The sequence below is a fragment of the Miscanthus floridulus genome, chromosome 11, assembly GCF_019320115.1.
Source record: "Miscanthus floridulus cultivar M001 chromosome 11, ASM1932011v1, whole genome shotgun sequence".
NCBI lineage: Eukaryota > Viridiplantae > Streptophyta > Magnoliopsida > Poales > Poaceae > Miscanthus > Miscanthus floridulus.
The window spans coordinates 93,659,682-93,932,689 of record NC_089590.1 but is presented as its reverse complement, the minus strand read 5'-3'; the positions used below and the strand labels follow the sequence as shown (position 1 = coordinate 93,932,689).

At 46.7% G+C, this 273,008-nt stretch overlaps 10 protein-coding genes, 1 long non-coding RNA gene and 5 pseudogenes across 13 annotated transcripts; 8 read left to right on the top strand and 8 right to left on the bottom strand.

The window, feature by feature from the left end:
- The first annotated feature begins 23,765 nt into the window (after positions 1–23,765).
- Positions 23,766–27,545, top strand: LOC136492477 (uncharacterized; annotated as a pseudogene).
- Positions 27,546–29,977: 2,432 nt separating this feature from the next.
- On the top strand, positions 29,978–32,527 carry LOC136492476 (peptidyl-prolyl cis-trans isomerase Pin1-like). The gene is made up of 2 exons (XM_066488481.1): positions 29,978–30,494; positions 32,180–32,527. The coding sequence occupies exons 1-2, from the start codon at positions 29,978–29,980 to the stop codon at positions 32,302–32,304; spliced, it is 642 nt and encodes a 213-aa protein (XP_066344578.1). The 3' UTR covers positions 32,305–32,527.
- A 5,420-nt stretch (positions 32,528–37,947) lies between these two features.
- On the top strand, positions 37,948–45,801 carry LOC136493979 (uncharacterized). 2 transcript variants are annotated; one of them, XM_066490109.1, is made up of 6 exons: positions 37,948–39,509; positions 40,491–40,657; positions 43,972–44,210; positions 44,278–44,477; positions 44,948–45,073; positions 45,160–45,801. In XM_066490109.1, exons 1-6 carry the CDS (start codon positions 38,721–38,723, stop codon positions 45,256–45,258), a joined length of 1,620 nt encoding a protein of 539 aa, XP_066346206.1. In that variant the 5' UTR covers positions 37,948–38,720; the 3' UTR covers positions 45,259–45,801. The 2 variants fall into 2 exon arrangements, with proteins under 2 accessions (XP_066346206.1, XP_066346207.1); XM_066490110.1 differs by having other exon boundaries at positions 37,950–39,509; positions 40,494–40,657; positions 45,160–45,799.
- An 85,273-nt stretch (positions 45,802–131,074) lies between these two features.
- LOC136490764 (WUSCHEL-related homeobox 1-like) lies at positions 131,075–132,270 on the top strand. Its single transcript, XM_066486957.1, has 3 exons — positions 131,075–131,471; positions 131,576–131,709; positions 131,815–132,270. Exons 1-3 carry the CDS (start codon positions 131,075–131,077, stop codon positions 132,268–132,270), a joined length of 987 nt encoding a protein of 328 aa, XP_066343054.1.
- A 1,892-nt stretch (positions 132,271–134,162) lies between these two features.
- LOC136492654 (U11/U12 small nuclear ribonucleoprotein 25 kDa protein-like) lies at positions 134,163–138,618 on the bottom strand. The gene is made up of 4 exons (XM_066488645.1): positions 138,203–138,618; positions 137,958–138,063; positions 135,992–136,091; positions 134,163–134,648 (listed from the first exon to the last, which is right to left on the bottom strand). Exons 1-4 carry the CDS (start codon positions 138,450–138,452, stop codon positions 134,553–134,555), a joined length of 552 nt encoding a protein of 183 aa, XP_066344742.1. The 5' UTR covers positions 138,453–138,618; the 3' UTR covers positions 134,163–134,552.
- Positions 138,619–138,676: 58 nt separating this feature from the next.
- On the top strand, positions 138,677–140,976 carry LOC136492655 (PHD finger-like domain-containing protein 5A). Of its 2 annotated transcripts, none has more exons than XM_066488646.1 (2): positions 138,677–138,833; positions 140,360–140,976. In XM_066488646.1, the coding sequence occupies exon 2, from the start codon at positions 140,385–140,387 to the stop codon at positions 140,715–140,717; it is 333 nt and encodes a 110-aa protein (XP_066344743.1). In that variant the 5' UTR covers positions 138,677–138,833; positions 140,360–140,384; the 3' UTR covers positions 140,718–140,976. The 2 variants fall into 2 exon arrangements, with proteins under 2 accessions (XP_066344743.1, XP_066344744.1); XM_066488647.1 differs by having other exon boundaries at positions 138,684–138,833; positions 140,368–140,976.
- Positions 140,977–142,113: 1,137 nt separating this feature from the next.
- Positions 142,114–148,525, top strand: LOC136492653 (zinc finger CCCH domain-containing protein 30-like). Its single transcript, XM_066488644.1, has 4 exons — positions 142,114–142,540; positions 146,702–146,911; positions 147,046–147,170; positions 147,253–148,525. Exons 1-4 carry the CDS (start codon positions 142,481–142,483, stop codon positions 148,211–148,213), a joined length of 1,356 nt encoding a protein of 451 aa, XP_066344741.1. The 5' UTR covers positions 142,114–142,480; the 3' UTR covers positions 148,214–148,525.
- A 3,355-nt stretch (positions 148,526–151,880) lies between these two features.
- Positions 151,881–157,476, bottom strand: LOC136492652 (protein IQ-DOMAIN 32-like). Its single transcript, XM_066488642.1, has 6 exons — positions 157,136–157,476; positions 155,035–155,781; positions 154,745–154,915; positions 154,153–154,209; positions 152,415–154,056; positions 151,881–152,280 (listed from the first exon to the last, which is right to left on the bottom strand). Exons 1-6 carry the CDS (start codon positions 157,238–157,240, stop codon positions 152,261–152,263), a joined length of 2,742 nt encoding a protein of 913 aa, XP_066344739.1. The 5' UTR covers positions 157,241–157,476; the 3' UTR covers positions 151,881–152,260.
- Positions 157,477–167,787: 10,311 nt separating this feature from the next.
- LOC136491344 (uncharacterized) lies at positions 167,788–182,595 on the bottom strand. Its single transcript, XM_066487617.1, has 12 exons — positions 182,268–182,595; positions 182,087–182,139; positions 173,037–173,044; positions 172,221–172,318; positions 172,005–172,129; positions 170,006–170,275; positions 169,791–169,924; positions 169,014–169,131; positions 168,803–168,895; positions 168,647–168,721; positions 168,474–168,549; positions 167,788–167,854 (listed from the first exon to the last, which is right to left on the bottom strand). The coding sequence occupies exons 1-12, from the start codon at positions 182,593–182,595 to the stop codon at positions 167,826–167,828; spliced, it is 1,407 nt and encodes a 468-aa protein (XP_066343714.1). The 3' UTR covers positions 167,788–167,825.
- A 3,123-nt stretch (positions 182,596–185,718) lies between these two features.
- On the bottom strand, positions 185,719–202,183 carry LOC136492475 (uncharacterized; annotated as a pseudogene).
- On the bottom strand, positions 188,486–191,902 carry LOC136491510 (uncharacterized). The gene is made up of 4 exons (XR_010768064.1): positions 191,749–191,902; positions 191,409–191,648; positions 191,270–191,325; positions 188,486–188,826 (listed from the first exon to the last, which is right to left on the bottom strand). It is a non-coding gene; the product is annotated as an uncharacterized lncRNA (long non-coding RNA).
- On the bottom strand, positions 193,905–196,951 carry LOC136493852 (uncharacterized; annotated as a pseudogene).
- An 8,745-nt stretch (positions 202,184–210,928) lies between the features above and the next one.
- On the bottom strand, positions 210,929–218,390 carry LOC136493975 (uncharacterized; annotated as a pseudogene).
- An 8,436-nt stretch (positions 218,391–226,826) lies between these two features.
- Positions 226,827–229,526, top strand: LOC136492474 (uncharacterized; annotated as a pseudogene).
- A 4,688-nt stretch (positions 229,527–234,214) lies between these two features.
- On the top strand, positions 234,215–251,085 carry LOC136492473 (uncharacterized mitochondrial protein AtMg00810-like). The gene is made up of 2 exons (XM_066488478.1): positions 234,215–234,347; positions 249,899–251,085. Exons 1-2 carry the CDS (start codon positions 234,215–234,217, stop codon positions 251,083–251,085), a joined length of 1,320 nt encoding a protein of 439 aa, XP_066344575.1.
- Positions 251,086–260,054: 8,969 nt separating this feature from the next.
- LOC136493974 (uncharacterized) lies at positions 260,055–267,489 on the bottom strand. The gene is made up of 16 exons (XM_066490105.1): positions 267,120–267,489; positions 265,947–266,008; positions 265,814–265,881; positions 265,510–265,631; positions 264,862–264,967; positions 264,680–264,731; positions 264,480–264,597; positions 264,368–264,398; positions 264,173–264,196; positions 263,961–264,085; positions 262,663–262,744; positions 262,370–262,492; positions 262,222–262,275; positions 262,073–262,142; positions 261,612–261,645; positions 260,055–261,151 (listed from the first exon to the last, which is right to left on the bottom strand). The coding sequence occupies exons 1-16, from the start codon at positions 267,352–267,354 to the stop codon at positions 260,796–260,798; spliced, it is 1,662 nt and encodes a 553-aa protein (XP_066346202.1). The 5' UTR covers positions 267,355–267,489; the 3' UTR covers positions 260,055–260,795.
- Positions 267,490–273,008: the final 5,519 nt, after the last annotated feature.

Here is a 273,008-nt window from a genome sequence, read left to right as displayed (position 1 = left end):
CTCTGGAGGTTGCTCCTTGGACACTTTTCTTCGATGGGTCCACATGTGGTGAAGGAGCAGGTATCGGCATTATGTTGATTTCACCTCAAGGAAGGAAGTATGAGTTTTCATTGTCGATTGTTGCTACATCGACAAACAATCAAGCTGAATACCAAGCCTTGATAAAAGGGTTAGAATTGCTGAAGGAGATACGTGCCGATGCTGTTGAAATCTTTGATGATTCTATGCTAGTTATAAATCAATTGGCTAGGATTTATGAATGCCGAAGTGAAGTTTTAGTTTCGTATTATGAAAGATGTTTGCAATTGTTGAAAGGGTTTAGAGATTTTCGTCTTGAACATATTTCTCGACTGCATAATGAGGAGGCTAATCGACTAGCTCAGCATGCTTCAGGGTATCAGCCTATTCAGGAAGTGCTAACATCGGTAGTCGATATCGATGACTGGAGAAAGGAGATTGTCGATTATTTAAAGGATCCACATAAAAAGGTTGAAAGACGTATAAGGTTCCAAGCTACCAAGTATGTGCTCCTCGATGATGAATTATATTATCGAACTATAGATGGAGTTTTACTCAGATGTGTTAGCAGTGATGAATCGAAAAGTTTGATGGGTGAAATTCATGAAGGAGTGTGTGGAGCGCATCAATCGGCTTTCAAGATGAAGTGGATGATCAGAAGGAATGGATACTATTGGCCGACTATTCTTGAAGATTGTTTTAAATATTTTAAAGGATGTCAGGGGTGTCAAAAGTTTGGTAATATTCAAAGAGCGCCTGCATCGGCTATGAACCATATAATTAAACCTTGGCCGTTCCGGGGATGGGCTATCGATCTCATCGGTCAGATTTATCCGCCATCGAGCAAAGGACATAAATTTATTCTGGTTGCTACCGATTATTTCACAAAATGGGTTGAGGCAATTCCTTTAAAAAAGGTGACATCGGCTAATATGATCGATTTTGTGAAAGAGCATATTGTTTACCGATTTGGTATTCCTCAAACTATCACTACCGATCAGGGTACTATGTTTACATCGGGAGAATTTGATGAGTTTGCTGTAGGTATGGGAATTAAAGTTTTAAATTCTTCTCCATATTATGCTCAAGCTAATGGTCAGGCTGAGGCTTCTAACAAAGGGATCATCAAACTCATTAAGCGCAAAATTAAAGAAAATCCTAAGAGGTGGCATACAGTATTAAATGAAGCCTTGTGGTCATATCGGATGTCATGTCATGGTACAACCAAAGTAACACCTTATCAGTTAGTATATGGACACGACGCAGTATTGCCTTGGGAATTTAAAACTGGCTCTAGGCGAATACGTTCTCAAAATCAGCTGACAGCCGATGATTATGATACTCTTATGAAGGATGAGTTGGAAGATGTGGTGGGTCATCGGTTAAGGGCTTTAGTTAGCATCGAAGAAAATAAGAAAAGAGTAGCCAGATGGTATGACAAGAAGGTGAAGGTAAAGGAGTTTGTCGATGGAGATCTGGTCTAGAAATTGATTTTACCGATTGGGACTAAAAGTTCAAAGTTTGGAAAGTGGTCTCCTAATTGGGAAGGTCCATATCGGATAAATTAGTCTATTCCTGGTAATGCATATATTCTAGAAACCCTTGAAGGGGTTGTGTTTCCCAGAGCATTAAATGGAAAATATTTAAAGAAATATTACCCTAGTATCTGGATGGATGCATAAAAGTATAAGTGCCGATAACAGTCCTATCGGCTAAAATTATACAAGGATGTCAATGTCTCATAAAGTGCCGATGCAATAGATAAGATTTACAAGTTTAACAAGGATTAGATAGCCAATATCGCACGCAGGCGAATCTGGTCGGCTTCCTTCATTTCTTTGATGTCTTCATCGGTAGCACCCTCCATAGGCTTGAGTTTTTTCTTCATGGCCAAGGCTTTGCGAGCCTGGATGTCTCTTTCTTGCTGAAGGGCCTTGATGGCATCGGGTAGCTAGCTTTCTTCTTGTTGGGCATGAGTTAAGGCTGCCTCGACTTCTTTCAATTCAGCTAATAGAGCCATCCTCTTTACCGATAAATCTAAGATTTTCTGCTTAAGTTCAGCGCCCGAAGTCTGCAAGTTGCCGATGCCCTTGTGCTTCTCATCGGCAATCTGTTTCAGTTGTAGCATCTCTTCTTTGAGTTGAGCCTGAGCTGCTCTATCGGCAATGCGTTGAGCAGCCCGTTGATATTGCAGTTGGCGGCTTTCTAAATGAGCTGCTGGGAAGAGTGCTTCTTCAACATCGGTAGGGACCTGGCCACGGATTGTTTTGAAAATTGCCTTTGCGGGGTCCGAGTCATCTACCAGTTGGGCGGTATCCTGCTGTAACAAGTCCAGGAGAGCTTCCAACTTGGACTTAATTTCTGCCGATATTATTCCCAGTGCAAGGGAAGAACTTGTTTCCTCTCCATCATCGTTAGAAACGTCAATGGCAAAGGAAAATAGGCTGTTTGGGGAGTCTTGTTCCTGAGAAAAAGAAAAAGAGGTCAGTTAAGGATAAGTATGAATATTATAAATCGACTAGGTCAATCGGCTTACCTGTTTCAAGGCAATTTCCTGTACTTGGCTGGAGGAAGCAGCCTGGAGTATGCCATGTGGAGGATTGGCTGAGCTTGCCGATGGGATATCCTCTGTGGCCTCATCGGTGGTTGGCCCTTGGGGTATGATGACCGATGACGTTGGGGCAGATGTGGGGATCGGCATGGACTTCTATCATTTTGGCTGTGCCTCGACATATGTTAAGGCTTTGCGCTTTGCTTGGGCCTCAGCAACGGTTGGCTGGGGGGCATCGGCACTTGTTGGTTGTGGAGCTTGAACATCTGGTACGCTTGCCAATGTACCCATTTGTTGCTGCAAAACAAGTGTAAGGTATGATATTTAACAGATAAAATGTAAAATCAAAGGAATACCTCTGAAGGTTTGTCAGAGGTAGTGGTGCTTGATGTCGGAGGAATTGCCGATGACGATCCAGTAGCGGCTCTTACACCCTGATGATTAATGTTAATACAGTTTGTGATCGGCATGAGTAGAAATAAACAGGGTTGTTACCTTGAATGCCTTGATCAGGGTTGTAGCAGCAGCCAATGGAGTGGCCCTAGCTGTAGCCAATTTGGACTTGGAGGTGATGGTCTTGGCACGGGTCTTCTGGTGAGTCAAAGCAGCTAAGGTGGGGGTGTTGTAGCCGATCGGTGATATCGGGGAAACAGGCCAAAGATCGAAGGGTTTTCCACTTTTGCTCATAGATGGTGCTGGGTTGTTAACCTGTCACGAGAAAGTTAGTTACCGATATATGAAAGGAAAAAGCAGAAGGGAGTTAAAAGAAACTTACTGCGTCATCGGGAATGGCGTATTCAGGGTTGATCATGTGCCGATATGTGTGAGCAGATGTTGCAAACAGTTGTTCCCTCCACTCTCGCCACCATTGCTTATATGATTCGGTGATGAAAGATGCTGGCGTCCAGATGGATATATCGACATTTGTAGTATCGGCATCGGGGGAGAGTCGCACTACCCTGCTCCAATCTGTTCCGTAGGTGATTGTTTCTCTGGGTTTGATCACATTGGCAAAACAAAGTTTGATTGGCAGTTGCCCAAAAGCCAATTGACGGGATACTGCCGATGGATTGTAAAATTCATACGTGATATTGGTGTTTTTCCCGCTACCGAATGTGTTTACTAGGATTGCCCTGGGAGTAATGATGGCCATCATGAGTTCATTATCCTGATTCAGAGTGTCATCGGCAAAGTTGAAAAGAAGGGGGAATCTGTTTTCTTCGTCAATATAAGGTACCCAGGCCCTATGATCACGAGAAAGACCATTGTAGAAGCTTTGGAAGAATCTGCTGATCTAGTCTTCATTGGCCTCTGTTCCAGGGAGGACAATTATGGCTTCACCAAAATTGAGGGGTGAGCGTGTTGCCGATTCCTCATCCCCAAGCACGTGGTCTTCAGCAATTTCTCGTGGGAATTGTTGGGCAAAGAAGTCCCATTGCAAACGTTTATGCATATGGGCATTCAGCCACATGTTGATAAACCACCACGGGCCTCCTAAGTTGCCGATGGGTTCGCCAAGCAAAAGTTTCTGAGACACTTGATGAAGAAGATGATAAGTGGAGCTTAGAAGGTATCGGCCAAGAGAGAACCTTACACCATTGGCCAAGAGTTCAGCCGCGGGGAGGAAGGCGTTGGTTGGTCCTACTGATCAACCACAGAAGATGAATTTTTCTAACCACATATTCAAGAATGTGGCATGTTCCTTCTGGTTAACTGTCCCGGTCCTCTGGCATTCTTGAATGTATCCCGTCCAACCACCGATGTTGCGGGTATTCACCCTATATTTAGATTTTCTGCCATAGATGGAGCCTTCATCGGCAGTTGAAATGTCCAAGCCAGTGAGCATGTAGACATCGGCAAGTGTGGGAGTAGCTGGGCCATGTCCAAACATAAAAGTGTTTGTTGTGTCTGACCAGAAGTAAGCAGCTGCAATCATCATTGACTCGTTCTTTTGCATATCGGCAATGGATAGCCTAATGCATTGGTCTAGCTTCCGTTCTGCCCAGTGTACTTGCATCGACCTGTTGACCCTCAAGTACCAATCTTTCCACCCTTTGGTGGTTTTGGGCCAAGATCAGAATGTATCTTTCCATAAATTCAGAGAGAAATTTTGGGCTCTAAAAGGGATTCTGTTAACCTCTGCATTAATCAGATCAGTTGGATCTGGGTTGCCCATTGGTCCTAGGCATTGGAAATGCGGCTGATCGGTTGGAATAACTAATTTGTTGCGAAGTTCCTAAGTTTAGAGGATCCGAAGAACAAAGAGAAAGAGAAAAATTACCAACTGTATGAACTCGCAAAGACCAGAGGAATCGAGGTAAAAAGTAACGGAAGTGGAACGAACCGCAGGGACGTCGAAGTTGATTGCCATTATCTTGAGGTAGATGGGGGCACGAGCTGGAGACTCGAGGTTGACGCTGGAGAAAAGTTCTTGTTGGTTGAGGTCACGCAGTTGTTCGTCGGAGTCGCCACCGGAAAGAGAGAATGCCAAAGATTGGAGTCTGAGGGTAGAAGACGAGCGTTCCGGAGAAATCTATTTATAAGCCGCTTGGAGTAGGGGTATTTTGGACTTATCTCTGTGCCGCGCGCATGTGGGTCGAGGTGGTTCAGATGGATATGGTAACTGTTCGCACGATAATCAAGGGATTGTACAGATGATTTGATGGCAAGTAATCATGACTTGGAAGAGATCTCGGTACAGGATATTTTAATTCTGAAAATGGCGGCATTATTATGTTAGGATCTTGCCGATGGATTATTGTTTCGGTATCTTAACCATAATCAGGGCAAGAGTGGTTGGAAATTGTGCGATATTTACTAAGGTGCGTGAATCAGGACTAGATTTGATTAGATTTGATAACAGATCAAGTTTTGGCTTGGAGGATGAGTTACGGTAGTTGGGTGAAGGCAAACGTTATCTGGAGTAAATTTCGGAGCATTAATGGTTTTATACTCCGAAATTGGGGGGCATGTGTTGACACCGTTTTTTGCACGTGTCAAAATGATCAGAGTGGGCTAATCGGCAGGAGGAAAGTTACTATATACGCTGACAGCCGATGAAAATCAGCTTGTAAAGATGATTGCCGATGAATGGTGGTGATCGATGCAAAGGTTGATTTAGATTCGGGCGTTGCCGATAAAGTTGGAGATGTTATTGTCGATGCCGATGAAGGAAGGCTTGAAAACTACTGCCGATGAAACAGAAAGTATGCCGATGGAAAGGAGGTCGGTGAGAATTCCATCGTAATTGAGGCGGACAGGGAAATAGATAGGAGTTGATTTCCTTTTCTATATTTGTTAGAGTATGATTCATGTAAGAGTCACGTGTTTCCTTAGATATGGACTTGGTGTCCTAGTCGTATTTGGTTATGTCTCTTTAGATCAGGGTATAAATATAGATTGAGGGGCAATGTAATATATATCAATCAATATCAAAACCAATTTTTACTCCTATTTGCATCTACTTACTTTTCGGCGACTTCGTTAATTTGCATATTTTTCCTTTTTACGAGTTCTCATTGATTCGGCGAGTTGCATCGCTTCAGTGCGACCTTCGGCGATTCTCGAGTTCCGCGTGAGTACCTCTTGGCCGTGACTTCCGGGCGTATCGTTGTTGTCAGGACCAAAGTGCTCGTATCTTCATCCTTGTCGATTAACAGGTCAAATCGACTGGCACGCTTTGGATATCGATTCGGGTATTAGCCCTTTGTGTTTGCAGATCCACTTTTGCATCAACAGTGGCCAATAGCTATTTGAGCTATGTGGGCTCTATAAAAAGGGTTGGCCGGCTCATGCTCACTCTCTTGGCTCTCTAACTCATTGATACACCTTGTGAGTATACTCCAACACCTCCCACTCATCTAGCTCTTGATTTGTTCATCCAAGTTGAGACTAGGAGAGATCTTAGTGCATTTGCTTAGTGTTTGAACATCTAGTGGCGCTAGTGATCGTGTGAGCTGCATGATTGCTTGTTGCTCTTGGTGGTTGCCACTACCTAGACGGCTTGGAGCAGCGGAGGAGCATTGGCACGAGTTGGTGATTGTTCATGGCCATCTCCTGGTGATTTGTGTGGGTTCTTGACCTTCTCCCAGTGAAGAGCCAAAAGATATTCTAGCAAATTGCTTGTGTCAATGAGTTACCCTCACTTGTGGGTAGGTTCTTACGGCGCCCAAGTGTTGGACTAGGTTTGTGAAACACCTATTAGCCACTGAACCACCAAGTGTGTTGTCGACACAACAGGGACTAGCGTGCCGGCGAGCATGTGAACCTCAAGATAAAATTTGTGTGTCTCTTGTCTCATTGGGTCTCTCCCGGTGTTCATTGGTGTTCATATTGATTGATTGATCGCTTGCCTTGGACGGTATCACACTCACTCACTCTTGTAGTGTAGCTCTCTAGTTTGCTTAGTTGAGTAGCTTGCTAGTTGTTTAAGTTCTTTGCTAGCTCATTTAGGGTACGAGTAGTGACATAGCCTCTTGAGTGTGCCTAGAGATTCTAAAGAACTAAAATTGTGTTGTAGGTGGCTTGCAACCCTTGTAGAGCTAGAGCAAAATTGCAATTCGCCATTTAGATTACTAACCCTTTTCTCTAGTGTATTTGTAGAGAATTTTTATAGGCTATTCACCCCCCTCTGGCCATTTAGCACCTTACAATGTCTCATGTGCAATTTGCCAAATATGCTTGCTTCTTCTTCATTTGACCAATACCATGAGTTAGATAAGATCATCTCCAACACGTCCTATTCGTAGACTCATCAAACTCATTAGTCCTTTATTTGTTTTCTCATTCAATCACCAAAACCCACTAGGGGGCCTATATGTACTTTCATTTACCCACACATTACCTAACCCGCAACCATTCCTAACCACAATAGATGAGCAAGAATGGTGTGACTCCATGCAAATAACTTAGTAAGGAGGAGGAGCCTACATAATGTTATAAAAAGGACACAACCTCCTCTAAAAAGAAATGGGAGACAATCCAACTCAATTGAACAGCAGTCATACTAAAAGGCTAGAATATTAGTAGTCACATATGTCACAACAAACACTTTGATTCAATCTAACCCATGGTGCAATTTCTCCGAATTGACCATTTTAGTTTCTTAGTGAAGAAACATATCTATTGAGCGACAAAAATAACTATTAAAAAGATCGAACAAAACTTATGGATCAAAATCACTTAGTTGTACCATAGGTCTTAAACCTTAAAGTGGTCATGTACTTAATTACATAAAGAGCTGAACATAGAGCTATCTACATCAACTTTTGAGAACAACATAATAGTCAAGATTCCAACGAACTCAACAAGTAGAGTCATTGCATGAGCAAACAACAATGAATAAAATTCTATAGTGCTATCATCTCCTTTATACCCACTCCAAGTATGCTTGAGATTACGAAATATTTTTGTAGAGGTGGGCACAAAAGTCCTGGTAAGGCGGTCTAGTAGGAATTCGGTGAGTGCTGCCAAGGCTGAGGAAGTAGTATTGCTTTAGATGTAGACTTGAACCTAGACCTCTTATCAACCCTCAGCTTGTGCCAAATGAATTTAAAACTACCACTATCATAGAGAAGAAATCAATTTGTGAACATGTGTAGTCACATTTGAGAATTGTGGGCAGTAATGATCCCATTTTCTGATCAATTTAAGCACCGCATCTATCGAGTATCGATATTAGGGATACCCAAAGTAAGGAAGTTAGCGCCCATGCTGACTTCCTCGGATGGCTCGAGACATATTAAAAGGTCTCACCGACCCCAAGGTCGCAGGCTCCGTCTCGCTCGACCTCGAGGCCACGGGCTCCGTCTTGCCTGACCCCTTAGGTGCGGGCGCCGTCTCGCCCGACCCCAAGGACGTGAGTTTCATCTCACCCAAGGCCGTGGGCTCCGTCTCGCCCGACCTTGAGGCCATGGGCTCCGTCTTGCCCGACCTTAAGGCTACGGGCTCCGTCTCGCCTGACCCCTTAGGTGCGGGCTCCATCTCACCTGACCCCGAGGATGCTATTTCAATCTCAACCAAGGTCATGGGCTCCGTCTCGCCCGACCTTGAGGATGCGGGTTCCGTCTCGTCCGATGGGGACCCATACCGCCGTCAACCACACTAGGTCCAATCATATGGGCCTGGGTCAAAACTCTAATGCCAGGGAAGAGGCTGGCATGCCTTGATGTAACCGGTGGCCATGATAGACCATACTTGGGGATTCACATCAAGAACAGTGTCGGGCGTGCCAGTGTTGTTCTGCCTAATCCTCGTATAGACGCTGATAGGCGTGTCAGTTCACCACGATGTCCGCCGGGATAGAGTGGAACGTCATGACCAGCAGATGATGCCTGTGCATGGTGCTAGTGATGAATAGGGTTGTGACATAGAGCCATCCCTATTGACATCTACAGGATCAGTGGGACCCGCATAAAGGAGAAGAAGGACCCGGCAACCTTGGAAGCCTTCTTCTCTCTCTCGTTATTCTCCTTTTCCTCCTCTATAACCTGTGTTTCCCTTCACCTATAAAAGGGGAAGCAGGGCGCCCCATGAAATGGGGGGATCTGGACATAAGAGCACGACACGAGCACACGGCTGAGCGGCAGGCGAGCTCTCAGCACCCGTTCACTCCTTCCACTAGAGACTTGGGATCCTCTCCCTCTCTCACCTGTTTGTAACCCCTACTGCAAACCAAGTGCCGGTAACATGAGCAGCAGTGAACTAGATGTAGGGACATTCTGCCTAAACTAGTATAAACCCTTGTGTCCTCTGAGCACACCATCCGAGCCAGACACGCAAATACAAATTTACTCACCGGTGGTCTAAAAACAACAACAGTTGGCATGTCAGGTAGAGGCTTTTTGCGCATCTCCATGTGCACATCAGGCCTCAGATGGCTAGTCACGGTGTCAGCTGGGTCCTAGGCATGCACGTGTGCTTTGGGAACCTGGACTTCATCATTACGATGAAGGGAGAGTTGGCACAAGTTCCCACTGCCGTCCAGCCTCTCCACTCCGCTGGCCTCAACACGATCGCCGAGGCACTTGAGGAGTTGCAACTTCATGCACTAGAGGCCCACACGCCCAGGAGCAACTAGCTCCTTGGCTTTGATTATGGGTGGCTAGTCAGGCTAGAGCACCAGCTAGGTGCCTTCCTAGGACCTCGACCGTCCCGAGAGGACCTGTGCCGCCTCACCTTCTCGTTCGCCAACATCATGACGTAGCTTGCCGGAGGAGAGCCGCTCTCCTCGAAATACCTCATCCAGAGCACCCCGATAGCACTCTCGTTCGGTCTACGCAATGCCACAGAGACAGAACTCTAGCTCAAGCAAGAACGCGCGGAGCTTGAGCGAGAGATAGAGCGCCACGGAGACGGTGGGCGTGTGTGCGCCGTGGCCCACGACATGAACCGAAGGAACATTGAGGATGACAAAGCCCTCCCACACTTCACCTGGCCAAGCTAGAACATCACTGCCACGATGGCCTTGCTCTAGGGGCTTCCAGAGCCCATGACACCCGAGGATCATCGGGGCCATCGCAAGATTTGCACGCTACTTGAGCGTGCAGCGGCGCAGCAGGCCAAGAGCTCGTTGTCCCAACAACACGAGCTCGCCGCCAGCCAGTGCACACCCTCAGAGCGACCCAATAAGGATGTGTCAGTCCACCAGGTGCAGCGAGGTAGCAGGCCGCGCGCCACAGCCTTGGTGCATGAGCGTCTCGACCTCCACCACGACGCGCGCAACACCCTCGATACCCGCAGGCGTGTCCACGGCAATGAGAGGGAGGAGGCTAGCCGTGGCTACCACCCTCATCATGGCAGACGCTACAATAGTGGCGGGGACCGAAGCCCAAGCCCCGACTTGCTGGGACCTCAAGCCTTTGGTCGACACATCCTTAGCGTCGTCTTCCCAGCGTGGTACCGACCGCCGACCAACATCCCGAAATACTCCAGGGAAACAAACCCCAGACTGTGGCTCGAGGATTATCAGCTTGCTTGCCAAGGCAGTGGAGTAGATAGTGACAATTTCATTATCCACAACCTTCCATTGTTCCTAGCCGATTCGGCGCGAACGTGGTTGGAACACCTTCCGCCCAACCGAATCCAAAGTTGGGCGGACCTAAAAGAGATCTTCGTGGGAAACTTCCAGGGCATATATGCACGTCCTGGGAACCCATGGGATCTCAAAAACTATCGATAGAAGTCTGGGGAAACTCTTCATGGGTACATCCGGCACTTCTACCGGCAGCGCAACGAGCTGCCCGATGTCGCTGAAGCCGACATCATAGGAGCTTCCTTGTCTGGGACCACCTGTGAGTCCCTGGTTCACAAGCTAGGATGTAAGGGGTTGTGAACCACCAAGGAGCTCCTCGACATCGCCACCAGTCATGCCTTGGGCAAGGCGGCAGTCAGGGCGATTTTTGACCACCCAAGGGCAAGGCAAGGCAGGACGAGGACGCTAGCGAAGGTGCCTCCAACCACCCCAACAAGAAGAAGAACAAGCAGCAGTGCGAGGACTCATCAACGGCCTGTGCATCACCATCGAGTTGGGTATCCAATAGCTTGACATCTAGGGCGACTCCCAGCTGGTCATCGACCAAGTCATGAAGGAATCAAGCTACCACAACGCCAAGATGGCTGCGTATTGCCAAGAAGTCCACCAGCTAGAGGACAAGTTTGACTATCTCGAGCTCAATCACATCTCGAGGTGTCTCAACGAGGTGACCGACACGTTGGTAAAAACAGCATTCGACCAAGAGCCGGTGCCGATAGGCATCTTTGCCAGTGATCACTACAAGCCCTTGGGCCACTATGAGGAGTCGGAACAGACCGGTGATGGGCTGCCTGCCCTAGGCTCAGGGGCTAACTAGCCGGTGGCTCCATCCGACCTCAAAGTCATGGAGCTTGATGAGGATCCAGCGATAGAGCCCAACCCTCTGGCTGACTAGAGGATGCCTTACCTCAACTACCTCCTCCGTGATGCACTACCGATGGACAAAATGGAGGCTTGGCGGCTCATGTGTCGTGCTAAGTCCTTTGTCGTTATTGAGGGCGAGCTCTATAGGCGAAGCCACACTGAGATTCTACAGCGCTGCATCCCCATCGAACAAGGGAAGCAGTTACTGAGTGATATCCACAGTGGGGTCTGCGGGCACCATGCCGCACCTAGGACCCTGGTCAGAAACATGTTCCAACAAGGCTTCTACTAGCCGACCGCATTAGCCGATGCTGAACCGCGTGGCGATGAAGCTTGAGCAAGACTTGGTGCCGATGGACGAAGGCAACGGTGAAAAGCAAGTGAAGTCAAGATCGATGAACCAATATGATCACGTGATGATATGAAGTGGATCATATCATTGTTGATCATGTTGGTGCATGTGTTGCATTGACATTGGAGGAGATGGAATAAAATGCGCGAGGCAAAGGTATAACCTAGGGCATTTCATTTCACCGATCATAGGTGTGTAGATAAGTAGATGACCGGGTTTAGGATAGATGGCCGTACTATCAAGAGGGGCAAACTTGTTTGCATATCGGTCATCTAGTGTTACTCGAGTGATCTAACTTTGCATCATCGCTAGGATCTAGTGGCGTGGCAAGTTGAGTGGCTAATCCTTTTGAAAATGTTTATGAAAAGCTAACACACATACACATGGTGGTGCACACTTGGTGGTGTTGGCACATTTGCAAAGGAGAAGAAGTTAGAGTTGCCATGAATCAACTTAGAGAAGAGAAAAAGGTTTTTCGGTGTACTCCGAACTATAGGATGGTCCTTGGATTGGAATACTGTTTTGATCCATTGTGATTAGGATCAAGTATGTATGTGAGATGTGTAGCCCTCTGAGTAAGCTTTCCAAAATGTCAAAGATCATCAAAATCAGAGTTCGGAGCTAAGAGTTATAGCCGTTTTAGCACTGAAAGGTCTGTGACCGGATGTTGGCGCGAAAAATGACCGGACGTTGGGGTCCAGTGTCCGGTCAGCACCTGCGAGTCCGGTCACAGTGTCCAGTTAGTGTTTTTAGCATGTCCAAAAGCGACCAGATGCTAGGAGAGTCCGGTCAGTGATGATCGGACACATCCGGTCGCTGAAAAACGTCGCTGGAACCTCTCTGTAAGTGACCGGACGCTGGGTTTCAGCGTCCGGTCGTTATGACCTGCGCGTCCGGTCAGTACGCGCTTTGCCCAATGAAGGGGTAACGGTTATTTTAGCCCTTGGTGCTATAAAAGGAGTGTGTGGTCGGCCTTGGGCTAGTTGGAGAGCACCCTCACACCTATGTGGCTTGTGTAGGAGTGCTTGGATGCCCTCTAACTCACTTGTGCTTGCAAGAGTGTGAATCGATTACGAGTGAGTGTGGTTCTAGTGCGTTGCATTGTGAGATTACATCGAGTGGTACTAGGTGATCGAGTTGCAAGCCGATGGTGCTTGTTAGTCTTGGAGGTTGCCACCTCCTAGATGGCTTGGTGGTGGTCTCCGTCGAAGCCCGCAAGAAGCTTGTGCGGTGCTCCGGAGAAGAGCTTTGTGAGAGGCATTGTGCTCGCCCCGCGGGAGCCATAAAGAGTAACTCTAGTTGAGTGTGTCATTGAGCTACCCTTACTTTTGGGGTAGGTTCTTGCGGTGCCCGACATGCGGGCTTGGCGGGTGATGCCAATTAGCCACCGAACCACCAAGTGAGCGGTCGACACAACGGGGACGTAGCGTGTTGGCAAGCACGTGAACCTCGGGAGAAAATCACCGTGTCAACCTTGTTCTTCCCATTGGTTTGCAATCCCCTTACACAAGCTTGTGATTACTTTTATATATATTGTGCTTGTGTAGTTGCTCTTATAATTAGTTAGCTTGTGTAGCTCACTAGTTACCTTCTTGCTTGTGTAGCATAGAACTAGCTCCCTTGCGTGGCTAATTTGGTTTGTGTAACCTTGTTAGTCACTTTGCTTAGTTTGTATAGCTAAGTATTTGTGCTCTCTAATTTGGCATTGGTTGTCTTGTTATTGAGCATTGTTAGTGAGCTTAGTTGGCTTTGTGCTTTTTCTTACTAGTATGTGTAGGAGCTCCCTCATTGCTTGAAATACTAGTGGCATAGGTTTGTGTGACCTTGCTCCTATAATTGGTTAGGTGAGCTCTAGTTATCCCGGCACCTTTGTTGCTTAATTAGGATCTTTGCAAGGTGCTAGAGAACATAGATAGAGGGGTGTAGTCTTGGCTAGACCGATAGTTTTAATTCCACACTTGTTTCGGTTAGCCGATGCGATTGAGTTTTAGAAACAACTATTCACCCCCCCTCTAGTCGCCACCTGTGAAGGGTGTTAATACAACACTCGATAAACCCACCTGCCGGCCCAAGCACTCCAAACGATCCCCATCACGTGGCCATTCGTAGTCTAGGGGCTCGATCTGGTCGGACCTCTCAAGAGGGCTGCCGGGGGCTATACGCACTTGCTTGTCGCCGTAGACAAGTTTACAAAGTGGATAGAGGCTCGACCGATCTCCGTGATCAAGTCCGAGCAAGCCGTGTTGTTCTTCCTTGACATCATCCATCGCTTTGGAGTCCCAAACTCCATTATCACGGACAACGACATGCAGTTCATTGGAAAAAAGTTCCTCTGATTCTGCGATGAATACCACATCCGCGTCAATTGGGCCGTCGTGGCACACCCCCGCACAAACGGGCAGGTCAAGCGTGCGAACGACATGGTCCTACAAGGCCTCAAGCCTAGGATTTTCAACCGGTTGAACAAGTTTGGCAGACGATGGGTCGCGGAGCTTCCCACGGTGCTCTAGAGCCCGAGGACAACCCCCAGCCGGGCCACCGGCTACACGCCATTCTTCATGGTCTACGGTTTCGAGGCTATCCTCCCAACTGACCTTGATTATGGAGCGCCAAGGGTTAGGGCGTATGATGAACAGGGAGCCAATGCGTCCCTCGAGGATGCCATGGACCAGCTAGATGAAGCGCGTGACGTTGCCCTCCTCCGCTCAGCCAAGTACCAGCAAGCGTTGTGCCGATACCACATCTGTCGAGTGCGGGGTCGGGCCTTCAACGTCGGGGATCTGGTGCTCCGCCTCGTCCAGTGCAACAAGAACCACCACAAGCTCTCTCCACCATGGGAGGGACCATATATCGTCGTGGAGGTGCTCCGACCAGGCACCTATAAGCTCAAGAACATCGATGGCAAAGTCTTCATCAATGCCTGGAACATCGAACAGCTACGTCGCTTTTACCCTTAATCTACACACGCTTTCTCTTATCAGTTTCGCTATCGACTCTTCGATCTTTAGTGACACCTGACCCCAGCAACGGCAAGGGGTCGGGCCTCACTCGGGGGCTGATAAGAGCATATCTATTCGGTAGACATTCTCTATGCCCGACCCTTTCTCATGTTAAGATCTAGAAGCAAGGGTTGTGGAAACAAACGCTGAGTAAAACTGGTTAGACCGTAAGAAACCTACGCCCCAGCGGCTACGACATTTTTGCTCACCATCGTGATCAGAGTTTTTTGCCCGTACCCCGAGCTTTTTAGCCTTAACTATGGAAAGAGTCAGAACGCATTAAAGAGTATATCTACACAACAAACATTCTCTATGCCCGACCCTTTCTCATGTTAAGATCTAGAAGCAAGGGTTGCGGAAACGAACGCTGAGTAAAACTGGTCGGACTGCAAGAAACCTACGCCCTAGCAGCTATGGTGTTTTTGCTCACCAGCTTGATCAGAGTTTTTTGACCCGCACCCCGAGCTTTACAGCCTCAACGATGGAAAGGGTTGGAACACATTAACCTTTTCATACAAAAAGGGAAGAAGAGCTAAAAATCTGTTAGGACATAACAAAATTTAAGAGTTTGTCCACTTATTACAAGTTTGCCGCCTTGCTTATCTACCTAACTAATTTCTTGGGGAATGATCTCATCCTCTATCTTGGTAGGTAAGTCCTATGCCAGAGGGGCCACCTCCTTCTCGATGTCGTCCAGCTCGGCGTCGGTATAGACAGGCGCGAGAACCATCACATCTAAGGAGAGATACGGAGCTAAAAATGCTCCTATGGCCCATTCAGGCCCAGGAGTTCGAAGGCTGGCCCTCCAACGGATTCACAGCCATTGTGGGGCACCCTTAGAGTGAGGGGTGGAAAGGAATGGGCCCACTAGTGGCCAATACCTAGGCGCACGAGCGTTGCGGGCATCCCGGCCCATGTTCGAGTCTTGGTCGGTTCTAGTTCATGGTTTTTCCTCGAAGAAAGGCAATGAGCCCTTGGCACTGGTCGAACGGACCCGAGAACTATATGGATTGGCCACTGAGAATCTAGAGTTGGTCACCAGTTGACCCATGTTGAACCCTCGCGAATGGGAAGTTGGGGCCCCACTCAGACTAGCCAGTTAACAGCTCACCGAGCACCATGTTTCGTCTATCGAGGAAAAACATGGCAGGGCCTAGCCCCTCCATTTTATCGAAAAAATGCTTGAGGAATGATGATCACAAAGACGAGCCGACCCTCGACCAGACCCCTGCTATGCTGGGGGCTCGAGGGAAATTGGACTCGCAAGAAGACCGAACGCATGGTCGTAGTACAATGGCGGACCGATTAGATCCTAGGGGACCAGAATCAAGAAAAATCTTTCCGACCTTCCAAATCCTACGGTTACATGCCCCCAAGAAGACCGATCATGACAAAAGGGAATCGCCATCCTACCAGGACACGTTGCGGGCTGTAAAAAGAAGGCCAATGACCTCAGAGTCCTCCCGTCTGGAAAAGCCTCCAAAGGAGTATTCTACTCCTCCGCAGGCTTGGGGGCTACTGTCGGGTATCAATATTAGGGATACCCAAAGCAAGGAAGTTAGCGCCCACGCTGACTTCTTCGGATGGCTCGAGACTTATTAAAAGGTCTCACCCGACCCTAAGGCCTTGTGCTCCATCTCGCTCGACCTCGAGGCTGCGGGCTCTGTCTCGCCTGACCCTAAGGACGTGGGTTCCGTCTTGCCCGACCTTGAGGCTATGGGCTTTGTCTCGCCTGATCTCGAGGCCACGGGCTCTGTCTCGTCTGATCCCTTGAGTGCGGGCTCCGTCTCACCCGACCCCAAGGATGCGGGTTTCGTCTCGCCCAACCTCGAGGTCACGGGATCCGTCTTGCCCGACCTCGAGGCCACGGGCTCCATCTCGCCCGACCCCTTGGGTGCTGGCTCTGTCTCGCCTGACCGCTTGGGTGCGGTCTTCGTCTCGCCCAACCCCGAGGATGTGGTTTCTGTCTCGCCCATGGTCGCGGGCTCCATCTCGCCCGACCTCGAGGACGCGGGTTCTATCTCTTCCGATGGGGTCCCATACCGCCTCCAACCACTCCAGGTCCATGCGTATGGCCCTGGGTCAAAACTCTGATGCTAGGGAAGAGGCTGGCGCATCTCGATGTAACCTGTGGCCATGACGGGCCATACCTGAGGATTCACATCAAGAACAGTGTAGGGCATGCCAGTGCTGTTCTGCCTAATCCTCGTACGGACGCTGACAGGCGCGTTAGTTCACCATGACGTCTGTCGGGACGGAGTGGAACGCCATGACCGGCAGATGACGCCTGCGCATGGCGCCAGTGACGAATAGGGCTATGACATGGAGCCGTCACTGTTGACATCTATAGGATCGACGAGACCCACATGAAGGAGAAGGACCCGGCAACCCTAGAATCCTTCTTCTCTCTCTTGTTCTTCTCCTTTTCCTCCTCTGTAACCCGCGCTTTCCCTTTGCCTATAAAAAGGGAAGCAGGGCACCCCATGAAAAGGGGAGATCTGGACACAAGAGCACGACATGAGCACACAACTGAGCGGCAGGCGAGCTCTCAGCACCCGTTCACTCCTTCCACCAGAGACTTGGGATCCTCTCCCTCTCTCGCCTGTTTGTAACCTCTACTGCAAACCAAGTGTTGGTAACATTAGCAGCAGTGAACTAGACGTAGGGATGTTCCACCTGAACTAGTATAAACCCTTGTGTCCTCCGAGCACACCATCCGAGCCAGACGCGTAAATACAAATTTACTCGCCGGTGGTCCGAAAACACCGACAGCATCTAACTGCGAATATGGAACAATCAACAAGATAAATGAGATGGCAATCAACAGGCGAATATGGATTTCTCATCGATTTTTCTTATCGGAGAGGTATCCCATTTCAGCCTCACATACATGTGACTTTACTACCGCCTCCGTTGCACGACTAGCGGTTTCCACCATGCAAAACTCACTAGGAGTCGTTTCTGCCTTGCACGACCAGGAGATGGTGTCATGTGCGTTGTATGCCTCGGTGACCACTACATGCTGGAACCCACTCTCTCCACTTTCTGCTCACTCATCCCTCATCTGCCTCCCTCAAACCCACAGTTAGCGGACGAGTACGACTAGGAGGCCTATAAATTTTCAAATGTTAATGAGTACACTATTGAACTATTACAATGCTCCTTTGATCCCCTATGCAAATGACATGAAAAGAGGACGTGGAGAAAGGGGCGGGCCGATGGAGTTGGGCGGGCCGATGGAGTTTACCTCCGACGAGCGTAGAGCGACGGCAGTCGCTAGAAGCGGGGCACTCGAGGAAGGGGCAGGCCGACGGAGTTTACCTCCGGTGAGCGGCAGAGCTGCGGTGGCGGTTAGTGGAAGTGGGGCGCTTGAAGAAGGGAGTTTTGTGCTATCCCATCGCTTTTATTGTGTAGTGTAGTGTGGTCGAAGCTGCAAGCGAGTCAACGGCGGACATAAGTGGAAGAGTGTACGGTGAAATCGTTTTCCACTGCTGCAGGATCGTTGTGTACGAAGACATAAGTGGAGGAGTCGTATAATAAACATAAACTATTAAAAGTACAGCAAATTGTAGAGATAATTCACGTGATATCTAAATGCCTGTCACTAACATGCACAATGATAACTAACGATGGTCTCATTCCCAACAGGAAAAGCAGATAGCCATATATAAGTCATTAATATAACAAGAAACCATCCGCCATAATGCACAAAAAACAATATAGAAAGGCCATAATCAAGAATTGAAATAACAATTTAAATCAGAGGGCCAACCAACTCCCAAACAAACTCAAACAGAAAGTATGAGAATTCGATGTTATTAACCAAAAGCATGAAAACGGTACATGGTTCGTTAGAAATAACAATAAATCCACACAAGTCTTTGAATCATATCTCAAAATTTAGTACAAAGAGGCACGCTTCTCAACTCCCTTTTATAGGGACTATGACTTATAGTTGCCAGCCTGAGCATTTTATTAAGCATGCACAAGGATTTATCATTTATGAAGGAATAACAAAGGGATATTTTAAAGCTAGGTTACATTATCAAATTCTTCGGCCCACATATAATCACAGCATGGAAAAAACTTAGAATAAACCCACAATCTTCACTTCAAACAGATTTAAATTTTGTTTAGCTAGACTATGTTTATGCACATAACTGATCTAGATTGTGGATCACATATATCCATAGGACACTGAATATCCTCTAGTTGTCTATCAACCAAAAGTTGATTTGCATTTACAGTCTTCATTGCCTCTTGGAAGTGCTTCTCCCCCTCTGGTTACCAATTGGGAGATGAGTGATTTATTTGGTACCTCTACTCTTTTAGGCACATTCTTTACAGGATAAAGAGACTTTGTAACACCTTTATAATTAGAAAAAATATCTGGCATATTGTTTGAAATGTTTTGTAAATTAAAAACCCTTTTAACTTGTAGTTCAATTTCCGTAGTATGTGGATCAGAAAATTAAATTGCCTATTTTCCTGACATTTTTTTTTGTACTTCTCTCGTTCCAATTAATTTCCTTGTGCTTCTTTTCTCTACCCATTGGCAAGGAATTCATCAACTGTGTGAGATGCACCCGGATCTTATCACCTTCGGAAGTACACAGCAGAGCGAGAATGGCGTGCATGTCTTGAACGACTGCATCCAAATAGCCTAGCAAGGCAGTGTTGCATGCTCTGCAGCCTGCACAGTGTGACGTCGCAATGCGAGAAATGGGTGTGTCTCAGTAGCCACAGCTGTTGTGTAAATAAAAAAAGACATACAGTATGTGCATCGACTTCTCTGAATGCTTTATTTCTTTTCTAGCATCAGCATGTGAAGAGACAACAGCTTATTGGCCCAAAAGAGAGAAAAAAAGAGAGATTGAGATATTCATGTCAACATCGGGCGTGCCATTACAATTTGCTAAGTTGTACTAGTAACATATATACACACAACACGCGCTCAGCTTAGGTTTAGCATAACTCGAAACCGGACAGAGGCTTTGGCTCAGTCTGTGGGCAGGACAGGCCGAATTCCTCCAAGTTCATCCCGATGCTAATTGCTGTCGCGATGAACACCATGGCCGCGAACTGCCACAGGCTATCCTTGGCGTAGTCGGGCAGGCCGGGGATGAGGAAGCTGCACAGCAAGGACACGGTAATAAGCGAGTATGACGCCGATGGTTACGAGGTTCGTCCAGAACTTCTTGCGGCTGGCGACGAGTTTCTGCGGATCCTCGTCCTCCACGGTCACCCTCTCCGACGACGACGACGGCATCTCCGAACTTTACTGACTTGTGTTTGTGTGCTCCGCGCCGATCGAGCTCTTCGATAATCCGATCTACGGCTCGCAGGCTTGGAGCCCTTCCTCTTCGTGTATATTTATTGAACCGACGAGAGCGCATGGCCGGCTCGGACTCCTCGTCGGGTGGATGATGATTATGGCCCGCTCGGACTCGGAATTGAAACAGGCATCCTGCTCGGACCCATCATCCTGTTCGCTTAGCTTGTTTGATTTATAAGCCGTATTTTTTCGACGAACGAACAATATTTTTCTCTCACACTAAATTAGCTAATAGTACTTTCAGTCATGCATTATCAGCCAAACAAACCCAAACGAACAGAGTGTATGTCTAGAAGCCGTTTTTTATTTCTTTTTTGTTTAGTTTTTTGTTATTTATTATTCTTCCTCATTTATCCCTTTCCTGGAACACCGTGGAAGCATTGGTTTAAAATTAGTGGAACCATGATAATATTTGTTGAAACATTACAAATGAGCAAAAGGGAACATCTTTTAATTTATGTAGGCACAACTTATTTTCTCATGAATCTTGAACCATTTTTTTCTCTTTGAATCTTGAGTATAGCCAGCTAAAACTATCAAAATAAACTCACTAAACATAATGTGCGGGAATTAAACTCAGGCGCGCCACCTTAGCCAGGCCAACGAACCAATCACTTATACATAAATACGATAAGATGTGATGGAGATTTGCAGACCTAAAGGATGTTGTTACATGCATCTAGTATTTGCAGAGCATAATGCTATGTACTTACATACAATATACAATAATCAAATTTCACAGCAACACGATTGCATTCTTTCCCAAATGGAGCGAGTACCACGGTACCAGCAAGCAAAGGGTTGCAAAGTGTTTTCAGAGTTTTAAAAACACATACGGTTTAGCAATATATTTTGGTTTTGAATTAAAAGTTGTTGAGGCATTTCTTGTACTTCTGATGAAAACCATGATATCAACAAAATCATGGTTCTTTTAGAGCTTTAGAAACTATACACCATATCTCATTTTTCTAAACTTTGTTTTTGCACATCTCCTATTTCTAAAACCACGTTTTTTTAACAAAATTGCTAAACAATGCTTATTATCGCTCTATCATTGGGCGTCGGTTATAAATAGAGTGAATCCCTTGTGTACCTCAAAAAAAGATGGTCGATCCATATGTGCCATTGAAAAATTCGTTGTGAGTCTTATACCTGCTTTAAAAATTTTCCCCCTGTGCCACTTCCGTTAGGTGGCTGTTAACTTCATAGCTAGCACCGTTCAGTATGGAGTGGCACGTAAGAGATTGTCTAAATATAACCAAATGACACACGTACGAATCTTGCATTGAATATTTTAGCTTTGAAACAATAGAAAATAGAAGAAACTTCAACCACAAAGTTTTAGATCTCTTAGAGCACGCTACAACTTTGATATATGCTGTGTCTCTATCCGGGATCATTTGGAAAATTTAAAAAATATTTTTTAAATATTTAGTATATATATCTGGTCTCATAAACGATTTCAAATGAAAAGGCGTCAACCAAAAAATTTTAGATCTCGTAGATCTCTATAACTTCCATAAAAAATTTATCTTCATCCAACTACATTTGAAAACGTTATGAATGTATTTATTATGCATCCATTTTGCGAATATTGCCTATACCTTCTATACCCGCTTTTAATTTTATCTTCCTTGTGTCAAGGGAGAAGAAAAATTTGAAAACGGGTATAGGAATCACAACGAACTTTCCAATGGCACATACGGGTCAACCATCTTTGTTAGGGGCACACAATGACACAAAGAATTCTCTCTTACAAATATCCTCCTTTTATATTAGTTGACTTCCAAAAATATCAAACTTCAATTTTTATACACTACAATTTGAAAATAGCATGAGAACTGAGCATAACTGAGGTAGTTATCACTTATCAATGGTGGATGTTGGTCATTCCATCATTGGAGGGTGAATTGAACCTAATATTTGACGTCTTGTAGTCTCAATAGTACAGTTATATAAGATGCCTCATAAAGAATGTTTTCTTGTCTCGTCGGCGCCTAAAAAGGAACCCTAAAAGGCCCGTTCGGCTGGTATTAAAGCCGGCTGAAGCTATTTTGGTGTGAGAGAAAAATACTGTAGATTCTAGCTGATAAGCCGGCTGATAAGTTCAAGTGAACGAGCCATGGGAAAAATCTAATATACTAACTTTTCCAATCAAGTGACGGTATCAAGGCTACTCATAACGATTGTGTTATAGCTTTAAATATAATTATAGTATGATACAATTCACTTTGTACAATAGTATTATGACGTTGTTTCTTAGCGCCAAGCCAATTAACCATGGCATCTATTTTACATATATACATGTTAATGAATCCAAAGCATTTATGCGGTTTTTTCCCTTAGAATTCTAAATTATAAGTTCTTTTAGCTTTTATGATCACAAATGCTTGTACACGATCGTCCGTCCCGTTAAGACCCGTGCCTTCCTGGGCTTGCGCGGCGGCTAGGCCCAACAACACCTCTACGCCTCTTCCATCCCTGAAAATTTCCCCACTCGCACTCGCATTAATGCCATGGCGTCATCGTGCATACGCCCTCCGCACTCTGCCCCGCCGCGCCCTTCCCCCACTGTGCGACCGTCCCTCGCTGTGCCTTGCCACTTCCCCTCACCGCGCCGCGCTGCACCCCATCTCCCGTGGGCGGACGACGCTGGATGACTGCGGCAAAGCAGCAGCGCTGGAGAAGCCGCACCGACGCGCGCGAGCCTGGGCAACAAGTAGGCACGGGGAATCGCAGGAGCAGCGACGAGCTGACGTCCTGTAGCCAAGGGGTATGCTGGGCCGACGTCCCTGTTGATAGCTAAATTGGGTCAGGCATGTGGTGCTAGAAGATAGCATGTGGAAGACCAAGCACGTTCACTGGAAGATAACGAATAGAAAGGCCAAGCAGATCCTGATGCATGCCGTGTGCCACGGAGACAAAATGATTTGTCGGCTTAGAGAGCTCAGTTGCCATATTGCAGGATCAAAGTCCTGATCCCCCTATATATATGAAGGGTTAAGGCCGGTAGAGGTGGATTTTTTGCCAACATCGCCAAACAAAAATCAATCTACTATTTTCGCAGTTCTTATGTACCTTTTCCTTTTTTTCGTTTTTTCCTCTTCTATCTCCGTTCTTGCCTGCCAAGTTCAGAGATCGTGGCGCTAGGGCCAGTCCTAGTTGCCGCATCCATCAAGCGGGATCTAGACGCCACTTAGGTCCCGTTTGAGTTTGATCCGTTGCTGGTCGCTGGGAGCAAAACACGCTTCTTGAAGTCAGCAAGAAGGCCGTACGTTCTGTCTTTTGACCTGACAAAAGATAAGATCGGCCAGGTTACTATCTTGATCGAGAAATCAAGTGTGTTGATTGTGAGATCAATTTCGCACGTCAACACAATTTGGCGACTCCGCTGGGGATTCGAGTCGATCGGCCATCATGCCTAATGATGCGGCCGATCTCAACTCCAGCAACATCATCAAGCCCACACTGGAAGAGTTGTCGAAAGAGCATCGCCGGAAATATGACCAGCGTCTGCAAGAATTTGAAGATGAGCAGCGCCGGCGCAAACAAGAATTTGAAGGTGCCATGCTTTCCTGTTTCCAGAAGACTCGCCAGGGTGGTGTCATCTTGAAGGAGCCTGAACTGCCGGCCATCACCGAAGCACAAAAGGTAGAGTCGGCAAGTGAGATTGTAAGTGATCTTAAACAAGAGATGTCTTTTATGGTTGATCAATCAGTAACTGCCCAATTTTGTAATACACGTGGCAATTTTATGAAAAACCTAGAAGACAGGATGAAACAATTCTTTGATGAGGCAAAGGTTAGAGGTGTGTCGCAGCAGTTAGCACCTCATAGTGAACAAAATAGAAATAAGCTGCCTCTAATCACTGATGTTTCAGCTTCTATTGATTTTAGTGAAACACAGTTTCCTGCTTCGTCGGCATTCTCTATGCCCAAACTAGGAGAACCACAGTATGGTATGCCGACGGGTTTTTATGCTAGGCAAAGTAGCAGTAGTCCCATCATTAGTGTCCCACAAGGTGCTGCTGGTTTAGGGTTTACACCTGCAATGTTTCCTCTGCCAGGTCCTACAGCTAGCGCGAACTCCTCGGCTCCATTGATAACTAATAATCAAAGCCGAGTATATGGAACGACAGTAAACGTTCCGACTTCTTTATACCCATCTGGAGCATATTATGTGCCTCCCTCACTACCTCATGGTTCTGGCAACGCATGTGGCTCATTGCCTGCTAGTAATCTGAATAATTCTTTTAAACATTTGCCATGTGTGCAGCCAAACCAAGCACCACTCCCGCATAATCATAGTATTCCACCACCCAACTCTTTAAGGCAGCAACAGCCAATTGCACAAAATTGGCCTATGGTGGCCGAGCCTCATGCAGGAACTAGTGATAATCTTGAGGAAAAATTGGCTAATCTTTTAAAACATTCGTTTGGGTTGGAACCGAGAGGGAAGGCAAGAACTTATAGAAAACCGTACCCTGATCATTATGATGCAGTTCAGTATCCTAAGGGGTTTAAGTTGCCTGACTTTATCAAGTTTACAGGAGATGATAGTCGAACTACACTAGAATATATAGCTCAATTTACCGTACAGTGTGGTGAAGCTAGTACTGAAGATGTTTATAAATTGAGGTTATTTCCATTGTCATTGTCTGGCACAGCCTTTTCTTGGTTCACTTCGCTCGCACCCAATTCTATTTACACATGGTCCCAGTTAGAACAAAAATTTCATGAATATTTTTATACTGGAGATACTGAACTCAAATTGTCACACTTGGCATCGGTTAGACAAAAACATAATGAATCTGTTGCTGAATATATTCGATGGTTCAGAGATACACGAAACCGGTGTTTTAATTTGGCAATTTCTGATAGGGACCTTGCTGATTTAGCTTATGCGGGTCTGCTCCCACACCTTAAAGAAAAACTAGAAGGGCAGGATTTTGTAGATATTAGCCAGGTTCTACAAAAGGCTCAGGCTCAAGAAAGCCGGGCTAAAGAGTTCAAGAATTTTCAAAAGTCTGAAAGAACTAATAAAACTGATCGTTCTGGTGTGAACATAGTAGGATATGATTATCAATCATCAGATGATGAGAATGCAGATATGTGTGTAGCTGAGTGGGATTGGGCTTCTAAATCTAAGCCATTTGTTTGCACTGCTCTAAAGCCAATCTCACACAAGAAGGAAGAGATGAAATTCACATTTGATGTTTCTAAGTGCGATAGAATATTTGATTATTTGTTACAACATAAACAAATTAAGTTGAGTAACGAACATGTTATACCACCACCAGAAGAATTGAAAAGGCGTGCATATTGTAAATATCACGATTCTTATTCTCATGCCACTAATGACTGCAATGTGTTCCGTCGACAGGTTCAATCGGCCATTAATGAAGGACGATTGAAGTTTGATGAGAAAAAGATGCAGCTAGATGATAACCCTTTTCCCACCAACATGGTTAGTTTTGAGAACAAGAAGGTCTTAATTCGGCCATCTCAAGCCGAATCAGCAAAAGGAAAAAATATAGTGGTGGGTGAGAATAGATTAATGCCTCCCCAAGATGACAGAGAGGTGACCAAAAAATTAGAAGCGTCAGGTTCTGGGGGTACGCAGAGCTCTAGGCCAAAAATGATCAAACCCAAAAGTCCAGAAGTTGATCGCTGGAAGGTTAATGAGGTGAAGAGCAGGGCTTTTAACAAAGTAGAGAAGCCGAAGGTTACTTTTGATAGCTTCTAGCCAAGTATCAAAATGGCAGGGCCGGTCAAAAACGTTTTAATCGGCCAAATAATTTTAAGCGACCAAGATCTTCTCCAAGGCAAAAATTCAATGGTCCAGATTATAGGCATAAAGGATTTCAAGCTGCAGTACCATTTCCATGTAATGGCCCACCACCAATGCCTATGCCATGGGGACCTCCACCAGTTGATTTTGCTCCTTGTCCGCCATGGGGGTGGTGTGGACCATGGATGCCTCCTCCTCCGATGATGCCGTTTGGACAATTCCATCCTGGGTGGGAAGCTCATAGGAGGCCAGTATTTAATAGACTGTCACATCCAAAACACGACCGTTTTGAACAGAGAAATCGGTCTAGTGGCAGGGATCAGCGACAGACTGTCCGGAAGGTGTACCGTGTAAAAGAGAGTGGCAATTTGAATGAAGAATCAAATTCAGTTGCAACTAAGAACCAACCTGATACTGAAGGACATGGTACAACAGCAACACAAGAGCTGATCATGAATAATAATGCTACTACAGTAGCAAATGGCAAAGGAGATACAGTTTCATCCATGAGCAGTGAATCGGCTATGGCAAAAGCTGATTCCATTATTCACTGTGATAAGTCTGGGACAGCAACAACATCAAATTCAGCTATGCCGGGCAGTAGTTCAGAAGCACAGAAAGTTGAAGGGAATAAGCCTATATTACCTGGGACACAGCCACAGCCACGTTGGTGCCCAAAGAATCTTTCCCATTCACAAAAACGCCGGTTACAGAGGCTGCGCATGAACAAATTGAGGGAAGACGAAGCTGAAAAGTGGAGAGATGAATGGTTTAATGAAGAAAGGCCTATGATTCTTGTTCGTAAAGAGTGGAGGGCAAAATCAGTTGCTACATCTTCTCCGATACTCAGTGATGATGAGGAGGATCTGTTGTCTAATGACGGGTCCCCGGTATTAAAAATGGTTCACCTTCTCCTGATAGCATGGAAATTAACATGGTATTTACATTGCCTTCAGAATTTAGAGCTATGGAGGAAAGTGAAGCAGCGCAGTTGTGTCTTGGTCCCAAAGAAGCTACGTTTGAGAAGCCTGATGAGTCAAGTCGTCACTTGAAACCGTTGTACATTAAAGGGCATATTAATGGGAGACCAATATCTAGAATGCTAGTTGATGGCGGAGCTGCTATAAACTTTATGCTGTACTCAATTTTCAAGAAATTGGGGGCGAAAGGATGACGATCTTGTGAAGACCAACTTGACACTCAGTGGTTTTGGAGGAGAGCCTACAGAGGCAATGGGTGTTATTTCCATGGAACTTACTGTTGGAAGCAAAACAATATCTACAGCTTTCTTCGACGCTGATAAGCAAGGTAATTATAGTGTTTTATTGGGCCGTGACTGGATACATGCAAATCGTTGTGTTCCTTCTACCTTGCACCAGTTTTTGATCCAATGGGTTGATGATGATGTGGAAATTGTTCATGCGGATACATCGGCTTTTATTGCTATGGTCGATGCTTTAGCTAATTGGCAACATGGTGACATTCAATGTCTCTCAGGCCTAGATCTTACTAGTTTTGATTTTGTTAGTGTAACCAATGGTAGTTTTGTACCCATCGTTGTAAAGCCAGCTGCTGCAGTTCAGCTCGATAATGTGATGTTATAAAAAAGAAAATAGAGGAACACCCAAAAAGGTGGCATGAGGTGCTATCTGAAGCATTATGGGCTCATCGTATATCTCAACATGGTGCAACAAAGGTAACACCATATGAATTAGTATACGGGCAAGAGGCCGTTTTACCTGTTGAGGTAAATCTAGGCGCCCTCAGATTGGCCAGACAAAATGATTTGTCGGCCGTCGATTATCATAATTTGATGATGGATAGAATAGATGAAGTGACGGACGAAAGGTTCAGAGCTTTGAGAGAAATTGAGAAAGATAAAATAAGAGTAGCCAAAGCTTATAACAAAAGGGTAAAAGAAAAATCGTTTCAAGTTGGGGACTTGGTTTGGAAAACGATTTTGCCTATTGGGTCTAAGGATAATAGATTTGGAAAATGGTCTCCAAGTTGGGAGGGTCCTTACAAAGTTCTAGAGGTTGTCCCTGGAAATTCTTATTTAGTGCAAACTCTGCAAGGGGAAAAATTACCTAGAGCTCTTAATGGGAAGTACTTGAAAAAGTACTATCCAAGTGTTTGGCAAAATGCTTAAAGAAGATAGTTGAATGGCCGATGTTTTCATCGCCCTCAGAAATTTTTATGGCAGGTGTTTTCATCGCCCTAAGAAAAAACATATAGCCAAATTTATGTTTCATTGCCATAGCCGAGAAAGAAATAGCAATATGGCCGATGCTCATATCATCGCCCTAAGCAAAGTGCAGACACATGGCCGATGCTCATATCATCGCCCTAAGCAAAACATGGCTGATGTCCTATGCCATCGCCCTAAGTAAGATCCATACAGATGCTCGATGATTGTTTGGCAACGTATTTAGCTCCCTGGAAGGCTGCTGTGTGTTTGTGCTGATCTAGAGTTATGCTATGGAACACAAATGTTTTTTGGCAAGCAAGCTTTACCAAAAAACAGGGGGGTATGTGTTGATAGCTAAATTTGGTCAGGCATGTGGTGCTAGAAGATAGCATGTGGAAGACCAAGCACGTTCACTGGAAGATAACGAATAGAAAGGCCAAGCAGATCCTGATGCATGCCGTGCGCCACGGAGACAAAATGATTTGTCGGCTTAGAGAGCTCAGTTGCCATATTGCAGGATCAAAGTCCAGATCCCCCTATATATATGAAGGGTTAAGGCCGGTAGAGGTGGATTTTTTGCCAACATCGCCAAACAAAAATCAATCTACTATTTTCGCAGTTCTTATGTACCTTTTCCTTTTTTCCGTTTTTTCCTCTTCTATCTCCGTTCTTGCCTGCCAAGTTCAGAGATCGCGGCGCTAGGGCCAGTCCTAGTTGCCGCATCCATCAAGCGGGATCTAGACGCCACTTAGGTCCCGTTTGAGTTTGATCCGTTGCTGGTCGCTGGGAGCAAAACACGCTTCTTGAAGTCAGCAAGAAGGCCGTGCGTTCTGTCTTTTGACCTGACAAAAGATAAGATCGGCCAGGTTACTATCTTGATCGAGAAATCAAGTGTGTTGATTGTGAGATCAATTTCGCACGTCAACAGTCCCTTGACCCGAGCTTGCTGGCTACCGCAGTTCCCCACTAGGTAGGCCATGGTTGCCGGCGACGTCGTGTTTCCAAGTGTTTCAGGCATTCCCGACTTATGTTTCGTGTGTTTGATGTGGATGTTGCAAGCGTAAATTTTCAAGTGTATTAGGTGTTTAAGACGTATGTTTCAAGTGTTTCATTTGAATATTGCAAAATTAGATCTGGGTGTTGTATATACATGCATATTGCGGGAGTATGTTTCAGGTGTTTCATACGTATGTTGTAAGTGTTTTTATCTGGATGTTGCATATTTTTTGCAATGGCTATAGACGTGTTTTTCAAGTGTTTTAAGGTGTTCTGCAGGTGTTTCAGATGTATGTCGCGTGTGTTTCAGCTGTTTCGGACGTATATTGCAAGTGTTTCATCTGGATGTTGCAAAAGTAGATATGGTATTATACATGTTGCAACGAGATCCGTCTGCTGCTGCCGCCTGATGCAGCTGCTGGGGCACCATGCATGGGTGTGAAAAGCGGAGGGGATGGAGGCAGGGGCACGTGGCCCCGCGCGCATGCGGGCATCAGAAGCAGAGAGGGCGCGAATATCCGGACGAGGAGGCACGGAGGTTCCAGCGTGCACATGGACACGCGTGAAATGGAGTAGCAGGCACCGACGTCCGGACGTCCGGGTGCTAACCACGCCATTTATGGATACAGATATATCTAGAAAAAACATGTATTAAAAAGCTAGAATGATTCGTAATTTAAAATGAAGGGACTACTTTCGAAATTAAGCACCCACGTGTCTCCAGGATTTCTGTAGCACCATACTCCACTTCTCTCTCTTTTCTCCCACGCAAAGTCTGAATGGCCTAGTCCAATCCGGGCCGATCGCCCATGGCTAGCGCCGCCGCTGCTGCATATATACCTACCATTCCACATGCTGCCAGGCCCAGCTGCCCATTCACAAGCCTCTGCAGCCCAAAACTACCAACCAACCCAAGCTTTGTTTGCAACCCGGGCCGCCAAGATAGGGTCGGAAAGCCCCGCCGCCGACGGCGTCGGCGACGCCACGCGCAAGCGGCCCAGCAGCGGCGATGGCCCCACCCCGGCGCCCGCCGACAAGCGCCGCCGCCCGGAGCACCCCTCCTCCTCCTCCGCGGGCTCACGCGACCGCCACCAGGCCCACCACCACCAACCCCACGGCCGACGGCCGCCGTCGTCCTCGGCCGAGGAGAAGGTGCGCGCCTCCCACATCCTGATCAAGCACGAGGGCTCCCGCCGCAAGGCCTCGTGGCGGGATCACGAAGGCGTCGCCATCTCCGCCACGACCCGCGACGACGCGGCCGACCTCGCGCGCGCGCTCCGCGACCAGATCGTCTCCGGGGACCGCAAGTTCGAGGACATCGCCGCCGAGAACTCCGACTGCAGCTCGGCCAAGCGCGGCGGTGACCTCGGTCAGTGCTCCGTGCTAAATCCTACTGTCCAAATCCTACTGGCCAACTAGTTGGTGTATATGTGTATATATACCCTCTCTGTAGGGTTTGCTTTTTGGTGAGCGGTTGATTGGTTGCGTGGATAGGACCTGTTGTTTTGGATCCTGATTAGACTTACAAATAGAGCTTCTCCAGTACAGGACAAGGAAATATTTGTGTCTGGTGGATAATCCTCCAGTCTGATCTAGAATTCTAGATGCAGTAGGTGTGGCTGCCTTGTATGTTAGGATGGTTATTTGAATATGGAGCACTTTGGTGTCTGATCGTGCACAATAATGGCAAGTTAAGTGTTGCAGTTGCACTGTATTTCAGAATTTCAGACGACAAACATCCTACTCCTTATTCAAACAGTTGCTGTTAATGTAGTGCCCTCATTTGTGACAAGTAAAGTAGTGCCCTCATTTGTGACAACTGATAAGTAAGACAAAATATGCCATCATTTGTGCCAAGTAAGACAAAATATATGCTGCTTCACTTAAACTTTCTCACCGGCTTGATTGGCTACTTGTGGATTGGAGGCTTTAGATTTGCTGTACTGTGCATGGTTTTTATTTTTGGAAGTCCTCTGATTTCTGTCCAACTTTATCACGAAGAATACTGAAAAGCTTCTTGTCTAAAACTTTCTGTATTTTTATTTTTGGAGAGAGCTTTTTTGGCAAGTATTGTACTATTTGCTAGAAGGAGCCAGGGTGATGAAGCATGTTTGCCAATTTGGAATCCATTACAGCATTAGTTGCCTCATTTGCTCCATGTGAGGAGTGAAGCACAAATCACAAAGATTTGATGTCTGAATGAACTATAAATGTTCATCACCTTCAAGTTCTGTTCCTGGTATGCTGTGATGCACCTGTATGCGGCTCTGCAAAACGTGTACTGCAGATAGGTATTGTCTAAGAGAACAAAAGCATCACTTATGGCTTCATATGAATGTTGCCCTGTTTTAGTCTGGGTGGTGCATTTAGGTGTGTCGCTGCGATGCTGGAAAATGGAACAGCTTGTTATAAAAGATATCATGTGTCGTATATGCCTTCTCATTGGACATGGGATTTGACATGGGTACGCTGGTGTGGATAACTGCAGGTGCTAAGTATAGGTTATCTGAAAGGGTAAAGAATGGTGTTAGGGATAACCAGGAGAGGGCTCGATGGATGTGGGTTACTGAATGCTGCAGAATAAAGGGAAGTAGACGAAAACATTTTTTATGCCTTTTGTTAAATTTCCTCTGATTGTTAACCTATTGCTATTCTCAGTGAGTAGGCTAGTAGTCTGGTGTTAATACTTGTCTTCGTTGAGAGACCAGGATCTAGGATTTGCATGTATTGCATGGTAAGGGTGGTAAAATCTGAAATCAATTATTCTGTATGTTTCCACCAATCTAATGCAACGTTATTAGGCATGATTCGTCAAATGGTGGATAAATGTTTTATTATTTGCTAAATAATTCTAGTGCAAGAGATTTGTTGGCAATTTGGCATGAAAGAAACTTGTGAATTAGATTTAGAAGGCATGAAATGTGGAATCTGACCTCATTATGGATGTAACGCAAAAACCACCCTCATCCAATGCTGTTTAGATTCATATATTATCTTCTAAACATTTGAAAATCCACGACCAATAACGATTTAAGTTTATGGCTATTGTTGCAGGTTCATTTGGGAGGGGTAAGATGCAGAAGGCTTTTGAGAAGGCTGCGTTTGCTCTGAAGGCGGGGGAGATAAGTGACGTGGTTGATACAGAGAGCGGGGTGCACATCATCAAGAGGACTGGCTGATTGCACCTGCGACAGTATCCATATACGGTGGAAACAGGGATGCCTTGGAGAGGCTTTATGGTTTCTTGCTTCATTGGTGAACTCGTGCGTTTCTCTTATGCGCTTGAGAAAATGAGATGTTTGACTTCCTTTTGTAAACTTCGCTGGAGACCTCTGGTTTGGAACTGTGCTCACGGCCACGATGGGATCAGATTATTTTGAGTATGACACTATTGTATGTCTATTCTTTCTGTCATCTCGTGTCATTCTTGCCTCCGAGGATTTTACATCTTACCCCGAGAATGCCCTTGAATTCAGTGGCCAATTTGTTTTCTTATAAGTAATCCTGAATTTGCTGTTGCGAGTCTTGAGTGCAGTGAACAGTGAGAGGCGTCCGTATGGGTACGATGCTGTGCTCGCTGCAGCCTGCAGGCTGCAGCTCTAAAACTTTGGACTAATAATGTACTGTAGCAATTTGAAACGAGCAGGCTCAAAAGGCATGTTTGGCCATTAGCCAAATCAGGGTATGTCCAATCGATCAAGCCAAAATTTTAATACATGCAAAATATACTATAGCTGTGTATGATGTGTAGGATCCGTATGTCATTTTTTTTCATGGAAACATGATCACATTGGGATCTTGTTTTCAAGATAAAATCGTAAAGAATATAATGGTGAAAAGTGAAAACAAATTGAAATTGGATACCCTGTTTAGTAATTGGGCACCCGATGAAACTCACTGCAACCAAAGACTATTATATTTTAATTGGGCTTAGCTCAACCTTATTTCAATTAAATGAAATAAATTAACCCACAATAAATATCATGTGTAATAAAGGATTTATCCGATATGTAAAATTAATTAAAGATTGTCTCGGTTTAAATGGGTGGCAATGTTTGTACTTGTTGTAAGATTAAAAAGATGGTAGGCAAGCCACATGTCCACACCCATGCCGAGTCATGACACATGAGCTCGGGCGGGCAGGCCACCACAGGAGTGGTGCGTGACGCCAACGAAGTTTTTGGTGAAGGTGAGAAAGAATAATGATAGACCAAGAAAGATGAGAGTGATGAATCGACATAATGAAAGAAATTTTTGTACTATAATTTTAGGTATAGATACAGATTAGCGAAATAGTCATTTTGGTCCCTCATCTATCGTCCAAGGCTTAATTTCATCCCTGATCTTTCAAAATGGACGGTTCAGACCTAAAACTTTGTATTTTTTATTCAATGTCATTCCAGGACTATCAAAATTTTATTTCAATTCTCAATCTTTGTGATTTGGGCACACAATTTTATTCGTAAACTATGAAAGATCATTTTTTATGGAATTGGAGGGGCTGGTGCCCCTACAGGAATATTATTAAAGGAGAGCAAGAAACCTTGAGTACAACAAATTAAGAGACAAAGGAGAGGAAGAAAATAAGAAAGATCAAGAAAATTACAACAGTTTTGGATCCATAATAATAAATAAAAAAATAAGAGAAACTTTGGTCTTGGCCCACAAGGACATGAGATTCAACTCCTTTCTGAACACTTTTTGCCAAGAGAACGTTTTGCTGCACATTCTTGAACAATGAAATCATTTCGAACAGTCCAAATGGCCCAGCACAATAGTACGCCAATTATCAAATATCATTTCAGTCTAGTCTCTAGACTTTAATAGTTTATGGATGAAATTAAGCTCAAAGTACAAAGTTTGAAGACTAAAATGTTTATTTGATAGTTCTAGGATAAAACTAATAATACAATAAAGTTTAAGGATTGAAACGGTTATTTTGAAAGTTTATATAAAATTGAGTCTCAGTCAACAATTGAGGGACCAAAATAAATATTTCACTGTATAGATTTATGCGAGAGTGCATAAGGGAAGCCATTTCCCTACCTCCTCGATTGATGTTGCTGATGTCCGGACTCCGGTACACTGAAGGTGCATGTGACCAAATCTGAAAATGTCTTTGTCCATTCATGATTTAATCAGTTTTTTATTTGTTTTACTATGCAACATGCATGCATTTTTCATTATTAGGAAATTTGCTGCAATCGGAGAAACTCAAGGAGATCATGTGTGGGATTAGCACCACCGATGCAACGTTGTCAGAGCCAATGCAACGTCGATAATAATCATAGCTCATATAGGTCATTATCAAGCAACCGATCTAATCCAGTACTGGCTTAATTGGGTTCTTCTGCATAAGGCTTAATACAAATTAAGACTAGTGCAAGGAACCAATCTGATCCTCCGTTACCGACCTCCGTATACTATCCTGTGTATGTGTGAATCAGCCACACCCATAAGGCGACGACCTCCGTATACTATCCTGTGTATGTGTGAATCAGCCACACCCATAAGGCGACGACGGTAGCGATGAGGACGACAAACAGGCACACCAGGGAGATGAGCATCCACGGACAAAGGCAAATAATGCAGCAGCTGTGGCCATCCACGAGAGGGGCACGCCGACCCAGGTCCAACCGACATCAGCGAGAGCGTCCCGCGCAGCCATGGCCGCGCGCGGAAGGAAAAGTTCCATGCAGGCCATCTCTGCCGCGACCAGCGCCATGTAGACTCCCCACAGCACCAGGGGCAACAGCCGCCACGGCCCCCATCGGTGGGGACGAAGGCGTAGGTGTAGTATAGGTAGTAGGCTGCGGCCACGGGCACAGCGAGGGCGACAGATGGCAGGTAGACACCCACTATCCATAGCACGACACACGGTGTGCGCAAGGCTTCCCCGATCGTAGGCAGCAGCGCCACCGCGGCCGGTGGAGTCGTCATGATTCCGGTGGAATTATAGATGGATTGTTGGATGGGAGTGGACGGGTCTTTTCTATGAGGGCCTTCATTGTTATATATACAAGCAAACATGACCAATATATATATATATATATATATATATGGGGTTTGGTTGGGTGACAAACTCCCGACCAAGCCCTAGAGCCCTAGAAAGTCACCAAGCCCTAGAAAGTCACCTCAGGTATGTTTGGTGGGCTGGTTAGGCCTCTTAGCCTGCCCCAATATAAGCACCGACCATGCCCAAGCCTAGCTAACCAGCCACGCCGTTTGAATTTTGCAGATTTGAAGAAAGGAGAGGCTTTGTTTTTTTTACTTCATTGTATTGTTGTTGAGGATTCTATGAACATTCGAAAGCCATGTGAGGTGTTAATCCTGAAAGAAGCTAATTGTTCTTGTTCATCTCATATGATGTAATGTATATTTGATCATTTATACGTGTTTCCTAGATTTTTTTTATTTCTTTTAGTAGCAACATTCGACACAATTAGTCGTTTGCATTACAAAAATTAGGCTGGCAACCACTAAGTACAGTATAACAGAGGCATATTTAGTTTTGAGGTTGAATTTAGTAGCCTGCGCTGCTATTTGGGCGGGTTTTGTTCTGATCTGGACACCTATAGTGAGCAGCAACTTGTCCTATATCTACTCCAAAGAACGTTCGCTGGTATTAGACAGAAAAGGACTACATGTTGTTTTGAAAAAAAAATGTAGAATTGTACAAGTATAGAGCCCCTCGACCATTTTTGAGTGTTAATAAAAAGAGTTGTTAAATTTTGGTACCAATAGCAGCTCGGACAAAGTGGCACAAGAGGAAACAAAAAAAAAATCAAACTATAACTGATTTGAGTGGCATGGAGGTAAACGTAAGAAAATTGAAGACTAGCTAAGTTGAGGGTAAATTGGCCATTCAGCTAGCAGTTTTAAAGCGATTTGAGCCTAAACACACGGCGGTGGCATAGAAGGAAAGAAAGTTTACTGCAATGTCATAAAAGTCTTCTAAATTTTTTTAGGGACACAAAAAGAATTACGATCTTTTATAATGGCTCACAAGTAAAAGACTGATTAATAAAAACTTCAGAACATAAAAAAAGACTAATTAATAAAAACTTCAGGGGGCACAAAAAAAATCAGTAAGTAGAAAAACTCAGGAAAATAAAATTACAGCTAATCTTCAGATTTTAAATCTTGTGATAATTTTTCTTTACAATAAGGTTTAAAATGAGTACTACTACTAAAGCTAAAGACCAATGTAGAAGTAGGAAACTGGCTACACAGAAGTAAAGTGTCAACTGAGTGGGGATAATAAGGAGGCTGTTACAGAGAGATCATCAAGAACATCCATTACAGAGAGGTTTTTTTGTCAACATTCCATTACAGAGAGGCATCCTCAAGAACACCCATCACAGAGAGGTACTATCAACGTTACAGAGAAGCATCGTTGGGAGCACCCACCACAAAGAGGTTGCATCTCCCTTATGGCCTTATCAGTTATCCTGTAGTTCGGAGATCCACCTCTTCTTGTAAGGTTCATGCTGTGGACAAAGAAAAGCCTAGTTAGCATATTATGAGACTAAAGCAAAGTTTAGCACATGATAGGGGTGTTTGGTTTGAGGAATGGGGTGCCCCATCATTTTTCTCGCTCCTCACTCTTTTGCTTGGTTTATGTAATTGAATGGGTTGGTCCACCACTACCCCCATTTGTTTCGCTGAAATTTGCGCCCTGTTCGTTTGAGCTTGTTTGATTTGTTTTTGGCTTGTTTTCAGCCAATGAACATTATTTTTCTCTCACACCAAATCAGCCAACAGTACTTTCAGCTATAGCTTATAAGCCAAACACGACTAAGCGAACAGGTTGTTGGCTTATGATGATGCTTATGCTGAAATTCTGTAAGAGAAAAACGCTGTTCATTCGTTGGCTTATGCTGATGCTTATGTTGAAATAGTATAAGCATGAGTATAGAGTCGTTCTACCCAAACTCATGATGGACTACCTTATGAAGGATAGGATGGTCAACCAAATACCACCAAAGAGTTGTTGTCAGTTGCATTTGCCAAGATTTGCCTAGGACTTTTTCTATCACACACTTCTTGGATGTACACAAGAAGCTAATACAAAATATAGCATCAAATTCATTTCGAGTGCTCGTGAGGTACTCGTGTTCGGCTCTCTTAGACTTGCTCGAATTCTAAATCTCCCAATCTTTTTGAGCTCGAGCTCGAAAAGCTCAAGCAACATCGGGCATGGTTACCACCAAGCATGACTCTTTAAGATGCATAAACATGTATTTTATTTTATTTTTTGACTAATTGCATTTTGCAAGTCCCACGAGGCTAAACAATGATTCACGCCTAAACACCGTATAGACTGGAATTATAGTTAAACTTGAGAGATCGTGGCTTGGAAGATTTTCGTCGGGAACCACGTGCTAATTTATATAGTAATTTAGTAAGGCGTCTATGGTGACTTCGTTAATCTCGAGATGTGCCGGTACGGTCAATCGGAGGTGTTCGTAGAGGTAGGATTTACGTACGTGTGTTCATATGAGTGAGTGTGCGTGCGTGTTAAGCGTCTACGTCTGTACTTTTATAATTCAAAAAAAAAAAAGCCTAAATGAATCCTGGTCTCATTCCGGAACAAATGAACGAGCCTTAAGGTAGATGAAAAGTTAAAGGTCATGAATTATAGCCAAGAAGAAACAAAATCCATTTTTCGCCTGAAATCTAACCAAACCGAGTGGCGAACCAAACCAACTAGGACATGTTTGTTTGGCTACACTAGGGTGGTCGGCGGGTACCAGCCGAGCCAGGACAACACTAGACAGGCCCAAACGGTGCAATTGAGTTTTTTCTTCTTCTTCTCTGAACGCAGTAAGGGCTGGCTGAAGATGAGACTGTGTTTGTTTGCCTGTACAAACATGCATGACTACCCTGCATCAGAAATATGGTGGCCTTACCACCCTCAGCTTCTTGTTCCTCACCTCATTGCCATTTCATCGAGCCCCTCACTGGCGTGGCGTGAGCAGCTGAACCACAAGATGGCACAGGCGCTCGTGACCTCCTCAGCCGAGAGCCAAAGAAAAGCTCGAAAAGCAACCGAATCCAATCTCCCGTCGTCGTGGATCCCAAGCTCCCGTCGCTGGCCAGAGACGGAGAATCCAATCCCGTCGTAGGCGGCGAGCGTGGGGAACGAGAGGTGGTGCGCGGAGAGGGCCGCGGCGACGAGGTGGCGGAGGTGCAAGCAGCGGCCTGCGCGGCGGCGGCCCCCGCGCCCGTGCCCTGCAGCGGCCTGCGTGGTTCACGAATTCTTGGAGAAGACGGGGAGGAGGCAAGAGGTACCGAGGTGACGTAATCACTCGCTTGCCTCTGTCGCGCCCGCTCGGGCCGAAAATTTTATTCGTTGCACTCCTAAGGCGCAGTGGCCAGCTGGTGCGGGCAAACAAACGCACCCTAGGGACGCGCGTTGCCGCCACGCACCTCCCTTCCTTCACTTCTCCCCTTCTCCGATCTCCGCCCCCTCGACTTGCCAAGGGTCGGCTCGGTGGTCTCCAATCCAAGCTTTCCACGCCACCATTCTTCCCACCCGCGCCTCAGCAATTCAGCATCGCCGATTCGCCGCGGCACCGACACCTCGCCGGCCATGGGCGCGTCCTCCTCGACCGGCAACCCGTCCCCAGAGGCGCACGAGCAGCGGGAGCAGGAGACCCTCGCCTCCGCCGCCCTCTCCCTCCCGCTCCTCCGCGTTGCCTTCTCCCGCTCCGCCACCGCCGCCAACGCGCTGCCGGATGCCCTAGCCCCGCCGCCCGCCTCCTTCCGTCTGCCCGGATCCCCGCCGCCGCCGCCGCCGCCGCACTTCCACGACATCCTCGCGGGGCTTGGCCCCGCCATCGCTTCCCAGTTCTTCGGCCACGGAGCCGCCGCGGCGCCGGAGGGAGACGCCGGGTGGGTCCCATTCCTCAGGGGGTTCAACCGCTGCTGCGCGCGCGTGCCGGCCTCCCACTCGCTCGTGCTGCTCCTCCGCGTGTACGCCGGCGCGGGGGCACCCTGCGGCGTCCAGCTCCAGCCGGACGAGGACGGGAAGGTCGCGGGGGAGCTCACGCCGGAGGAGATCGCGGTGTTCCTCTGGATGTGCTGGGTCATGGCGTGGAGCGCTTCGGCCTCGAGGGTGGCCGGTGACGGAGGGGAGAAGTTGGGGCCCGTCGCCGTGCTCCTCCCGGACGTGACGCACCTGGTGCTGTCTGCGCTCGTCTCGGCGGGCGCTGTCGCGGATGATGCGGGCGTTTGGGGCTGGGACATCTCCAGCGGTGGGAAGGGGGTGAAGGTCCAGGAGTTCACGTCGTGGGTGCAGTCCACGCCTGTCAGGCTTGGTAACTGCCTCTCGCGGTATGTGCGGGACAGATTCCGCTCCCTGGCTGCTGACTCTGTGGAGGTAATCAAATCATATTACAGAATTTGTAGCTACTGTCAAACATTGGATGAATTCACTCTGTATCATGTATTATCATTAGAATTTGTGTGACATTACTATTTCCTTGTTAGATCATAGATCATACTTAAGTGTAGAAATGGGTTATATTGTTCTGTTTCTACTTGTTTTTTTTTTACTGACCATGACTTGGAGGCTAAGATTTTCCATTGTCATTCGTGACCTATTATGGTTTGAAAATTGTCTCCAGATTGTCCTGATTCTGCAAATTATCAGCAAATTATATAATCTTATAGCATGGACCTTTTTTTTGTGCTTGACGGTTCAGAATTGTCTCTAAAGAATTCTGGTAGAAGTTGTCCACCCACAGATTCTACAATATAATGATGGTCGATTTATAACTAGGTCCACTACTGAGGGGGTTGGGGTTTACATCACTCTTTAACATACAAAAAAATGTTGCTCTGGAAACATTGCGTTTGAGAAAAGGGTTTCTATTGTTCTGTTTCTACTTGTTTTTATACTGACCATGACTCGGAGGCTAAGATTTTCTATAGTTATGCATGATCTGATGTAGTTTGAAAATTGTCTCTTGATTGTCCTGATTCTGCAAATCATCAGCAAATTCTGTAATGTTATAGCTTGAACCTTTTTTGGGGGGTACTTGATGGTTCAGCAATAGCTATAAAGAATTATGGTGGAAGTTGTCCAGCCACATATTCTACAATATAATGATGGTCGATTTATAACTAGGTCTACTACTGAGAGGGTCGGGGTTTACGTCACTCTTTAACATATTGTTGCTCCTGAAACATTACGTGCACTAGGTTTGAGCAGCATGAAATTGTTTATGACATTCTCTCTTCTAGAAAAATAGAGCTTTATTTATTTTTGCTTTTTTAAGTAACCATGCCTATGATTAACTTCAACTGAGCCTTTTTTTTGTTATCTCATGAACTAACTGGAGTTCTTACTCATCACAAGCAGGAGAGCTCTGTTTCAACTGTTAACACAACCTTTGATACTTCTGATGTTTATCTGCTAACAAGGGGGAGAGCATGGGCAATCGCTCTCAGCATAAGAAACAAGTTGAGTGAAAAGCTGTTGTCAGCTTCTGTAATTGGAATGGATACAGAAGACCTTCTTTATAGGTAACTTGGTGCGCTGATGATTATATCTGTAAGCTAGTTTTCATACAACGTTGCAGTTTTTAGTTGACATGAGTATGAGTGCAATTTTTTTCCTAATCTGATTAAAAATTTAAATATATAGTATCTAATACGTCACTTGGGTTGGGGAGGTAGGGGGCGGCAGCTAGGGCTCGGAGGGGCTGGTGGCTTTGGCGGCGTGGGGAAGAGGAGGGAGGCGGCGCACAGAGAGAGAGGGAGGAAGGGGATAAGCCCTTAGGCTATTTCTTTCTTAATTCCCAATGAGTACAATACCACTATATTTATAGTCCCTAATGGACTTGTATCTCAAGTAACTACGAAGAATATCCTTATAGATTGGATTTCCCTTTCCTAAACAAACCAAACTCCAATCTCCTAATTTATTCCTATTTCTATTTTCCTAATTCCTTCCAAGGGAAGGAAACACTGAGCTGCCGCCGCCGTTGCGGTGACGCTGGCCACGGGCGCGCCCCCTCCTGGGCCGTGGCTGGCCCATTGGCCATGGGCTGGGGAGGTGCCATCAGGCGCGTGACATCTCTCCCCCCTTTCTCCAGGCAGCGCGTCTTCGTGCTGCATCCTTGCTTGGTCGTTGATGTTGCTCGGGAAGGAAGGCTCCTCAAAATTTATTGCTTGTATGTTGAAGATGAAGCACTTTAGCTTGATCGCCGTGTTGGTGGTGTTATTGCGAGTGTTGTTGATGATGGGATCGTTGTGGAGTTGGAGACTGCCGCTGATGACGAGGTGGTAGTATGGCTTGGTGGGCGATGTTGGCCCAAGCTCGTCTTGAGCTGTGGTGATGATGGTGTGGCGGTCTCCGGAGTTGTGGTGTATGTTGGTGTAGCCGATTTCTGCGAAGAGGAATGTCGGGGTTGTTGTAGCGTGGAAGCGTTTGACGATGAAGTGCTACGCCTAATGGCAAGGAGGAACTCCAGCGAGTTCGGTCGTGGCGGTGATGGTGCCACACGGTAAAAGTACCTACCGAAGTCGACGAAGATCCCTTGGTCGAGTGACCAAACCAGTGTTGCAGTGCCACCTATGGTGGTGATGGTGGTAGGTAGTCCAGGCTCTTCCTTGAGGGCTTGAGGAATGTGGACGTTCCCGACGCGGAGTAGCTGGCGGCCGAGGTTGTCGAGGAAGATGACTGTGGTTGGTAAGACAATGCCCTGCGGCCATGGGCGCCCCAGGAGGATGGCCGATGGGAAGGCGGTGTAGTCTGGTGCTATTGGCGGTGGATGTAGACTGAGCGCCTGCGCCGGTCCGCCGAGTAGCAGTGCGGCCAGCAAGTCCACCAGGAGAGGCGAAGTTGTTGGGACGTAGGAGCGCCATCAAAGAAGAGGAGTCCCTGGTCGATGGACCAAGTGGGTGATGCCGTGGCATTGTTGATGTCAGTGGCAATGTGGTGCAGCTCCCGCTGTTGCAGTACGGCCTGTCGAAGCTCGTCGAAAACGGGCCCCTAGGTGTTGATGTGGTCGAGGGCGTTGGGGTGGCGTGGCCTTCTTGCACGGCTTATGACATCAGGAGGTTGGGCTGCTCTGGTGGGGAAGCCGATGCGTGGAAGTAGTGCCTTTGCCGGGGTAGTGTATGTTGTCGGGGTCGCTGTAGGGGGAGGTGCCGAGTCGCGTGCCATCTTGCCCGGAGGGGCATCGACTTCCGGGTGCGCTGTGTAGTCGGGGTTGGTGTCGAAGTCGAGGGAGGTTCGTGCGACGTTGCCGGTTGTAGATGCGAGATGCTCCTGAACGCGTGCCAGAGTGATGTCCGTCTCCATCTCTCGTGGGTGGTGTTGTGCAATCGTCGCCTGGAGTGGATCATGTAGGCCTGTGATGAAGAGGGTGATCTGGTGAAGCTTGCTGGCGATGCCGACGTGTAGCACGTAGGCGGTGAATTTGTCGATGTAGTCATTCACGGAGCCGTTGTGCTTCGGAGGTGCGAGGTCGTTGATCGTGTCTCGTCCGATTGGCGGGTCGAAGACGCGGATGAGGCTTTTGGTGAAGCGCGCCCACATGGTCATAGGTGCGTCCTTTGTTGAGCGGATGAACCCTTGTTGCGCCGGTCCTGTTAGAGGAAAAACTGCATACCAGATTTGGTTGTTGTCTGGTACGTGGTGCAGCTTGAAGAGGAGTTGCCGTGAGAGCCACGGTAGTGGATCCATCGAACCGTCGAACGTAGGGGTTGTCAGCCGAGTCGTGACGAGATGCTGGAGTGGAGGTGGGGGCGCCTGCTACGCCAGCGGCCAGATGGCCGGCTCCGGCGGTGGAGGTGTGGGCGCCTCCTGAGCCGGTAGCCAGAAGGCCGGCTGTATAAGTCGGCGGCCAGCCGGGGCTGGCTGGGCGCCGGCCAAGCGGGGGGAGGCACGGCAGCAGCGGTGACTGCAGTGCTGCGAGCAATGTGTTCGACACCGCTATGACGATCTCCGGGGTGTTGGAGAGTGAGGTTCCTCCATCTTGTTGTTGAGGAAAGATTTGCCATCGGTGATCGTGACTTGCTTGGTCTCCGCTTCGGGGCTGTTGATGGCATGGCTGGCTGCATCTTCGCTGCGGGGTGCAGCAGGCAGCGAGGACGCGGTGGCTTCGGGCAGCAGCGGGCTGCTGCTGCTGTTGGCGGCCATGGTAGGCATTGCTGGAGTGGTGATTTCCGGTTGAGGTGGGTCTGCTATTGGAGGGAAATTTTCGCGGCTAGCGAAGAACTCCTCAAACTTCGTCCAATCATCGCAGACCTTGTGGATGTCGTTGCAGACTGCGTCAATGTCGATGATCTTGGTGGTGGTGGTGGCCATCGGATCGTCTGGTCTCCGGATACCAGGTGTAACACGTCACTTGGGTTGGGGAGGTAGGGGGCGGCAGCTAGGGCTCGGAGGGGCTGTTGGCTTCGGCGGCATGGGGAAGAGGAGGGAGGCGGCGCTCAGAGAGAGAGGGAGGAAGGGGATACCCCTTAGGCTATTTCTTTCTTAATTCCCAATGAGTACAATACCCTTATGTTTATAGTCCCTAATGGACTTGTGTCTCAAGTAACTACGGGGAATATCCTTATAGATTGGATTTCCCTTTCCTAAACAAACCAAACTCCAATCTCCTAATTTATTCCTATTTCTATTTTCCTAATTCCTTCCAAGGGAAGGAAACACCGAGCTGCCGCCGCTGTTGCGTCGGCGCTGGCCACAGGCGCGCCCCCTCCTGGGCCGCGGCTGGCCCATTGGCCATGGGCTGGGGAGGTGCCATCAAGCACGTGACATAGTATCTCATTGTCAATTCATCTAAGGATCTAGTAAGAATTAACATCGATAAAATGTTTGTATGTAGGTCATCTGTTCATGGAAAAGGACTGAGCCGATTCTTGTCTCGTGTTGAGGGGTACAAAGGACCGATGCTGATTCTACTTTCAGCATTCTCAAAGAGTGGTGGTGAGAATGTTGATTCTGATCGAAGATGGGTGATTGGTGTATTGACCGAGGAGGGATTTGAGAGCAAAGATACCTTTTATGGTAGCTCTGGGTTCCTTTGTGCCGCACATCCAATATTCCGCATGCTACCACCATCTGGTATGACTTTTATTGACCACAACTTTGTCTGAGCTGATAGTAGCTTACTATACCTCTAACCTAGCAGGTAAGGAGAAGAACTTCATGTACTGCCACCTACATCCTCAGATCAGAGCTTATGAAGCAAATCCAAATCCTGTTGGCTTAGCATTTGGTGGTACAATTGGAAATGAGAGGATTTTTCTTGATGAAGACTTCTCAAGAGTTTTAGTTCGACACCATGCTGTTGATAAAACTTATCAACATGGTTCTCTCATCCCCAATCAGGTTAAATTCAGATTTACTGGTGTTATAACCTGATTGCTCTATGCACTATTCCACCTTATTTACAATCTTAGATTCAGCCTTTAAGGATAGTTTGTTCTGTTTTTGTGCTGAAGATATTTTGTTAGCAATCTTCCTTTCTGTTTGGCTTCAAATACGTTTTTATCTATCCCAAAAGTTGCACAACAGATGTGCTTTTGAAATTTTTGAAATGCCACTCTGCATTTTCAGGGCATAGAGTAGGGTGATTGAACACTCCCATTTGAGTATTGCTTCTCTGTTCTCCCAAAGAACATTCCAGATTTCACAAATCATAACTCACGCCCTATTAGTGATGGGCACAAATAAGCCCACTCAGTTGCCATGTTTATGTGCTTACATAGGTTGTGAATGTTTCATTTTTGTACGATTACTATGTATGCTACGAAATGTAGATTGTGATTTTTATTCTCTGTTTTTTTTGGGTAATGTAGGGTTATTTACCTGTTGAGGCTTCAGTGCTTGATGTTGAAGTATGGGGGCTGAGTGGAGAAGCAACAAAAAGACAGCAGAATGTGTACAAGAAGAGGGAGGACATTTTCTCAGAGCAGCGAAGAAAGGTGCTAATAAGAGCAAACTTGAACCATTTGCCATGTAGTTATTGAAATGTGCATGTATGCCACAATATTCGCATTTCCTCTTTCAGGTTGATCTCAAAACTTTTGCTAGCTGGGAAGACTCTCCAGAGAAAATGATGATGGATATGATGTCAGATCCAAATACAGTTCGGCGGGAAGATCGGTGATTTTGGTTTATACCCTCGGGAGATGTACAGACTACAGAGTTCACTGCACATATTTGCCTGCCCATTTGGCTGGGTCACACGCTATTTAGGTTGAAGTACTAAAAAGCGACTTGTACAGAACATAATTTCCAATAATAAAATTGAGATTTCCTTCCTTTCTGCTATTTTTGTTTGTTTCATGGGAAGTGAGAGCAAAGAATTATCTGAAATGTAAGATTGCTGACATGTCTTCCGTATTGTTGAATACATGTTGATATATATTGTTTTTTCACGTTTTACTCCTGAATAATTCTGGACAGGTCTATGGTGTCCAGCTTGCTGACATGTCTACGGTGCCCATTTTGCTGGAGAGTTTCATGTTGGTGTTGTATGGCACAATGGCTGGCACATACTGTACTGTACGTACTGGTTATGTTTGAATGACCTGATGAAACAATGCTGGATTTTCTAGAGTGGAGCTTCTATTGCGTTCAGTATATAAAACTGTAGATCACCCAAGATAAGGGTTCCACACAGAATGACGCAGCGAAAACAAAGGATTCAGGGGGTGGGGCGTGGTTAAGGTCATTATCACTGTATTCTGAATTTGGTTTTGCAAAGCTCAGCAACAGCTCGTCGTTCTGTCTGACAGGCTTTGCTTTGAGCACCAGGTGCCGATCAACTGTATCTGATAGATGTTATTAAAAAAAACTGTGGCCTTGTTCGCCTTCCACATTACTTTTCAGCGAACGAATAGTGTTTTTCTCTCACAACAAATCAGCATAAGTATCGGCGTAAGCCAAATTTAAGCTCACATTAGTGTTGGGCCGCAGTTTCTACGCCCGTCTCAGCGAACGCAAGCTCATGCTCAGGCCGTCACTGAACTCCTGCTGGCTACTGCAGAGGATCTCAAACTCAAAGTGCAGTGTCACCGGTACGGTAGAGCTGTCGTGCCATTTTCGCCCCCCACCCAGGACACTTTTGGTACTTGTACAGGCCAAAGCAGGACAGATACTGTAGACCGTGGTAGCAAGCCGGAGAATACAAAACACATGTGTCTTTTGGGTCGGGTGTACACCGTGCTTGAACCAAAGCAAATGCTTGCCGTGTCTGATACTCCAGTAGGGCTACTAGTCATGAGTCACTCAAAAGTGACGAGTCAGTGAGTCACGAAAGAACCGAAGCAACTGATACTGCTTGCCCGGTTGTCCCAAACTAATTAAACTTTTTGAGGAACACTGGAACTTGTCGACTGTTCCATGTTCTTCGAATACGGACGGAGGGATGTGTTGAACTGTTGATGGTCCATCTGATACTGACATGCTCAAATCGTTTTGAGTTAAGACCTGTAGGATCAACGAAACCTAGTACTTAAGACCTGTTGGATAGTACTACTCCATTCCTAGATAGAAGGTGTGGTAAAGTTACATGCACCAGGGAGCGGTGTCCGAAGCGGTCCGGACGCCTCCAGGCCTAGAATCGATTGGCTGGCGATTTTTTTTAAAATAATATTTTTAATGAATAATTACAAATCTAGAAGCCAGTTATAGAAAAAGCGTAGCCGAAAGGGACCTTGCCGATCTCTGGGTTGCCGATTGGTCTGAAACCTATCGGCAGATGGAAGGCCGAGAGGCCTGTCGGTTCCACTGTACCCATCGTACAAAGCCAAATACTATGGTCACTGTGCTGCCAACTCCTTGCCTGACCACCGTCCAACGTTAGTCAATCGGCGCCAGGTGACTGGCACTGTACCGCAAGTCCCCCGTATGGTTTTCTATCAGGGGACCCTCTGACCATTCCGTCTGCTCGGATGGGACGGAAGACAAGAATGGCGCACGACGCCTGCATGTAAGCTGCAGCGGCCAACAGAACCCCGGTATGACGCCACTGCCATCACGATCTACAGGGTCAGCGGGACGGTCGGGACCCACGCAAAGTGGAGGGCGGTGCACCTCCGGGAGCTTGATTTTCTCTTTCCTTTCCCCCTCCCTTCGGTGGTAAAAATCCCCTGCTTCCCCTTGACCTATAAAAGGGAAAGCAGGACGTCCTACTAAAGGGATCGATTCATCGAACAAACACACCACATCACACCAGAGACTTAGGAGCTACCTCTCTCTCTCACCAGTTTGTAACCTCCTACTACAAACTCAGTGCTAGTAACACAAGCAGCTCGAAACTGGACGTAGGGACATTTAGCCCGAACCAGTATAATCCTTGTGTCCTTTTAGCACACTATCCGGGTCAGATGCGTAATGTACAAAATTACTAGCCGATGTCTACTCGAAACACCGACAATTGGCACGTCAGGTAGGGGCCTTTTACGTGTTTCGACATCAACACCAGGCCTCGGATAGCTAATCGCAACGTCAGCTGGGTCCCAGGCACGCGCGTGCATTTTGGGAATCTGGACTTCGTCATTACGACGGAGGAAGAGTTGGTGCGGTCTTTTGCTGCCACACAACCCTCGTCTTCACCGACCTTGATGCAATTGCCGAGGCGCCCGAGGAGCTACAGCTAGCTACAACGGAGGTCTGCACCCCCGGAAGCAACCAGCCCCTCAGCCTCGACTACGGAAGCTCCACCACGACGCGCGTGACACCCCCGATGCTCGTAGACGCGAAGCGCCCTCACAACAACCCAACGAGGACGTACCGGTCCATCAGGCCCAACAGGACAGTGAGCCGCGCACCGCGGTCCTAGTGCACGAGTGTCTCGGCCTCCACCACGACGCCCGTGACACCCTCGATGCTCGCAGGCGTGCCTACGGCGATGCAAATGAAGGGGTTAGCCGTGGCTACCATCCACGTTGTGGCGGACGCTATGACAGTGGTGAGGACCGAAGCCCGAGCCTCGACTTGATGGGACCTCAGGCTTTTGACCAACACGCCCTCAAGGGCAAGGCAAAGCGGGACGAGGACGTCGACGAAGGCGCCTCCAGGCCTCCCAACAAAAGAAAGAACAAGAGGCGGCGCAGGAGCTCGCTAGCGGCCAACGCCGACCGCACGAGGGGCCAGAAGCTCGCGGAAGGCACCCCGAGCCACTTCGAGAAGCTGCTTGAAGGGCCATGCCTGAACCATGCCTTTCCCGTCAAGCACCTCTACAAGGACTATGTTCTCTTGAAGCGGTTCTTGTCCAGAAGCTCTAACAAAGGGGAGCATAGGACGGAGCCTAGCTAGACGAAGCACGCGACGTCGCCCTCCTTCGCTCGGCCAAGTACGCAAGGACCGCCACATGCTCTCCCCATAGTAGGAAGGACTGCGCATCGTCATGGAGATGCTCCAGCCAGGCGCCTACAAGCTCAAAACCATCAATGGTGAGGTCTTCATCAAACACCGGGAACATTGAACAGCTATGTCACTTTTACCCTTAATGAACGCATATTTTCTCTTATTATTAGTTTCACTGTTGAACTCCCCGATCTTTTGTGACACCTGACCCCGACAAACGGGTCTCACTCGGGGACTAATGAGGACATATCTATCCGGTAGATAATCTCTACGACCGACCCTTTCTCACGATTAAGACCTCAAAGGCAGAGTTTGCGGAAATAGACCCTGAGTAAAACTGGTTGGACCACGAGAAACCTACGCCCCAGTGGCTACGACGCCTTGGCTCACCAGCATAATTAGAGTTTCTTTTCCGCACCTCGGGATTTTTTGGCCTTAGCCATGGAAAGAGCCGGTACGCTTTAAAAATCTATCCGCCTAGCAAACATTCTTAGTGCCCGACCCCCGTTCGCGTTAAAACCTAGGAGCTAGGTTTACGAGAATAGGCTCTGAGTATAACTGGTTGAGCTTTGGGAAACCTACGCCCCAATGGCTATGGCGTCTCTGCTCACCAGCGTGATCGGAACTAGCTCACCTGCATCCCGAGCTTTTACGGCCTTAACGACAAAAAGGGTCGAAACACACTAACCTTTTTATACAAAAAGGGGAGAAGAACTAAAAAGTTGTTTGCTATAATGAAATTTAAGAGCTTGTCAATTTATTACAAGTTCCCCGCCTGGTTTATCTATCTAAACTAAATTTTCGCGTGAGATGTTCTCATCCTCTATCTTCGTAGGAAAACCTTGTCCTAGCAGGTGATGCAAGTCAATTGGATGGCTTGACCAACGCCGTGAAACAGGTAGGGAGCAGCAGGATGGCCCATGTGGGTCGTGCTGACCCCATCACGAACAACGGACCCAGATCCCGCTCAATCATATCCGATAAGAACTTCCCGAACCCATCACTCTTATCATCAAGGTAAAACCTGTGCTTAGGTCGATCGAACGGCTCTAGGAAGATACCAGAAGACGAGCGCATGCCTATCCAAATCTTCCCCATGAAGGATCCATCGAGCGATGGTTCGCCTTCAAAGACTACGGGTCACCGCAGGTAAGTGGGATATGGAGCTAAAAACGCTCCTACAGCCCATTAACGCCCAGGAGTTCGAAGGCTGGCCCAGTTCATGGCCGTTCAAAGAGTGAGGGGAGGTTAAGGACGGGCCCGCTAGTGGCCAATACCCGAAGCGCGCAGAGCGCCTTGGGCGTTCGGACCCTCGTTTCGAGTCTTGGATGATGCAGGGTCCATGGTTTTTCCCCGAAAAAGGCATCGAGCCCTCAGACCGGTCGAACGGATCTAGGAACTATATGGATCGGCCACCAAGAATCTAGAGTCAGTCACCAGCTTACCTCGAACTAGGCCCCCATGAAGGGGATGTCAGGGCTCCACTCAAACAAGCCCGTTAACAACTCATCGAGCACCATGCTCTATCCAGCGAGGAAAGCACGGCACGGCTTAGTCCCTTCGTTCTAGCGAATGGATGCATGAGGGACGATGATCGCAAGACGAACCGACCCCTCGATCGGACCCCTGCTACGCGTGGGGGCTTAGGGGCTCGGCATCTCAAAGAGACCGAATATGTGGTCGCAGATAGACGACGAGTCACCTCAGGCTACGGAAACCGAGGGTGGGGTAGCGCATGAAACACGTCCGACCCCTATCGAGCCTCACAAGGGTCGAGGGCTCGAGACACCTGACCCTAAATCGGCAGACCGAGGCCGCCTCACCTCAAACAAGAGCCAGGGGAGAAAAACACAGATAAGCCCCAGCGGCCTTCCCCCGATCCACTTAGAAGCGGACAGGGTCATCCCAACTTTCTCGTTCGATCCTAACTCCTAGCCGAGCCCATAGAATCCCCATTGAGGGGGCATCTGTTGGAAGGCGGGTTAAGGGGCAGTGGAACGTCACATGAAGGCTTCACCGGGACCATCGTGAATGGTGGACCTAGATTCCACTCGAACATACCCGTTAGCGAGCTTACCGAACGCATCACTCGAGCCATCAAGACAAGTAACGTTAGCTCAACCCCCACGGTTGCAGAGACCACGGATGGGGCAACAATCACAAAGTCAAACCGACCCTTGATCAAACCCTCGCTACGTGATGGGGCTCGACGAAAGTTGGACTCGCAAGGAGACCGAACGCACGGTCATAGAACGATAGCTCAAAATCCTAGGGAGGGGATGTGTACGAAAACAAGAGACGATTTCTCCTACTAATCTCGCTATTCCCTCCACGATCTTTAGTGACACCTAACCCCAGCAATGGCAAGGGGTCAGATCTCACTCGAGGGCTGATAAGGGTATAAATACACCCTTTCTAAAAATAGTCGCCGCGCCTAACCTCTTCCTCACGATAAATCTAGTAGCAAGGTCTGTGGAAATAAGCGATTGAGCATCGCTGGTTGGACTACGAGAAACCTACGCCCCTACGGCCATGACACTCTTACTCACCGGCGCGATCAGAGTTTCCCTCCTACACCTCAGGCCCCGCGATTTTTAGCAAACGGAAGGGTTGGAACACACGAACCCCTTTCCACACATAAAAAGGGAGGAAAAACAAACTTAGACAAACAAAAAAAATGATAAGTTTGTGCGATAGTGTAGAAGGGTCGGAGTTTGTCTGCTTGTTACATGAATGATTACTCGACCTATCTGACTAACTAACCCCTCCATGGAAGAACTATATCTTCCATTTTGTCTGCCAGGTCCCACGAAAGAGGAGCCACCGTCGCCTCTATCTCATCCAGCTCGGCGTCAGTATAGCCAGGTGCAAAGCCGAGGCTCATTGTCTCCAGGTCAATGTTGTCCCCATAATCAGAACGAGCAATCACAAAGGATTGATGGACCCCAGTGCGAAGGGCATCCCTCTCGAGCTGGCACACCCGCACCGTGATCTCGACGGCACGGGTCACAAGCGAACTGGTCCCCTCCGACTTCACCACCTCTAGGTCATCACAGACCACTTTGAGTGTGGCGCTCAGGATACCGAGCTCGTCGCTCTCCACCTTAAGGTTCCTCCTCGCCTCGGCAAGCTTCGTGGCTAGCCCAGCAAAGATGCCCTCGGCCTCCAGCCTCTGAGTTGTCATGGTTCCAAGCTCAGCCTAGAGGGAGTCGATCCTCTGCTGCACCTCATCGCGCTCTCGGACGGCCCGGTCATGCTCCTCGCGGGCCGCGCCATGCTCCAAGCAGAGCCTCCCCGTGGTTTGGAGCAACTCATCTCGCTCCTTGCACAGGCGGGTGACCACCTCGGCATCTAGACTCACCCTCTGCTCTAGGTCTGTGAGTTTCTCCTTAGCTACTAGCTTCAGCTCTTGCTCCTTCTTAGCCTCAACCAAAAGGTCAAGGATCCAATGGTAGGTCTCGGCGTCCCTCTAAAGCAGCTCGTCCCACTCCCTCCTAACTCTAGTGGCCTCCTCGTCATCTTGCTGTGCCCTCACCGACAAGGCCTTGAACGCCCTCTCGGTCTCCTCCTCATGCCAATGGGCATTGGCCTCCCGCAGTCGGAGACTATCCGCCTCCTCGACAAGGGGAGTTAGCTCGGCCACCCTCTGTTGGGCAACAACGAGCTGGGCGGTCACATCCTCGTGTAGCCTCGCCTCTTTGACAAGGCGCTCCTAGTTCTCCTTCTGCTCATGAAGGAACCAGGATGTCTCCCAGCTACGAGTGATAAGAGACTGAAAAAGATGATGGTTGAAACACAAAAATACATGAAGAAAGAAGAAGGCGAGTGGAAAGCAAGATCAAATGAATACCTAGCCAGTGGGAACGATGACTTCGCATAGGGCGCCCCTGGCATGGTTCAAAGCTTCCAGCACGGCCGTAATCCTCTTGTCGAGACTCTCCCAATCCATGCTCTCAGCGGCATCATCAAGGGTGAAGAGTGTCGATGTCGGGTCCTACGGATTCATCCACCGAAACAGGGGCTCGTCCCACGTGGGTGAGTGGCTGATCCTCGACGTCGGGTCCAGGGACGATTCCCCGCCGGTCCTCTCTGCCACCACCATGATGTCTAGGGACTCCTTGACCACCTCCCCCTTCGTATGGCCCACGTCTAGCCCGTCACTTGGGCCACCGATGGCACGGGTCGCACCACTACCTTGGGCACCGCCACGGCTACATTTGGCTATGTCCCGCCTATCATAGCCGCTGCCACTGCCGGGGCCTCAACCGATAGTGTCGCACCAGCCACAGTCGACGCCACAAGCGTGGCCGGTAGCTCCGTCCGCCCCATCGTCGGTAGCGGTATCACCTCCGTCGCTAGCTGCTCTGTGATCTCCGAGGGCGTCCCTCGAACCCCAACGCCCACTTGTCCCACCGAGGGCACGGGCGCCATCACGGGCGGCGCGTGACCGGCCAGCGAGTCAGTCGCACCAGCATCGCTCCCACCTAAAACGAGCGTGGCGCCAATTGACGGCTACCTCCCCGCTGGAAGGGTGACGCCCTTCTCTGACACCAGTGCCAAAGGATTACACCGCTTCACGACGCTGCGAAGAAAGAAAAGCATAAGTCACGATGAAAATAGAGAAGAATAGAGAAAAACAAAGGAGCCGATGACTTACATTGGCGTTGTTGGATGACGGATGGGTGAACGCCCAGACCCCTGCTCCACCACATTGGGGCGGGGCTATTTTGATCCTGCCCCCTGCTCCTGGGCAGAGGGGCTCGCTCCCCTTGCATCTTTGGGCACAACGGCAGAGCCACCCACCTCCACCAACACCTTGGGCGCGGCAGCAGATCTGCCCACCCCTATTCGTTCCTGGGGTAGGCTGATGGTCCGGCCCATCTCTGTCGGCCCCACGAACGCGCCCTCCCCTCCATGAAACAGGAAGGGCTCTGACTCCTGCAAAGACAAGCGCATACCCATCAGCACATCCTTCTTCTCTAGGTCATCCTAGTCAATGTTGTCGACTACCTCATCGTCATCTTCCTCATCGTCATCGTCGTCGCTATCAGTGTCCTCCCCTCGCTCCCATGCCCACAATTTATGTTGCCTTTTCTTCCTCTCGTCCTCTTTCACCTTCCTCTTCCGCTCGACCTCGGTGTGATTCACCGCCCTCATGGATGGATCCTTCGGCAGCGGAGCTGGGAGATCCGTAAGGACAAGGTCCCTCGGCTAGTGCCCCCCATCTCAATGTTAGTGTTAAGGGGTTGGGAGATCAATTGAAGAGGAGGCATGAAGAAAGGAAACTTACGAAGGTGATGTAGCCTGGTTCCGGCCACATCGGAGGGTGCCCCCGCACCGGGTACACAAAATCAAGAGGGATGCCTGCATCGTCCCGAGAATGCTCCATCACCACCTTGATGCACTGCACAACTTCAGAGGAGGAGGGCGCTCCCTCAGCCAGCACCATCCTGATGAATGACGCCTCGGGCGCCATCGCATATAGTGGAAGCGCGCACCTCATCAGCGGCGCCACCCTCCTCACATGGTAGGCCCTGATGATGCCCGACCCCTTTAGGCCCCTCTCCTTTAGAATGCGGATGGCAGTGAGGTGATCCTGGATCTTCTTCTTGTCCTTCTCCGGGACACCCTAATTCCACGAATCTAGGGCATCTTTGATTAAGCGCCCGGAGAACTCTAGCAGGGGGCGGCAATGTCATTCTTGAGATAGAACCAATGCAGATGCCACCCTTTGTTGGAGGTCGATAGCCGTGTAACAGAACCGACCAATTTATAAGAGCACAAGTACGAAAGCAATCACCGGAGTGATCAAACCGTCATACTTGAACCCATATAAACCCGGTTGTCAACTGAAACCACGAAGGATTTCAAACCAACTTGCATACAACCAAGATCATAGTAATTCAACATAACAAGCCACATGTTACATCCATTTCACAAGTAGTTCACAAGTACCTCATACATCAGAGTTCACATAATTATTACAAAACGAGTTCACAAATAGCTGAAGCAAAGTAGTTTGAGACCATCACACACACATAGTTCAAATACAAGCCAGTTCCATAGTCATATCCCGCAAAAGCAACATGATAAGATAACATAGATGATCATGCCCATGATCTAGTCTTCATCCCCCGCAGGGTGGAGACAATACTTGCAGTAGCCGTTATAGAGCACGTCATCTGGAACAAGGGGGAATAAACCCTGAGTACGAGAATGTACTCAGCTAGACTTACCCGTCGTAAACCAAAAATAAATGACACCAAGGAGTATGCAAGTCTTTATCGGTGGATCTTGCTTGACAACCATTTTGCATAAGCGCTTTAATGATATAAGAGCATAATTTAAATTATGAGTAAGCATCAAGTTATCAATACTAACCTGTCAACTAGATTAGCACATGTACTAGAGCAAGCAATTGATTAACTCCAAACATTAGTAACCATATCCAGCATAATATTGTATCATCATCATCATCGATTTAACCATCAAGTTCTATTAAGTGCATCTACGTTGCCACTGCTTAGTCAAGTTCTCACTATCTAGGAGAGACGGTGATTCGAATCGATTCCTATCCAGCTGGAGGGGAATTCCTAACACAAACACAGGCATACCGCGTGAAGGCAGCCTTAGGTCACCTTTGGTACAACTCAGGAATCACGGTTCCAAGCAGCGCCGTACCCTCAGGGAGTCCACTCTGCCAGGTGGTCAATCTCACCTAGGACTTACGCCAATGGCTCCCCGCACATCCTTACTACCGCCAGGGTGCGCACTTTCACTTCCTAGACTTCCGGCCTGAGTTGAGCTACTCGGCTTCGTGGTCGGAACGAGTTATTCGGCCAACTAAGTGATAGGCATGCGTTCAACATGACATGAGGACGTACAGCGAATCGGTCCTTAACCGTCACAGACGGGGATAGATCCACACCCAAGACCTCCTTGCCTTGTTGCTTCTCTATCGACATCCCACCCGGTCACAATTCATTATTAACATATGGTTATCTTCCACGATAGCAAATATAGCCAACCATGACCAGACATCATCCTAACTTGCAGGTGACAGGAAATCACTTGACTTTTACCGGTCTAAGCAAGGCTAAGCTTTGATTCGCTCCTGGACCTAAATAAGATTCAGGGTACGTTTACTGGGCAAGGAATAGATATATATATATGCAACAAGTGTTTGCATCCAATTCCTATTACTTAATGCATCACAAATAAAGATACTCAAGTAACCATTTTCAAAACATATGAGATTTAGAATGCTCCGGGGCTTGTCTTTCAGAAAAGATGAAGGTTGGTTATCGGGACACTCAAGAACTTCTTCCTCGTTGGCTCCTTCTTCTGGGACCTACACCTCCTGCTCCTGAGCTTGCTGTAGCTCCTCCGGAAGTACTTGCTCGAATTCCAGAAGCGCGACTCCCTCCGGAAAACCTATTGCATGCATATGCATAATATAAGAGTCATGCATGCACAAGAGATGGAAGGTGATGATGAAATATACAGCCATGTATAGATGGACGCATGAAAGACATGATGATACAAGATTAACATCTATTTTACCGAGTAGGTGCATATCTCTTTTAGAAAACAAGAATGACACACTCACCAAGCTTTAATAACCTAAGATAAAGTCGTTCATCTTCAGTAAGAGGTCTAGCACCTGCAACTAACAAGTTATTTTAATTAGCCTAGCATCTAACTCACCACATCGACTCATATCAAGCAAACAAGTTAGTCACTGAAGCCAACACTCTCACGGTGCAACTGGTCAGCACAACACACCATAGAAGCGGTTGGCTGAGCCAGCCCAGGTTCGAGTCACGGCACAAACTTCTTAAGATGAAAATCAAGGGGACATCTCTCCCCCTAGTCAAATCTTTTTTTAGTTAGTCACTGAAATCACAGTTTTCAGGCTGCAAACAGCAGCTACAAGTTTGATCCATAACTAGAGTTCTATAGGTCCAAATACCATGATTTAAGACTTTCTGGAAATCTTATGAAATTGTCTACAACTTTTGTTTAATCACCAAAGTCTAATTCAAGCATAAACTATGTCAAACAGACTGATCTTACAAAACTGTCTGTGGATTCCAGAGAGCAGGCAGTTGGGAGTGCTGTCTTCCAACTGATATAACTCTCAAACTACTAGGCCAAATGCCTTGAAATTTTGTCACAAGCTAGATAAACAAGTTCCCTACAACTTTGTTATTGACCAAATTCACAGCAAACATCAATTTCACCGGTTAATTTGCTTAACTCTAAAATCTGTCCAGAAAGTCACTATAATTGAATTATAGTGAAAATAATATTTCATTACCTACAAGAATAGTACTATGAGTACTACTAATGCTACCAACAGTTAATGTACATCAAATGAACATAATAAAACTTAGTGGCCATTCCTAAATAAATTATTTTCATGCCTTTATTAATTTATTTATATAATTAGGTTAAATAATAAACACATATCGAAAGTATACAGAAAATTCCACAAAAATTACAATATCTTATACATATTTCCAATAGGCTACTGTATAAATTTCACATCATTTTAACAAGTATAACATCCTACACAAAAATGACAAGCCAGCAGAGCTTAAAATAGCATAAATAGGAAACCCTAGTGAAAAGTGTCAAGCAATAGATTTATATTTTTCTTAGAATCCTTAAGATACCAGGACAACTTCCAATAAATTTCATGAGCATTGGATTTATAGATTAATTATTAAAATTCACACAAAGATCACTTAATTATAAAAGGGAAATTAATAACTCAAAAACTGTTCATGCACTGACTCTTGAATTTTTACCAGAGCTTCTACTCATCAAGAACAGCTCACCATACAAATTTCATAATTTTTGGAGCACTGGAACTTTAGATATGAATTAAACAAGTTTACATTCATTTAAAAACACATTTTAAGTTGCAATTTAATTCTTCCAGAAACTTTACTACACGTGTTCATGTTATATTTTTCCTAAATACTACACTTCATGAGGAACACCACAAAATTTGGTTCACCAAAATTGCATCTGTAAAACTCCACTTTTGATTTTCCAAATATGCATGTAAATCAGGAAATAATTGAACTTTCTTTCAGATCTGTGTCGCTGACAGCTGGGGTCCACTGGTTAGACGGGCTTGCGTGTCAGCGAAACAAAAATAGAGCCGCGTCGCGGGACGGCGCTATCTCACCGGCGGTGACTCCTCCGGCGAAACCGACCCTACCATGGTGTTCCTCTCTCTCTCCCGCATCTATACATGTAGGTGGTTGGGGCTGAGGTGCACCGGAGACAACTCGTCGCCGGCCATGGCGGCACGGCGGCGCGACACGATGGTGCGTCAGCCGTCTCTGGCCACGGCAAGACCAAGCAAGCGGCGCAACAACACAAAGGTGACTACGTGGACCTGCCTAGTCTGTCTAGGGTTCGTGAGGATGCACTGGCGAGGCTGCCCGCGTGCAAGGCGGCGCGGTGGTGAGAGCGCGACGGCGCTGTCAGTCGTTTTCGACGTCGATGAGGTCACGGCTCGCCATGAGGTCAGCACCTAAGCTAAAGGACACCCTAAGCTAGTACTATCATGAAGAAGGAAAGGGAATGGGTGAAGGCGTAGAGCGATGGTGAGTTCGCCGTGACGGTGGTCAGGGAGGCAGTGAATTCCATCGAGGGGAAAATGGCAAAATCCACCCTCACCGTAGCTCGTTTGGTCCAGCGAACACATCGAGCCAATAAGGAGGAAGACGGCAGAGCTCGTGGCTAGCTGGAGGCGGCAATGATGTGGTGGCGAGGGAGCTAGGCGATGGCGACGCGCTTGGCAGCAATGGCGGAGGTGCGGTGTTGTGCTTCTGAGCGACTGGCGAGGCGAGGAGACGCGGATGAAGCAAGTAAGCGAGCCAGCGGGCGCGTGGTGTCGTTGTGGCAGCAATGGCCCGATGAGTAGGGGAAGCGCCGGTGTATGGCCACCACTTGGCGAGTTCAGCCTAACGCCGGTCGGCCATGATGGCCTGAAGCCGAACGCCATCAGAACCACGATTCTAGTCTGACAGCGATACTTGGCGACGATAAATCTCCAAATCTGTGATGATCCAGGTTAAGGTGTAGTTGACAAAGTTGTAGTACCAAGTGAGATCTTCTACTTTTCCAATTGGAGCTCGAGCTGGTTCGGCTTGGTTTGGGAGCTACAGGCTTGGCAAGTCGAGTACATGAAACTGAAACTCAATGCAAGACTTAGAAAAATTCTAAGTGCTGAATCAGCACCCAAATCTGACTTGTGGGCCATGTTTGGGGCTGTTCCACACATTTTCATGACTTGACCTCTAAACAAAGTTTGTTCCACATATTATTTTCTACAACTTTTCTTTAGGTTGCTCAGACATGCAAAGCTTCTAAGTAACACTTTTTAAAAGGTCAAACAAATTGGTTTTAGGGTTTCCAATTTAGTCAAACCTCACTTAGGTGCATAATTAGTCAATTTAGTTAACATGAACAGTGCTCCACTATGTACCCTAAGTGTAGTTAAGGTGTTTTAGGTGATAATTAACCACAGCACACATTGATCATACCAAAATCAAGCATCACATGCATTGAAACAAGGGAAAACAAGTGAATTGCTACTTATGTTTCAAAGCCATGCTTCATATGTTTCATGAGTTTGTTGCATAGTACTAACTAACCATGTTTCACTAAAGTATGTGACACATTTCAAGAGTGAGTGGAACATGTTGCACTTGAGTGTTGCACACTATCCATTTCATAAAACAAACACACATGGAATATAAACATATGTTGCAATGTTTCAAAGGCATGTTCCAAACAATCAAAGCTCATGCATGGATGAATGATGCTCATGTTTATGAAATGCAAGTGCAATTATGCAAGCCTAACACCTAGGCTGTTACAAGCCTCATAGATGGGTACTCGTCGATCTAGTTGTTCTGGAGGTGGATGTCGGCGCATCCCATCGGCGTATTCAGCTCCTGCCTCTTCTCCCTCTTCTTCTGGAGGGTAACAGCGAAGAAGTGCCGCCACAGATCAAAGTGGGGACTAATCTCACATAGGGCGATGAACGCCGCCTTGTGCTATATTCCATTAGGATTGAGGTGTTGTAGCTCAATCTTGTAGTAGCGCAGCAGCCCCTAAAGAAATCCGTGAGCAGGGGTAGCGAACCCGCGCTCATGGAAGTGCGCAAACGACACCACGTAGCCAGTGGGTGGCAACGACATGTCCTCCTTGCTGGGCAACAGCCACTCGTCCATGGTCCGCGTGTAGAGAAGATTGCGATGGATGAGGCCCTCCATATGCTAGGACGTAATGTCTGAGCGACACCACAGATCCATTAGAAGATGGGGGTGGGTGAACGCGAGCTCAACGATGGCTGAGACACGGATGTAGGAAGCCTAGGCATTTGGCGGTGGAAGTTGTAGATGCGAAGGCAAGAAGGCAAGGTATGAAACCCTAGGGGCGAACCCTTTGGTTTTATAGGGGCGACAGATGCGAGGAAACTAACCATCCGTCTAGATCTCCACGCCCGTCATGATCTGCTATAATGTCATGCCGCGGGATATACACACGCAATCCCTATCCTTTCCCTCGAGAGACACGCCGGACATTTTGCCTCCCTGGGCAGGCCACGACTCCTTACGAGTAAGAGGAATACAGATCAAAACCACCTCTATGGCCTATCTAGGCCCAGGAGTTTGACGGTTGGCCCATCAACAGGTTCGACAGCCGCTCTAGGCACCCTTACGACAAGGCATGGAAAGGGATGAGCCCCGCAAGTAGCTAGTACCCAAGCGAACGGGCGCCATGGACATCTCAGCCCATGATCGGGTCTCAGCTAGGATGACCCTAGCCAGATCCCGATGAACAGGATACCAGGACCCCCATCGAACTATCTAGCTAATGAATCACCAAAACTCACGGCCATACCCATGAAGGGTACGACCTTAGCAAGAAGGAATCACCATTCCCAGAACACGCCGTGGGCGACAAAAGAAGGCTAGGGCCCCCAGAGTCTTCCCTTTCAAAAAACCTCCGAAGGAGTATTCTACTCCTTCGTAGGCTCTAGGGCTACACCCATCGGGTGCGCTCGCGCGCACCCACTGGCAAGTCAATAAAACCCCAGGTGATTGTACCCGAATCATCCGGGCGCTCAGGGCTACTTTCAGGGATTAATACTAGGGTACCCGAAGAAGAGGAGCTACGATTGATTCATCCGAGCAGTCAAGAGTGCAACTACACCTCTTGCTGGGCTCCGCCTCGTCCAACCCCCTAGGGTCAGCTCCACCTCAGCTGACTCCCAAAGGTAGACTCCGTCTCATCTGACCCCTAAAGGTTGGCTCCACCTCGTCTGACCCCCTAGGGTCAGCTCCACCTTAGCTGACTCCCAAAGGTGGACTCCGTCTCGTCCGACCCCCAAAGGTTGGCTCCACTTTGACTGACTCCCAAGGGTAAGCTGCGCCTTGGCCGACTCCTAAGGGTCGGCTCTGCCTCGGCCACCGTCTGAGGGCTAGCCCTGCCCTGCCCGATCCGTCCAACACAGTTCCTAACAGAAGTTCATGTCACCACCAACCACTATGTGCCAGAAAGTACCACTCAAGGTCAAAACTTCTAGCATCGTGCAGGGAGCGGTCACATCTCAGCATGACCCATCCCCACGATATGTCATTCTAGGGAACTCACATCGCCCACAGTGACGGACGCATGGTCACTATGCTGCCAACTCCTTACCTGACCACGTCCAATGTCAGTCAACCAGTGCTAGTTGACAAGCACTATACCGCTAGTCCACCATATGGTTTTCTATCAGGGGACCCTCTAACCATTCTGTCCGCTCAGATGGGATGGAAGATAAGAATGGCGCACGACGCCTGCACGTAAGCTGCAGCGGCCAATAGGACCTTGGTATGACGCCGTTGCCATCACAATCTATAGGGTCAGTGGGACCCACGCAAAGAGGAGGACGACACACCTTTAGGAGCCTGATTTTCTCTTTCCTTTTCCCCCTCCCTTCGGTGGTAAAAATCCCCTGCTTCCCCTTGACCTATAAAAGGGAAAACAGGGCATCCTTCTAAAGGGATCGATTCATCGAACAAACACACCACATCACACCAGAGACTTGGGAGCTACCTCCCTCTCTCGCCAGTTTGTAACCCCCTACTACAAACTCAGTGCTAGTAACACGAGCAGCTCGAAACTAGACGTAGGGACATTCAGCCCAAACCAGTATAATCCTTGTGTCCTCTTAGCACACCATCCGGGTCAGACGGGTTATATACAAAATTACTAGCTGGTGTCTACTCAAAACACTGACACCCACCACTAATCCTACCACATCTTAGGGAAAGTAAACAAAGCACGACTTGCAATGGCATGTGTGGAACTCTTTACTTCTAATGTTCAGAGGGCCACCACTAGTCCTAACATGCCTTAGGGAATTTAACTTGCTAGGTCTATTACATTAGTGGTTATGAAGTTGATCTCAGTACGTGGCATATGACCATGAACACACCAAGTACAACCTGGGGTCACACACTTCACATCCCACATCGTGGGGTTAGAAATAACCACCTTAAACTACTTCTTTTTAGAAAAAGCCCACCGCCAAATTGCGTGCTGTAGATGAACCTTGTCATGAAACATCTGCCCTTGTTTCACTTCAATCATTGAATACTCCCACAACGAATGATGACCATCATTGATCATCATAGCATCTGGTGCTATATGAGCCCAATCCTCAGGGATAAAGGTCTCGTCGTCAAAGCTCCTGCTCACAAATTCATCCACAAAGGTGAGGTGCTCGACATCGTCAGCCTCCATCTATTCCACGATTCTTTCATCCTCCTCACCCTGGTTAGCTTCCATGTATGGACCATACTCTTACTCTTCTCCATCCTCTATCGTGTTCTAAACCACCTGAGGATCGAAAACATAGGTATGCTCAGCATTTGTGGCCTCTAAGTTATCCTCTACTACACCTGTGTTGCTACTCTCACCCTACATGCCACTATCTAGGAACTCAACAAGCATGATGTTGTAATAACGATACTCTAATGCCTTGGACACGAGAAAATGCCACTTCTTCATGTTACTAGCCTCATATAGCACCCACCTCCATCCATTCTCCCGCAATTTAGGCACCAACATACTAATCCTAAAAAGATGCACGAAGGGCGGAACACCCAAATTATCTGTTATCAGTATCAGGGATATCCAGAAGAAGGAAGCTAATGGCCGCAAATGCTAACTCCCTCCGTTGGTCAAGAGCGTATCTTGGTCTCGCCCAGCCCTGAGAGCATGGGATCCAGGTCACCCGACCCTAAGGGCGCGGCCTCCGTCTCGCCCAACCCCTTGGGCGAGAGCCCCGCCATGTCCGACCATGAGGGCATGGACTCCGCCTTGCCCGATCCCGAGAGCGTGGGCTCCGCCCCACCTAACCCCTTGGGTGTGGGCTCTACCTCACTTGACGGTGGTCTGTACCGCCCCCAACCACTATGGGTCTAAGAGTATGAGTCCCGGGTCAAACTTCTGACGCCAGAAGGAGAGCAGGCGCGTCTTGACGTGACCCACAGCCACGACGGGCCATGTCTGAGGACGTATGTTGCCAACACATCGGGCGTGCCGACGCTATGCTACCTACTTCCCATACGGCCTCTAGTGGAGGCATCAGCTAGCCATGCCATCCGCTGAGATGGAATGGAGCGCCATGACCAGCTTACGATGCCCGTGTACGGCACTAGTGACGAATAGGGCCACGATGCGGAGCCAGCCCTGTCGTCATGTATAGGGCCAACGGGACTCGCATAAAGGAGATGGAAGATGTCGCAATCCAGAAGTCTTCCTCTCCTCTCTCTCTCTCTCTCTCTTTCTCTCTAATATGACCTACATCTTCCCCTTCATCTATAAAAGGGGAAGCAGGGCGCCCCATGAAAAAAGAAAAAGAGGGGGGGTAGAGAGAGCTCAACCAGACTCACTCTTTTCACCAGAGATTTGGGACCTTCTCCCTCTCTCGCCTATTTATAACCCCTACTACAAAGCAAGTGCCGATAATATGAGCAGCAGCAGACTGGATGTAGGGACATTCTGCCAGAACCAGTACAAATCCTTGTGTCCTTCGAGCACACCATCTAGGTCAGATGCGCAAACTAGAAATTTACTAGCTGGTGATCCAACACACTGTTAGTTGGTGTGCCAGGTAGGGACTTTTGCATGTCTCGACATCCACATCAGGCCTCGAATGGCTAGCCACGGCATCAGCTGGGTCCCAGGCGTGTGCATGCACTTCAGGAGACTGGACTTCATCGTCACCACGAAGGCCGAGTTGGCGCGGACTCCTGCCCCCATCCAACTAGTTCGCTCCACCAGCCCTGACACAACCGTCGAAACCCACGAGAAGTTGCAGCTGCGCACACTAGAGGACTGTGTCCCCGGGAGCGACCAACTCCTCGGCTTTGACTATGGGAGGCTGGAGGGCCAGCTCGATTCCTTCCTAAGACCCCGACCATCCCAGGAGGATGTGCGCTGCCTCACCTTCTCCTTCACCAACGTCATGATGTAGCTTGCCGGAGGGGAGCCGCTCTCCCCGGAGTACCTCACCCGAGACACCTCAGAAGCATTCAAGTTCGGTCTACGCAATGCCGCAAGGTCCGTTGGTCACCTCATGGTACAACACATGTACCCGCCTCCCACGGATGACAAATTCGTGGGAATGACTGATTACGTCGCGAAGTCTTTCCATGACCTTCTCGTAGGAGATTCAGAGTCGATCTCTGACTCCAACTCTAGTAGGGGGAGCCATCACCCCTCGCAAGAATGTTTTATTGCAGGTACCCTCGAGGGACGTGTTGAAAGCATCCAAGAGGGAGGGGCTACCCCACTGAACGACTTTAACAACAAAGTCAAAGAAGATGCGGGGGGCCCTTCCCCACATGCAGGTGAAACAGCTAAGGGCGTGGCATGAGGAGCTCGAGGATGCATGACTCCAGCTGGAGCAAGAGCACATGGAGCTCGAACGAAAGATCGAGCATTGCGAGGATGGTGGCCGTGCACACGTCATCGCCCGCGACGTAAACTGGAGGATCATCGAGGATGACGGAGGCCTCCCGCATTTCACCCAGGCAAGCTAGAACATAGCTGCCATAGTGGCCCTACTCCGAAGCCTCCCAGAGCTCACAACACCAGAAGACCATTGGGCCCACTATGAGATCCGCATGCTACTCTAGCGTGCTGTGGTGCAACAGGTGGAAAGCTCACTATCTCGGTGGTGTGAGCTCGATGCCAGTCAGTGCGTGTCTTTGCGATGACATGGATAGGACGTATCCATCCATTAGGCACCACATGATGGTGGGGGACTTGCCATGGTCCCGGTGCATGAGCGTCTCGGACCCAATCATGACGCACACAACACCATAGACACCCACATGCATGGATGGGGTGACTAGAGAGAGGAGGCTGGCCATGGCTACCATCCTCATCACGGCGGACGCTACGATAGTGGTGAAGACCGGAGCCTAAGTCCTGACCTACCAGGGCCTAGGCTTTTGGCCGGCACATCCTCAACATGGCTTTCCTGCCATGATATCGACCGCCAACCAATGTCTTGAAGTACTCCAGGGAGACAAACCCTGACTTGTGGCTCGAGGACTACAAGCTTGCTTATTAAACCAGTGGCGTGGATAGTGATTACTTCATTATCTGCAACCTCCCCTTGTTCCTGGCCGATTCAGCGTGAACATGGCTGAAGCACCTTCTGCCCAACTGGATTCAAAGTTGGGCGGACTTGAAGGAGATCTTTGTGGGAAACTTCTAAGGCACCTACACGCGCTCTAGAAACCCCTGGGATCTGAAATGTTGCCGATAGAAGTCTGGAGAGACTCTCCATGAGTACATCCAACGCTTCTCCAGGTAATGCAATGAGTTGCCTGATGTCGCCAAAGCTGACGTCATCGGAGCCTTCCTGTCTGGGACCACCTGTGAGTCCCTAGACCACAAGTTGGGACATAAGGGCCCTCAGACCACCAAGGAGCTCCTTGACTTCATGACCAACCATGCCTCAGGCGAGGATGCGGTCAGAGCAATTTTTGATCGCTCCAAAGGCAAAGCAAGGCAGGACAAGGAGGCCGGCTAGGTCCCCTTGAACCGTTCGAACAAGAAGAAGAACAAGCAGCAGCACGGGGGCTCACTCATGGCCACTGCCGAGCGAAAAGGTGGCCGGTCACACCCCGAGAATGCTCCCGGCCACTTCGAGAAGCGACTCAAGGGGACATGCCTGAACCATGCCTTCCTCATCAAGCATCTGTACAAGGACTATGCCCTCATAAAGCAGTTCCTGTCCGATGGCTCCGATAAGGGGAACCAGAGAAAGAATCCTGAGCCGGCGGGAGACGACACCAAGGGGAAGGATGGCAGCTTTTTGACCCTAGATGGCTGCCTCATGATCTTTGGTGGGATGGTGGCCTACGACTCCAAGTGCCACCAAAAGATCACACGCCACGAGGTCTACACGACCGAGCTAGCCACACCGTCTTTCCTCTGATGGTCGGAGTCTGCCATCACCTTTGACCGATCCGACCACCCAGATAGCATCCCACAGCCGAGGAGGTATCCGCTCATGGTTGACCCAATCATTGACATGAAGCACCTCACCAAGGTACTGATGGATGGAGGTAGTAGCCTCAACATCATGTACGCTGAGATACTTGATGCCATGGGGATCGACCGATCGCACGTCCGACCGACCAGGGCACCTTTCCACAACATCATGCTAGGGAAGCAAGCCATACCACTTGGGCAGATCAACCTACCGTCACCTTCGAGGATCCGACCAACTATAGGATACAAACCCTCACCTTTGAGGTGGTTGGATTCCATGAGACCTATCATGCCATCCTAGGACGACCATGCTACGCGAAGTTCATGGCCGTCCCCAACTACACCTACCTAAAGCTCAAGATGCCAGGCCTGCGTGGGGTCATCACCGTCGACACCTTCTTCCAACGCGCTTACGAGTGTGAGGTTGAGTGCTGCAAGCATGCCCAACAATCATCACCTCCGAGGAGCTTGCGGTCATCAAGGATGGGACTACCGAGGAGGCGCCCGACTCCAAGCGGTCGGCCGGATCCTTCGGGCCTGTGGAGGGTGTCAAGGAGGTCCTCATAGACCCTAGTAGCTCTGAGGGCAAAGTAGTGCGCATCAGCACCTCACTTTCCTCCAAATAGGAAAGCGCGCTCATTGACTTCCACCGCGCCAATAGAGATATCTTCACATGGAAACCCTTGGACATACCGGGCATCCCGAGGGAAGTCATCGAGCATGCCTTGAAGATCAGGCCAGGCTCCAAGCCAGTGAAGCAGCGCCTATGTTGCTTCGATGAGGAGAAGCGCAGGGCCATTGGCAAAGAGATCACTAAGCTTTTGGCGGCCGGATTCATCAAGGAAGTGTATCATCCGAGTGGTTGGCCAATCCCATCCTTGTATGAAAAAGAATGGAAAATGGAGAATGTGTGTTGACTACGTGAGTCTCAATAAGGTGTGTCCAAAGGATCCATTTTCTTTGCCACATATTGTCGACAGAATATCATCGGCAGTCCACCGAGGGGCACCCCGCGATGGTAGATTGATCGATAGAGGTGCGTGTAATCAAGAACAAGAAGGCAACAAAGACACACGAGTTATACAGGTTCAGGCCATCGGTACGACGTAATACCTTACTCCTGTGGTCTGTTGGTTTGCATTAGCTATCGTATGATTTGCCGCGAATTCGTAGGGGGTCCCTGCCCGCCTTATATGGTCTGGGGGGCAAGGTTACAAGTCGGTTAGATCTGAGAGATAACCGGAAAGTAATAACAGATTACAAGAAACATGGGATCGTACCGAGCCTATCAGATCTCATAACATCTTCAGGATATCCTCTCCGTGCCTTGCGGGGGTCGCCGAGCAGAATCATGCCCCGCAAGGGTCCTTCTTGCGGGCTGGGCCGCCCCTAGAGGCATAGCCCATGTGACCTGCCGTGGGTATCCGGGGTCGTACCCCCCACAGCCCGAAGAGGTAGAGCCGAGCACCTCGTTGGATAGTCCATCCCCAGTATCAGAGAAGATCCGCGGGAAAAGGCCGGCAGTAGATGAGCCGGTCCCAAACAGGAGGAAAACCACCAGCTCTCATGCACACAAATCAGGCGGCATATCTCTTGGTGAGGACAGAACAGTTAGACCACGGAGAACCGCTGTGCTGGAGTGGTCGGATGATGACGAAGATCAGTCAGTGCTTCCACCGAGCACGAAGGTGGCATCGGCGGACGCTGAAGCTCTCAAGCAAGCAAGGGAAGGTTATGTTCGGGCAACGGTGGAGGTCCCGGTGATGCAAACTACCGAAGTCCCCAAACATCGCACAAAAGGCGGGGCCCCTAGGCACCAAGAAGAGTGGCAGCCCGCTGCGGAGGTGCAGGAGTCTTCCCATAAAGCCGACCAAGCAGTCGCGCCTGGGGGGTCAGGCAGGCATCGCCGATTCAAGAAAATCAATCGGAAGACCAAACCGTAAGTATATTTGCCTTGGAGTAATATTATTGTTCCTTGATTTCCTCTTGTTATTGAGAAGCCGATATGACGCAGTGCGACGCCGAGGCCCGTGACCTCAGAAGAAAAAATGATGACTGCCCCCGTCCAGGAGTCCCCGAGTGCTCGGCGAATAGAGGACGAGCCAGCCGCCACTCCCAGCAGACCTGGCGATGGTGAATCATTGGCGCACATGATGGGCGCGTCGGCAACCACAACCGCGGCTACGACTGAAAAGGTCGTTACCTTGGAAACAGAAACTGCGGCTGTTGTTGATGCGTCGGAGGTTACAGACGCCACCCCGTCAACGGCCGAGGAGCAAACGTCGTCGCCCGCAGGGATGCCAGGAGTGGTCAGAGCGGTGGTTCGACCACAGAGCCCCCTGGTGGTGCCTCAAGCGACGGCGGAGGAGGACGAGGTTGTGGAGATCGAGCATGCCACACCTGAACCCAGTCTGTCCGGATTCTCCGGAAACACGGGGAAGAGGTGGTAGTCATCGAAGAAGAAAACACCACTAGGGAGATAAAGAGGTTGAAATCCGCCATCGCTGGAGTTATGACTCAAATCGAGGTGAGTGCCACGCCAATGACACCGATATATGTTGTCGGAAGATCAAGGTTTATCTCTTTCATTGTTAATCCATAGGGGATAGCTCGGACAGCCGATCAATGGCATCAACTGATAAAGAGGATGGAGCCCCTCGCTGAGGAAAATAAGATACTCCGGGAGGTGTTAAGTCTTGCGGAGAAGAGTATTCATAGGGCCCAGCGCGAGCGGGACCTTGCGGAGTCGAACTCACGGGACCTTGAACATCAGAATGGGGTTCTGTCCGAGCGACTAACGGCTTCGTCTGAGCAGCTGAAGAAGACATCCGAGGAGCTGGCGATTGTATCCAAGGAACTTAAGACTATGTCCGAGCAGTTGAGCAAGAAAAACGGAGAACTCGATAGTAAAACTGAGCAGCTCGACCGGAAGTGCCAGCAATTGGAGGATGTATCCAAGCTGAAATCCAGTATTCTTTTTCGTGTAATGTGCTTTGCAGTAATTGGCCGTATATATTTTCCTTTTCTTATCTTTTGTGCTTGCAGAGCAAGATGCAGAACTCAACCTGCTTCGCTAGACCGTCGAACAAATCCGAGAAGAGAAAATGAAGGAGTCGGAGCGAGCAGATAAACTGGCCAAAGAATTGAAAGGTAGGTTTCCCCTGATCGGAAGTGACGTCGTAATACTCTTTTGTCGTGACGAACCATTGTGATTCTTGCAGATTATCGACATAAAACCAAGTCATAGTTCGATGTGCTGGTGCAGGAAGCCAAAGTCTAGAAGGACAACTTCAACACTATAACTGCCGCAATTAAACCAGTGCTCGACTGCGTCGACGTTGAAATGGCGCCCCGTCCTGATGGTAGGCAGCAAGGGCCAGACACCATCATTCAGAGATGCAAGGTAGCGTGGGAGAACTTCAAAAACTTCAACCGCAACGCCGTTTTGACCGCCGCTACTCATGCCCTTGCGGTGGTTCGGTCCCATTATCTGTCCGTCGACATCCAGTCGATAGGTGGTGGGTTCACCGATGGACTGAGCGACGCGCAAACCCAGCAGCTGGAGGATGACGTTGAGGATGTGGCGAAAGTGCTTGTCGGTGATATAGACCTGTTTGGCGAAACAGAAACTGTTGGCGAAGCTTAATAAACTACCCGAATATTACCGCCAGTAACACTTGATTTATCTGTCTATGAAGAATCGTCGTATTATCAACCGATGCAGTTATGCATAGTATAAGCTGTATTCGATCAGTTAGTTTTCACTAAACTTGATGCCTTAGTTAGGTCATGATCCGTAACGCATAACGCGGAGCCCATTCGTGTGTTGGAGAAACAGGCGTTGTCATAAGACCGTGGCCTACCGCCCGACACGCAGAGCACCGAGCTCATTGTACGTTTGGTGGGATGTTAGAGCCTTGGTGTCCTCCGGAGTTACTAGCGTAGAAAAAAGTGTTGCCCAGCAGCCAAATTGAGTAGCTTGGTGAGAGAAATTGGTAAAGCGGCGTTCGAGCAGTTAGTTCATTCCTGAAAGCTAGGCCTTGACTAGCCCATGGTCCATAACGTCGAGCTCTGAGGCCCTAACACATGTAGGACGAACAGGCATGGCCAAGGAACCGTAGCCGACCAACCGTAACGCAGAGGGCGGAGCCCCTAAGCATGTGTAGGATGTAGTCAGAGACTGGGTCTTTTCCATAGAAAACAGAAGGAAAAAACGCGTGCTGCTCGGAGTTTGGCGAGCTGTGTTTTAATGTTTGGAGCGAGAAATCATCGTCGTTTTTGGTAGGAAAACCTATGCGACCCGGAGGAAGCATAGTAGGCGATTTTTGGAGAAAATCATGTTCGGTGATTGGGAGTTAACGTGTTCGGTGAATTGGAGATGAAGTGTTCGGTGATCGGGAGTTTGCGTGTTCGGTGAATTGGAGAAGTCGTGTTCGGTGTTTGGGAGTTAGCGTGTTCAGCGAATTGGAGATGAAGTGTTCGGTGATCGGGAGTTTGCGTGTTCGGCGAATTTGGAGAGTTCGTGTTCGGTGATTTTTGGAGAAATCGTGCTCGGCGATTTTTGGAGTAACCTTTTTTAGGCGATTTTAGGAGTCATCGTTTTTTGCGTTTTTTGGAGTCGACGTGTTCGGTGAATTGGAGGAATCGTGTTCGGCGAACGTGTTGGAGATCGCCATGCCGTGGCGTATAGCCTGATGGCGATGAGTGAAACTTATAATAGATGAAAAATAATGGAGGAAAATTATGGAGACCAGAACTTTATTAATATGAAAGTGAAGAATACATATCTGTGGTTTTTCAAGGATAGAAACGTATAAGGTGCTCTATGTGCCAGGAGTTAGGAACATCGATTCCATCTAAATCACATAAGCGATAAGACCCTGGCCGAGTAACACCTTTGACGATGTAAGGGCCCTCCCAGGGCGAAGACAGCTTGTGAAGCCCTTTGGTTTTTTGTTTTCGACGTAAGACGAGGTTGCCGATCGTGAACGAACGACCTTTGACGTTTCGGTTGTAATACCTCCTCAGACCTTCGTGGTACTTGGCCGTGCGAACGCAAGTAATCAGTCGTTCTTCCTCGGCTCGATCAATGTCTTCTGTCCGAACAGCTGCGGCCCGCTCTTCAGCATAATTTTCCACTCTAGGTGCTCGGAATGCGATATCCGCTGGGAGTATGGCCTCTGAGCCATAGACCATAAAATATGGAGATACGCTGGTACTGCGACTAGCTTGAGTGCGCAGTCCCTAGACCACAGCTGGTAGTTCTTTGAGCCATCTGCCCGGGTGCTTTTCTTCTCTTTGATAGAGCCTTTTCTTGAGGGCGTCGAGGATCATGCCGTTAGCTCGCTCGACCTGACCGTTAGCCCTAGGATGAGCAATGGAAACGTATTTGACAGAGATGCACCTGTCCTCGTAGAAGTCCCAAAAATGATGGCCGATAAAGGTTGACCCAAGGTCGGTGATGATGCTGTTTGGGAGACCGAATCTGTGTACGATGTCTTCAAAGAGCTCGACTGCTTTCTTAGCAGTGGCTGCGATGAGTGGCTTGTACTCGATCCACTTGGAGAACTTATCAATGGCGACATATACGTACCGGTAACCTCCTGGCGCAGGTTTGGAAGGCCCGATCATATCCAGTCCCCAGCATGCGAATGGCCAGGAAGCTGGAATGGTCTGTAATTCTTGTGCCGGCACATGTATTTGCTTGGCGAAAAATTGACACCCCTCACATCGTCGAGCGAGATCTTCTGCATCGGCAATAGCCGTTGGGCCAGTAAAAACCTGCCCGGAAAGCTTTGCCGACTAGTGTTCTTGAAGCCGCGTGATTGCCACAGGAACCGGAGTGGATTTCGGAAAGTAACTTCACACCCTCATCTTTGATGATGCACTTTTGCAGTATGCCTTCCTTGGCACTTTTCCTCATCAGGATACCGTCTACCAGCACGTAATGCTTACTTTGGCAAATTAGTCATTCGGATTCGATTTTGTCTGTGGGTGTTTCATCGCTGGAGAGGTATTTGATGAACTGTTCCCTCCAATCGGCGACCGGCGAAGGCACCGTGAGTACCAATTGCTCGGCTGGGGGTATTTCTACAACTTCCTTATCCTCTTTTGTAGATGGTGCCAGGAGGTCTTGGACGAAAACTCCTGGCGGAGCCGCGGCTTGAGAAGATCCTATCTTTGATAGCTGGTCGGCTGGCTGGTTTTGATCCCGTAGCACGTGGTGGTACTCGATACCATAGAATTTCCCTTCAATTTTTCTAATTTTGGCGCAGTATGTGTCCATTTTTTCACTGGAACAGGACCAATCCTTATTGAGTTGGTTGATAACCAGCGCCGAATCCCCATAAACCATGAGACATTTGACGCCAAGCTCGACGGCTATGCAGAGACCATGGAGGCATGCTTCGTACTCCGCGGCGTTGTTGGAGGCTGGAAAATGTATGCGGAGAACATATCGGAGTTTGTCCTTTGTCAGTGTGATGAACAGAATGCCCGCACTAGCACCATTGATGTTAAGGGCGCCATCGAAGTACATCACCCAGTGCTCGGGGCAAGTGGCGGCGATGGGTTCTTGGATCTCGGTCCACTCGGCGATGAAATCAGCTAGCGCCTATGACTTAACTATTGGTCTGCTTTTGAAATCGATGGAGTAAGTGCCGAGCTCCATGGCCCACTTGATGATATGGCCATTGGCCTCTTTATTGCGGAGAATATCCCCCAGAGGGAACTCTGTGACCACGGCGATCTTGTAGTATTCGAAGTAATGTCAGAGCTTGCGTGAGGTAATCAAAATTGCATATAATAGTTTTTGCACCTGAGGATAACGAGCTTTGGGCTCATTAAGTACCTCGCTGATGAAATAGACCGGGCGTTGCACCTTGTAGGCATGTCCGGCTTCCTCGCGTTCGACGACAATAGCCGTAGTGACAACGCGAGAGGTGGCGGCGATGTAAACCAGCAGAGTTTCATCTGGTCATGGTGCTATCATGATTGGAGGTTTTGTTAGGAACAACTTGAGCTGCTCGAAAGCTATATCTGCCTTCTCTGACCAAGAAAAGTTCTCGGAGGCCTTGAGGAGCTTGAAGAAAGGTAGCCCTTTTTCACCGAGACGCGAGATAAAACGGCTTAGCGCAGCCATGCAACCCGTAAGCTTCTGTATATCTTTGACACATGTCGGCCGTTTCATGTTGGTGATGACGGAGACCTTGTCAGGGTTTGGTTCGATGCCCCGAGCGCTGACGATGTAGCCGAGCAGGATACCGGATGGAACTCCAAAAATGCACTTTGAAGGGTTCAGCTTCCATCGGTATTTGCTTAGGTTGGAGAAAGTTTCTTCAAGGTCGGTGATAAGATTGTCGATGGTTCTAGTCTTGACGACCACGTCGTCGATGTAGGCTTCAACGTTGCGGCCGATCTGTTGGTTGAGGCACGTCTAGATAGCCCTTTGGTAGGTCGCGCCGGCATTCTTTAGTCTGAAGGACATGGTGGTGTAGCAGTATGCACCGAAAGGCGTGATGAACGACGTTTTGGCCTGGTCTTCCTCCTTGAGGGAGATCTGATGGTAACCCGAGTAGCAGTCAAGAAAGGAGAGCAACTCGCAGCCGGTGGTGGAGTCTACAACCTCGTCTATCCGAGGCAGGCCAAAGGGGTCCTTAGGGCAGTGTTTGTTAAGATCAGTATAATCAACACACATTCTCCATTCTTTATTCTTTTTCTTAACAAGAATAGGATTAGCTAACCAATCTAGATGATACACTTCTTTTATAAATCCGGCAGCTAATAGCCGTTTTATTTCTACCCTAATAGCCTCCTTTTTGTTTGGCGCAAATCGACGAAGTTTCTGCTTGACTGGTTTAGCGGTCGGCGAGACATTCAAGGAGTGCTCGATCTTCTCCCGCGGTACCCTCGACATGTCTGTAGGTTTCCAAGCAAACACGTTGGTGTTGGCGTGTAGGAAGGAGATGAGCGCGCTTTCCTATTTGGGGTCGAGGTGAGCCCCAATTTTCACCGTCGTGGAAGGGTTGCTGAGGCCGAGGCCGATCTCCTTGACTTCCTTGGACTTGGCGGAGGCACAGGGAGGCTCTGGGATCTCCATGTCATCAGTAGATGCCATCTTGGCTTCGGCGACCACGCTAGCCATCTGGATGGAGAGGTCGGTGGCTTCGGCGAGGGTGAGACTTTCTGTCTCGTAGGCGTAGGCAACGGAGAGGTTGGCCCGCAGAGACAGGACTCCTACGGGCAAAGGCATCTTTAACACCAAATACGCGTAGTGCGGAACGGCCATGAACTTGGTCAGAGCCAGACGCCCTAGTATGGCATGGTAGGCGGTGTCGAAGTCGGCAACGTAAAAGTTGATATGCTCCACTCGGTAGTTGGTTGCTGTGCCGAACTGTACTGGTAGGGTAATTTCCCCAAGTGGTCTGGATGCCCTGCCAGGTACCACATCCCAGAAGGAGGAGTCTGAGGGCGAGAGGTCTGTTGTCCTGAGGCCGAGCTCCCTTAGGGCCCTGGCGAAGAGTATTTTCAAAGTGCTTCCACCATCGACAAGGACTTTTCTGAAGAGCGCCTTCTGGACAGTCGCATCAAGGACGAGGGGAAAACGCCCTGTGTAGGGTATGTCCACCCACTGGTCGGCCCTGCTGAAGGTGATGGGGATTTCAGACCACGGGTGATAGCTGGGGTTGGCGGTAGTTTCTTCTGAAGTGATGGCGAGCACTCGTCGGGCGGCGAGCTTCCGTTCCCTTCTGCTCTCGTTAGCGGCGAAACCCCCGAAGATGGTGGCGACCACCTTGTCATGGTCCTGGAAGGCATTGTTATTATCCCTAGGTGGTCGGCGTCCTCCGTTCCCACCATTGTCGTCATTGTACTTTTTCTCCTGGAACTCCTTAGCCAAACCAAGGCAATCTTTCATCTTGTGTTTGGCGTTCTTGTGCAGGGGGCATGGTCCGTTGAGGATCTTCTTGTACTGCTCATCGTAGTTACGCTTTGCGCGTGGCTCATTGACGTTGGCAACAAAGTGATCTGGTCGGCGGCGGCGATTCTGACCAGGTTTGAATCCATCTGGTCGATCACGTCTGCTGTCCCGGTGGAAACTACGGTTGTCGTAGCGGCGATCATTGTACTGTCGGTTGTCGTTGCGGTCGTCATGGCGGCAAACATTGTGCTGTCGGTCGTCGTTGCGGTCGTCGTGGCGGTGAGGCGGGCGATTAGTGCCCGTATCTTTGTTAAAACACACCTCCGCTTCCTCGGCGTCGGCGTACTGGTTGGCGGTTGTGATCATCTCGCCGATGCTGGTAGGTGGCTTTCTATTGAACTTAGAATGGAGTTCTCGGTGATGAAGTCCTCGAACGAAGGCGGTGATGACTTCGGCCTCCGTGATGTTGGGAATAGAATTCCTCATCTCGGAGAAGTGTCTGATGTAGCTGCGGAGTAGTTCGGACGGCTTTTGGTTGATGCGGTTGAGATCGTGCTTGGTGCCCGGCCGCCTGCATGTGGCCATGTAGTTGTCGGTGATTACTCTCTTTAGATCTTCCCAAGAGCCGATGGAGTCTGGGGCAAGGCTTGTGAACTAGCTCATGGCGGCTGGCGTGAGCATGATAGGGAGATAGTTTGCCATGACGTTGCTGTCTCCTTCGGCAGCATAGACGGCGGTGGCGTAAGCCTGCAGCCACTGAGTTGGGTTCATCCTTCCTTCGTAGGGCTCGACTTCGGTGATTTTGAAACCACAGGGCCACTGGAGCATTCGGAGTGCCCTGGTGAACGTAGGGGGGCCTTCTGGGCTGTCGGGGCCGACATCGGCAGTATTGCCGGCGACGATCGGCTCCAGAGCCGAGTCCGGGTTGCTGTACTCTTGCTCGTACTCCTAGCGACATCGTACTTCGTCTTCATGGCGCCCGAAACGTCATTGATCGATACGCCGTCGTGCGTCTCGAAGGTTGCTGAGGTGCACTCGGGCGTCCTGTTCGACCTCTTGGTCGTGCTGGCGATGATGCTCGGCGTGGTGGCCTCCAACTCCCCCTGGAGAGGTAGTGACTGGTCGGCGAAGCGGCTTTGACTGGGGCGGCGATTAGATCTATGATCAGCTGATCGACGGATCACGCTTGTGGAGCATGAAGGTCTCTGAACTTCTCGGATCACGTTAACTTGACAGTGTGCCGCTTTAAGCATAGCGGCGACCTTGGCGAGCTTAGGCGTCTGCGGGAGGTGAGCAAGTTCGTTGGCGGCCATGGCCAGATTAGCGCTCGGAGTCTTGAAAACATCATGGCCGTCAACGTGGAGGAATTCTTCTTTGAGGTTGCGATGGAGGGGCCTTCCTTGTGAATCGAACTGGTTATCACGAGCGGCCTCGGCCATCGCAATGGCATGTTCGTTATCACACCGTTGCGTGTGGTTGGCGTTCCTGTTTTCATGGGCGGCACGTTCATCATCTGTTTCGCCGTTCCGAGGGGGGCTGTCGATACTGACGTTGAAGATTGTGCCACCCCGAAAAGGCAGGAGAGGAGGTTGCTTGGTGAAGGTCTCGGCGAGGGGCTCGATGGATCCTTGAGATTCGGAGTCCAAATTTTCCTCGAGGATAGTTTAGAGAGATGCTCCGAGACCCCGGCCGGTGTGCAGCATGTTGACGGTTGGTGGAAGCTGGTCGGTGAGCTGGTCGGCAAATTTGCCCCTCAGGCCGTCCTGATATGTAGCTGTGGTGTTGGCGAGCCCGAAGGGTAGGGCGATGAGCCCTGGAGTCTGCCGAGCATTGAACGTCGACAGATGGGGATCGGAGGGTGCTCGATGCTGAACAAGGGTGTCCAGAGCCAACTCAGCAATGGAGAGGCAATCGGCGAGTTTTAGGCCGACCCGATCGATAGATTCGATCAGATCGTCATTGTTGACATGCCTCCTCTAGTAGCAAGGAAGCGAGCGGCGGGTGGCTGATGGAGTCGACCTCGAAAGTGGTTCCGAGATTGGATCTGCGGTTGTAGGTGCGAGGGTGGTCGGTGCAGAATGGATCTGCACCGGCTCGAGAAGCTCTCTAACTCCGTCGGCGTTGATGACCCACGTGATGGATCCGACCATGAAGATCTGGCCGGGCTACGGGAGGGACGAAGAGCCTATGGAAAAAACCATCTTGTTTGGCAAGGAAACAGCATGCACACCCCTACCTGGCGCGCCAACTGTCGATAGAATATCGTCGGCAGTCCACCGAGGGGCACCCCGCGGTGGTAGATTGATCGACAGAGGTGTGTGTAATCAAGAACAAGAAGGCAACAGAGACACACGAGTTATACAGGTTTAGGCCATCGGTACGACGTAATACCTTACTCCTATGGTCTGTTGGTTTGCATTAGCTATCATATGATTTGCCGCGAATTCGTAGGGGGTCCCTGCCCACCTTATATGGTCTGGGGTCAAGGTTACAAGTCAGTTAGATCTGAGAGATAACTGGAAAGTAATAACAGATTACAAGAAACATGGGATCATACCGAGCCTATCAGATCTCATAACATCTTCAGGATATCCTCTCCGTGCCTTGCGGGGGTCACCGAGCAGAATCGTGCCCCGCAAGGCTCCTTCTTGCGGGCTGGGCCGCCCCTGGAGGCATAGCCCATGTGACCTGCCATGGGTATCCAAGGTCGTACCCCCCACACATATAGATCAAGTGGTTGACTAGACCTCGGGGTGTGAAACCCTCTGCTTCCTTGATGCAGACTCTTGGTACCATCAGATCACGATAAAAGAGTCCGACCAGCTCGCGACCTCTTTCATCACCCCATTTGGATCATTTTGCTATGTCACGATGCCTTTCGGTCTGAAAACACGGGAGCTACATACTAGTAATGTATGCTCAAGTGTTTCGGAGACCTCATCGGGCAAACCATTGAGGCCTACGTAGACAACATCATAGTCAAGTCCAAATAGACTGACTAGCTCATAGCTGACCTAAAGCAGACCTTCGTAAAACTATAAGCAAACGAGATCAAACTCAACCCTAAAAAATGTGTTTTTTGGGTCCCAAGGGGCATGCTGCTTGGGTTCATCGTCTCCGAGTGCAACATCAAAGCTAAACCAGAGAAGATCTCGAACATCATGAGGACGGGTCTGATCCAGAATCTAAAGGGAGTGCAGCGAGTTACAGGGTGCCTCACCACACTTAGCCATTTTATCTCGTGCCTCGCGCGAATGAGGCCTCCCCCTACACTGACTTCTAAAGAAAATAAACCGATTTGCGCGGTCTCCCGAGGCTCAGGAGGCATTTGACAAAGCCAAGGAAATCCTGATGAAAGCCCCGATCTTGGTGCCACCAACCGGTTGAGAGCCACTCCTGCTCTACATTGCGGCCACCACACAAGTGGTCAGCGCCGCCCTGGTGGTAGAGCGGGAGGAAGAGGGACACACCCTCAAAGTGTAGCGCCCTGTATACTTTGTTAGCGAGGTCTTGTCCGACTCCAAGACTCACTACCCGCAAATCCAGAAGCTCTTGTACGTCGTCCTGATTGCGAAGAGGAAGTTGCATCACTACTTTGAGTCAGACCCGGTGATGGTCGTGATGTCCTTCCCTCTTGGTTAGGTCATCCAAAACTGAGATGCCACAGGGAGAATCACAAAGTGGGCACTTGAGCTATTGGGTCAGGGCATTTTGTATGCCCCATGGATGGCCATCAAGTCCCAAGCACTGGGCGATTTCGTTGCGGAATGGACCGAGGTCCAGATGCCGACAGCAACCGCTGACCAAGAGTACTGGATGATGTACTTCGATGGGTCACTGATGAAGAGAGGCACTAGCATGGGGCTAGTCTTTGTTTCACCCCTTGGGATACGCATGAATTATGCAGTCCACCTCCATTTCCCTACCTCAAACAATGTGGCCGAATACGAGGCGCTCATCAACGGCCTATGCATTGCCATTGAGTTGGGTATCCGACGTCTTGACATCTAAGGTGACTCACAGCTGGTCATCGGTCAAACCATGAAGGAGTCAAGCTGCCATGATACCAAGATGGTTGCTTAGTGTCGAGAAGTTCACCAGCTGGAGGACAAGTTTGATGGTCTTGAACTCAATCACAACCCAAGGTGGCTCAACGAGGCGACTGACACGCTAGCAATGATAGCATCCAGCCGAGAGCCAGTGCTTATAGGCATCTTTGCCAGTGATCAGCATAAGCCTTTGGTCCACTACGAAGAACGGGGACAGACCAAGGATTTGGTTCTTGCCCTGGGCTCGAGGGTTGACCAACCGACCGCTCCTTCTGACCCCAAAGTCATGGAGCTTGATGAAGATCTAATGGCAGAGCCCGACCATCTAGCTAATTGGAGGACCCCATACCTAGATTGGCTTCACTGCAAAGTGCTCCCAATGGACAAGACGGAGGCCCAGCGGATCGCACACCGAGCCAAGTCTTTCATCATTGTCGAGGGGGAGCTCTACAAGCGAAGCCATACCAGGATCCTACAGTGTTGCATTCCCATCGAACAAGGGAGGCAACTGCTGAAGGACATTCAAGGTGGGGTCCACGGACATCATGCCACACCCAGAACCCTGGTCGGAAATGCATTCCGATAGGGCTTCTACTGAAGGACATCATGACACTGAGCAGATTGTGCGCACCTGTGAAGCATGTCAATACTACGCCTGGTAGACCCACCTACCAGCCCAAGCACTCCAAACAATTCCTATCACATGGCCGTTCGTGGTTTGGGGGCTCAACATGGTTGGGCCTCTCAAAAGAGCATCTAGAGACTACATGCACTTGCTTGTCGCCATAAACAAGTTTATAAAGTGGATAGAGGCTCAGCCGATCTCCATGATCAAGTCCGAGAAGGTCATGTTATTCTTCCTCGACATCATCCATCACTTTTGAATCCCGAACTCCATTATCACGGACAATGACACATAGTTCACCGAGAAGAAGTTCCTCTGATTCTGCTATGAATACCACATCCACGTTGATTGGGCCACTTTGGCACACCCCTGCACGAAAGGGTAGGTCGAGTGTGCGAACGGCATGGTCCTACAAGGTCTCAAGCCTAGGATTTTCAACCGGTTGAACAAGTTTGGTGGGCGATGGATCATGGTGCTATGGAGCTTGTGAATGACCCCAACCACGCCACCAACTACACACTTGTCTTCATGGTCTATGGTTCTGAGGCTATCCTCCTGACTAAACTTGACTATGGGGCGTCGAGGGTCAGGGCATACAACGAGCAGGAAGCCGAGGCATCCCTCGAGGATGCCATGGATTAGCTCGATGAGGCACATGATGTTGCCCTCCTCTGCTCAGCCAATTACTAGCAGGCCCTGTGCTAGTACCACAACCATCGGGTACGGGGTCGGGCCTTCAACGTCGAGGACCTAGTACTCCACCTCGTCTAGAGCAACAAAAACCATCACAAGCTCTCTCCGCCGTGGGAGGGACCATACACCATCGCAGAGGTGCTCCGACCAAGCACCTACAAGCTCAAGACCATCGACGACAAGGTCTTTGTCAACACATGTAACATCGAGCAGCTACGTCGCTTTACCCCTAGCCTATGCATATACTTAAGAATGATATTTCTGAAATACGAAAATGTTTTATCTTATCGGTTTCGCTATCGTTCCCTCTATCTTTAGTGACACCTGACCCTGGCCACGACAGGGGATTGGGGATCACTCAGGGGCTGATAAGAGTATATCTACTCAGAGACATTCTCTACGCCCGACCCTCCCTTATGTTAAGATCTCAAAGTAAGGGCTACAGAAATAAACCCTGAGTAAAACTGGTCAAATTGTAAGAAACCTATGCCCCAGCGGCTACGATGCTTTTGCTCACTAGCTGTTTACACCAAAATTTGGGAAGAAGAATGCGGGAACTCAAAGCTTCCAGGATTGTGTCATCAAGGAATCGATTAGATGAGAATCGATATCAGTTGATTTAGATGTAATGTCAGAATCGACTATTTTATGAATGACGTCAGTAGACGGCGTTAATGGGCTATACTTGAGTGGCACCAGGGAAATGTGTCGAACTCTATGAATAAAGAAAATTAGGGTCCAAGTTATTATTAAGTTAGGAAGTTTTCTTTTATTCCAAGAATTATAATGAGTCGTATTTGAGTAGGATTCGTGTTTAGGTTCTGGGTATAAATATTAAACCCTAGTTATTGTAAAAAAGGGACGAACATTCAATCAATACAATCTTTCCGGCTTTCGCCATCGCATTAGGAGTAGAAGTACTATAGATCTCGGCGAGTTCTTTAGCAAACATGACTGCATCAACTGATCGACCTTCGGCTTGCTTGTGAGTACCATCATGACTTGTATTGTGCTTGTAAAGCTGCATCAGCTGGTTGATCTTTTATGAGCTATAATATAAGTTAGTTATCAATCTGTATCGTAGTTTGTAAGGTGTTATCGATTTTATGTTAAATAACTTGTTGTTTAATACAATATCACCAGTTATCGAATCTGCTAAGATTAGTAAGATTTTCCTTACTATTTTTGGTTGATTCACCAGTTATTGATCTTGCTATAATTAATGTTTCATTAATTATAACAAAATCACCCGATTTAGATAGAGATAGATAGGCATCATATTATTTTAATTGGTCATCCTTTAATCTAGTTATGCTTTAAATCTTATAATTGATGGCTTAATTCTGCTAGATCGGTTGTTTTATCTCTATTCCAGTCAAACATAGTATGCATGCAAAGACATGTTTCAATCTTGAATAAATTCACTAGTTAATGAGATCTAATCTAATGATACTACCATAGCTGCATCGATCCGGTCGAACCTCATTGGTAAGACTTTAGATTAGAAATTATCGATTAGTCGTCTTGTTCATGATCAAGATATGTACTCTATTTATTTGCTATAACTGCATCGGCAATTTTAGCCGATTTGCCTATACTCTTACGCATATAACATGTTTTCATGAATTTCTCAACATATAGATAGTTTTAAAGATTCTTTGGCTTTAGTTTATTATCATTATCAAAGTTGCATCGATCCGATCAAACCTCACTGTTGATGATAATAGATTAGACTCAAAATTATTTGTAGAATCATTTATATTAGACATACGATTTGTTCGCATGTTATACTTTTTTATCAAACTTATCGGCTCGACGCTTTTTCTCAATCATGATCCATTTAGCCGATGATGATTTCTTATATCGCTTCTTATGGATACGCTGGATATCGACTATTTAGTCGATAGCCTCAATGAATCGGCTATCTAGCCGTACATTTGGAACTGTTTGGTGTAACACCGACATGTTCCACCTTAAATTACTGATAATATTTTCTCTCCTTATCAATTGCAGGTCAATTTGACTAGCACGTCATTGGGTTTTCGGAATCGGCTGGTTCTGTGTTGAAGCCAAGCAGATCTCTGGTCTCGTTCCACTCAGATCTTTCGGCTTGTTGTGTATTGATCACATCGCAACATTTTTGTGTCAACACACTTTTTGGCACGCCCGGTAGGACCACAATCATCATGGTGGTTCACAACAACAAGGACATTCTTATGGTACCTTATGAAGACTTGCCTACTAAGGATAAAGATGTCATTGGTAAAGCTATAGAAGAGTTTCAGAATAAGTGCTTGTTGTCATACACCAAGACACGTGACAATAAAGTTGTATAGAAATATCCACTGCCTAGAGTTTTGATGCATAGACAGTCAGATACAAACAAAGCTGATGATAGGCGTTTCTTTGTAGAAGCTGTCAACAAATCTGTTCATGATGCAATGCTGAATCATAATACAGCTTTCATGAAAACAATCCATAATACCATGAAGGAGGTGTTTTATGGATTTCCACTTGATCAGGTTGGACCGGCTTATTACAATATCCCACATCTGTTGACTCAGGGGACTAATCAAGCCGGTACTAGCCATCAAGAAGCAGCACTAGTTAAGAGTGATGATGCCCAAGCAATTCAGAATTCGTCTGAACAAATTTAGGTTGCTACTATTAATCAAATGCAATAAAATAGCATCATCGGTTTAAAGGATTTGTAAAGATATAGATCCTAATGTTTTCAATCGGAGATTTTAAGCAGTAAATCAGCAAGGGGCTCGATAGATAGAGATCCCACAAGGATATCATTGTGGTTCAGATTATAATACTCTCAATATGATTCCAAATCAATGATATCAAGGCACTCAAAATTTCAATCTGCAGATGGGTCAGCAGTTGCTAAGAAATTCAAACTCAAATGCTGATGAATTGTTGCTCGGAGTAACCACAATGATGAAAAATCAGTTTGGTTTAAAACCAAAAGGGTAGACATTTTCGTATAAATGTCCATATCAAGAGTGGTATGATTTAGTGGCCCTTCCTACGAATTACAGGCTTCTAGAATTTGCTAAGTTCACTGGTCAAGATAGCACAAGTACAATAGAACATGTCAGTCGATATCCTACTCAGTTGGGTGAAGCCTTTATTGAGGAAGCGCATCGAGTTCATTTCTTTTCTTTGTCCCTATCAGGACCAACTTTCACTTGGTTTTCATAACTAGCGGTTAATTCTATTGCCAATTGGAGTGATCTTGAAAAGAAATTTCATATATATTTCTACACTAGAACAGGGGAAAGAAAGATTATAGATCTGACAACAATAAAGCAAAGAGCTAATGAGTCGGGTGCTGAGTTCCTACAGAGGTTTCGAGAAACAAGAAACTTATACTTTTTGTTGAATTTGACTGATGATCAACTAGCTACGTTGGTCGTTCAAAGAATGTTGCCAACATGGAGAGAAAAGTTGCTTGGGTAAGAATTTGACAATTTAGGTCAATTGGCTCAACGGGTGGCAGCACTTAATAGCCAATTCTAGAATATGCGCAGAGATACCCGATTCTAGAAGAATGATGCGATCGCTGAAGCTTATAATCCATATTTAGTCGATTAGGATGATGAAGAAGAGGAAATTGCTGCAGTTGAATGGAATTAGGGTAAAAAGATAGTAATGGTTACAAATCCTTGGGGATAAAAAGTTGAAGAGAGTTATGATTTTGATGTTACAAAAGCAGACAAAGTTTTTGATTTCTTGCTTGAAAAGGGACATATTAAACTGTATACCAATCATGTTATATTATCTCCCGATCAGTTGAAGAATAAGAAGTTTTGTAAGTAACATAACACTACTTCTCATACTACTAATGATTGCAGGAGTTTTTGGCTTAACTTTGATACAAGAGAAGCTTAACTTTGATACAACAAGAGAAGCTTAACTTTGATACAGCTCGGAAAATAAAAGTTGATGGTAATCCTTTCCCAAAGGATCAGAATATGGTTGATGCTAGGTTGTTCAAAGGGAAAGCTAAAGTTTTAACATTAGCCAGAGCAAGAGAAACTAGAATAGTTGATCCAAAGATGTAAATATCGGCTGATGAATATAGAGAAATCGAAAGACGTTGTGATCAACAAAAGAGCCGATATAAACAGGGAGAAATGTCGAGAAATGGTGCGATGAGACCACGTGTTACATCTTGAATTCTATTGAATAAATGGCAATGGCAGATGGACAAAGATTATTAGCACTGGTTAGAAGAGAAGGAATATCAACGTCAACAAGAAGAAGAGAGATATGAAAGAGAACAAGCTGAGTCACATTGGAATTGCCCTTTCTTCAGACATTATTGGAACGAATGTTTGAGATTGCCTACTAAAAATAATTGTCCAGAATGTAACGAACAATATTGGGAGTTTAGGCAATCTCAAGTCAACCGCCGGCCTATCCATGATCGAATTGAATATCAACATAATGATGTGGATTGGCGCTTAGAAAATAGAAGCATTCATGATCGGCTTAGAAAGCAGGTTGTTGATCAGAACTAGGCCAATTATGAAGAAGATGATGATGATGAGTATCTTTCACAGGAAGGATAGTGGTGTCCAGGAGGTTTAATAAGAAGTCAGAAGAGAAGAGTACAACGCCTAAGGAGCAAAGAATTAGAATAGGCTCAGAAGTCTAGTAAACCGCAAGTATGGCATGCTAAACAAACAGCCGATAAGGGTCAACCATCGGCTAATATTCAAATGACTTTTCTTTTACCATCTGAATTTAAAGCTCCAGCAGATCAAGAAGTTTATTCGGATTTAGATGAATCAGAGTATGAAGAGATGGCAGCCCAGTTGATATTGATACAACAAGCTATATTTGATAAACCAATTAAGCATCAACATTTGAAGGCTTTATATGTTAAAGGTTTTGTCGATGGGAAGCCGATGACTAAATGTTGGTTGATGGAGGTGCTTCTGCTAATATGATGCCTTATACTACTTTTGCAAGCTTGGAAAAGGACCAGAAGATCTGATTGAGATTGACATGATGCTTAAGGATTTTAGGGGTAATGCATCCAGAATCAGGGGGACAATAAATGTTGAATTGACAATTGGAAGCAAGACTTTGCTCACTATATTTTTTGTCATTGATGGAAAGGGTTCATATAGTTTACTCCTTGGTCATGATTGGATTCATGCTAATTGTTGTGTACCATTGACTATGCATCAATGTTTGATTCAGTGGCATGGAGACAATGTTGAGCTAGTTCATGCTGATGATTTTGTGAGTATAGCAACAGCTGATCTAATGTATTGGGAACTAGAAGATTTTGAGTGTTTTTCTGGCAAGCAATGGGAAGGAGGCTTCATTAGGATCAATGATCAAGGCCAACAGTGTCGGGGACCAATACTAGGGTCCTCGAAGAGGAGGAGCTAATAACCGTAAACATTGATTTGTTCGAGCAGTCAAGAGTGCGACTATAGCTCCAACCAACCCCAAGGTGCACAAACTCCACCTTGCCTGATCCCTAAGGGTTGGCTCTGCCTTGCCTCAACTGAGTCCGCGAGCTCTGTCTCGTCCAACCCCTAAGGGTGGACTTTGCCTCACCCAACCTCCGAGGGCGGGCTCCGTCTCACCCAACACCGAGGCTGCGGGATCCTCCTCGCCCGACCCCTGAGGGTAGCACCGCCTCACCTGACACCGAGGCCACTGGCTTCACCTCACCTGACACCTGAGGGCAGACTCTGCCTTGCCCGACCTCTAGAGGCGAGCCCCGTCTCGCCCACCACCAATGCCATGGGCTCCGCCTCACCTGACCTCTAAGGGCTAGCTCCACCTCACCCGACCCTTGGGTTTGGGCTCTGCCTCTCCCGAGCCTTGGGTTTGCGCTTCGCATTGCTCGGCCTCTAAGGACGAACTCCGCCTCACCCAACCTCAAGGCCAGGGCTCCGTCTCGCCTGATGGAGACCCATACCACCGCCAACCACTCCAGGTCCAAGCGTATGGGCCTAGGTCAAAGCTCTGACACCAGGGAGGTGACCGGCACACCCCGATGTAACTCGTGGTCATGACAGGCCATACCTAGGGACTCACATCAAGAACATTGTTGGGCGTACTGGTGCTGTTCTGCCTAACCCTCGTACGGGCACTGATAGGCTAGTCAGTTCACCATGATGTTCGTCAAGACAGAGTGGAGCGCCATGATCAGGAGACGACGCCTGCACATGGCACCAGTGATAGATAGGGCCACGACATGAAGCTATCCCTGTTGACATCTATAGGGTCAGCGGGACCCGTGTGAAGGAAAAGGACCCGGTGATCCTAGAAGACTTCTTCTCCTTCTCGTTCTCTCCTTTTCCCTCTGCTGTAACCCCTGCTTTCCCTTGGCCTATAAAAGGGAAAGTAGGGCATCCCATTAGGGGGCATCGGACCAATGATCGAATCGGAACTCGTTACAACACACCACAGGAGACTTGAATCCGATCAACTCATCGAACCCTGAACGTACAACCGAGTAGCAACCGAGCTCTCGACACCCATTCACCCTTTCCATCGGAGACTTTAGACATGCCCCTCTCTCACCCATTTGTAACCTCTACTGCGAACCAGCATAAACCTCGTCTGCGAACCAGCATAAACCTCGTGTCCTGCGAACCAGCAACGAACTAGACGTAGGGACATTCTGCCTGAACCAGCATAAACCTCGTGTCCTGTTAGCACACCATCCGAGCTAGACGCGCAATATTAGAAATTTACTTGTTGGTGGCAACTCGAAACACCGACAAATAGCCAATCCAAGCAGTCGGCTCTAAAAGTTTGTTTTAATGGATAATCCAATAGATGGTACAGATGGTAAACTAGGACATGGCTTTACGTCAGCCAATGAGTTAGAAGAAATAGATATTGGTCCTAGAGATAGGCCTAGGCCGATGTATGTATGTGCTAAATTAAATCCTGAGTATAAACAAGAATTGATAGATTTGTTAAATGAATTTAAAGATTGTTTTGCTTGAGAATATTATGAAATATCTGGTTTAGATCGGTCAATTATTGAGCATCGGTTGCTAATCAAACCTAGATATCAGCTATGGGGGTATGGCCCCTAAGACATGGGCTGTGCCCCTAGGGGTGGCCCGGCCCATAAGGTTAAGGTGTGCACAGCGCTGCTCGGCATGTACCGCAAGACATTGTATAGTACCAAATAGGCTACTTTACTTGTAACCCTACCTCCTCTAGAGTATATAAGGAGAGGTAGGGGTCCCCTAGCGGATAGGATCTATCAGATCGGATCTACATACGGATCAATACAATACACCAAAGACATAGGACGTAGGGTATTACATCGATCAGACGGCCTGAACCTGTCTAAATCACTGTCTCTGCGCCTTGTGTCACCATCCGGTTCCTGATCACGTGCACCCCCACCGACAAATCTACCATCGCGGGATACCCCTCGGTGGACTGCCGAGCATATTCTGTCGATAGTTGGCGCACTAGGTAGGGGTGTGCGCTTGATCCATGGCGAGCTAGATGGACCTCAAATCAACAGCGCGTTCTCGTCATCAATCTCATGGAAATTCATGTCGGTCCATGACGACGATTCATCGCTGGCTACGCCAGCCCCCGCGACAGCGGATCAGATCTTGAAACCACCTCCGAGGTCGTCTTCACCAACAACTCACTGCCCGCCAGGTGTTCACCGTCAACGCCCACCAGATAACAACATACGTCGCCGACCAGACGCTCCGTCTAAAGCTAAGTCGCGCTTTAATATTCTTCTAAATATTCTCCAATCTCCGTATATCGCCATAATGTTTCTCTGAACTGTTTTCTCCATATTTGCTCTCCAAACGATTTTATGAACCCTCAAACAATCACGTTGATGCTCAAATGCCTCCAGAGATGGCCCTATCTCTGGCTCCTCCCTACACGTGCTACGGGCTCCGCGCTCTACGTTATGGGTGGTTGGCAGTGGCTCCTTGGTCATGACTGTTCCTCCTACACGTGCACGGGCTCCGCGCTCGACGTTATGGACTATGGGCTAGCTAGGGCTGGAGACTCAGCTACACACTAACTGGTCGGGCGGTTTATATTAAATATAAATATATTTTCACGCCAACTGATCGCCGAACTGCATACGTCGCTTCATCACCATTGCTGATTTTTCTCCGGAGTTTATTTATTTGTACAGCATGTACTACCCATTCTACATGTTTGTATTGCAGGATCATCGTCCAGGTGATCGGACCACCTGGTGCTCGGACTTCCCACATATCAACTGGTCGGACCGCTTGGTTCATGGACTCCATCGCTGACCAGTTGATCGGACTGTTCGCCGGTCGTTTCTACTCAATGTTCACTTTGCCGCTGACCAGTCGACTAGACTGTTCGTCGCTCGTGCTTCATCGCCAGCGACGCCGGTTACTCCTCAGCCCTCAGATTTTTCGTGCTCGAGGACTAAGTGGGCACACTTCACCACACGGACGTCATTAGCTACGTCGGTGCTCAGACCTCGCCGCCTATGCCGGGCACTCCTCGGTGCTCGGACCTCGCCGCCTACGCCAAGGACTACTCGGTGCTCGGACATCACCGCCTACACCGAGGACTCCTCGGTGCTTGGACCTCGCCGCCTACACCAGGGACTCCTTGCTCCTCGGTGCTCGGACATCGCTAGCGACGCCGGGGACTTCTCGCTCCTCGCCTTCTCGGTGCTCGGTCATCACCAACGACGCCGGGGACTCCTCGCTCCTCGGTGCTCGGTCATCGCCAGCGACGCCGGGGACTCCTCGCTCCTTGGTGCTCGGACATCACTGCCTACGCTAGGGACTCCTCTCTCCTCGCTCCTCGGTGCTCGGTCATTGCCAATGACGTCGGGGACTCCTCGCTCCTTGATGCTTGGACATCGCCGCCTACGCCGGGGACTCCTTGGTGCTCGGTCATCGCCAGCGACACCGGGGACTCCTCGCTCCTCGGTGCTCGGTCATCGCTAGCAATGCCGGGGACTCCTCGCTTCTCGCTCCTCGGTGCTCGGTCATCGCCGCTGACTCTAGGGACTCCTCGCTCCTCGGTGCTCAGTCATCGCCGCCTACGCCAAGGACTCCTCGCTCCTCGGTGCTCGATCATCGCTGCCTACGCTGGGGACTCCTCGGTGCTCGGTCATCGCTAGTGATGCCGGGGACTCCTCGCTCCTCGGTGCTCGGTCATCGCCAGCGATGCAGGAGACTCCTCGCTCCTCGGTGCTCGGTCATTGCCGCCTACGCCGGGGACTCCTCGCTCCTCGGTGCTCGGTCATCACCGCCTATGCCGAGGACTCCTCACTCCTCGCTCCTCGGTGCTCGGATCTTGTTACGTCTCGTCAGTGTGCTATCAAGCTGCTCCATGCTGTTTGGATCAGGGTGCTAATCTTGGGCAGCACGTCTGGGGTCTTGATACGCACATGTTGGACGACATCAGCAAGCTTTCAGACTTCTTTTTCTTTGACCCTGCTACAAGATTCATTCTTAATCTTCCAGTAGGCTCAGGGACTAAGTGGGCACACTTCACCTTGCGGTGAATGTGCTTGTTCTCATCTCGAGGCTACGCCCGGGGACTGGCTGCCTGCTCGGCTGGTCTTCTACTTTCTGACCCTGGCACCACGTGACTACATCGCCTACTATCAGGCTTGGGGACTAGCTGTGGGGGTATGGCCCCCAAGACATGGGCGGCGCCCCTAGGGGTGGCCTAGCCCATAAGGTTAAGGCGTGCATGGCGCTACTCGGCGTGCACCGCAAGACATTGTATAGTACCAAATAGACTACTTTACTTGTAACCCTACCTCCTCCAGAGTATATAAGGAGAGGTAGGGGTCCCCTAGCGGATAGGATCTATCAGATCGGATCTACATACGGATCAATACAATACACCAAAAACACAGGACGTAGGGTATTATGTCGATCAGACGGCCCGAATATGTCTAAATCGCTGTCTCTGCACCTTGTGTCACCATCTAGTTCCTGATCACGTGCACCCCCACCGACAAATCTACCATCACGGGATACCCCTCGGTGGACTGCCGAGCATATTCTGTTGACAACAGCCATTTAAATAAGCTCCAAGGAGATTTAATCCAAATGTTCTTGATGACATTAAGATGGAGACTAAAAGACTACTAGAAGCAAAATTTATTCGACCTTGCTGATATGCAGAGTGGATATCGAGTGTAGTTCCTGTGTATAAGAAAAATGGGAAGTTGAGAGTTTGTATTGATTTCAGAGATTTGAACAAGGCTACACCAATGGATGGTTATCCGATGCCAATAGCCGATATGTTCGTAGATACAACGACTGGGCACAAGGTAATTAGTTTTATGGATGGTAATGCAGGTTATAATTAAATTTTTATGGCTAAAGAAGACATAGCAAAAATAGCCTTTAGGTGCCCTGGCGCAATCGACTTATTTGAATGGGTTGTGATGACTTTTGGATTGAAGAATGCTGGTGCAACTTATCAGAGGGCAATGAATTATATTTTCCATAAGTTGATGTTAAGATTGTTGAAATCTATATTGATGATGTGGTGGTGAAATCCAAATGGTACAAAGAACATCTGGTTGATCTGTGGGAGACTTTGTAGTGCACAAGAAAATATGGTTTAAAGATGAATCCTGATAAGTATGCCTTTGGAGTGCCAGCTGTACAATTTTTGGGTTTTATGGTCCACGAGAGAGGAATTGAGATTGGTTAGAAAAGTATGAAGGCAATTGATGAGGTAGTGCCTCCAACTAATAAAACAGAATTACAATCTCTGCTCGGTAAGATTAATTTCATCAGAAGGTTTATTTTAAATATGTCAGAAAGGATTCTGCCGTTTTCTCCTTTGTTGAAGTTAAAAATTGATCAAGAATTTAAATGGGGTGACGTGCAACAAAAAGCGTTTGAGGAGATAAAAGAGTATATGAAATCTCCGCCTGTGCTGGTTCCTCCTTAGCAAGGTAAACCTTTTAAGTTGTACGCGTCGGCTGATAGCCAAACCATTGGATCAGTCTTGATGCAAGAGTTTGAAGGAAAGAAACGGGCTGTTTTCTATTTAAGTAGAAGACTTTTGGATCTAGAAACAAGATATTCTCCTATTGAAAAGTTATGCTTATGCTTATATTTCTCCTGCACTAAGTTATGCCATTATTTATTATCAGCCGAGTGTATTGTTGTGTCTAAAGCTGATGTGATCAAACACATGTTGTCAATGCTGATATTAAATGGGAGAATAGGAAGTGAATTCTTGCATTATCAGAACTTGATTTGAGGTATGAATCAGCTAAAGCAATCAAAGGGCAAGTGATGGCCGATTTTATTACTCAACATCATAAACCAAGCATCGGCTATGTGGAACCTATGCCTTGGACATTATTCTTTGATGGATCATCGTGTAAGCAAGGTGGTGGCATTGGTATTGTTATTATTTTGCCTCGGGGTGCAAGTTTTGAGTTTGCCTTTCAAACCAAACCAATGACCACTTATAATCAAGCAGAGTATGAAGCTATTCTTAAGGAACTTCAACTTGTTAAGGAAGTAAATGCTGAGTCAATTGAAATATTTGGAGATTCACAACTGGTTATTAATCAGTTGATCGGCTTGTATGAATGTAAAGATGATATTCTGAAGGGATACCATGATGAATGTCGAAAATTGCTTGAGGGGTTTCCCCTTACTTCTCTTCAGCATATTTTGAGAGCACAGAATCAAGAGGCCAATCGGTTAGCTTAGAATGCGTCAGACTATCGAGTGTTCGAAGAAATCTTAAGTAGTGAGACCTTGGTGAATGATTGGGAGTTGAAATAGCCGATTACCTTAAGAATCCATCATAGAAGATTACTAGAAAATTGAGATATAAATCGACTAAGTATATTTTGTTGGATGATCAATTGTATTATAAAACAGTCGATGGAGTTTTGCTTAAATGTTTAAGTCAAGAAGAAGCGAGAGTATTGATGGGAGAAGTACATGAAGGAATATGCGATGCTCATCAATCGACTTATAAAATGAAATAGGTTATTCATAGGTCTGGATATTTCTGGCCAACAATATTAGAAGATTGTTTTGAATATTACAAGGGGTGTCAGTATTGTCAGCATTTTGGTAATATTTAGAAATCGCCTGCATCAGCTATGAACCCAATAATGAAGCCATGGCCGTTATGAGGCTGGGGAATTGATTTAATTGGCCAGAATTTTCCACCTTCAAGTAGAGGGCACAAGTTTGTATTGGTAGCAATAGATTATTTTACTAAGTGGATTGAGGTGATTCCTTTAAAAATAGTAACTTCAAAGAATATGGTTAATTTTATCAAGGAGCATATTGTTTATCATTTTGGGATTCCTTAAACCATTACTACCGATCAAGGGACAATGTTCACATTAGAAGAATTTAGAGATTTTGCTACTAGTATGGGAATTAAATTACTAAATTCTTCTCCTTATTATGCTCAAGCTAATGGCCAGGCAGATGCATCCAATTAAATTTTGTTTAAGTTGATTAAGAAGAAAATTGAAGAGCAACCAAGGAAGTGGTACTTGACACTTAATGAAGCATTGTGGGCATATAGGATGGCTTGCTAGGGATCGATTAAATCATCACCTTATGAGTTAGTATACAGACATAATGCAGTTCTTCCTTGGGAGATTCAGACTAGATCAAGACGTGTTACATTGCAAAATGATTTGACAGCCGAAGTCTATAAAAACCTTATGATGAATGATTTAGAGGACTTAAGTTGTCATCGGCTGTGCGCTCTTGAAAATATTGAGGCCAATAAATTAAGGGTTGCAAGGCATTATAATAAAAAGGTCAAGAACAAACAGTTTTGCGAAGGAGGGTTAGTTTGGAAAGTAAGATTGCCGATTGGGTCTAAAGACAGTAGGTTTGGCAAATGATCGCCTAATTGGGAAGGTCCTTATTGGATTAAACGTTGTGCGCCTGGTAATGTTTATATTTTGGAAATGCTAGAAGGGGAAGAGGAATTTGATAGAGCAATCAATGGAAAATTCCTAAAAAAGCATTATCCTAGCGTTTGGATTGATACTTGATAGCCGATTTGTTTGGTCATCGGCTCTAATAGCCGGTACCAGGAGGGTATCGCCTTTAGTTCAAAAATCAGCCCTAAGGGGAAAAGCCAATACGATATGTATCGCCTATAGAGCAAAAACACATAGCAAGACAATCAGATTTATATTTCAGCAGATTATGAAACGCATTCATAAAGAGAAGCATAAATTTTATTCATTGATAGTTTGTTCCTAGTACAAACTAATAAAAAACTTAATTAATCACATCCTGGGCGGATGTAATATCCACGATGGCCGCAGCTGCATCGTCGATGTCCTCGATCAACTCCTCGTGCATGTCGGGGTCGTCGGCTATCGTGAAGCCTGGCTCCATGGTGTGGAGCTCGTGCTCGGTCTAGACCTACGCCGCAGTTAGGGCCACTGCTACGCCGTGGTGGACACAATGGAGGGTGATCTTGAAAGGACCTAGGATGCCGCCTAGAGGGGGGTGAATAGGCGTTTCTGAAAATTAACATATTTAAATGTGGAAATGATTAGTAAAGGGAGTTTCCAAAATGGAAACTCCAAATAAAAAGTAATACCACCCCTCATAAGTTAGACACAGGGTATACAAGGTATAAAGAATATATATAGAAGCTACAACCCTGCAACACAAAGTTAGAACAGAGAATGAATATATTTAGCGCAGGCAGGAAATACCGGACGTGTCCGGTATGCACGGTTTCTGCAGAGCAGCCCCAAACTTGCTCTTTTTGATTTCTATCTTCAAACCAAACTGTAGGTATATACTAGAGATGACAATATACATAGATAACCTGCATAAGAGCTAGAGCAACACAAATATCGAATGAAATGCGAATTGAGACACGATATTTGTTTTACCGAAGTTCAGACTCGTTCGAGTCCTACTCTCCGTTGAGGGGGCTACGGGTGACCTAGCGAAGGTCAGCCCTAGAGGGTACCATAAAGGTCACACTAGCCAGAGTCTTTTCCAACTCCTTTTCCTCCTTCCACTAGTTGATTCCAAGGCGGCAGAATCAACCATTACAAATTTTCCGAGGCACACCATAATATCCCGGGTGCTCTCCGGCGACGCCTAGCCGTCTAGAACCGAAGAGTCCAAGAGTAACAAATGTGAATCACTAGATTGACAATATGCACAAGTGCTCAAGTGGTGGCTTGCTCTCTTTTTCAAACTCTCTCTTAACCCACAAATGAATTTGGCAATTAGATGAATCACTCACTAAGAGAGGGTTTGAGAGAGTTGGTAAGGCTAAAAAATGTGTATAGCAACCAGCAGAATCAGCAGCCGCCAAAGGTGGAGGCTTGGGGGTATTTATAGCCCCCTTGAAAAACTAGTCATTTTATAGCCGTTGCCATACCGGACACGTCTGGTATGACTTACACTGCGCCAACGGTAACTAAGTTACAGTGTCAATGTGAGGCGTCGGAACTCCCGACCCTTAGCATATTTGAAAGCTAGGTAACTGAGTTGAAGTTTGTGAGGTGTCAGAACTCCTGACACATGCCAGAACTTTTGACCGTCGGAACTCTCGACCCTCAAGGCATTTTGAAAACTAGCCGTTGGCCTTTGGTCCGGTATGAATACCGAACACGTCCGGTATGAATATCAGACACGTCCGATATGACCAGGACAGTGAACCTCTGAGTCAGTTAAGCACGAAATGTTGGAACTCCCAACCTATGCCAAAACTCCCTACTGTCAAAACTTCTAACCCACATCGGAACTCCCGACGAACCAACCCAAGAACAATAAGAATTTTATCATGGCTGGGCACATACCGGACACGTCCGGTATTGCCAAACCAGCAAAAATAGATTAGCTCTTTTGTCTCTCAAACACTCAAAACTCACATGGGTTGGCTTAAGCACTTATGAAACATTATTTATTAACATGATACATCCCTCTTAATAGTACAGCATTCCTATTAACTCAAATTTAAAAGTATAACGAATTTAAACCTTTTGAGTTGATCTCTTTCAACCGAAGCCATGTATTCCAATCTTCATCAAGTGAGGGTGCCAACATGTTGATATTGATCTTTTCACTTGAGCATGGCCATCTTGAGCACGTGACTTGATTCCATTCATCAAATTTGAATAATCCCAAATGTATCAAGTCACTTCTATCAAACACTCTAATAGTGATTTGATCCTCCACATTGACATGACCATCATAGCTTGATTAGTACCTCAACTAAATGCAAGTACTTTCTTCTTCACCCTAGCTAGGTTCTTCGGCCGTCAAGCCATCGGTTGCCCTTCACCCTTGCTTAGTACCTCGAAGCCTTTCCTTGCTATCTTCACCATCTCAAGCCATCAAGTCACATCTTGTGTTGAATCATCCATTCATTTGTATTGTTATCTTTTTCATTTCAATTTAGCAAGCTTCAAATATGAGACCATTCCATATGCAATCCTTTATGTCTCATCAACTAATTTTTACCAGGATTGCTTTCACATAGTACATGGAAATCCCACAATAACTAAGCCTTTGCATGAATTCCATTTGCATTGTTGTCTTGTGCTTGAACTAGATTGTTTATACAACAACACATCATTTGGGCTTTCATTAAGTACCTATGAGATAACCTATTACCTATCCACACTTAGCAAATGGGTTAGACCTTTAATCACGTTGTCATTCAATTATCCAAAACCCACTAAAGGGCTAGATGTACTTTCAATCTCCCCCTTTTTGGTGATTGATGACAACTTGATTAAAGCTTACAAAAGAATATAAACATTTAAACTTTTGGTTTAATGATTTATGAGAGGCTCCCCCTTAATATGTGCTTATGATTAAAATTCACAAAATCACAAAATGACCTCAACTTCAATTGCACATACTAAAACATATAGGAGACTCCCCCTAAATCATTGCATCCGTGGGGTGCATGTGTGTGTGACAAAGTAAAACTATGATGCATATGACAAGATATATCACACAAGAATAAATATAAAGGCATCACATCAAGTATTTTCATTCTAGCATGCATAGTCCTTATGAAAATAAATATAACGCATGTATGTCACACATAGCACTCATTACACATTTTCTCAAGTCCACAAGCCACCAATATAATATAAATAAAGATCATGTCTCAAGAGATACATAGATAAAGCATAAGTGAGTCTTATCTCTCACATGATACAATCTAGCTCAAAAGATTACATTAATGAAGCTCAAGAAACTACAACCTGCAGTACATATCTTTAGGTACAAAGATAAGCAAATAAAACTATCCTGAAGCTTTAATCAGTCTCTCTTCCCTTTGTCATCTATCATCACAAAGGTCCAATAATGACATACTAAGGACAAAGGGGTTGTAAGCTGTCTCTGAAAGCTGTGATCACTCATCATCATCTTCATCTCTACCAGCATCCTCATCATCTGAGCATGTAGCACCGGCTGGACGAGAACCACCCGCACCAGACGGGTCATAGAAACTACCCGTGAGGTCACTCCACTAGTCTGAAGCATACTCGTCTACAGCACTGGGATGTGGCTGAGAGTGAGTAGGCACCCGAGCCTATAGTGGTAAAGTGTGAGGGTGCTCTGGAGCCTGCTGCTGCTGCTGCTGTTGCTGAAGGAACTCAGCAAACTCTCCGTCGTACCTGCCCTACTGCTGCTCCTCAGTCTTAGGCTCACTAGCTGCCTCATCTGATAGTGGAGACCTAGGAGAATCAAGCTCAAGTCTAGAAGCAATCTGCTTTAGAGTCCAAGTATCCTTCCTCCTAGCCTCCCTCTCCTTTTGCTGATAGGTTCGTATGTCCTTGCACATCCCAAAGATAGCACTGAACATCTTGCAAATAGGAGAAGGAGGACTGTGGTGATGTGAAGAAGAACGTGAAGGAGCATGTGGTAGAGGAGAAGCTCGTCCAGCTGCTGCACCACCTGCAGGTGATTCTGCCTCTGGTGCTACTGCTCCTCCTCCTGGTCCTGCTGGAGGTACCCCAATCTCTATCAAGTCATCTACAATCTTTAGGACTTTATGCTTCTTGTCATACTCAAATGTGTGTCCTGTGACCTTCTCAATCATAAACATGATGTAAGGTGCAAATCCACAGCCCTTGAGGAGCTTCTCTCCCACACTCCTGATCTCTGACCAAATAAAGTCAAACACACTGAATGGTTGTGCATCAGGTGCCATCCTATGGAGCAGGTTCCTAGAATAATCTGTAATGTTGCCCTTGTCTCCTCCCTTGCAGTCAATGGCCTTCCTAAACATCCTGTCCAGGTATCTGTAGGTAGGATGAAGACCAAGAACCTTCCCCACTGCTCCTCTCTCACCTCCTGTTGGGTACATGTAGGCGAGCTACTCAGGAGGTAACACCTGCTCTGTGTGGATCCTGTCTCTCTGAAGGTCCACCTCTGAGAACCCAAGAAAAGCTGTAAAGGCATCATAGTCAACACTGTACCACTGGCCTTAAAGCATCCAATGCATACGCCTCGGCTCCTCTTCCACAAATAGAGTGGCATAAAACTGTGCAATGACTTCAGAGTTCCAATCATGCATAAACTCCATGAGCGTGTATACACCTATGTGCTTATAAGTGGCAATAGCATAGCCAATGGAGGACTTCCATAGCTCTCTGACATGTTTCCAATCTATCCACTGAGACTTGGCTACCACAGGATTCCTAGCAAGTATCACACTAGTATAATAATCTAGATGGAACATAGTGTGAAAGCAATGATCATACTGAATCCTAAGCAAACCTCTGGGATCAATCCTCCTCTGATCTCTTGCTCTCATAGTAATACCCTTTCCTTTGTAGTTGACTCTGACAATATAGTTGGGTAAAACAGGAGCATGTATTTCAAGAAGGCCATAGTCCATGCCCTGACCTGGGTGGTGCACTAGAGGTGCTTGCTCCTCCTCCTCTATCTCCTCAGAGCTGTCACCATTATCTAACTCTCTGTCTGAGTCTCTATCAGTGCTCTTCCTTTTCCTGTGCTCAAGTCTGTAATCCTCAGTTTCATCACCAGAAGAGGGACTGCTATCATCATCACCACCTTCTCTGTACTATGGAGCGCCCCTAGTGGCTCTAGAGGGTCTCCTGCTACTGCCCTGCTCCTGCTGATTGAATCTAGGATGCATGTCCTGCCTTGCCTTCTTGTGTTTCTCCAAAGTTGGATCATGCCTATGCTTAGACCTAGGCTCCTGTCTTCCGCTCATGACTGTTGTCCTGTATCCAAAGATTTGCAAGGAATTTTAGATACATGCCCAAACGATAGCTTATTTTAGTTGAAATATAGAAATAAGAGTAATTATACTATGCTTTGTAATCACCTTAACCAAACTAGGTCAAAAGGTTCACAAAACACAATAGATAATTAAACTTAGTCCTAAGAATCAACCACTGAGAAGATTGAAAACAAGGGAGCAAAATCTGCTCTGCTGTCCCATACCGGTATGCAGTATGAGCGGACAGCAACCCTAACCGGAGTCCTTGGCTCAATCTTCAACCAATCCAATCCAAACTCTGAGCATTACTTCTAGATAGGTAATGTAGCATCTCTACCGAAGGGATTTCAAAAATCATGCCCTAACCGCTTAGATCGGATGAGGTCCGGGATTAGGGTACCTTGTGAGAGTGAATGAAGATGCGATTGGAAATCCAAGTCCAAGAGTCTTCGATCTTGATGCAAATCTCCTCCGATCCAATCTTCCTCTCTTCCTTTTCACGGTGGAAACTTGAAATCACCAATGAAGGCTGAGAAGAGGCGGCTGGGTTGGTAGGAAGAAGAAAAACCTAACTTGGCCAAAGGGGTACCAGCCGTTTTTATAATCCCGCTCATACCGTATAAATATCGGACACGTCCGGTATTTGCGGCCTGGCTGTTTTTTGTTCCAAATTTCATTCACTTAATTCCAATCCCCTTCTCTATCATTTCTTGATCCAAAAACTTGTATGTCCTTGATCCAAATAAGGTGTAATTACTTTTCTTATCCAAATGCCATGAGTATCACTTCTCTTTTTCAAATATTTGGCATACATAGATTTTGATTACTTGAGAGAGAGATTGTGAGACATAGTAGATTGTGGACTTAAGAAAGTCATGTCATGTGTAATTAGCCAATCAAACAATCAAGGGGAGCTATAATTATCACATGACAAGGCTAGGTCACAAAGACCAAGATTCAAATAGTTTTTTCAAATTCACACCACCTACACATGCTAGTTATGGGTTTTGAAAAACATCTCTCCTATGTCACACAAATGCACATTCTAACATATAAAGGGCCTTAGATGCACTTACAATGCATGTATGTAAAAACATACCTTTGCCTTGAGCCCACAAGAATACCACTAAGAAGATACATAGCATGATAATCTTTATGTTGACCTTAATTGCCAAGTAATCATGCTAGATACATTTTCATTCAAAGGACTACAAAGAATGCTAGATAAATTTGTTAGTCCACAAAGGTGCAAAATAGAAACTGAGCTCATCCTAAATAAGTGCTTTAAGTAATTTGAATGACTTTCAACTAGCACTTTATTCTATTAAGAATATGTGAGACAATTTTCTATTTTGAACCATAACCAAATAATTTGCCATATTTAAATTTGAGTTCAAGAGATGCTCACAATTCACTTAGATTTGGTAAACCATAAGCTTCTGAGTAAATTGAGGATATATGAAAATATATGGATCAAAGACTCTGTTGTAATCCTATTAGTGTTCTGGTTCCTGCAATATCGGACACATCCGGTAGGTATACCGGACATGTCCGGAATACACAGAACAAAAACACTTTCTTTCTATCCCTGGCCATACCATACACATCCAATAGTAATACCGAACACGTCCGATAGGTGCAGGACAAAAATAATTAATTCGCTGCTTGTGATTCTTTGTTTAGCTCTATTATTTATTGTATACTTGCAACTCAACAAATGAATTGCTCTACTAGAGAGCTATTAAAAGCATCATATGGCAAACATGATAATTATTAAGTAAAACTAATTAGCCACTTTCAATTTTTCACAAAAATGCCTATTTATGAGTCATTGAGCACAAAACAAATAAAGTGGCTATCCTATAAGGTTTAGGTACTTGTTACCAATGGTGAAGATGAAGTAAATGATATATTCATTAAATTATCTTCGTGTCAACTATATAAGAGATTATGATAAGAATTGGTTGATAGATTGAGTGAATATTATCAATTTGCTTGCTCAACCACCGCAAGTCCTTCATCTCATCACCAAGTACCTACATCATTAACCTAAGCACACTTTGGTGCCCAACTCTTGTTGGGTCCTTTTGAGTTAGTCAACAAGTGCTTAGGCACCCAAATGGCTTTAGCACAAGTTTGTGGTGAACATATCATCTTGCTAGTGCTAACTCTATTCGTGGTCTTCCTAAGCATATCATTATAAACAAATGTGTTTGGCTTAGGTGTGTTACCATTTGGGCATTCATAGCTTAAATGCCCCTTTCTTCTACAAGCATAGCATATGCGACCTTTGTTTGCTCTATGCTTGCTTTGCTTGTATGGACATCTATCAACCTTGTGGCCCATCTCATTGCATCCATAGCATCTTCTTGTTGCAACTTGGGCTTCTTTTCTTGCCTCTTTGTACATTGAGCATTTCTTGGTAGGATGCCCCAATTTCTTTCTCATGAGACAAGTGCTTTGTCCATCACTTTTCTTTTGGTTGGCCAACTTGTTTGAGGCCTTTTGTTCGGCCACTTCACACTTGTCGGCCCAACTCTTATGTGGACACATGGCCCACTCATGTCCATATAATCCACAACCATAGCATAACCTTTTTCCATGTTTCTTGCTCTTGGTTGTGTTGGCCTTGCTTGAGATGTGATTCTTTTATTGGGTTTTGGAGGAAGCAAGGTTTGAACCCTTCTCAAGCTTATCTTGAGAAGGTTGTGCTTTCTCCTTATCCTTCAACCGAATCACATCTTTCTTTAATCTTTCCACCTCTTCTTTGAAGTCTATGTTTTTATGAGATTTAGCTCAATCAAAGAATGGCTTGCATGAGGAGCACATTCATTAGTACAAGAAATATTTAATTGAGATGGTGTACTAGTGAGTGAATGTGTGAGAGGTTGAGAAAATTTTACCGATGTGATCACAACCTCATGATCCACCTCAAGCATGATGCTTGATTCTACTACTTCATCATGAGAGCACTTTAGATGAACATAGTTTACTTGTAGCACATTATACTTGCTTGATAGTTCATCTAGCCTTGCCTTGAGCTCCAAGTTTTCCTTATCTAGTTGTGAAACACTAGAAGAGGAGTTAGTAACTAAAGCATGCTCAATTGACAATTTTTCATACCTTTCACTTAGAGCCTTTAGTTCTTCCATCTTAGAGATGAGAAACAATTCTTGCTTTTGAAGTGATTGCTCTTGCTTCTCAATCTCTTCTTCGAGCTCATCATTCTTTTCAACTATCTTCATGATGATGAACTTGTCTTTGCGGTTGAGATGATCAAGGTTGTAGTTGTCTTCAACTTCAACATCACTCTCATCTTGATCATCTACTTGTGCTTTCTCCTTTCCTTGATCTTTCTTGTTACTCTTCTTCTTGCTTTTTTGGCCATGAGACACAAGTGATGAGTATCATGAGACACTGAGGTTGACTCATCACTTGGTTGCCACCGGGCTTGAGCCTCATTGTCGGGTTCATAAACCCGGGGTCCCTCGAGGACCGGCTTCCACGCCCGGGCTCGGCCCAGGAAAACAACATATATTTCATGGGACGGCCCAAAAAACTAAAACACAGTAGGCCGGAAGGGTAGTCCGGTCATCGATTGGAAGGTCTACCCGTAAGAACAGGCGCTCGCTCGTCAGCTTCTTTGGCCCACCTCTCTGACCGGAGCACTCGCTTTAGGCACCAGTCGTCTCCAAGCAGTCTCTCCAATCGGAAGGCTTGGCCCAAAACGCTGCTTCCTGCTCTAACCCCATGGCTCTGACCCCGCGACTAGGGCTCGTAGGAAGCCTGCTCACCGCTCTTCTCCGATCGGCGCACTAAGGGCCGACTGGAGCCATCCGACCGAGGGCTCCCCGTTCAGAAGGAACCAGAAGACGTGCGGAGAAAGGCAAGGCATGGCTCACAAGTCAAAACCACTATACTAGGGACCATACCCTATGCAAAATAGTGCTTTGTAGCCACCCTGACATAAAGTATTGTAGGGGCTGCTAGAAACTCCCATACGGTAAGCCCCCCCACGTGTCTCTGGACATCGATCGTAGTATGGGCTCTAGGATCTGCCATACCGAGTGAACATAGCACGGCTCCTCACATGCCACCAGGCATCCAGAAGTATTTGCAGGTACTGGCGTCTATCCTTCCTGAAGAAGATATCTCGACCCCCCATGCACATCTGACATCCTACAGCGACATCGACAGTATTGGGAGGCTTCAACCATTATCCAGTTTTCATCACCATAGACAGCAAGGCTTAGAAATATCTGTACTCTCTCCCTCTCACCTGTAAAGAGCCATCCCCTTCATCTATAAAAGGGGATGCGCTCCCTCCAACCAAGGGAGATCGACTTCTTCAAGCTCAGACACACTAGATCGACACCAACCCCTTACAACCGCAGTACCACCGAGTTCCGACCGCAACCCTTCCGGTCGGAGCCTTCCAAACCTCTTGTATACCCCCTCCTTTCTCCTTCTTGTTTGTAACCCCACTACAGACTTTGAGCACCTAGGCTCAGGAATAAAGTCGCCGACCGACCCCAACTGGACATAGGGCACATTGCCTGAACCAGTATAAATCCTGTGTCGTTGAGTGCAAGGCCACCTCCGATCACAACGTACAGCAAAACTACAAATATTTACTAGTTGGTCACTTTCTGCACCGACAGTTGGCGCCGTCCGTGGGGAAGACGATGTACGTTAAACACTCTTGGTCATTGGATGGCCCATTTTTCCGCCACCCCCGCCGTGGCAGGCTCAGGCGATACGATTCGCTTCGGCTCGCTGGAGTTCCCTGCACTCTCGCCTACCGGGATGCGAGTTCCACCCATCTTCGAGCCATCCCAGGCCCTCCGCTTCGGGAGCCTGGACTTCGTCGCCAACTGGCTCAGCGTACTTCACCTTTGTGAGGAGGCTCATGACCCGGCACCCGTCGGAGGGACGTTCTCCATCAACTCCGGGACGCGTGACTTCAACGGCGTGGCATCTGCGCTTCATTCTGAGCAAACTCTCTGCTCAAACCCCGCTGTGAGTAATATACATGCTGTTATTTACTTACTACTCTCTATCTTCTGCCAAATACCTAGTGGGTTACCGTTGTCCCCATCACAGCCGCCATACAGCCGGTTCCCCTATGGCCTTGCGTCTTCCGCGGACGCATATGCTCGGGGACTCCAAAAGGTGCTGGCACCGCACCCTCTCACGTCTGAGTTTGTGGGGATGGTGAGCTATGCTCCCACCTGTTTCCTCGACATCATGGATGACGACGTCGGGAGTGACGGCTCCAGCATCGACGACGTGGCACCTAGCCACCGTCGGTCCTGGGAGTACGCTGCAGCGGATGCCCCGAAACGGCCGCTAGGGGTAACAGAGTCCTTCCGGACCCATGCCCCGTCAGGTCCTCATGCGGAGACCCCCGAGCTCACACGTGAGCATGGGGAGGATCTACGACGACAGTGGCCATATCAGCCGCCAACTGCACCAATGCACCCGGCGCACCACGCTGCGCCCTATGCACATGGACCAGCAGGTGGCGATCGGGGTCGCGCCCGTCAGCCCCAGCGCAACGCTTCGGTTCAAGGGACCAACCCCCCACAGTTCGCTCAGGCCAGCCAGAACGTTGCCGCCGCGGCAATGCTCCTGCGTGACCTGCCCAAGCTGAACGACCCTCGTGGACGAGCAATCCAGCAGAACCTCCGGGCACTATTGGAGACCGCCACCATTCAACAAGTGGAGTGCTCCGTATCATGATGCCGACTCGTGACCTCGCTCCCCGTCCAGGGAACAAGGACGCAGCAAATGGGGCACTACACCCTGTCATCGCCACAACCACTAATTTCGGCACAAGAAGCCACAACCGCACCTCGTCTTGACTTGACAGCCACCTCGTGCTGACCGCCTATCTATGCGTGGCTTGGGCCAACCCAAGACGCGCGCAGTGTCGGTCGGAGTCCCAGCCCTGATAGCCTGGAATGACGGACCTTTGTCCAACACCCCCAGCAAGCGCCTTTTCTACCGTGCTTCAACGGGGGCCATGGCAAAGGCAAGGCCAAGCTCCAGGATCAAGACGAAGGCCCCTCCACACAGAGGGGAAAGAAGAACAGAAAGGATCGCCGCCGACCGGCCAACTCCACGTTGGCCGCCGCGGCAGATTACACGGGCACTCAGCCCCAGCAAGACCCTCTAGGCCACTTCCACGATCTCATGGAGAGCCCGTGCACCAACCACAACTATCCCATCAACCATCTCTACAAGGACTGCCAGCTCCTCAGGCGCCTGCTGAGGTAGGCTAGCAGGCCAAAGGAAGAAAAAGGCGAGGAGACAGCGACCGAAGAAGGGGGCGCAGCGGACAAGGATCCAGACGACTGGAGCACGATGGGATCTGACCGAAAACCTACCGACTGAAGGACAACAACGACAACACTCTCTCCAACGACCTTAGAATAGCTATGTCATTTCTTCTCTTCCTAAGTTTCAGTCTTACCTTTACTTAGCGAACACTCCTGTAAGTGCGCCCCGACCCAAACACTTTTCGGCTCAGGGCGCTCGGGGGCTCCACTAGGGGGCTCTACTACCCCTTTGTTTTTATTTTTACCCTAAGTACTCTTTTGGTTTTGTATGAAGAAACTCCTTCCTACCTGAATAAAAGGGTAGTTCGTTCCTTTATTTTACCTTACGTAACTTTGTTTTAGAACATTCCGACTGATCGCACCCCACCTTTTCCTACGGCTATGACCGGCCGAGCCTCGCGGGCCACGCCCTGGGCTCGCAAAGTTGCGACCAACGGAACAAACGGGCACGTACGAGATAGAAAGAAATTTAAAGCAAAATTATGCTAAGGGAGAACTAAGGAACGAAAGGGAACAAGCTTCCCCGAACGGAGCAACTCCATCACAAAAACAAAAACCGATTGCAGTCATTAAAACACACAGGAACATTTTACACAGGGGTTCCCCCCATGAACTTAAATTTTTACATTTACTAACTACTTGTATTTAAAAAAAGGGTATTAAACCGACCCGGCGGCATCTGCTGATGGCGCGACCGACGAAGGCGCAGGCTGCTCGCTCTCCGGCAGCACGACGTTTGGCTCGATCAGGGCTGAGGCGACGTTACCCCCCGAACCAGGCTCCGTGCTATCTGCAGGCTCAGAGGCATCCTCTCCACGCATGCTTTGGGCCATGTCCTGATGGCGAACATCCATCACCCACTCGGCAGAGACCTGCTCTGACACCAACCATGCGTGTGGCAGCAGGCTCACCTCGATTGACTGGATGTCCTCCATGCTCAGGCCTTTAGCATACCCACCATAGATAGTGGCGAAGTCCAGGTTTGGGTGGTACATCGCCACCGAGGTCAGCACCCCCGACGCTCCATAAAACACCCGCTCCTGATGAGGTCCTTGACCGTGTCCGGGACCTCCGCCAGCTGAACCGTGGATGCGCTGGTACTTGGTGCCGACCCAAAGACTTCTGAGATGATGAGCTTGGTAGCATTGCGAATCTAACCAAGCTCCCCCTCGAGCACATCGCTCTTCATAGGACTTGGCCAGCTCCTCGACATTCCGGCTGAAGTTCGCCTTGGTCATCTCTAGGTCTCGCTCCAGTGCCTTTACCTTTTCTCCTAGCTCTGCGAGGAGGGCAACAAGCTCAGAAAAGGCTGGGGGAAAAGGAATCAACACCACGAGAAAACAAAAAGGTGCGCACCGACGCGAGAGCCTCAAGGGTGGAGAGATCCTCTGCCTGCCGAGCCGCCTGCTCGCGCAGCCGGGCACTCGCGTCCTCCATCCGCATCACCTGGTCCCAGAGCGTGAGCACCTCTCGATCCGCCTCCGACCGGGCCCTCTGCTCCGCCTCCATGTCCTTCTGTGCTGACTCCAGGGTGGCTCACTCCAGCTCAAGGGCTGCCAAGGCCTCTTGGAGTGCTGCCTCGGTGCTCGCCAAGGACGTGCGTAGCCCCCCTCTCAGTCCTCCGCCTGACGGACCTTTGCCGCCTCGAGCCCTTGCTCGGCAGCAGTCGCCCGCTCTGCCGCACGCTGCTCCTCCACCCACACCGCAGCCGCCTCGGCCGCTTGGACCTAGGACTCATGGCAAGCAAACTCCACTCGGTGCTCAAGCTCGGCCATCCGGGCGTGTTCCGCACCGGAGGAAGTGAGACTTGCGGGACGACACCTCCTTATTTCCTGTCAAAAACAGGCGTTATAAAAACAACCAACGAAAGATTCAAAGGGCAAGGGAGAAGTACCAAAAACTCACCTCCATGGCAAGCTGCAGGTCGACCTCAACCAGCTGCCGGGCAAACTGAGGCTGCTTTTCGGGCTGTCTCTAGCTTCGCGGATAGCTCAGTAAGCTCAGACAATATGGCATGCCCTTGTCCGCCAAAAAATTTCCCAAAGCTGGCGCTCCCAGAGAATCCTGGAGGGCGAACCTCACCTTCGATGGGGTCCTCAGGGAAGGGCCACTCTAGGTCCACCCTCCGATGAACCCACCGGAGGGCCCAGCGTCCGAACCGGGCCACCTACCGACTGGAGGACAACAACGGCAATGTTTCTCAACAACACTTGGAACATTGAATAGCTACGTCGTTTTCCCCTTAGAATCAGTCTAAACACCTTTGGTTAAAGCACATGCTCTCGTAAGAGCGACCCTTGCCCGAAACACTTTCAATCCAGGTCGCTCGGGGGCTCCATAAATATACAAATATTGAGTACTACCTCTCTGTTTTGTTTACTATTATGTGGAAGAAATTCCTTCCTACCCTAACGAAGGGGTAGTTCATTCCTTTAAATTTAACCTTACGTAGCTTTGCTTTAAAAATGTCTGACTGATTGCACCCCGCCTTTTCCTACGGCTACAACCGGCCGAGCCTCGCGGGCCACGCCCTAGGCTCACAAAGTTGCCAACTAGGAACAAACGGGCAGGTAACGAGATAGAAGGAAATTTAAAACAAAATTATGCTAAGGAGAAACTAAGGAACGGAAGGGAAGAAGCTTCCCCAAACGAAAAGGACCCCATCATAGAAAACAAAATACCATTATAGTTGTTAAGCACACGAACGTTTTATACGGGGGCTTCCCCCACAAATTTAAAACTGCTATGGCCACTCAACAACTTCACTTGAACGCAAGAAGAGATCAACCGGCCTCTAAGTCGATCGATTCACTCAGGATAAGCACCTGAGATATAGGTAGGAAGCGAAGGGGGCACCCCCAGTGCGGGCCATGCTGACTCCGTCTCGAATGACGATGTGCGGGTCCTGGTCGGACATTCTCTGACTAAAGCTCTCCAAACACAACACCGTCTCTCAGGTCATCAAGGTAAGCGAAATGTTCATTAAATAAATACAAACTGTTGCATTGCGAGGGGCTAACCCACGACTGACGAGCGCAGGTCCCGGACGGACGTTTCTTCTAGACTGGGAGCGGCCCGATGACAACCCGTCTCTCTAGTCTCAAGGTAAAACACTATCAAAGCCCTCTATTTCAATTCAAAATATTCATACATCCATACGTGCATTTCATAAAACATTCATACAACCATACGCGCATTTCATAAAACATTCATACATCCATACGTGCATTTCATAAACATTCATACATCTATACACACATTTCTTAAAACATTCATACATCCATACGCGCATTTCATTCCATACGCCTGAACCCCCGGACGGTTAGGGCATGAACCGCCCGGGGGCTCGGGAACTAAGCATCGCACATGCAGCGAAATGCATCAGAACGCTTCGTGTTGCGCCACGAAGGGCGGCTTGTCTCATTCGATATGGGCAACCAATAGAGCCAGGGGAAAAAATCATAGATGAGCACCGTGCGGGGCCCTTGCACCGGTCTGGCAAACCGGGTCATCTCAACCTTCTCGTCGATCCTGAACCTCTCGCCAAGCCCACAGAATCTCCATCGAGGAGAGGCCGTCAGGCCACCTAGGTTCGCTCTATGGAACGACCTAGGCATCTGTCGGGCTATAGGTAAAGGAGTAGTGGAATGCCACAAGAGAGGCAATGCCGACCCCCGTCGCAAACGATGGACCCCGGATTCACTCGATCACACCCGTTAGCGAGCTCAACCGAGCTAGTCTTTCGAGCCCGAGCGATCAGATAGGCGATGAAACCAGCCCCTCCGATTGTGAAGAACCAGATGGGGTAGCGCAAAACAACTCAACAGCCCCCATGAAGGGCCCGTCACAGGCTCGGGGGCTTAAATGCCATGGGACCGCGACTCCGAATTCGCATCGATGGGATAGGCGACATCTGGCTACGGCTCTTGGGACCACGACTCCTAAACTTGCATCGACAGGATTGGCGACATCCAGCTACGGCTCTTGGGACCGCGTAATGGCTTCAAATGGCTTCACTAACTAAAACTAACTCTCTCGATCCACGGCGAGCACCGACGCCTAGGTCTACTCACAACTCCACCTTACCCGATCCCATGGCGCGCACCGATGCCAAAGATCGAACTCTGTTACATCCAAAACTAGACTTCCTTGCCCGATCCCCGGCGCGCACCGACGCCGGGATCAATAAGTTCTGTCTCAATCCAACCCCCGCGCTTAAAAACACCTCGGCTGCGCAACGACGCCATGGTTAAACAAAATCACGTCTTAAAACTCAAAACACGCGCACCCACAGACACAACACAAAGAACCCCCCAGCCGGTTCCGCCCGAACCACCCGAGGGCTCGGGGGCTACACCCGCGGGTGCGCTCACGCGCACCCGCTAGCAAGACAAAAATCCCCCGGACGATTCGGCTCAAATCGCCCGGGGGCTCGGGGGCTCCTGTCGGGTTCATAAACCCGGGGTCCCTCGAGGACCGGCTTCCATGCCCGAGCTCGGCCCAGGAAAACAACATATATTTCATGGGATGACCCAAAAAACTAAAACACAGCAGGCCAGAAGGGTAATCCGATCATCGACCAGAAGGTCTACCCGTAAGAATAGGCGCCCGCTCGTCAGCTTCTTCGGCCCACCTCTCCGACCAGAGCACTCGCTTTAGGTACCAGCCGTCTCCTCCAAGCAGTCTCTCCAATCAGAAGGCTTGGCCAAAAACGCTGCTCCCTGCTCTGACCCCACAGCTCCGACCCCACGACCGGGGCTCACAGGAAGCCTGCTCACCGCTCTTCTCCGACCGGCGCACTAAGGGCCGACTGGAGCCATCTGACCGGGGGCTCCCCATTCAGAAGGAACCAGAAGACATGAGGAGAAAGGCAAGGCATGGCTCACAAGTCAAAACCACTATACCAGGGACCATACCCTGTGCAAAATAGTGCTCTGCAGCCACCCTAACACAAAGTATTGTAGGGGCCGCTAGAAACTCCCATACGGTAAGCCCCCCCACGTGTTTCTGGACATCGATTGCAGTATGGGCTCTAGGATCTACCATACCGAGTGAACATAGCGTGGCTCCTCACATGCCACCAGGCATCCAGAAGTATTTGCAGGTACCGGCGTCCATCCTTCCTGAAGAAGATAACTCGACCCCCCGTGCACATCTGACATCCTACAGCGACATCGACAGTATTGGGAGGCTTCAACCATTATCCAGTTTTCATCACCGTAGGCAGCAAGGCTTAGAAATATCTGTACTCTCTCCCTCTCACCTATAAAGAGCCATCCCCTTCATCTATAAAAGGGGATGCGCTCCCTCCAACCAGGGGAGATCGACTTCTTCAAGCTCAGACTCACTAGATCGACGCCAACCCCTTACAACCACAGTACCACCGAGTTCTGATAGCAACCCTTCTAGTCGGAGCCTTCCAAACCTCTTGTATACCCCCTCCTTTCTCATTCTCGTTTGTAACCCCACTACAGACTTCGAGCACCTGGGCTCAGGAATAAAGTCATCGACCAACCCTGACTGGACGTTGGGCACATTGCCTGAACCAGTATAAATCATGTGTCATTGAGTGCTAGGCCACCTCCGATCATAACGTACAGCAAAACTACAAATATTTACTAGTTGGTCACTTTCTGCACCGACACTCATTATCATAGACAGCCTGCTGTCCTGCTGCCACGGCCATACTGGACACGTCTGGTAGGCATACCGGACACGTCCGGTTTGTGTAGGCAGACAACAGGTCATGCGTTGTTTGCACTTCTTGCTCCGGCTCAGTGCTCTTAAGGTCTTGTGAGGCTTCTTCGCTGCATGAAGATACAATGGACATACTTTCCATTGACTCAATCTCAAGTGCATCATCACATTTGGATTTTCCATATAAATCAAAAAGTCTAGTCCAAATGAGATGAGCACTCTCTGGAGGTGGTTGTCCATTGAAGATTGCCTCATCTTGAACCTCTACCCTTAATATACTCAAAATGGCATTAATAGCTTGAGCATTGAGTTGCACACATATCTCTTCCTCTTTTGACAAATTTTTGTAGTTGCTACAATCAACTATAGGAAGAGGTATGCTTGCATCCACAATATGCTCAACAAGCGGACTAATATCCCAAAAAGCATTGAGTACATGAATTGACCAAGATACAAAGTTTGAACCATCATTTTAGAGAAGCACTGGCTCCAACTCGATAGGCGTCGACATCCTTTTTCTCATGGCGGTGAAGCTTTAGGTGAGAACTTTTCTCTGATACCAATTAAAAGGACCTAGGATGCCGCCTAGAGGAGGGGGTGAATAGGCGTTTCTGAAAATTAACACCTTTAAATGCGGAAATGATTAGTAAAGGGAGTTTCCAAAATGGAAACTCCAAATAAAAAGTAATATCACCCCTCACAAGTTAGACATAGGGTATACAAGGTATAAAGAATATATATAGAAGCTACAACCCTGCAACACAAAGTTAGAATAGAGATTGAATATATTCAGCGCAGGTAGGAAATACCGGACGTGTCCAGTATGTATACCGGACGTGTCTAGTATGCATGGTTTCTGTAGAGCAGCCCCAAACGTGCTCCTTTTGATTTCTATCTTCAAACCAAACTATAGGTATCTACTAGAGATGATAATATACATAGATGACCTGCACAAGAGCTAGAGCAACACAAATATCGAATGAAATGCGAATTGAGACACGATATTTGTTTTACCGAAGTTCGGACTCGTTCGAGTCCTACTCTACGTTGAGGGGGCTGCGGGCGACCCAGCGAAGGTCAGCCCTAGAGGGTACCATGAAGGTCACTCTAGCCAGAGTCTTTTCCAACTCCTTTTCCTCTTTCCACTAGTTGATTCTGAGGAGGCAGAATCGATCGTTACAAACTTTTCAAGGCACACCACAATCCCTCGGGTGCTCTCCGACGACGCCTAACCGTCTAGGACCAAAGAGTCCAAGGGTAACAAATACGAATCATGGGATTAACAATATGCACAAGTGCTCAAGTGGTGGCTTGCTCTCTTTTTCAAACTCTCTCTTAATCCACAAATGAATTTGGCAGTTGGATGAATCACTCACTAAGAGAGGGTTTAAGAGAGTTGGCAAGGCTCACAAACGTGTATAGCAACCAGCAGAATCAGTAGCCTCCAAAGGTGGAGGCTTGGGGGTATTTATAGCCCCCTTGAAAAAGTAGCCGTTTTATAGCCGTTGTCATACCAGACACGTGGTATGACTTACACTGCGCCAACGATAACTAAGTTACAGTGTCAATGTGAGGCGTCGTAACTCCCGACCGTCAGAACTCCCAACTCATGTTGAAACTCCTGACCCTTAGTATATATGAAAGCTAGGTAACTGAGTTGAAGTTTGTGAGGTGCCGGAACTCCCGACGCATGCCGGAACTTCCGACCGTCGGAACTCCCGACCCTCAAGGCATTTTGAAAACTATTCGTTGGCCTCTGGTCATCCATACCGGACACGTTCAGTATGAATACCAAACATGTCTAGTATGACCAGGACAGTGAACCTCTGAGTCAGTTAAGCACGAATCGTCAGAACTCCTGACCGTCGAAACTTCCGACCCACATTGGAACTCTCGACGAACCGACCCGAGAACAATAAGAATTTTATCATGGCTGGGCACATACCGGACACGTCCAGTATTAATATGCCAGACCAGCAAAAACAAATTAGCTCTTTTGTCTCTCAAACACTCAAAACTCATATGGGTTGGCTTGAACACTTATGAAACATTATCTATCAACATGATGCATCCCTCTTAATAGTCCGACATTCCTATTAACTCAAAATTAAAAGTATAACGAATTTAAACCTTTTGAGTTAATCTCTTTCAACCGAAGACGTGCATTCCAATCTTCATCAAGTGAGGGTGCCAACATGTTGATATTGATCTTTTCACTTGAGCATGGCCATCTTGAGCACGTGACTTGATTCCATTCATCAAATTTGAATAATCCTAAATGTATCAAGTCACTTCCATCAAACACTCCAATAGTGATTTGATCCTCCACATTGACATGACCATCATAGCTTGATTAGTACATCAACTAAATGCAAGTACTTTCTTCTTCACCCTAGCTAGGTTCTTCGACCGTCAAGCCATCGCTTGCCCTTCACCCTTGCTTAGTACCTTGAAGCCTTACCTTGCTATCTTCACCATCTCAAGCCATCAAGTCACATCTTGTGTTGAATCATCCATTCATTTGTATTGTTATCTTTTTCATTTCAATTTAGCAAGCTTCAAATATGAGACCATTCCATATGCAATCCTTCATGTCTCATCAACTAATTTTTACCGGGATTGCTTTCACATAGTACATAGAAATCCCACAATAACTAAGCCTTTGCATGAATTCCATTTGCATTGTTATCTTGTGCTTGAACTAGATTGTTTATACAACACATCATTTTGGCTTTCATTAAGTACCTATGAGATAACCTATTACCTGTCCACACTTAGCAAATGGGTTAGACCTTTAATCACGTTGTCATTCAATCATCCAAAACCCACTAAAGGGCTAGATGTACTTTCAGATCTCGAAGGCGTGCACTGGGATGTCATGCAGGCAGTTGATGAGTAAGGGGCCATGGGCATTGACGGCCGCTGTAGCCACATTCACCGCCAGTTGGAGGTTCTCCAACTGCACCGTCAGGGCTGGCAGTCATAGAAACAAAGAAACTATCAAGACAAAGGTAGAGAAAATAAGAACAGAGAGTTTCTTAGAATCCATCATACCCGCCACCATGGCATTGGACTTAGCCAACCGTGCTCGGGCGACGTTGGTTTCTTCCTTGATGGTGAGGAGGGCAGCTTGAGAGACCTCAAGGTGGATCTCAAGTTGACCGTTCTCCTGAGTTGCCTTGGAGTAACGGTCCTTGGCCTCTCTTCATTCTTGAAGGAAGCATCGAGTGTTGTCGCCGGTGTAAGAGTCGAAGGAGTCCGATGATGAATCTGGTGCGGGGATGGCGGTGGATGCAGCATTGGAGGGCTCGCCAGCCTTAGGAGGGGGAGGAGGAAGCCTATTGTTCAAGACAAACTTGTAGACACATCAGAAGGTGATTTGTTAACAGGAGCAGGAGTCATTTGGTCCTACCTCATGTGGCGGAGTCGCTGGCTCACCGGCATCTCTTCCTCTAGGAGATTTTCTACAGCACGCTTACCGCGGTTGTCTTCGCCTACCATGGGTGCTGTTAGATCTTGGGAGGAGAAGAGGAAACTGCTACAGGGTCTGTGAAGATAAAAGGACACAAGAGAATGAGAGCGATTGCAAATGTAGATGTGTTTAAGGCCAAAACCCTTGGCTGGTATTTATAGCCATGAAGGCGAGACGATAGATATCTTGAAACGTGTGAAAGTAACCCCAATTAATGAAAGGGGAAGCGCCGCTTCACTAATACCGAGGGAAACACGGCATTGATGACTGAGAAGCAATTCAAAGGGTTTTGTGATAAAAGCTATTTTCAGATTTAGTTAAGTCAGAGTAAAGTCAGAAATCGGCTAATTCAACTCGGCTCTTCTAGCCAAACCAAAAAGTACAGTCATCATTAGGTTTATGTGCTACAGATACTGGAATGTAAATTACAAGTTAAGGGCATCATGAATTGCTCACAGTGCTTTTAGCCAAATAGCATCAACTACTGCAATTTGTTGTTTGTCTTCTTTGGCTGATCCGAGAATGCCCTCAAGACTGCTGCGAATAGCTTTGCCTTCTTTGACATTGGTCAGTATTTCTTGTTTCTTCTGTTTGATAGCAATGGGGATTCGAGTCAAGTTGGACTCGTGACGTTCGATGGTGGCGTTCACACTTTCTAGTTCTTTTTCAAGCTCAGCACGCCTGACTCTCAGCTGATTTAGTTCTGGTTCAATTTTGGAAGAAGAATTCTTCAAATTATCGATCAGCTGTGCTAATTCTTTGGCTTCCTGTTTGTTAGAATTTTTTTTGGCCATCAAAGCTTCATGGTCAATCAGATTTCTTTGAGCCTTTTTCACCTTGGGAGCTTGGTCTTCGATTTTGGATATAGGTGTCAAAGCCTCAGCAAGATTTGGGGTCAAATTATCTTTGATGACCAAGAAGATTCTTCTCATTAGGTCTGCATCCTGGACCAAATCGGCTATATTTCCCTCGAGCATTGGCAGCATGTCTTTTAGCCGATTTTTGGTCTCATCTGATAAAGTCTCCTAGGAAGAAATGCCTAATGAACTAATCTCACTTTCATCTATGTATTCTTCAAAGTTGAAGGAGTAGCACAAAGCTAGAGAATTAAGTGCCTACATGTGTATAAAAGGAGTTTTATTAGAAATGGTAGATGGGTTGACAATGAGATGAATGGTGAGGAGAACACAATACCTTTTCTGAAAGAAATTCTGGCTAAGGAGAAGGAATAGCCGATGATGTGCCAACATATTTTTCAACATTTGGTTGAATTGGCTCTGGACTTTCGATGTTAGTGTCTGCCGGCATCAAGAAGTTTTTTGGTTTATATTTGTTATAGAAGGACAAGAATGAGCATATGAATTTCTTACCATCGACTATTTGCTAAGTTGGAGAATCAATGGTTTGGGTATCAGCATCGACTGGATCATCTTCAATTGTTGGATTGTTAGACCTTTGCTCTTGTGCAGATGTTTTCTTAGGTGGTATCTGATAAAGGAGACTGATCAGAGAAGAGTGAGGATTACATAAGTTTAAAAGGCTTGAAGAGATACCTTGGTAACATCAGGAGGTGAAGTATAGTGGTTCTCATCTTCTGCTGTTTTGGGTCTATCAGAAGCATCGGTTATTTCAGTTGTAATTGGCTCCTTAGGGGAATTAGCCGATGAGAGGTTGGTAGATGTCGATTCAAATGCCTAGGAAAATAATTCGGCACCCAAGGTAGATTGAGATGCAATAGTCGATGGCGGCAAGAAAAGGATTGAATTAGAAGTTGGATATCATCTTAAGAGGGAAGATAAGTTATGTTACCTGAGCAATTAATGATTTTGTTCTGCGAAGTCTCTTTCTAGTGGTGGTTTTCTGAGTTACACCATGGGTTGCCTTGCGTTTTGAAGACTGATATGTGAGTATTGTTGAGGCAACTGGGGTTTTCATTAACTTTTTCAGAGTGGGTATAGTTGATCCCATTCTTGAGGCTTGACACGGTGGACAATTTTCTATGGGATGCCCTTTCCTGTCCACGCTTGGCGGATCAAATTCGGTATCCTGCAAAAGAATTTGTTAGATGAATTGATAGGAGAACTTGTTAGATAATCCTTCTAAAAGAAAAAGTAGTAAATTACCTCACCATCAGAAGCAAATTCTTTATCCAGGGCTAAACAGTTTGGATGAGTTGGACTGCAGAAGAGGTGAGAGTGTCATTCTTGCCACCAGGAATCAAACAAATTTGAGAAGGTAGCTCTAGTCCATTCATGCAGGCAAAGAGAAGGAAGATTTGATCCCAGTTGAAAAACTTTAGAAGCTTCCATCATCTCACTGATACCTTCTCTTGGCTTTAGAGTGTTCCTAAAGAATAGCCGAGGAGGTAGTTGACCAAGGCCGAATTGACGGGACACAAAAGAAGGATTATAGAATTCATAAGTTGGAAGGTTATCTGGGAGAAAAGAACCAGTAGCCATTTTTCCATGGCCATGGCGAAATTCGGCTGGCAGTACACAAGGTTTGATAATTTAACTAAAATTTGCAGCAGCTGTTTCATCTGAGCAACCTGTTTCAAATCGAAATTTGATTGGCAGAACTAGTTCATTGTCTTCATCCTCATCATAAGGCGGCCAAGTCAAGATATTTGTATCAAACCCTCTGAAAATTTTCTTGAAAAGGTGGCCTATATCAACAGCAATTGTTATGGCTGATGCAGCTTCACCATAATTCATACATTCTCTAGTTCTTCTTTTCTTTTATAATCTTTAGGAAAGTTGGAAGAAGGGAAGCTTAGATTTCTGAGATTGGGTCTTATAATTTTATGCATGTACAGATTTAGCCACAATTGTATTAACCACCAAGGGCCACTGATGGTATGCATTGGTTCATCTTTCAGTAATTGAACAGATACTTGGTGCATCAGGTGATAAGCAGACCCCAACAGATATTTTTTGAGGGGGATTTCATTGTCGGCTGCTAGACGTTCTGCCATGTATTTATGAGTATAAGTTGGTCCGCAAGATGACCCACAGAAGATTATTTTTTCCGGCCACATGTTCAGAAAAGCTAAGTGCTCTCTTTCATCAACAATCGATCCATCTTCAATATGGTTTAGAATATAGCTTGCCCATCCTGTGCAGTCTGATATTTTAGCTAATTTCTTGGACCCAGCACTTAAGAAATCATAGGGTTGCATTGATCCTGTTATTCTAAGGTCGGTCAACATGTAAATATTGGTCAAAGTGATGGTCATTGGACCATGACAAAAAAACAAAAGCATTCAAAGTGTTGGACCAAAAGTAAGATGCAGAAATCAGAAGTGAGTCATTCCTCTCCATTCCAGACAGTGAGAGTTTTAGACATTGATTCAAGTCATAAATTTCTCAATCTCCAGCCTTTTTCTCTGATACCTTATGGAACCAATCCATCCATCCCTTAGGCATTTTGGGCTAGTTTCTAAAGGAAGTTTTGGTGTTCCAAGAAGACAAATCTACTACAAATTGTTTGAAGGGGGTTTGGTTGGTTTCTTGATTGATGAAATCGGATGGATCAGGGTCACCATGGGTCCAAGATAATAGGCATTAGGAACAACAGCTGATGGAATCCGAATTTCGTTCCTCATTTCCTAGAAACCAATTGGGATGAATTTAAGAAAAAGAAAAAAGAGTAGTGGCTAACACTAGAAAGGTAGAAGTTTGAAGGCATAACTCGGGAACATGATCGTTGGTTGCCATTGTAGCCAAAATGGATCTGAATCTGAGGAAGGTTACTTGAACGGCAACTTGGTAGAGCAGAGGATTTGCTAGGGTTAAGGCTTTGGCGGTGGCGGCTTTGGCTGTTGAAGTTTGTTCAAGAAAGAAGGGGAAAGTAAGCAGGCCGAGCGAATTGGAAATGATACTGTTGGGGTATTATATATAATTTGGCCCAAGAAGTCAGGAGCCATGCGTTTATTTTGGAATGAGCGGTTGCAACACAAGGAACAGATGAATGGGAATTTTGGAATAAAATCATTTTTATCTTAAAATTGGGGGCATGTGTTTACACTAAAATTTGGGAAAAAGAACGTGGGAACTCGAAGCTTCTAGGATTGTGTCATCAATGAATCGATTAGATGAGAATCGATATCAGCTGATTTAGATGTAATGTTAGAATCGACTATTTTATGGATGACGTCAGCAGATGGCGTCAATGGGCTATACTTGAGTGGCGCTAGGGAGATGTGTCGGACTCTACGAATAAGGAAATTGGGGTCCAAGTTATTATTGAGTTAGGAAATTTTCTTTTATTCCAAGAATTGTAATAAGTCATATTTGAGTAGGATTCGTGTTTAGGTTCCGGGTATGGAGTTGTTTTCCTCGCACCCGAGCTTTACAGCCAGGGAGATGTGTCGGACTCTACGAATAACGTGGATCAGAGTTGTTTTGCCCACATCCCGAGCTTTACAGCCTTAACCACGGAAAGGGTCAGAACACATTAACCTTTTTATAAAAAAGGGATGAAGAACTAAAAGATTGTTCAACCATAGTAGAAAATAAAATATGTCCATTTATTACAAGATCACTATTTGGAATAACTTACTAATTTTTTGGGGGATGATCTCATCTTCTATCTTGGCAGATAAGTCCTGCGCCAGAGGGCCACCTCCTTCTCGATGTCCTCCAGCTCGGCGTCAGAGTAACTAGGAGCGAAGCCCTGGCTCATCGTGTCTAGATCGATGTTCTCATAGTGCGAACGAGCAATCATGAACGATCGATGAACACCGAAACGAAGTGCGTCCCTCGCCATCTCGCGCGCCCGATCCATGATCCAGATGGCGCGGACCACAAGCGAGCCTATCTCCTGCGCTGAGGCCATCTCGAGGTCATCGTAGACTAGCTGGACAGTGATGCGTAGGGCGTCGTGCTCATTGCTCTCCTTTAGGAGGGTGGCCTTGACCTCACCAAGCTCCTTCTCTAGGTTGCGGCTCTTCGTCACCTCCGCCCCAAGCCTATGATCAAGACCTGCCCAAAACATGCACTAGCCATGTCAAAAAGCATGTCATGGATCCTAGGAAGAAGGACAGCAAAGGAAGACTAGGGGCTTACCGTCCACGTTCGCTTGGAGCTTGTGTGCCTCGTCACGCCACTAGGACACCTTGGCCTCCAAGTTTCGAGCCTGCTCCTGGCGTGGGCTGACCTCCATAGTGAGTCTGGCGGTCACCGCCTCTGCGGTGGCCTTCAGACCCTTCTCCCCCAGAGCTCACCCTCTAGGAGGTCGATCCCCTGCTGGGCGTTGGCGTGCTCCTGACGAGCCAGGTCATGCTCCATGCAGAACCCCTCTACGGCTTGGAGCAAGTCATCACGCTCCTTCCATAGCCGCTTGATCTCTACGGCGTCCATGCGCATACTCTCGACCAGGTTCAGGAGCTTCTCCCTAGCTTCACAGGTGTCATCATGAGCCTCCGTGTACTTGATATGGAGGTCGGCCAACTCTTGGCGAACAGGGGCAAGTTTGGCCACCTCTTGATGAGTGGCAGCGAGCTAGGTGGCTAGTTCCTCACATAGCCGCTCCCTCGTGGCTCACAACTGCTCCTCCACCGCGAGGCGATCCTAAACGCCCTTCTCGCTGCAAAGGAACACGGACTTCTCTTGGCTGGGTCCATGAGAACCTACGAAAATGGTATGAGTTAAAAGGCAAGAAAAGGGAAGATGAAAGTCTGAAACACTGATGCACTATACCTGGCCAACCGGAGTGATAACATCTTGCAGCGAACTTAGTGCGGTGGTCAGGGTGCGGACCACGGTCCCCACCTCTGCATGGACACTCCCCCACTCCCTCTTCTCCATGACATCGTCGAGGGTGAAGAGCATCGCCCTCAGGTCCTGACAGTCGGCCCACCTGATCTAGGGTCCTCCCCAAGTGTGTGGGTCGCCGCCGACCCGGACCAGAGGCCAAGATGCCTCTACGCCGACCCCTCTCATGATAGCAACTCTTCTAGAGCAGCCCCCCAGCAGTAGAGGGGGCGAGCGACGAAGACGCGGAATCCTGCCTCACCATCGCGCCTACCAAGGGTACACCAAACATGGCCTCCTCTGTCTATCCTGGCATGGGTGCTGCCGTCTACCCAGATGATAGCCTCGGTTGCGCCATCTCCACCGATGACATCATGGTCATGCCCGGCCATGCCGCGCCTGCTTAGGATGCCTCGAGGACGGCCTCCCCTGTCTGTCCCATCACCGATGCACCTGCCAGCTGAAAACTCTAATTTGGTTTTGGTGAATTGATGAAACCCTAAGTGCTAACCTAATTTATCTAAGTGATCATGAGATAGGTAGCACTATTCCAAGTGGCGGAGCAATGCTGAAGATCATGATGATGGTGTGACCATGGTGATGATCAAGTGCTTGAACTTGGAAAAGAAGAAAGAGAAAAACAAAAAGCTCGAGGCAAATGTGAAATTTGATAGGAGCTTTTTGGTTTGGTGATCGTGACACTTAGTGAGTGTGATCACATTTAGGATCGATAGACGTACTATTAAGAGGGGTGAAACTCGTATCAAAATGCGGTTATCAAAGTGCCACTAGATGTTCTAACTTATTGCATATGCATCTAGATCGAGTGGAGTGCTAACACCCTTGAAAATATTTGTGAAAATATGTTAACACACGTGCACTAGGTGATACACTTGGTGGTTGGCACATTTGAGCAAGGGTGGAGAAGTTAGTGAAGTAAAGGAGGTAATTATCACTGATTTTCAGTGACCGGGCGTTGTTCTCGCAGTGATCGAACGTAGACTTGTGAGTCCGGTCAGTAGAGGGCAAGGCAGTGTAACCTCGGGTATTGCACCGGATGGTGTGAAGGGTCCGATCGAGATGCACCGGATGCGTCCGGTCACGATTTGGCTGCTTTGGAACCTCTCTGGAAGTGTCCGGGCGAGAGACCCATCACGTCTGACCATGAGGGCGTGGACTCTGCCTCGCCTGATCCTGAGAGAGCGGGCTTCGCCTCGCCTGACCCCGAGGGCGCGGGCTTCACCTCGCTCGACCCCTCAGGCGCAGGCTTCACCTCGCCCGACCCTGAGGGCGTGGGCTCCGCCTCGCTCGGCCCCTCAGGCACGGGCTTAGCCTCACTCGACCCCTTGGGTGCCCCAACCACTACAGGTCTAAGAGTACAAGTCCAGGGTCAAACTTCTGATGCCAGAAAGGGGAGCAGACGCGTCTTGACGTGACTCGCGGCCACGACGGCCACTTTTGAGGACGCACGTCGCCAACAGCGTCAGGCGTGCCGGCACTGTGCTACCTACTTCCCGTACGGCCTCCAGTGGAGGCGTCAGCTAGCCATACCGTCTGTTGGGACGGAATGGAGTGCCACGACCAGCTAACGACCCCCGCGTACAGCGCCAGTGATCAACAGGGCCACGACGTGTAGCCATCCCCGTCGTCATCTACAGGGCCAGCGGGACCCGCGTAAAGGAGATGGAAGACATCGCAATCACGGAAGTCTTCCTCTCCTCGTCTCTCTCTCTTTCTCTCTAATGTGACCTGCGTCTTCCCCTTCATCTATAAAAGGGGAAGCAGGGCGCCCCATGGAAAAAGAAAAAGAGGGGGTAGAGAGAGAGAGCTCAACCAGACTCACTCTTTTCACCAGAGACTTGGGACCTTCTCCCTCTCTCGCCTGTTTGTAACCCCTACTACAAACCAAGTGCCAGTAACACGAGCAGTAGCAGACTGGACGTAGGGACGTTCCGTCCGAACTAGTATAAATCATTGTGTCCTCCGAGCATACCATCCGGGTCAGACGAGCAAACTAGAAATTTACTAGCTTGTGATTCGAAACACCGACACAAATATTCATGCAGCCAGGCTAAAACTTATTCCCGGCTATAATCTAGTAGTGAATTCAGTTTTGTGTCAAAGACCTGGAACTTACTAAGGTCTACCCCAATGTCCCCATATCTGATTTCACTGTCGCCATGGTAAATTCTGAAAGGAACTAAATCGGTCGACATTCCTGGTCGCATCGTGCAAAGTATCATGTCAGTTATATGAAGTACTATGCGAACTAAACAAAATAAACTAAAACAAAACTAACCCTAACAGCAAACTACTAACTAAACTAGTCGTAATCCAAAAGTAACACGAAAAACTGCATATCTGATCCCTAACTAAAACTAAACATGCTAACTAAAAATAACGTTGGTACAACTAACCCTAACCCTAAGTAAATCGAACCCTACAACCTAACTAAAAATAACTAACGACAGCTAAAACTAACCTAAAAAAACTAATCTACAACTCAAACGAACCCTAAAAAACAAGCCCTAATCTACAACTAACCCTAATCCTAAAAACTAAATATACTAATTAATCTAACCCTAAAAAACTAATTAATCTAACCTAATGTACGACTACAAACTAAATATACTAATTAATCTTACCTAAAAAAACTAATTAATCTAACCCAAAAAACTAATAACCCTTATGTATGACCACAAACTAAATATACTAATTAATCTAACCCTAACAATATCTAACTAAACATACTAAACTAACAAAATCTAAATAAACTAACTAAAAAATGAAATCTAAATTTACAAAAAAAACCTAACCTGCACAGCACCGGGCGAGCAGGCGGCACGCGAGCAGGGTGGGGGGCGGCGGCGGCACGCCCTCTGCCGGATTTGGCGCCGGCTGGCGCAAGGAGGCCGCCCACGCGGCGGGGCGGGCGAGCAGCGGCGGCCGACGGCGACGTGGTGAGAGAGAGAGCGAGCGCGAGCGAGAGGGAAGGAGGAAGACTTTAGGACCTATCGGCCAGCGGATAGCCGATAGGACCTTATCGGTCCCCGCACGGCTGATAGGCCCCGACGGTCCGATATGGCCCGCTTTGTCGTACGAGCTAGCCTCCTCCAAAGCCCTTGGCGGCTGCTGGACGGCCGATAGGGTCCTATCGGCCCTATCGGCATTCCAGAAGCCGATAGGCCTCCGGTCGGCTATCAGATTTACTATTCTTTTTAATCAAATGCTACATTTACAATTAATAATTAAAAAATAAGTATTATTTTTAAAAAAACGAGGCCACGGTCCAACACAGGCCAGGGATGCTTTCCATACTGACGCCTTGTTTACTTTGCAAATTTTTTGAACCTGATGAATAGTACCATTTTCGTCTTATTTGGCAAATATTGTCCAATCGTGGACCAACTAGGCTCAAAAAATTCATCTCGTGATTTCCAACTAAACTGTGTAATTAGTTAATTTTTTTACCTACATTTAATACTCCATACAAACAGCTAAAAATTGATGTGATAGAGAAAGAATAAAAAAACTTGGAATTTGGATGGCATCTAAACCTGATTCACGTGTAGGGGTAGGGCGGCCGTCTTTCTGCTCTGAACACACCTTTAATAATTTGTTTAATGTTTACTACTGATTCACATGCGTGTCTACGTTATCGTTACTTGGTACGCGTGCACGTCTGCGCGCCCGGCGGCCGGCGCGACAAGGATTCCGATCCGATCGGCGATCGGCGATCGCCTGGGCTCCGGCGTCCGGCTCATGACCATGAGGCCATGATTGGTACAAGGAACTCAAACACGGATACGCATGCATACGACGGGCAGGGGTGACAGGACAGTACGAGCCAGCGAGAGAGACCGTGAAGGCTGCCTGCCGTAGTGCCGTCATGTAGCTGCAAAAGTAGTAGCATGAGTACTCCGTACGTACGTAACCTGAAGAGTGCAGGCCGGGGGATCTGTTCATTTCGCAGACTTTGGTGCAACCACGGGGTCAAGGTCAAGGATTCATGTCCGGTCCGGTTGCAAGCGTGCGTTCATCGCTCGATCAATCACATGCCAATGCCATCGATCAGCCCATGCGCCGCCTACGATTTTCTGCTCCGAACGAAATTCTTTCTTCTCCGCAGTGGTGCAGTTGGAATCCAGTCCATCGGCAGCTTGAATCCAGCAGCATATTCCTGCATGCATGCCCTCTTTTTTCAGCTGCATCGTCCATCCCGTGGGGATCAGAAGACTTTCATCTATGTTAGCGGCTAGCCGCTAGCCTGAAGAAGGCAAGAAAGAAGAAGCAACCGGCCGATCGATTTGTGTTTCTCTTGATTTGGTCTACTGGGTAGCTGATCGTGATCGAGGTATTACATGTGCACTGATGTGCAGGTAATACGAAGATGATGCGTGCAGCTTCTGGTGAATCTTCTTTTTTTTCAGATTACGCTGCACGCTGATAAGGAGAGAGAGGGGCCTGTACTACTAGTAGATACAGCTACCAGTACCAGGCTACCAGCAGCAGCAGACGGCCGGCAAGACAAGAAATGATACGACGTGGAGACGATGGAGCTCGCTAAACACGTTCAGGGATTGGTTACAGTTTTCAGTGTAGCCTCGGGAAGGCACGCATGCGGCACGCAGACGCGCGGCCGGGCGGGCGGCCGGCCCCGTCTCGTCTTGGTTCGATGATCTCCCCTCGCCATGATTGGCGCTCTGAAGTCTGAAGCTCCTACGGTCTACGGGGTACAGTACTACTACTAGCTACGGCTAGCTACACGGTTACCATAACTCGATTTGATAGGTGCTTTTCTCTGCCTGTCTGCCGATCGACCCACTGCCGATGCTGCGCTGCTCGTCGATCCATTCATCAATCGCCACAAAGTCTGAAGCTCCGGCCGGCCGGCCGGCCGGAAAGGAAAGGGTTGATGGGGATTTTTTTGCGGCCCTTTGCTCAACCTGTGAAAGTCTGAAAGACAAGGCCTTTGTGATACAACGTTTCTTAGGTACCCTAGCAAAATAAAAGAGAATACCACAGGCAAAGGTTGCATCTAAAAGATTATGTATTGAATATATGGACGGATTTAACCCATTAATAAATTCTCAGAAACCCGAAAAGGCTTGATAACATATGTTCACTAATTAGTTCTAAACTTCTAATGTTTGAGATCCATGAGTGATATTAATCCTCTGTCTCAAAATCAATTAACTTTTAGAGTTGTCATAAGTCAAACTTTCGGGTTTGGAAGCGTTGGCTGGCAGATATAGAATGTTTGCGTTGCTTCAGGGTCTCGGTTGTTCAGTATTAAAAATGTAGCACAATAGTAAGCCCGGCAAGGCCGGAAGTCTCTGTAAATTAAACTATCTTCTCTTAATTAAAATGATATGCAGAGCTCCTGCGTATTCGAGAAAAAAGAATAAGACAAACTTTCTTAAATTTATGGGTTATATTTTCAGCATCATTGGATACACTCTGGGAGATATTTTCATAACGCAATTATTTGATGTCATATGTGTTGGTATCTTTTTTGTAAAGTTGATCATATAGTTTAAATTATTTGACTTAGAACAGTTTTAGAAGTTGGTTTATTTTGGGAGGAGGTATGTAAAATTGCTGCTACGGTAGCTAGCCATAAATTTGTCCATTCAATTCGGAGCTACTACTAGCTACTAGCAAGAGTTCTTTCTTTCAAGCTGGGGGACCTGGGGTTACTCAAGGCACATTGGTTTCCCTGACAGACACCTGCAGCACTAAACCCCCAGCAACCCAGAATAGAAACTTCTCTTAACTATGCCTCTCTCCTCTCCTGCTCTCACTCATGGTCTGGAGTAGGAGTGGTGGTACCCTTCATCTTCAGTTAACTGCACTTCTTGCTTGTGCTGATAGTGATAGCAACTGCTCTCCCACTCCAGTTCCTCATCCCTCTCCCTGAGTGTTGTGCTAGCTGCTGTCGCAACTAGCAGTCCAGCACATTCTCTGTGTGGTGTGGCCACAGGGATGCTCTCCAGAGTCCAGTCTCTAATCTCCTCTCCTCCTCTCCCTATCACCATTACTGTAGTACACATAAGAAGAAGCACTTGATGGCCTAACTTAAGTTAGACATGCATGGTAGTAGTAGTACAATTCACTCTCTCTCATAGCTAGCTAGCTGCTGGGCAGACCTATGGAACATGCCCTTAATAGGAAGGACCTTAGGTCCTGTATGTGCAGATAGGGTCCGGGAAAGAAAGGGCAACTGGGGAAAGAGAGATAGAGAGACAAGTTTCTACAGAGCAATCATGCTTCTCTTTTCAGTCCCTTGGCTGGAGGAGACTAGAGAGCTAGGGAGCTAGTAGCAGATCAAAGTTGCATCACTGGGAAGATATCACAACTTCACAAGGGAGCCGCCTGCACAGCATGTGTTCTGTCTCCTGTGGGAACTGGGAAGCACAGTGACCTGCAAATGCATCTCTGTCTCTCATGCAAACAAGTTTTTCCCCAAGTCCGTCCTCACTGCCACTAAAAAAACGAAAGTAATATGTCGCCCATTATTATACATGCATATACTACTTAGTAGCACTCTATATTCTTTGTTACAAAACACAAAAATAATTTTCATTTGCTTATTACTTCAAAAGTATCATTGTGCATAGAAATACTCTGAGAATGAATGAATGACTATATTATTTTGATTGGGATCTATTATCTCTGTCCCAAAACTAGTATAATTTGAGGCCCTGTTTGTTTCGCTGAAATTTTGCTTATGCTGGTCCTTATGCTGATTTGTTGTGAGAGGAAAACATTGTTCGTTCGCTAAAAAGTACTGCTAAAGTAGTACAGCAAAACAGGGCAATATTTGATCAAAATGAAACTATCTTTGTTTTAGAGAAAATGTTTCCTATGCTTTATTTCCAAGAAACAAGCACGGAAAATAAAACTATCTTAATTTTAACTAACAAAAATAGTACCAAATACTTATAATTCTAAATAGATATACTATAAAAATATATTGCATGGCGATTTTGCCGACAACTATTTAATATGATAAATATTAACACCATTTCACATAGGAGTACCATTTATCCAAAATTGATATGAATTGACTTCTTGCAGTGGTAGAATTGCAGTACGTCTATCTACATGCTCTCCTTGACTTTTTTTTTTTTGACAAAGCCAAACGGCAAGCTTTATTCATCAGACAAGAGTGTTACATCATTTGCTAAAAGTGCAGTAATAAACGGGGGTTACGAATCAACCCAACAAGAAGCTTTTGCAACTAAAGCTTACCGAGCTAGCTCTTGAGCAACTTATTCGCCTCTCTATCACAATGCTCGATTGTAGCCATCGAAAGATCTTTCCATATATTATAGCAAACCTCAAAAATTGGTGTAGCCGCTGATGCCGTGAAGCCACCATCCATCACTGTGTTGACCACTTCTCGGCAGTCCGACTGCACCATGAAATTACTACAGCCAATTTGATTCACCAAGGCCACGTTTAGTTCGACGAATTCGGCGCGGCGTGGATACTGTACAATACTGTAGAGCACTGTAGCATTCCGTTTATATTTGGTAATAATTGTTTAATCGTTGACTAATTAGGTTCAAAACGTTCGTCTCGCAAAGTACAACCTAACTATGCAATTAGTTTTTGATTTTGTCTACATTTAATACTTTATACATGTACCACAAATTTGATATGACGGGGAATCTTCTTTTTGCATAGTGCGAAAATTAGGAGTTGGGAGCCACTAAACATGCCCCAAGTTCAAACCTTCCTGCAAAGCATAAGCTTCTGCCATTGGAGCATCTAGTACTGCCGACAGAATACTCATTCTACAGGCGTTTGGAGCGTCTAGCGGTGATCTCGTGATCAGCACAAGGATCAAGTCAGTTACTACTCCTACTGCGTAGTACTCCCACTGTGGGACTAGGGAGCGCTGTGTGAAATGAATGATATCACTGTGCAAGGGCGGCTCATATGCTGGCTACTTGACTAGGCCAGGGCAAGGTTTATCATTGGAGGCTCCAAGTTTTCTGTCTGTTGCGCCACAAAAGTCGCGCATTGAAGGTCATCCCTTTTAGATTTGAGATAAAAAAAAAACAAAGGAAAAATGTATGATTTCTATTCCTATAGATTGAGTTATTGAAGTATTATTTGGTTTCTTTTCTTCTGTTTTTCTTGTTTTCTATGCCGCTCAAACATCATGTTTCTTGTGTTTTTTCTGACCCAAACACAAACATCCGTTCTTTCAAAATTCCTGTGTTTTCTATTCTTCTATTTTGCATATGTGCATTCATATCTTATTACTGCAGCAGTACTATAGCACGGAGCCGGAGAAGCTCGAAATCATGGCTTCACCGGCTCCGGCTCTCTCCAGTTTATTTTTTTCCTCGATTTCCGAAACGGCTCCTGCTACCGTGATTTTGAGGAGCCGGAGCCTCCAAGAGCCCTGCCAAAGGGGGCCTTAATACCAGCCGAACAGGCCCCTAAGGTCGACAAGGCTAGCTAGAATGTTCAGAATCTTATATGGAGAGAAATGATGAACAATAAGATATGGGGTTGGAAGAGATTAGCACTTGGATTCTAATTGCCTCAATCTGGTTATCAACATATGCCCTCTGTTTTTAGGTGAAACTTACTAATTTAAAAACATATAATAACCGTAAAATATCTAAGGGTGTGATGACAAACAATCAGTTCATCGGTCATTTTTATTCTAAGGACGATATTTACATATACCGGCTATTATTTACCTTTTTCAAGGGTCTTACCATATATGCTCTTTTAACATTTCTTCAAATAACTTGATTCAAATTTATAATTGCACTTTTTTTTGGTTCAAAATTATAACTGCACTTTTTTTTGGGAAGCGAGGGAGTACTAAGTCCTTGTTTGTTTTTTCCTCTTAAACTTTAGTCCTTATCACATCAGATATTTGGACACATGCATATAGTATTAAATATAGACTAATTACGAAACTAAATGCACAGATTGAGACTAATTTGCAAGACGAATTTTTTAAGCCTACCTAGTCCATGATTTGATAATGTGTACAGTAAACATGTGCTAATGACGGATTAATTAGGCTTAATAAATTCGTCTTGCGGATTACCGAGGACTTGTATAATTTGTTTTATTATTATTATCTGAATATTCTCATACGACACTTTCATGTTATATCCGATGGGATACCCCTATACTTTAACCCTTTGATTTAAACACCCCCTAAATTAGAGCTGCATGCATGTATTTCCACACGTACGGTTGTACACAATTTCTAGTCCTGGACTGGGATCGTATGCCACAGCCCACCGTAGACAGGTACTAGTAGAGTGAGGCAGTGAGCCACCGGACGTACGCACGCATTGGTGGTACTGAAAAAAGTGCGTGGTTAGTTCGATGCCCGCGAATATTATGCATTTTATATGCCGGATGCAGGCTACCGCGCGTACCTAGCTACGACATCACCTGTCCATGAAGCATTCATGGCATCCCAAAGGATTTGTGTGAAAGCTAGTAGTAGTAGTATACTCACTGCAGTAGTAGCTTGTGAGTGTACGTATATCTGACCTCAAAAAATATGCGTGCATTTTGTATTTGAGTACTAGCATCATGCAGCCTGAAGCCGGCCGCGCATGCATGTTTTTTCTTTTCAGAAACGAAAAACTGATGTAGAGCAACGGCTACGCCGGCCGTGATCGGTCCATGTACTCCACGTATCCAACTAACTCTTGAGTCATCTCAGTCTTGGAACATAACAATCACAATATCTTAATTTTGCAAATAAATCTAAGAACATCCTAAGAGTCTTTCTAAATCTCACTTTCTAGATCATCATTTGAAGAGTTATTTGCATAAAATTCGTTTTCTCTATCTTTTCACTCTCTAGTAGTTTTTCTATATCTAGAGAGTCATTCTCATCTTTTATTTTTAGCTAGCGAAAATTTTGGAATAGAAGATGACTATACTTAGATAACCATTTAGAGAAGCTGTTGGATGGTAGTTTTTCACTAAAATTTTTATTCCTATAGAGAGTATGTCTAAATAATCACCCTGTTCGCTTGTTGGTTTCGGCCAGCCCAAACCAGCCAGCCAACAGTGTTTTCTTCTCACAACAAACCAGCACCAGTCAGCCCAAACCAGCCCACAAACCAACCAGCGAACAGGCCGAATATATACGGCACTACTCGAGATCATTTCCATCGCAGAGGAAGAAAAAAAAATCCAGTCAAATTGACAAAAACTGGTGACGAGGCCATATGCATGTTGTGATCGTTGTCTCACATCTGATTCCTCACACAGCGCTTACGGGTTGCCCGGTTTCCCCAAACCCAGCTCGATCGATGTATGAACACGTCTCTTCTCGCCTTCTTCCTTTTCTAAGGCCCCTTTGGTGCAGCTCCGGGCCGCTCCGGCTCCTCCTCTCATTTCCCGAGAAGAAAAATGAACTACAAAGAGGAGGAGCTGAAGAAGCCACGATTTACAGCTTCATCGGCTTCATGGTACAGTGTCACTACAGTGTCGTGGCGCGGAGGAGCCGGGGCTGCAAGTAGCTGTGCGCCCCTCACGAGATCACACGGAGAGATCAGAGCGCGCAATGAGCATTGAACAATGGAGCTGCAAGAGCAATGATGCACTAGCTAGTGTATGCAGCAGTGCTATACGGCATGGTTGTGCATGTGTAGGCTTTGCCGTTTGCACCAGCAGCTGGAAGGCAGACAGGCTTCACCACCAGCAGCTCCTGCGCGTAGGCCGGCCGTCCGATCAGGAAAGGAATCAATGCAATGCAATGGCTGGCAGCTGCTTTGTTTGTTTATTGCGGGTGCGGTTGCGGTTGCCACAAGGGGAGCCTGGCCTTCCACTTCCACACACCCCCTAGTACTCTGCATGCTCCTCGCCTCCTCTCTCTCTCTCTCTCTCTCTCTCTCTCTTCCAAATTCCAAGTGTTGGAGCGGCCAATGCAAGAGCCCTCGTGTGTCAACTTCACTTGTCTCTCTCCAAAAGATATGTGGTATCCCCATGATCCTCCCCTCCCGGCCCCAACCTATATCTCACCATGCACCTAGCACGCAGCTACGCTCTCTCCCTCTCTGCATGCTAGCTAGCTTGTAGCCTCTCTGCTATGCTATGCACCTATGCACCCCCTCCTTATAAACCCTTCCTCATGCCTCTCCCTTTTCCAAGGCAAGGCCAAAGGCAAACCCTTCCCTCCTCCTTGCCACAGATCGGAGAGATCACAGGAGCTCAGGAAGGCCGGCGAGATCGGAGGCATGGCGGCCAATGTGGGCACGGGCAGGAGTGCGGGCGGCGGCGGAGCGGGAGGAGGCACTGCTACTGGCAGCGTGGCGACGGCGGTGTGCCGCCCCAGCGGCTCGCGGTGGACGCCGACGCCGGAGCAGATCAGGATACTCAAGGAGCTCTACTACGGCTGCGGCATCCGGTCGCCCAACTCGGAGCAGATCCAGCGCATCACCGCCATGCTGCGCCAGCACGGCAAGATCGAGGGCAAGAACGTCTTCTACTGGTTCCAGAACCACAAGGCCCGCGAGCGGCAGAAGCGCCGCCTCACCAACCTCGACGTCAACGTGCCCGCCGCCGCAGCAGCCGGCGCGGCCGACGCCAGCACCCACCTCGGCGTGCTCTCGCTGTCGTCGCCTTCAGGTATGTGGGTATGCGTTTCAGCGTTGGTGCCATTAATTTGTTCGATCGCGGATCGCCCATGCATATATCAAATGTGTGATTGCAAACTGACATGCATGTGTGCGCATCAACAGGCGCGGCGCCTCCCTCGCCCACCCTCGGCTTCTACGCCGGCAATGGCGGCGCCGGCTCAACCGTGCTGCTGGACACGAGTTCCGAATGGGGCGGCAGCGCTGCCATGGCCACTGAGACATGCTTCCTGCAGGTACAGTACATTCTTTTCTTGGGGGGCTTGCACGTACGCAGTTTTTCACGTACAACGAATTGACACGTTCCATCCATCGGTGACTGTTGGGTGCGGTGCGCGCAGGACTACATGGGCGTGATGGGCACGGGCAGCGCGGGCGCCGCCGCGTCGCCGTGGGCGTGCTTCTCGTCGTCGGACACGATGGCGGCGGCCGCGGCACGGGCACCGACGGTGACGCGGGCGCCCCAGACGCTCCCTCTCTTCCCGACCGGCGGCGACGACAGCCAGCCCCGGCGCCCGCGGCACGGAGTCCCAGTTCCAGCAGGCGAGACCATCCGCGGCGGCAGTTTGCCGTTCTGGGGTGCCGCGCCCACAACTGCCAGTCCCACTGCCAGTGCCACTTCCGTTGGGATCCAGCAGCAACACCAGCTGCTGCAGCTGCAAGAGCAGTACACCTTTTACAGCAACACCACCCAGCTGCCCGGCACCGGCAACCAAGATGCATCAGCAGCAGCAGCAGCATCCCTGGAGCTCAGCCTCAGTTCCTGGTGCTCCCCTTACCCTGCAGGGACCATGTGAGAGCAATGCAGGCTGCCACTGCTCTTCACTTCACTGGAACAATTTGCACGTCTGCTATGAGTTTATGTCTCTGAATTCTCATGGAAGGAGTAGTAGTGAGTTGCTGTCATTGTCCTAGGTTAGTAGCATCAGGCATAGGAGTATGTAGAAGCATGTCTGAAGAAAGGCAATAGTGTTTGGCGATCTCTAGTACTATTTGATAGCGAATTTGCAGATGCATGCATATTGCCGGCTGGGCTCTAGCTACTGCTTGCGGTGGTCCGTGGTCCTCATGTAGTGTGTGTGTGTTGTAGTGTAGCAGCAGCACCAGCAGTCCAGGACAACAGTGTGGACTGGTGCAGTGAATTCTAGTGCACTGGTGGTGGTTGTAATGTGCTTGCATTGGGGGCTAGTTTGGGCAGGGGGCACAGTTGTGTCAAACTTGTCCCTCCCTTCTGTGACTTCCAGAAAAAGGAATGAGGCCGCCTGCATGCCTGCTTTTCCATGCTCACCTCGCCTGTTGTCCGTTGAGACTCTTTTGAGAGACTTCTCTCATCGCTGTTGGTGTCTTGTAGTTCCAGCATGCAGATGGAAGATGTGATGTCTCTACCACTAGCTGCTGGTTTTCTCACTTCTCAGTTCAGCCTTTCAGGGCTTCAGGGCTGGGACCACTTTTAGTTGGACTTGTTGGCTAGTGTTTCCATGATTCTAGTGCACAGTACTTCGATTGAGTGATCACATTTGCTCCTGGACCATGCAAAACATGTGCATGCGCACCCGCTGCCATGCATTATATTGGATTGGAAAATGTCATATAGAGTACTAGATAATGTATGAAACAAAGTAAGGCATACGGTTATATTTTGAATTTCTAGACGCAAAATAAATTATCAGATTATGAATTTCTCATACTCGAACAAACATAGAACAAGAGTTCGCATTACCTAGCCACTGAACAAGTATAGATAAGAGTTCTCATAACCTAGCCACTAACTATAGATTATTACTTGTAGCCATTAAGAAGTTTTAGCGATTTCTGTCATATGTTAATCCACATAAATGCAATAGATAAAATCAAGACATATTAAAACAAACAGGTAACGTACTATCTATATGGTCTATACTATTATCACAAACTAGCATATTCAACATAAAAAAGATAAACTTCAACAAAAAGAGTCAAAAGTGATATACACTATATATAGAAAGGCTGCTGCTGCATGGATTGTTTCATTATCACGTCAATTCGTTCCACTGCATCAACTAAGGCCTGTTCGCTTGAACTTATCGGCTGGCTTATCAGCTAAGTATTTTTCTCTCACAACAAAACAGCTTCAGCTGGCTTTAATACCAGCCGAATTGACGTGGAGTCACACAACAATCCATGCAGTGGAACGAATTGACGTGATAATGAAACAATCCATGCAGCAGCAGCCGCTGAGTATGGAGGAGAAAACTAACGTGGACGCACACAACAGATAGGTAGAAGCAAGACCTAAACCCTAACCCGTTTATAGACTATCTTGATCCAAACATAAGGGCTTCTTATCTCATCATATAATAACCTACATACTGTATTTCTACGATAATGGGTTGTTTATATATATAGGGAGGAAAAGACGGCACCTCCACACATTCACTCATTTTTACCGTTTATGTCGCTATAATGACCATAGTCTCTTGTGGGCCTTGTACATTATATTATAGTCCACTAGAGAACTAGAGAACACAAGCTGATATACTTCATCAGTAACAATTTCATATAAAAATAAACGCGTAACACAAGTAGAGAACAGAGTAACTGACATACAGTAGTGGTTTTGTTGTTGTCCTTTTTGTAATCTCTCATTTTTCTTTATTTTCCCTGCCTCTACAAAAGCTATCCGTCCTTTCGAGAGAAAAAAATACGGACATACTGAAAGCTCCTGTGGATTACTGTAACAATTCCACACAGTAATTAACGGCTTACACGACTAGAGAGCAGCTACTGAGTACATAACGTGAGCCCCAAACATAGCTTCCATGAATAATCCATGCTTCCAGTTAACTGACATACAACCTGTTCGCTTGTTGGTTTCAGCCAGGGATTATCAGCTAGTCAACAATATTTTCCTCTCATAACAAACCAGCTCCAGCCGAACTTATCAGTCCAGAAACTCATCAACGAACAGGCCGATAGTCAAAGCCTCGATCACTTTTCTGAAGTGACCACACTACTGCCTCGAGAAAAGGATGACAGTCGCGATGCCTTGCCGGCTTGGCACCAGCTTTGCTCCTATATAGCTAAAAATCACGAGCTGGGGTTACGATTTCCTGCTAAGACCATGGAAGAAGCGGTGTTTCCTTCTTCTTGAGTGCTTCCGATGTACTCTGGACATGACGTGCGGCGAGAAACAGACCTAGATAAACAGAGCAGAGACAGAGATGTGAAATTTTATTTTGAAAGGGTGTGGAGGAGCCTTGTTATAAGTACCAAAAGTTTACAGCAAAATATTAAAAGTGTGGACTAAAATGTATAACAATGTTGTGACTAGTGTTTGAACAAACGATGGTAACACAGATTATTTCCCGATTAAAATTGGACTTCATCAAGGATCAGCCTTAAGCACGTATCTCTTTGCCTTGGTAATGGATGAGGTTACCAGGAACATATAAGAGGATATTCCTTGGTGTATGTTGTTCGCTGATGATGTAGTGTTAGTGGACGAAAGCCAGGTGGGAGTAAATAAGAAACTAGAGTTATGGCAGCAGACCCTTGAGTCTAAAGGTTTTAGATTGAGTAGAACTAAAACTAAATCCATGAGATGCGACTTTGGCAGAGTTGTACAGGAGGAGGGAGATGTGAGTTTGGAAGGTCAAGTAGCGCCTAAGAAGGATACCTTTCGGTATCTGGGATCGATGCTACAAATGGATGAAGATATTGATGCGGACGTTAGCCATAGAATCAAAGCAGGGTGGATTAAGTGGCGACAAGCTTCTGGCATTCTCTGTGACAAGAGGGTACCACAAAAGCTAAAAGGCAAGTTCTATAGAACGGCGATTAGACCGGCTATGTTATATGGAGCAGAATGTTGGCCTACAAAGATTCGACACGTTCAACAACTGAGTGTTGCAGAAATACGTATGTTGCAATGGATTTGCGGTCACACAAGAATGGACCGAGTTCGGAACGATGATATACGTGATCGCCTAGAGGTAGCACCAATTGAAGAAAAGCTTGTCCAACATTGATTGAGGTGGTTTGGCCATGTCCAAAAGAGACATCCAGAGACACCAGTGTATTGTGGAGTCCTAAGACAAGCTAATAATATGAGGAAAGATAGAGTAAGACCGAAATTGACACGGGGGGCAATAAAAAGAGATTTGAAAGCTTGGGATATACCTAGAGATATATGTTTGAATAGGAGTACTTGAAAAGCAGCTATTGAAGTGCCTGAACCGTGATTTGGGGCTTTTGGTGGGTTTCAACTCTAGCCTACCCCAACTTGCTTGGGACTGAAAGGCTATGTTGTTGTTGTTGCACTAAAATGTACACAACAACCTAGACAAACACATAGAACTAAGGACAAAAACACTACAGAAACAGATGCAATTATTAAAGGGCGAACAAAACTGGTTGATGCTTCTAAGTGGTTGCTCCTGTTTCCAGGAGCCACCTTATTTGGTCTTCCAGAAATGAACATGTATATTTTCCGTAAAAAAAAATATATGAAGAAACTATGTATTTCTTAAAAAGAACTACCTTAGAGTTGTTCCGAACGCCATAAGCAGAAAGTGCTGAATTGTCATCTATCAATTTCTCATTGTGATGTGTCAAGCAGTAGTTATCCCAGACATGCTTCCTGGATCAAGCAGAAATAAATGAAGGCCCAAGTATAGAACATGCAGCGCAAAACTCAGAATTGTCATTATTATTCAGTGCACACCAACACACACAAGATTCCACAGTATAGTAGCTCTCCGGATTTAAAAAAAAAATGACGATAAATGTAGTTCGCAAAGAATAACTGAACTTCAGAAATTGGAACTGCCAACCCCACAATATTACATTATATTAAGGACACAATTGTTGGTAATTACACCTTCAGTGGGGGGCCGGTCTTGGGGGTGGGCAGGGTGTGCCACCGACCTAGGCCTCAGATTTAGGTGGGCCTCAACCCATATAGTAGATTAGTACTAGTATTAGTATAGGCCATTAGTTTATACGTTGTATAAGCAGTGTAACGTACGTGGGCTTCTATAGGCTGTAGCCCAATATAGCAAGCGCAGGTCTAGGAAGGCTTTGCCTTCGACACTTTCCAGTTTCCATTCAGAGTTTGGCGACTCGTGAACTCGTCAACGTGAAGGTAATCGAGCAGATCAACAATTCTTAGGGCCTATTCGATCCCAATTTCTATCATCCTCATCCGTGATCCAGTTCGCAGCCGCATCAGTCCATCAATCGTCACGGGATCGCCCCACGGCAGAGAACAGAGAGGATCACATCCATAAGCACCGTTCGGTTGATATTCGATATATGTTTTTTTAGTGCATCGAATATTATCTTCTAAATTGATGTGTATTTGGGAGACTATATGTATAAATAGAAATATATATAAATGTTTGTAGAGAGTGGACTATAGGCCTCTATATTAGTTCTCGACCTAGGCCTAGAAAAACTCAGGACCGGCACTGCGTGGGGATCCTGCTCTAGCTTTTACATGGATGGTACTTATCATTCCTTAGCCTACTTAACATCATAAACATAGAACCAACATTCAGTTTTATGCTTAGTCCTGTTAGTAAATCATATATATGGTCATATGGACTTAAACATACTTGTGAAAGCGCAAACATACTATGGGATGCCCATCTTTTAGCAGCATTTGTACATAAATATAAAATAGTTGACCCATTCAGAACTTATAGTTCGCCAAAAAAGCAACACAATCCAGATAGGCTTACTCCAACAAATAGGCACCACACTTTATGCTGAACTAGCAGCACTAAATACTAAATTCAGTTTTCAGAAACCCTTTCAACAAACTGTGGAAATGGGATCACACTTTGTCACTTTGGAAGGCCCCAGAAAATTCTTGAAGGAAAGCTACAGGAGGGTAGGACTTAGGAGCCAAGGATAAGGATGTCATGTAGACTTAGCAGCAAGTAAAGCAAAAAGACAGTGTAGAAAGTACCGGGTCATGTGGTTCTGAATAACTGAGAAGCCAAAATTAGGTCAGCAATTTCTTTGTGCACACAGCAGACTGAGCTCAAACAAACAAAACAATCTTGGAAAAATATATTTACTTAAGTTCCAACAGAAAAAAATTCATGGGATAAACTCAAAAGGCCTGCCTAGCCATATGTACACACATTCAACTCTGAAACCTAAACAGGTGAACCTCGGGTGCAAAATCAAACTGAAAATCAAAATAAACTTCAGCTTTTGTGTTTCTTAATGTCTTTGTTCAGCCATCAGTATATACATGTGCAGTATTATCAGATTGCTCAACTGTTCAGTGCATCAGATATGGAATAATAAAGATCCACTGGTAGCATGCCAAGAACATTCATCAGAAATTAAATTAGGACAACCCAGCTTAGATGCCAAGTTAACAAGCATAACAAAGAGTAATGCACAGTATAAATAACCCAGCTTTAGAAGCATGATATTGTCCACAGGAATGTTGATCTTTTTCAAGAGAAAACAGGAACGGTTGTTTCCTTACCATGAGATATGACGATGCCCCATCTGCTCTTGTTCTATCTCATTTATCTTCTTCCTGATAGCCAGCTTCAGATCCTTGACAGTGGCAGAATTCAACACCGCCACCTCTTTCACAGGAATAAAAGAAGCAGATATAAGCAATCAAGTGGAATTAAAATACACAGTAGGATTCAAGGACTACAGCATATACTGAATGGTAATTTGACAAAAAGGGGGAACAAAAAGGTCTGAAGGGGATCGATGTACCGAAGGAGGTGTTGTCCAGCTTGACAGCGGTCAGCCTCATGGCGCTGCCGAGCTCCAGGTTTATCAGCGTGTCTACGTCGGCGAAGGAGGGCTTCCTGGGGACGTCCACGAGTATGGGGTCGTCGAGGAGCGCGGCGAGCATGGACTGAAGCCTCGCCTGCTTGGCCTCTTTGCTCTGGTAAGCGGCCACCTCCTCGGGCTTCCCGGAACCCGAATCCATCGCTCCCGCCACCGTTGAGAACGATTCCATTAGGTCCCAGAGCGGAGCTCCGCGGCGGAAGTCGCCCCCGCACTAGTCGACAACGGCGGCGACGGCGAGCTCGGCAGGGACGCTGAGATTTATGATACCGACATGTGGACCCTACTATCGTTTGACACCGACATGTGGGCCCTAGTATCAGTGTACCAACCGCTCGCGTAGTTGACAGCCGTCCGATTGGAATGAGTCCCCGTTTTGGACGGAGTGGCATCTTTCTAAGCTTCTAGCAGCATCGGCCACCGCCGCGAAGGCCCAGCCGCGGCCGTTAGCCCTAGCCGCCGTCCGCCGCCTTCATCGTCGCCGTCGTCTCGAGCTCTCCGCGCGCTGCCTGCGAGAAGCGAGGCGAGCCTTCGTACATCACCTACGTGAAAGGTACGTTAGCTATTGGAGCGGTTTGTGTGGGCGTTTCGTAGATTAGTAGCTTAGAGGAGCGCGGCCGCCTGATCTTGCCTACGGCGGCCGAGGAGTTTGGGATTCCACTCGCCGTAGTTGAACCCGTTTCCCTTGGCTGTTTCGCTCTGCAGTCTTCTCCAAGTGGGTTCCACCCCGTGAGCCATGGCAGGTTTGGGGCGAGGGGGAAGGGGAAAGCTTGAGAGGTGGCTTTCGTTTAGCTGCTGGGTAGGATGATTTGGATAACGATGAGGATTTAATCATTTAGTATCCAAAATGTTAAGATGCGGCATGACAACGTGGGAAGCAATAAGCAGTAGTGGATAAATTCATCGGAGTGCTGTTTGGTTGTTTCCATGCGACTTCAGCAACAGTTGTCTGTATAACTACTAAGGCCCTGTTTGGTTGAGCTGTGGCTGTGGGAAAAAGCTGCTGTGGGCTGTGAGCTGTGGAAAAGCTGCTGTGGGCTGTGAGCTGTAGAAAAGCTGAAAGCTGTTTGATTAAACAAGTATAAAATATACCTTTTATCTTTATCTCTCTTGAAACAACTATGGAAGAGCTTTTTATTCCACCAATTTCGAAAAGCAGAAAGCCAAAAGCCAAAAGCAGTGTCAAATCAGCTTTCAAAAATGAACTACGAAAAAGCAGCTGCTTCTGAAAAAGCACCCTCCAAAAGCAGCCCCTTTGGTTGGGCTTTTGGCTTTTGGGGCCAAAAGCCAAAGCCAAAAGCCCAACCAAACAGGGCCTAATTAGGTTATGATGCCAATTGGAAACGCTACAAAATCCGATATGGTGAGATTGCATATGGTTTCAGTGGGATATGGACTTAGACAGTCTAATTTTCCCTATGAGTATCCTGTATTCAGTAGTCTTCATCTTTTATAAGTGAGTTATTATTCTTATTTCAATTAGCAGACCTGTTGTAGTTCCAAAAGAGCCTTAGTGTTAGTGATGAATGATTGAAATGTTGTTTTCTTCTTTTGGGATTTCTCTATACTAAAATTGGTACTGTTTGCAAACAATTCACTCCTCTATGAAGAGTTGCTGCATGTCTTGATGATTGAATTAACATTTTGCTTCTCCTGGGTATGTTTCACTGTAATTTAGTTCTTGTACATATTCTACCTTCTGCAAAGGGATTTGGACTCAGACAGTCCAACTTGCCCTATAAGTATCGTGTATTATGTAGTATTAATCTTTTGTAAGCGAGTTGTTCATATTTGAATTGGTGAACCTGATGTAGTTCCAAAAGAACTTGTGTTAGGGATGAATGATTGAAATGTTGTTTTCTTCTTTTGGGATTTGACGGATTTCTACACTAAAGTTGGTAGTGTTTGCAAACATTTCACTCCTCTATGAAGAGTTTCTGCATGTGTTGATGATTGAATTAACATTTTGCTTCTCCTGTGAATGTTTCACTGTAATTTAGTTCTTGTACATATTCTACCTTCTGCGAAGAGAAGTATGACAATGTGTGATTCGTATCTATATGCTCTGTTTTACTATAGTATCGCAGGTTAAAATCCGACAGCAATGGCGAAGCATCATCCTGATCTCATCATGTGCCGGAAGCAGCCCGGCATCGCGATTGGTCGCTTGTGCGAGAAATGTGATGGCAAGTGTGTCATCTGCGACTCATACGTGCGCCCATGTACCCTTGTCCGGGTCTGCGATGAGTGCAACTATGGTTCATTCCAGGGAAGGTGTGTGATCTGCGGAGGAGTCGGCATCTCAGACGCCTACTACTGCAAGGAGTGTACCCAGCAGGAGAAGGACCGGGATGGTTGTCCCAAGATCGTCAATCTTGGAAGTGCCAAGACAGATCTCTTCTATGAGCGCAAGAAGTATGGTTTCAAGAAGAGATGATCAAGAAGATGAAGCTGTGTGTGGTTCTCTTTGGCCGTGTGTTCTGTTCTATCGCACTGAATACTGATACTGAGAGTAGGTAGCTGAGGCAGCAGCTTTGTATTCCTGTTATGATTTGATAATTGATACCGATGTGAGAATACAGCCCTGATAAGTGATATACGTTGTAATAACTAGTTCAGCTGTATGGTGTTAGAGACTGCTTATATAATTCGTGCTTGATGGTAAATTGGTAATGGCCATGAATGGACTTGAAATCTTGGCATGACCTTTGTCATCATATGGTAGCTTACTGCTCTATGAATCTGGCTGTCATCTGGAACGAAAGAAATTGGGTGTGCGAGTGTGGCTCTCAGTACATGATGTACTTTGGTTTGAGAATCAGCCGGACGCAAAAAGACGATCAGTTTGTTGGTTTTGAGAATCAGCTGGAAGCAAAAGGACGGATCAGTTTGTTGGAGCCTGCCTGAATGCAGGGCTGGCAAACTTTGCACGTCTGGTAGATAAGGTTTGGTTGCCTTTTCAGACTAGTCCAAGATAATCATCTATGTCAGTCTAATATAAGAGACGTTTTTTATTGTTTATTTATTTGTTTTACTCGCATTTCTGAACATATGTATATTTTCTCCAGAATTGTATGAATATATGATAGTTGCATGCCATTGTCACTGCCAGTCACGAGGTAATTGCTGGCCGATATGCACTTGGTTAGTTGAAACGCACGGTGGTTACCTAGTCGCTGCAAATTGCATTGGCTATCTGCGTACCATTTCACCTCCATCAGCAAGTAAAGCACCTAAAGCTTAAACAAAGCATACAAAAGTCCAAGCCAAACATCAGTACAAAAGTCCGCCGAATGCAAAAATCCAAGCTAAACATTATCAAAGTCCGTCGGAAGGAGTAAAGAAGAGTTGGCATCTGATACGTCTCCTCGAAGCAGACGCTAATCTCCTCGCCTAAAAAATTAATTATATATTCTTATTATTTAACCCAAACCCATGGTCGAAAAAGAGCTCCGTCAGTCACATGTCCTGCCTCTGCCTGCCTACATCAGGAACGAACGGGACAACACGCATGCCCTGACCTTGCTGTTCTCCTCTCCCTAGAAAAAAAAAAGGAAAAGCCGCAGAAGCCGGTGAAATTGGGAGTAAGGGCAGTCCCAACGAAAAAAACTAGTAGTTTAACATAGCATATTGCACTAAAAAAGTATTCTTTTTTAACCTATAGTTTCTATGAGTAATAACTATTTTTTCTTTCTTTCTTACAACTCTATATTTTCCTCCCATGAAAGCGCGACACGATTGGGACTGCCCTAACCCGGCCCACCCCACCACGCATTATCCTAGAAAAACGGTGGGAAATCGACGAGAAAAAGGGCGAAATCAAAATCAGATCAAATCGACGCGACGGCGAGAGAACCCAACAAAACAAAGGCAGGCAGAGCCGCAGCCGCCGACGCCGACGCCAGCACATCCTCCATTCCGCCGCCTCCCCACCTCCACCACCCCCTCCCGTCTCCTCGGCTCCTTCCAAATCCACACACTTCCGCCGCCGCCGCTATCGCCACCGGTCACCACCCGTCCGACGAGGAGGGAAAGAGACCGGCGGGAGGGAACCCTAGATGACCCGATCCCGGCTCGGGACCAGTGAGAGCCTTCCGGATTGCGCCTTCGATCGCTGCTCCGCCCCCGCCGCCGCCGCCGCCTAGGGTTCCCGCGCCTGTAGATCGGGTTTGGGGGACGAGGAAGGGGGAGTGCCAAGTAATGATGGGGTCGAGGCGCTCCAAGCGCGTTTCGTGGGCCACCGGGGCCAATCTCTGCAAGGTATTGTGATAACACCCTCTCCGGAATGAGTTGTTCATCCGCCGCCCAAAGGCGAGGAGAACGATTCGCGCCTCACCCTCCCCAATCCATCCATCCTTTGTGGCTTGCCCGCAGTTGACGTTTTTTTTGTTGGGTGTGTTCCTCGTGTTGTTGGTGTACCCTTGATTTCTCCATCTCTCCGGAACAGGCACGTTCTGATCCATATGTTTTGATTGCGCAATGTGTTCGACTTGCCTAAAACGGACATGCAATCTTACATTACGAATGCAATGCTCTGGCTGAGATGGGTTCATCTGGCCTCCACAAATGAGCCAGGATTGCCGTTGTTCCTTGCATGAATATCAGTCAATTCAGCAACAGCTCTGAGAAATGATTTTCAAATAGAATGAATGATCTTCTCATATATGAGTCAAACATCCGAGATACGCAAATCAGAGGAATGTGACTTGGGGCCAAAATAAGGAAACATATGCCCTAAATAACTTGACAATAAAAAAGATGAAGAGTTTCATGAATTCTATTATACAGAGAATTTAATTACTCTATATAAATTCCATCTCTTTATTTTAAATGACATATATGCTTATGTATAATCAAACAAGGCTCAACTCTTATCTTCTCTACGTTTATGAGTACTTCTATTTATGCCTTATCCAGGGGGAAAAATGGGAGTCCAGGTTATAAGCATGTATTTAAGTTCTAAACTGGTGGACATTTAATCAAAATGTGTTGTTCTAATTTAATTCTCTAGTGTATTTGTGTTTCAATTTATCCTGTAGTCTTTTTAATGTCAGCCAGTGTAAACAAATAATTGTGAGTTTTGCCACTAATGAGTATTGTAGATTGATAAGGTTCATAAGATTAACTTGAGTGATATTGGCAAAATGAAATTTAATTTTCACAGCGCAGCGCTAGAACATGTGATAAGACATGATTTTGGGGGAAAAAAAGATCATCATTTGTCCTTTTAAAAAAATGAGAAATAGGTCATTATTTTCCATAAGCTTGGCTAAAGTCATCTTTGTATACTCAAGGCAGAAAGTCTATAGGCACCTAATGTCTATAAACTATAAAGAAGAAACTGTTTTGGATACAGTTTTGAAGAAAAACATGTTATCTTTCGTTTTTTCAGCGAAAAATCATTTTTTGTTTTAATGTACATGAATGTTTTTTTCCCAGTGTTGTTACTTGTAAACAATTTTTTTTTAAACATTTCTCCAAGTAGGAAAATATCACAAGATACTGTCTGGTTTATGCACAATAGCAGAGGATGAAAATATTTTGAGAAGAGTTCTTTGGAGAAGTATATCTTCTATATCACTAGTGAGGACTAGTGCACAATATATTCTGCAAGCATCCTACTGTTACTTATTTTTAGTGCACAGATGGACATTTTACTTGGTGTGTGCAATTGATTTGCATTGTACTAAAGACTAAAAATCCGCTTGTGTTTTGAGATGACAAAGTCCTCTCAGCACAATTCAATGGTTTTGCTTACTTTGGACTGCACTGGTAAGCTCATCATGTGCTGTTCTATTCCTAACCTATTACTGAGTGAATGGACTAATGCAGCATAGGAGTTTCCTCTTGTGCCTATTTTTTTTTTAAGTTTTCCTAATGAAGTTTTGGCATTCCTGAATGGAAGAAGCTCTCTGTTTCATACCTAACAGGTAGACATGCAAATCCACATCTCACATTGATGATTTTCATAGGAACTCTCACAGTCAGCTAAATTACTTTCAGTAGATCATGAGATTTGTCATGTTGCTTTGGCACGAAGGATCATTATTGAAGGAACACTAAGTTGAGGGAAGGCATATTTACGGCATGCATGGAGATATAACACTATCTACATAACAACAACAACAACAACAACAAAGCCTTAGTCCCAAACAAGTTGGGTAGGCTATATAACACTATCTACATATAAATGTATAATATTATTTATAATTTAGCAGATAGTTAGTTTGCATCTGAGACGTAGCTGCATAGATTGATAACTGCAGTATAATAAAATTGGTTGGTTCCTGGACTCTGAATCTGTGCTATGTTGGATATGGCTATGAATCATGTAGGCAATACTTGGAAGTTTGACAAATTATTGTAAAATTCAAACTCGTGACAAAATTTAGCATGGAATGGAGTACTTAGTAACCTCCAGTGGTCCACTGCAATAATTTTCTTACATGCTATATCTCATGCATGCTAGCTATCTTATTTCTTATAACTGAGTAACTGACATTTTATCTGCATGTCTGATGTAGACACAAAATATCATTAACTTAATAGGTGGCTACCCATACTGGCCTGTCTAGTTCTAACCAGTTGGATTGTACTGAGTTATTATCTTTGTTAAAAAAAATGCATGATGTATTTGTTCTGGAAAAGCAACTCTGTAAACGCTGACCAACAATTGGTCACATCATCCCCTTTTCTTTTGGGGCCGTGTGCTTGTAGCTCCAGTAGTCTAGTGTGCATAATTCTTTTTATTTGTCAAAAAATGACCATGCTGTGGGGAAATCTTCCATTCTCCGTTTAAAAAAATTGACCACGTTATAGGTATCTGCATATTAGTCATTTAGTGTATAAAATTCATGTACTATTAGATTCATGTTTCAAAATGCTGTCACAATATATTGGTTTTGTTGCTCTAAGTGATGTATTTCATGCGAAAATAACAGCCAGGGTCTACACTTGAACCTTGAAGGGTCAATAAAAACAAGCCTAGTGCTAACAAAGGGAGTAATACTGATATGATTTCCAGAAAGTTAACCTCAGTACAATAAACCTTCAACTCCCTGTTTTTTTTTTTAAATAGTCATAGAACATATAAGTAAAGGATCAGCAGAACTCATTTGGAAAATATGCAATGTGTGGTACTATAGGGGGAGGGGGGTACCCAACCCTTAGGGCAAACAAGTTAATCACTCTCTCTATTTTATTGAATTAGTTTATGCCACTAATGAGTGCATTAAAGTTTGCATGGTGTAGTGAATCACTGGACTAGTGTCCTTTCTTTTGGAAAAGAATTTATCTTCACTGTTGCTTTTTGGTGTGTCTTATTGCTAAACCCATACTCATGTTGCAAATTGTAGTTTGTTTTAGTTTTGTTCGAAGTCAAACATCTCTAACTTTGACCAAGTTTGTAGAAAAATATATTAGCATCTACAATACCAAATTAATGCGCTATGTTTTCGCCCAAAAAAACACTATGAAAGACATATTTGATTGTGGATTTAATGAAAGTTATTGATGTGGTAGATGTTGCTGCATTTATTATGAACATGGTCAAACAGAGAAAAGTTCAACTTGGGACAACTAAAACACCTTACCTTTTGGAACGGAGGGAGTATCTTTTAGTTCTTCATACAATCAATGTTCATTTTTGTATGATATATGGCTCAACAGAACCTTTTAATGACATAAGGTAGTACAGACGATTACATTCATGTCATCAATTCAGAATGAGATGTTAAAATATTGTGATGGAGTGCCAAATCCTTCACTGTATGGAACCAAGCAAGTAATACATATGTGTGTCTTCTTGTCAGAAATTATCTTCAAACTACAGCTGAATGTATGGAATTTATGTTTGGCATGCCTAGAATCTTGTGCATGGATCATTTGTTTTTATATTCCGATTTGAAGCACTACAACGCTAGTGATGGTATTCGTTGTTAATAGGTTCGCTTATGGATTCCATTGTTTGTTTTTATGTCTCTATATGCACTGCCATTATAAGGTAGTGCATGCTGTTCGTTGTCTGTAGGTTCACTCATGGATTAAAATTCCTTTTTGAGGATTAAGGAAAATTGGTATCCATGCTTTTGTGTTTAATCACTACCATTTTATTTATGCATCATGGATGATTCTCCATGTAGTTAAAATGATTTGATTGTTTAAATAGATCAAATTTGTAGATGAAATATTTTGACTGCTTATCCAATTAACTATCGGTTACGAGTCTGGATATATTTTTTCTTATAGAGATCTAAAAGGCCACTGTTTGTGTCATTATTTCAATTTTATATCTACTTGAATCAATACCTGTATTTTGTCATATATTGTGGCAGCCATGTAATGAATAGATGTGTGATTAGTTTGCATGCACTGGCAGTTTTCCTGATTCTAATATATTTTTGTATTACGTGAATCTGTCAGGTAAGGCTTTTTCTTTCAGAGGATTCCCCTTCTCAAGCTGGATTAAGACCGCAGGACAATCTCCAAGCAAAAGGCTCATGGTTAATGCATGCAGCTGGCCCAAGCTCAGATGATTCGCTGCCACCTGGCTTCGAATCGTTGCAGCCAACCAGCGATCTCAAAATTGACATATCCCAAATCCCTCTTATTAGGTGGAGATGCCCACCACAGGTAATTAGGACTTGTAATCTTGAACGTTGCATTCTACTAATGGCAACTTGCCAAGGTGACTTCAGATAATTTTCGCAAGCCCCCACAGGTCGAGTATTTTTTTTAATAATAATTGTTGCAATCTTTGGTTGCAGATATTGTATAATCCTGATTGGCTTGTTGTTGCTGGAGAAGAAAGTGAGGAGGTTGCCTTGCAGAATGAGAGGATGTTTGGAGCACTTGAGGCTATATATCCGCGGCCATCGAACATTCCTCCAAAGTAAGCAAGCTGCATTTTAGTTTGCCATTCTTCAGATTTTGCTCTTCTCATTCCTTATACGCTATTTTCTGTGCCAATCCAGCCCATTGGTTACTCCTGATGTGAAAGACTCTCAATTTGATGATTCCCGAACCCAGTTGGTTCCGTTGATCCCAGTTGAAGAGGATGATGCCTCTGACCAGTTGGAAGAACCACCTGTTGGTCTACCAAGTAGTTACCACCAGTCAGATAATAAGTATGACTCCGCAATATTCAGGGCCCCACAAGCCTCAGATGCTCCCTTTACACAGCCGAATGGTTCCATCAACACAACAAGGTCTGGTGTCCCTGTTGAGCCTGACGCAGTGGCTGCTGCATCTGCCGCTTACACTGCAATAATGCAAAGCAACCAAATGGGAAACATGATTGACCAAGATCTGCTTATCAAAATATTAAGTGACCCTGCCCAAATTGAGAGGTTGATGAAAGAATATGGTGCGCTTAAACATGAACAGTCAACCAACAGTTCTGTTGTCCCAATGGTGCAAGGTCCACCGCCCCAGATGACAGCTAGTGTTCCTGTCTCCTTTCCAGATCATACCACTACATTTCACAATATAAACCCTACACTGCCACCTCCACCAGTTCTGAATCGCCTACCTCCAGCTATTCCTTCAGTTACCATGAATCCCCCAGCAAGTTCAAGTCAAGCAATTAGTTTTCCAAATGGCCCAACCAGAGGTTTGAACTATTACCAGACCCAAATCCATCAGCATGGAGGGGAGAGGCAGGAGCCACTTCAACAGCTTGGAAGGCAGTTTGCAATGCATCACCAGCCTGTTGCGTCGCAGGCTAGTACCACTGATATTGTCAGCAGTGGTACTATGACAGCTAGGGATACTAAGCAAAGGCCTACGAAGCCTTGTGCTTACTTCAACAGCGCCAGAGGATGCCGGAACGGTGCGAACTGCACGTTTCTGCACGATGTGTCTGCCGCGAGGAAAGAACAGCCAAAGGGATCCAAAAGGATTAAGTTAGACAGCAGAATAGCTGGGTGGTATTGAGGGGGCTGCTGCCGGTTGATTTTTGACTGTTTTTTGGTTCAAAATCCTTATTTCGCCTTTTTTTTCCCTTCAAAAATGATTCAGTAAATATTGCGCCCCAGCTCCTTGTTTCTTTCTCTTAGCCCAATTCTCTTTGTTGACTAAAAGAAAATGTTTTACAAGAAAGAAAAATATCCCATGATTAATTGGAGCTCTGTCGTTACTGAACCAGTTGAAGCACATGTTAATTTGTGGTAGCTATGTCGTGGTCATTTGTGTTGGGGGCTCTATTTTATGTGAAAACTGATAAATGCATAGTTGCATACTTTAACATATACTTCATTCGTCCCAAAATAAGTGTCATTCTCACTTTTCAAAAAGTAAATATTTTTAACTTTAACTAAATATATATAAGAAAATATTAATATTTACCATGCATAGCTAGAATCATTAGATGAATCATTCAATGTATTTTTATAATATATATTTATTTGAAGATGTATAAATGTTGTTAATATTTTCTATAAACCTAGTTAAAATTTAAAAAAAAGTTTGACCTATCCCATAATGACACTTATTTTAGACGGAAAGAGTAGACCTTAAATAAAAGTACATAAAACGTGCACACAAACAGTCATTTGCCGTTAAACTAATATGTGAGCCAATAAGCTGTTGGAAACTTGGAATATCGTTTTGCTTGATGCGTCCCTAGGTATGGAAATCCTGTTTTGCCCGACGTGGTGCTTGTAAGTTACTCTAGTTTATAAGGCATTTCTTATAGATGGAGAGTTAAATTTTATAATATTTTAACTAATATAATTTAGCTAACAATTTGTAACTATTATAATACAAACCTAATAATATTAGATTTGGAATGAAATATACTGTATAATGACAATAAGTTTATAATTATAAGTAACATAATATAAAATAAATCAATAATTAAAGTATAATTTAGAAGATAGCGTCATGTCTCCCTAGGCCTCTAGAATTCTCGTTGCATGGATACCTAGATTTATATTAATTTATAGGAGAGGTAAAGCTAAAATCTGAGTGCCGCGTGTTAGTGACTATAGAGTAATTTTGTCAAAATACTTGGAAGCTACAGTGATTAATGATATGGGCCCACGTGTTAGTGTCATGGTTGAAAAGGTTATGGATCGAACCAAAGAGATCATATTGGCACACATACAATCAATAGTTAAAGTATAATTTAGAAGATGATCATCTCTCCCCATAGACCTACAAATGGTTTACTTTTTTTGCATGGATACCTAGTTTTATATTGATTTAGGAAAGCTAAAGCTAAAATTTGAGTGTGCCCCGTGTTAGTGTACTTAGTATTAAACTTTTGATTTGATGGGAGTATGGGACACTCACCTGAGCTTCAAATGTCTGCACAGCCCATACTGAAATAGTAGTACGCTATACGCCGGCACCACACCACTTCCGTCATCGTCTCAGAATGCATGCCACCTGGACTCGCAAACTTGCGTCCCCTCGTTTGTTGCTGGTTCGGCGTACGTACCGCTACCGCATGCACCAATTGCTGCCTTGTGCGGTGCGCCTTGCATTGGCAGCGCCGGCAGCACACCTAGTCGCGTACACGTTTTGCTGGTGAGTGGTGACGAGATGCCCGGCTCGTCACATCGGTCATCGGCATCGACGCGACGACGCGGGGCTCGCCCGGTCGTAGCTAACGTTTCCCTAGTGAGCTCACATCGTAGATCGATCGTTTTTTGCATCGGGGGCTTCAGTTTCTTGTTATCCCTGGACACCGGCGGGAGAACGGGAGGAGGAACCAAGCCGCGTGCTCATCCTCCACGAGAAGAAGACCCCCACCGTGCTCTGCCCTGCCGCTCGCTGCATCATCTTTCTCGAGGCCGCTGCGGCCGGCCATGACCTCAGCGTGGCCGCGAGTCGCGTCCTCCACGCCGCTGTCGAGCAGGGCAGCAGCAGCCCTTGCGACGAAATCACGATAGTAGGCACGGTGCCCCGAGCCCATGGCCCGAACAGCCTCGATTGGGCCAGGCCCAGACGCAAACTTTTTTTTTTTGCGATGGCCCAGCCGCGAACTTAAGCCGTTCCGTTTGTATAGTGCCACATCGTCCGCTGAACCCTGAAACCACCGGCTGATAATCCAATCACCTTAGGGACCAATCACCGTGCGGCAGGCGCGTCGAGCAATCACTTGACTATAAAATGGAATCACAATTCCAACACGCTTTGGCCGGCTTGGCATATTTTGTCGTCTTCGTTTGTTTTTTTGTTTCTTTGTCAAAATTCTGTTCTCATTGACCGAAGCTACCCTTTTTTTTTCTTTGTCAAAATTCTGTTCTCATTAATTTCAGCGGAAATGTTGTGGTTACTGTGTCCGGATCCTTACGTCAGTGAGCCACTAACGGCCCAACATTCGCACGGTGGTACTCATCTCGCGTTTTACAAAAAAAAACAAAAATCTCCACTCTCACTTTTCTCTCGACCGCTACATCGCGACCGTGTCGGCGCGCTTGCACTGCCACAGCGTGCTCCATCGCGGCGCTCTCCCCCACGCCCGGCCGGCCGCCATCCTTCCTCTCCACCGCGCCCGAGCACCGCCACCTGCCTTCCTCCCTCTCCACAGCTCTCACTATCTGTCGCGCAGCTTCCGTTCTGCATTATGCCCGCTCGGTCACTTCTGTCCCTTTCCAGCGACAGCTCGTGCTAGGAGCGGCCACCAGTAGGCCTCCCCCTCTCCCTACCGTGCTCGGTACGCTTCCTCCCTCGGCGACGACATCCAGCAATGCTGACGAGATCGGGCAAGACTGTTGCAAACGTATGTTTTTAAGTATTTGAAGTGTTTCTAAGATATGTTGCAAGTGTTTTATATCGATATCGTAAAAGTGGATCGAGATAATGTTTGTGCTGAAAGAGCATGTTACAAACGTATGTTTCAAGTGTTTCAGAGGTACGTTGCATGTGTTTTATATCGATGTCGCAAAAGTAGATCGTGATGCTGCAGTGGCTGAAGACGTATGTTGCAATCGTCAGTTCCCAATGTTTTATTTTTCAGACGTATGTTGCAAGTAGGTTTATCTATATGTTGCAAGTGTTTTATTTGGACGTTGCGTCTGAGTGCAATGGTTTTTCAAGTGTTTTTGCAAGTGTTTTAGACGCATGTTTCAAGTGTTCCATCTGTCTTCAGACGTATGTTGCAAGTGTTGTATTTAGATATTTCAAAAGTAGATAAGTGTTGCACATGTTGCAACGTGGGCGCGAGGGATGGGGTGCGCCACAGACGCCGTTTGGGACCGGACGAGGGTGCAGACGCCGCGTGAGGTCGGACGCAGGCACGGGAACTTGGTGCAGACGCGGGCGTCACTAGCACTGCCGTTCGTGATTTCAGTACCTAGGTTAGTTTCAGCGTATTATAAGTTAGATGATGAATTCACGAATATCCCGGCCCATACACCTACATGCATGCACACCAGTTTAATATCTGCGACAAATCTCTTTACACTTGAGAGCTAGATGCATGTACCAATAGTTCAACATTTGTGACAAATTTCTTCACTCTTGAGAGCGGATTTAACTCGGTATTATACGCTTTTCTGGAGTTAGAAGAATTTTGGAAGCAACAAACACCCTAACTCACATCACGTGCGATGAAGCAAACAATGCGAAGCAGGGTGATCCGAACAGAAGTTGATTCGTGGCTGCAGATACAGAAACAAATGAAAAATGAGAGCCATATCCACACCAACAGAAACTTCAATATCGCCAAATACAGACCAACCCACACACTCTTGATGCCACTGTTGCATTACAAGTCAAGGGGCATATTATATTACACACAGAAACCATTATCAGTCACATAACACAACCAATAAGATCCAACAAATGTACACATATCAAGCGGCAGCTGCTACCCTTCTTCCAAACATACTCACTATTCCAACGACGAATCAAGGGGAAAAAACTGACGAATTAGATGGAGTGTGCGGAGAAGGCAAGAGTCATCACGCGAAATCCATCTAGATATTCGATGGCACCCCCACGCGTAATATGCTGCTGTGCTCGGCCTACCCATCAGATATGCCACCTCTTGTCTGCGCGTAAGAAGGTCCGTTAGGAGAACTCAGAGAGCAACCACAAGGTAAATACGACATGTCTTGATAAAATGAACTTCGAAACACAACTGGATAATGCATAATAATAGCCTATAAGAGAATAAGGCACTTACCAGAAGAGTTGTGAGGAGCAGGGCCATTGCTTTTCACGTTTTGCTGAGCCTGCGATGATGATCGCTGCATGCGAGGTGACGAGTCATGCTTGCCATCGGTCATGGGCAATGAGTGCCTCTTCCTTGGGTTGCTGTCCTGCACATCTGGGCTCATCTTCGGGGACGACGCCTTGGCTCTTGCAGATTCTGTAAATTGCATGTAGCTCGGCAACGGGTTGCTGTTGCTGTTGCTGTTGCTCATACGAGGTTCTTGATCGATGTGGTCGGATTTAGCAGCCTTGCTTGAGTTCTCTCTCTTGGCATGCCTTGATTCCTTTGAGAAGTTGTCGGTGCTGCTCCGTCCAACTGACTCACTGCCTGGACTAGCCAGCGACCTCTTGCTTGCATGGGACTTGGGCTTTTTGCTCCTGCTCTTTTTGGTATTAACAGAGACCTCACTCGATGGTGTTCCATGAGATTCAGGAATGGTCGTTCGGCTCATTGGAGTTCCTTCAGGTGTGGCATAAGATGCGACAGATTTTTCCAATCGTTCATGCAAATCTGGCATTTCCGGTTCAACATGTGGCCCCTGAACAAGTTCCTTTTGTGGCTGAGCTTCTATTTCAAGGGCAGGAACATGGCCATTCTGTTCTACTTCCTTCTGCGGCTGGGCTTCTACTTCAGGAGCATTCTTTACCTCAGAATGGACAATATTGGAGTCTTTATCAGCTTTGCCAGTGACATAGTTTCTATTTTCCAGAGCTCCAATCTCCATCACGATCTCCCCACCATCACCTTCTGATCTATCTGGTGAGTCCAGTGTGGATGAAATTGATATTTCAGTCCCACATTCTGATGCAGCAACTATCATTTTAGTATCATGACCAACTGAGCTTTCTAGTATGCCTGTGCCATCTTGCTTTGACGAGGAATCTTCTTGTGAACTAGGAGTGTGCACCCTTGACTTGCTCGCCCCATCCAGATGTGATGAGCTGCTGGACCTGCTGACTGTCGAATTTGTACTCAGCTCTTCGAATTTCAATTGTGCAGCAGCAAATGCTGGATTGCATGACTTTCTCGCCACAAACCTTTTACCTTCCATCTCCAGTGTCTGCTCAGAATTGTATGCATCACTACTGTCCTCATTGGATGATTCAAATTTTCCAGGAAGTGGACAGGGATCCCTTAATGCATCAGCTTGGGTATACTGTTGATCCAAGGACATCAAAGGCTCGTCCACATCATTTTCAGCCTTTTGGTCAGTTACTTGCTCAGCATCTACATTAGTAGTTTCGATCAACTCTGATTCAGGATCATGTTCCATTTCCATCTTAGGGCTTTCATCTGGGACACTTGCAGGAGCCTCCAAGGCACTAGAATCAGATATCTCTGCTGTTTCTTTCACATCATCAGCCACCAACTTGGGGAAAGATAGGTCTGAGTCCAACTGAACAATGTCTTCATCACACTGAGAATGTTCAGTCACTTGTTCGGTCACAGTTCCACCCATCAACTCACTATTTTCTTCATGCTCTGGCAGATGCTCCACAGTGATTGGTGGAATTAAGGCTGTCCACCTCTCCATCCATTCCCATGTAACATCAGATTCCGAAGGATCACATTTTATGTGAATGGATTTTGAAGTCGACGTGTTGTCCATGAGCTGACAGAAGATGTGCAATGTGAATATGAGGAAATCCAAACTACAGAAAGAGAGATGAATATTTTTAGACTTTTAGTGTGGATTCTCATGTCTTACCTTGAGAGCAAATCCATTGCGAAGCAATTTCTCACCTGAAGAATGAACAATACTCTCCTGCATGGGGAAAACAACATGTGAATTGACAGAGCTAAGGAGCAGAAATTGGTTGCAGCTCTCAAGAATGTTTAGGGGGGCTACAGTCAGCACTCTAACACAAACCATGTCGGCCCGTTTACATGTTTGATGCAGAAGATGATCTCTTATGCAATGGGATTGAATTTCACAACAGCCAAAAAGATAGCAGATAACCAACAGATGTAGCAAGTTGAATGGAAACAAAAACTCTGAAGACTTGCAATAGATTAACAGCTTCCAGGATGCTAGCTAAAACTAGGAAAAACTGCACATAAACATCTTAGATCTTACTAATGTTGCTAAGCCCTACTCAGCTGACTCGGCAAAACAACCTCATCACAAAGATATAATCCGTATCAATAAATGGCACATGATATGGTTGAGCCAGGTAAAATATTATTCTGTTCACTAACACTGGTCGCATAATATATATTCATAATCCAATTCCAATGTAGCCGATGCAAAACAAAAAATTCATAAATGATAATGCCTTAAACAGAAAGCCATCATTCACCTGAATCTTTCCTGGTGAATGTTGTGCTTGATGAGCCCTGATTAACCCTTGAATTTTAATAATCGCAAGCAAGCATTGTAAAGATTCTGAAGCCTGCTTTCTAACTAGATGTCCACGTATAACAGCTTGCAGTTTCACCAGATCCTTCTGATTCAGTAGCTCTTCCCTTGCCTGTAGTCATGCAAATGGATAATGTCTTATTTTTTTACGTTGATAATATATAAATAATTAATAACATTGGATGAGGAACAGCTAAGCATAATGCTAAAAGAGCAATAATTGCAACTTACAATGCAAGTGCCACTGCCAGGCTGAAGATTAGTAGCTGCAGACTCCAAATGATCTTCCTCAGGGTCTGCACTGCTTCCTTCAACAAGTGAGGTGTTTTCCCCCTGCTTCGGCCCAGTTGATGAGACAGAAATAGTTTCATCTGGCTCTTCAATTAGTTCTTCAACTGCCCTTTCGGGTGTCTCTTCTGTTGCATTTTCTATTGTCCCTTCAGCTGTATTTTCAGATGCTGTCTCTGTTATTTTTTCAGCTGGTTCTTCAGCTGGTGCATCATTTATTTTTTCGGCTGGCTCATCAGTTGGTGATTCAGTTATCTTTTGAGTAGGTAAAAGGGCATACCCAGTGCAGAGAGCTCCCGCTCTGTGCGGGGTCTGGGGAAGGGTGTCAGTGGCAAGCCTTAGTTCAATTGATTTTTCAATTATCTGGTCAGCTGGTTCTTCCATAAGTTTGTCAATAGGCTTTTCAATTGGCTTCTCCAGCAGCTTTTCATCAGAGTTCTCTTGATGCAGAGGCTTCTCCTCTGGCTTCTCTTGGCGCAGAATCTTCTCATCTGGCTTATCTTGTTGCAGAGGCTTCTCCGAGGCATAAGAATATGTTGAAGTATAAACATTGTTGCTTGGTGTAATGTCAGCCTTAGCTTTGCTGGAACTAAGAGTTTCAGGTTCTGAGATATCAGAGTTCTTCAAAACTCGATGCCTTGTAGACCTCCTACGAAAGCTCCATCTGCTTTTATCTGATATGGCCTTGCTCTGAAAAGAGTGAACATGCACATCAGCGTGAAGTTCAGTAATTGATATGAGGAACAAATTGAAAGAACTTCTGTTACTTTCCACGCATACAAAAAGAAAACTTGAGAACTGATTGCAAAAGTGGAAGGTATTACTATTTAGGAACTACTTTGTGAGGAAACTACATTGTGAGGTCTATGCACTAATCCATTTCATATCCAAATTTAGGTAGTGGAGGTCTATGCACTAATCCATTTCATAAAAAATGGTGCATTACACATTGAACTAATTTAGGCCATACTTCGTGACAAAGTGCACCACTTAAAAGTTTGCATGTACTGATAGTCGGGGAAGACTATAGATCGCAAGCAAAATATCTCTGACTTATTATTAACACTGATGTTCCATTAAAGTGTAATAAACTTTGCGTACTTTTGTCAATTTAAATGAGCTAAGCTCCCCTAAATTAAGAGGTACAGCCATGCAAGCTGACCTGTCAAAAATCAATAACCTGTTCTACCACATGCTGAATTTCATGTTGCGCATACAAGAATCCTCCAACCCAAATGATAATTTTACTCAACACTTTTGTTATCTGTGCAAGAATATTTGCTCCAGAGTCAGGTAACACCTTCCTATCTTCTAGCCTTGTAGCGGATATAGTCACCAGTAGCCCATCATTTGAAACAAAATTGTCAAATCAGGAAGGGACAGGGCTGGAAACAACCAAGCCTAAAGAGGAGAAAGACAGACGCAACAGGCCGAGGTTGACACAGTGAAAGCAATTGCATAGTAGTGAGAGCACTACATGGAGCATACAAAGAAAGCAGCATCAGATCCTTTCCTGCTGTGCTGCATGGGATCAAGACGACACAAAACAGCACACTAAGCCATAAAAGATATGGCACTGACTGACTGCAGCTATGGACATGCAGCAAAAGAATAAAAGAAAGTTTTTTTTTGTTCTTTAGTTTCATCCAGAAAGAACGAAATTTTCAGGTGAAGAGCCATGTCCATGCAGTCAGGCAACATCATGCTCACGAAATGATGAACAATTGTCCACCTGTCAACATCGCAAACAAATCCGAAAGTAAAAAATTCAAAGCCGACGAAGTGAGCGAGCTGAACCAGTGAGGAATCTCTCAATTCGGAACTTGATTCCAGCTCCCCGCTTCGAATTAAACCCAGATCTAACAAGGATCACACACACCCTGCCCCTGAACCCCACGCATTAGGCAGAGATCTAAGGACGGCAGCTCGAAAAAGGAAGCAACTTTCGGCGCTGTACAAGACGCCGCGCGGAAAGAAGAAAGAGAGAGAGCAGGAGACGCCGCATTCCGCGGCGCAAGGGAGGCGGGCACGCAGCACGGCTGACCTCGTCGGGGTGGTCGTCGGCGTCGGCGTCGGAGCCGGCGGCGGGATCGGATCCGGAGCCGGCGCAGACGAGGATCTTGAGGCAGCCGTTCTTGGACCGCGCCATGGAGCGGGGTGGATCACTACCGACCGAGGGGCGCGCGCGTGCGTTTCTGGAGACTGGGGCGGAACAGGACGGCAGTGGATGGCCGCTCTGCCTCTGCTCCTTCTGCGCTGCGCGTTTGCCTGCGGCTGATGCGGCGGCTTGGCTTGTTCGCTTGCCGTTGGTGCCTGTGCAGCTCTGCACGGCGTATTTATATTTTTGGATGGAGGCCTCCCTCCTCCTCGGGCCATCCGCTGCTCTTTCCGCTCCTTCCCTGTGCGTTTCTTTATCTAGACTAGACTAGACTAGAAAAAAAATCAGTGTGCTTTCCTTTTTCTTATATAAATATTCCCCTGTGACTTCTTTAATAAATCTTCACTTTCCGTAAATTAAATTAACCTAGTACAGTAATTCTATTAGCATTAAGTATTTGGTTAAAAAAATGTTTATACAGAAGTAAAATATATACATTCCCCGCCAAATCCATATGTTTTGAGCCTACTAAACAAAAATTGAGCTAAAACTTAATTAAAAAGGTATGTTAAGATACTTTTCCCTGGTTATAATTATGCAAGAGATAAAGGAGTCCATTAAGGTACCGAGACAAATTTTCCATTGAAGCGAAACGGCCCTTCCGAAAACCGCAGAAAACAACACGTCGAAAAGCGTCCAGTGTCCTTATCCAAACGAATTAGGCAGCCGCACGCAGGCAGGCCCTCGAGATGACTACAGCGACACCGAAGCCTGTGTGTGTTCACGGCACGGCACGGTAGCGTCCTGCCGCTGCGAATTTGGTCTGTGCTTTGTTGTGATTTGAAGGTTACGGTAGGGTAGATCGTCTTTAAAGATGCGAATGGCGGCAAGCATTAACGCCACGCCTATCACTAGGCACTAGCGTAGCATAGCGACATGTACTTGCTGTAGCTTGCATGGTGACGCACCGCACACTGTTTGCTGGCTTCGAGTCAAGTCCATGCTCGTCACGTACCGCACCGGACCACCGGTGCTCGCTCGCTGCTTAAATGGCTCGTGCTTTGTCACGAGCAAAACGTATGCTACCGGTAGGACAGGCACGGGCCGAGAGGCACGACACGAGGAGACGTGGGGCGAGGACGAGAAAGCGTTGCGGGGCTTGGGGCTGCGGACTGCGGGCCTCGGGAGGAGACGCCGCCCGACCGCCCGGGGGAGCGCATGGCGGGCGGCCGGCGGGGGTGGTGGGCTACTGGGCTGGTCGGTCCCGTCCCGCGCGCCTGCGGCTGGTGGGCGAGTTCACGTGACCTGCCGCCGATCCGACCGGGGAAATCGCCCGAAAAAAGCGAGGAAACGCAGCACAGCCCTCGGCGCGCGCCCGCACCCCCACCCGCCCCAACATTGCCGTTGCTGGCCGGCCCCGGCCTCTCCCGCTCACGAGCTGCCTGCCTGCCGCGTTGCGGGAACGGGAGCCGGGGGCGATGCCGCGATGCGGAGCACGCGCGGCAGTCGCTGAACGCTGCCACGGTCTGTGCCTTTTCGTCCTGGTAGCGCTGGTTGGATCGTGGGCTCGCGGCGACAAAGCTTTCGTCAGAGGCACGCAGGCAGCTCCTCTCTGTGTCTTTTTTGACGGCGCTGTCCTGCTTCACTCAAGATAGCTTCGACCTTCAGTTTAGTTGTGAACTTCACGGTAAATTTACACGTATATAGCAAGACTGAAATTTTATCATTTCCCGGTAAATACGTTCGGTAGAGGAAGAGGAGATACTGGACATCACTACGGAGTGGTATAGGGTGGTGTGTACGTGTGAGATGAGGTGGACCGAGTTGCTGCTGTCCGCGCTGCGAGTGGGCCCCCGACACCACCAGGCACGTGCCAGCCTTTCGCACATGGACACGTCGCCGGCCGGCGGCCACCACCTGCTCGCCCCGTCGACGCACGTTACCGCCACGTGCAGTGGTACCCCTCGAGGCCTCAAACCCTGGAAGCCGTAAACATTATCCTCCCCACGCCCGCTGTTGTACTTGCACAGTTGCACTACCGGCCTCTCCTCTCAGAGCTCTGATTACCACGGTAATAATAATAAACTAAGCATCATGCTCCTGGAACAAGAGTTTATTATTACGTATTAGTAGTATCCTCCTAATCTTCTCGCTAACAGCCGTCAAAGCATCTGGTCCTGGCAGTAAACCAGGCATAACAAATACTAAAATTCCTATGTGAATGATGCTTGGAATCGCAGAGAGCATGCGTCCAAGCACGAAGCTGCTTTTTCTGGGCGGTCGGCGATGCAGCAATGATGCCCAGCCTAAAGGCCTTGGAGGCTGGAGGAAAAGAATGACCAGAGCAGCAGGATAATGAGCCCTGCACTGCAGGCTTCAGACGCCAAAAGGAGCCATGATTATTTCGGTCCTTAATGGCTAATGGTGCCTGATCCTGGATAGTAGCTAGGATGGTCAACATCTTCTCATCTTCACCATTCTGCTAGCACGAGTAATACTATTCAGTTTCCTGACCTCCAGCAGACATCAGCTACCCTGGCATTAGCACTGCTAAAAAATGGATATTTTCTGATCAGCAACAGTCAGCAATGCTGGAACAGAGTGGCTGGCGGGGTCAGAGACAGTGAATACTTGCTGAAAACTCTTGTCAGGTTGTTTATGTTGGTTTAGGGTCTGAAGGCATGGTTTAGGTCAGCTAATGCAGGAAATCACCAGATAAAACAATCTACCTCAACCAAAGCATATCTTCAATGGATAACAAAAGTCATGACCTGAAAACGGGCACACCACACCACACCTTTCTTTCTTCCCTCGTAGTAGTATCTTTTTCTTTTTGCTCACTGCAGTGGGTTGCGTGTTTCGGAAGCACATAACAGTAATCTCCCACCACCGCCCCCCAAAAAAAGAGGGCAGACAACAGTGATTGGGGGATCACAGAGACAGCATGTCCTGCACCTGTGCACCAGCTAGCTCTCGGATCACTTCGGATGGGAGAGCATTAGGTTAGAGTTTGTTGGGATCCTCCGATTATCTTAGCCTAAGTGTGGTATGGTTAATTAACTAGTGCCTAAACGAGAGGTCACTGTCAGAGAGTTGGGAGGCAGTGACAGGCTACTCCATGTTGCTTGTGGAGGAAAAAGAGCAGAGCAGGTCTGGTCTGAGTGCCCACAGCCCATCAGACAGAGGGACTGGGAAGTGGGAACTGGCATCCGAGAATGAGATCTAGTGGGTTGCTTCTTGTTCTTGGGTCCACCCATTATGGATATTTCTTATGCTCAGAATTATTGGCATAGAACAGCAAAGCAGTTATTCATAGCTCTTTCGTCGCTTTTCAAAACAAAATAGTCGTTGGAGAATGAATTCATTGTTCCTGAAAATTCAAGGTCTAGGTTCATTTAAACAGTAAAGGCTCGAATAAGCCATCTATAATTCTTTTAATTAACCTTTTAGATTTCTTCACTTGAATAGTAAAGGTGTATTTAAACAGCACCCATTCTAGATTCCTTCTCTTGAGGTGCACTTATGTCTAACGAGTGGAGAGACATCACAAATATGGGCTAAGTCATCTTGCTAGAGAAATCTCAGGAGGTGATGAAAAACGTCCAGCTCCGAAGAATGACTGCATTGACATAAACAGACACTGCATTTACATACCGAAATAATTGCGACTACGACTGTAATCAACGATGTCCCATGCACGAAAGGTTTTCTGAATCGTTATTGGGAGCTAATCCCCGTCCTAATCTGTACGTGTATGTAGTACCATGCGCTAACCTGGATCCTTGTTGGCAATGATGGGATAGCTGTGTTATCCTATGCGTAGGCAACTGCAATGATAGATGTGGGCTGATGCCTTGTCATTTGTTAGACAGGCACACTGGGGGATGCCTACCTACCAAGCCTTTCCCTGCCGTTGGAGCAGCATGCATGTCAACTTGTTATATCATGGTATTATGCCAGAAGTCTTAACAGATTTTATACAGAAAAAGAAAACTGAATTGGAACTAGAACCTTGTGTTTCCTTTCCTGCAGTGAAATGAAATGCTAACAGAAATTAAGGACTTATATAGTAAGTAGAGGGAGTACTTCAGTTTCAAATCAGAAAATCAGTAGAGGTAGGACTTAAATTTCAGATCAGAATAGCTTGTTTGACAGCAAAACCAACTGGTAGAACAACTTTAGGTGGGATGTTGTATCTGCTTGTTGAGAGAAGGGGAAAACGAATATGGGGCTCTCTATGGTGGTTACCAGAGAATCATATATCTCAAACACCTGCAGTTTACTAAAGACATGTAGTAATTCGCTGGCCATGTTCTCTGAATTTTTCAAACAACATTTCTGTCGATGTTCATGTCACCCCTAACCGCTTAGGGTCTATTTGAAAAGCAAGAATTTCAGAAGAATCATACAGAATTTTTACATGATTCAGTTCACTTTCACAGAAAAAAGCAAAAAAAATTAAACATTTCCTGCATTCCAAACAGAGCATTAATAAATATAATAAAAGCCATGGCAATAAACCAGCCAGTACATACTTCAGTGACCAGAAAGGACGAGATCATACGGCGCCGCAAAACAAAGAAAGGGATATTTATATTTATAGGTTTGATCAAGGTGATCCATGCAGAAGCACATGAACGGGACAACCGCATGCAAATCTACCTCAACCAACGCTGATCTTTCCTGCCCCACCATATGTCAGGGGAATCATGGACTCGGGAGAGAGAGGAAGGCGAGGCAAACAAGGACAGGGCACCGCATTAGCAGCTCGAAACCTTCAAGAGAGGGGAAAACCGACAGCGATCGGGGTTAGCTGAGTGGCTCTAATCCCAGCTTTTGGCTCGATAACTGGGCTGAGCCGCTAGCACGGGGATAAGGAGAGTTCACCTAATTGCTACGTCTAGATGACATTCCCGTGTGTGTTCTTGAATCCTTTTATTAAAACAAATATTGTTTTTTTTTCTGGGGAGTTAGCTAAAAGAGAGCCATCTTTCAGTGCTTCCCATCTGTGCCACCTAATTTCTTTGACAACGCACAGTCCCGTCAGATTAACTACCCCCGGTGGGCGGTGGCCGGCCGGCCCAGACAGAAGAAGCTACTCGTGCAGGTTAGAAATTAACGTCGTACCTGGTACGTACAAAAACGCATTGTATATTTTGTCCTTGGTATGGTACATCCATGGACTATGATCGGTGTTCTTGGCTACTACCAGAGGCCAAAGAAGGATACGTGCGATCAAGATGAACAGACAGGTGAGAACTTTCTCGTGCGATGCGCAGCGACGACAGAGAAAAGGACATCTGAATACGGAAATCTACTGCTAGTCTGCTACTATCTTTCTGTGCGCGATCACCACTGCATTGGCGTCTTATGGAATCCGCTGGCAGCAGTAGCTGCCGGCCTGCGTTCACTGTTCAGTCTCATCAGAATTCAACCAAACCAACCCCGGGTATCCCGATATACGCGCCCACGCGCGACAGAACATCGCCCGCGACATCGGCGGACGAAGCTACACATCTACATGCGTCATGGAGTGGAACGGAAGGGGAGGCAGCACGCAGCAGGCATCGCACATGCGGCGTCGCTGCTAGCCCGGCGCGGCTGAGATGTTCTGTCCTGTCCTCGTCTCGTCTCGTCTCGTCCATGCCGTCCTCACATGTCATATTGGAGTAGGAGTAGAATATCGTCGTCTCGTCCAAGAGCGGCCGGCATGCATGTGAGTACATGGCACGGAAGTTGCTGTTGCTACGGTAGCAATCATGGGCTCGATTGACTACAGGAGCCAGTGAACGGCGGCGGTTGGGCTGATCCGGAGGAAGAGAAGAGAAGCCCACGAGTCAGCGTGCCGAGGCCACAGGCCAGTCCACGATGGGCGGCCTGCTCGGACCAGGAGGGCCAGGCCACGGGAGGCAGGCCCAGCAGCTGCGACATGCGTTTGTTTGGTTCCATTTCTCATCAGAGCCTGTCTGGCCAGAGTCTGTGTTTGTTTGCCCGCACAAGGTATATGGTCACCGTGGAGTACTACTACGGGTGGAGTTACCCCACAGTGGCACCCTCGCCGTGACAACAACATCACCGGCTCGACGCCCCCCGGCAACCGCGATCCGTGACCACGTTGACGGTGGCCAGCGCCGTGCATGCCGCTGGTGAGTCGGGGTACAGCGGCTCCGCACCCCACGCGGCGCACAGCCCCTCCAGCTCCGACTCCACCGCGCCCCTCGAGCTCCCCTCCACCGAATCGAGCGGAGTAGGCGTCAAAGGGGAAGAGGCCGGCGCGGAGCGCGAGGAGGTGGAGCCGGCGGCCACCGGTGACGGGGTCGGGGTGGGAGACGGAGCAGAGGACGGATATATTTCCCACCACTTCGGAGGCTCCTGGGCTGGTGCTGGTTTTTTTTTTTTTTTTTTTTTTTTTTTTTTTGCGAATCGGGCTGGTGCTGGTGCTGGTCCCTGCGTGGGTGCTTTGTGGCCCGCCTGGTTGGGCTGTGCTGCTCCGTGAGAGTTTGCTGGCCTGCCTGGCTGAGAGTTTGTTGGCCTGCCTGGCTGGCCCAAGCCACATTTTTTTCTTTAGAGTTTTTTTTAGTATGTAAAAAAGAATTATGCCCAAGCCTGACGTAGAGGCGCAGAGCCACAACCGGAAACCACACACGTTACCTGGACAGCACCGTTACCTGGACATCGGAGGTGGACGCCGGTGCCCTGACCAGTGGCCACTTGAGGCCCGATGGTGGGAACCCCACACGGCCGTACTCAGCTAAAATACTTTTAACTACAGTTATATTAAATGCAAGACTGGTTATCCTTGTCGCTGGCTAGTGCTTTTCACCTGAATTTTTTGTTACAAGAAAAATATGAATGAAGAGAGATCAAAATTACGAACTACAATACTAACTTTGTTTCAAAACTTTTATTCCATTTTGATAAAATTGGATCATACTTCTTGTTATGAAGATATAGAATTGGTTTATCTAATGAGCAACCTTTCTTCAAAAACTTGTATGTTATGAATCACTATAATGTTGTTAGACTTTTTATGATTTAGACGTGAAGTTAAAATATCATCTAAATTATGCACTTATGTGTTAAAAAAATTTGCAACAACTCAAGTACGGTATATCCGCTCCTTTGGATCCTAGAGATCCGGCGTACGAGATCTGCTATAGTCACATTATTTTTTTTATTAAATTAAAATTCCTGGCATGCCTGATTTGTTTCTAGTCTAGTGCTAATGGGCCGGCCCCGCTAGCAGGAATTTGGGCTACGCGTGTTAATTCCTGCGAGTATAGAGGATCGGCCAGGTTAAATAGGTGAGCTAAATATACCTGGGGAAAAAACAAATATGCACATGGCACCCAAATAAAATATAAATTATGGCACACCATCCTTGTTATGGATTTATGTCGATTGTAAATTGGTGTTTATGACACAAGAATATTGTCACAATATGAAATTTGACTATCTTTAAGACGTTTCTTGTGACGTGCATTTACTTATGTCACTAAGTTGAAATGCCTCCACAACAAATGTCATAAACTGATCGATTTAGTGATCTTTTGATCAGACATCATGCTATAGACGTCGCAAACCAACACATTTCTTGTAGTTGTATATGTGGGAAAGAAAGTATAAAACTTGATGGGGTGATCTAAAAATAATCCAAGATCCGGAGGTGGGAGGACATGGAAAAACAATAAGAAGAGTGGACAGGTTTCCAACACAAACGTACAAGAGAGAATATAAAAGTGGTTAGAAGTGATTTAGAAAGTCTTTTCTCATGTGTAAAATTATCTTCTACCGTTTAGGAGCGAGATATTGAAAATGGTTGGAGAAAACCAACTCTCTACTTTTTTAGGGATTTGAAAAAAAAACTTATTGATTTACCAATTATTTTTTAGAAACTATTAAAGATGCGCTAACTATACATGATTGAACATGATTAATTACCAACCGAGGAGCTCATAATAATCTAAAACCGAAGCATGATTACAACATCGATAATAAAGAGAGGACTGAGATTTTTTTTTCTTGATCACGTAAAAGGTTTACGCGTCTTTGTATTAAGATAGAATACAAGTTTAATACAACACGCCTTAACGACACCCTAGGTGGTCATATGAAGGACGCTCGGACCCTCCCTAGTATATGTTGTTACATTGGACACTGATCAACCCGAATTGTGACACCGGCTATGAAGCTATGCCCAGGCTGCCGAGCGGCGGCGGCATTGCTTGCGCGGACCCACGTTGCCGTTCGGTGGGAACAACTCGTGTAGCGCTTGCATATTACCGGGGTCCCCGCTGTAGATTTTATTGTATGCCTTCAGGGCCACCGTCGAAGGAGACGACATTCCGCTGGTTAGTCCCAGACGCTTCAAGACAAGGTGGTCACCTCGTTTGAACGCCAGAATATGGGATATGCTATGCGCCGCTATCCGCCTACTCCTCTTGGGGAACGCGAGCGGTGTATGTCCACTGTGGGCCGTGACATCGGGCAGCTCTAGGAGTGGCAGCTGCCTTGGCTTTGTGAGTTGCTCGGTGAAGCTCTTGAGGCATCTACCAGCGGAGACCGTCTGAGGGGATGGAGTACGGTTGACAGCATCCATGATAGCCACAATTGTCGCATCTCCCAGGGTGGCTACCCCGGCCAGCGCTGGGTCAAGGTGTGTCTCGACTGGCGGCATGACTTATGGCGGCCCCTGCAGTGGTGACATCGAAGGCGAGACCGACGTCCACTGGGTGGCCTTTGCCAGAGAGCCCGTCTCCACCTGAGATGCATCTGCATCCTGAGAGGCCACAATCGACGCCGGCGGGCACCCAAGTGCTGGTACTCCTGCTAGGTTCACGATGAGCGAGGCGGCGAGCTCCTCCAGCATAGGGTCGACCCACGCGAGAGACCCCGAACTCGCTCACAGCTCCAACACCAGTGGATCTGGCTCGAAGAAGCACAATGCAGCAACAACGGTAGAAGCGTTGTTGGTGCAGCCGGCAGGTGCGCCCAAGCTGATGTCCCCCACCGGCTGACTCTGGCGCCACCATCGTTGTCATCGAGTTCCACCAGCGCCTCCCGTGGTACCCTACACAACCCCGTCCGACGTGTGGTGCGTACTGGGAGGCCTATGGGTTGTCGCCGCTAGTGGAGTGGAGTGGCCGGTCACCACCCATTGCCGTCAATGCAGCATGCCTGGGCCGCTTGCATTCTCCGACGAGATGGCGGAAGCCATGACAACGCAGACGACGCCGGGGCAACCAGCAAGTCGCTACTCCGTGCGAGTAGGAAAGACAGTTCAAGCATATCTCGTGAAGCTCTGCCGAGATCTTCCGAACCTACGGAAAGGTCGCGTCTTTGGCTGGTGGAGGATCCCCCCACCCATCGGCGTTGGGGGCGGAGACCTATCCGCGACAACTGAGGCGCAGGCGGGCAGGGACGCGGCCATCCACAGGCCGAGCAGGAAGGCCACACATCAGCTGGGGGCGCGGCTGGCTGCACTTCCTCCGTCTTCGCCCAGGTCCCTGCCGTCCGGCATCCGCTCCGTCACGGGCCAGAATCACGACTGGACGAGTTTCGACGTCTTCATCTGCCGACCTCGGGAGCAACCTGAGGTCCCTTTGCAGGCAAGGCTTTAAACAACTGCTTCCGTTTTGGCTCCTGCAAACGAACCCCTAGAAAAGTGCTTCGACGGCGCTTGCTCGTGGTGGCCCCACTCACCGGACTCGCAGCCCTCGTCTCAGCATGCGTGCATTGCACCGCTGGAGACACGGTGAATGCGCCGCGCAGTCGGAGCCGCAAGCGCTCACCCTGCAATTGCATGTGTGCCGGGACCCGGGAGGTGAATAGAGAGAGGGAGACAGAGAGATGGACACGTACGAAAATAGGAACGGATAGTCCAATAGACATGACACGGTGCTGACCTGGTGGGAGATGAATGGATAAGGTTTTATTATCTCAAATCTTTTTATTAGATATTAGTATCCTAAATACTAGTACTATTGTTTAGTGAAAACCATGGTTGACTCTCTAATCAACTCAATACCAGCTGCACGAGGCAACCAAGCCCAAATAAACAGGGGCATTTCAAACATTCAACATCCTTTATCCATTAAAAAAATCAGTAGAAACCGTTTTGCCAAATATTTTTTAAAAAGACTTCCTTCTCCTTTTAGAGAAGCTGCTCCTTCAAGGATCAAAGCCCTAATCCAAATAAGCAAGGACACTTTAGACATTCAACATCCTTCATTCATTCCAAAAAAAATTAGTACAAGTTGTTTTACCAACCGTTTTTCAAAAAGGCTTCTTCTCCTTTTAGAGAAGCTTCTTCTTCAACGATTAAAGACGACGCTGTTTTGGAGGACCCCGAGCCTTTTTACCAAATAGGCCCTAAACCAAAATAGAGTCGTCCATGGCTATCACTTTCGTGTCTTACTCCATGCAAGTTAGAACAACAGACCATAATCAGAGACTTATCACTCGTGTCGTCTTACTCACTCCATGCACAGCAGCACGGCCACCGTACGTAAGCTTCTAGCTTCCCTAGGACTCACTTTTTTAACTTTTCTTATGAGGGTGTAAGACCCCTCCAGATAACATCGGTTCAGGAGTGGTTTCCTTGCGCTTGATGCCATGTGACGTACTTGCAAATGTCTTATCGGTTACTTTCACCTTCACCCTCTCCTTTACCACAGTGAATTCAAAACCATCCACAAGAAACGGGAAACAACAAAAGTGTATAGTCAATGATAGCTGTGAACCAAGTTTAAATTGCAACCCGGCTCAACTTTGGTTGTAAACTCAGAAAAGATGCACTAGAAGATGAACATAAAAGATAAAACAAACGCATTGTTTTTGAGGAATCAGGAAGAGCCAGGGGCTCCTACTAAAACAAATGCATTGTTGTTATTGCATAATTTGTTCTTATAGAAACATAGAATTACTATGTATTATATTCATCCTGAACTTGAACAAATATACAAGAAATCCAGATACAACATTAGCTCTTTGAAAAGGCGGATCCTTCTTTTTATTTGGATGGAAGGCACTAAGGTTGAAAACAGAGCCAATTCAGGTAGCACCAGAGCTCCAATGTTAATGTGCTTTGTCAAATCTCTATAGCTTACTTGCCTTAAAAAACACTCTTCTTACTAGCCTCAAAGAGCACATACTTCTAACAATCATGTGAATCAACCAAAGTACATTCTAACAACTATGGAACTATCATTAAGCAAAACTCTCATGTGACATGTAATCAAAGAAAATAAGAAATACAGATTAGCTTTCACTTCAACTTTTTTACCTGCTGTAAGGCAAGAAAATCCCAGAGGCAGGCGTAGAGTGTTCTCCTGGCAGTTAAGGGGGTCATAAACCTTTAACTGAAACATCATATCATAATTGTTAACCTTTTTTTCTTATTTTAAGAAATAAGCAGTAAAGTTTACATTTCAATATTGCACATAACTTCAAATATACCTTCAGAACAATCTTGGATGATTCAATTTTCTTCTCCAGAAACTTCCAGCCAAGAGAAAGAAAATACTCTTCCAACTGGGAACAAATTTTGAACACAATAAGAAATATATTTTTCAAGTATATATGATAAAATTAGATATATTTTCAGTTTTTCACCTCTAGCATATTCTGAGAGCACATCCCGTTAACTGAAACAATCACATCCCCACGCCTAATCCCAATGATTTCTGCAGTGGAGTTCATTTTTACCTAAAAGTATCAAACAAGTTACAATACCGAAAAGAACATATAGACTAAAAATTAGATACAAATAATGTCAACCTAAATAGTCTGAAAGGAGTTACATTCAGTTGAAGAGATTCATTACCTTATCGATGAGGTAACCACTATCGATGTTGTGTTCATACAAGATTTCTTCCCTCCTTGACATATCCAAAAACTGCACTGCTCTTAAAGACAAACCATGTACAGGACGAGCTATACACCTACAATTTACATTTAACCAGTCAAATATAGAATTAAACTAGCCTTCCATATCTTGTTACAATTGTCTACCATTTTCAGCAAAAACTCTTGGTGTTGGCCCACATGTGAGTGATTAGCTCACCAGCACCCTCACGCACACAACACCTTTGGCTGGAGGTAGAAGAAGAGGGAGTGAGCACTGAGCGCACACACAACATACGCAAGTCTGCTGGATCGAAGTGCAACAACTGAACTGCTTTTCATCGTTACTAAACAAGCTGATATTTATACAACTCTAGTCTACTATTACTACTGCTAGTGGCTACAGCTGGCCACTATCGGGATGAGATCAGTCACCACTTATTGTCATGCTGTTACAGAGGATAGAGAAGATAGAGAAATTTGACCTATTGCAACTTTCTCCCGTAGCAAAGGTGGAGGGTGCTGCAGGCTAGATGGGACAGCAGGGTTGACTTGTTTGCCAACTCCCTGCTACTGTCAGCGGGTGCAGCAGATTATCTCACAATTGGAAGAAAAACAAAAATTAGTTCATTTACTTATTACAATTGTATTTTATTTACCAAATAAATTGCACAGGAAATCATCTAATTTTATTGAATCTAAAATTGCACATGATTTTCAAAGTAATAAAAGCGTCAAGTTTCTTGTTGTTTTATACCTGAAGTTGCTTTCCATTTCAATCAATTTCTTGATAATGAAGCTAGGAAGCACGGCAGTTTTTGGGCTGGCACAATCAAAAGTCATTCCAGCAATATCTCCATCTCGATCCATTACCAATCCACCTGAGATACGCTGCATCGAATATGTACAAATGATTTAACAAGGCAATCAAGTAAAGATGCAACATTTGAACACAAGTAATTTGATTAATACCCCGGGAAGCTCACAGCTAAGATACAAAAGATGGTTGCGCCTGAAATAGGGTTCATTGTGCCATAAGACCTTCCCTGTCGTAGTCATCAATGAAGAATCTTTCTTTCTTGTCAACACAAAGACCTCATCTCCGTAATCTGGATTTAACACGAAGGAAGGGCACCACAAAGGCATATCAACTGAGATCTCCAGGATAGCAAAGCCATAGTAGTCATCAAAGAACAAAAGCTCTCCGTTCTTAATGACCTTATTTGGTAAACGAACAAGTAGCTGAAAAAAACAAGTTACATTAGATAGACAAATTGTATCAATAAATCGATATTAAAGGTAAGACAATAACCTTCAACAAGTTGAGTTTGGCCTGAATAGTCTTAACTTATCGAAATAGTAGTAAAGAGTTTATTATGTATTTTTTAACATAAATTATGATGTCAACTATCGCCTCATAAAATTTGAAACTAAAACTCAACTAATACATGGAAGAACAAAAAGAAAATCCTGTTAAGGGGTAAAATGGATCAACTGAAATAGTTCAGCTGGAGGGAGTAAATCAAACCAAATGTTGTAAGGGGTTAACTAGGCGTAGGCCAAGGTTGGAGGGAGTACTTTGAACTTTTTTCCTAAAAAGAAATGCATCTAGATAAAAAAGAGATCCAAGTGCAAGAGACAACTATGGCCAAAGTGACGTCCTAATGTTGCACTATGCCACAGGAAGTGCCTTGATGGCTGGTAAAACAGATTGGCAGTGCAAAAAATGTTGTAGAAGGTTACCAACTTAGTATCATGTGCAAATTATATATAAGGTTCAAAACTGTACGCAAGCATGATTACATGATTGATATTATTTTCTGAAACCATGATCTGCACCCATTTTCAAAAATCCTTTCAAACATTTACTAAAGAGGATGAAAAGAATAACTGCAGTAAACAGCGAGAAACCTATCCATGAGTTATTCCATAGAATAATCTTGGTAGTTACCCTTTGAGAGCATGGGCACATCATTATATATTTCTGAAGTCTAAATTGATATGCTCTCTTTGTGAAGTTTTACCGAGTGGTTACCTCTTAGTTCAGTGTGTCTTTGCAAGAGAGTTTTGGTTCCGCTTCTTTTCTCGGATTGGACTCCAAGCCTTTTCCCCGCAACCGACAGAAACATCTTTCCATTTTTGGTGGGAAAATGTGAGCAATGCTGCTAGTGATATGTTAAGGAAGGGAACCAACTCTGTCATAATCCTTGGAGCTTGGACCTTATGGACACACCGCAACAAATACGTCCTTGATGGAGCAGCCCCAAATGTTGTAGGCGCACTTGCTGTAGCTGAAGATGAAAGAAGGTCGTGGTCTTTGGCGGGGTCTCGAGGATTATCCCTCTTGGATGCCCTCGCTCCAGGTGGTTAGAGCCCTGTCTACCGGTCGTGATCTTTATGTCACGGGCGCGTTAGTTTTCTAGAAGCAGCAGTGTAGTGTGTGTGTGTTGAGTTGTGTGTGGTTTTTGTATGTGTTGTGTGGGTTCTTATCCCATTTTATTATCTTCTTAATATAATGATGCGCAGCTCTCCTGCGTTTTCGAGGATTAAATGGTAGCAATCTTCTAATTATTCAACTGTCCAGGACGGTGAAGCAGCAGAATGCAGCAGCATTGCAGCAAACAAGACCAGCGAAAAAGTATCTTGGATTGATTGCTAAGCTTTGTTAATTTGCAGATATTCAACCGAGAACTCGGTCAATTTTTTACTTATATTGGGGTTAACATCAGTGCTAGTAAGCCATAGTTTGCTGGCCAATATTGTACAGCAGAGAGCTTATTCCGCTGCTGTAAAGAAGAAAGCTATTTTGATTTGAGGGTCAACTTTTTTGGCACATAGGATAGCATGTGGAAGCACAAGAGGGTCCATCTCTTGGCTACCGGCAGGTCGTGCTGCCTAGCATGTTTGCAGACCTAATAACAACAAAGAAGTAGATTAACAAAAAGCGCGTATCAGCAAGTTTTTTGTGCACCTTGTGATCGAGCAGTTTCCCATCATAATCACAGACGGCTTCAGAACTGGTCAGTATCCTAGCACGCTCATCCGATTCAGATGGACCAATGACGATTCCATTAAATTTCCATTCTGGCAAGCCATCTGAATATAGCAAGGAGCCAAGGATGTCAAGATTAGCTATGAGGAAATGATTGGGTTAATTTAACTGCAAGTTCAGGGCAATTTTACGTACCATCCCCAGTGGAGGAAATGCTGACAATCGATCTTGCTAACCCAAAAATCACCTCCGTGTGTCTTGAGGTTGAGGAGTACAACTCATCACTAGTAGAACTAGAAGCGTCACGGCAGGGGCAGACGCCGAAAGCGCTCTTGCTGCTGCATTGTAGCCGCTGTAGGGACAGGCGTCGAAAGGCTTCCCTGACGCACTGTAGCCACAGCAGGAGCGGGCGCCAAAGTTAGCCTTACTGTCACATCTAGTCACTGTAGCAGCATGGTAGCCTGACATGTCTGTGTACTATGATTAGATGAGTTGAGTTGTATATATAGTTTTCCACTGCAACTTAGTAAAGAGAACGAGTTCAGTTTTGTCATCTCCTCTGCAGAGCTCCGTCCAACGCTGGTGTTCGTGTTGTGTGTGCGCGCTTTGTTCTCCCTCCCTTCTTCTACCTCTAGCCATAGTGTGTGGTCGACAACGCAGGTGAGCAGTCGGCTCACCCGTGTGGAAGATCCAGGAGCCAACAAGTGGTATCAAAGCCGTACAAGCGCCGTCGTCGGACTAACCGCTGGCGATGACGGGCGGTTTGGAGATGGACGATAGCGGCGGCGCTGCTGTGGCTACCCAGCACGACAGGAGGTCGTTGTGAGCACGGTATGGGAGGTCAGCGGCACCAGTTGGCCGACGCTGACTCGCACCAACTATGGCAAGTGGGCGGTGACCATGAAGGTCAAGCTCAGAGCCCGACGGCTCTGGAATGCTATTGACAAGGGCACCGACAACGAGGAAGATGATATGTCAGCGTTGTTGGAGGCCATCCTCGCTGTTGTGGACGAAGAGCTCTGCTAAGGAGACGTGGGAGGCCATTGCAGCGATGCGTGTCGGTTCCGACCGCGCAAAGAAGACGACGGCCCAGCTGCTGAAGCAGGAGTACACCAACCTCAAGTTCAAGGATGGTGAATCGGTGGAGGACTTCTCCCTTCGCCTGCAGTCGCTCATCAGCAAGCTGAGGAGCCACAATGTCACCATCAACGAAGAAAAGGCGGTCTCCAAGTACCTCCACTCCGTACCGGTGAAGTACATCCAGATCGCTCTCTCCATAGAGATGATGTTGGACTTGTCCACCCTCACCATTGAGGATGTGACCGGCCATCTGTGGGAGGTGGATGAGCGCATGTAACAGGCCACAACAACGATGGACAGCGGCAAGCTACTGCTGACAGAGGAGGAGTGGGCTGCCCGAAGAAACTCCGGGGAAGCCTCCTCCAGCCACGGTGGCGATGGCAAGCACCACGGCAACGCTTATTCGGAGAAGAAGAAGAAGGTCGACCCCAATGCCTGCTGACGCTGCGGGAAGACATGCCATTAGGCAAAGAAGTGCCCAAATCGCAAGTAGGAGAAGAAGGCTGAGGCTCATTTAACGTAGGCTGATGAGGATGATGAGGCCACTTTCCTGATGGCGACGTCGCACGCAGGTGAGCTGTGTGACAGCTCCCTGGCTAGGAAGCAGAGGAGGTTACCGTTCCCAAAGGTGGCCAAGTATCGCATGGCGGACACTCTCGAGCTCGTCCATGGCAATCTCTGCGGGCCAATCACGGTAGCCACAAACGGTGGTTGGCGGTACTTCCTCCTGCTCATGGATGATTGCAGTCGCTATATGTGTCTGCAACTCCTGATGAGCAAGGATGAGGCGGCGGAGGCAATCAAGAAGTTCAAGGCACGCGCGGAGGCGAAGAGCGACAAGAAGCTGCGCGTGTTGTGGACTGATCGTGATGGTGAATTTACTTCGATGGAGTTCGCTACGTACTGTGCGGATTAGGGTGTGGTGTGACACCACACCGCGCCGTACTCGCCACAGCAGAATGACGTGGTGGAGCGGTGTTGTAACACGGCCTCCGAGAGCGGCGGAGACCTATGTGGCCAGCAGTTCGCAAAGGCGTCTCCGACCAACTACCTAAGCAAAGGCCCAGCTACCATGCCTCTAGACCCAGAAAGATGACGGTTTCTCAGACTGCTTGCAGGACGCTGCCGGTGACCCTAGCGCAGCCTCCGCCCGGTTAGCTCGTAGGCGTCTCCGGGCGGAGGGGGCGGAGGCCGCCCCGCTGCAAGGCTAATCAAGTGCCAACGTTACCTACGTGTGTGTGCAGGTAACCAGAGGAAGGCGCTCGTGGATGGCGCGGGCACGCCGGTTCGGCCTCCGCTCGTAGGGGCAGAGACCCAAACAGGAGGACGGCAATACTGGGTGTCGAGGGTCTGCGGCCTCGACGTCCCAGGGGCGGAGACCGACGGCGGAGGTCCAGAGGCCCGTCGCCGAATCCTGAGGCCTGATGGGCCGGCTGATCGCGCAGGCCCAGTACCTAAGGGTGGCATGACAAGATTACCCCCGAGACGAAAGACGAGTAGTGAAATATTCCGAGAATGTACTGTAGCAGTTGAAGGGTACTATTGTAAACTCTGTAAAAGTGGTAGTTGAGCCCTATAAATAGGGAACACTTGTAACAGTACCATTGGTTGGAAAATGAATGAATGAAACCCTAGTTTTACGTGCCATTTCCCTACACGCCCACTTGTCGTGCCTATTTCCTGAGCCTCTGCCTGAGGGCAGCGCTTAGTGGGCGGAGGCCTCTACCTCCTCCACACTGTCTGAGACCGTGAAAGGTCCTTGTTTGGTTTTGGTAATTGAGTGACAACTTAGGTGGACTAATTGTGTTTATGTGAGATACACAGGTGATTAGTCCACAGGTACATGTGTGTGAGCAACATATGCCATGAAGTTGAAAATGGCTTGGAGATGTTGCAAAGCTCACACATGTGATGATGAAGGAGCTTAAATGCACATGAGACATGACATTGAGTCATGTGATCAAGGTGGAGAAGATCAAGACAAGACTTGGCTTGATGGACCGGTTGCAAGCGTGAAGGGCAAGTCGAAGGCTTTGGAGTGATGGACCGTGTGGTGGTGAAGCTTGAGCAAGACTTGGCGCCGATGGACGATAGCAACGGCGAAGAGCAAGTAAAGTCAAGATCGATAAACCAATATGATCATGTGATGATATGAAGTGGATCATATCATTGTTGATCGTGTTGGTGCATGTGTTGCATCGACATTAGAGGAGATGGAATGGAATGGCAAGGCAAAGGTATAACCTAGGGCATTTCATTTCACCGGTCATAGGTGTGTAGAGAAGTTTATGACCGGGTTTAGGATAGATGGCCGTACTATCAAGAGGGGCAAACTTATTTGCATATCGGTCATCTAGTGCCACTCGAGTGATCTAACTTTGCATTGTCGCTAGGATCGAGTGGCGTGGCAAGTTGAGTGGCTAACATCCTTTGGGAAATGATTGTGAAAAGCTAACACACATACACATGGTGGTGTACACTTGGTGATGTTGGCACATTTACAAAGGAGGTGGTGTTTGCAGGGATTCGGCGCTTTCGGGAAAATGGAATGCCTATTTTCTATTGCGCCGAATGCAAGTTCTTGTGGTTAGCACATTGGAGCAAGGGTGAAGAAGTTAGAAGTGAAAACGAGTTGGTCGCGAAGACGCTGGTGTCGGTCAACTGACCGGATGCTGGGTCTAAAAGCACCGAACGCTGGTAGGCTACGTCCGGTCAGGCTGACGTACGGTGACGTAGAAGTTGGAGTGTGACCGGACGCTGGGCTGCGTCCGATCAAGTGTGACCGGACGCGTCCGGTCGAGGTCGGTACCTTACTGGAAACGACCAGACGCTGGGGGTTCAGCATCCGGTCAGTTGAAGTTGCTGCGTCCGGTCAGGTCAAGTGATCGTTGGAATCAGGACACGTGGCCGTCTGCGGGCGACCGGACACTGAGGTCCAGCGTCCGGTCAACACGACCGGAGCGTCCGGTCAGCCCGACTTTTGCCCAGTGAAGGGGTAACGGCTAGTTTAGCCCTTAGGGCTATAAATAGAAGTGGCTCTCGGCCATGGCAGGTGTGGAGCACCTTGGGGGACTTTGTGTCCATGCTTGAGAGTGCTTAGGAGCCCTCCATCTCACATATACTTGATAGTGATCATTCGATTATGTGAGTGAGCGATTCTAGTGCGATTGCATCGTGAGGTTGCATCGAGTGGCACTAGGTGATCGAGTTGCAAGCCGGTGGTGCTTGTTACTCTTGGAGGTTGCCACCTCCTAGATGGCTTGGTAGTGGTCTCCGTCGAAGCGCGCAAGAAGCTTGTGTGGCGCTCCGGAGAAGTGCTTGTGAGGGGCATTGTGCTCGCCCCGCGGGAGCCACGAAGAGCAACTCTAGTAAAGCGTGTCATTGAGCTACCCTCACTCAAGGGGTAGGTTCTTGCAGCGCCCGACATGCAGGCTTAGCGGGCGATGCTAATTAGCCGCCGAACCACCAAGTAAGCGGTCGACACAACGGGGACTAGCGTGTTGGCAAACACGTGAACCTCGGGAGAAAAATCATCGTGTCAACCTTGTTCTTCCCATTGGTTTACATCCCCATTACACAAGCTTGCAATTACTTTTATACATATTAAGCTTGTGTAGTTGCTCTTGTAATTAGATAGCTTGTGTAGCTTGCTAATTACCTTCTTGCTTGTGTAGCATAGAAGTAGCTCCCTTGCGTGGCTAATTTGGTTTTAGTAACCTTGTTAGTTACATTGCTTAGTTTGTGTAGCTAAGTATTTGCGCTCTCTAATTAGGCATTGGTTGCCTTGTTATTGAGCATTGCTAGTGAGCTTAATTAGCTTTGTGCTTTTGCTTACTAGCATGTGTAGGAGCTCCCTTGTTGCTTAAAGTACTAGTGGCATAGGTTTGTGTAACCTTGCTCCTAAAATTGTTTAGGAGAGCTCTAGCTAGCCCGGCACCTTCGTTGCATATTTAGTATCTTTGCAAGGTGCTAGTGAACATATATAGTGGGGTATAGTCTTGGCTAGACCGATAGTTTTAATTCCGTATTTGTATCGGTTAGCCGACACGATTAAGTTTTAGAAAAAGACTATTCACCCCCCTCTAGTCGCCATCTCGACCCTTCAGACCGCAAGTCTCAACAAGCGGCGGAACCAGATGGTGGTCGGCATGGCTCGATCCATGATGAAGGCCAAGAGCATGCTGGCAAGGTTCTAGGGTGATTCGGTGACCACGGCGGTGTTAATCCTCAACCGCGCGCCCACCAAGGCCCTGAAGCTTGGTATAGGCGCAAGCCGAGCATGTCCTTCCTCTGGACATTCGGCCGCATCGGCGATGTTAGGAAGACAAAGCCGGTCCTCACCAAGCTGGAGGACAGGAGCACACTGATGGTGCTCCTGGGCTACGTGAAAGGTACCAAGGCATACCGGCTCTATGACCCACACAGAGGCAAGGTGGTTGTCTCGCGCGACTAAAAGCTCTAGTTTTGTTTTGGTGAATTGATGAAACCCTAAGTGCTAACCTAGTTTATCAAGTGATCATGAGATAGGTAGCACACTCCAAATGATGAAGCAAATGAAGATCATAGCATGATGATGATGATGATACCATGATGATCATCAAGTGCTTAGACTTGGAAAGAAGAAAGGGAAAAACAAAAAGCTCAAGGCAAAGGTATAAACCATAGAAGCTATTTTGTTTTGGTGATCAAGACACTTAGAGAGTGTGATCACATTTAGGATTGATAGCCGTACTATTAAGAGGAGTGAAACTCGTATCGGAATGCGGTTATCAAAGTGCCACTAGATGCTCTAACTCGTTGCATATGCATTTAGGATCTAGTGGAGTGCTAACACCCTTAAAAATGTTTGTGAAAATACGCTAACACATGTGCACAAGGTGATACACTTGGTGGTTGGCACATTTGATCAAGGGTAGTGAAGTTTAGGTGCAAGGGTAAGAAACTCCACCGGTGGAGTGTCCTCCCATAGAGTGCGGATAGTCTGACGGTGCCACCGGCACCCTAGACAGAAAAGTTGGAGGTCACTGTAAGTGATCGGATGCTGGCCTCGGTTGGACCGGCGTGTCCGGTCAGTGGCAGCAGAAGGTGCGCATTTCAGTCTTATGACCGGACGCTGGGTCACTTAGTGATCGGACGCTGGCAGGGTGCGTCTGGTTAGTCCTGACATACGCTGACGTGAGACGCACAGAGGAGACGTTGTGTGACCGGACGCTGGGTGAGTCCGGTCGAACATGACCGGACGCGTCCGGTCGTGAAATGTCACATTTGGAACCTTACTAGAAATGACCGAACGCTGAGATCCAGCGTCCGGTCACTTTCTAACTGATGCATCCGGTCATTACTTGACCGTTGATATCGGGCGATCGGCGTTTGAAGCCGATGAGACGTGGTGCACATCGCACGACCGGACACTGTGGTTCAGTGTCCGGTCAATATGATCGGAGCGTCCGGTCGACCTGTGTTCAATGCAGTGAGGAGCCCAACGGCTCTATTTCATGGGGGCTTCTATTTAAGCCCCATGGCCGGTTCAAGCTCACTCTCTTGGCCAATTTCATTGACATAGCAACCTTGTGAGTTTAGCCAAAGCCCTTCCACTCATCTCCATCATTTATTCATCATCTTTGTGAGATTGGGAGTGAATCCAAGTGCATTGCTTGAGTGTTTGCATCTAGACGGCTTGGAGCAGCGAGGATCGTTGAGCGGAGGGTGGTGATTGTCTCTAGCTCCGATCGTGGTGATTGTGAGGGGTTCTTGACCTTTCCCCAGCGGAGAGCCAAAAGGTACTCTAGTGGATTGCTCGTGGCTTGTGTGATCCTCATCTTGTGTTGGTTGTGTGGACCCTATTGAGGGTTTGGCGTGTGAAGCCAATTAGCACGTGAACCTCCAAGTGAGTGAATCGCCACAGCGAGGACTAGCTTGCCGGCAAGCAAGTGAACCTCGGTAAAAATCATTGTGTTCATTATTGATTCCGAGGTGATTGGTCTTCATTGTTATTCATCCTTGTGATTGGTTGGTTCTTTCATCTACACGGCGGTATAACCCTCTTGATCACTCTCTTTACTTTACCGCAAACTAGTTGACAAGCTCTTTAGTGTAGCTAGTTGTGAGAGCTTGCTTGCTTGGTTGGTGTGGCTCTTTAGTTAGCCTTTGAGAGCACACTAACATAGGGTAGTGTCATAGCTCTTGTGTGAATCGACACTATCTAAACTAGAATTGTGGTAGGTGGCTTGTATTTTGAGTAGGCTAGTGCAACACTTGCTTCACCTCATAATTGTCTAACTATTTTGTTAAGTGTTGTTGTAGAATTTTTATTAGGCTATTCACCCCCCTCTAGCCATTAGGACCTTTCAGCGATGTCGTGTTCGACGAGAAGGCGGCCTAGGACTGAGATAGTTTGGGCCCAGGGGAAGCTAGCGGCTTCACCAGCACCTTTGTCGTTGAGCACTTGGTCATCCACGGTGGTGCAGACACTGGAGAGGAGGTGCCGACCACGCTAGCAACAGAGCCGAGCACTCCTAGGGCGATGCCAAGCACTCTGGGAGGGGTGCCGAGCACTCTAGGAGTGGTGTCGAGCGGTCCTATAGTGGTGCCGACCACTCTAGGATAGGTGCCGAATGCTCCCATAGCGGAGCCAAGAGGTCTTGTAGTGGTGCTGACCACTCCAAGACTGGTGCCAAGCACTCCGGGAGGGGTGTCGGCCACTCTAAGAGTGGTGACGAGCGGTCTAGAAGTAGTGCCGAGCACTGCAGTCGGGGTACCAAGCACTCCAGGTGTTGTGCCGACCACTCCGGTGGAACAGGGGACTCCATCGCCACCGATCGAGTTTGCCTCACCTTCAAGCGATATCACTGAGTTCATGGATGCCTTCCACGACGGTGATGAGGTGCGGTTCCACAGGCTGAACGACATCATTAGCGACATAGGGTCCTTAGGACTGGCGGGTCGGCTGCTCAATGACCCAGAGTTGCTTCTCATTAATGCATAGGAACCACCCATGTTCGCGCTGGCCAAGCGTGTTGCAAATTGGCGACGGGCGATGCTGGAGGAGATGAAGGTGATCGAGGAAAATAAGACATGGGAGCTCATCGATCCACCTCCAGGATGCCGTCCGATTGGCCTGAAGTGGGTGTACAAGGTCAAGCGGGACGAGCGCGATGCCATTGTCAAGCATAAGGCGTGCCTCATCGCCTGAGACTTTGTCCAGCATGAGGGCATCGACTTTGAGAAAGTCTTTGCGACGGTAGCACACATAGAGTCTATCCAACTGCTGTTGGCTTTGGCAGTAGCGAAGGATTGGCGCGTCCATCACCTAGACATATAATCGGCCTTCCTCAATGGCAAGCTAGCAGAGACGGTCTTCGTCAGGCAACCTCTAGGTTTCACCGTCAAGGGAGCGGAGCACGAGGTGCTCTAACTGCGCAAGGCTCTCTACAGGCTATGGCAGGGCCTGCGAGTGTGGAATGTCAAGCTTCACGCCACGCTGGGCGAGCTTGGGTTCATGTGGTGCGCAACCGAGCACACGCTCTACACGCGGCGATGGGGGAAGGAGGAGCTCGTCGTCGGCGTGTATGTGGACAACTTGATCATCACCGGCGCGCGTGTGGAGGACATCGACAGCTTCAAGCACGAGATGGAGACTCATTTTCGAGTGAGCGATCTCAACGCACTAACCTACTACCTCAGCATCGAGGTGAGACAGAGAAAGGAGGCGCTCACGCTCGGTCAGAGAGCGTACACCTCAAAGTTGTTGGAGCGGAGTGGCATGGCTGAGTGAAAGTCATGCGTGACGTGATGGAGGAGTGGCTGAAGCTAACAAAGACCAGTACCGTGGCAAAGGTAGATACAACACTCTACCGGAGCATCGTCGACGGTCTGCGCTACCTAGTCCACACGAGGTCGGACATTGTGTTCGCCGTGGGCTACATTAGTCGCTTCATGGAGAATCCCCAAGAGGATCACTGGGCCGTGGTGAAGCGGCTGTTGCGCTACGTCAAGGGGACGGTGGATCAGGGGATCATCTTCCCCAAGACCGGTAGAAGTGGGTTGTAGCTCACTGTGTTTAGCGAAGCAGACATGACGGGGGACATCGATAGATGATGGAGCATAGCTGGCGTGCTCGTCTTCCTCGGGTCAGCTCCAATCTCATGGCTGTTGCTGAAATAGAAGGTGGTGGCGTTGTCCACATGCGAGGCAGAGTACGTGGCGGTGGCCACAGTGGCGTGCCAAGCTATGTGGCTACGTCGGCTGTTGGGTGAGCTGACCGGTGTGGAAGCTCACCCACCAGCACTGATGGTGGACAACTAGCCCGCCATCGCCCTCACAAAGAATCCGGTTCTACATGACCGGAGCAAGCACATCGACGTCAAGTTCTAGTTCCTCAGGGACTGTGTCGATGGAGGGCAGATCGTCATCAAGTTTGTTGAAACCAGTCGGCAACTCACGGACGTCGTCACCAAGCCGCTCAGCCGTCTTTGGTTCACGGAGCTAAAGAAGATGGTCAGCATGGAGGAGGTTCTAGGGTTAACAATAGGATTAGGGGAAGATTTGTTAAATAATCTGCTGCTCACCTCTGAACACGCGGTAGGGGCAGGCGCCGAAATGACTCCCTACTGCTGCACTGTAGCCATTGTAGGGGCAGGCGCCAAAAGGCTCCCCTGTCGTACTGTAGCCACAGCAGGGGCGGGCGCCAAAGTCAGCCCTACTGTCACATCTAGTCACTGTAGCAACATGACAGCCTGACATGTCTGTGTACTAGGATTACATGGGTAGAGTTGTATATATAGTTTCCCACTCAACTCAGAAAAGAGAACGAGTTCAATTTTGCCATCTCCTCTGGAGAGCTCCGGCCAACGCTGGTGTTCGTGTTGTGTGTATGTGTGCGCGCTCTGTTCTCCCTCCCTTCTTCTACCTCTAGCCACAGTGTGTGGTCGGCAACACAAGTGAGCGGTCGGCTCACTCGTGTGGAAGATATAGTGGCCAACGGTGTCAAAGTCATCCTTTGTCTTCCTCAGGAGAGGAGGATGGGTTATAGGATCTAAACAAAGAGCAACAAAAATACAAGAGTTACCAGAAAGAAATTAATTCCTTCATTGAAGATGTAAGGATGAAGAAGTTAGCAGAAAGAAATTTCTTCAATGAAGATGTAAGAATGAAGAAAACAACCATTGGCAGCCAGCTTGTACACCCTATTGCAAGCCTTGTTCCACTCTGAGATCTCTTTCCTACTTCCACCCTTGGGGAATTTGGGGCATCTAAGAGGGAGAGGATGGTTGCTCGTGATGAGGGGAAGGGCATCATCTGATGAGATGATCCACTCCTCGTCCTCTGCCTCTTCTGCATTGCTCACGCTCGTTGGCTCGGCAGTCATGGGCCGGCCGGTCTCCACTAGTCTCCCGCCCGCCTCCCACAACCATGTTGCCTTGCCCCCCTTTGTCGTCTCCACCTCCACGGCCGAAGAGGGCTCCTCGGCACATCTCATCGTCGTGCTCATCGGTGAGGGAAATTGGATTTTGGAAGGAACGAAGTTTGAGGGCGCCGTCGATCCTAACCACGGCACCCCATTTTATTAGGGCGTGGTGCGGGGCGACTGGGCGAGGAGTCTATTGTAGTCGGCCCAAATCCTAAGTCCTTCATTGGTGGGTTGAATTCGGCATGGCCTGCCTCTTGAGGCGTGGAGGGCGTTTGGTTGTCTGAGCATGCCTGCTGGGCCAAGCCCAACATGCCCACGTTCATTTTACCTTGTTGAATAATTCTAAAATACCTCTAAAAAAGAGACGTGCTAGCGCACGGACGTCCAATGGGGATGGCTTTCGAACACCCGCCCGCACACCTGCCCACGCTGCTCTAGACGCCCAGAGCCTGCCCCCACCTACAGCGCCCTCCCCACATGCTGCACCTGCACCGAATGCGCCTGCCACACATGCAGCTGCACCTGCGTCCCTACCCCCGCCCCCGCATGCTGTTGCACGCCCTATGTCTGCTCCTACTATAGGTGGGGACCACACACGCCTCCTTCGCTTCCCGCACGTCCGCGAGGACCACCTGTGCCCGCGGGAACTGCCTCCGCATGCACCCGCTCCCTACGCCTGGTAATGTTGCGACATGAAGCACTTCTGCAACATACATCTGAAACAGGTGAAACATTTGTAATATACGCTTGCAACATATGCGTATAGCCACTGCAACATATGCAATATCTGGGATAAACAGTTGCAACATACGTCAGAAACAGATGAAACATTTTGAATAGACGCTTGCAACATCTATGTATAGCCACTAAAACATATGCAACATACAGATAAAACACTTGCAACATGCATTTAAAATAAATGAAACATTTCAAACAAACGCTTGCAACATGCCTCTCAAACACTTACAACATATGCACATATGCAACATCCCCCGGTCTATTTTTGCAACATACCTCTGAAATGTCTGAAACACGTGAAGCATACATTTGCAACATAGGGGGATAGAGGCCTAGGCCTGTCGATTCCGGCCGACGGGGTGGGAGCCAGCGGCGAGCGGCTGCACGCGAGCACCAGCGCCAGCAGCACCGGGCTTGGCTCGGTGGCGACGGTGGGGGATGGGGGCGAGGACCGCCATGGTTGTCGGGGTGGGGGCAGCTCGGTCGCCGGGGTGAGAGAGGGCGCCGCCGAGGTGGGGAGGGTGTCGCGCCGGGGTGGGGGAGAGCCGCCGATTCCCCCGCTATACTGTCACGCCACCTCCATGAATCTCGCTCGTGCTCCATGGATCTCGTCGGGGTGGGGAACGGAACACCGGATCTGCAGGCGTTAGGGGCTCCCGGTGGGTGAGGATGTTGGGGTGGGCGAGGGGCGCCGCCGGGTGGGGGAAGGAGCCGCCGGGGTGCTAGGGAGGGCGCGCGCCGAGGTGGGTGAGGACGCCGGCGGCGGCCAGGGAGGCAGCTATGGACGCACGTTAGGGTAGCGGAGGGCGCGAGCACGTAAGGGATAAAGATGGAAAGGAGGAAGCAAATGGATAAGATTATTTTTAATAAACATGCAGGCAGCCGGGCAGGTGTAAAAGACGTCCCGCGATTGTACCATCCGTCTAATGTATGACACATAGTATTTCCGGAAAGAAAGAATAGTTCTAAAAAAATTTGTTGTTGGAAGTAGAATACTTTTGAATAGTAATGTAGTATTTTTGCTGTAAAGCACCGCATTAGCAGCTCAAAACCTTCAAGAGAGGGGAGAACCGACAACGATCGTACAGGTTAATTATCCCCGGTGACCGGCACAGAAGCTGCTCCTACAGGTTAGATCCTAACGGGTACCTAGCACGTACAAAAGCTCATTGTATATTTTGTCCTCGGTACGGGTATATATCCATGATCGGTGTTCTTGGTTACTACCATAACAATCTTTGACAGTCAAAGCATCTCTCAAATTTATATGATAAGATAATAATATTTATGATATCAACTAAATATCATTAGGTTCTTTATTAATTATGTTTTCATAGTATATCTATTTGACGTCATAAATCTTTGTAATTGTTTCTATAATTTTGATTAAACTTGAGATGCTTTGACTCTTCAAAATTCTTAGAATAACTTATAATTTGGTATGGAGTAACCGGCACTATCTTTCTGTGCGCGATTCACGACTGCAACGACGCATGGGCGTTTCTACTCTCAGTTCGGGACGTAATGGAATCCGTAGGCAGCAGTAGCTGCCGCCCGGCGTTCACTGAATCACTGTTCACTTGTTCAGTGAGTGCGAGTCTCATCAGAGAAGCATGTGATATGCGAATGGAGGGAGTACGCCAATAGCTTAAAATAGTGGCTTCTTCAGTCGGACAACCGATGGACCTCGATACCCTCCTTGACTCGCAGCCCTCGCCTCGCGCTGCTTACCTCGAATGTGCCGCGTCGCCGGAGCCACAAACAACCGCTGTGTCACCGGGAGCTGAAGAGACAATAGAGACAGACGGGACACGGAAATAGGAACGGATAGACATGGACACGGGCTGACCTGCTGGGACGTGAACAGGTAAGGTTTTGTTATCTTGACTTTTTTTTATTAGATAATCAAAGTATCCTCTTTTCCTCAAATAAGCAGGGGCACTTCAGATACTCATACTTCATGCATTCAAAAAATCAGGAGAAACCGAGGAGCCAGGGCCAAAGCCGGAGTAGGAACCGTTTTTGGAAACCATGGATAACTCTCTAATCAACTCATATTAGCAACTGCATGGAAACCATGGTTGACTATATATAATCAACTGCATTAGACAACTAGGCTCAAATAAGCAGGGGCACTTCATACATTCAACATCCTTCATCCATTCAAAAAATCACGAGAAACTATTTTGCGAAACGTTTTCTAAAAAGGCTTTTCTCCTTTTAGAGAAGCCACTGCATCATATGAGCCGGAGCCTTGTTTTTTTAAAAGCCAGAGCTCTTTGCCAAACAGACCCTAAACCAAAATATAATCCTCCGATCCATGGATGGATCACATCAGTTGTTAAGGACCCCTTCAAGTGATTTTATCAACAAGCAGAACATAGTCGGAGACACTTTCGTCGTCTTACTCTTTTTCCTTCACTCTATGCACAGCACCACGGCCTAAGCTTCCAGCTTGCCGAGGACTCACTTTTTCTCACTTTTCTTACGAGGGCGTAAGACCCTTCCAGATGGCATCGGCACAGGAGTGGTTTTCTTGCGCTTGATGCCAGGTGATGTCTTCTCTGTTACTTGCACCTTCACCCTCTCCTTTACTGCAGTGGTGAAATCAATACCAAGAAATGGGAAACAACAAAAGTGTACTCAATGAGAGCTGTGAACCAAGTTTAAATTGCAACCAAATCAACATAATAAAAGATAAAACCAATGTATTGCTCACTGAAAGTGTAACTAGGATAACTAATTTACTAGGATAACTATTTTTTTTGTTCCACTCCTCAGTCCCCCAGCCCCCACACCACACACAATCGCCACTGTGAGGTTGTTTCGCAGTTCGATTTAATCAATCAAGTAGATTTTTAACCAGCTCCTAAACTTCATCTCAACTTTCTTACCTGATGGAAAGCATGAAAATCCCAGAGGCGGGTTTACAATATACTCCTGGCGGTTGATGGGGTCATAAACCTTGAGCTACAAGAAACATCATATCCCAATTGTTAACAATTTGTCATTTTAAAAAATAAGTGCTAAAAATTTACATTTTAATACTGCACATAACTATCAATATACCTTTAGAACAACTTTAGAAGATCCACTTTTCCTCTCCAGAAATTTCGAACCAAGAGAAAGCAAATAATCCTCCAACTGGGAACAAATTTTAAACAAATAAGAACAAATGTATTTTCACGTATCTAATAAAAATAGATATATTCTCAGTTTTTCACCTCTGGCATAGTCTGAGAGCGCATCCCGTTAAATGAAACAATCACATCCCCATCCCTAATAATCCCAACTATTTCTACAGTGGAGTCCATTTCTACCTAAAAAATAAAATGAGTTACAATACCGACAACACATATATATATAGACTAACAATATGACATACAAATAATGACAATCTAAACAGTCTGAAAAGAATTGTATACGAGTTGTTGAATAGATTCATACCTCATCGACGATGTAACCACTATCAATATTGTGTTCATACAAGATTTCTTCTCTCTTATTAATGTCCAGAAACTGCAGCGCTCTTAGACACAAACCATGTACTGGACGAGCAATACACCTAAAACAGTTTGCATTTAACCAATCATCAAATATAGAATTAAACTATATATCTGTTAAAATTCTCCACGTCATTTTCAGCAGCAAAGATAACCTAAATTGGAATAAAAATAAAAATAAATCATCAACAAAATTGTTGACTACATATGTCATTACTAATATTTCCATGAATCCCTTATATTTCTATCATACCCTATTCTATTAATTAAGAAACTTCCTAATTTACTCTTTGCTTGAATAATTTAGCCCTCATCTAATCTCTACTATGTGAATCCTAAGCCAAACCACGGGCACCAGATAGGGCCACGTTGCCTGTTAGTCCGCTAACCATTAGATCTAGCAAAATGCGATGTGGGCCATTCAATCGGACCGTAATGGGTTTCACCCGTTAAGCCGCGAACCTGCTCGGCAGACAACTCATTCCCTCAGCAGCACGTCTCCATCCTCCTGCTGTCCTCAGGCATCCCCCGCATGCACGACCAGATTGGGCTACAACAGCAGCACTGGCACGCGGCAGGTCATTGACACCAGCGCAAGGTGGCACGGGCCCGCCACAATGGCATAGGATGCTATACCATGCTTCCCCCCCCCCCCCCCCACCCACTAGAGCCAGTGCAGCGAGCGCGTTGTCTTCCACATGGGCACCGTTAGCCAGCACCTCCGTTTTCCTGCCAAGACACTGTAGCTAATACAGCTCAAGACCGCCACACCACACGACATGGCCGAGGTCGCTGCGGGGATGGTTCGCTGCCATGCATGTCGACGCAGCTTAATGAGGCGCCGCCTGGCTGTCTCTGTGGCCGCCACCATGGCACAAACCGAGCGGGAGGAGTGAGATGCCTACCCTAACTAGGCTGACCAGGAGGCACAAATCAAGCTTCAGCGGCAGTGACAAACTGCTAATCTTCTACATCAAGATCACGGACCTCCTTATGCAAAGAAGTTGTTCAACGAAATACCAAAGCAAACATTCTTTGAGTGGAACACCATAATCTCCAAGTGCAAGTACGGCGGCGTGGTAATGAAAGAGCTGGCGGTGTAGCTTTTCGACGTGATGGAGATGGAAGGGCTGGCACTCTGCAGTCATCTCCAATCCAAGACAGCAAGGGCGCATCGCTTGGCAAAGTGCCTTCACCGAGAACCTACTCCACTATGCAGTATGCGCAACAATTTTAGGTATCAACACACACTATAACACAACATACTTTTGTCGACACTTTCTATTGTAGGCAAAGGGCACCTTTACCGACAGATAACCTCCCATGAAAAGTTTTGCCGATAGTTTAGAAATAGTCGCGCTAGAAGCCGTCGGCGAAACTTTTGCCGACAGTTAACAGAATCGCCGACACTTTATGTGTAGGCAAATACTCTACCTACGCCGACAGTTAAAACCTTTGCCGACAGTTGATCCTTTGCCGACAGTTAAGACCTACGCCGACAGTTAAGCCTTTGCCGACAGTTTGTATGTTGGCCAAACCATTTCCAAGCTATTTTACAAACCATACCCTACAAAAAAAACTATCGGCATAACTGCATAGATATAATTATAATTAAAATAATTTGACAAATCCACTTTTGCTCATATAGAAGGCATCACATTGAACAAATTCACTTGATTTTTGTATAAATAATATATTAGATCTTCCATACATACACCAACTTGATATATATAGCAGGTCAAGTACATAGAGCCATATAAGTCCAAGATATAGATTAGTCAGTTACATACATGTATAGACATAGTACAAGTCTTGTATTAATTGGTTATGACTAAAGCTCCATGGTTGCTGCCACTCCAAAATATGGTTGCTGCCACTCCATGGTTGCTGCCACTCCAAATATGGTTGCTGCCATATGGTTGCTGCCACTCCATGGTTGCTGCCACTCCAAAATACTTGAACACCAGCTTCGTACACATATGGTTGCTGCCACTCTACAGAACATGTAATAGCTCTTTGATCGAACCTCAAAAGCTTGCCAATCCAAAATACTTGCAACACCACATAGTACCTAACATGAAAAATGTGAAATATCACTGCAATGTGCTCTGTACATTAACTCCTAATATGAAATGCACAGTATGCAAAATTCCAAAATTATGGACACATTTATATTGCTATGTGTAGATGGCAACCTTGAATTGACACATTTATATTACAGCAGCTAAGAGGACCTTGAATTGACACATTTATATTGCTATGTTTTCTACTCCATAAGCTGTGTTTTCCTGGCATACTTGCCTCAGATGAGCTACTACTACAAGGGCACTGCCCAGGTACTAGTGATGGGCAAATCTGAACTAAACTATTATATATGCTCTTGTATTGTAACAAATATCACTAATAGCAAACAGTAGACTAAAGATGATGAGTACATATTCAAAAAAGAAAGAACGATCATTACAAGCTGAACTGCAGTAAAATTAGCAAGAAATAAAAAAGAATCCATATATGCCCACACACATGCAAAGCCTTTTAACTAAAGCATGACCCTTCTAGTTCAAAAGGTAAAAAAGAGTTAGACGGACCAAAGTGGATCTCACCATATTGTTGGGATCATGCACCTCAACTCCTGGAAAGGTGAAGATGCCCATGCAAAATGCATACACCAGCCACAGAAAAGGCACGAAAGCAAATGAAGGGTTGCGATCACCAGGACAGTCAAGTGAAAACTTCAGGCCTTCAGGGGAAAGTCTAACTTGGCCATAGTGCGAAGTCAGAAGATGAGAATCACCATTTTGACATGCATTCACCATCTGCATCATCTTCTATGACTTTGTTCAGATCTTTAGATTACAATTATCAAGTGATTAATCATTATTTATGCTGCCCAATGTGATGTGGCCATGTGGCAGTAGACACTTATGTCTTCCGCTAGCTATTCTACACTAATTTGGTTGGCTATTCAACTATTTGCTTATGTCCTAGATGGCTGGACAAGTCTTAAACTACTTATTGTTTAAGCTTTAGCTTGATAAATTCTTATGTACTGTGTGACTATGTGAGTGGCTGGGTGTCACCTACTCACCTATGTGTTATGTGTATTGTCACTACTATCTACTATGTGACTCCTTATTGCTTCCTGCTGAAAATCCCTTACTTCTTTTGGCAATAATTTGCTTTTTTTGGTGAAAATGCTATATGCCTTAGCGCTTTTATAGCAGCCGCTATAGCGTGCTTAGTGTTTTTTTTTCAGAAGGCGCCGCTAAATGCTTTAGCCCGCAATTTAAAACACTACAACAGACATACACATTTCATGGGTTTGGACTTCAAATGTTAAGTTCCCTAGCTAATAAGTGGAGTAAAAATATGAACAATAACCCACTACCAGTTTGCCATCTTCCTTCCTAGATGCAATCATCAATAAGCAAAAACTATTTCATATTTACACAAAGGAAACACTTGAATACTGCATACTTGTTCGTCCCAGCTGAATCATTAGCAAATTCACACATGCTTCAGAATCGAGTATAATATGTATGCAGTCCGGACAATACATTGCAGCCATATTATTGGGTCACATGGTATTTCTAACCTATAGTGGACAAAATTATACAAGAACAATATAGAGCACTCTTAAATGGATGTAGCACTCAGATGTAACACATGACAGTAAGTGAAGGCAACATGAGTAACGATGAGTGACATCTGTGTGCCAGTCATGTAACTGTATCAACCACAAGATTGTATAAGACAGATACCTGACTATGACTGGACAACACAAAACATAGTACTGTATCATACATCTTTAAATAAATACTATGACCCAATGAAACTTTCATGGGAGAAAAATATACTGCCCAAATGGAACACATAGTAGCATTACGAGAAGCAATATGTGTAACGATGAGCAGATTACATATCCCGGGCATGTAACTGTGTTCAGCCAAAGAAATAAGGCAGACACCTGACTATAACCCGCGTAGCACCTAATCGAATGGCACCCACAAAACAAAATGACACATGCCACTACTCACAGAGCAAATCAAGAAGTCAAACGCGAGATAAATGTGGGATCAAATACAAGAGCAAGATCAACTAGAAGCTATTCCCGCTTGGTCAGGTGATCCCGACTGTGCTCTAGCTGGTAAAGGACCATTACAGAACCAAACTGTCTCATATGCTATCATGTGTTCCATTTGGGTGCTACATGCATATTGCAGAAGTACAATATCTTGAAAGTAAGATTTACATGCTACAAACAGGATGTATGTTTCTGAGCAGAGAGCCAGAGACCTTATCTGTCTCAGTATGCTCATGTGAGTTACAGCCTTACAGGAGCTACTTCATCAAGTGCAATAGTATCTACATGAGCTTGAGAGGAGCATGGAGAAGGTTTTGCATACATGAATAACTATTTTTTTGAACAGTTGCAATTAACCAATGCAATTAACAAATAGTTATGGCTTCCTCTGCTAGCTAAATATATACATCAAAATGTTCAAGTAAAATACCTTCAAGCTGTGCCACCACCTTTTGACTGCTGCAATGACTTCTTGTCATCCTTCATCTAGTAGAAAACAAATATATTACTAAGAGCAATACTGAGACTTCTTGTCATCCTTCAAGAATATAAAGAGGTTAGACCATTACTCTGTCATGTGGCCAAGCAATGCATCTCCCACGAGCCTCTAGAATGGTGGTGACCCCTTCATATGGATGGGGCAGTACATCGTTCCTCATAAACACATGGTTAACAACCACTTCACAGAACTGCACGCCAAGAGCAGTACCCCCAACAATAGCCCTTGGGTTCTTTGTTTGAACGATAGCCTTTGCCACAGCAACTTCATAGGGCCTTACTACATTATATAGTATCACATCTCTACCACCCTAAGCATAAAATATATTTTAGTAGGGTAAAAATACTAATACCTAATGCAATATGGTCTGATTCAGCTTAAAGGCATAGCAAGAACACAAAGGAAATTACCTCATTATGTTGCTCCTCTCGAAGGACCACTCGTCTACTCAGAAAGTCATCATCATCATATAAGTGCATATCAGCCATATCATCCCCTGCATATGATCTAGCATCTTGTTCTTGTTCTTCATGTACTTCTTCATCATGATAGGTTGGTGCAGCCCTCAAGCTCTAAATCAAAGTAAAAACCATTGAACAATTATTGCACTGACAATGAGAAAAATGTAAGAGATAAAGGCTAACAGTTACCACCTGTGGTGCATTATTAGATCCATGGGGAGTGGCTATTGGCATTCTGTTGCTGCAGCAATCTATCTAGAGTTTCTTGAATTATGTCCAGACGATTTGTTAGATCTTCCACTCTCTTATCAGATTGCCGACAAGCTTCTATCTCCATTTGAAGCCTTGTTGATGTGTATTTTCTAGCTCCAGGCATTTCCAAATCTACTGGACTTGGCCCCAAACCCACAACACGAACATATCCATTCTTCTCTGCCCCACAAACATAGGAATAAGCATCACCTTCCTGGATACTCTTGTCTCTCAGTACAGGATTATCTCTAATTGCATCTTGAAGTGCATTCTGCAGCAAGCAAAAAAATTAGTAAAATATGATGGCATAAGAAATTGTTGTGTTTATCACACTTACAATTGTTGTTGCAGCTCCTTTATGAGGTACTCCATTCTTGTGTGTGTGAGTTTTGATAAACAATTCATCTCTACGAGGGGGACGCCCTAGCTCCTCACCCTAAACCATATATATGTTATTGTAGTTACAGGATACGAAGAAAGGGAAAACAAACTAAAAATAGATGTTGCATACCATTTCAGTACCAACACGTGCATGACTCTTACTCCCAGTTGTATGGTTTTGGGTCAGCTTTGAACGGTTTGCTTTCCCCCTCAAAGAACGGGCTACCAAATTATTTCATGTTTATAATTCTGTGCCACATACATTATGAAAATGAGCGAGTAATTTGTAACTTACAGCTAGCCTCCAGGAGACCTCCAATGATTAACTAGCCACCTCCAGTCATCCATATGAACTCTGTCATCGCACAGAGCAAACAGTTCATCATCTTCCATGTCATCATCATACACCTTTTTCAATTCTGCTTTAAACTCCTTCCACTTCATAGCTGCTGTCTTCATAAACCAATTGAAGACACAGTTGTCTACTTGCCAATATAGCTGTACAACACACAAATAATAAGTTAGGAATCAATCACATGACTGCAGTAGGTAGATTTGCAACCAATTTCACTACCTGTGCATCTGTCCAAAGCTTATACTTTTTGTGTGGATAGACCTTCCTCCAATCATCATGTGCAATTGGGAAACCCTTTGTTCTCACAAGTGTTCCAATGAAGTTAGCAAATTTAGTGCCTGATGGTCCGCAAGGTTGACCACACGCATTAACATCCAATTGGAGTTTAGGCTTATTTTGCCTTTGCATAGATATCAGCCTTTGTAGTAGGTCCTCGAACATTTTTTTGGGCTGTTCGGGAACATCTAGAAAACAAATACAGCATAGTACACCTAACTTAGGTATGCATGATGCATTGCATTATTAGTTGTCACAACATAGAGACGAATACCTTCATTAAGTTGATTCTCAGGATGTTCATTCATAGCTTCCATATCAACATGTGCGTCACTTATTCTAGAGCTAGATCGTAGGTTACGTCCAGTTGCCTCAACAGGAGTTCGGGTCTACATTTGGGGATACAATTAGTTCAGATTTCCATAGACACTTCACAGAATTCTTTGAGAACATATATTTCAGATTCATGGGAATACATACCTTTTTATTTTTGTTTGTTTGATGCATTGAGCTAAGTTGTTGTGCAGTAGCTTGAATATTCAGTTCTTGCATTTTCTGCACCCTTAGCCTGATGTTTTCATTCCTTTCAGATTCATAAACATTTGGCTCCACGCCATTTTCATAATCAGTTGGCTCCACGGATTTTCTTTTTCCCCTTGCTTTTGACATTGTTTATCCTGAAAAAAACAAAAATGAATTAGTACAGGATTCTCATAAAACAGTAGTGCAAGTATGTAAGCAATCAACAATTAGTTCAGACCAACAAAGCAATTATGTCAAAGAAAAATCTGCATAGCACCAGCAACAATTGATGGTGTTTGAGACTTACTTCCTCTTTCTTTCAAGCAACAATGACCCCATCTATATCAGTCCTTACATGTACAACATCTCCAAAAAGACCACTGAGATCAACATTTGCATCAAAATCACTCATTGGGTTACGTATTTCATTTTCAACCGCCATATCATAAAGATCGCGTGGTTTTGACTGGGCAACAGCATACCAATCTGATTCAGGACCTTCCTTAACATAGTAAACCTGTACAGCTTGTGATGCCAAGATAAAAGGTTCATCTAACATATTTTCTCCAGTATTGAATAAATGCTTTAAATTAACACTTGTAACCCCAAATTGATCTTTTTTACCCATTTATCTTGAATATGATTGTCCACCCAATCACATTTAAACAAAACTATGTTTCCTTTGTTGCGATAGTTTAACTCAATGATTTCTTTGATGATGCCATAGTATATCTTGTTTCTCATAACTAGGTCCACATTGTTTCCATTTTCAAAGCAAGAGGTCTGGGCAACCAAAGCTACTCCACTGCCTTGAACTGGTCTACCCTCATCATAGGAGAACGTATGGAATTTAAATCCATTAATTGCATAGCTATTGTATGTTGTTGCAATCATGAAAGGTTCATTTGCCAAAATATGTATCTCTTCTGGTACTTCTACACCACTTTCAACTAACCCTTCCACCTATAAATATCACATTATGTCTAGTTAATTTAACTGTATTAGATCTGAACAGAACATGTTAATCACGCCTTTACTTACATGCTTTCTAAACCAATCATGAAACGTTTCATGATGGATACGAGTCATTTGTCGCTGATTGTGGCGACCAATCGAGGAAAGGTACTCCACATGTTTGCTGCAAAGGTGTGGTACCCATTGAGAAATTTATAGATAAGAACACGAGAAATGCAATGTGCCAAGTTGTGTGGATTGCTTACTTCAAGTATGGTTCTATCTTATCATAGTTGAACAATACATATCTATGTGCTTGAACCCAAGTCTTGTATTCTACGGATACAGTGCACTTGCCACTCAAAGCATTGCCCTGTGCTTTGGAAGAATGGTGTAGTACAAATTTCACAGTCCATACTTTCACCATTTCCTACTTGTCCAGTCTCATAGCCTTTCAAAAATTTGGAGCAGAAAGTAAGACTCTCATCAAATTTGTAGGCCTCACAAATTGATCCCTCTAGATGACTTCTAGTACGAATAGAGCCCTTCAACTTCATCAAATACCTATGAAGTAACAGGTTTTAGCGTGGAATCTAACTACAAATATGCTCAATAGCAATTGAAAATAGTTTGGTACCTCTCTACTGCCCACATGCTATGATAGTGTACAGGACCAGCAAGTCTTGCTTGAGCAGGCAGATGCACCATCAAATGAACCATGATATCAAAAAAAGATGGCAGAAATATAGTCTCAAGGACAATTAGTGTCTCAGCTATTTCAGCCTCTAGTTTTTGCATATCACTGATACGAATAGTGGGTGAGTAGATCTTCTTGAAGAAATTGCTCACACAAATTAGTGCTGCACTTACTCTTTCTGGCAGTATATTCCGAACAGCAATGGGAAGTAAGTGCTGCAACAATATGTGGTTGTCATGGCTCTTTAATCCAATTATCTTCTTCTCCTTAACTTGCACATTACGACGCATATCAGATGCATAACCGTCTGGGAACTTCACATCCTTCAATACTTGGCAAAATGCTTCCCTATCATCAGGACTCATTGTAAATTGTGCTGGAGGTAAATAAAAGCTATCTTCTACACTAATAGGATGAAGATCACTTCTAATGCCAAGTTTCTGGATGTCCAAGCGAGCATTTAAGTTATCCTTGGATTTTCCATCGGTGTCCAAAAGTGTGTCAATAATATTCTGACACACGTTCTTTTCTATGTGCATAACATCAAAATTATGCCATAGAAGTAGGTCTTTCCAATATGGCAACTTAAACCAAATGGATTTTCTTTTCCAAACAGTTGGTGGCTCATTAACTTTCTTGCGTTTTCGCTTGGATGGCTCCTCTGTAGTTGGATTGCACTGACGCTTGGCTGGCTTCTTGGTTATTGGGTCCTTTCCGAAGGATTGTGCATATATTGGCTTGTCAGCTCCAATATTTCCTCTCCACTAAGAGGGTCTAGGTGCTGGCCTAAGTTCTGTGGTACCATCAAATGAATCTGCATCAAACCAAAACTTGTGTTTGGCATCTAAGAATCTACGATGGCCCATGTAGACACACTTGCCTCCCTTTTTTAGTTGGAAAGAACATGTATCTAAGTGGCATTCAGGACATGCAACTTTGCCAGAAGTGACACATGCCACCAAATAACCTAGACCTGGAAAATCAGATATGGTGCAAACTATGGCAGCACGCAGTTGGAAGGGTTCACGCTTAGAAGCATCATATGTTCTTACACCATGAACAAACATTTCTACCATATCATCCACCAGCGGCTCAAGAAAGACATCCATATCACCACAAGGTGCCTTAGGTCCAGGGATCAACAAGGATAGGATGAAATTTGATTGCTTCATACACTTCCAAGGTGGAAGGTTGTATGGGATCAAAATAACAGGCCAAATGCTATAAGTTGACTTCATGGTCCTAAAAGGATTAAAGCCATCGCTAGCTACAGCTAGTCTAAGATTTCGACTCTCTAATGAAAATACTGGATGCTTAGAGTCAAAATCTTTCCAGAAAGGAGCATCAGCAGGATGCCTCAACAAACCATCTTGTGTGTGTCCTTCATCATGCCACCTTGTGTCACTTGCTGTTTTTGAGCACATAAAATACCATTGCAGCCTTTTCTTTATAGGGAAGTAACGCAGAACTTTCCTAGGAACCCTATGCACATGTTTTCTGCTAGGACTACTGTTTTCTGATTTCCATCTTGAAGTATCACATTTTGGACATACATCTTTCTTCGCATGCTCCTTCCAAAACAGTATGCAATCATTCTCACATGCATGAATTTCACGTAACCAAGTCCTACACCTTTTGCCATTTTTAGCAGCATTAAAGTTTTTTGGAAGTGATGACTCTTCATGTAAGACATCCTTAAGTAACTCTAATAGCATGTCGAAGCTTTTGTTACTCCATCGCCCAACGAATTTGATATGCAGTAATCTTACAATAAAACGTAGCTTCGAGTACTTGCAACCTGGATATAGCTCCTTGCCAGTATCTTCTACCATTTTGTAAAAAGCTTCTATATCCTCATCGTGCTGCTTCGTGTTGTCTACTTCTAAGTCCCCCTGGACATCTAAACCCCTAGCTATGTCTTGAAGTAAACCAGAAATGTCATCCTCTTCATTTGGGTCCCCTACTTCTACCCTTTCATGTTGGCTGCTATTTGTGAAAAAACTGGAACTAGGTTCACCATGATTCACCCATGTTATATACCCATCTGTAAATCCCTCACATATCAAGTGCTCAAGTGCAATACTACAGACCCTCCAACAAGAGTTCTTGCATGCCTTGCAGGGACACAAAATCTGATTTCCTTTTGCTGAATTACTAAAGGCAAACTCTAAAAACATATCCACTCCTTCTCTATACACAAGAGTTTGCCTACAAATGATGATCAAGATATCAGACCAAACACCCTATGCATGCAGATTCTAGTATATGGTCATAGGTTTATTATGTACCTAGGCTGATCCATCCATGTTTTATCCATGACGCACCTTTTACAAAATGCAGTGTCAAAATAGTGAAATATTACTCCCAAAATAAAAAATCATTCAGTTCAGATTGGGTTGTTCAACAAAAAAAATAAAGATCATGCCAAACAATTTTCCAAATTAAATCAATTTCACCACACTTGATGCTAAAAAATTATCTCACCACAAGCCATCAATAAGAACTATAGGGGAAATTTAGTCCAGTTTTAAGAAACCAAATCATCACATCACAGATCACACACAACCTGCAATTCTAAGCCAAATGCAGAGATAAAGTTCATAAGAAAAGGAAAGCATACCAATCAAGCAATGACAGTAGAAGATCTTGATTGTGTTGTGTACAAGATCTTGAATCCTACTGGTTCCTCTGCAAAATCAACTAAGGTAGTAAACATCACATCTAAATTGATTCTCCAAAGAGGGGAAGAGACGGCGGGCAAGAGAAGCAACCCAAACCTTGAATCTTTGTAGCCTTTCTCACCTTTGTCTACTCCATTCTGCAACCAAGAAAAAAAATACAAAAAAAGTAAGCTGTGCCGAAACCCTAGCACACAGGGTAATGGGATGAGAGGAAGGGGATGCGGAGATGACGCACTTGGATGCGGAGGGGAATGGGGATGCAGCGGCGGCACCGCTCTTGCTGGCCGGCGGTGGGCTAGGGTGACGGCGAGCTGGGGCGATGGGGGGCTGGGGCGGCGCCGTCCGTTGGATTCGGCGGCGGGGGCCTACTGCTGTAGGCTGCGGGGCTCTGTCCAGGGATGACTTCAGCGGCGGCGGGATTGGGAGGCGGCGCCGGCGGGATTGGGAGGCGGCGATTTGGGCGTCAGGGGTGCCGGGTACTAGCCTCTAGCAGCGGCTCATGGCGGCGCCCGGCAGCGGAGCCCTGCTGGCGGCGCCCGGCGGTGGAGCTGTGGTGGCGCGCGGTGCCAGCGTGAGTGGAAAGGGGAAGGGAGCAAGAGACGTACGAAGGGTTGGCAGAAAGTGGCCTCAACTTAGCGTTTTCTCGATCAAAAAAAATGTTTAGCCTTTTAGCTCCCGCGCACAGTACTATTTTGGCGTGCGGTTTCCCGCCCACAGCGCGTACCCCTTCGCCAACACTTCGAGAGTGGTTTAGGTAGGCTAGGACAACACTTTTTTGGTCTAAAAACTTTCGCCGACACTTTATGTGTTGGAAGGAGAAACGCCGGCATATAAGTTGTAGCCTTATATTACTATTGCCGATACTTTAAGTGACGCTAAAAAGGTAAAGAATTGCCAACACATTACTTGTTGGGAAAACCCTTGATTTACCAACACATGATTGTAGGGAAAAGTGGATCATGGTGTAGTGACATATTTCTTCCATTTTGATTTTTTTATTTATGCTCTACACTTACATATCCATGTGTTTTCTACTTTGAGAAGCATGTGTGTTTACTTCTAGGCTTTAATGAACTTAAGGTGTTTGCTAAAATGTCAAAGCAAACACTTCATCCAAAAAGGATGCAATTCTAGAATAGTGATATGTTAAAGTATGTCAAGTTTGATCAAATTTATATAAAAATTTACTAATATTTATCATACTAAATATGTGTCATTAGATTCATCATGAAACATGTTTCCATAATATATTTTTTTGGTGTCATAAACATCAATATTTTTACCTATATTGTTGGTCAAACTTTAGGCACTTTAATAAAAAATGCACCTAGAATTGTATTCTTTTTGGACGAAGGTAGTATGCAAGGATAAAAACAACAAATTGACATTTGTGCATGATTCACTTTGGCAAAATCCATAGGATCTACACCCTCTCCAAGTTTATGGTGTCTTCTTTTTCCACGTACAGTTTGGATATAGTTACCAACATGACATCTTGGTGCCTTCAAGCACTAATGCCTCCTTAGAGATTCAGCAAAAAAGAAAAAGGATATACATTGAATACAATCATTGAGTTCCTTATTCTTTAACTTGGTTATCATGGATCATAAACCTATGAACAAAGTTGTCCTACTATTTTAAAAGTTACATCTTACTCCATTTTTTTATTTAAAAAAGAGGTTTTGGTAATATGTCATTCACCTTATCAAAAGTTTGTTAGCCCTAACTAACTGGCATGAGAAGGAAAATGGTGAAAGGAGAAGAACCAATGCAGCTATAGTATTGTTCCTTTATTCAAACTCGCAAAGGCTACTTGTAGATAATGTAGTACCCTCATTATATATGCACTTAGGTCGGTTTGCTACAGTAACCGACCAGCTGCAGTGCTGGCCCATCTCATGCATGCAGCTAGCAACAGCTATGTTCTACTTGGTTCATACCCAAAACTTATTTTGCTACTTAACTGCCCCTGCTGATTCTACTACTGCTGCAGCAGTTAAAATAAAGCTTCTAGAGGGCAGTAGCAGCTCCTCCCAGCTGTTGCTGTGCATGTACTTCAGTAGTCAAAACCAAATTGCCTTTTTACTCAAGCAAACAAATTACTTATATCCGACAAAGTTTAGCCTCTGAATTCCAGGATTATATGGCTTGTGTGTACAGTACAAAGGATATCAGATCATACTGATTTTCAGATTTTTACCACGACTCTTGAGCCATACAAGCAGACATTATAAATAACATAATTAATGATTCATTGAAATTTGCAATCGAACTTCCATTACTGCAATTTAGCATATGATGCAAGACCTTCTCAAGATTACGATATACATAATATGTGTTGGCGCAGCTGCCACGCTGGTTTTCTAGTTGTCCCTAATTTTCAGCAATGACGCTCGTGGAAATCACCTAGTTTTATTGAATCCAAAATTGCAAGTGCTTTTCAAGGTAACAAAATCATGATATTCATTGTTGTTTTTAATACCTGAAGTTTCTTTCCATTTCAACCAATGTTCTGATAATAAAGCTCGGAAGAACGGCAGTTTTTGACCACCCAACAAAAAAAGCCAATCCAGCGACATCTCCATCTCGATCAATTACTAATCCAAATGTGCTAGTCTGCATCAAACATGTACAAATAATTTAATAGAGCAATAAAGTAAGATGCAACATTTGAATACAAGTAATTTAGTTAATACCTTAGGAAGCACACAGCTTACATACAAATAGTAGTTGTGGTCCAAATAACTTTCATTGTGACACATGACCCTCCCTGTCGCGGTCAACAGCGATGAATCTTCACCTCTCGCCAATACGAATGCCTCGTCTCCGTACTCTGGACTTGACACGAAAGAAAGGCATCGCAATGGCTTATCAACTGAGATCTAAGACAGCAATGCCATAGTAGGGATCAAAAAACAAAAGCTCTCCATCCTTAATTGCCTTACTTGGCAAACGAACTAGTAGCTGAAAAAAAAGCTAAGTTAGATAGACAAATTGTAATGGAGATTAGAGTTAAGACAATATTTCATCAGTAAAGCATCACATAATGTATTGGAGGTCTGCTGTTTTCGTGCTCTCTTTGTAAAGTTTTACGGAGTGCTTAAATAGTACTCCCTTCCAAATTTTAAATTTTTTGGCTTACCTTGTATCTAGATATAATGTATATCTAAGTGCAATACCAAACGATATGTACCTAGAAAAGCCAAAACGATTTATAATTTGGGACATGGAATAGCAATCTTCTAATTTATTCAGCTGTCCAGTAAAGCACAGGATGGAAAAGCAGCAGCAACCGAGAACATCGAAGAGTATCTTAGTTTGACTGCTCTAAACTTTGTTGATTTCTTAAAACCAGAACTCAGTCAATTTATTATTTTGATATTGGGGTTAACATCGATGCTAGCACGGCATAGTTTGCTGGCCGATGCTGTACCGCAGAAAGCTTATTCCACCACTGTACAACAGAAAGCTATTTTGATTTGAGGGTCATCTCTGTTGGCAGCACAAGAGGGTCACCTCTGTTTGCAGGCCTAATAATAGCAAACAAGTAGATGAACCAAAAGTGCGTATCAGTAAGTTTGTGTACCTTGCGATCGAGCAGTTTCCCATCATAATCACAGACGGTTTTAGAACTGGTCAGTATACTAGCATGCTCATCAGACTCGGATGGACCAATGACGATTCCAGTAAAATCCCAGTTCGGAATTTCTTTACCATCTCCAACCGGGATAGAGGAAATGCTGACAATCGAGCTAGATAACCTAAAAAGCACCTCCCTTTGTCTTGTGGAGATCACCTCAGTGAAAGAAGGTGTCTTCATCCCCTTTGTCTCCCTCCCTTTTGTCTCCCTCAAGATAGGAGGATTGGAGACAGGATCTAAACAAAGAGAACACCCAAAATACAAGAGTTAGCAGGGGGGGAAACTTCATTGGAGGAGTAATGATGAAGAACAACCGTTGGCAGCCTTCTCGTAAGCGATACTAGTAGCCCTGTGCCACTCTGCGATCTCTTCCCGGCTTCCACCCTCGGGGAATTTGGGGCAGCTGCTAATAGGGAGAGGACGGTCGCTCCGGATGAGGGGGAGGGCATCGTCATCTGAGATGATCCACTCCTCGTCCTCCGCCTCTTCTGTGTTGCTCGCGCTCGTCGGCTCGGCAGTCACGGGCCGGCCGGTCTCCATTAGTCTCTTGGCTTGCCCCCCTTCGTCGTCTCCACCGCTACAGCCGAAGAGGACTCCTCGGCACGTCTCTGTCTCGTGCTCGTCATCGGTGAGGGAAATTGAGTTTTGGGAAGGAACGAAGTTTGAGGGCGCCGTCGATCTTACCACGGCACCCCACTTTATTAGGGCGTGGTGCGGGGCGACTGGGCGAGGAGTCTGCTGTAGTCGTCGGTCCAAATCCTAAGTTACTCGTTGGTGGATTGAATTCGGCATGGCCTGAGGAGGGCGTTTGGTTGGCTGAGCATGGCCCAGCAGGCTCACGTCCATTTTACCTTGTTGAATAACTAGTAGAAAGCGCGCGCCTTCGCGCGCGTGGGCGAGAGAGCGTGGCAGGTATAGAAGAAAGCATATGTTATGTTGATATCTTTAGATTTGACTTAAATGAATACGTTTATCAAGGAATGGTCACCAGAGAGACTAATGCTATAGTTCATTAGACAACAAAAGCATCAATATTAAAGATAAGTCAACGTAACGGAGTACCCTAAAGATAGATTGCTATCATGATCATGATAAGGCAGCAATGAGTAGCTAGTAAAATGAGCATCGATCTTTGTATCTCTTCGCCGATGAATTAGCAGTAGCTTGCAAGTGATCAGTTAGCAATTTGCAAAATCAGGTGTTTCCCATGATTGAGAACGCAAAGGTGGAATTTGAAGCCTCATTCTTTGTCAAAGCATTCAGCATCACACGTTGGGCCATCTGTAAAGAGAGAAACGGCTACATCTTTAGATAAAATCAGCCTGATACAGCTATGTACAAAGGTGGAATTTGAAGCTTCACACCCAAGGATGTTTTTCGCTGCATAAGCAACTCATGTAAAACATTTCTGTTACCAAACAACTATGTACAAATGAAACATTAAAAAATAGGTTGCTAATTATATGGTGTTCTCTACTTAGACCAACTGCCGTAGGCAAAAGTATTTTTAAATGATTCAAGTAACCATATAATTGTCTGAACTTTGAAAGGTTGCTATGGCTTAGAACATAACACACACTGCACCTATAACCAAGCTTTATTTCCCTTGAATACCAACTAAGAAAATACCTAACAGAGACATGCATGTGCACTGTCTAATTTGACTTACACTGAATATTTTTAGTGTTCAATTAGACTTCCTTAACAACAGAGTATGCAAAGAATTATTGCTTATTTTTTTGTGCCCACCTGCTTGATGACAAGCATAGTAAGCTCTGTAGCCATCGCTCCGAACAATGAGTCTGCCATTGGTCCACAATTATCAGCATTCTGGATCAAGTCTCATATAAAATGGAGCATGCGGCACTTTCTGTAGAGCAAATCCGAATTAGGCCGTTGGACCATCCATCACAAAAAAAAACTATCAATTCTAAATAAACCTGAGGGCAGCACAATAAATACCAAATCTATAAAATTGACAGGAATTTGTGTGTAACGTATAGATGAACCAAACTCGAAACGAAGCGTAAGATATTTAAAGAGTTGTTCTAGCCATTAGACACATGCAGTTTTGAAGGTCATGAAACTCTCTTCCTTTGTACGTGCACATGAAAAAACATGCAGTAAATATGATTATACATATGCATGTGCAGAGGAATTTTTATGAAATAACATAGTGAATTATGGCTTTATTATAAATGGAGAACCTGCATGAATAAAATATATTAAAGGGAACTGCATATCTCCCGATACTCAAGACTCAAATTTAGACAGTTCGGATCGATTTGCAGTCATGTTTGCCTCTACGCTTCGTGCCTTCTTTTTTTAAGCACAAAAGGGGTCAGCACATACAACCTCAATAATATCATAGCTCACACCTTTGAAGAAATTGTCACCTGAAAATGATTGAGTTTCAATAATCTGTGATATAGTTACACGTGCCTATATATGGTGCAACAGGAAATGGTATTACCATATATAGCAAAACAATGTGTTTTTGCTTTCACCTTATTTACTTCACAAGGTTGAAAGGCAGCCAATCTGGAGAGAAGTGGTGCGGTAGCAGCGACCTGGCCATTTCAGTGGTCAGTATATCTATACCTAGATATGGATAACAGAATGTTTAATAATGAATTCAAGGTAGCTTATCCCCTAGGAGAGTGAGAGACTATGCAGGATAACGTGTATGGATGGTCGAGACCCTTGGTAATGGTTTTGTGAGTAAATAAATAACACAACGGCATTCATATGTACAGCGATAGAAATTGAGTAAATCCCAGAAACGAAATTTGTAACTTGTCCACTAATATGACCATCTATAAGATGTTGACATATATGAATTTCTAAGAATCCATGGTATGCGCCAAAAAAACATCAAACTGGGACAATATGTTCCTGACGGTTCACAGTATTTGTAGGAATTTATCCATATATGTTTTAGGATTTGCTTTATCTGTGAATTAACCAAGAACATGAATTTGTAAGAACCCATGGTAGGTGCAAAGAGGGATTCTTAGCTACAACCTGCTTGGAAATTGCATACAATAGTTAAGATCCTGCATTATTACCTCTAAAGAATATGATAAAATATTAAAATGCAGTTCCCAGAGGTAAAATTCAGAAGGCAGCTAAGATAGCTACAATGCAAATTAGGAACTGGCAAGATTAATTCATAGGAACTGCGACCGAACTACCTTTCCTTCCATGCTTGCCTCGTTATACATCTGTTGCCTGTCGTTCACATTGGACGTTCTGCTGTATGTGGCTGTCCTTGCCATCTACAAATTGTAGATTGATCAGATAACACATTACCTCAATCAAGAATCTAAAAAAACAATGTCCATCATCAAATTAGTTGCTGCTAGGTGGAGAGTATCATACCGTAGCTTGCTTGTACTTCAGGAATTGATTGGTAGAGGTAAAAAATAGAACAAAAGATTCAAGGTTACCATGTCTTGAGCTGTGATGGTTAATTTTTTCTAATGCATGAGTGCCACGTAAAAAACATATCATTTTCCCTATGGGAATGAGGTAAAAAATTTAAGCAACAAAGTGAAACTCGGTGGCCTGCCATCCAGTCTGAGTTCCATACGATACTCTGGGGAACAGGAGAGGCTAAACCATTAGCTCCAAGCAAGCGATTTTTACATAACTTTTAGGGACAGAACTACAGCAAAACGAAATAACACTATTTTGCTTTCAATTCTGAACCCTTTCAAACACCAAGCAAAATAAAAATCAGAAGGAAAAGGAGGACAGAACTATAGCTAAGTATCATGGAGCTCTAAACTGCAACTACCCTTGAGGCTGATTTTTTTTTTGCAATATAAATACTTGGAATAGGTAGCAAAGCACACCTAGACTGAAGACAACAAATTGTAAAAAATAAGCATCAATTGAGATGTAACTGGTCATGAGAAGCTGTTACATTTAGTATAATTAGCCGATCATACCTAGTACCTTACAAGAGAACAAACATCAGAAGCTCTTACATTTAGTATATAAACAAAAAATTTTATGACCTAACAAAAGATCAGCAGAGTGGGAAGTAGTGGAGAGGCTACCACTCACCATCTGTCGCAATGAAAAAGATAAGAATTTTTCTTAATGAAGACAGGATTTTGAGAGGCCTCAGAAACATATCAATCATCATTTGTTCATCAACTTGGAGCTTCGAGGCATGGTCACAATTGGGTTACTCTCATAAATCGCACAGTATAAGTAGCAGAGCATGCCTACTACCTCACAAGCGAACGAACATCAGTTCATATCCTTGACCAATGGGTCTGGAATTTTCATCACAGGCCGAAGAAGGGAAAAGTTTAGGAATCCAAGCCAATGTAGGGAGAAATCAGAGAGACAGAATCAAAATGACAAAACGAGAGGAAACGGGAGCACCTGAGACTGCTCCTTCCCAATCGCGGCACCATCGAGGGCCATCTGTCCCGGGCGCGTCTACCATGCGTGGGCAACGCAGGGTCCCAGGCGGTGCGCCACGGCACGGGGAGAGAGGGAGAGAGAGAAGGCGTTGGCAACCGGCGAGCGGAGAGGGAGGTGCTGAGAAGGGCAACCGCGGTGGCGTGCACCGCAAGGGTAAATCGCCGTCGCCCGCGTCCGGGAAGAGAGGGAGGGAGACGCCGCAAGGTCCCCAACAACCAAACCTGCTACTGTCCCCCTTGGGCCTCGGTGCGTCAAATCATACCATCTATGGCTGAATTGTAGTTAGCTATCAAGGAATTCACGCATAGAAGTGCTCTGTGCCACTTGGAAAGAACAAAAGTTAGCATATGTCATTGACAAAGTTTACATTCAGCAGTAGTTAGAAACCAGGTGTGTAACAACGACATATTAAATGATTCATATTAACCAATCTATTTTTTGAAGCATCAGTTATTGAGATAACCTATGTTTGAGAATATAGGGCACATGACAGATACTTGTGCGGTTACATCTAAACATTAGTATTCGCAGCTGAGAAGTTTATAGACACCATCTTTACCCTGTTTCCCTAATTGACTCTTCATGATTATGGCAAGAGTGCAGGTAACAGTTATTTGTCCGTAACATCGAATAAAGGACCTCAGATAGCATGACTCCTTTGTCCCAATCACCATTATGTATATGCAAACCACTGCAAAGGCATGCCATGTATAAAGAGCAACTGGGATTGCGTTTTAAAGATCTGACTATGAGCATAACTAAAAATTGAACTAACAAATAACGAATAGATAGAGATATGTTTTTGTTTTTGTAGGCCTGTTTCTTGAATTGCCACAACAAACTGGAATAGTTTAAACTGCACAGCAAAACCTTATTTGGTAAGAGGTCTGACCTACTACCTAACATATAGGCAGGAAAAGTATCTAAAACAATGCATGTAGTGTTAAGAAGACGAATCAAATTGCTAATGTGGACTCATCATCTGGCAGTATTATTGTGAACCCAATAAAAAAATAGCAAACAGGATCAGCTATCTAAACCACTAAACTGTATGCGTATGTGGTACGTAGCTGAAAATAAACAAAATCACTGAAAGAGCCTGCACAATAAGAACACCACGAGATCCCAAGTCCCAAGCAAGTACTCACATGAATCTTAAACATAGAGGACAATATTGGATTGTTCTGACGGATAAGCATCTGAAGGAGCACTAAATTCAGTCGACCAGGTATACTGAAGCACAGGCGAACGTTCCGCTTACCCTGGAGCCAGAACCCGCGTTGAGGAGGTGGACGCCGAGACCTGCCGCGACCTGAGACTGGTCCTCCCCAATCGCGGCACCGTCGAGGGCCACCTGAACCGGGTGCGGCCACCATGCGCGGCCAACGTAGGGGCCCAGATGGTGCGCCGCGCCACGGGGAGAGAGGGAGAGAGAGACGGCACTGGCAAGTGGCGAGCAAAGAAAGAGTCGGTGAGAAGGGCGGCATGGGGAGGACCGTCGAGCGGGGAGGAAGCGGCTAGGGTTTCGTCCAGCCCATGAGTATCCGCGGGAGGAGGCAGCGCGGAGGGCAAGGCGCACCGGCGGCGACCGGTGGGGCTCGGCCACGCCGCTCTGCGGCGGCCGGGGACGGCCACCGTGGGCGCGCGCGCCTCAAGGACGTCGCCGCCGCCTGCGTCATGCGAAGATCGTGTTCATTCATTTATTCTTCCATCGTATTAGGCCGTCGCCCTGCGCCCGTCGAGAGGAAGAGAGCGCGGGGATGGAGAGAGGAAGGAGAGAGTAGAGGAAGAGGAAGGGAGGCGCGTGCGGGGGCGCCACCGGCAACGGCGTCGTGGCGACCTGTGGGAGGAGCGGAGGAGGACAGGGAAGAGATAAGGTGGAGGGCATTTTTTTTGCCGGAAGGATCAGAATCGAAAGCCCTGTATATATTGGGTGGCCTAGCTCCGGAGCAGAAGCTGTACGACACCGAGAAAAGCAGAGGGAAAGCGGATGGAAGCGAAGGAGGAGAAGAGGAAGCCGCTTCTGGCCGAATCCGCTCCGAGCGATCACAGCCACACGATGATAGATCGAACGGCCGAAATCAATTGGAGGGACGTGGACGGTGGTTCCTTCGGGAAACCACCTCCGGCTTGTTTGGGTAAATTCTAAAATCCCCCTAAAAAAGAGCACGGATGTCTGATGGGAATGGATTCCAGCGCCCGCCCCACATGTTGCGCCTGCACCGAATGCGCCTGCCACGCATGCAGCTGCACCTGCGCACCCTCCCCATGCTGCTGTGCGCCCTATGCCTGCTCGCGCGCATGTAGGTGGGGACCACACACACCTGCTTCACTTCCTGCTCGCCCCGCTTCCTACACCTGATAATATTGCGACATGAAGCACTTCTGCAACATGCATCTGATACAGGGGAAACATTTGTCATACACGCTTGCAACGTACTCCCTCCGTCCCCAAGTAATTTAATTCCTAGAATCCGTGCCAGTCAAACTTTTTTAAGTTTAACCAACTTTATAGAAAGTTTAATTAACTTTATAGAAAAGAAAAACAACATCTATGTCATAAAATGAGCACCTTATGAAAATATATTCTATGATAAATCTAATAATACTAATTTGATATCATAGATCTTAATGCTTTTTTTTTAGAAATTCAGTCAAAGTTTAAAAAGTTTGACTTAAGACAACTCTAGAAATCTATTTATTCAGGGATGGAGGGGTATGCAATATCCGAGATAAACAATTGCAACATAAAACAAATGAAAACATTTTGAATATACGCTTGCAACATATATGTATAGCCACTGAAACAAATGCAACATCCAGATAAAACACTTGCAACATGCGTTTGAAATAGATGAAACATTTTGAACAAATGCTTGCAACATGTCTCTGAAACACTTACAACATATGCACATGTGCAACATCCCCCGGTCTATTTTTGCAACATCGACGAAACAATTGCAACATACCTCAAAAATTGTCTGAAACACGTGAAACATACATTTGCAACATAGGGGGGGACAGAGGCCTAGGCCAGTCGATTCCGGGGTGATGAGATGGGAGCCGACGACGAGTGGCTGCATGCGAGCGCCACCAGCACCAGCACCAACGGCGCGCGCGAGCACTAGCGCCACCAGCATCGGGCTTGGCTCGTCGGCGACGGTGGGGGATGGGGGGCGGGGAGCGCCATGGTCGCCGAGGTGGGGGCAGCTCTGTTGTCTGGGTGAGAGAGGGCGCCGTCGGGTGGGGAGGGTGTCGCGCCAGGGTGGGGGAGAGCCGCCGACTCTCCCGCAACACCACCGAGCCACCTCCATGGATCTCGCCGGGGTGGGGAGAGGGCCGTCGGATCTGTGCGCTTTGGGGGCTCCCGGTGGGTATGGACGCCGGGGTGGGGGAGGGGCTCTGCCAGGGTAGGGGGAGGAGGACGCCATGGTGGGTGAGGGCGCCGCCGCCGGCCAGGGAGGCAGCCATGGCCGCGCATTGGGTGGGGGGAGGGCGCGAGCGCGGAATGGATAAGGATGATGAGGAGGAAGCGAAGGGATAAGATTTTTTTAATAAACATGCGGGCAGCCGGGCAGGGTAAAAATGCGTTCAACAATTGTGCGATCCGTACGTATGACACGTAGTATTTCATGAAAAAAGAATAATTCTAAAAAAAATAACCTAAATTTGTTGTTGGAAGTAGAATACTTTTGAATGGTACTGAAGTATTTTTGCTGTAAAGCACCGCATTAGCAGCTCGAAACCTTCAAGAGAGGAGAGAACCGACAACGATCGTACAGGTTAACTGTCCCCGGTGGCCGGCACAGAAGCTGCCCGTACAGGTTAGATCCTAACGGGTACCTGGCACGTGGCGCACGTACAAAAGCGCATTGTATATTTTGTCCTCGGTACCCGTATATATCCATGATCGGTGTTCTTGCCTACTACCCGAGGCCAAGATGCGTGCCATCAAGACGAGACAGGTGAGAACTTTTCTTGTGCGATGCACCGCCGCGACGACAGAGAAAAGGACATCTTCTGAATACGAAAAACCTAACTACCAGTAACCGGCACTATCTTTCTGTGCGCGATTCACCACTGCAACCGACGCATGGGCATTTCTACTCTGAGTTCGGGACGGAATGGAATCCGTAGGCAGCAGTAGCTGCCGCCCGGCGTTCACTGAATCACTGTTCATTTGTTGAGTGAGTGGGAGTCTCATCAGAGAAGCATGTGATATGCGAATGGAGGGGGTACGCCAAGAGCTTAAAATAGTGGCTTCTTCAGTCGGACAACCGATGGACTTCCATACCCTTTGACTCGCAGCCCTCGCCTCGCGCTGCATACCTCGAATGTGCAGCGTCGCTGGAGCCACAAACAACCGCTGCGTCACCGGGAGGTGAATAGACAATAGAGAGACAGACGGGACACGGAATAGACATGGACACGGGCTGGCCTGCTGGGACGTGAACGAGTAAGGTTTTGTTATCTTGACCTTTTTTTTATTAGGGCCATGTTTAGATTGCAACTTTTTGCAACTCAATGAATAGTACCACTTTCGTCTTATTTGACAAATATTATCCAATCGTAGACCAACTAGGCTCAAAAGATTTATCTCGTGATTTCCAACTAAACTGTGCAATTAATTATTTTTTTACCTACATTTAATGCTCCATGCAAGCAGCTAAAAATTGATGTGATGGAGAGAGAGTGAAAAAACTTGGAATTTGGGGTCATCTAAACAAGGCCTAGATATAATCAAAGTATCCTCTTTTCCTCAAATAAGCAGGGGCACTTCAGATACTCATCCTTCATGCATTCAAAAAATCAGGAGAAACCGAGGAACCAGGGCTAAAGCCGGAACCATTGTTGACTCTCTTATCAACTCATATTACCAACTGCATGGAAACCAAGGTTGACTATCTAATCAACTCATATTATCAACTGCATTAGACAACCAAGCCCAAATAAGCAGGGGCACTTCATACATTCAACATCCTTCATCCATTCAAAAAATCAGGAGAAACTGTTTTACCAAACGTTTTTCAAAAAGACTTTTCTCCTTTTAGAGAAGCCGCTGCATCAGATGGACCTGAGCTGGAGCTCTGTTTTTAGGAGCCAGAGCTCTTTGCCAAACAGGCCCTCCAAAATAGAATCCTCCATGGATGGATCACATCAGTTGTTAAGAATGGCAGAACATATTCACTCTATGCACAGCACCACGGCCTAAGCTTCCAGCTTACCGAGGACTACTTTTTCTCACTTCTTACGAGGGCGCAAGACCCTTCCAGATGGCATCGGCACAGGAGTAGTTTTCTTGCGCTTGATGCCAGGTGATGTCTTCTCAGTTACTTGCACCTTCACCCTCTCCTTTACTGCAGTGGTGAAATCATTACCATCCATCAGAAATGGAAACAACAAAACTGTAGTCAATGAGAGCTGTGAACCAAGTTTAAATTGCAACCAGATCAACATAAAAGATAAAACCAATGTATTGCTGTTATTGCATAATTCGTCCTTATAGAAACATAGAATTACTAGTACTATATTCATTCTGAACTTGAATCAAATATACAAGAATATACAAGAAATCCAGAAAAAATATTCGCTCTTTGAAAAGGCACATGCACATCATGGATCCTTTTTTTATTTGGATGGAAGCCACTAAGGTTAGCCAATTCAGATGCTACATCTGACTAAATACTATTTGTATGTGTACACGTATTGCCTCTTCCTTTGCTTAGTGCACTAGCACCGGAGCTCCATTGTTGATGTGCTTTGTCAAATCTCTATAGCTTACTTGCCTTAAAAATACTCTTCTTACTAGCCTCAAAGAGCACATACTTCTAACAATCATGTGAATCAATCAAAGTACATTCTAACAACTATGGAACTACCATTAAGCAAAGGTTACTCTCATGTGAGACGTAATCAAAGAAAATAAGAAATACATATTAGCTTTCACCTCAACTTTTTTACCTGCTGTAAGGCAAGAAAATCCCAGAGGCAGGCTTAGAGTGTACTCCTGGCACTTGAGGGGGTCATAAACCTTTAACTGAAACATCATATCACAATTGTTAACCTTTTTAAGTTTACATTTTGATATTGCACATAACTTCAAATATACCTTAAGAACAATCTTGGATGATTTAATTTTCCTCTCCAGAAACTTCCAGCCAAGAGAAAGCAAATACTCCTCCAACTGGGAACAAATTTTGAACACAATAAGAACAGATATATTTTCAAGTATATATAATAAAACTAGATATATTCTCAGTTTTTCACCTCTGGCATAGTCTGAGAGCACACCCCGTTAACTGAAACAATCACATCCCCACGCCTAATCCCAATGATTTCTGCAGTGGAGTTGATTGCTACCTAAAAAAATAAAATGAGTTACAATACCGACAACGCATATTGTTGAATAGATTGCATACAAGTTGTTGAATAGATTCACACCTCATCGACGATGTAACCACTATCAATATTGTGTTGATACAAGATTTCTTCCCTCTTATGCATGTCCAGAAACTGCAACCGCTCTCAGACACAAACCATGTTCTGGACGAGCAATACAACTAAAAACAGTTCGCATTTAATCAATAATCAAATATAGAATTAAACTATATATCTATTAAAATTCTACATGCCATTTTCAACAGCAAAGATAACTTAAATAGGAATAAAAATAAAAAATTTCATCAACAAAATTGTTGACTAATATGTCATTACTCATATTTCCATGAACCCCTTATATTTCTATCATACTCTATTCTACTAATCAAGAAACTTGCTAATTTACTCTTTGCTTGATTAATTCAGCCCTCATCTAATCTCTACTATGTGAATCCTACGCCAAACCACGGGCACCAGATAGGGCCACGTTGCCATTAGGCCGCTAACCATTAGATCTAGCAAAATGCGATATGGACCATTCGATCAGACCGTAATGGGTTTTCACACCGTTAAGGCCGCAAACCTGCTCGGCGAAAAACTCATTCCCTCAGCGGCGTGTCTCCATCCTCCTGCTGTCCTCAGGCATCCCCCGCATGCACGGCCAGAGCAGGCTACGACAGCAGCACTGGCACACGGTGGGTCATGACACCGGCGCAAGCTGGCACGGGCCTGCCGCAATGGCCTAGGGATGGTGTACCATGCTCCCCCCCCCCCCCCCCCCCCCCCCCCCCCCCGAACTCACCTCCCCTTCCCTCGCCGCTGCCCCTCATCGCCACCCTCAACAGCAACACGCCTGCCACCAGAGACGTCAAGTTCGACACCCAGTGCAGCGAGCGCGGAGTCTTCCACATGGGCACCGTTAGCCAGCACCTCTGTTTTCCTGCCGAGACACTGCAGCTAATGCAGCTCAAGACCGCCACACCGCATGACGTGGCCGAGGTCACTGCAGGCATGGTTCGCTGCTACGCATGTCAACGCAGCAGCAGCTTAATGAGGCGCAGCCTGGCTCTCTGTCGCCGCCACCATGGCATGAGCCGAGCAGGAGTGAGATGCCCACCCTAACTAGGCTGACCAGGAGGCACAAATCGAGCTTCAGCGGCAGTGACAAACTGCTAATCTTCTACACCAAGATCACGGACCTCCTTATGCACACAGAAGCTATAGTATTGTTCCTTTATTCAAACTCGCAAAGGCGACGTATACATGAGGTAGTACCCTCATTATATATGCACTTAGAGCAACTCCAGCAGGGCCCTTACTTGAGCCCCCATAGCTAAATATGGGGGTTCGTGCTCCAGCAGGGCCCCTACTAGGGCCCCGAAATTTGGGCGGGCACCAAATCCTACCTCCGGCACCCATTCCTGGGGGCTCTAGGCGAAGCCCCCAAATTTCACCCAACCCTTCCCACCCGCGCAACCCCTCCCCAGCACGGCCCTTCCCTAGCGCGGCGACCCTCCCCTCCCTTCCCTCCGGCTCCCACTGGCAGCGCCCGCAGCGGACGCAGCGGCGCAGGGCCCTCGCGGCCACCCGTAGGCCCGGATTTCGACAAGATATGGTCGGTCGCAGCTCCTCCAACCGTCGTGGAGGCGTCGCAACTTCCCCAGCTCCCGTGCATCGTTCGTGGCGCACCCGCCCGGTGTTGCCCAGTAGGTAGAGGAGGAAGAAGAAACAGATAAGGACGAGTAGGTCCCGTTTGTCATTGTCTATCAGAATGGATTTGAGGGCTCAAATTTGGGTGCTGCTGTTGGAGGGAAAGCAAAAAAAAACTGGGCCAACAAAAGTAGGGGGAGCACCCAAATCAAAAGTAGGAGCCCTGATTTGGGGGCCCCTGCTAGAGTTGCTCTAGGTCGGTTTGCTACAGTAACGACCTGCTGCAGTGCTAGTACATCTCATGCATACAGCTAGCAACAACTATGTTCTACTTAGTTCATACCCAAAACCAATTTTGCTCCTTCACTGCCCCTGCTGATTCTGCTATTACTGCAGCAGTTAAATTGAAGCCTCTAGAGGGCAGTAGCAGCTCCTCCCAGCTGTTGCTGTGCATGTACTTCAGTAGTCAAAACCAAATTGCCTTTTTACTCAAGAAAACAAATTACTTATCCAACAAAGTTTAGCCTCTGAATTCCAGGATTATATGGCTTGTGTGTACAGTACAAAGGATATCAGATCATACTGATTTTCAGATTTTTACCACGACTCTTGAGCCATACTAGCAAGCAGACATTATAGATAACGTAATTAATGATTCATTTGGATAACAGAGTACAATACAAAGGATATCATAAGCCTTTTTATATCCATTTTGCCCTAATTAGAGTATCAAGTTTCCAACTCTAAGTTCAAAAATTCGTTGATATTCTCTTGATGAACGATATTTAGGTGACACAAATTCCCTTGGAGTGATCAGCTATCACTACATTGGCTGCTCATTTTGGTGGAATGGAGCTCTATTTGTGCCACTCCACTCGCAGCCCTGCTCAAACAGGTTTACCTTTCATTCTTCTCATTAAACCGACACTAACTATTATCCTTAATAGCACGATGCTCAACTATACCCTTTTGAAGTGCACAGAGTGTACTATACACATTTCTATTACAAGGAATGCAGCTACCAGTTGCACATCTGTGTATCATGGAGAATGCCAAAGAGCATGCTATTGTGTTCTCCATGAAAATGTTTACACATGCCAATGCAAATATTCTTTTCCTATTTAGATTGAAATTTCAATAGGCCATGTTTTTGCTATTATTGCATTTTAGCATAAAACATGGTTCATAACTTTTACCTACAATCCTTCATTCCATAATGCAAGCTTGAATGCTTGATTGTGTGCTTTTCATTATTTAAAAGTGATTTCTTCCTGATGAGTAACAATCTTATCCTATTTCCACAGACCTCACTTCAGGGACAGGTAAAGAAAGTGTGCAATAACAGAACCATGTGGGAGTGCATAATTGAAGTATCCTTGCTCTGTGTCTTAAAGTGTATCCTAGAGTCATGGTTATCATATTCCCTAGCTTGGCACAACTTAAAATTTTCAGTGTCAAAAAAGTTGCTCACTGCTTTGAATCTCTGAATATTAGCAGCAACTTGACCTCATTTAACTACTGCTTCTTGTTTAGCCATGTTGACAAACAATGTGCAATGTCCTCCATAGGTAGGGAAGATAATTATATTAGTTCTAGTATAGTCAATGCTCTGCAGGCTGCAATGCTTATGTTTGACAATAACAAGGTAAAGTAAATGTGGCGTATTGTAGTTTGAATGCGCAATTCTAAAGTTTTGATTATGATATAATCTGAAACTCTGAACTTCGTTTCTGAAATTTGCAATGCCATAACCTGAAATCCTGAGCTTCCATTACTGCAATTTAGCATATGATGCAAGACCTTCTCAAGATTAGGATATACATAATAGGTGTTGGCACGGCTGCCGCGTCTGGTTTTCTAGTTGTCCCTGATTTTCAGCAATGACGCTCGTGGAAATCACCTAGTTTTATTGAATCCAAAATTGCAAGTGCTTTTGAAAGTAACAAAATCATGATATTCATTGTTGTTTTTAATACCTGAAGTTCCTTTCCATTTCAACCAATGTTCTGATAATAAAGCTCGGAAGAACGGCAGTTTTTGACCAACCAACAAAAAAAGCCAATCCAGCGACATCTCCATCTCGATCGATTACTAATCCAAATGTGCTAGCCTGCATTAAACATGTAGTCATGTACAAATAATTTAATAGAGCAATAAAGTAAGATGCAACATTTGAATACAAGTAATTTAGTTAATACCTCAGGAAGCACACAGCTCACATACAAATAGTAGTTGCGGTGCACATAAGTTTCATTGTGACACATGACCCTCCCTGACGTGGTCAACAGCGAAGAATCTTCATCTCTCGCCAATACGAATACCTTGTCTCCGTACTCTGGACTTGACACAAAAGAAGGGCATCGCAATGGCATATCAACTGAGATCTCCAAGACAGCAATATCATAGTAGGGATCAAAAAACAAAAGCTCTCCATCCTTAATTGCCTTATTTGGCAAACGAACAAGTAGCTGAAAAAAAAAAGGCTAAGTTAGATAGACAAATTGTATGAAGCGATGGAGATTAGAGTTAAGACATTATTTCATCAAATAACGCATCACATATAAACAAGAAAAAAAGCCAAAAGTACTCAACCCTGGCTCCAACGTGATCATGTTGCAACTGCATGAAATGTTCCACATTCTCAGGTATGTGATCATGTTGCATTGGTGTTTCTGTTTCACACCTTCGCTTGTATGATGAGTGACATACAGGCATGCTGCTATGGATGGTTTTTGGATTAATCGACTGTGGTGTAGACTGTTTTTGGGAAAAAAAATACAAAGCTAACTGCTAAGATGTGAAATTGTATTTGCTTGGCTAAGTAACGTCCTGTTAGGCTATCCTAAAAATCAGTCATTTATGTCAAATCTTAAACATGTATTGGAGGTCTGCTGTTTTCGTGCACTCTTTGTAAAGTTTTAAAGAGTGCTTAAATAGTACTCCCTTCCAAATTTTAAATCTTTTTGGCTTTTATAGATACAAAGCTAAGCTTTTACTTTGTATCTAGACATAATGTATAACTAAGTGCAATACCAAATGATATGTACCTAGAAAAGCCAAAACGATTTACAATTTGGGACAGGGAATAGCAATCTTCTAATTTATTCAGCTGTCCAGTAAAGCACAGGATGGAAAAGCAGCAGCCAACGAGAACAGCGAAAAGTATCTTAGTTTGACTGCTCTAAACTTTGTTGATTTCTTAAGATCCAAACCAGAACTCAGTCAATTCTATTATTTTGATATTGGGGTTAATATCGATGCTAGCACGGCATAGTTTGCTGGCCGATGCTGTACAGAAAGCTATTTTGATTTGAGGGTCATCTCTGTTGGCAGCACAAGAGGGTCAACACCTTGGCTACTGGCAGGTTGTGATGACTAGCATGTTTGCAGGCCTAATAATAGCAAACAAGTAGATGAACCAAAAGTGCATATCAGTAACTTTGTGTACCTTGCGATCGAGCAGTTTCCCATCATAATCACAGACAGTATCAGAACTAGTCAGTATCCTAGCATGCTCATCAGACTCGGATGGACCAATGACGATTCCAGTAAACTCCCATACTGGCACCCCATCTGAAAACAGGAGCAACTGATGTCAAGATTAGCTATGAGGGAATTATTGTGTTATAATAATCTAACTGCAAGTTCGGAATAATAATTTTACCATCTCCAACCCGGGTAGAGGAAATGCTGACAATCGAGCTAGATAACCTAAAAAGCACCTCCCTTTGTCTCGTGGAGATCACCTCACTGGAAGAAGGCGTCTCCCTCCCCTTTGTCTCCCTCAAGATAGGAGGATTGGAGACAGGATCTAAACAAAGAACACCCAAAATACAAGAGTTAGCGGGAACCTTCATTGGAGGAGTAATGATGAAAAACAACCGTTGGCAGCCTTCTCATAAGCGACTCTAGTAGCCCTGTGCCACTCTGCGATCTCTTCCCGGCTTCCACCCTTGGGGTACATGGGGCATCTATGAGGGAGAGGACGGCTGCTCGCGATGAGGGGGAGGGCATCATCTGTCCACTCCTCGTCCTCCGCCTCTTCTGTGTTGGTCGCGCTCGTCTGCTCGGCAGTGACGGACCGGGTCTCCACTAGTCTCCCGCCCGCCTCCCACAACCATGTTGTCTTGCCCCCGTTCGTCGTCTCCACCGCCACAGCCGAAGAGGGCTCCCCGGCATGTCTGCTCCCCGTTCTCCTCCTCCTCGGCACCGGCGTGTCGCGATCCATCTCAGGCGCAGCCGACAAACGCGTCGCCGGTGAGAGGGATCTTGGGTTGGAAACTGGGGGTTGGGAACGAACGAAATCTGACTGTTTGAGCCTTCGAGGGCGCCGTCGGGCTCGAAGCCTCGAACACAACCGCGACTTGTCACGTGGGCGACGTCGGCGTGCAGTCAGGCCATCCTACCGTGCGCAGTGCGCTCCCTATCCACATCCAAGGACATCTACTGTGTCATGTGACCCTTCCAAGTAATAGGCCTCGGCCCAACAAGAGACTGGTTGCAGAAAGGGGTGCCATGAGCCTTTTTTTTTGCTAAAAAAATTAGCCTTTTTTTTGCGCAGCTGCTTTTTTATTTTATTATTACTAGGTAGCGTGTCCGTGCGTTGCTACGGGACAGTAAAACTTTTGTACTAAAAACACAATGATCGTACGATAAAATAACAATACTGTGAAAATGTAAAGTGACATTTACTCCAAAAGCAAAATTCGTGAAATTAACATCGTCACGGAGTGCGCGGCGTCGTAGGCTCACCTACTCGGTAAGGGCCGAGCGACAACCTTGCCCATACTTATAACAATCCAAAACTTAATGCATTAACCATGAATTTACGAGTAATCAAGTATGCTTTAGAGATAGAAGAATCGATGTGGTAAAGATAGAAAGGATAAATAGATCAACAAAACTATCCGAATTGTCATGAACTCTTTAAGGTTTTTCCTAAGTAGCTAGTTCTCAGTTTACTATATAATGTCAAATGATTTGTGCATTCACCGGATAGCAATCTGGACACTAATAGACTTCGATCACATTAGAGAAGTTGCCGATGCCAGACCTTAATCTTTGTCCAAAAAAATACAAAAGATATACCCTATAGCAATCGTCACCTATGTGGCCGGTGTACAGTAGTCACCGATGGTACTTCTCCTTATCCTTGGTCGCTCTTGGAGGCTGCAACTTCACGTCACCATTGAAATTGTAACATTTAACATTTAAGAAGAGAAGCACTGCTACAACATTCAAGCGGGGTATCAGCATGTTGTAAAAAATCATTGAATCACAAGGAATCTGATAGAGCAGAGGAAGCTTGCACGGGTCAGACGAGAAGAGAAGCACTGGGCGTGATGGGCTGTTATGTGGGCTGAGCATGCCAGAGCTGTAGTTGCTGCTTGCCCGACTGGAGCCACGAAAGGGGGAGCCGCCCCTGTGATGCCGATGGAGAGGGGAAGGTTGAAGTAGCTAGATCAGGGGGCCGCACCGCCGCCAGGGGCTGCCGAGCATGCGGGGTTGGCCAGACTGTCGCGGGGGGCGCGGAGCTCGATGGCCCAGACGGACGAACCAAAACAAATATCGCAGGGATCGATGCATGATTATTGTTTTCTTCCATGCATGTGGCCTCAGGTGATCGATTTATTTCCTTCAAAGCAGACGGGAATCATTTGAAGAACATCAACGTACCTTCCTTCCAGAGCAGCATGATTTCGATGCATGATTATTGTTTCCTTCCATGCATATGGCCTCAGGTGATCGATTTGTTTCATTCAAAGCAGGCGGGGATCCTTTGAAGAACATCAACGTACCTCCCTTCCAGAGCAGCATGATTTTGATGCATGATTATTGTTTCCTTCCATGCATGTGACCTAAGATGATCGATTTGTTTTCTTTAAAGCAGGCGGGTATCGCAGGCGTAGGCAGACGGACGAATCAAAACAAATGTCGCACCTAAAAATATGAATGTTTTGTTTTTTTAGTTGTAGAAGATTTTTTTTTTTTTTTTTTGTTGCGAGGTTGCGCCCGCTCGCGTCGTGACTAGTTGTCTTCTCGAACTGGTCCTTACCATTCAGATTTTTATCCAATGATAGATTGACACGTTAAAATTAGAAATAAATATTAAAATAATACATCATACAGGTAGTTTTACAATCAAAGCCAAAAGAAAAATACGAAAAAACAAAAAAAAATCATTGGTAGAAAAAAAATGGCACGTAACTATCAAAGAATCAACAGAAAAAATAATGAAACGAACTCAAGTTAACGTCATCAACGAAAAAATAATTAAAGATAAGTGGACCCCACATGTTACTTTTTCACAACAAAACAACACAAACATGACTTGGCGGGGAAGAAAAAGAAACAACAAACGGACAAGGGAGAATCAAATATGAAGGATTGAAACTATGAAGACGAAGAGAAAAGCAAGACCAAATCAAAGTGCAAAGAAGACTGATGCAGAAGACGATGAATGCAGATCAAACAAGGTAAGTTGCCTCCTGTCGTTCAGTTCACATCTGAATTCTTTGCCTCACCTTCTGTTACTAATTATCTGAATATAAAAACAAAGAATAATGAAACACACTAAATTTAAGAATACTTGTTCCAGCTGCTAATCAAGAAAATCGGTATCGGTTTGATGCACTGTTGCTGCTGAGACGGTATCTCTGAACACCTAAAAGAAAACCAAAGATCATATACTGAGTACAGGCAAATTAATAGTAATGAAGCAGAATTTCTACCTATACATAAATACTGAAAAACTGACACTCAAAGAGCATAATAGTGTATTCACTATTGCATGAAAGTGACCCTTCACAATTTTAAAGCATGCTGCTGCACCATCCGAACTGCACCACAGTACTCTGAATATTTGCTTCTATCGAATGACTGAACAGAGTTTCTAAAAACTGAACCAAACTATAGTACAAAACAAAAAACCAACTTCTAGGCAGAGGTTCAGACCATGAGCTGCACTTAGTCGCGGCAAGGGAAAAGAAACCAGCAGCCTGCTACTGCAACCAGCTCAAAGATTTGACTTCAAAACAAATATTGCTGCTACACTACTTAACTGAAAGACGGTAAAGCAGCTGCTGAAAACTGCGGCTTAACTGCTACTAACGAACAACAGAGAGGGCACTGCACTGGAACTACTGCCGCTGAACAAAGACTAATAGGAACATTTAAACTAAAAAATCATAAACTAATAGGAACATTTCAACTGAAAAATCACTAAAGAACTGAAACAGAACAAAACAAACAACTTTTAAAACTGAACCACTGAAATGAAAACTAATAGGAACACTTCAACTGAAAAATCATAAAAAAAATTGTAAACGAGCGAAACAACTTCTAAAACTGAACCACTGAAATAAAAACTAATAGGAGCATTTAAACTGAAAAGTCATAAAAAAACTGAACAAAACAACTACTTCTAAAACCGAACCACCGAAATGAAAACACTCATATAGAAATAAGCTCACACATATGAATCGACATCTTATAACAACTTATCTACTAATTACAGTGCAGACATGTAATCAGATAGTGTGCAAGTCACCGTAGACCACTTAGTAGTATTGGCGTATTGCAAATCACTACACAGTAATTGTCGCGTACCATAAAAAGGGGTCCCCTAAGCAAGAGCCGAAAGGATCGCTTAGACCTTGTAAAAATCGAAACTAAGAAACAACCACCGGCAAACCCCTCACCTTATCCGAGGCTCGGCTGGACCGCCCGGCCCACCTCGATCAATATCCGGGCTCACCTGAAGCGGGCTCGACCCAGAGCGAAACCACGAGGCCTCGGACAAGGAACCGATTCTCCGCCTCGCCCGAGGCCCCGCCCGTAAGGCCTCGGACGAGTACCGATTCTCCGACTCGCCCGAGGCCCCGCACGTAAGGCCTCGGACGGGGTACCGATTCTCCGCCTCGCCCGAGGCCCCGCACGTAAGGCCTCGGATGGGGTACCGATTCTCTGACTCGCCTGAGGCCCCGCACGTAAGGCCTCGGACGAGGTACCGATTCTCCGACTCGCCCGAGGCCCCGCCCGTAAGGCCTCGGACGAGGTACCGATTCTCCGCCTCGCCCGAGGCCCCGCCCGGAAGGCCTCGGACGAGGTACCGATTCTCCGCCTCGCCCGAGGCCCCGCCCGTAAGGCCTCGGACGAGATACCGATTCTCCGACTCGTCCGAGGCCCCGCCCGTAAGGCCTCGGACGGGGTATCGATTCTCCGCCTCGCCCGAGGCCCCGCCCGTCAGGCCTCGGACGGGGTACCGATTCTCCGCCTCGCCCGAGGCCCCGCCCGTCAGGCCTCGGACGAGGTACCGCGCCACGAGGCCTCGGACGAGGACGTCACATCCAACCAACGCGTCCAACCACTCCCGCGACGTCAGCTGAACGACGGCTCGATACAGCGGAGTGGACGACGAGATGGGAGCCACATCGACGCCACGCCGTCCGGGACAAGACGGGGCGGGGGTTACCGGTCGCTGTGCCCACGACCGACACCCGTGCTGCACTGTGCTGCCTAACCCCACCCGCTCCAAGGACAGCGCGGCGTGGAGAGTCAAGTCCGGGTCTCTGTAGTCTCGGAATCAGCGTACAAGACCAACTGCTCCCTCCGAGCCTCGGCTATCCGCTTCCAGGCCCCTGTAGCATCGGGACTCACGCCCGCCGAGCCGACCACGATGGTTCCGCCTCTGCACTAACTGGGCCTCGGCTCCCCGCGCCGGTCAAACATACAGCGACCAGCACGTCTCCAACAGAAGAAGGCGCGCATGTCATCACAGGAGCTCCCACGTCGCACAGGATCAGGCGTGACCGGCGCGTCGCTCCAGTGCACCGAGGACAAGGCCGCTCCACCGACCATGCCGCCACAGTGACAAGCTACAGGGCTCGGACATGCCGCCTCTGCTCATAAAATGCCACGTAGCAAATCCATGTACCGCCCCCCGTGTCTCCCTTCGACTATAAAAGGGAGTGACCGGGGCCGCTTCTAGGGAATCGGAGACAGACAGACACCACGCATGCAAGCAACGCACAACGTCCTGTAACACACACTCTTCCTCACTGCACGAAATCAACGTCTCAAGCAACCCACGCCGCTCCAGGCAGAGACCTGGGACAAGCTCCCTCTCTCGCCTAGCTTGTAAACCCCTACTACAAGCACCTCGATGCAAGGAATACAAGATCGCTCCCTCAGACTGGACGTAGGGCACCTATATATTGCCTGAACCAGTATAAACCTTGTGTCTCTTTGCATCACCATTCGAGATTAAGAACACGCAGTACACTTTCACTAGTCGGTTGAGGGCCTGTCGGTCCAAAACACCGACAGTAATACTTTATGAGAGTAACCTTTTCTGCAGCACGCCAATTTAATATTTATGCGGTTGTTTACTTCATGAATGTGTAGGACCACAACAATCATTATTCAAACATGGAGATAAAGCTACTGCACACGATAAATACAGAAATGCAAGTCGCAGGGGTCAGAGTATTGCTCCTGAACCTCTCGAGCAGCAGGCGCTCCAACTGGATTCAGGTAGCGGCCACAAACGCTGACACACATCTCTCCTCATGCCCAAAACTCGCTGGCCACCGAATCAAACTCATCCACCTTCCATTGGTACACCCTCTGTCCCCCGTGCGTCCGCGCTCAGACAAAATGTTGAAAAAGAAAGGAAAAAGTCTACTTAACACCCCACCTTTTATACTTGGTCTACTTCACCTCAACTATGAAACCGTTTATTTTACCCCCTGAAATTTCTAAAACCGTCTATTTTAGGAAAAAGTCTACTTAACCCCCCACCTTTCATACTTGGTCTACTTCACCCCCAACTATGAAACCGTCTATTTTACCCCCTGAACTTTCCAAAACCGTCTATTTTACCCCTGGGCGGTTTTCAGCGGCGGCTTTGCTACCTTAACAGCGGGCCCGCTACAGTAACAGCGGGTCCGCTACGGTCGGTGGTTTTGAATTTTTTTCCAATTAATTACAGACAAAATTGGATTTTCCAATTAATCTAAAGCTAAAAAAATTGTACTAAAGCATACCGTATTATATATTCACTATGTAGATCTACTCATGTGGAGTCCAATAAAATTAGATTTTTCATTTTATGATTTTCTATGATTTTTCAAAAATTCACCGAAAATAAATAAAAAAAATTCAAAACATGGCACTGTATCAAACCCACCGTTACTGTAGCAGACTCGCTGTTACTGTATCAAAACCGCCGCTGAAAACCGCCCAGGGTAAAATAGACGGTTTTGAAAAGTTCAGGGGGTAAAACAGACGGTTTCATAGTTGGGGGTGAAATAGACCAAGTATGAAAGGTGGGGGGTTAAGTAGACTTTTTCCAAAAAGAAATGAAATCCCAAATCACCTGGGAGACAACACGAAGACAGCACACACCTTTAGCTAATAAGCGACGAAGACGACGGGATACACCCAGTCCTTCGGCGGGGGACTCGACGTCGAACCACGTGGCAGCTCGGGACAAGCTGTTTCTAGCGACAACAATAGGGCCAGTGGAAGAGTGCTTTTCTCGGATGGCGAAGCAGGTCGCGCAGCTAGCAGCGGAGACGCCCAACTCTATAGGTTGTTGCGGTGTTCTTGTTTCGGTTGTTTACCATTTATGTAATATCGAAATTTGAAATAGTCTGCTAGGAAGGTCCGGTCATAGATGTAAGACCACCTAGCGTGCTCATTAGAAGCGTGTTATTTGTATAATTAAACTCTTCTTCTTTAATTACAACAATACGTAAATCTTTTATCTATTCGAGAAAGGAAAAAAAACACCCAGTCCTCCGGCGACTGCGACGCCAGAGCGGGCGCAGGCGTCGGCGCCGCGGCGGCTCCGCCTCCGCCTCGGCCGAGCACCAAGCGAACCGTCTCTCCCCGCTGAGCACAAGATATCTGAATCGGGCAACCGAATACAAAATATTTGAAATCACCAAACAGATTAAGTAGTCCATAATCTGTAATGGGCTGAATTGGGCCTATGTATAACACAGAAACGAGTCAGTAATGCGCCCAGAACTGAGGCAACATAGAAAATAATCGCACGAATCTACGAACAATCTCAACCACACAAAAGTGAATGAAAACATGACACCATATCATCCGTGAGTTATTTATAAATTCCGTTTTTTAGGTGATGAAAAAAGGCAACGGGCGGCGGCGATCTGCTCATACTCCGCTTGGTCGCCACTTGACACGGAGGAAGGTGCCCAGAAAAAACTCTATACGCCCCCATCTCTCTAATTATTCTTTTTTCTCAAGATTTGTGTATCATTATAGTTAAGAAGAAAAGTTTAACTATACAAATGTTACGTTTCTGATGAGCACCCTAGGCGGTCTTATTTGTTTTACTTGTAGAGAGAGTTTCCTTCCTGGTTTGTTGCCTTAAATTGGCTTGGAGTCTAGAACTGTCCATCAGGTGTCGCCTGCTATCGTTAAGCCTTCCTTGGGATTGTCTTAGGTGTTGCGGTAAGCCTTATCTGGGATTGTCTTCTCCTGGCGTTCGTCACACGCCAGGGGCACGACCGCATGTAGGGTGAAGTTGTCGTGCAAATCCAAACTTATCCGCACAATGGGCACACAGGGTTCCTTGTCGCGTTGCATCACGCCCCGGATGTGACCCTGTGCTAGGGCTGGTCAACACGCGATTAGCGAGGAACAGACCCATGGTAGGGCGTGGCGCCCTGTGGTTTTGCCCGCCTATCAAGATCTGGACCCTGAAAGATTCCGGAGAGGCGTCTGTCCAGATGGGGAACCTAGCCCAACAAGACCAAGGCACGCACGACGCCCCTTGGTCGACTGCCGCGTTCCAAGGTCAGGAACTGCTTAGGCCTTGGCAGGCTCTAGGTGTAAGTGACTTGGGTGAAGACTTATCCTTCTGACTCATTTCCAACACGTCGAAGCCCCTTCCTACAGTGGGCCTTCTGAGGCCCATCAAGCCATTCGTTAGTGGGCCGGAGGGTGGGTTTAGCCCCCGAACCCTGGTTGATTAGGAGAATCAATCGGGGGGTTAACTGAACTATCATGACACTGATCTAAGGGTTTAAGCTACCCCTATGTTTGATACTCAACACTGGCCCGCTTCTTTTGCCACGGGACAAAATCTTCTTTTGGCATGGCAATAATAGTTATATTTGTAATTTTTAGTTTCCGGCAGCAGAAATTAATTTAGCTTATGTTTTAGCTAGAAATTAATTTAGCTTATGTTTGTGGCATGGCAATACATATTTGGTCGATGCAAAAGGGGGAAATCAATAGGTATTTGTAGAATTGCATAAAAGCATGGCGTTTGTTAAATGACATGCTCATGAATCTAAATCAACCAGTTGTAAGAGTAAACAAGTAGTATAACTAGTAAGGAGAAGAATGTCCTAGAGAGAAAAAAACTCTTACCCCTAAACCGGATGGCTTCGGTGGTCGTCCAACCAAGTAACCAACCAGCAGCACCCGTCTCAAATCGGAGAGGCCTCGAGCTTTGTTGCTTCCTATGCGCAGGAGAGGGATAGGAGTAGGAGTAATGGAGTGGATGTCAGCTCTAGCCTATGGGCGCATGGCCTTTGGCGCCATATAGGGACAGTCGCGGGCGTTGGGGGCTTGGGGGCACAACAAAGGGCTAGTAGAGCTGACGAGTTGTGGCCTGTGCCCCGTGGGGTTGTGGCGACTGGTGAGCTACTGACCTGCTGTTGCCTGGGCTGGCAGGCATGCAGATGCAGCAGGGGGGGGGTTGCAGAGGTGTTGGTGGTGCGCGTCAATTCGCCGGAGTCGATAGTGCAGTTGCATGCTTCAATGCGGAGGAGCGCCAAGAAGCACCCATTAGTCCATCAGGGCGTGTTCGTTTGCTTGGACGCCTCTGGGGCCCGCACGCTGCTTAAAGCAGCTGGGAGCCAGGCCCTCGAGGAACGCCCCTCCCCCTCGTTTCCCCCAGGCTCGGCTCAATTCGGTCTCTCCGTGCTCCCTTTTGGTTGTTGGCGGGTTGGCGCTCCCTGTCTCGCGCGCGACCCGGAAATTTCCCACTCCTCCCCGCTGCTAGGGTTTCACCACCCTTTATGTTGAGGGGCGCCGCTCACTCGTCTTCTCATCTCCTCAATCCCTCCTGCTCTCCACTGTCCTCGATGCGGTTGCCTCCTCCTCCCTTGTCCGGCGGTGCATCGTGGCGGCGGGGTTGTAGATGGGCCTCCCTTGTCCACGCCTCCGGTGAGCGCACGACCAAAAGCCGTTCCTTTTCCCCATCTTCTCTGTTGCCTGCTAGACCAACCATCGTTTTTGTCGTTGCCCTCCTCTCCCTTGCAAGACCGATGCTGACACAGCCGGGAATCCCCGGCCATGACCGCGCTGGGGCGCAGTGCGTGCACGCTGCGCGAGCACGCCGGGCGGGCACACGCACATCATGCCGACCACGTCCCTTGGCCCCTGCTGCCCTTGCCAGCCTCGCCGCGACGCGCACGGGATGACCCGTGGACGCCGTCGCCACGTCAAGACCACGGCCATGCTCGCAAGCACAGCACACCCACGGCCGACGCACCTCGTGCACGTAGGCTTTGCCGAGCCCAAGCTTCAGCCTTCCTGCTGCCTAGCGGCCTAGCCTCACCCCCTGACACGCTCGGCACCATGCCGGCACGAGGTTGCCCAATCACCACACGCGGGCGGCCGGGCGCACACACGCCCACCACCGAAGCTGCCTCCTGCCTCTGCTCCATCTCTCCCAGTCTGCACAGCACGCCAAGGCCACGCTTTCGGCAATTAGACCGGCCGAACCAGGGAGCCACCGCCGGTCTGTTCACGGACGACAGCGCCCTCGGTTTTTCCATCGAACACCTGGTGCGCGCCTTGAACCCTTTGTTGCCCTCCGCGCTTGAGCGTGGTGACGCAGCTAACCGTCGCAAGGCCTGCACAAGCACGAGCACCGCCGACACGGCCAACCAGTGCGATGCTGTTGCCAAGCGAGCCTGAATGAGAACGGCAGGACCGCTCGGGAATTTGCACGAGCACCTAGGGAGCGACCCCGTCTCCTCCTTACCTCCTCTGCTGATCGGGGCGTGAAGCCCAAAGGCCGGAATCAGCCCCGTCCGGAGCCCACCTTCACACCTAGCCTTGGACTTTGGACTAATACATGCTTGCCGATTGTTGTTGCTTTTCTAAATCAGCTAATGGCGCATCATGGCCAAGACTTGGGAGGAGCACCAGGACCTCTTGGCCAAGACTTGGGAGGAGCACCAGGACCTCTTGGCCAAGATTTGGGAGGAGCACCAGGACCTCTTGGCTTCGACAGAGAGGAAGAGCGTCTGGTTGCCATGGCAGCACTACCTTCACTGTTCTGTGTTCTTGTTAATCCTAAGGACATAGACAATCAGGTGCTCAAAAACAGATACAAAAATCTTGCAAATACAGTGCTGAAAGATGATAAAAGGAGATGTCGTGGTATCAAAAATCTTGATGATGCCATCACAGCTAAGACAAGAGAGAGGCAAGCAACCGGGTTTGTGGTGGCAGCTCATGACACTACTCTGAGGGTCCTCACATGCGCGCATACCATTGCCGACATTTTCACAGTAGGCCACCATAACCATTTCAGTCTTGAAGAAGTGAACGACATGTTCAGGTTTGATGTTCACTGTTATCACCATGAGATAAATGTACGCACAAGGAACAACATTCAGAAAATATCTGAACGCCGCAGATTTCCTACTCAGACCCGAGTTATTGCTCTAGATACTCAGAAGGATTTGTTGGTTATTGAGTTTGATATTGGATATCTGTGTGAGAGAGATGAAACGGATGTGGGAGGTGAGAGGACCCGGTGCCAGGCCGACCACCCAGTTATCCATAGGGCTGATGCAGATCCTAACAAGATGCAGAAGATGGTGCTGGCTGGGTGGCCACCTCAGAGAGCTGGTTCTTGTGCCAAGTTTCCTTTTGTCAATGGACCTATGATGCCATCACTGCGGTAAACTTCAAGGGATACACCATGAGGCTGTTAGAGATTCCTGGCATGGTAGCTGACAACGGATTCTCTGGCGCCCCTGTTCTGAATGGCGCCGGCCAGTATGTGGGTGTTTTTCATGGTGTATTTAATCTTTCCACTGGATATGCTATATGTTCGGAGGATGTGAGGGACTTTCTTCAGCAACACAATGTGGTACGTTTATGTGACAATAATACATATCTGTTATACTAGGTACTAACTGAGTTTAATTATTGTTCTAATTTGTATTGTTCGTTTTAGTTGGTTTGGGAGCCCAACGACGGCGACAAGCCTTAGAGCATCTTTCGTCGCCGCCTCCACGCCTGCGAATGCCTCCCCACTGAAGCAGCTCCTCCCCGCCGGATCCCGCTACCACCCGCCCGTTGAAGCTAGCTGTGTGAACTATGTACAGATGTCTTTTGCTCAAGTCAGCCGTGTGAACTATGTTGAAGCTAGCTGTGTGAACCAAGTAATGTCATTTGTGATAACTATGCTTCTGTCAAGTGTGTGAGAACCAAGTTAAATATAATCTCTGTCTGTTGGATTCTAAATTTCTCTTGGCCTGTGCTGTCAACAGCTGTGTGAACTATGTCGAAGACAGCTGTGTGAACTATGTAATGTCATTTGTGATAACTATGCTTCTGTCATGTGTGTGAGAACCAAATTAAATATAATCTCTGTCTGTTGGATTCTAAATTTCTCTTGTCCTGTGCTGTCAACTATGTTGCGGTCAATTTGGCCTGTGCTCTTTTCCTTTTTTTTTTTTGTTTTCTGAACTGTGAAACTTGCAAGTCGGGTCCTCACTGCTGGTGCACTGCACCAAGCAGATTCTGCTGCAGATTGTCATGCTGAACTTGCTCCCTTGCAAAAGCCATGAAACATTGGTGAAGTAAATATAATTACCATTTTTTTTAAGTTCCTTTGCATCCTTCTCATTTTTATGTATCTATGAGACATGCCGAACCTGCTGCACACAGGAACTTTATTACTCCTCTTTCAACATCCTTCTCATTTTTAAAATCGCTGCTCTTCCGCTGCTTCCCCCTTCTGTTGTGCCCTCCAACGTGCGCTCGTCATGGACGCCAACCCGCTCTTCGACGCCGACGTCTCCGACACCGAGTCTTCCTCCACTTCCTCCGTCGGTGGCGAGTCCTACACCGGCGCGATTCCGGCCATCCACACCGCGCCTCCCACCTCCGCCGTTCTGCAGACGGTGAACATCAAGTCTCACGTTCCCGTCGTTCTCAAACTCACCGAGCCGAACTACACCGAATGGTGCACCTTCTTCGACACGTTCATCGGCAAGTTCGGGCTCGGTGACCATCTCTCCTCTCCCCCGACACCGGCACAACGTCATGATCCGGAGTGGCGCGTCGTCGACCAGTGCATCCTCGGCTGGATCTACAACTCCGTCGCCAAGGACGTTCTCGTCATCGTCTGCGTCCCCAAGCCAACGGTGTATGTCATCTGGACCGCCCTTCAGGACCAATTCCGCGACAATGAGGTCCACCGCGCCGTTTACTTGGAAGCCGAGTTCAGGAACCTCGTGCAAGGCGATATGGACATCTCCAAGTACACCGGCCACCTCAAGCAGTTGTCCGACGCTCTTCGCGACATCGGGCAGCCTGTGAGCGAGACCAGCCAGGTCCTCAACATGCTCCGCGACCTCAGCTCCAAGTACCGCCACGCAATCCCGGCGATCACCGCGAAGCAGCCACTGCACACCTTCTCTCTGCCCGCTCCTACCTCCTCCTCGAAGAACACTACGACAAGGAGCATGCGAAGGCAGCTGCCCATCACGCCCTTGTGGCCTCTGGTGGATCTCATCCTCCCGCTCCTTCCTCCGGTGATGGTGGTTCCAGATCCAACTCGGGCGGTCAACAAACCGCCCCCAAGCCACCTGCCACGACCCACGGCGCCCCCTCTCGTTTTGACAACCGCCGCGGTGCTCCTCCAGGCGGCAACAACTACTCCGGCTCCACCTCCACTCATCCTCCCTCGGCCTGGACGCCGGGCCTGAACCCATGGACCGGCAAGGTGCAGGCCTGGCCCATGCCGTTCCGCGTTCTAGGAGTTGGTGACCTCGGCTCTCGCCCCAGGCCGCCACCACATCAGGCGTACTTTGCTGGCCAGCCGCCACTTCCTCCTGTCGTCGCGCAGCCGCCTCCTTCAATGGACCCCTAGAATCATCAGGCGCTGCTCGCCGCGTTGAACGCAACCAACGCCACGGTGACTGCTCCCTAGACGGCCGAGTGGTTCCTCGACACCGCGCGTTCTCGCATATGGCCTCCAACGCTGGTAACCTCTCTCATCCTACCCCCGTTCCACATTCTTTCCCTATCACCATCGACAACGGCGCCACGTTGCCGGTTACCCATCGGGTCTCATATGCTATTCACACCACCACCTCCCCACTGCTCCTCAACAATGTTCTTGTGTCCCCCTCTTTGATCAAGAATCTAATTTTAGTTCGCTCCTTAACTCGCGATAACAATGTCTCGATGGAGTTTGACCCTTTCGGTTTTTCTGTCAAGGATCTTCCAACGTGTTCGGTGATCCTCCATTGTAACAGCTCCGGCAAGCTCTACCCTCTGGCGCCCTCGCCGCCGGCGCTCCCAGTGTCGACCTATGGCATCAACGTTTGGGGCATCCCGGTCGACGTGTGTAACACCCTCGGTGTTACATCATAAATTATTTACTAAAATATGCCATGAGCATCATGTTTATGTGTTAATGCATGTGATAGAATGTGTAGATAAATTTCTTGTAACTTAAAATGATCAATAAAAATGCTAAACGAAAGTTAATTCAACGGTTCATGTATATCAAGTAGGGTTTAAAACTAATTTTTATTGAACAAAAATGCTATAGAACATATATGTGGTGCTTAAATAAAGTTTGAAGTACAAACTTTGTAGATGACAGTGAAATATTTGCTGTCGAAAAATGATATTACTAGCTAATATTTCTACTAGCCTAGAAATTACAAATGGAAATCAAGTTCAGCTCAAAAACTTAGAAAATTTTCAAGTTGGTCAACAGCTAGAGATTGGGTTAAAGAGTGGTGTGGTGTTATAGCTCGATTTGGCAGTCTCATATGCCATCTGGAGCATGGTGAAGATGATTTAGGTCCAGAAGCAACCGTTTAGTTTTTATAGACACTTTAATATTCGTGCACGACACGGTTTTAGGCTGGTTGGCCGCGTGGGCGCGGTCAACACGCTCGAGCGTCCGGCGTCGCCATGCTGGTTGTCCCACGCGCACACGCGCTGCCACATGTGGCCAGCCACGGCTGCTCTTACGTGGCTGTGGCCTATCGACCGATGGCTCCTGGCGCACAGAGCCGCCGCCGCCGCTTGCGAAGCCGGGCGATGCTTCCGCCGGCCCCGCCGCGCTGCTGCACTGCGACACGCCCCGCGCTACGCCATAGCCGCTGTCGGAGCCATCGCCTCGCCGTCATGTTTGTGCCTCCCTCTGCATCTCTGTGCCGCTGCCAGCCCAGTGTGTTGCCGCCTCTGCCACGCGCACATGGTCGGGCTTGCCGTCGTCTTGCCATTAATGGCACTAGGGCACGTGGGCCACGCCGGTCGCAAACGCACGCGCCTGGCTGCTAGTGCCTATGTGTGGGCCTCCACGATCATGTCGACCGCGTCCCGCCAAGGCGAGGACGAGCCGAGCCCACCGGCCACGCCCCGTCTCTCTCTCTTTCTCTCTTTCTCCCTCTGTTGCCGCCGTCGAGGCACGCCATCAATTATCCTACGAACGATCACCTCCATTCAATTCATTGTATCCATGGCTTCACCATCATGTCCTCTCACAGCCTGACCCTACCCAGCCTTGAAGCGCGCATGGCCAAGCTCCAATTTTGGAGTTTCCCCGCCACCGTGCCGATAATGTCCCGTCCGACCATGGATGTGGGCAGCTCTCCTACTGTCCCTCCCGAACCAATTCACTTACACCACTAGCTTCACCTTGCCTCCCTCTCCACCTTGCGCACGTCGGCCGAACCGCTACCGCCTCCCCATCGTTGCTGACGCGACCATGCTGCCGCACGGCTCGGCCGCATGTGGCCAACCATCCTCCGCCATCCTCCGCCCCAACCATCACCTTGACTTGGTCTAGGGTAGCCTCCTAATGCTCATGAGCTAACCAATTAGGCCTGTAGCTATCCCAGCCCACCAGAACAGTGGTGCCGCCGTCGCAGATGGCCGCGCGCCGCTACAGCCTTCCCCGGTCGGTCGTGTCACCCCGCATCGCCGTTTACTGTAGTCGCTCGGGTCGAAGATGGTGATCGACCCGTTAGGTGGGCCAGCGTAGGTCCCAGGTGGCCGGCGTAGGCGCTCAGTGCCGTCGCTCGCCGTGTCGCCGTGCACTGGGTCGCGGAGGGTGCGTGCGGGTGAATTAGGGAAAGGCTAGAGGGTTAAGTGAGAAGTTCTGAGAGAGGAGAAAATAGCATTAGGACTTAGTTGTAATTCAGAAGAAGTTTGAGGTCTCTTTTGCAAAGTCGTCGCGCGCGCGGGATTCCCCGGCGCGGGCCATCTCAGCATGGGCCGGCTTTGGGTGGGCCGTGCCTGCGGGCCGCTATGCGCGCGCGCTGTGTCCCGTGGGCCGTGCGTGTGGGCCGCACGAAAGAATTCGTTTTTCTTTTTCATAAGGAATTACAAATAGTTTTCTAATTTAATTTTTGAGCTGATCTTTAGTAAAACATATAAAATCATATAGGTGTCCAAAAATTATGAAATAAATTTTGTTAGGTTTCTAAAATTGTGCTCTATCTGTTAGTGTATTTAGTTCATATATGTACATGTTGATACCAAGAGCTATTAAATCATTTGAGAGTGCTCAATATTATTAAGTTAATTATTGTAGGATTTTTTATGGTAAATTGGTGATAGCTTTAGTCCTGAAAATTTTATAGCAGCTTCATGGTATTATTATGTGCTCACTGTAAGTTTTGTAGCTTTAGAATAGACTAAACATTAGGATAGTTAAATGCTCTTTGTTTCAATATACATTAAATCATTAGTAGAAATAAAGATATATCATTCATTGGTAAAGCTAGATGTTTGTTAGTTGAACCCAACACTTTGCTTGGTAAAGATGATAGTTAGCTTAGTATCTTAGTCATTACAGCTAGCTTAGTAGCTTTGTATGCATATTCTTAGTTTAGGAGTTGCTATTACTTAAATGCTAAGTGTCGCATCATCATCGTATGCATGTAGAGAATGAGTTGGTGAAGATCGTGACCACCGGCGATCACGAGTTCGAGGAGATCATCGAGGAGTACGAGGACGAGGTCCCAGAGCCGCCACTGATTGACTCAGCTGACACCGTGCTTGCCCAAGGCAAGTCCCGGTGTATAACCCCTTATTTTCTATAATCACTGTTTATATATGTTATGTGCATTTACGTTACAGGAATTTTATAAAAACCACCTACATAAATATATTTGTCCTATGAGTCATACTAGTACAGGTTCGAGTAGCTGCTATGCTTAGGTTTTCGGTAGCATGAGTAACCTGCCGTTACTCACAATAGGTGATTATTATAAATACTCTCATGATAAAAAGAGTGAAAGGAAAAATAGAGACAGGACAGGGATATGATATGGGTATTGGTGGGTGTAACAGGTTGTGTCCCGCGGCCAACGGGGCTTCGCTTGGTTAGAGTGTTTTCCTTGTTCATGTCGATTAAGGACCGTCTGTTGCTGTGGATGGTAGTCAGGTCACAGACTTATTATCCTGAACACTTACTTGCTTATGGAAGCGGGAAGGCTAGTTACGCTCTTGTCGTGGGTTTTGGCTCTTTCTGGACCGACTGATTGGAGACGGGAAAAGGTGGAGGTCTAAGCACCATACTGAGACCGGATCTCAAGTGTGGGGGCTTGGAGTCCAAGTTTGGACGGGGACCTGGACCCCTTGACAGGAGTGGAATGGGTTGGTCTTATTTGTGCCTGGGGGTACAAACGGGGCGTGTGTTTCAGGGTACCAAGCTGAGATACATTGATTCGTAAATCGCTGTTTCTGTGAGACGGTACGATTTGGCTATGGTCTAGCGCGGTAGTAAGAACTAGAAGATGAAAGATGGTGAAATAGTTCTGATTGCTCAACCCTTGCTTGAAAATAGAACATGTGCTTACTTAGAATAGATAGCTAATGAAGTAATCATGACTGCTAATAAAACTTAACTGTAAAGATGAACTATTAGTAATGTTTTTCGCAAACAAAAAGAAAACAGCAAACCCATATTGCCTATCATACTCCTTTAGTCGGGTATGTCTTGCGAGTACATTTTATACTCAGAGTTTATTTTACTCCTGTTGCAGGTGCAGCTTGAGGAGTAGCTCTTGTGTAGAGGATTCTTCTGGTGGGCACAGACGGATCCTTGTATCGTTTTCGCTAAATGTTTATTTTTATTCCACTGTTTAATTATCGTACTCTGAGCTCTGGTATTGTAATAAATAATTTCTAAGAACTCTTTGTATGAAATGGACTAAGTATTGTAAGCTCATACTCATTATTGGATTCTGGATATAAAATGTGGATTGTTTCGAGTTCTCTCTTGGGGTAGGCTCGACAGAACTATCCGATGTAGCTAACTTTCGAGGTGCTTAGTGTCTAGAGAAAGATGAATGCCTTCGAAAACGTATTATTTCGGAAGGTTCTGCCACAACGTGTCCTCCACCGGTCGCTCCAGAACCTCGAGTTCACCTCCACTGCTTCCCCAGCACACACCTGCGAAGCTTGTCAGCTCGGCAAGCACGTCAGGCTGCCGTTTTCATCTTCTAGCTCAGGGCCTGTTTAGTTCCCAAAATTTTTCACCCCAAAGTGTCACATCGAATCTTGCGGCACATGCATGGAGTACTAAATGTAGATGAAAAAAAAACTAATTGCACAATTGGGTGAGAAATCGCGAGACGAAACTTTCGAACCTAATTAGTCCATAATTAGACACTAATTGCCAAATACAAACGAACGTGCTACGGTAGCCAAAACCAAAAAAATTCGTCATCTAAACGCGGCCTCAGTGTCTTATGTCCCTTTTCAAATTATCCACACTGATGTATGGATTTCTCCTATAACTAGTTTCTCCAGTTTTCAGTATTACCTTGTCCTTATAGATGATTTCACTCATTATGTATGGACATTTCCCTTGCATAGCAAATCTGAAGTTCTTCAGTGTTTACTACATTTTCATGCTTATGTGTGCACTCAGTTCCAACTCCCTCTTCTTGCTATTCAAACTGACAACGGCAAAGAATTTGACAATCATGCTTTACGCAATTATCTAGCAACACATGGCATTGCCCTTCGCCTCTCCTGTCCATACACCTCACCCCAGAATGGCAAGGCCGAGCGCATCCTGCGCACTCTGAATGACTGCATCCGTAGTCTCCTTCTTCACGCCAGCATGCCGGCGCCATTTTGGGCAGAAGCATTGGCCACGGCCACCCATCTTCTAAACCTTCGGCCTTGTCAGACAACCGGTGTTCGCACCCCATTTGAGCTTCTGTTAGGCACTCCTCCCTCCTACAATTCCCTTCGAGTGTTTGGTTGCCTTTGCTTTCCTAATCAATCATCGACCATTCCTCACAAGCTAGTGCCCGCTCTACACCTTGCGTTCTGCTCGGCTATCCGGCCAATCATAGGGGATACAGGTGCCTTGACCTTCGCACACGATGGGTCATCACATCCTGTCACGTCGTTTTCGACAAAACCCAGTTTCCCTTTCAGTGCTCCTCTCCTCAACATGAACCGACAACATCTGGATGTGCTACAGTAACTAAATTCGATTCCCCAATCCTGATTCAGAAACCAGCAGCACATGCTCCACATCTTGCCGCGCAACAAGAGCAGCTTGCTCCCAGCGTTGCTACGCCAGGCACCACCCATTCCTCCCCTTTCACAGTCGCACCACCATCGCCGCTGCTCCCTGACCCGAGCCCGTCTTCTGGGGCCGTGGTTAGTGCGCCACCGCCACATGCGCCACCGCCCAATGCGTCGCACCCCATGATCACTCGAGCCTGAGCTGGTGTCTATAAACCCAACCCTCGCTATGTTCTTAACACTACTGCTCCTGCGATATCACCCATACCGACCTCTGCTCGCGCCGCACTGAAAGACCTAAACTGGTGCGACGCCATGGCGCCCGAGTTCGACGCACTACAGCGCAATCGAACTTGGTGTCTCGCCGATCGACCGCCGGGCGCCAACGTCGTTTTAGGTAAATGGGTGTTCAAGCATAAGCTCAATCCTGATGGCACATTGGAGCGATACAAGGCTCGATGGGTGGTGCGCGGTTCCACCCAGCGCGCCAGGGTGGACTTCGATAAGACCTTCACTCTGGTCGTGAAGCCAGCGACCATACGCACGATGCTCACCATTGTAGCTTCTCGGCGCTGGGCGACCAAATAGTTGGACGTCACCAACGCCTTCCTCCACGGCAACCTCAAGGAATGCGTCCTGTGCCAACAGCCCACAGGATTCGTCAACGCAGATCACCCCAACACCGTCTGCCTCCTCGACAAGTCTCTGTACGGGCGGGCGCCTCCCTAACGACTACGGCGGACCAACAACGCCTTGCTGCCCCACTACTACGGCGGGCGCCTCCCTAACGACGGTTTCACCACCGTTGTCGCCTAAACTGGAGATGCCGCAAGTTACGCCACCAAGGATGGGACAGCACGATGTTGTGGATCAGGCGGCCGTTTCTGCGCCAACGCGGGTTGGCCATCCTGGCGCCGACAACGCGGCGCCGCCCGTATCGAGGGCCCAGTCCCTGTTGGCACAATTGGAGGCGCGGGTATGCATCCCGCTCGACACCCCGTTGCTCAGCATGCCGAGGCTGAGAAAGTCCAAGACACCTTCAAGGGTGGTGCGTCGGAGTGGGAGGCTGGCAGCTAAGATCAAGGCCTCCAACCTGTAACACCCCGGTGTTACGATCTCGTTTAGCATGGCGATTTAGGCCTAAGAAAAATTACCGAAACGAGTTTCTCGAATGTTAAAAATTTTAAATATTGCGCTTAGGGTTAAAATACCATTTTTAGCAAACTATATTGAGCAAAGTAATTAAATAGCGCTTAAATATTTTTGTCTCTATGGGTTAGTGCGACGTATGAACTTTTGCGTGAAATAATTATTAATGGAAGTTGACCGGGCTGCAGCTGTCGTGCACTGCCTGCCTTGATTTCTTTGGTCTGCCTCTACCGTCATGTCTGTACTGGCTCCTGTTGCTGCCTCTGTTGGACTGGCAAGTTGCTGAACCAGCACTTACAAGTTGCCTGCATGGCCATGCATGTGCTTGCGTGCTGCGTTGCACTGCGAGCAGCTGTAGAGCTCAGTTTTTGCCCCTTTTCTATTTCGGTGTCGTGGCCCTGTCTGTCTGCCTCTGTTTCTCTGCATTTCTTTTCCTTTTACCAAAGCAAGGCACGCACGCAAGCATTGAACACCACCGTTGTATCCGTTTCAGACCACGTCGCGCCAGGGAAATGTCAAACCGGGTCACCTCCGTGTCGGCAGCGTGCTTCTCTCTCTTTCTTTCTTTTTTCTGCTGCCGAGTCATTCGTCTCTGCTCCAGTCCATCGTGGCCGGCTAGTTCTTTTTCCTCTTCACGCGCGCAGGTGCACCCACGCCACCGGTGCCCCTCTCCTTTCCCCTTTCCTCGGTTCCTGCCTCGCGCCAGCCATGAGCGCCCGAGCTCCTCACGCGCGCGCCCCTCGGCTCTACGCAGCCGAACCGCGACCGCCCGAGCCCCTTGGTCCTGCTGCGCCGGAGCCGTAGCTGTGCCTTCCCTAGCTCCTCCGTGCTCTTGCCGCCATGGCTGCGCCCATCGCCGTCAGCCGCGCTGCGAGCGCTGCTCCTCCACGCCGAGCCGCGGAGCTCCTCGGCCGCTGGCCCGTCTGTGCCCGCATCCGCGCACCTCCAAGCGCTGAGCCCCACGGAGCTCCTCGACCGCGCTGGCCGTCCTCTGCGCGTGCAGGCCGCACCACCGCTGCCGTGCATCCCAAGCCGCCGCAAGTCGCGTGCCGCCGCTGCTCAGCGCGCGCGCCTGGGCCGCGTTGCCCCGCAGTAGCCACCCCGACGCCGTCCGCCTGGCTCGCCCTCTGCTGCTGCCACCGTGGGCTCCGCCTCCACGGCACCGCCGAGCCTAGGTGCTTGCACTCCGCCTCCCCGGTCCCCTCTGATGCCGTAGCCGCCTGCTGCCGTGGTCGGGCCTCCACGGACTACTGCGGACCGGGTTAGGACCGGGCGTGGATGCAGTCAGTCACCGTCCTGCCGTGCAGCCGTCCAGCTCGCCTTCATCGCCGCCGTGCCGAGCTCCCTGCCGCGACGCCACCTCTGCTCCGTGCGTTCTGTCTGAGATGGAAGAAGCAAGGTGAGGAGGGCATGTGTCCAAGCAAAAGAATTATACAGGGGTGTCTTTGCAAAATACTAGGCTCACTCAAATAGTGCGTTAGTACCGCGGAATGATTTAGGGGAAGATCAGGGGCCTAATCGCTTAAACGCCGTCGTTATCTGGTCCTGGCCGCGTGGGCTGTTTTGCTGGGCTGCGGCCTGCCTGGCGTGGGCCGCCTCGCCCTTGCTACTGGCCACCTGGGTCTTTGGCCGGTCTGCCCTGCTGGGCCGGTCGCGCGCCCGCGCCTGGTCGCTGGGTCGTGCGTGCTGTCCCGCGCTTGGGCCGGCCGGTGGCTGTCGCCGCTGGGCCATTGGCCACGCGCCCCGCCTAGGCCATCGGCTGCGCGCGCGCTGGGCCGGGCTACCGAGGACTACAGCGCCTGGGCTGCTCTTGCGCTGCTGGGCTGAAGGGCGTGGCCGCCGGCTCTCTATTTTTATAAATGTTTTGCTAATATATGTTCTAGCTAACTTGTAAAAGCAAGATAAAATTGTGTAAGTGTCCAAAAATTGCGAAACCACTTTTGTTAGTCTCCTAAAATTATGCTCTATCTGTTAGGATATCTTGTTCACAAAGTTTGGCAATATTTTTGGGTGCTATATAAGTATTTTAAAATACTTAATATTGTTAAAAGAGAACTTGTAGGAATTATTGTGATGAATTGATAATGTTGCTGAATCTGAAATTTGTACAGAAGGCTCCTAGCAATATTAGGTGTTCGCTGTAAGTTTTGTAACTCTAGAATAATTAGTTTGCTAAATAGATAATGATGTCCTATTGCGAATAAGGATTAAATTGATGGAATCGAATAAAGAAACACCTTGGTTTGTATAACTAAAAACAGTTGTTGGGAAATAACGTCTTGTTCGATAACATGGGTATGTAGCCTAAGTATGGTCGTCGTTAGAACTAGCCGTTAGCTCGAGAGGCGTAAGGCGTATTTATACGAGTCACGATTGCAGTCAATTAATTATATCTTTGCATGGCATTACATTGCATATCATAATAGGGACGTCGATGGATCATGAAGTCGTCGGGAGTTGCTGGAGGAATGGTGCTTTTGGAGATCATGTCGCCATGATGGGAAGCTAACTTCTGATTATATTTTACCCAGGCAAGCCCCGGTGCATAACCCCTACTTTCTGCAGTTTAAATTATATTTGTGCATTAAGTTTCAAGGAGTTGAATGAAACCCACTTGCATATATATCTTTATCCTACGAGTCTTACTAGTATGACAGGATCGGGTAGATTGCTATGCTACAGGACTCCGGTAGAAGTCGAGTGATTGCCTGTCACTCGCGAGATATAGGAAATATGTTACTATATGATTATCTCCTGGACTATATAAAATAGTGGAAAGAAAAATAGTGACCGGGCAGGGATGTGGTTTGGGTATTGGTGGGTGTAAGAAGTTGTGTCGCCGCGGAGGCGGGTCATAGCTTGGTTACACCGTTTTTCCCTGTCTGGTCAGTTAAGGACCGATCGTTGCATATGACTCTAGGCAGGTCACAGACTTATTATCCCGAGCACATACTTGTGTATGGGCGCTTGGAAGACTTGTTGCTCTCTTGTCGTGGATCCGGCTCTTTCCGGACCGACTGTCAGGGTTTTATTTTGGTGGAGGAGGTCCTTGCACCGCACTGAGTCCTGGGACTCAGGGGCGGGGGCTTGGAGTCCCAGTTTGGACGGGGACCTGGACACCCGGGACAGGAGAGTGATGGGTTGGTCCTGCTTGTGCCTGGGGTACAAGCGGGGCGTGTGTTTTCGGGGTACCCAGCTGGGGGCATTGATTCGTGAATCGCCGGGCTATCCGGTACGGCTTGTCTACGGTTTAGCATCGTAGTAAGAACTGAAGATGAAAGATGGAAGATGGACAAAGGAAATATGATTGCTTACCACTTGCTTGAAAGTAGCACAGGTGCTTACATAGAATGGTTAGTTAATGAACCAATGCGGCTATTAATAAAAATCGAATATAAGGACGCACGCTTAGTAATGCTTTCTGCAAATGCAACCCACAAACCAGATAGCCTTGCATATCCTTGGAGTCTTTTCTTTTCTCCTATCGGGTAAGTCTTGCTGAGTACAATTGAGTACTCAGGGTTTTATTCCCCCTGTTGCAGGTGACAGGTGGATGCTAGAGCTGACCTTTGTGTGTGGATTCCTCCTGGTGGGCTCAGAGAGGATTTCCTTTACGCTGCGATCGTAGTTGTTATTTATAACTCTCACCAAATACTTTTATAAATGAAAGTTTCATAATCTGTTGCCGTAGTCTATCTATATCAATACTTCATCATGTCATTAATAGATGTTTATTTCCGCTGTAACTCTGTTCACATGTTTCTATTCCGCTGTTCAATTAAATTGTTTATAACTCTGATAACATGATTTCATTCCGCTGTTATATTAATAAATATTATACTCTGATGTTGTATTAAAAGTGATGTAAGAAATGGTTACGAATGATGTAAGCTTTATTCTCTCATTTGTGATTCTGGTGGCAAAAATGTGGATTTTCGGGTTCTCCCCTGGGGTGTGTCCGACGGAACCGAGTAATTTAGTGTTCTCCCTCGAGTGCTTAGTGTCTAATGGAAGACAAGCACTCCTGTGAGGCATTAGATTAGGCGGTTCTGCCACAGGTGGTATCAGAGCATAAATGAGGAAATAAAGCTTCGAAAACCTTTTCTAAACTAAAATTTGACAACCCATTGTTGCAAAAAGTTAGGACGTTTATATGCGAAGTTATATAAGTAGCCCTATTACTATGGTTATGTATCCAGGATAGATGGCACTCTGCTGACTTAGATAGGCTTAATCAAGTTTCTGCAGGTACACTGACTCGAGCATAGTCCGATAGTATCGGCTAGTTACAGGGAGAGAACGATGTGCCAAAACTTTGAGAACGGTTGCCCTATATGTTGGCAACAGTGGAAGGACGTATAGGACGTGCATTCATGCATATCTTGCCTATGCATTGTAGTACTCGTATTACTTGCAGATACACCATCCATAGGTGTCACGCGTGTCGTATTGTGCACGACTAACTCGTCCTGTTCTAGAGTTAGGTCAGAACTATGGCTTCGTGTTTCGCGTTCGCCCGTGGTTCACGCCGGTCGTGACCCACGTCTTCCCATACCCCTTTCTACGCTCTTGTCGGACCCTCACCCTGCAGCTGTACTAGTCAGTAATGACATCGCACGTCGCTCGCCTCGAACTCATGGAATTTGGTCGATCCACCGTAGTGATATCGCGTGGGAACCCTGGTGAACCGCACCAGGACCACTGAACGCTCCGCCTTTATAAGTAGAGCCTGGCTTAGCCAGTGGTACCACCACTCAGCGCACTTTAGCTCGCTTAGCTTCTCCTTTGAGCCAGCTTTTCACTCAGCCTTCCTTGCAACCACCGCCTAGAGATGGCAGGAGCCTGGGTTAGCACCTACTGCCTGAATAGTTGAGGGGTTTCCCAAAATCCTGCATGCCACCCTGCAAAAGCTCGGAGTCAATGATCGCCCCGAGTATGAGGGCCGTGAGTATGAGGAGCATGGCACTGAGCGGTGTGAGGTTATCGTCTACATCGGGAAGAGTGAGGAGTTCCCCGACCTCACTGAAGCCTGGAGTGTGACCGCAACCGGGTTTCGCTTCATCGACACCTACCAGGTTGTGGCCCGCAAAGCCTTACGGTACCTCTTGCCAGATCTATGAGGAGCCCATTGCCCGTACCCCCATGCGGTTCTTTCCACCTTTGGATAGGAACCGACGGGCATGGAGGGCTCGCATGGAGGCTTTGCAAGGGCAGGATGTGCAAGAGGACAGTCCCACCGTGGTGCACTTGACCACATACCTGCTCGCTCTAGATGAGCAGTATGACCGGCAAGCCTTGGAGCTGAGGGCGTGCCTTCGGCGCTGCCGAGGAAGCCGAGGTCTTCAACCGGATGCTCCAGGTGCAGCTCGCCGAAGCGCATGCCAGCGCTGCAGCTGCTGAGAGCCGAGAGGCCACCATGGAGGAATCTCTGAAGGAGGCCGAAGATCGGCATGTCCATCAGCTGCGGGTGGCCTATCTTGTCACCAGGGCCGAACGGAGGACGTTGGCTGCAGGAAGGCAGGATGCCCCGATCTTGGAAGGGATCCCTATCCACCCGCCCGAGAGAAGAAGAACCGGTGTTGCAGCACCACCAGCACCTCCACCCTCGGAAGTGTCAGAAGAAGAACCCTTGATTCCTCTCGCTCAGCCGTTGCCCCGCGAGGATGTAGATTAGTTTCCTTGGGACGTTGTAACCGTAGTAGTAGTGCTTGTTGTCGCTATCCCCCGGTATTGTATTCTTGCCGTTGTTGTTCGTCCGTAGTTGTTGAGATCGTCCGACCATAGGTGAATGCTACGTCGTGATTGTGAGCCTAAATGCCTGTACGTTGTACCCGTATAAGCCCGTTGGAACATGCATTTTAATTATTCGCTGTGTTTATTGCGTTCATCTACCTTAAGTCTCGTTAGGTGTGCTTCAAGATTTTCATGGGTGATATCAAGTGGGTTACAAGAGAAGTTGCCATTCAGATGCCAAGCAGATCAGCCGTGATTGGATGTTATTGGACACTTGTATCGACTAACTTTGGATGTCCCAACAGAACACTTGAATCTTTTTAAAACAAATCCGTCGTTGGATTTGAATTCCTTGTCCCTTGTTGTGGAGGGAAACCTTTGTTGTTGAATTTTTCCCTTGCGATACCCCCTTACTCTGTGGTCTATGACCCCACTGCCTTCATGGCGTGTAAGTTGGTAGTAGTTGCCTGGTTAAAAGCTTATGGTGCCGCGACGAAACCGAGGGCTCCGTGTGGAACAGCTGCCACATGTGACGCTGCTCGGCACGCGCTGGTATCGAGGTTGTTAACCAAGTACCTTTACCAAGTTACACCGCCGTACTGTTTTGTTTTAAAGTTTTCTCCTTGAAAATGTTTAGGGTGTTCAAACTGGGAAATCCATAATGGGGATGCAAAAGTGTCTTTCAAGGTAAAAAGGAGATGGTTTGGAGAAAGGAAGTATGACATGATCTGGGTTTACAGAAAAGACGGATGTGGTCAAGGAAGGTCAGCAGTGGATAGTCGGGAGTAGTTGCAAAAGTCAGAGTGGACGTTTTGTCCCAAACCCTGTTTTTAGTTGACCGTGCTTCGCATGCTGGGTCATTTCGCTGCGTGTCCTACGAACGTTGTCTGTATTGGGTCCTTAGCTTCCCGTTTTCGCATGGCCGCAGCATGGTGCCGCACTCGCCGTCCTAGTGCGCTATGCGCTTTTCCTTTTCCTGGCGTCCGGTCGGCTCTCTACCCCGCACCGTCGTTCCCCGTACCGGACCCCCCCCCATTTCCCTCTCTTTCTTTCTTCTTTTGGTGACACGACCGCCGCACGCCTGCCTTGTCGAGCGGACCCCCTTTCCTCTCCCTTATTTCCCCTCTGCCGCTCGCGCAGGAAGCACGCCATGTTTCCGACCTTATCTCCACAGCATGCACCGTCTGTGTATCCCATCCCCGCCGCATCTGTTTCCGGTGTGTTGCTCCCCATCTCCATTCTCCACTATAAATTAGGGCCTTGGTCCTTGCTCTTCTTCTTCATCCCCATTTCCCCCGTATTCGGAGCATAGCTACGAGATCCAGTCGACGTTGTGAAGCTAGGTTCGGCTGTCTGAGGTGATGGTGTGATCTGAGAAGAAGAAGGGATCCAGTTGTCGAAGAAGTTCAAGTCCCTTGGTTAGTTGGCCTTAGGATTCACGATGTTTTACTTCTCAGTCGACTGTTTCTGGATTTGTTGGTGCTACGCCATGTTTTGGATAATCATTATCTTGTTGTTTCTCCATTGTCCTCGTCTATCTCGACTTCTGGAGTAGGACTCGATTGTACCAAGTTGCTCGTAACCATGTATCCCTAGATCCCCGTGTAGTTTAGTATTCGAAGTCATATAATCTTTCGTGTAATCCCTGATCTACGGAATGTAATCGCGTTTCCCCTCTTCTGGTTCCAGTTTCGAATCTCGGGACGAGATTCTTTTTAAGGGGGGTTGGTTGTAACACCCCGGTGTTACTGATCTCGTTTAGCATGGCGATTTAGGCCTAAGAAAAATTACCGAAACGAGTTTCTCGAATGTTAAAAATTTTAAATATTGCGCTTAGGGTTAAAATACCATTTTTAGCAAACTATATTGAGCAAAGTAATTAAATAGCGCTTAAATATTTTTGTCTCTATGGGTTAGTGCGACGTATGAACTTTTGCGTGAAATAATTATTAATGGAAGTTGACCGGGCTGCTGCTGTCGTGCACTGCCTGCCTTGATTTCTTTGGTCTGCCTCTACCGTCATGTCTGTACCTGGCTCCTGTTGCTGCCTCTGTTGGACTGGCAAGTTGCTGAACCAGCACTTACAAGTTGCCTGCATGGCCATGCATGTGCTTGCGTGCTGCGTTGCACTGCGAGCAGCTGTAGAGCTCAGTTTTTTGCCCCTTTTCTATTTCGGTGTCGTGGCCCTGTCTGTCTGCCTCTGTTTCTCTGCATTTCTTTTCCTTTTACCAAAGCAAGGCACGCACGCAAGCATTGAACACCACCGTCGTATTCGTTTCAGACCACGTCGCGCCAGGGAAATGTCAAACCGGGTCACCTCCGTGTCGGCAGCGTGCTTCTCTCTCTTTCTTTCTTTTTTCTGCTGCCGAGTCATTCGTCTCTGCTCCAGTCCATCGTGGCCGGCTAGTTCTTTTTCCTCTTCACGCGCACAGGTGCACCCACGCCACCGGTGCCCCTCTCCTTTCCCCTTTCCTCGGTTCCTGCCTCGCGCCAGCCATGAGCGCCCGAGCTCCTCGCGCGCGCGCCCCTCGGCTCTACGTAGCCGAACCGCGACCGCCCGAGCCCCTTGGTCCTGCTGCGCCGGAGCCGTAGCTGTGCCTTCCCTAGCTCCTCCGTGCTCTTGCCGCCATGGCTGCGCCCATCGCCGTCAGCCGCGCTGCGAGCGCTGCTCCTCCACGCCGAGCCGCGGAGCTCCTCGGCCGCTGGCCCGTCTGTGCCCGCATCCGCGCACCTCCAAGCGCTGAGCCCCACGGAGCTCCTCGACCGCGCTGGCCATCCTCTGCGCGTGCAGGCCGCACCACCGCTGCCGTGCATCCCAAGCCGCCGCAAGTCGCGTGCCGCCGCTGCTCAGCGCGCGCGCCTGGGCCGCGTTGCCCCGCAGTGGCCACCCCGACGCCGTCCGCCTGGCTCGCCCTCTGCTGCTGCCACCGTGGGCTCCGCCTCCACGGCACCGCCGAGCCTAGGCGCTTGCACTCCGCCTCCCCGGTCCCCTCTGATGCCGTAGCCGCCTGCTGCCGTGGCCAGGCCTCCACGGACTACTGCGGACCGGGTTAGGACCGGGCGTGGATGCAGTCGGTCACCGTCCTGCCGTGCAGCCGTCCAGCTCGCCTTCATCGCCGCCGTGCCGAGCTCCCTACCGCGACGCCACCTCTGCTCCGTGCGTTCTGTCTGAGATGGAAGAAGCAAGGTGAGGAGGGCATGTGTCCAAGCAAAAGAATTATACAGGGGTGTCTTTGCAAAATACTAGGCTCACTCAAATAGTGCGTTAGTACCGCGGAATGATTTAGGGGAAGATCAGGGGCCTAATCGCTTAAACGCCGTCGTTATCTGGTCCTGGCCGCGTGGGCTGTTTTGCTGGGCTGCGGCCTGCCTGGCGTGGGCCGCCTCGCCCTTGCTACTGGCCACCTGGGTCTTTGGCCGGTCTGCCCTGCTGGGCCGGTCGCGCGCCCGCGCCTGGTCGCTGGGTCGTGCGTGCTGTCCCGCGCTTGGGCCGGCCGGTGGCCGTCGCCGCTGGGCCATTGGCCACGCGCCCCGCCTGGGCCATCGGCTGCGCGCGCGCTGGGCCGGGCTACCGAGGACTACAGCGCCTGGGCTGCTCTTGCGCTGCTGGGCTGAAGGGCGTGGCCGCCGGCTCTCTATTTTTATAAATGTTTTGCTAATATATGTTCTAGCTAACTTGTAAAAGCAAGATAAAATTGTGTAAGTGTCCAAAAATTGCGAAACCACTTTTGTTAGTCTCCTAAAATTATGCTCTATCTGTTAGGATATCTTGTTCACAAAGTTTGGCAATATTTTTGGGTGCTATATAAGTATTTTAAAATACTTAATATTGTTAAAAGAGAACTTGTAGGAATTATTGTGATGAATTGATAATGTTGCTGAATCTGAAATTTGTACAGAAGGCTCCTAGCAATATTAGGTGTTCGCTGTAAGTTTTGTAACTCTAGAATAATTAGTTTGCTAAATAGATAATGATGTCCTATTGCGAATAAGGATTAAATTGATGGAATCGAATAAAGAAACACCTTGGTTTGTATAACTAAAAACAGTTGTTGGGAAATAACGTCTTGTTCGATAACATGGGTATGTAGCCTAAGTACAGTCGTCGTTAGATCTAGCTCGTTAACTTGAGCGGCGTAAAGCGTATTTATACGAGTCACGATTTCAGTTGATTAATTACATCTTTGCATTTCATCGCATGCATAGCATATAGGTACGTCGGTGGATCACGGAGTCATCGGGAGTTGCTGGAGGAATGGTGCTTTTGGAGATCATGTCGCCATGATGGAAATCTAACTTCTGATTATATTTTCCCAGGCAAGCCCCGGTGCATAACCCCTACTTTCTGCAGTTTAAATTATATTTGTGCATTAAGTTTCAAGGAGTTGAATGAAACCACTTGCATATATATCTTCATCCCATGAGTCTTACTAGTATGACAGGATCGTGTAGATTGCTATGCTACAGGACTCCGGTAGAAGTCGAGTGATTGCCTGTCACTCGCGAGAGATAGGAAATATATTATTGGATTACTATCATTTGGAAAATATGAAAATGGTGGAAAGAAAAATGGTGACCGGGCAGGGATATGGTTTGGGTATTGGTGGATGTAAGAAGTTGTGTCGCCGCGGAGGCGGGTCATAGCTTGGTTACACCGTTTTTCCCTGTCTGGCCGGTTAAGGACCGATCGTTGCATATGACTCTAGGCAGGTCACAGACTTATTATCTCGAGCACATACTTGTGTATGGGCGCTTGGAAGACTTGTTGCTCTCTTGTCGCGGATCCGGCTCTTTCCGGACCGACTGTCAGGGTTTTATTTTGGTGGAGGAGGTCCTTGCACCGCGCTGAGTCCGGGACTTAGGGGCGGGGGCTTGGAGTCCCAGTTTGGACGGGGACCTGGACACCCGGGACAGGAAAGTGATGGGTTGGTCCTGTTTGTGCCTGGGGTACAAGCGGGGCGTGTGTTTTCGGGGTACCCAGCTGGGGGCATTGATTCGCGAATCGCCGGGCTATCCGGTACGGCTTGTCTACGGTTTAGCATCGTAGTAAGAACTGAAGATGAAAGATGGAAGATGAAAAAGGAAATCTGATTGCTTACCACTTGCTTGAAAGTAGCACAGGTGCTTACATTAGAATAGGTTAGTTAATGAACCAATGCGGCTATTAATAAAAATCAAATATAAGGACGCACGCTTAGTAATGCTTCTGCAAATGCAACCCACAAACCAGATAGCCTTGCATATCCTTGGAGTCTTTTCTTTTCTCCTATCGGGTAAGTCTTGCTGAGTACAATTGAGTACTCAGGGTTTTATTCCCCCTGTTGCAGGTGACAGGTGGATGCTAGAGCTGACTCTTGTGTGTGGATTCCTCCTGGTGGGCTCAGAGAGGATTTCCTTTACGCTGCGATCGTAGTTGTTATTTATAACTCTCACCAAATACTTTTATAAATGAAAGTTTCATAATCTGTTGCCGTAGTCTATATATATCAATACTTCATCCATGTCATTAATAGATGTTTATTTCCGCTGTAACTCTGTTCATATGTTTCTGTTCCGCTGTTCAATTAAATTATTTATAACTCTGATAACATGATTTCATTCCGCTGTATATTAATAAATATTATACTCTGATATTGTATTAAAAGTGATGTAAGAAATGGTTACGAATGATGTAAGCTTTATTCTCTCATTTGTGATTCTGGTGGCAAAATGTGGATTTTCGGGTTCTCCCCTGGGGTGTGTCCGACAGAACCGAGTAATCTAGTGTTCTCCCCTGAGTGCTTAGTGTCTAATGGAAGACAAGCACTCCTGTGAGGCATTACATTAGGCGGTTCTGCCACACAACCCGACTCTCCAAGCACAAAATGTGCTCAAGCAAAAGCTGGGGATCGCGGATAGGCCGCAGGGTCCAGACCCTGTGGCTTTGGACAGTCTCAAGGCCCTCTTCGCTGAGCCGTTGTCGCCCTCCAAAATAGAGGCCCTTCAGCGCTCTTCGCTCCATGCTTCGATCCGATGGCCATGGAGCTAAACCTCACTGGCTTCGAGGACGACGCTCTTTACCCGTTTAGCCGCTGAGCTCAGGGTCTCCAGGGGGCTTGATCCTTCACTTGGTTGCTAAGTTTCCTGTAAATCACAACTGTGTGATCTCTGTCAGTCTTTGGTTCGGTAATCAAATATTACTGTTCCAGCTTTAATTTGTAAAACTCTACTTCTGCTTAATAAAAACCGTGCCTATGCCACGTTCGAGGAAAAAAAGTCTCTGTACGGGCTGCGGCAAGCGCCTCATGCGTGGTTCAACCGCTTCGCCTACTACACCATCAAGCTTGGCTTCCGGGACACACGCTCCGACTTGTCACTCTTCGTTCTCCGTCGCGGCCACGACATCGCCTACTTACTGCTGTACGTGGACGACATCGTGATCACCGGCTCCAGCCCCGGTCTGTTGCAGCACGTCGTCGATCGTCTGCGCGCCGAGTTCGCTGTCAAGGATATGGGCGAGCTGTGCTTCTTCCTCGGCGTTGATGTCAAGCGCACCGCCGATGGCTTCTTCCTCTCCCTAGAGCGCTACGCCGAGGACATTTTGGACCGTGCCGGCATGACGTCGTGCAAGCCTGTCTCCACCCCGATCGACTCCAAGGGCAAGCTGTTCACCGACGGCGCCGCCACCGACGATGCCTCAACCTACCGCAGCTTGGCGGGCGTACTGATGTACCTCACCGTGACAAGCCCGGATCTTGCATTCGCCGTGCAGCAAGCGTGCCTGCACATGCATGATCCACGTGTGCCTCACATGGCCATGCTCAAGCGCATACTCCGCTACGTTCGCGGCACGACGTCGCACGGCCTGCATCTCCGCGCCTCCCCCGAGCTCGACGTCACGGCGTACTCCGACGCCGATTGGGCCGGCTGCCCGGATACGCAACGGTCCACATCAGGCTTCTGCGTCTTCCTCGGCGCGTCCCTGGTCTCCTGGCCGTCGAAACGACAGCCCACCGTCTCCCGTTCAAGCGCGGAGGCCGAGTACAGGGCTGTGGCGAACGCGGCGGCCGAGTGCATTTGGTTGCGCCAACTCCTTGGCGAACTCCACTGCCACCTCTCGGAGGCTACCGTCGCATACTGTGACAACGTCTCGGCGGTGTACATGTCCTCCAACCCCGTCCACCACAAGCGCACCAAACATATTGAGCTCGACATCCACTTCGTCCGAGAACGGGTCCAGCTTGGCGACCTCCACGTCCTCCACGTTCCGACCGGCAAACAGTACTCGGACATCATGACGAAGGGATTGCCGACGACGACGTTTGAAGCTTTTCGGTCCGGTCTTTGTGTTGCTCCTACCACACGTCAGACTGCGGGGGGTGTTGAGGATAGATAGTATACGGTGTAGAGTTTGACCATGACTGTAAACTGCCAGAGGCAGTGAGCGTGGTCACCACGCGCACGACATGCGCCGGCTGTAGAACGGGACGGTTTGCACAAGCCGCAACCTCCCTGGTGTACTATATATACACACTGAGATCAATACAACAAGATGTTGGCTCCTATTCTTACTTTCTACACAATGGTTGGATCACGTCAGGTGTTACTGATTTCTACACCACATTACTGTAGAACAGACGATCACTTGCATGGCGTCTTCTTTTTCCTCCTCTCTTTCCACCACGGCTGCCTGAGGTCCGGCTTTCTGAGCAGGACTCTCGTTTTTCATAGAGCGGCCTCTGCACCTTCCAGATGGCTTTGCCCCAGGGATTGCCTTTTTGGCTCCCCTGCCTCTCCCTCTACTAGAGGGTTTGCGGCCACGCCTACCATTTGACTCTTCTATATCACCATTTTCATCATCTCCACTTTCCTCCTCCTCCTCCTCCTGAGATTCAGATTCAGAAACATCCTTAGTTTTCTTGCGCTTGTTGGCACGTGAATTGGTGCTGGCAGACGCCTTCTTGGTTACTTGCACCTCCACCTTCTCTACTGCAGTGGTGAATTCAAAACCATCAATAAGATATTTGAATCAGCAAAATGTAAAGTCAAATTATAGCTGTGAAGCAAATTTGAATGGCAAGCCAACTCAATTTTGGTTGTCTACTCAGAAAAGATGCTTTAGAAGATAGTACAACATAAACCAACGCATTTTCATTGTTTTCTACAATTGGTGGTTCAGATCCCTAGTGTTTATTCTGCATCCAAAATCTGAGAACGCACAACACAGTTCAACAAAAGTAAATAACCAGCAAGACTGCATGTTCGTTTTTGTAGTAATTTTGGATCATGTGTTAGGTCTTCAACTCTTCATGATGAAAGGGTTGACCCAGCACAGTACAAATATACTTCTGATAGATGCAGGGTGAATGTTCAGAATTATGACGACTCAGACGACAGCGGTGAGAATACAACCGTACTATATGCAGATGCTACATAATCTGTGCTATGTATCTGTTGATGTGAATTGGACGGGAAAATGGCTTGACCTCCGTTATCCTTAAGAAGGAATGAACAACATGTTTTGCCATGCCAACTTGAAAGAAAAACGAGTACAATGTTTTGCCATGCCAACTTGAAAAAAGAGAAAATTCTCAATTTGACACTGAACTTCCTTTCTTGACCCTTAAATTTTAATATTAATCTATTTGATAGTAAGTTTACCTTTTGTGCCTTTGTCGACACTTTCGTTAATTAGTTTGGCTTTGCAAACGCCGTTCAGTGGATTATAAAATGACTGTTTTGCCTTTATTTAATGTTTTTTTTTCTCAATTCTTTCTTTTCCTCCGTTGTACCTACCAGGTACATTGGTACTTTGTTTTCTGGCACGCTCGGCAGGACTGCGGTCATTGGCGGGCAAGCGTCTCAGTGTGTTCGACAACACCGTCATCCGAGGCCGAGACGCCAAGGACACTCAGCCTCAGCGCGCCCCCCATGGGCATCAACGGCCAGACAGACCAGTAGCCATCGCCGTTACCAGCATCGGCGCAGCACAACAAGGACAGCACCGGCGGAAGGACGTCTACTGCCAGTGCCGCTGCCACCACGGACAAGGAGAACAACTGCTGCTCCACGCCAGCGTCCAAGGCGAAGAAGAAGCGCGCCATCGTCCAACTGAGTCCTGCAGCTCCCACTCCCGCTCCCGTCATGGAGGACAAGCCGCTTGTCCTGGTTCAAACTGCGGTGGCAATGCAAAGCACGCAACATGCATCCTCCTCCAGACCTCCACCGTCTCACGCCCCGGGGTGGCCCTTTCATCGTCGATTTCGTTCGTCGGCCACGCCCTCCGGCATCATCCGCATCGAGGTGCCCCATCAAGCACAGGTCAGTGGGTGGACGCGAGTGGCTGCACGCACAGACCGCGCTGTCCTGCTGCTTCTTCTCATCCCGGTCGCCGTTGCCCGACACGCCGCCTGCTCTTGCTGGCACCAGGTGCGGCAATCAACGTTTGTAAATCGGCAAGGACAGCAGGTTCCTTTTGTACTGTGGCAGTGACTACTGACTACGTTTCTGTTTCCAGATGATGCAGCAAACTTTGTTGTTACTTCTTACGATAATGCTCCCACGCGGCGCGCCACAATGCGCCTCGCCGCTTCTGTCTATGCTGCTCGCTCCCGAGTCCCGATTGCGTCGCATGTTTCCCTGCGACAGTTGCTCCGTCCCGTCGCTCGCCCTGCTCATCGCGTGCCCGATCTTTGCCGATTCGACCCCCGGGTCGCGTAGCCCGCCCATCGCGGCCATCCCGCGCGCTGCCTCTGCTCTCCCCATCTCTCGCTCTCTATCTCGCGTCCGCTGACAGTATAGCGCATCCTCGACCTCTTTCCCAACCCCCAACGTCACTAGGATGCCTCGCCGCCGCCGCCCCTGCTGATGGCCGCTAGGCACACGTACCGTGGCGCTTCGGGTCATCCCCGGCCGATCCTAGGGCACCCACAAGCGTGGCCAGATGCTGGTGGTGGTCGCTCGCCGCCGGTTCCCACCCCGATGGCCGGAATCGACCGGCCCAGGTCTACCCTCCCCTATGTTGCAAAAACATGTTTTAAGTGTTTCAAACGTTTCAGAGATATGTTGCAATTGTTTGATATAGATGTTGCAAAAGTAGATCGGAGATGTTTGCACATATTCCATATGTTGCAAGTGTTTTAGAGGCATGTTGCAAGTATTTGTTCAAAATGTTTCATCTGTTCCAAGCGTATGTTGCAAGCGTTCTGATCTGAATGTTGCATATGTTTCACACATATGCTGCAAGTATGTTCCAAATGTTTCAGCTGTTTCAGTCTTATGTTACAGTAAGTGTTTAGTTGCAAGTGCTTAATCTGGATGTTGCATATATTTCACACATAAGTTGCATGTGTATGTTCCAAATGTTTCGTCTCCTTCAGACGTATGTTGCATTCAATTGTTTTCATGTCGCAAGTCTTTCATGTTTCAGAGATACGTTCAGAGAGATATAGGGGCATGGCCAAGGCGCCAAGGGATGGGGTGCGACGAGCCGGGGGAGGGGGGTTGCAGAAGGGGCATGCTGGGGCCGGGAGATGGGGCGCGTGGCGCACCAGGGGTTGTGGAGGGGGCGGGCTAGGGGCCGGCAGGCACTGCGCTTGTGGACGGGCACATTGTGTGAAGGCTGGGTCGAGTCGCTCGTATCGAACGGGCTCCTGTGGATCGTATCATACGGGTGGGGAGCTGCGTCCAGACGCGTTGCTGGAGCCGGACGTCCTCACGCTAGTGCCTCCCTACTTCTATTTTTTAACAACAAAAATGGTATCATCTTATTTTATGAATTTGATCTGACATGTTTGGTATGGTCGATACTGAACCTGGTTGTGTTTGCAAACATTTATTTGAACAAGGCTATTCGTTCTATGATTCCTGTTCGGTTGGCTGGTTCGTATCGTTGTTAGTTCATGAAGAAGTACTATTAGTTGGTTTGTGTGAGAAAAAAATACTGTTCCAGCTGAAAATTTACGATCATTTACGAGAAGGCACGGCCAAACGAATGGTCCGTCGCCGCCCAGCTGCGAAATGAATCGGAAATGAACAGCAGCACAGCAGAGTACACTGGTACACAAGCGAACCGAATTAGGGAACCCTGACCTCACTGTCCTGCAATAGAAAATGATTTCGTCTTAAGCGAATAAAGTAGGTGCAGAACAACCACGTCAAATAGGCCCATTTAGCCCCAGGGGCTACCACAAAAGCTAGGGCCAATAGAGCAGAATATAAAGCCTGCCTTATTTTTGGAAAAAAAAAGAATATAAAGCCTGCCTCGTCATATCCATAGTAACGAGATAGTTGTAACTGATGGCTACATGATTCAAACAGGATAAATTACTAACCGAGCCGAAGGGTTCATAATAACCTAAAACCGAAGCAGGGATTGATAAATAGAGGCACTAGTACCAAAATAGAATCGTCCATGGCTGGATGACATCAGGTGTTAGAGGGCCCCTTCAACTGATTACACCAACAAGCAGAACGGCAGAACACAGTCAGGGACTACCAATTTGTGGTCTTACTCTTTTTCCTCCACTCTCTGCACGGCACCAGGGCCACCTGAGCTTCCATCTTCCTGAGGAATCTCACTATTCTTAGGAGGGCACAAAGCCGTTCCAGATGACATTGGCTCAGGAGTGGTTTCCTTGCGCTTGATGCCATGTGATTTGGCGCTGGCAAACGCCTTCTCGGTTACTGGCACCTTCACCTTCTCCTTAATTTACTGCTGTGGTGAAATCAAAATCATCCATAAGAAATGGGAAACGACAAAAGTGTAAAGTCAATGATAGCTGTGAACCAAGTTTAAAATGGAACCCAGCTCAGTTTTGGTTGTATACTCAGAAAAGATGCACCAGAAGATAAAACCAACTTACTATTCTTATTGCATAATTCGTTCTTAGAAACATAGAATTACTAGTATTATGTTCAACTTGGCCAAAGGACCTCTAGTCCAACTGGTTAGAGCGTCCTGGCGGCACTTGGGTTTGACTCCCCGTAGGAGCGAATTTCAGGCTGAGGTTAAAAAAATCTCCTCGTCTGTCCCACACCAAAGCACATGTCTAAGGACCGGCCCGTTCTCACAAGGCGACGGTGCCGCTGTGTAAGGGTGGGGCAGGGGTTCGGGGGTTTTCTGAGCCTGCGTGAGAAGGTCTTCTTCTTAATGCAATGCCTGAGGTGGTCATACCCTCGCAGGTTCAGTTTTTTTTTATGTTCAACTTGAACTTGAAATCAAATATACATGAAATCTAGAAATAACAAAAATTCAGATCAAAATTTCAATCATTGGTTAGTAGTAGGGCCTATAAAAATCATGTGTTATGTATGACACTCTTTGAAAGGGCACATGCACATATATAATGAACCCTTTCTTTATCTAGACGAAGGTCACAGAGGTTGGGAGTGGAGTAAATTAAGGTGCTCCGCTTCAATGTTGATGTGCTTTGTCAAATCTCTATAGCTTACTTGCCTTAAAAAACACTATTCTTCTTAGCCTTAGAGAGCACCCTTTGTACAAGGTTGTCTTCTTTCGTGTGAAGGAACAAAACTCACTCAACGAAGCATAACCACGATAACCTGATGCCTTTACGCCCCCCCCCCCCCCCCCCCCCCCCCCAACACACACACAATCAAGTATATTTTTATCAACTATTGAACTACCCTTTTGTAAAAGTTCACTTATGTGAGATTTAATCAAAGGAAATAAGAGATACATATTAGCTTTCACCTCAACTTCCTTACCTGTTGGAAGGCACGAAAATCCCAGAGGCAGGTTTATAGTACTCTCCCGGCGATTGAGGGGTTCATAAACCTTTAACTACAAGAAGCATCATATGGCAATTGTTAACATTTTTTGTATTTTAAAAAATAAGCGCTAAAATTTACATTTTAATACTGCACGTAACTTAAAATAAACCTTCAGAACAATCTTAGACGATCCAATTTTCCTCTCCAGAAATTTCCAGCCAAGAGAAAGCAAATAATCCTCCAACTGGGAGCAAATTTTGAAAACATAAGAATAGGCATATTTTTCACGTATCTAATAAAACTAGATATATTCTCAGTTTTTCACCTTTGGCATAGTCTGAGAGCATATCCCGTTAAATGAAACAATCACATCCCCATGCCTAATCCCAATAATTTTTGCGGTTGAGTTGAATTCTACCTAAAAGTGTCAAATGAGTTACAATACCAACAATGCATATAAACTAAACAAAATGACATTTGCGACGGATAAAAATTCCTCATAAGCAATTAAATTATAGAAGAAGCATGAAACTTGCATGGTATATTTTCTCTTGTGTCGACAGATCAGAGACACGCACCTGGTCAGAGGCGCTCTGATGTAATGCTCTTGATCAAAGGCTCAATTGTGTTGTTCCTGAATATACATTATTTACTAAAACTAAGCATATTTGGTGCTGGGAAGTACGTAGCAAACTAGCAATCCCATGGCCCTCCCAAACCATCAGCCACCTGCTCTGCAACGCCAGCATAAATTAGCTGTCAGTTGCATTCACTTATTTGCCATCCCGTTTCAGTAGCAAGAACCACACTTCATCAGGCCTTATATATTCAAAGTACCTTATTACCGCATATGGAGATAAAAAAAATACAAGTCAGGACACCTATATTTGCACGTGGCCAAGCCGAAACAGGAACTGAGCATACAAATATTCAATCTAAAATGCAGCAAAAGCAACGCACATTCACACAGGCCTTGCATCAATAGAATCATAACAGTGGGGATTTGCAGAATGGCTCCTGGCTTTGAACTGCCTTTGAAATCAAATTGATCGTTGTTGTTGTGGTAGCCCCTTCTGTGCTGGCAACTACCAGATCGTAGGCATTGGCGGTGGCGAAAAATAGTATGTTCCTAGAAGCCACAAATTTGTGTATATACAAACTCATCTTGACCCAAAGAATGGTAAACGAGAACATGTGTCTCCATGAGCACATTCGCCAAGCTCCGAATGACCACACCCTACCTATTGCATACAAGTACAGGGCACCGGCATCCATCGTTGTCGCCGGCATCGGCGCAGCACAAGAAGCCTGGCACCGGCAAGAGGACGTCCACTGCCGGTGCTGCTGCCACCGTGAACAAGGAGAACCACTGCTGCTCCACGCCGGCGTCCAAGGAGAAGAAGCACGCCATCATCCAAGCGAGTCCTGCAGGTCCCTCTCCCACTCCCGTCATGGAGGACAAGCTGCTTGTCCGTCCTGGTTCAAACTGGCAAATCGACGATGGCAATGCAAAGCACCGATCATCCTGCTCCACCACCATCTCATGCCTGCCCTGGGGTTGGCACCTCTGCCATCCCTTTCCACGTCGATTTCCATCGGCCACGCCTATCAGGCTATCACCGACTAGGTCCCACGCATCCAACGTGTGCGAAGACAAGTCGAGAACTAGGCATGCGCGCTAGGAAACCCAACTCGAGTATTACTGTTACTGGACCGGAGTCAGTCAATTAGTTCTTTTATCAGGCTCGTGCGGCCCAGCATGTACTTTTATTTGCTCTTCAAACCAAGTGGCTTATATGCTTGTAACACAGAACAGGAAACCTACCTTGGAATTGAACCTATGACCGAACCGACCGCTTGGCGGCAGCTGTGGCGAGCTCGACTTCTCACCTGTCCCAAAATAGAATCACCTACCTTATCGTGGGATCATTGGAGTGGGAGTGTCACACCTAGTACCCAGTGGCGGATCCAGGACATAAAATAATAATAATCTATGGCCAGTGGCGGATCTAGAAAAATAGATTAGAAGGGACTTATCCATTATCTTTCAGTGCTACCCCTTCTTCCAAGCTTCAATAGGTGTAAATTCGTAGGAGGGGCTCCATGGTCCGAGCAGCGGTAGCGGGGCTCGAGCCCATCCCGCCCCGGTCCCCTGTCTATGGTGAACTTTGGACTGCTAGTTTTTTCATGAAGCTATTGTATAGAATATAAAAGATAATAAATAGCATGAAAAAATAACGATATATATATATATATATATATATATATATATATATATATATATATATATATATATATATATATATATCCATAAACCATGTCACAATCTCTAGCTGCAACTTCTATTGTTTCTTCAGGTGCAGCAGCAGTACCTGTGCCTGTAGCTGCAACTTCAATTGTTTCTTCAGGTGCTGCAGTATTTGTACCCGTACTTGGACCAGAAACGGTGCTAAAGTATCTCTTTAATCCTACAACTATCAATTAAAGAATTCAGTAAATCAATTGCTCAACTATAAGCCAATCAAATTCGCAATAGATTGAATCAATTTAACTTGCCTTTTCTTTTTTCCCCCTTTGTGTTGCTGCCGCACCAGAATTTTGCATCGCTGAACCTGAACGCCTGAACTTGACAGCAGCAGCAGCAGAGCAACGCAGCAGCGACCGTCGGCCAGCAGTGCGGTACGGGCGTGCGGCGATGCCCACGGACGGAGTAGGCGTACCATCGGATGGAGATTAGAGAAACTGAAACGACACGGCGACGCCCACGGGCGGAACTAGACGCACGCAGAGCCTTTTCGCATTCTACATGGGCTTCATGCAATCATGCGGATGGACCGATGGAGCATACAGCCCAATGAACAGGCCCAAGCACAGTCCAAAACTCCAAGTGAAAATAACGCTTCGAGCCTGACCTTCGTCTTCCTCTGTCCGTGCGTGTGCGTGTGCGTGCTCTTCGGTCGCCGAGGGAGTGGGGTGGGTGGTGTTCTCGCCGGCGGGGAGGTCTGGCGGCCGCCAGTCCTCGCCAGATTGGTGGATCCGCCCCTGCTAGTACCAGAGCCTCGATCCTGGTGTTCCATTCATACTAAAGCTCAGTTCGGCCAAATCCTCACCCTTCTGAGTGAGAGTACCAAGGCGATCTTCGAACTAAAGGATTTCATGCGGGACATGAGGGCGTCGAAGGAGGAGTTCGGCTCCTGGAAGCGTTGCGTCGATGGCAAGGTCTCCAATCTCGAGCATGTGGTGTTGCATCTCGGCCATCAAGTTGAACAACTCGTCGCCGAGTTCCCTAAGCGTCGTGTTCCTACGAGTTCTGACGGCCTCAAGCACCCTGAGCCAGATTCGGATGGACCAATAACGATTCCAGTAAACCGCCATACCGGCCACCCTCTCTGAAAACAGGAGCCATACCGGCACCCTTTCTTGGGTCGGAGGGAATAATGGAGTATAAACCAACATGCTGCGTCAGTCTCACGAACAAAATCACCAATCAAGATAACTAGCCTACCTCAGGGACACCGAATAAAGAGACGATTTGGAGGACGAATATGCATGTATTGGGAAAAATGATCAGAACAAAACAAACATTGATCAACGGTTAACATTTCAGTCAAGGTCAGTCTTTTGACAAGTTGGCATTCACAGCACACATGGATGCATTCACTGTTGCATGACGAGGCAGGCAACCAAAAAAAAATTCCAAGTGGCCCTGGTCCGTCTATATTTTCATTTGGACTATTCTTTTGTCAAGTGTTTTTTTAGGAACGGAGGGTGGTGTGCGGCGACTGTGCGAGTAGCTGTTGTAGTCGGCCCAAAGCCTTGGCTGAGGATGTGCAAATCACTCCGCCGACCGAAAACAATTTTCGTATCTCGTGGGCCTAGCTCGCGCCGACCGAAACAGCTTGAGGTCGGTGGCCTTGCCAACTTGACTCACTGGACCACGCCAGGCAACCCCATCCAACCCCAGGCCACCAAAAATAGACGCCTGGGATTGGCTGCCAGGGCAGATAGCTTCCGAGGGTCCAACCCAAACAGGCATAGTTGCATACAGCAGTCAGTGTCCTCATCAAGGGCCATGTGATTGAACAGGAGAAATCACTCCATCAAGGGTTCATTAATAGCCTAAAACCGAAGAGAATATCATCAATGAGGAACACAGATGTACAGGTTAGGCATTTCTAGACTTACAATGAGATGGCACACTCCACTCGGAAACAAGGGGAAAAAACTAATGTCTTTGAATAGCCACAATAGGTGAGAAATGGGCAGGGCAATAGGCATTGCTACCAAAATGAATCCTCAATGGTTGGATCACATCAGGTGTTAGAGATCACTTGAACTGATTTCAACACCACATTACTGTAGAACAGACGATCACTTGCGTGGTCCTCCTCTTTTTCCTCCTCTCTTTCCACCACGGCTGCCTGAGGTTCCGGCTTTCTGAGCAGGACTCTCAGTTTTCTTAGGGCGGCCTCTGCCCCTTCCAGATGGCTTTGCCTCAGGAGTTGCCTTTTTGGCTCCCCTGCCTCTCCCTCTAGAGGGTTTGCGGCCACGCCTACCCTTTGGCTCTTCTATATCACCATTTTCATCATCTCCACTTTCATCATCATCATCATCCTCATCCTCTTCAGATTCAGATTCAGAAACATCCTTAGTTTTCTTGCGCTTGTTGGCACGTGAATTGGTGCTGGCAGACGCCTTCTTGGTTACTTGCACCTCCACCTTCTCTACTGCAGTGGTGAATTCAAAACCATCAATAAGATATGAGAATCAGCAAAATGTAAAGTCAATTATAGTTGTGAAGCAAATTTGAATGGCAAGCCAACTCAATTTTGGTTGTCAACTCAAAAGAAGTATAACATAAACCAACGTATTTTCATTGTTTTCTACAAATGATGGTTCAAATCCCTAGTGTTTATTCTGCAGAACGCACAACACAGTTCAACAAAAGTAAATAACCAGCAAGACTGCATGTTCATTTTTGTAGTAATTTAGGATCATGGGGCCTCATGATGAATGGGTTGACCCAGCCCAGCACAAATGTACTCAGAATACATGCAGGGTGAATGTTCAGCTAAGGCCTAATAAAGTGATTTCATTTGCATGCAGGAAAAAGCATGGAAGATTTAAGTGTCTGCTTCCAGAATCAAATCGTGCCATTCCGAAACAAAAACATAAGGGAATACAAACCTTCAGCTGAGGTATCGCCATCATAAATTTCCAGCTGAGCAACAAAAGAAAAATGTATTAAAATATGATGATTAAAACATGTCCACCAAACAACGAAAGAATGAAAAGGCTAACAGCACATTGATATTTCAAGGCAATAAAACAGGTGGTAGATGTTAAACATGTAAATATAAATCCAAGTCAATGAGAGAACGTTTGGATAAGTTCTTTGTTCAATTGCGACCTAGTTATATCCCCTTAATCCCTTATTTATCATTCCATCAGTTGCCTTTGTCTGCATGTATCACTAAACATTATTATTCAATTGCAGAGCAGAAAATAAATCTACAAGATTAGATTTATCCAATGGAAGACCCGTTCCTTTTGCTTATCTCATATGATATAAAGCATTCGACTGAATGTTTAACCTAATATTAATTAATTAATCGAAGCATCCATGCACCAAAGTGTCATTAAATTACCTGATCAAGTCGATCACCAACATTTGCTCTGTCCACAACAATCAGAGACAGTCCAAATCCACAGCCGACACTGGAGTGTTCTCAAGTTAATAGACCAACCTTAAAAGGGATGGAATGCAAACAGACATGTATTGGTTTAATGTAATTACCTTGTAACATGCATGCCCTCAAGAATGTCAACCTTTTTGGGATTTGCTGATGATCTATATTACAAATATATGGTACAGCAATGGCCAGTGAGACAGTCTATTAAGTACTGTATAATGAACATATTCTAATATTTTTATATATACATACTTCTGACCGTTAGGCCCATAACCAAGCTCTCCATTCTGGGCAAGACCCCAGCTTATGCATGAATCATCAGCACCAACAACATGGTGCATGTTACCAGAAGCCATGCAGCGAATATTCCAACCACTGAAGTAAATAAATTGACAGTATAAGCAGAAAACCAAGCATAATAATGCTACATCATGAAGTTAACTATGACAAATAACTAAAAAAACAAAAGCATATTACAAGAACAATAACAATAAAGTATGGTAGATTATGGTATTCTGCATTATTGTGACAAGTGTGTGGGGAACCTTAAATCCATCACAGGTTTCGGGTACATCCAATCATCGCCTGTATTCTTCATCTTTCCCCACATATACAACTGTCCACCACCTAGAAATCAAACCGACCAGAAATTAATACAATGATGTCAATTATGGGTTTTGCAATACAATCAGGAGGTTCTTAGCAGCTCAAAACTATAATAATTCTTTTCAGTCAATGAATTGCAGCAGTATGTGAAATAAAAATTATTTAATTATAGACCAGGTTACTTCAAGGGTAATGCCAGATGCCTCATGGTGAAATTGACGCCTAAAAACCAGACCAAAGCAAAAACATCGTAACTGAACAAACAAATATATATGCCTCATTGCCTTGCATAGTTCAAAGGGCTATTCACCCTATGTAGTGATAAAGCATAAAGTCATTTGACTAGTATTTTGTCACCAGATTCAATAGGTTGGCAATAAATAGCTTAGCTGGCAAACAATCTGATAAGAATTCACTTCTAAAGAAATACAAGAGGGTTAACTTGCAGCTGCTGTAATGTGTATGTTTTGAAGCTGCTTAAGAAGAGCAAGCATAAAACAATGGTAAGATACTTTTTAGTAAGGCTCTATCTCCCTATTTTCTCAATTAGTTTTTTTTATTTAATACAACATCAATAACAACAAAGCTTTTTAGTCTAAAGCAGGTTCAGGTAGATTAGAGCTGAAGCCCAACATGAGACAGCACCAAAAAGGGAAAGGAAAGAAAAACCAGCTACATATATACATACATTTGGGAATCTAAAGACTATTTGCCATCCAGGTACGTGGATAGCTGGCTAAAACGCCTTTTTTTTGTTATCTAGAAAGCAACAGCATCTAAATGGGCTGCAACACGGTTTAGAAGCAGCAGAGCAAACAAAACCTAACTCTTCAACCACATCTAGATCTCTTCGTCTGTAGCATCCAGTGTCAATTATCAAAGTAACTGTACAAGAAGAGGCTTACAGGTAATATGCAAAAAAAATGCTTGCATGCTTTGCCTTAATGAAGTAATGTGACGTCTAATGTGGGAGCAGCAGCATCAAGATGAGCACTTACATGAATGTTGGGTAAAAATTCGGGTTTAAGCAAATGCATGCACGGTCTAAAGTACAGGGAAGATACCAACAGATGATACAAGGAAAATGTTAAGTTTACTAGCACTTATCCTTTATGATAGTTCATCCATGCAAACAAGCAAGATACCACAGAAACCTATTACCCCCAGTCTAAATAGCATAAGCTTAAATTAAATGACTATAAGAATGGTCTGTGCACCAGAGATAGTTGTAACATACCAGCAGTGCATGCAGAACTCGCAGAACCAGCTGAGACAATAGCATTAGGAGGCAGAACATTATGCTTCTGGAAGACTTCTACAATGCGAGGTTGCCATTCATCCTTCTGTTCTCTATGCCCCAACCTAAGTAACAAGCAAGTCATTATATGAACCTCCTTGGGTTTGGATTATCACATGGTTACAGTTGGATGCATGCCAATAATATCATACCTTCCATATCCACCAAAACCCCAGCTGTCAAAAAAAAAACACCAGTAAGGGAAAATAGAAGACATTAAATCTGAAAAAAAAAAACAAGTCCTGCACATATGCGGTCTTCATACAGCAAACATAGAGCGCACTCACACCTATTATTAACTATTAGTTTTGAAATTGTGTAAAACAAATGGTGAATTAAACACATACGTGTAAACAAAGCCACTGGAATCAACTGCAACTGCAACATACAAGTAAAGAAACAGGGTTGACATCAGTGTTAATCATGATGGTTAAAAAGAAGGTAGGGATGAAGAAAAACCTGTATGGTTAGTTCCACATGCAACTTTGACAACAGTTTTCCCAGAAAACGCAGCTATTGCTCTTGGGCGGGGCTGGGGATCATAGGTCAGCTTGACAGACGATTCTTTAGCATTGTACTGAAATAGCATAAATCAAATCATATTGAATTGATAGAAAATAAGAGAAAAGCCAGCATGTGTTTTAAGAGTAGCAACCAACCTCATTATCAGTTCCATGCCCAAGTTGACCATATTGGGGAAGGCCTGCTGTACTGAATAGCAAAGAAGAATAAAATACTGCATCAAAAAAACTGACAAGCAACACCCACTAACACAGCCAAAGAAGATATTAATCAAAAGAGGTTGAAGATTTCTAGTTTTTAATCTCCAGCAAAGACATACAGTATAGAAGAGCCTTCCACAGATGACAACCAGATGGTAAAATCAGCCCCACAGACAGCGTTGGTTGCTTCCGCAACAATACAGGGCACTGGCGATGACTCAATCTCTGCATCAATTGAAGAACCACGGTAAAATAGCAACATGTAAGATCAAAGAGGGGGGAAAATGTCCACAAGATTCTCAAGACTAATTATCAATCCTGGACAATGATAATACCATTATGCTGAAGAATATAACAAAGTTAAGTTTATCAATTGTCCCACAGATCCTGTTTGTGCTTTTGCTTGCCCCTTCTCTGTTTAACTGTAATCTGTACACTTTATTTTAATCTATCTGCAGTAGGAGCCCCTGGCTCCTCCTGATTCCTCAAAAAAAAACAGACCCTGGGGGCAAAAGGAATGTATGAAATGCCATTTCCAACAAGTACTCAAAGATAACTTCAAGTTCACATGAGATGCTACATCGAAGTACTAATGGTTTCATCAAGCAGAATAGGAAAAAAAGAAATTTGAATAAAATATCTACATGTTTGTAGAGTGTATCATGATTGTTTAAACTTGAAAAACATAACGATATGTTAGCAACAAAATGGTGTGTGTTGGCACCTCTGTGACTATTCACAGGCAATAAGAAGTGAAAGATACCAACCATTCCTTAAGGAACCCGTCCCTAACTGTCCATGCTTGTTATGGCCGAAAGAGAAGGATTTCCCATCATCAGTTACAACCACTGTATGGTTTCTTCCAACACTTGCTTTGATGATTTTGTATCTGGAGGATTAACAAGTGTCTGTTAATATCTTTGAACACATAAAGAATGTTTAACGGCTTCATAACACTCATATTAGTCATACTACCTAATTAGCTCACGAGTTTACCAATGCTATAGACAGTTATTAACAATAAAGCTGCAGGTAAAGAGCTTGCTGTTGTAGGCAAATAGACTATCTTACTTTGATAGTTGAGAAACAACAGTCGGCAGGTTACGCAAAAGAGTATCCCCATGTCCTAGCTGTCCCTTCTGCTAGAAGGTATTAGTGTTAAGCAATAAATAGAACAAGTGCAACTGACTATTCAGATTTATACCTCATTGCGACCCCATGTATAACATTTGCCTTCAGCATCTAAAGCAACACAGTGGCAAGCAGCTGGGAAAAATGTTAAAACAAGTCACTAGCAAAGACTGAAAAGTATATTGAACAACTGTTGAGTTGAAATTCGGATAACTGAAACCAAATATACAACATGGTAAAGCATATAACCTTCAATATACGATTAAGATAGTACCTCAATTTATTCACCAATCAAATTAAGCAAGAGGTGACTTTTAGACAAAGGAACAGTAAATTGGTGGGCTTCCATCTCAAGCAATCTCCATACCACGCCGTTACAATTACAACCCCCAGCCCCCTCACTCACATGCCGCAATAAGTGAGGACTTTGTCCGAGTGTGCAAGCCATATCAGCCTCTCACGTCGGCACGTCACTGCCGAGCTCTCATCTGCATGCCGCCAACGAGCACTCCTGACCTCCTGCCGCCTCTGCTCCACCCTTCCACGTGCACAGAGGGAGAATAGTAAAGAGTGGCAGGTTGGCTGCAGAGGAGGCAAAACGACAAGAGGTAACGGCACTGGGCTCCAACATTTAGGGCTCCCATCACTTCCCTTCGTTTCTTTTTGTCCAAGTCGACCGACACATTTGTATTTGTTCACTCACCCCTCCCCCTCACCCCGCAGGCGCCTTTTTTGGGGGACCAAGTAACCCAGCCCAGCTCAGTCCATTTGTATCTATTTAACGCCACCGCTCCACAAAAAACATGCAGCTATTTCGATTACAGCTTTTGATGAAATTACATGATAAAAGGTAGAGGTAAGTGAGAAGTTTCAATACTGTAGTCCCTCTGCATATTTTTTCAAACTAATCTTCTCAACATTGGTGCGACTAACAGACTAAGGCTGTACTGGAAAGTTATACCAATAATGGTACCGCAGTAACCTATTTTGCCCCCATTTTCTGTACAGACTTAAATTCAGACAGGCCAACATTTCAGCGCGAACTCATCGAATGACCCAATCCCTGAACGAATCTAAACTCCAGAGAAGGACCACAGACCAACTCGACCTGCTTTCGTGTGATTGCATCTATGATCATAAACTAATCTAAACATTTATAAGCGTCAACTAGTTCCAGCACCTCCCGTCCCGCCAAAAAATTGGCGCGCACATCATCTCAAACGCAGGCAAGGACGACGGGACTCACTGCATCCAGGGGCGACGAAGCGGATATCAACGCCCACGAGCGGCCGCAACCGCGTCGGCGACACCAGGTTGCCCTGCGCCCCGCCCACCACCTTCCTGCCCATGGCGTCGAAGCTCGTCCCGCCGCAGTACAGCAGCTCCCAGCCGGAGCCGGCGCCCTTCGCCTCCGTCTTCTCGTCGCCCTCGGCGGCGGCCGCGGCCGCGGCGTCCTTCTCGGGCTCGGCGCTGGCCGACATTATCGCCGGCGGCGGCGGTGGCGGCGACGGCGCAGGATTTCGATCGGGAACCCTAGATTTGGTAAGAGGAAGCGGGGAGAGGAAGCAAAGCGAGGGATTTGAAACAAGCGACACTCCAGATTGAACTTTTTTCGCGAGCAGGTGGGCGCAGCGTGGATATATAGTACTGCACTGGGTTCGGCTAGTGGAGCCGGCTATTAAAAGTGGACCCGAGAGATATTTCAACGGTGCCAATCTACCAGAATGACTTGTGGGGCTGTCCTAGTAGGTGGCCCAGTTGTCAACGATTGGTTCTGTTCTCCTGCGGGCTACCGCTACCGTTAATTCTTTCACATGGCCATGAGCCATGGTGGTACTACTTTTTTGCCTTTCTCGGGGTCTATCCCAGTTTGTTTCCTTGTGTAGACCGGCTATGGATCACATCTTCTCGAGAGCCGGCTGCCTGGTCAGCCTGTTTGTTCGGTTTGTTTTTTAACCAGTATTTTTTATCATAATATTTTTGTATGAATAATATTTTTCAGTATGGATAGTAAATAATTCAATCAATTTTTAGGGTGTGAATGGTTGTTTTGGTGATGGGGAGCTGGGCTGATGAGATATATGCTCAAATCATGCACCATGTTGTGTTTGGTTGTCTTTGTTGTTGATTCGGTATAAAACGAGGTTATGTTTGGTTGTATGCATGCATCAAAGTTTTGAAATTGGGATTTTGAAGTTAGGTTGGGATGGGAATAGTTTGACTTAGATTTGACCTAGCGACTACATGCTATATATATTGTAGAAAAAAATTAAAAAGTTCGTATTTTTTTTTGGGTTACAGAAAAATCCGGAATGTTACGGGGACTCCGAGTCTCCGTCTCATGGGTCACGTTGATGAGTCGAGAGGACGGGATATTGCTATGCAGCGACAGGTGCCAAGCCGCGCAACATTCAATATCATCGCAGTGACACGGTAAAACGGGGCCTCAGTCCTCAGAAGGTGATTGATGCATGTCCGCGTGATAGGCACGCCCTGTTTAAGAAAAAAGAACCTCTCCAAATATATAGCATGAATAATGAAAATGATAGGCTAAATTCGTACATATTCCCCATGGTTTCTCTTAGCAACAAGTTTCCAGCATCTTGAGGCTGTGTTTGTTTGGCAAGGAATGGTGACCAAGAACTATTCCTACCAGAAATGTTTTTTTTTAATTACACAGTACAACGCAGACGTCCACAACATACACGTACATTCATCCCTATGAACACACGTACGTAAAACTCTACCTCTATGAGCACCTTTGATGGACTAAGCCGACAGATCTTGAAAATCACGAAGTCACCACATGTGCCTCGCTGTCGATGGAGATCTCGCCTACCACTGAATGCATAGCGCCATTAAATTCTAGAATAATGCTAGTGTAATTTGTATAGCCAATGCAATCCTTACCAAGAACTATTCCTGGGCTGGAATGGCCATAAACGAATGAGCCCTAAAGAGACATCAAGCCCTGATATGACGCATTGTTCATGCAAAATCAAGAGTTAATTTACTTAAATACTCATGCCTTGTTTAGTTCCTTCCGCAAAAGTTTACACCATATTTTGTAGGTGGAAAATTTTTTAAAAACCTGGGAACGGTAACATCTCCAAAAGATTGGTGGAAGGTGCTCGATCTGGCTAACTTAAGGACTGAGTAGGTTGCAGCCATAAATCACGGGTTATTTCCGTGCACACCACATGCTTACATGGGTGCGGTCCGTTGCCCAAATTAGTTCAGGAGGGTGGGGGTTACTCCGTGCTACCTCAACGACACGATCCCAGCTTATATAGTGGCGTCTATATATCTTCGCTCTGGCTGGTGGGCAAGACTGGTGTTAGTCGGCCTAGTTTGCGGTGGCAGTGTTCATCGTTTGACGGTGATACGTCGACGATGTTCATGTGGGGGAAAATTTGTACATGTAGCCGCGGTCTCGGATATGACCACGTACATGTGTGCAGGGTTCAGCTCACTAGCTTCTTTTGTGCTTTGCTTTTCTCCCCCTGCAGCTAAGGTACGGCTTCAGGCCGATTAGACGAGGGGCGTGCGGTGGTTGCCTCATCGACTAGACTGAGAGACTGAGGGTGTTGTGAGGGATGATGAGTGATGACTTGTGATGATGATGAGTGGATGCGAGAATGAGATTGTGGTTTGGGACTAGAGAAGATTTATTATTACTTTTGATGCTACTTTTGCATGCGCTAAGGATGCAAACCACAATCAAACTATTAGGATCGCCAGATCCCTTTATTTTATACTTTCCACTAAAGCTCATCGGTGCTGATCATGGCCTGCACACATCTGGCAGTGTGCAGATTTCTTGACTTACAGTGATGTTAAGATTGGTAGTTGATTTCGTTCTATACTCAAGGATGCCTTTGGATGGGAGATCGCCAAGATTCGCTTCCACGACAAAATAACGGTGTTTTGTTTGTTGTTAGTTGTAACCAAAATATTGTAATATATTTATTTGTGCACTCTGATGTTGTATGACTCTATAATCATCTGTAATATGGACGCCCGTGATAACTGAGGTATACTGGGATTATCACAGAGGGGCAAAAGGATCAGGATTTCTATTTTGGAAATCTCGGTCTGCTACAAGCCCCCCCCCCCCCCCCCCACTCTCGTTGCCGTTGGACCCGCGCATCTACACGCGGCACTATCGTATTTGAGCATAAAATTTTGGCTTGCCTAACAAACTCCATTTTCATTTTTATTACCATTATGTAGCTACCTAAAACAACTCATTTTATCGTTTAACCATGAATAAAATTTTACCTCGAACTGCTTCTTCAAACTATTTTAATCGGTCCATATTATCATATTTTTTCAAAAACGTGCTTAGCACGTGTTTCATAAAAAAAAAAGCGAGGTCCAGTTTACCACGATTTGTAACTCATATATGCTACTCCGTGTATTATTTTTATATGTGGCATTTATAAATATCATAACAATACTGGTCAATTTGTAGTTTAGAATCTGCATGGTTGATAGCAAAACTTTATGGCATCAAATCTCAGATATGTCACTATTTCTTATATGCATGTTTAGTACATCTAAACATACGAGTCTATGAAAGAACTTCTATTATGCAATTTTTGATAATCCAAACGCTAACAATTTATACCAATGTCTAACTCCAACAAACATAGGCCCTGGCCCTGTTTGGAAAAGCTAATAATTAACTTCTTTGGATCTAAATGGATTAAGCTAATATCAAGCTAATTGTTAGCTAATACCTAGCTAAAACTATCTCACTAGTTGGATAAAATCAGCTAATAGTTAGCTAGCTAATGTCATCTGTTTTTAGAAGCTAGCTAATATTAGTTATGAGCTATTAACTAGCTAACTATTACCTCCCATGTTTCTCTTATAACAGCATCTTCAAGAGATTAGCCAAATCATTTTTGTAAAGCTAAATATAGTTAGTATTAGGGAAAAAATCTTCTCCAAGAAACTAAGTAAATGACTTTCCAAGTAGCCATGTATTCCATACCTTTCGCTCTCTATTGTTAGATAGCCTCTATCACACGCCATCCATCCTGTTCCCGTGTGCTACATTTACTATCATTAAGCCGGCGAGCTTTGGCCGCCAACCAGGGTGGCCACGTCGCCCGAAACTCCCCTGTCCGTCCGATTCTTCCGATCGATGGCCCGTGTTGGCTCCCGTCGCTCGCTACAGGCCCGCGCCCGCCCGCTACGAAGCCCTCGGCGGCTCTCACCGGCCCCGACGCCCTCCTCCTCCCCGCTCTCTCTCGCTCTCTCTCTCCCTCCCTCGCTCCCCGCTCGCACGCGGCTCAGGCGATGGCACGGGATGGCCTCGGCGGTGGCCCGCCCTTCGTACGGCGGTGGTCTCCCTCCTCCTTCTCCTCCTCCTCCTCCTCCACCACCACCACCGCCACCACGCCACTTCCTCCTCACGATGCAACGCGGCGGCTCGCGTGGCCTAGGGTTTCGCCCCTCTGTCGCCGGTCGTCTCCACGGCCGCGTCGCCAGCCAGCGGACGCCCTGACGCGTCGGAGGCCTCTGGCGGTGGAGGAACCTCCGTGCTGGCCGTGCATGACGACGAGAAGGTCACGTCAGCAACCTTGGCGGTGGATCTGGAGCGGCCCCTCGCGGGGCCCCTCCCGGCGGCCGATCTGAGGCTAGACCACGGCGTCGACCTCGCGCAGCCAAAGGAGGCGGTGGATCTGCACCGAGCAGCCAGATCCAACATGAGCCCTCCCCGTCTCCACCGCTCGCTTGCTGCGATCGGTCCACGCCGGTGGCGCCAATCCTCCTCCTCCCTCCTCCTTTGCCCTCCCTCCCCTTACTCTCCCTCTCTCCCCTTCCCTCCCGAGGCGGCGGTGAGCACGAGGGAACGCCCCCCTGGCCGCCGTGTCGACGTGGGTGGGGCCCGGTCGCATCCTTCCTCTCCCCCATCCTCCGCACGGCCTCCTCAATGGCTCCTCCAGTCGGGGAGCGTGAGCTCCTTTGCTCGGCGAAACCCTAAGTACGGCCCAAACCCTAAACTGCAGTGTGCGCTCTCTCCCCTCCTCCCTCCCCTTCCCTAAACTCCCTCTCCTCTATGTGACTCTCGGTGTAAGCTACTAGAACTACAATTCAGATTTTCTTGTATAGCAAATGAGACCTCATATTTATTTGCGCGACTTTTTTTGCCCTCAAGTCCTACAAGAAAACCACAGCATACCCACCAAAGTTGTACAAAGCATGAACCTTCTTGTCAAACATAAAAAGAAAAGAGCAATCTATATACGTGTCAGAATCAAACAATAATTCGATTAGTTCACTGATATGCATATTCTTTGTTTTATGCCTTTCAGGTCATATAAATAATCAGTACAATACCTGCTTCTGGATGTTGGTGAAGTCTGCAAAAAGTGAACAAGAGCTTCAGCTAGCTTTGAAGGTAGTACAAATTTTCTTGAGTTGGTGACCTTTCTATCACAATGGTATAAATGTTTTAGTTCAAGTTTTGTTTTTCTACGGAACATTTGCAAAGGACAAGAATGAGCTGCTTGCTCAACAATTCCAATAAACTATGATGATGAACCGGCTATGTTCCGCAAAGGATGTAGTGTTTACCGAGAAAGGTGATGCTGCAAATGTTATCAGTCATGCAAGACAACATCTTTCTTATAATGTATTACGTATAGCTGTAGGTAGAAACAATTGTGAAGATTGATGACTATGGGGAACCCATAAAAAAGACCAAGATTGCAAGTTGTAGCTGCGCATGTTGATATCATAGGGCCTGAGTTTTGGGAAAACCATCAACACATGCTTCGAGAAGGTCGGTGTCGGTGTTTCGCACAAGCACCGGCAAGTAAATTTATAGTGATGCGCATTAGGGCCCGGATGGTGCGCTAAAGGACACAAGATTTATACTGGTTCGGGCCGAATGTCCCTACGTCCAATCTGTTGCTGCTCGTGTTATTAGCACCAAAAAATGGTTCGTAGTAAGGGGGTACAAATGGTCGAGAGAGGGACTGGTCCTAAAGTCTCTGATGGAAGGGTCGAAAGGATGCCAAGAGCTTGGTAGCAGCTTACTGTGTGTGATGTTATGTTGTGTTGTCAAGAGTCGGTCCCTTTGTTGGAGGAAGCACATCCCCTTTTATAGATGAAGGGGATA

Excerpts from the sequence above, each read along its gene's own strand:
- LOC136492473 (XM_066488478.1), top strand. The coding sequence starts at position 234,215 with ATGCATGTAGAGAATGAGTTGGTGAAGATCGTGACCACCGGCGATCAC. Across the intron at positions 234,348-249,898 it reads TGACACCGTGCTTGCCCAAG|CTTTAATTTGTAAAACTCTA; the intron begins GCAAGTCCCGGT and ends TTACTGTTCCAG.
- LOC136493979 (XM_066490109.1), top strand. The coding sequence starts at position 38,721 with ATGGGCGCGTCCTCCTCGACCGGCAACCCGTCCCCAGAGGCGCACGAG. Across the intron at positions 44,211-44,277 it reads CCGCATGCTACCACCATCTG|GTAAGGAGAAGAACTTCATG; the intron begins GTATGACTTTTA and ends CTAACCTAGCAG. Across the intron at positions 45,074-45,159 it reads TCTCAGAGCAGCGAAGAAAG|GTTGATCTCAAAACTTTTGC; the intron begins GTGCTAATAAGA and ends TTCCTCTTTCAG.
- LOC136491344 (XM_066487617.1), bottom strand. The coding sequence starts at position 182,595 with ATGAGCACGACGATGAGATGTGCCGAGGAGCCCTCTTCGGCCGTGGAG. Across the intron at positions 172,130-172,220 it reads CATTTCCTCCACTGGGGATG|ATGGCTTGCCAGAATGGAAA; the intron begins GTACGTAAAATT and ends TGCTATATTCAG. Across the intron at positions 168,550-168,646 it reads CATCCAAGATTGTTCTGAAG|TTAAAGGTTTATGACCCCCT; the intron begins GTATATTTGAAG and ends ATGATGTTTCAG.
- LOC136492652 (XM_066488642.1), bottom strand. The coding sequence starts at position 157,240 with ATGGCGCGGTCCAAGAACGGCTGCCTCAAGATCCTCGTCTGCGCCGGC. Across the intron at positions 155,782-157,135 it reads CCGACGACCACCCCGACGAG|AGCAAGGCCATATCAGATAA; the intron begins GTCAGCCGTGCT and ends CACTCTTTTCAG. Across the intron at positions 154,057-154,152 it reads GCAATGGATTTGCTCTCAAG|CTCATGGACAACACGTCGAC; the intron begins GTAAGACATGAG and ends ATCTTCTGTCAG.
- LOC136490764 (XM_066486957.1), top strand. The coding sequence starts at position 131,075 with ATGGCGGCCAATGTGGGCACGGGCAGGAGTGCGGGCGGCGGCGGAGCG. Across the intron at positions 131,472-131,575 it reads GTCGTCGCCTTCAGGTATGT|CAGGCGCGGCGCCTCCCTCG; the intron begins GGGTATGCGTTT and ends TGTGCGCATCAA. Across the intron at positions 131,710-131,814 it reads CTGAGACATGCTTCCTGCAG|GACTACATGGGCGTGATGGG; the intron begins GTACAGTACATT and ends CGGTGCGCGCAG.
- LOC136492653 (XM_066488644.1), top strand. The coding sequence starts at position 142,481 with ATGATGGGGTCGAGGCGCTCCAAGCGCGTTTCGTGGGCCACCGGGGCC. Across the intron at positions 142,541-146,701 it reads CCGGGGCCAATCTCTGCAAG|GTAAGGCTTTTTCTTTCAGA; the intron begins GTATTGTGATAA and ends TGAATCTGTCAG. Across the intron at positions 146,912-147,045 it reads GGTGGAGATGCCCACCACAG|ATATTGTATAATCCTGATTG; the intron begins GTAATTAGGACT and ends CTTTGGTTGCAG.
- LOC136492654 (XM_066488645.1), bottom strand. The coding sequence starts at position 138,452 with ATGGAATCGTTCTCAACGGTGGCGGGAGCGATGGATTCGGGTTCCGGG. Across the intron at positions 138,064-138,202 it reads GCTGGACAACACCTCCTTCG|AGGTGGCGGTGTTGAATTCT; the intron begins GTACATCGATCC and ends TTCCTGTGAAAG. Across the intron at positions 134,649-135,991 it reads GCGTTCGGAACAACTCTAAG|GTCTGTTTCTCGCCGCACGT; the intron begins GTAGTTCTTTTT and ends CTGTTTATCTAG.
- LOC136493974 (XM_066490105.1), bottom strand. The coding sequence starts at position 267,354 with ATGTCGGCCAGCGCCGAGCCCGAGAAGGACGCCGCGGCCGCGGCCGCC. Across the intron at positions 264,732-264,861 it reads GTGGAAGGCTCTTCTATACT|TACAGCAGGCCTTCCCCAAT; the intron begins GTATGTCTTTGC and ends TTTGCTATTCAG. Across the intron at positions 264,598-264,679 it reads GGCATGGAACTGATAATGAG|TACAATGCTAAAGAATCGTC; the intron begins GTTGGTTGCTAC and ends ATGCTATTTCAG.
- LOC136492655 (XM_066488646.1), top strand. The coding sequence starts at position 140,385 with ATGGCGAAGCATCATCCTGATCTCATCATGTGCCGGAAGCAGCCCGGC.
- LOC136492476 (XM_066488481.1), top strand. The coding sequence starts at position 29,978 with ATGCTGCCAGGCCCAGCTGCCCATTCACAAGCCTCTGCAGCCCAAAAC. Across the intron at positions 30,495-32,179 it reads CAAGCGCGGCGGTGACCTCG|GTTCATTTGGGAGGGGTAAG; the intron begins GTCAGTGCTCCG and ends CTATTGTTGCAG.